The sequence below is a fragment of the Cupressus sempervirens genome, chromosome 11 (assembly GCF_028749045.1).
Source record: "Cupressus sempervirens isolate cs-2001-9-10 chromosome 11, ASM2874904v1, whole genome shotgun sequence".
Taxonomy (NCBI): domain Eukaryota; kingdom Viridiplantae; phylum Streptophyta; class Pinopsida; order Cupressales; family Cupressaceae; genus Cupressus; species Cupressus sempervirens.
The window spans coordinates 677,701,383-677,989,740 of NC_143128.1; the positions used below are offsets into that span (position 1 = coordinate 677,701,383).

At 34.7% G+C, this 288,358-nt stretch overlaps 2 protein-coding genes across 3 annotated transcripts; both read left to right on the forward strand.

The window, feature by feature from the left end:
* The first annotated feature begins 14,317 nt into the window (after nt 1-14,317).
* Nucleotides 14,318-141,466, forward strand: LOC149531536 (DNA-directed RNA polymerase I subunit rpa43-like). Of its 2 annotated transcripts, none has more exons than XM_089809680.1 (7): nt 14,318-14,695; nt 58,965-59,133; nt 59,337-59,491; nt 93,024-93,136; nt 93,268-93,350; nt 140,406-140,522; nt 140,602-141,466. In XM_089809680.1, the coding sequence occupies exons 2-7, from the start codon at nt 59,024-59,026 to the stop codon at nt 140,639-140,641; spliced, it is 618 nt and encodes a 205-aa protein (XP_089665806.1). In that variant the 5' UTR covers nt 14,318-14,695; nt 58,965-59,023; the 3' UTR covers nt 140,642-141,466. The 2 variants fall into 2 exon arrangements, with proteins under 2 accessions (XP_089665806.1, XP_089665804.1); XM_089809678.1 differs by having other exon boundaries at nt 140,607-141,466.
* Nucleotides 141,467-187,056: 45,590 nt separating this feature from the next.
* LOC149531537 (putative pentatricopeptide repeat-containing protein At5g59200, chloroplastic) lies at nt 187,057-190,556 on the forward strand. The gene has a single exon (XM_089811020.1). The coding sequence runs from the start codon at nt 187,370-187,372 to the stop codon at nt 189,377-189,379; it is 2,010 nt and encodes a 669-aa protein (XP_089667146.1). The 5' UTR covers nt 187,057-187,369; the 3' UTR covers nt 189,380-190,556.
* The last annotated feature ends 97,802 nt before the right edge of the window (nt 190,557-288,358 follow it).

Below are 288,358 nucleotides of genomic sequence, written 5' to 3' on the forward strand. Positions count from 1 at the left end.
GTCCAAAACCAACTTCCTCGGCCAAGCCTAACTGCTCCCTGCTTCTCACGCGAGGAAGTGTATTGGTCTCCAATCTCACACAAGGAAGTGAACAATCTCGCATGAGGAAGCACCAAGAACTACACAAACCTTCACATTCTCACGTGAGGAAGTACCAAGAACTGCATGAAGACATGCAAGGAACCACGTGAACCCTCAAAGTCTCACGTGAAAAAGTACAATTTTGTGCGAGGAAACACATCAACAAGCCAAAACACTAAAGGAAAACAACTTAGGAAATGAACTTCCTCCACACCAGGGAGTATTGGATCCACAAAAATCTAGGAATGAACACTCAAGTGCTTAAACAACAAGAAAGAGGAACATCTCTCCATCTAAACCATAGTATTAAAGAATGTACTGAAAGCAACATCGTAGTGAACAGAAGTAACATCACAATGTACATAAATAACATTGCAATAAATAAACAATTAAATAAGTATGCGGTTGCTCCCAACCGTCAATAGCATCATAAGAACATCGTGGATCCTAGCAATCCCCCACGCGTAACATCCCAAGCAACCAACTAGATCATTGGTACTATCGTGATAGGAACGTCACTACTAAAACATGCTACAATATAAGCATAAGGAAATCTAACATGCTAGTAGTAAAGCATAAGATAATCCTACCAGTAGATAACATCACATATCACATGTTAAACATCAATAAGCAATAGATATACCAACCAAGCAATTCACATCATCTAATCATATGCTAAACATCATAATATAGGAATGCATCAAATAAACTAATATCATCAAGACATGATATCCAAGCATTCCAATGAAAGCATAAATCACAAGATAGCATACTTTGGAACCCAAAGTATCAAGTGAAAACATCCAGGAATGGTCACACTAGGACAAAAGACCGTCTTTGTACACCTGTCCCTAGCAGTGGCATAGGTAGCTATGCCTCCCAACTATGTGGCACCCATAGGTCCACACACACCATGCTGATGAAAATAATGATCCAACCACAAACACACATAAAGTACAACATCCATGGTTAACATTCACGCCAGTCCGTATGATGGTTGTAACCAAGAACCTAAGACAATACAAGGAGTACAAATCCTGGTCAGACACTCAATAGGCTACTAAGCAGGGGCTGACATCATGGAGAGTCACTTGGCATTGACAAGCCCAAGCTCAGATCGTGCATATACAACATCCCTCAACGAAAAGGCTCTCACACATACATTTTATCATCTTAAGTTTTATTTCCACTCACACATTTTATTTAGCTTTCACTTACTTAAAACTTCCTAACCTCCGCCATACCTATGGTGTCATGATCGCCAAGTTGTGGGATAGAAGCCCCCTCCATATACTACCCTACCCTACCCATGCTCATCCTATGACAAGTGCTTGTGAGCATGCATATTCCCAACCCCAATGATCATAACTTTCAAAAGTACCATGGAAGATCAGGCCTCGCAAGTCACCCAACAAATGTACGTGCACGTAGTTGTGTGTGGCGCACCACCATCACGAAGATCATAAAACAAGGATTGGATGAGAACACAATGAAAAATTTCACTCAACCGAAAACAACTTGAGAGGACAGATTCTACATGAATCCTAAAGCTAATAAAACCATACATCATGAAATCACTCAATCGGCCTCAATTCGAGAGTATGGAATCTACATGAATCCCAATGATACAACAAGACCAAACATCATGAACTCACTCAACCGGTCTCAATCCAGGAATATGGATTCTACACGAATCCCAATGTCCATGAAACAAAAACAAAGGTCTAAAAGAAACCATAACAATAGGTATAAAATCACTCAACCGAACACAAAGTTGGGAGTACAAAGGTGACATGCATCCCAATGCAAACACAAAAATAAAACAAAGGTTTGACTATCCAAATGGATAATCCAGGTCCACTACCCAACTCGTGCCAAGAGAACTCGAGAAAATAGGGTGACACGCAAAATGAGGTAAAAACCCCCAAATTTTGGAAAACTTCAAAATTAAAACCCATTTGGCCTTTGGGTATAAAAATCCCAAAAATACAAAAAGAAATAAGTTTGGACACCATATGCAAAAACCGCCAGCACAATGACGCAAAACCCCAAACCCTCATCCTGAAAAATAGTGAAATGCTCATACCCGACCAACCGGGTAGAACCAACAAATAAAAATGGAGGGGAACACTAATTCTCAACCTCTAGCCAAACAGCTACCAAAAATAGAAGAATAAATAATAAAACGAGAGATCCCTACCTCGCAGCAAAAAGGGCAAAACAAAAATCTATGCCATAAAATAAAAAGCCCGCAGAAATGGTTGAAAATTGTGACTATCCAAGGTCTCCCCGAGCTAGATCCAACGAGCTCAACCTCGCGATGATCTCACACCCGTAGCTCCCACAACGAACAAAACAATAAATCCTCATGAAGAGGATTTTGGGTTTTACTCTCCAACTTTCTAATTCGAAAGTGAGAAGTGAGGAATTAGATTCCTTTTTGGATACTTATTCACTTTTCGAGTGAATAATCAATTAGTGAAAATAACTAGCCAACCTAGTTAAACCCCGAATTGACCCAAACAAAAAAAAGCTATTCCTAGAAATAGGAATTCATCTATGGAAAAGCTGCTAGGAATTAAAATAAATCAATTTAAAAGCCCGAAAACCGAAAAACACAGAAATTTCCTTAACAACTTTCGCAATAATGCAAAACTCTAAATGCACAGACATGCTTAGTGGTCTAATTACATAATGCAAATGAGTTCGGATTTAATGATCACCGAAAGGATTAGTTAATCAAGTAAAATAAGGATACGTTGACCATACAGGGACAACGTTGGTAAAGTATGAATGGCTGAATCACTAACTCCATGTGCCACTACCAGGGATATAGATCCCGCACACTAAACAACACGATCAAGTGCAATTGCATATAATAACGTAGCCAAAAAAAAAATGCATTAAATCACCTAATTTAACCATTTATTTAATTACATCAAAATAATCTATTTATATCACTCACGTTCGCATAAGGCATAACAACGTAGGAATGAAGTAAATACCCATAACATAACATAATCTGAGATATGTCCAAATACTAGATAACTAGATATTATCATAAAACACATTATCATCTCAAAATGGCATCATCATGTAATATGATCAACTGAACAACGTCGTAGTCTAACATCTATGATATTGAAATGAAGGTATAACATTTGACCCTCAAGTCATTTCAAATGTAAAACACAACATAAGTAGATATCTGCATCACATAGCCAATGAATCCAACATGGACAATCCATTTCTAAATATTTAAGCATTTAATAAAGGTAGTGTACACAACATTAAAAAGGAGCTTAAAACACATAAGTGAACACAGTCATAAACATGACTAACCACTGCTACAGAGACCTAGTCCAGTGTAGCATGGTAATAGTACAGAGTGCAATCTCTGCACACATATCAGGGTAATCACAGAATAACATCATGATACCACATCATAATCTCATAAATCAGCCAAAGCATAATCAAAGCAACTAATACAGAAACATAAATCCAATCACCTCAACAGTGTCGACCACTCATGGTCACAATCATGATCCCTTCTCAAGGAGAGATCAACAAAGTTGCATCCATCGGGATGACTTACAAAAGTCAAATGGGAGAGGCACTGCATCATCCCCTCCAAAGACTAGGCTTACTCCTAGAAGCCTGCAATCCAAGAATAGAAACCAAAACACATCAATAACCAAAAATTGAAATTGAGCGATAGGAATGACTCAACAAACTCTCCACAAGTCAAACTGGATCACTCCAACATTCTCAAACCATCTTGTCAACCCCCAAATAGGTCAACCACAAGAGAAAGGTGTCACGTTGACACAAGGTCCTCCAACAAGGAACCTCTCATGCGCTAGGAAAAACCCATCTAGCCATAAAGACAACAAAACAAAGTAAGGAAAAACCCACTCTACCTTGTTGAGAGCTGCCAAACTATGACAAGCACCTACCATGTGACCGCAAAACCAGGTCAAAACACTACGCCCTTCCAATAAGAGTTGGAATCATGGTGAATAACCATTCCAAAATTTCCCAAGAATATTACCATGCCTCACATGAGCATCCTTGAAACCACAAAAACTCACCCTTCCATCGTAGAGGATGATGATTTACCAACAAAATTACACTCTCCAAAAAGGATACTCACCACCAACCATAGGAGCACAATTCCTCTCCAAGGTACAAAAACTCAACTACCACCGGGAACCAGGTTTACACAACCCAACCAGACAAGATATCACCTTTCCACAAGGTTTCAAATAATTCAATAGTGGACATAACCATGTAGTATCTGTATACCAACTCATAAGATGGTAACATGTGCCCAACAATACCATGTCCCTCCAACACCATGTTGGGAATACCAGACCCAACCTACCGCTAAACTCAATATCCAAACTCAAGTCAATGGTCAATGAGAAAACTTGAATTAGACAATCCTCTTAAAGAAACAAGCTTAGGGAGAAAGAAACTACAAAGTATTAGGACTGAAAGGAGTCTCTCTCAACCTCTACACTAAATCAACCCAAGACATGTTAGGGAATTCACAATTACACCAGCCATCAACATACTCATCTGAAAATACTAACTAAGCTAGTGGCATAACTACGGTAGCCTACTCTATCAATAGAGAAAAGGATATAGAGATGCGCCAAAGTTAACATCCAAAAAGGAGAATCTAGTCTCATCGAAGAATTGAGTCACTCCCAAATGACAAGGCAACATCAACCTTGAGCAAGGAACACTCACAAACCACACTTCACCTCACAAGGGTGGGTCAGTGTAATAAGAAACACACAAACCCAAGCACGAACTCCAGCAAGTACCTAGTAGATTATGAAGACTAGATAACTCTTCCATTAAGAATAACATGAAGAGGTAAACTTCTTCAATGGCCATAAATGTGATATGTCATGACTGAATTGGCCTCTACTCGATAAAGGGTACTCAGAATATCGATCAGCAACTCCAGAAGTGTGAACAAGTTGATTATTGTTGTTCCCTAGGAAAATTTTTGCATTAGCACAATCTTGCGTGAAGTTTCTCAGCAAACCAGGCAAGAAAGTGCATGACCACTAGGTTCTCACACAAAATTTCAAATCAACACAAAAATTGCCTTCACTCTGGAGGCCATAACATTCACATCTAAACTCAGATTGACTCCGTACGAAAAGTGTCAAAAAGATATCGATGAGGCCTACAACATGATGGAGCTAAGAGAGTCCTAAGACCTAAGAGTTTGAGTCACCACTCGAGACAAAACCACATAGGCAAAAACAATAGTCTTGGTTACCAAGACAAGCAACGGATAAAACATTCAAAACCATTCAAGAACACACATGCCCAGAACAACATAAGACATGGAATGAAAGGTAATTCACACACTAAAAACCATCATTACTTCTCTTTCATAGTTCATCAATTAATCATAAACAAGCATTACTACACCACGAAACTAAAAGGTTTTCAAAGCAAGGGAAGAGTTACAATAAAATAATACATATCTTTTCAAACTTATTTCTAGGAAATCATTATGTTTACTCATCTTTTAAACCATCCAATTACATTAACAACTTCAAATCTATCAAAGACACACTAGCATGTTCTCCATGATATTATCCCTTATACGTATTACCTGAGGTTTGAGATGAACATGGTAGAGTCACAACACACAATTGGGTAGTAGTTAAAACACATTCAGAATAGTCATCATGAAACAAAACCAAAAATCCTAAATGGGGAATTGTCAATTCCAACAATAACTATCAAAAAGTGCACATTTCAACAATAACTCACACATGACAACTATCACAAAGAGAGTGATGGATAAAATTTGATGACTATTCCAAGAGAGGAAAGTACCAAAAATTAATGCTAGCCCAACAACATGAGGAAAGTACCCCCAACCAAATAAAATAAGGCATCAATAAAATCACATTACATGTGATGACTAAGAACAATCACACAAGAGGGATAAATCACCACACAATACTAAGGAGTACAACATTCTAGCAGCGTTAGAGAACACACTCACTCACATCAAGTAGAATACCATCAGTAATCTCATGCATATGCAGAAAACATTAGTTTTCCATGCAATGCAACATTTATATATCCATCAATTTAATACAATTTACATAAGCTTATGAAGCAATTAGATTGGGGACTTAAGTCATTAACCCAAAAGATCTAATGCAAGACCTACTCCTTTGCAATGATTCACAATAAACACTTATTTCTCAATGAAAGGAACCATTTCATTACTATAATGACATAACATAGAATAAAAAATGAGATTAATTTATAACTTGGAACTAGGAGAAAACAAGGAAACAATGCACCTTACTCCACAAGGAGAAACAAAAGAGGCACTCAAAGCCAACACATGGACACCAATCAGTGGTTCCATCCAAAAAGGTCACACATGTAACCAACCAAACAAAGGCACATCAATTCCATCTACAAAACAAGGGAAGACTCACTTCCTTCTCCTCACATAGATCTAGTTGCATCTACTGGACAAGTAAGTCCATCCCAAGTAGACACTGAAGCAACAGAAGATCACGAGCTCTTCACCAAGACACTCAAGCTCAACCAATGCAGCAACAACCATAAGGGCAACCTAAACACAGAGATCCCAATGTTTGAACATGGGCTCTGATACTAGATGTAATGCCCCACTTGGAGATCCTTGAAACAAGGATTCAATTCAAGCCAAGTTTTTTTTTTTTTTACTAGTATGAATGCACATGACAACATCATACAGGGATCACAAAGATTGCAACGAAAGATTTCACCACAATCTTGACGACCAACAATTCTTTGAATGTCACTACCAAATAGACATAAGTAAACAGAGGCCAACAATGACCATGCACATGATGAGGGCTTGAAGAAATGACCACTCATGAACAAAACACCATGCTAGGGTAAAATGCAAGAACTGTGAAATTTGACTAAGTCTAAAATCCTGAAGCACTAAAATTTCATAGAATCTTTATCTTATCTCAGGGAGGTCTGAAACCCATCTCAAAAGATTCCTTGCATATATTAAAATATATCTTAAGTATAAGGAATTAAATACATGTCAACTTATACTCACACGATATATTTTAAACCCCTTAGAAAGACTATTTTGAATTGGAAAGGTGTGAAATCCAATAAGATGTCCAAAACCAACTTCCAAAACTTCCTCGGCCAAGCCTAACTGCTCCCTATTTCTTGTGCAAGGAAGTGCACTAGTCTCCAATCTTGCATGAGGAAGCACCAAGAACTGCACGAACCTTCACATTCTTGCATGAGGAAGTACCAAGAACCACGCGAAGACATGTAAGGAGCCACGCGAAGCCTCAAAATCTCACATAAAAATGTATAATTTCACGTGAGGAAACACATCAGCAAGCCAAAACACTAAAGGAAAACAACTTAGGAAATGAATTTCCTCCACACCGAGGAGTACCAGATCCACAAAAATTGAGGAACGAACACTCAAGTGCATAAACAAAAAGAAAGAGGAACATCTATCCGTCTAAACCATAGCAGTAAAAAACGTACTGAAAGCAACATTGTAGTGAACATATGTAACATTGCAATGTACATAAATAACATTGCAATAACTGAACAACCAAACTAAGTATGTGGTTCCTCCCAACTGTCAATAGCATCATAAGAACATCATGGATGCTAGCCATCCCCCGTGCTTAACATCCCAAGCCACTAACTAGATCATTGGTACTATCATAATAGGGACGTCACTACTAAAACATGCTACACTATAAGCATAAGAAAATCTAACATGCTAGTAGTAAAGCATAAGATAATCCTACAAGTAGATAACATCACCTATCACATGTTAAACATCAATAAGAAATAGATATACCAAAAAAGAAATTCACATCATCTAATCATATGCTAAACATCATAATATAGGAATGCATCAAATAAACTAACATCATATAAACATGATATGCAAGCATTCCATTGAAAGCATAAATCACAAGAAAGCATACTTCGAAACCCAAAGTATCAAGTGAAAACATTCAGCAACGGTCGCACTAGGACAAAAGATTGTCTCTATACACTGGTCCTTAGCAGTGGTATAGGTAGCTACGTCTCCCAACCACATGGCGCCCGTAGGTCCACACCCATCATGCTGATGAAGATAATGATCCAACCACAAACACACATAAAGCACAACATCCATGGCTAACACTCACACCAGATAGTATGATGGTTGTAACCAAGAACCTAAGACAATGCAAGGAGTATAGATCTTGGTTAGACACTCAATAGGCTACTAAGAAGGGGCTGACATCATGGAGAGTTGCTTGGCATTGACAAGCCCAAGTTCAGATCATGCGGATACAACATCCCTCGATGGAAAGGCTCTCACACATACATTTTATTATCTTAAGTTTTATTTCCACTCACACATTTTATTTAGTTTTCAATTACTTAAAACTTCCTAACCTCCGCCATACCTATGGTGTCATGATCACCAGGCTACAAGATAGAAGGCCCATCCATATGCTACCCTACCCTACCCATGCTCATCCTATGACAAGTGCCCGTGGGCATGCATATTCCCAACCCAACCCCAATGATCATAACTTTCGGAAGTACCACGAAAGATCGGGCCTCACAAGTCACCCAACAAATGTACGTGCACGTACTTGTGTGGCGCACCACCATCACAAAGATCATAAAACAAGGATTGGATGAGAACACGATGCAAAATTTCACTCAACCGAAAACAACTCGGGAGGACAGATTTTACACGAATCCCAAAGCTAATAAAACCATACATCATGAAATCAATCAACTGACCTTAATCTGAGAGTATGGACTCTACACGAATCCCAATGATGCAACAAGACCAAACATCATGAACTCACTCAACTGGCCTCAATCCGAGAGTATGGATTCTACATGAATCCTAGTGTCCACGAAACAAAAGCAAAGGTCCAAAAGAAACCATAACAACAGGTATAAAATCACTCAACTGAACACAAAGTCGAGAGTACGAAGGTGACACACATCCCAATGCAAACATAAAAATGAAACAAAGGTCTGATTGATATCCAAATGGATAATCTAGGTCCATGACCCAACTCGTGCCAAGAAAACCCGAGAAAACAAGGTGACATGCAAAACAAGGTAAAAAACCCCCAAATTTTAGAAAACTTCAAAATTGAAACCCATTTGGCCTTTGGGTACAAAAACCCCAAAAATCCAAAAATAATTAAGTTTAGACACTATATGCAAAAATGGCCAGCATAATGGCACAAAACCCCAAACCCTAATCCTGAAAAATAGGGAAATGCTCATACCCGACCAACCGAGCAAAACCAACAAACAAAAATAGAGGGGAACACTAGTTCTCAACCTCTGGCCAAACGGCTACCAAAAACATAAGCAAAAATAGAGTAGAAATAATAAAATGGGAGAGCCCTACCTCATAGCCAAAAGGGCAAAACAGAAATCTAAGCCATAAAAAAAAAGCCCACTAAAGTGGTTGGAAATCGTGATAATCCAAGGTCTCCCCGAGTTGGATCCAATGAGCTCAACCTTGCGATGATCTCATGCCCGTAGCTCCGACAACAAACAAAACAGTAAATCCTCATGAAGAGGATTTTGAGTTTTACTCTCCAACTTTCTAATTTGAAAGTAAGAAGTGAGGAATTAAATTCCTTTTTGGATATTTATTCACTTTTCGAGCGAATAATCAATTAGGGCAAATAACTAGCCAACCTAGTTAAACCCTGAATCGACCCAAACAAAAATAGGCTATTCCTAGAAATAGGAATTCATCTATGGCAAAGCTGCTAAAAATTAAAATAAATCAATTAAAAAGCCCGAAAACCCAAAAACACAAAAAATTCCTTAACAACTTTTGCAATAATGCAAACCTCTAAATGCATAGACATGCTCACTAATCTAATCACATAATGCAAATGAGTTTGGATTTAATGAGCACCAAAAGGATTAATTAATCAAGTAAAATAAGGATACGTCGACCATACAGGGATGACATTGGTAAAATATGAATGGCTGAATCACTAACTCCATGTGCCACTACTAGGGATATAAATCCTGCACACTAAACAACATGATCAAGTGCAATTGTATGTAATAACATAGCCAAAGCAATAACTGCATTAAATCACCTAATTTAACCATTTATTTAATTACATCAAAATAATCTATTTACATCACTCACGTTCATATAAGGCATAACAACGTAGGAATGAAGTAAATACCCATAACATTAAATCCATCACATAACATAATCAGAGATATGTCCAAATATCAGATAACCAGATATTATCATAAAACACACTATCATCTCAAAATGACATCATCATGTAGTATGATCAACTAAATAACATAGTAGTCTAACATTTATGATACTGAAATCAAGGTATAACATTTGACCCTCAGGTCATCTCAAATGTAAAACACAACATAAGTAGATATCTACAGCACATAACCAATGAATCCAACATGGACAATCCATTTCCAATTATTTAAGCATTTAATAAAGGTAGTTTACACAACATTAAAAAGGAACTTAAAATACATAAGCGAACACAGTCATAAACATGACTAACCACTGCTACAGGGACCTAGTCCAGTGTAGCATGGTAATAGTACACAGTGCAATCTCTACAAACATATCAAGGTAATCACGAAATAAGATCATGATACCACATCATAATCTCATAAATCAACCAAAGCATAATCAAAGCAATTGATATAGAAACATAAATCCAATCACCTCAACGGTGTAGACCACTCATGGTCTCAATCATGATCCCTTCTCAAGGAGAGATCAACAAAGTTGCATCCATCAGGATGACTTACAAAAGTCAAATGGGAGAGGCACTACATAGAAATTATATTTACCCTATTAGAACAAGCATATCTAGATAAAAATATAGACCTTGTGATAAAAACAAATTGTCATAAGAGCCCTAAATAAGAGATTGCAAAGTGTTTAAGCCGTTTATAGTCTATTCTTAGGGTGTATGATACTTAGAAGGTTCTATAGACTTCTTTGACTTCGTAGACGCTATTCCATTAATTCAAAATTTGGAATGCTTCTGTATAAATGAAAGTGCATTTTTGACTGTTATGTTTTTAATTCATTAAAAAATAAACAAATAATATTTTAATTTTTGTCTATTTTAATTTTTTTATTTATAAAATTACACTGGCTTTAAGGTATAAGACACATTCCCCTTTAAAGATGATGGTAATCATTATCATATTACACTTGATGTCTGAGATTCACCTTTAAGGTACATATCACATTACCATCCTCCACATGTTGCACATTCTTCATTGCATAATAGAGGATAATTCACCTTTGATGGACATGTGATTGTATCTTTTGTGGGTGATAAATTATCTTCTTATCATTGTCTCTTATTGCCTTGCTTATATACACTAACCTATTATATACTCTCTCATCATAGTCATTATCAATAATATCATTCTTGTATCTTAAGACAATTGTCTTGTCATTCTCTCGTGGAAGTTATCTTGGTCTTCTATTTGACCCCGAGGTGTTGTAGAGTCACCTAAAACTCTAACAATGGAGTGCCCAATGTACGATGACATCTGTTTGAACTACGTGGATGCCTTAGTAGTAGACAATCTGTGCATGCTATTAGAAGAAGCATATCTAGACACAAATATAGACATTGTGATCAAAATAAATTATCATAGGAGCTCTAAATAAGAGATTACAAATTGTTTAAGCCGTTGACGCCCTGTTCTTAGGGTGTACACTACTTAGAAGGTCCTATCTACACTCTTTTGATTTTGCAGACGCTATTCCATTCATTCAAAAATTGGAATGCCTATGTATAAAGAAAAGTGCATTGTTGATTATTATGTTTTTAATTCATTAAAAATAAATAAATAATATTTTGATTTTTGTCTATTTTTAGCCAATAGGCTTTTACATCGGGACAACTTGGGCCAGATTTGTCTCACGCAACCAGGAAAAAGCAGTTGGAAAAGATTTTTCGGCCACCATTCTTAGTGAGATAAAAATAATTATGGAAAGCAACTAAGGCGGTGAACGACTTGTGACAATTGGAGGTTTTTCTCATGATGTGGAAATTAATATGATCATGATAAAATACACATGAACAATGGGACACCAAACATAACCCATTGATCTTTCTATCCTAACTCTTGATATATCAACTCCTTTACTTAGTAGGTTGGATAACTTCCTTAATGATTTGCACATAAACCACTGTAATTTCAATACAAATTGCCATGTTACATTGTTAGCCGTTGAACTAGAGAAGGAAATGCAATTAAGCATTGTAGATCCATCAATGTAGAAATCTTAAAACAAAAGCATGAATTCTGATAGCAAACATTATAGATATCAACAATTGTAAATAACAATTTTTTACCTCATTATAGCACCGTCATATACACCAAATCTCAAAAAATCTACCCACAAATACAACTTTTTCGATAAAGTTTACATTGACCTTTGCTCCTTGCTACATCTGCCTTTATAAGATTGCGCTTCTCGTCAATCCACAATGATCGACAAAACTCAATATAAATATGGAGGCAATAGAGTTGAAACAAAAACCACCAATATGTCTTTAGTGTTTTTGAAGCACAAAATAGTCAAAGACATTTATTGCGCATTAACTTGCAATTAATGGCATGAAGATCCTTGCAACACATGAAGTGAGTGACTCTGGAGATGGGCATTTAAAGGCCTAGAAATTAGTAAAGCTTAGTTTATCGAAGTTGGTGAAGACACCCTATGTCTAGGACATTATGACTATTCGTAACGGGGGGAAAATTTCGGAGCTATAAAATTGGAAGATTCTTGCATACAAGTGCCATTTGCATTTATGTTTCTTTGGGAACATTTGGATGGAAGATATGTTTCATTTTGTTTATTGGGTGCTGGATGATGATTTTTTTGTTTGACTAAAGATACTTTATTATCTATAAAATGTTGGTTTAGTATTTTTTTTTAGCCTTTTTTAGATTGAAACTTCTTCATTATTTAGAATATATTTATTCTTTTAGCTTTATTTTTAGATTATGGAGTGTGATTTGAAATGCTGATGTGCAACTCTCAAACAATGGAATGCAGAAATTACATTATCTATATTACATGAATTGTAAAAAATTCTTTGCTTTTATTTGAGATTCTTCTTATATAATGATCAAGCTGCAAATCTTTTTTCTATCTTGGTCTCTTCTCTTATATTGTGAAAGGCTTGATTAGTCTTATATTTATTTAGCACCGTTCAACTCCACCAATATATTAATAGCTCTACCAATTAGATCCGACATTAAAAACTTCATCATATATCCTATTTAAAATATAACATTATGAAATATTTATAATGTAATTTGTTGTAAAATTACATAAATATCCATATGCATGATTTGAAAGCTTTTGAATTCAAGTGTATAAGATTCTATTATTTAGAACTAATTTTAATTGTTTGCTTGCTATAAATATTCCTTAATAGATTTAATTCAAAGAGATTTATTTTCGCTTTATACAATTTTTTCATTCCTCCTTTCACATATGAAGTCTAACTTGTTTATATCTCTCTATTCAATTCTATTTTAGATGGCTAAATTTGTATCTAACTCTTTAATCCTTTTATATCTTGATAATAGTTTCTTACATTTTTAAATCAAAAAATCACAATCACCCTCTACACATTAATAATCTTTATTAAAATTAAATTGTCTAAATATGAGAAGCTTAGTGTATACAAAATTAGCTATAGCTACCACTGGTAACCTTCTCCTAATATAAAATATTATTCCCAGTAAATAGACTAGTCTTTATACAAAATAGAACCATCCTACATGACACTACTAAAATTCAATTTGACATACCATAAGAGATTTTGACACCATATTTATGATCCTCATGATTCAATGATAAATATCATAAACATATAAATAAATAGCAATTATGTAATGCAAATATTTGTTTCTAGACTTATTAGATAATGATAGATTACCATGCGAAATGGTGATGTTAAAAAATACAAACTTAAAAATAAATATTTGCATTATAAGTAGATTGTGAAAATCTAATAATAATAATATTAAACAATTATCTATTTTAACAATTATACTATTTTTTTCCTAAATGTGAACGGCATGGCAAGATTGATTTTTTTTCAAATAATTAGTGCATGTCTTATACGTTTTTGATGTTGGACACCAAATAGCTTGAAGAGGAGTTCACAATTGCCAGGCTCTACCATCGTCTTGACCACTCTTTTCCTATTTTGCGTTCCTGAAAGTATTTCTCGTTTGAAGACCTATAAATTCTCTATCTCCATTTTTAAAAGTATTTCTCCTTCGAAGATCCGTAAAATGTTTTCAGGGTTTTACCATTTTCTCCTATGCTAAGAGGACTGGTGGTGCAGACAAGTGCCAGATCCACGCAGTAAATTTGTGCTGAATTTGAAGTCCTCGCGGGCAAATTTAGCAGCACCTGGCCCGAATATGGAGGATTTTCAACTGGCAGAGTATCAACTATGGCACAACTAGAAGCGGAGCAGAGCGGGCCGAATAAATATACAAACAGGTTTGTCAGAGAATAAAGCCCTTATTTACTTCAGCACACCCACAATCCGGTTGGACTTATCAACCTTTTCTATTTTACTATTAGTTTTTCACCCCTTACCGAATTTTCTAGTGCGATAAGGAATTATATATTGATTTTATTTTACTTATGGCAAAAGGATTTTATCTTGTGTTTGACTTTTAGATCTTTTGCTGTACACAAATGCGGAAAAATGAAGCGCACACATTAGCCAATTGTTATCAAATTCAAAATATTTTGAAAGAAGGAAAGCTATATGTTAAAAAATGGACTACAAAAATAAATTACAATTTTCTGTCGTGTTTCATTTATTTAGGAACTGTTGAACTATAACCGATGATTTTTTCATCCTTTACAATAAAAATGTCTCCTTTCGATTGCTTTTTTATATAGATTGTTTAGTGAAATATTGAACTCTAACTGACGATGTTTTTATTGTTTACAATGAAAATGCCACTTTTCCATTGTTTTCTTACTGATTTTTACCGAATTATTGAACTGTAACATGCCGTTTTTCCATCCTTTTCATAAAAGGTCCCCATTTTTGTTGCCTTTCCCAGTGAATAGTCATTTTAAAATTCTTTACAATGAAAAGGCCTCCTTTATATTGCTTTTTAGAGATTATTTATAGAAATATTGAATTTAATAGATAAATTTTTAAAGATTTACAAAGAAAAGGCCTCCTTTTGTTGCTTTTTTATAGAATGCAGTTGATGATTGTAATTGGTGATTGTTTCACTCTTTACAATGAAAATGCATCTTTTCTGTTCCGATGTTTTACTTTACAGGAAATGATGGACACTAACAGGTGAATTAGAATATATTAAGAATTTTTTTAATTCATCTTTGATTTTGATTTTTGGTTATCTCTCGTTTCTTTATCATCTCCAGTTCCTTAATATTCTACTTCTATTTTATTTTTATAACAGTAATTTTTAAGAAAAAAAGGTAATTTTAAGAAGAAAATGTAATCTTGAAGAAGAAAAAAAAGAGCAATTTAAAAATGAAAATGAAATGTGTTGTATTCTTCCTTTACCAAATCTATAGGCTATGCACTTGCTCCCTCATTGGTGTAAGCGCTAGTAAATTAAATTTAAAAAAAATACATTGCCTTTTATGTCGTGTTTTTAATTAAATTAAAAAAATGTATCATGTTTTTTTGGTTTAACATTTTGATCCTCATAGCCAAGTGTTCCAAAATGAGGCTACGACAAGGCTTTGTAGAAACTCATTTCGTTAAAAATTAGTATTCCAATTGATGAGATGCCCGGCTTAATTAGGGACATTGTTTAGAAGAAAAACGATAAAATTACAACTAAGTGCTTTAAGGTACTTCCATTTCAATCTTTCTTTTTGGATTACTTATTTAGGTCATTCACTATTTTGCTTCTCTTTGCGTTTTGTGCTGAATTATGTTTAGCTTGTGTCTTGTGTTAATAAATTTCTCCATTGCTTAAACCTTAAATCCCACCTCTACATATGAAACAGGAACTTGGGCGATTGCAACTCTAACTTTGTACAAGAGCTTAAATGACATAATTAGGGGAATGTTGAATGTATTTTTGGTGAAGTGTATTAGTGCGAAGGTATTTTGTTACATTATTTTGCTATCTCTGTACTAATTTATTTTGAAGAGTTTCCAAACATTTCTATATTTTATTTTATTGATTGTCAGTTGGCGATGCCGGGTCTAAAACGCTTTCTTGCATTCACTTGTTAACTTCTTCCAATCTAGAACCTCAGTTACCAAGGAGGCTTGCTTACCTTCGACTACATTTTTTCACCCCCAAAATATGATGCCACAATGGTTATGTTGAGAATGGGAGCAATAGCATCCACTTGGTGATTTCTCCAACCACATAAGAGTGAGAAGGGGTAATTTGCTAAACTAGTCGTTTCACCCTCCTCCCTTGAAACTGTAAAACACTAGTTTCGTCACTTATGTGCTTTGGGAAGAGGGCTTTTAAAGAATGAGATAAATATAGTGTGTTGTGAAATGGACGATGGAAAAAAAACCGTAATCATGCGTTGTCCATTTATTACAAATTTACAACTTCTCCAGCATTCATAAATTGTGAAATATTATCAGCTACAATATGATGAACAGTTTTATATTACACCTCTAGGATAACTTGCTTGCACATATTCTCTTTAAAGGCTTCAGCAATGGTTTGGTTATTAAGTTATCTAAAGAAAACTCACGGTATCTTTGGCCTAAATTGATCATAGAGGAAAGACTTGACAGGAGAAAGAAAACATGGACAAAGCAAAATGTCAAATGGATGAAAAAATGGAATGCTACTTTGCATGAATGTCCTGATAACAATGATTGAATAAAAAAACTCGTGAAGCAAAAATTCAGAAATCTCATATGTTCAAAACAAAATGGGTGAAAATAAGACTACTATATCAAAGAATTCAACCCCACAAGAGATCACGAGGAGAAAACATACATAGGACCAAATATCAAATGGAGAGCTAAAATTTTCATATCACAACTTAGGACAAGTTCCCATCATCTGACGTGTGAAATGGGTAGGTGCATTATACCTAAGGAAGAATAGGAGGGGAGAATATATTTATTTTGTGACATGGGAGTGGTAGAGACAGAGCGAGAATTATCATGGAATGCCTAGCATACAATGACATCTGCTCAAACAATGAGGAGATTTTAGAAGCAGACAATTTAGGTACTCTTTTTGAAGAAACACAGCTAGACAGGACAACAAACTTTGTGATCAAAATTCACTGTTGGAGAGCAGATTTAAAGAAGCAGTTACAAAGGGGCTAATGTTTTGGCACCCTATTTGGGGGTGTTTTCTTTTTCTAGGGGATCCCATAGGCTGCTTTGGCCTTGTGGATGCTATTAAATCTTTCATTCATTTGTTCAATGAACAATATTGAAGTTTGAGAAACATGTTAATTCTATAAGAGACAATAGTGAATGTCAAAATCAATTTCCTTTTCCTGGTTCACTGTTCATTAGACATTGTGCCACATCTCTGAAATCCAAGAGGTGTAAGCTTTTGCGTAAAATTTTAAATCTTGAAAGCCTCAGAAGCAGGGCTATAAAACATGTGTCACAACATGATCCAAATTTCAGGAGCACTTTGGTGGAGATAACATAACAGCAATAATGGATCACCATGCTGTAATGAGTGAAATAGAACAACAATTGAAGTGTGGGATGGTTGTAGAATAATTATTCAAATGAGTTGAAAGCTGAGGACTTATACCAATTGTGAGAGTTCTGAAACAAATTACAGAACAAGTCAGTTTACAAATACAAGAAATTAGGAATTGTATGTCTGTTGTTATAATCCTAGAAGTAATAACAAGTCCATTATTTTAATTACATTGTGGACATGAGTAAAGTACATAATTTTACTTCTTGGTATAATGACCTTTATGACATCTCAAATTTGAATTTGTGTTGGGCTTTCCTCACAAGAGTATGGGCAAATTAGTGAATTTTTGGTGGGTTACTGAATGGTTGGCAGGTCTGACAAGCTTTTAGATATATTCTGATTGTAGCACATTGAGATTCTCAAATATTTTTTCATGTTCTTTTGCTGAGCGTTTTCATATATCTCTGAAGTCAAATTTTGAGTGCAAAAGGAGTCTTACAATTCGAGTCTGAACATCAAAACAATAATGAATGTAATAGAGCCCATGTATTCCAATGCTGATGAGTGGTTTGTGAACATAAATTTCTGCTTCAAGCCACTATTGTGAAGTTGCAACATCATGCTGTGTAGTTTTACAACTGATATTGTATCTATTTCCTCTAGGAGAGGGGAATGGGAGGAGAGAGCTGTTGAATCACCTCTTGACATTGCTTTATATGGAATCTGAGAAGATGTGCAATGGGCATAGATGAACAAATAGTAGAAGAATCAATTATTCTTAATGTTCTATAAGCCATTTAAACAGATGAACCACTTGGACGTGATAATTATAACTGAAATCTTTTAGCAGCTCAAAAAATTTGATTAGACAGTTTTTCACGAATTTTGGGCGAAGAGCATTGCATAGATCATGAAGGGGAGAGTTAGGGAAGATAATAGTTGTTTTTATCGTTGTGGTTGTCTGCTCTATGATAATGGTGAGTAAAACATTAGGGCTGAGTTTCTACTTGAATTACAAAATTGCAATGGATGTAATGCCTGAATAAATCATAAGAAAAACTAGAGAGTGTGTGTGTGTGCGTGTGCGTGTGCGTGCATATTTGTCTAGATAGTATCCAATAACTCTAGGTGAGTAACATTGCCATAGTGCTTGAGAGAGGTTGGGGGGGGGGGTGCAAAGGATAAATGTAGTTGGTTTTATTGGCGTGGCTCTAAGTTCTATGATAATGGTGATCCTTTCAAGTGAAGTTTTTATTGCATCACACAATTGCAATGCATGTAAAGCATGAATAAATGACAAAAATCTTTAGATGGAGAGTGCACACATTTACTTGTTCATTCATATATGCATGCATACATATATACACACATATTTTTTGACTGGGTTACTCTAGCTTGTAGCTTGGTCTAAGCTTAAGAAGACCGTTTATGGAAGGAGGGGAGTGTCTCCTTCCAATGGCTTTATTGCCAAGACCACTATTGTGGTGTCTCAATCCCCAAGGCATTATTATCTTGTTCAAACCCCTGAGCTCAATGACACACTACTTGCAAGCATTTAAGCTTAACAAAGGTCCACAAGTTGTGATCACATTAGCTTAATAGGGCACATGGGTTGTGTGATCTCAATGGCCCAATGGTGGTTTCAACCTTGGTCACCACCACAACAATCATATGACTTGACCATTGCATTTTGGTCTTATTGGCTACACATTCACACCCACGCATATGTATTTGTGTGCGCATGGATATGTGTGATCAATAAACCAGGTTTTTTTTTTTTGTGCGCGTGCTTGCACAGGCATGCATAGATACATGTACAATGTGTGTATTGCATAAAATAAAAGAACTCTTGTGTGCGCGCGCTCTTACACCTATCTATATATTGCGCATGTACGCGTGTGCTAAATTAAACACAAAAATATGTTGTGCACATGCATGTAATATGTACACACAGAGATATATGTAGTATCCCTTTCCAAATATTTTACTAAAAACCCTTGATATAAATGTGCAGATTTAAAACCAAACAGAAAGTCAATATTTGATATAAATTCCAGAACTTTAATCGATTTGTAAGCAGCAGATTTGCATACAAGAAAACTCAGAAAAGTTTGTGTTTTATTCCTCCAATATTCATAAGTACATAAATAAACTAGGAGTTAACACAAATAACCGCCAAATATGTTACTGTATTATATAACAGCAATACAATAACATGCAACAATCCAAATAATCCAATCTTATAAACATAAATAATAGTCAAATTGACAAATGCAGATTAAACCTATAAGAAGGCTAGGTTTGTGTCCAACCTCTAAAAGCTTCTTCAAGGGTTTGTGTCCTCGAAGAGATAACTAGTCACTGTTTCCAGCTCCTAAATTAATATTTGTTTATAAATATTGTCCTCTTCATAACTCCCCCTGCTAAGCCTGTTGTACCTTTATCCCTTTTCCCAATGTGATGCACACCCTTTTAGGCAATGTAGGATAAAGCACCTTTTTTGTCCTTTAGTCACTTAAGTGAACATGGTACCTTTTTAAAATAAAGTGACAAGTTAAATGAACTTTGAAAGTCACTTGGTGAGTAAACCATATAATCATTAGTCATCAAAATAACTGACCAAATGAACTTGGATAAGCACATGCAATAGCTCGTTGGAAAGCTCTCGGCGAAACACTTCTAAATCAACATTGAGATACCAAGAATTCTGAGCTCTGTTTACTTAATAAAAATAGTAAGCATCCAGACAACCTGCCAAAACTGCTCTAATGGGTCTGAAACTAGAAATGTCTAGGCCAAGTCTCGAACTGAACCTCGTAAAGAACCTTTTCGCTCCCAAAACCTAGTTGAAGTGAGCCGACAACACAAAATTATAATGTCCTAGAAAAAAGGGACATTACAAAGCCTCCCTTCTTAAAGATTGCTTACCCTCAAGCAGTCTGCTCATACCTGCAGAAACCAAATGCCAGGATCCCATACTCGCCTCAAGAATGAGGTTCTACTCCTTAGCCGATGTACTCCGGCATGCATCTTCCCAAACTCAGAGTGGTGAAATAGTACAATGGGAATCAATGTGCTAAATAATTGAATTCTACGATCCCAAGTCTCACCATAAAGGAACATCGGCGACGATGTGCCGTTGCCCTGTGTGCCAATACCCTCAGTCAGAATGAATGCCTCACTCCTTGAGTGAGGTCTCTACTATCAAGTGAAGATGGGAGCTCAATAATATGCCAATATCCACCCCAAGAAGATAGCAACCAAACTCTCCATGTAGCTCCCCGATAAAAGGCAATACATAGGGATGCTCCACCTGGATCCGAAGTGAGAACTCGTGTGTTGTCTGAGATACCACTGACTAGTTCCCGTAATATTTGTACCACTGGACCACTCCTACAATATCTGTATCGATGAAAATGGCAGATTCAACCAATTTGACTCCACCACTATATCACCCTGGTGAAAATGGAGTAATCCTAATCTTTGGAACTTTGATGTGTCAGAGGGTTGAAACACACAGATCATAATCCTATGACTGTGTAACAACACAACATAATCCACTAGGTATAAGATACTATTAACACCTGGATGCCCCATCACCCAATCAACATGATCCTGGTTAAAGGAAAGAGTGGTTGGTGAATCACCAACACCATGAATGCTAACATTGCCTTCAATATACTGCTGAATAAAAAATGTAGACATCTCATGGGAACATAGGGTAATGTATGTTTCATCATACCCCTCTGGGCGCTGTCGCTACTCCAAAATAGTCCTTCGTCCAGTAACGCTCAGTCCAAATCTTGGTGGCCTTGCTACGCAACTGCCTTTCTAACTCAATATTCCTTTTAAAAAAAAATTACATATATGTTCGTTGTTCTCGCATTACATCCAAATTTCCTGTAAGAATATATAAAGTGCGGAAATATTCCTATTGTTCTAAACATGAGAACCCGTAGAAGAATTCTTTGTCAAAGATAAGGTTGTTCCCCTGTCTTGTAACACTCCAAATATTTCCTTTCAGCTTAACTAATGTTTCTGATAAATCCTTAAATTTGTCTTAGTTATAACTTCACAGGCTGGTAGGAAGACTAGCTCTGATACAACTGTAGTATCCCTTTCTAGATAGTTTACTAAAAACCCTTGATATAAATGTGCAAATTTAAAACCGAACAGAAAACCAATATTTGATATGAATTCCAGAACTTTAATTGATTTGTAACCAGCAGATTTGTATACAATAAAACTCAAAAAAGTTTGTGTTTTATTCCTCCAATATTCAGAAGTACATATATAAACCAAGAGTTAACACAAATAATTGCCAAATACATTACTGTACTATATAACAGCAATGCAATAACATGCAACAATCCAAATAATCCAATCTTATAAACATAAATAACAGTTAGATTGGCAAATGCAGATTAAACCTGTAAGAAGGTTAGGTTTGCGTCCAACCTCTAAAAGCTTCTTCAAGGGTTTCTGTCCTCGAAGAAACAACCAGTCACTGTTTCCAAATCCTAGATTAATATTTGTTTATAAATATTATCCTCTTCATAACTCCCTATGTTGAACCTATTGTACCTTTATCACTTTTCCCAATGTGATGCACGCCCTTTTAGGCAATGTAGGATAAAGCACCTTTTTTGTCCTTTAGTCACTTAAGTGAACATAGTACCTTTTTAAAATAAAGTGACAAGTTAAATAAACTCTAAAAGTCACTTAGTCAGTAAACCATATAATCATTAGTCATCAAAATAACTGACCAAATGAACTCGGATAAGCATGTGCAATAGCTCATTGGAAAGCTCTTGGCAAGACGTTTCCAAACTAACACTGAGATACCAAGAATTCTGAGCTCTGTTTATTTACTAAAAAATAGTAAGCATTTGGACAACCTGCCAAAACTGCTATGATGTGTCTGAAACTAGAACTGTCTAGGCCAAATCTCGAACTGAACCCCGTAAAGAACCTTTTCACCCCCAAAACCTAGGCGAAGTGAGCCGGCAACACAGAATTATAATGTTCTAGAAAAAAGGGACATTACAATGTACATGTATGTCTCATGCTCACTAGTGTGCATACTACGTATACATATGCATATATGTGCGTGTGTGTGTGCACACGTGCTCGTGTGCATACATGGACATTGACTGTTATATACAAACATATATACTTATGTATGTATACACACACATGCATGCATACATATATGAACACATAAGTTTTGAATAAAACAAAAACAGATTCTAGAGTGTGCATGTGTGCATACATGTTTATCTATATATATATATATATATATATATATATATATATATATATATACACACATGCACACACATACACAAACTTATGATTATATATAGGCATGTATGCATACATACGTATACATACATAAATGTAGAACTGTCTAATAGTTTAGATGAGCTTGACAATTTAAACAATACTTTTGAAATGACCATCATGAACCATGAAAATTGTTGAAAATAGAACCACAATACAAAAATAACACAGAGCAGCAAATGACCCTGGGAAAAACCCTCTTATAGAGGGAAACAACCCATCACACAAAACTTGGTAATTTTATTATAAACGAATGAGAATGTTACAGATCTCGTTGAACAGAAGTTTCAGAAAAACCCAAAAATTACACAATTAAATACTGGAGATCAATAACTATCAGTCAATCAAACAAATCCAGGCCCCTTCTATGACTATCTAATAAGAGATAAAGAAGTCTGCAAGCAAGAGGAAACTATCTGCAGTACTACAAAAATGGAGTTGAGTCTCCCTAGGAGTCACGATGATTCGGGACATAAGAATTGCATGAAAAACAAAAATGCTTATGACTCTAGAAAAGAATGAAGTAACTTGGATGCCTGAGGAGCAATCACGATGACTCTCTGAGAGAATAATAATGTGCCTGAACATGCAAAACATGGAGCCAGCCAAATTTGTTTTTCCTCAACGTTTTCATCAAGCCGACTATATCTCTTTTATGGAATGCCTGGCTAAACTTGCTATGATTAACCAATCATTGCATAGCCATTTTGAGATTACAAATAAGGTATATGCCAATATGGATGAGAAAACACATAGGAGATGCCTTGAAGGCGATTCACGTTGACAAGTTTTATTGTTAGACACTCGAAACATCCAAGGAGTAACTGAAATAAACACCCTAATCATCTCTTGTGAAGATCAACGCATAAGCAGAGGGTAATGCTGGATCAAATTCCAAGGAGCTGTTTCTCTTGTAACCTCATAGATGAATTTATTCATAGTTACGTGCTTGGGAGAGCAAGTAAATGTCTTGCCATCTTGGCAGCATTTGAGAAGCCTTTGACTTCTATTCAACACCTTTACAACTATCAAGAATTTTTATCAACTGAAGCTGATCGAACATATGCAATTCTAGGCCAATCAAACTGTTAGAGTTAAGGGTAAAAAATAAATAATTATTGTAAGGCAAGCTAACTTAGCACTTCGTATGAAGCTATATAAAATTTAACACTCCCTCTTAGCAAACATGAAGCCAACTAAGTAATCACTTTGCTCAAAAATGAAAACATGGAATTACTCAACATGAAAGATAGAAAAATTTATTCACAACCATAATCATGAAACCACTCAACATGATAGGTAGAATGATTTATTCGCAACGAGAAATCATGGAATCACTCAACATGATAGACTTGTAAGAGCCATAGCTAAGCCATTAATCACAAACTCTTTCAATGTGAATTGTCATGGAATCTCTCAACATAACATTCAACTCCCATCACGAAACTTCTCAATGTGATGACATCATGGGCTCGCTCAACATGATGTTCGCTACCTCAGAGTGAAGGAGTTATCATAGCTGGTCTTACAACCTTATCAATTCACACAAGAATGAAAGTAGACAGAACAAAAATAAGACTTAATTCCATTAAGCCTCAAAGTTTTCCATACTTAGCTTTTCTCTAAAATAAGAGAACTCAACCTTTGGAAGTGGTTTGGTCAGAATATCAGCAGTTTGCTCATTGATGCTGATATATTTCAGCTCCATTGCGTTTCAAAGCACCATATCTCTTAAGTAATGAAACTTGATTTCTATGTGCTTGGACTTGTCATAGAAACTAGGATTAATAGAAATCTTTATGCAGCTTTGATTATCACAAAAGATAATTGTAGGACCCAAGGATTCTCCAAATAATCCACTAAGAAGCTTACGAAGCCATACAACCTCTCGAGCTTCTGTACAAGCTGCCACATATTCAGCTTCTACTGTGCTTTAAGCAACACATTTATGTTTTCTACTACACCAAGAGATCATGTCAAATCCAAGACAAACAAAAATCTGAAGTGCTTTTTCTATCTGAAATGCATCCTGCCCAATCAGAATTAGAGAAGCCTTGAAGATGAAGATCATTAGAACTAGAAAACTTCAAACCATAATTCACTCTACCCCGAACATGTTTGAGAATATGTTTAGCAGCAACCAAAAGAAATTTTCTAGGCTCACACATAAACTGACTTGTAAGAAAGTGTTAACTGCATAGCAAATGTCAGGTCTAGTGTTGACAAGATACATGAGAGAACCAATAAGATGTCTATATACAGTGCAATCAACTAATTCTGAAACAACAAAATCTTCCTAGAGTTTCTTCAAGTTTGCCTCCATAGGAATCATATTTGGTTTACACTCGAGCATATCAAACCTTTTCAAAATATCCATTGCATACTTTCCTTGGCCTATAAAGATTTTATTGGGCTTTTGCCAAATTTCTAAGCCAAGAAAGTAATGCATTAAACCAAGATCTTTCATCTCAAATTCAGAGGTTAGTTCTTTCTTGCACTTAGCAATTAAATCATCTTCTCCAGTGATAAAGAGATCATCTACGTAAAAAACTAAAGTCAACATCAGATCATTGTACTTTTTGTAATAAAGATTTGGATCAGCCTCATTCTTTAAGAAGCCCAACCTCAAAAGATAACCATCAATACGATCATACCAAGCTCAGGGAGCTTCTTTCAGACCATATAGAGCCTTTTTTAATTTGCACACATGAGATTCTTTGTCATGAATAATGAATCCCACAGACTGTTTAACATAAACCTCTTCATTGATAACACCATTTAGAAAGGCTGTCTTGACATCCATTTGGTGTAGCTTCCATCTTTTAGCAGCAACAATATCAATGATGGTCCTGATAGAAATATACCGTGTTACAGGAGCAAAGGTTTCATCATAGTCTATTCCTTCCTTTTGAGAGAAATCTCTAGCTACCATTCTGCTTTTAAATTTTTCTACACTACTATTTACTGCATGCTTAATCTTGTACAACCATTAGAAGAAACAACAGACATCTCTTTAGGATTAGGTATTTCCCAAACATTGTTTTTCATAATGGAGTCATATTCCTCCAACATTGCATCCTTCCAAGCCTGCTGTCCTATGACTGCATCAAAACAAGATGGCTCAGATTCAATAATATTACACATAAGAGCAACATAACTGTCAAACCTCTGAGGTCTTTTACTTACATGAAAAGTTCCACAAGGAGCTGAAACGATTTCAGCATCTTGCATAATATTCTGTGCCCATAGTGGTCTCTTCTCATTCAAACTGACACTTGGACCAGCATCCAGAGTTTTGGGAGGAAGACAATCTGAAATAGGATTCTCCCTCTCAGAGTAGCAAGGTGAAGATGGAGCAGCCCTAGAAGGATCTTGAAAGTTATTTTCAGAATCTTCCACTTCAATTTCAGGAGTAGAATCAAAAGATTTCCAGCATTCAGGATTCTCTTCAAAGGATACATCTCTATTTAGCTCAATCGTCTTTTGACCCGAAATGTAAAGCCTATAAGCTTTAGATTAATCACTGTAGTCTGTAACCAAGAAAAATTCTCTTCTTTCCTAAGGGTTCTAGTTTAGACCTTTTGTCTTTGGGAACCTGTGTATAAACTGAACAGCTAAAAACTCTAAGGTGATTACATTAGGCTTAGAACTAGAAAAGGCTTCTTCTGGAGTCATGTCATTTAGAATTTTGCGAGGGCTCCTGTTTTGAACATATACTGCTGTCCTACAAGCTTCAGCCTAAAGAAAAATCTGCAGACCTTGATGATGAAGCATGGCTTTGGCAGCCTCAACTATAGCTTTGTTCTTCATTTCAGCAACACCGTTTTGTTGAGGATTGTAGGGAACAGAAACCCCCCCTTAATTCCTGCTTTGACACAAAAGGATTGAAAAGTAGATGAAATAAATTCACCTCCATTATCAAATATGAGAGTCTTGATTTTCTTTTCTGAAATGTTTTCAGCTAAGTTAAATTCCTTAAAATTAGATAGAACTTCATCTGATTCCTTGGATTTAAGAGAGTAGATCCAAGTCTTGGGAGAGAAATCATCCATAAATGTTACATAATACCAAAAACCACTTAAGGAGCCTGAAGACATCAGCCCACATAAATAAGAATGAATTAGCTCTAACACATGCTTAGATCTACTTTCACTGGAATGAAATGGACTTTTGGTGAATTTACCCAATGTACAACCTTTTGCAAATACCATCATGAGCAGCACTGAGTTTAGGAAGGCCTACAACCAGCTTCTCCATAGAATAAAGAGATTTAAAGTTGAGGTGAATAAACCTTTTATGCCATAACAAATTATTATGAGAAGCATCATGATTCAAGACTTGTACTTGATTTGCTGAAAGTTTATAAAGACTTTCATGCCACACTCCAATAACTTGAGCAAAGCTGAAATCAAAATCTCTCTTCCAAGCAACCACTTTCCGATTAGTGAAAGCAACATTAAAACCTTTATCCTCTAAGGCTGAAATGGAAATTAAATTCCTCTTGATTCCAGGATTAAATAAAACATTACCGGGGTGAAGAGGTATACCTGAGTTTAATTTGAAAGAGGTGTTACTAGCTCCTTTTACAGTATAAGAAGCATCATCATCAATGATAACTTGGAGGTGAGAATCCTTTTCAAGCAGATTAGAGAGATGTTGCTTATATCCTGAAATGTGACAAGAAGCTCCACTAACTATCAACTAGGTATTGCAATCAGCTGGATCATCACTAGACAAGGCAAAAATAATTAGGAGACCTCCTAATTGATCACTAGAGTCCTTGGATGAAAATGGATCTTTCACATCTGTAACAACCACTTGATGGTTTAGCTTCATAGTGCAATTTCTAGCAAAGTGACCAAGCTTTTTGCATCTAAAGCATTTTATCTTGGAAAGATCTCTTTTCCATCTAAAATCTGAAGATGAGGAGGAAGGGTACTTATCATTAGTTTTCCATAAATTTCTTTTCCTCCCTCTTTTGTTGGAGTTATGTGCAGCAAGAACTTGATCCTCCACATTGTGAGATTTGCGAGAGTTTCCTTTGGTCTCCAACCTGTATCACTCTTAAATGCGATCTGCTCTTAATCTATTGAAGTTTGGTAACTCGTTTCTACCACTAATGCTTTGTATGAATGATTCCCAAGAGGGTGGGAGACCATTCATGGCCAGCACGATAAGTTCTTTTTCATTGATGGACTCTCCTATAACAATTAATTGATCCTTTAATTCTGAAATCTTCAAGAACAAAGAGACAATGGAGTCTCCTCTGCCAAGGCTCTGCTTGTGTTATTGATTTCGTACATACTATGAAGATAATCATACATCTCTTTAACAGAGCTCAACTTAGAAATTTCTGGTACAAGTGATCTTTCATCAAATCAATAATGATTCTTTTTGCCATGATTTCATTCTTCTTCCAGGTAGACTTCTCAGCATCATCAGCTGGTTTTGTAACCTCAGATTCCATGAAATTGAGAATATCATTTCTTCAAGAACCAATAGAATCCTAGGATACAAAATTTGAGGCTCCTTCCAGCTTGTCTTCAACCTTTAAGTGCAAGAACCATGATGAAGACTATGAAATGGAAATGATAGGCAAGAGGAAATTCTGGTTCAACCTTGACATCATCAACTGAGCTCTGATACCATGTTAAAAATAGAACTAGAATACAAAACTAATACAGAGCAGCAAATTGCCCAAGGAAAAACCCTCTTATAGAGGGAAACAACCCAGCCCACAAAACCTATGAATTTTATTATAAATGAATGAGAATGTTATAGATTTCCTTAAACAAAAGTTCTAGAAAACCCAAAAAATTACACATTTAAATACTGAAGATCAATAACTCTCAGTCAATCAAAGAAATCCAGGCTCCTATAACTATCTGATAAGAGATAAAGAAGCTTGCAAGCAAAAGAAAACTATCTGCAATACTACAAAAATAGAGTCGACTCTCCCCAAGAGTCACGATGATTCTAGAAATAAGAATAGCATGAAAAACAAAAACACTTAATCTGAACTACTTGTTCCTCCATCTCTAGAAGCATCTCAGGTCCGATGATGATGATTTTGTCTCTAATTCTGTTCCAATTTATAGGGGTTCTACACTTACACTAGCATAGGGCCTCAAACGGTGTCATTGATAGCAGATTGATAAGAATTGTTATAGGCAAATTCCACCAATGGGAGATACATTTCCCACTGATACTGGCAGTCCATACAATATACCCTTAGGAGATTTTCTAGTAATTGGTTTACCCTTTCTGTCTGACCATTTGTCTCAGGATGGTAGGCTGATCTAATATTCAATTTAGTTCGTAAGGCTGAAAATAAAGTTTGCCAAAGCCTGGATGTCATCCTAGTCTCTCTCTATCAGATATAATCTTTTCTTGGACTCTGTTAAGTCTGAAAATTTCTCACAAACTTGTGAGCAGTTTTTGGCGCTCCATTTGTTAGGTTTCTTGGTATGATATGAGCTACCTTTGTTAGCCTATCCACTACCACTAGGATGGTATTATGTCTGTTTCTGGTCATGGGTAGCCCTTGAATAAAGTCGATGGTGATTATTTGCTATTTACATTATGAAACCTCATTTGGATGTAATAGTCCTGCTAGGTAGCGATGCTTTACCTTGACACTCTGGCATTCAAGGCGTGATGCTATGTATTTCGCTGTTTCTTTTTTCATTCCCTTCCAAAAGTACAAGGGTTTCATATCAGACAACATCTTGGTCACCCCAGGGTGTCTAGAACAAGGGGCAACATGCATTTCTCCTAATATCATCCGTCGAATTTCTGGGTCCTTGGGTATGTACATCCTACCCTTATATCTCAAGAGCCCATTTGCTTCTATTTGGTATTCCCTATATCTGGGATCTTGAGAATCCCTTTGAAGTTCTTGGCTGATTTTGATATAAAAGTCATTTTTGGGCAAACTCTGCGATACCTGCTCCCTGAGTCCAATATTTATTGCCACCATGGTTGAAATGTGCCTTTACCGACTTAAGGCATCAACTACTATGTTCTCTTTACCCTTGATATAACTAATCTCAAAGTCGTAATCTGCTAGGAATTCTAGCCACCTCCTTTGGCGAGTATTGAGGTTAGGTTGAGTAAATATGCACTTTAGTCCATAATGTTTGGATCGGAGTTCGAATGGCTTTCCAATTAGTGTCTCCACATTTGTAGAGCATGGACAATAGCTGCTAATTGTAGGTCATGTGGTGCATATTCTATTCATAATTCTTTAATTTCTGGGACTCATATGCAATAACTTGGTCCTCTTGCATTAGCACACCTCCCAATCCTTCTCCCGATGCATCTGTTATAACCACGAATTTCCCTTCAAGGTCAGGTACCCTAAGTATAGGTGCGGTAGTTAATTTTTCTTTTTCTTTCAAGTATTCGAAAGCTGCATGGCATTTTTTAGATCATATAAACTTCTTTCCTTTCCTTTGAAGTGAGGTGATGGGGTATGCAATCCTAGAGAAATCCATGACAAACTTTCTGTAAAAACCTGCTAAACCCATGAAGCTTATGAGTTATGACACATTTTTAGGTACCGACCATTCTTGGATTGCTTTAATCTTGGCAGGGCCTACCACTATTCCTTGGGTTGAGGTAATATGCCCTAGACATTGGATTTCCCTTTGATACAACTTATGGTCCTGTAATCTTTGCAAAACTATGTCTAGATGTTTCTGGTGTTCTTTCTCATTTCAGGAGTAGATGAGAATGTCATCAATAAAGATTAACACAAATTTCTCCATACAATCTTGGAATATGTTGTTCATGATGTTCATAAAAGCTGTTGGGGCATTGGTTAGCCCGAAGGGTAATATTGTGAATTTGTAGTGACCATAGTGAGTTTTGAAAGTAGTTTTGTGGATGTCCTCATTGATTTGAAGTTGGTGATATCCCGATCTAAGATCAATCTTGGAAAATATTGCTGCTCCCCTCATTTGATCGAATAAATCATGAATTCTAGGGAGTGGGTACCTATTTTTGATAGTGACTTTATTAAGCATCCTATCATCATTGTATAGTCCCATAGTTCCATCCTCTTGACGAACAAAATTGGGGCTCCCCAAGGTGAGGCGCTTGGTCGAATGTGCTTATCTAATATATCCTGCAACTGTACTTGTAATTCCATTAATTCGGTGGTAGTTATTTGGTAAGGTGCTCTTGATATTGGCTCTGCTCCAAGTACCATGTCTATGGTGAAATCGAATACCCTGGATGGGGGTAGACTAGGCAATTCCTCTGGAAATACATCCTGAAAATTCTTAAGATATCTCTCTTCAAAATGTTCATTTTGTTTCTCTCTAATTTCCCCATCCTCGAAGATAAGTTAAGATACTATTAATGTCCATGAAAAACCAACACTTATTAATCATCCACATAAGTGTTTCTATAGGCTCCCTCGAGTCTTCTATTTCTACTACAAAAATTTCACACCCTTTACTTCTTCATCTCTTAACTTGCAGCTGAGATTTGATGGGGTTTTACCTCATGCATCATCCCTTGAATACTTACGGGGTTTCCCCGATGCTCCAAACATTCCACTGTCTTAGCAAAGACAATCCACCTTTGCTTCGTGCTCACTAAGCCAATTTCTCCCCATGATAATATCCTAGAACCCTAGAGCTGCTACATGCAGATTAACCTTAGTAGAGAAATTTGGAAAATCTATTTGAGCCTCAAACGAACATTGCTCTACCTTAGCCCTAGTCTGATTTGCATACTCAACGGTCCTTCCATAAATCCAATTCTCTTAGGAAATCTACTTAGCAATTTTGGAGAAATAAAACATTTTGTTGCATTTGTATCAATTAATATAGAGATGGGGTTTCCATAACTGTCACCCGGAGTTTCTATAGCACCCAGTTGCTGTTCAATTTGTTGGTTGTCCAGTGCTGCATGTATCCTTTGCTGATTAACGACCTGTTGAGGAGGTAGTGGGAGTTGTGGCTGCTGGTTGGTATTAGGCTTGTTAGGGCATTTGTTGGCATAGTGGTCCCCACCACCTGTAAAACATCATGATGATGGTTCCTTCTTTTCTTTCCCTTTAATGCCATTGTGATTATTGGAGTTACTCTTGAACTCCTTACCATTGTTTCCCTTGAATTTTGGCTTATGGGAATTGAAATTCTTAAAGCTCTTTTTATGTGGCTCAATATTAGAAGTATTAGCGTTCCCACTAGTCTTCCTCTTATTATTTCGGATAGAATCATCTCTTTTGATCTTGCGCTCTTGTTGGGTAGCTTTCTCAAGGGCTTCCTCCATGGTTTGTGGGGTGAGGACATCTACAGCTCCACCAATCCTATTGTTTAGGCCCATGATGAATTTCCTAACCTTCAAATTACCATTTTGCTGATAAGGGGGAACACACTTCAGCAAACAAGTGAATTTTTCCCAATACTTGTGTATAGTCAAATCCCCTTGCTTGAGGTTCTGGAAGTCTAACAATTTCTGGTCATAGAAGGTTTGGGGCAGCTATTTGTTTTTGAAAATGGAGACAAACTTGTCCCAGGCAATTTCAGTAGTCTTAATATTAAGCTCTATTTTTGTGTTTCCCTATCACGAGGTTGCTTCTTTGGAGAGATGGTAAATGCCCCATACTGCCTTGGAGGTCTCAAAGAAACTCCTCATCTCAAAATACTGCTCCATCTCAGTTAACTAGTCCTCAACATCTTCCTCAGACTTGGAGCCTGAGAATTTGGGGGGTTGATTTTCTTAATATCAGTAGATAGGTCACTAATTATTTCTTGTTTCTTTTGTTTCTTAGACTGGGATAATGAGGCTTGGTTTACTTTTTCATTGTAGGCTGAGTTTCCAGGTTCAGTTCTTGGAGGGGGTGATGAGTGGGTCTCTTCTTTATCCTGCCTGATTTGGGCTGCTAGATCATTTGTCCTTTTTTCCATATTCTCCAATTTTGTTTATGTGTCCCACAAAACTTGGATCAATAGATCCGTGGAGTTTTGAGGGTTGGCCCCATTGGTTACCTCATTCTCTATGGTGTTTCCATTACTAGCCATGATTTAAGTTTGAGTTTCTAGAAATGTAAAATTGTTTTCTAATCGAGAACATGCTTGTATTTGTGCTCAAAACAAAATACATTTAGTTGTTTAGAGTAATTTTAATATATGAAAAATAAATAAATTTCATTTCTTATGTTATTTATGTTCAAAAATGATTTATCTTTGTTGCGATTGCAACTACATTATTTACAAAAGTTTCTCTTCTGAGGACATAGCCAAAAATAATATCTTAGCATATAGTGGACACCCTATTCTTGGGTATTCTCTCCATTTTCATTCTGGGCTTATCTTGCCCTTTACATGGTTTGTGATAGATCATAATGGGATCGGTTTGCTTGGCATTCCATGCCTCAATAAGCTTGTTTCTTAATATTGCCTTCTTGGTAGTAGTCTGTCTGACCCTTTCTTTCTTAAGTTGTCACAGTGCTTGAGGTAAGGTTTTGTTATCCTTGGGTGCGGAACATTAGGAGTAGTCATGCTTCAACATGTTCTTAATTAGATAGAAGAACATGGGGTACCGGGGTTTCTTGCAAGGAGTGATTCAGGTGTACATCCTGCCTAACATTTAAATCTAAATTTTCAGTTTCACTGCTGGTTTTGTTAGTGTTTTATAGTTTTAGTTGGATATAACATACAGTATAAACATGAAGGTCAAATCCTTGATTAAATATTATGATATATATATATATATATAAATATTTGAGGATATATTAGAGAAGATTGTAATATATATATATGTGTGTGTGTGTGTGTATAGAGAACATTGTAGCTATATAATATTATAAGATTATATATAAGATTATAATATAATATAGCTACAATGTTCTCTCTATATATATATATAATCTTATAATATTATATAGCTACAATGTTCTCTAATATATCCTCAAATATTTATATATAATAAAAAATTATAAATCAAAGATTTTATTTATATTTTCCATTCAGTCAGTTGACTTGATCAGTGAATATTAAATCGGTTATGTTGCATGTGACTTTGGAGTGACGTGTGATGAGGGTGAGCGAAGTACGGTGTCTACATTGGGATTAATATATAGACTTATTCACAGTCCCATATTCACTATTGTTGGTGTAAATAAGTATTTACTACTTAAGTTTACTTAGGTTAATGCTTTAGCATATTAGTTGTCATGTAGACACCTAGGAGTTTGCATATTCATATGAGTTATCATGAAGACAACACAGTTGTTTGCACTCCAATTGAGCACATGTTGCCTACTAAATCTCTTTACGAGATACACCATTGTATTTTTATCCTTTCATTGTTGCACGTACATTCATACACAATGGAGGATAATCCCCTCTTGGTGGACATCTGCTTAGTTGTTATGCTTATCTCTTTGTTGACTCCTAGTCATATCAGTTGACTTTATATACAAGGCACTTCTGTAATGTATTCATCCAATTATCTTATATACAATCATTTGATATCCATTCTCATTTGATCATCATTTGTCTCTCTTGTGCTATCTACTCAGCTTCTTGATCTTGGCATTGAATTATTGCCTTAAGAAAATTCTTATATGATATTAGAGCTATACCAAATTCTTTCATGGTATCAGAGCTATACCAAATTCTTACATGGCATCAGAGTCATAGGAGTTTCATTGCATAGCCATTGGAGAGGTTTTTTTTTTTTTTTCTTGCAGGTCAAGATTGGAGCTTGTTGGTGCAAATCAGATATTGGTATCACATTCATAAGGTCAAAAAACCCCCCAAATCGACTTTTGTTTCATCAAAATCAGACATTTGAGGTGAAATCTAGAGTCATTTGATTTTTGGAGGTGCGAAGGTGGCAATTCAGGAAAAATAATTACAGAGGTGATTTTCAAACAGCGATATCTCCCTCATACGGACTCCTTTTTTCGAGCAATTTTTTTTTTGTTTTGGTTAGAATTTTGTGATCTACACATTGGTGTAGGTTATTTGTGATCGCTATTCTTGAGTTTTTCTGAAAATTGCCAATCTCGATTTTTACAACTTCAGAGGCTTCGTTCGAGTTCATATGGACACATTCAGGTGCTATTTTTTTTGAAAGTGCATAATTTTTTGTCTACTTTCCAGATCTGGTATCAGTTTGGAGTAATTTTGAGTGGACATAGTACTTTCAGCTTTTGGTCATTTTTGGCCTCTTTTGGCACTTGTAATTAATTAGAGCCTTAAGAGGTCTTGTGTCTTATCTTGTTGAGTCATATATAGCTTCATATTTTCAGTTGTAAATATCAAAAATAAGAGTTCCACTTTGGCTCAAAATTGGCAAGTGGCTATTGTACCCGCACTAAATATAAAGTGCCAAATCATCTTTTTTTCGGGTGGGGATTCTTTGATTGAGTGAAAATGAGGGGTGCATCTTGTGTTCTTGTGTCTCTCTTTCTCTCTTGTGCTCTTTTAATTTTTTGCATTATAAGTTCACCTAAAACACCACTTTTAACTTCACACAATTATGCTACATGGAAAGATATTGTATGGAGTAGACTAATGGAAAAAGGTTTAAATCTATATGTCGATGGTACAATTGTAAAACCCACCAATGGTAATGCACAAGTTGATTGGAAAATTAAAGACAACCAGGCTTTAGGAACTATTAGGAGTTGTGTTCATAGAGATCTTTTCTTCCACATTTTTAGCTTTAAGGATGCCAAGGGTGCTTGGGACAAACTTGAAGGGTTGTATGGTAAGGTGGATGAGGAAAAAGGATTCCAAATTGAGGATGATCTACTTCTCTTGGATCCTAAGAATTTTGACACAATTCAAGACTATGTCAACAAAGCCAATGAGTTGAGAGCACTGCTTAAGGATTGTGGTAATCCCATGAAGGATGATAGATTCATTCATCACACTTGAAGAGGCTACTTTGAGAGTATGCATCTTTTGTTTCGAGTTACAACACTCACAAGTTGACCATGGGAAGTGCCTTCACTAAGCCTTCATTTGATGCATTTGCAGAAATGTTGATGTTGAAACAATCCAAGTTGATAGATATGAGAATTCTCAAGTCATCAATCTAAAGCATTGGTGGTTAGTAATGAGAACCAAACAAATCAAAGCGGCAAAAGTTTCACCACTAACAAGAAAAAGAAATGGAAGCCAAAATCACAATTAGAGACACAACAATCTTCCTCCTCACAACAAGGCAATTCTTCTTCCATCAAAAAGGGAAACAACAACAAGAAAGATAAACTATTTTGTGCATATTGCAAGAAACCAAATCACAAGACTAAGAGAATAAATGAGTTAGAAAACTTAGGAAGAACAAAATCAATGTGCCAAATGCTTCCAAGGATTCAAATCCATCCACTTCAAAGGGAAAAGGGCAAGCACTTATGACAAGTTCAAGTTCTTTAGGGGAATGGATTCTTGACTCGGGTGCTTCACATCATATGGGTTCTTTAAAAGGACATTTTTCTTCATTGGAGCAATCCAAGGTACCTCACATCTTTGTAGGGAATGATACATAAGTGAAAGTTGAGGGGAAATGACAAGTTGAGATGGAAAATGGAGAGTTCAAAGATGTTCTCTATGTTTTTTTACCTAAGCACTAATCTCTTTTCAATTTACCAAATCACTCACTATGGAGGTGGAAATAAAGTTGAGTTCCTTCTTGATTCAGTAATTGTGCGAAATCTTAAGGATGATTCATTGGTTGTAGTGGGTAAAGTTAATCATGACACAAGGTTTTATTCTTTCTCCCACTTTGTGCCTAAGTCTCCTTCACATGCCTTCATGACATATTCACAATCACAAAGTAAATTATGGCATGAGCAGTATGGACATCTTGCCTTTCGTTATCTTCATCAGCTTAGCTCAAAAAATATGGTCAAAGGTCTACCTACAATCAACTTTTCTAAGGGTGAATGTTCAACTTGTTCAATGGATATGCATCTAGAAGAGAAGTTTGACAAAGGGAAGTCTTGGAGAGCATCAATAGTTCTTGAGTTGGTTCACATTGTTCTAGCAAGCCCTTTTTCAGTGACATCAGTTCGCAAGGGTCACTATGTCCTCACTTTTATTGATGGCTTTTCATGCTACAGATGGGTCTACTTTCTTGATCACAAGAATGAAGTGTTTGATAAGTTTCTAGCCTTGAAGAGTCATGTTGAGAAGCAATCACGTAAAGCCATCAAGGTTCTTCATATGGACAATGAAAGTAGATATGTGAACTCAAGAATTAGATGCTTTTGTGAACTTGAGGGTATTGATCTTCAGAATCCTATAGCATTTAGTCCACAAAAGACAAGGGTTGCAACAATGAGATTAGAACTCTTAAGTCAATGGCAAGTTGCATGATTCAAGCTAGGTCTCTTGATCCATCACTTGAGGTAGAAGCTATAAGTAGTGCCAATCACATCCTTAATAGGTCTCCTCATAATGTCTTAGATGGAATGACTCCTTTTGAGCCATGGTGCAGAAGAAAACCAGTTGTGAAACACTTCAGAGTTTTTGGTTGTCAAACATGGGCACACATATCTTCAAGCGAATGCAAGGCACCACCACCAAGGCCTTGTACTTTCATTAGATATGAAGAAAGTGTTAAAGCATATAGACTTATGGATCCTGAGACTGATGAGATATTCATAGAGAGGAATGTTTACTTTGAGGAAAGTTCACCGAGCTTATTCTCTAATCCTCTCCATACGTCATACATTGTGGAAACTGATAGTGACAACAATGATAGTGATTCAAAAGGTTCACTTGTGGGGGATCCTTTTGACAGATGCAGGACAAGGTCACAACATCAACAAATTCCACATGAATACATTGCTATACTGATAGGTCCATGTAATTCAGTACAATTGGGTACACCTTGTCTTCGAGTTCCAGCATCAGGGGATGACTGCTTGACAAATATTTCAGGTTTGTTTGTGGAGTCCTACATAGTAGATCTGGGAGACATTATTGATGATATACATCTTCTCTTTGATGAAGATGATCCTTCTTCAGTTGTTGCGAGGGAACACTCTGACCCTCTTGTCCATTCTCTACATGAGCAGTCTTTCAAGGTTGATATGATTGTGGATCCTTATGTACAATAGTTGCCAGAGGTCTCTTTATCATTCCAGGAGACAATTGGTTCTTTGGGATATGTTCTACATCCATCCTTGCTAGATCCGAACTTGTTCTTTTCAGCAGTGTTGGAAGGGGCGACCGTCAATATCGACATGGGGATAGTTGAGTAGTTTTTAGAGACACTATTCATCTTGAGGATTCGTTCTACACATTTGGGAAGCATCTCATATGTACCTATGACATCGTTTCTTCCTAAGGGGAGGAACATTATTCAACAGTCATGAATCAACTTCTACATTCATCTTGGAGCAAGTATCACTGATGGGCATTCTACATTGAGGGGGGACTACCTTGTCTCCTTTCTTCTTGTTCTACTTCTTTTCTCTTATTTGGGGGGGGGGGGGGGGGGGGGCGGAACCTTTTCCTCCTCTGGGATTTTGTCCTTCTCATACTTCTTTATTGTATATACATGATGTATGTTGTAATGGGTGGGTCTTAATTACTTCATCCATCCATGCATCTTGTTTTTTCATCTCTCTTTTTGGAGGAGGGCTTTTCCCATGAGGTTTGCTCTCTTTCTCCACTTTATGAGAGCTTTCATTCTTTTTGCATTTTGTACATGGGTACCTAACATAGCCTAGTAGCCGGGACCCATCATGCATTTTCATCTAGCTTTTGTGAGCTTAAGTGCATTCCCCTAAGTTGCACTTAAGGGGAGGTGTTGGTGTAAATAAGTATTTACTATTTACACTTAAGTTTACTTAGGTTAATGCATTAGCATATTAGTTGTCATGTAGACACCTAGGAGTTTGCATATTCATGAGTTGTTATGAAGACAACACAGTTTTTTGCACTCCAATTGAGCACATGTTGTCTACTACATCTCTTTATGAGATACACTTTTATATTCGTATCCTCTCATTGTTGCACGTACATTCAAGCACAATGGAGGATAATCCACTCTTGGTGGACATGTGCTTAGTTGTTATGCTTATCTCTTTGCTGACGCTTAGTCATATCAATTGCCTTTATATACAAGGCACTTCTATAATGTATTCATCCAATTATCTAATATCTAATTATTTGATATACAATCATTTGATATCCATTCTCATTTGATCATTTGTCTCTCTTGTGCTATCTACTGAGCTTCTTGATCTTGGCGTTGAATTATTGCCTTAGGCAAATTCTTACAACTATCAACTTGCGTTGATTCCTAGTTCAACATCAAGTCAAAGCTCTTTGACATGTTTGCATCAAGTCTCGTCGGCTTATCTGCCGATTCATATGCTCGGGCTTGATGAATAAATGATGGTTCATTTTAACATGTCTTAAGCTTATGTTTATTGTCTAAGTTAAGTTGTGCAGGTGGACAAGAGGTGTTTATTGGGTCATACCCCTACATATTATATGATATTTTAATAAGTGTTTGACATGTTCGCATCAAGTCTCGTCGTCTCATTTGCCGATTCATATGCTCGGGCTTGATTTGTAAATGATGGTTCATTTTAACATGTCTTAATCTTATGTTTATCGTCTAACTTACGTTGTGTGGGTGGACAAGAGGCGTCTATCGGGTCATACCCCTACATATTATATGATATATAATAAGTGTTTGATTTCTTCTTCAAAAATGACGACCACGGAATTCCAAATAGTCTTTGGTCAGTACTTAAATTGACGGTGAAAAACATAAATATATCTAAAATAAATCAACTGTCATATTGATGTTAGAACGCACTTCATATTCAAGTCTTTGAGTTATTAACTCAGTTCAACGATACATCTTTTGTTGTCGAGTACATTACATTGATTATATTAGAAATTATATTACAAATCAGAGATAAGTCACAAGTTGGCTTAGAGTAATTGAGTATACTATCATATATTGGTTGCAAGAATATATATAAAATCAAAGGGCTTAAGAATCCTAGTTTGAAATTCAGTGAAGTAAATTGAATAAATTTGATCGTCAAATTTAACATGGTATCAGAGCCTAGTTAAGAGACGATCTTGAATCAGATTTATCTAGTGCAATCAAGTTTTCTTAAATTCCACATCCGTCAAAATGGTAAATGGTCTGAGGCTAGACTACATGCTTGATAGTGATTCAGATTTTGCGGGTTGGAAATTGTGAATGAAGTTGACCTTGGGTTTAAAACAATTCATTGAAAAATCTGAACCACTACCCAAAGGAAGTAATGAATTCGAAAAATGGGAAAGCAATAACACCAAAACCATGAAGTTAATTGTGGATGGTGTTAGGAACCATTTACTTCCAATCATCTCAGAGCTAGACACGTCACACAACACATGAAATGTTTAAAGCACTTCAAGAAATGTTTGAGATAAACAATACCACTAGAATTCTAACTCTGAAAGACAATCTCTCCAACATTAAGATGAACAAAGGAGAATCCATCACTTCATATTTCACGAGGATAATAGAACTAAGGAACCAACTTTCTACAATTGGTCACATCTATGATGAGAAAGAGTTAACCATGATTGCTCCAAAGGGACTGCCACCATCATGGAAAACTTTTAGACAAGGAGTATGTGCTCGTTCCAAGCTTCCTAAACTTGCTCAACTAAAGGCTGATTGCATACAAGAGGAGGGTATGTTAATGTCTCAAGATGATACTTCTACTAGAGGTGATGTTCAGGCTCTCACAACCCAAGTCAATAAAAAAAAGAAACCTAAATTCAAAAGGAAAAGGAAACATATGGATTACTCTAAAATGCAGTGCTTTAGATGTGACAACTATGATCACTTAGCATCTCATTGCCTTGATAGACTAAAACATCAAACATCCTTTGCCAAAGTCAGCAATCTGGATATAGATCTAGAGAGATGTCCACTCTAAAAGAACTTCAAAGTATGCATAACATGTGTGAAATATTAGACTAAGAGGGAGTTCTCTATTTTTCTTATCATCTTCATCAAACTGCGAAATAAATGCGAAACGTTTTCAAAATGAACTTGGCATGGTTACAATTTCTAAGATAGTCTTAGAGTATCAAATTATTGTAATATTTTTTAATAAATCTAACCTTAAAATCACATTTATTTGTTTGTATTTTCAATAGATACTAAAAGAGTTATTTGTTTTGATCATTTCCTCCAAGAATGTTATTATAGGAAGGAGTCTGATACTTCTTCAAAGACAATCTTGAATGAAGAGCTTAGATGATTGATATTCAGAGGGAGTTCAAAATCCTTGAGAGTGACTATGTTTTTGGGCCTACTTCCTGTGTACATCATGAGGAAGTGACAACTTCCAAATGATGTTACTTGTATTTGCAGAAGTTAATGTCACTTGTATTTGTAGAAGTTATTGGGAGGTGACAATCTTACAATAACTTAATTTATATTATGATGGATATCTTATGATGTCTATGCAAATCATTATAGATTATACCTTGCATGGTGGATGTTTATATGGTAAGCATTATGAGAATGTGTATGGACATACCTATACATATTTTTGAGTATATGGTGAATGTTATACGAATTGATGTTCTAGAGGCCATTACACAGAGTACATGGTGAATATCATACGACTTAATATTCTAGAGGCCATTGCTCACAGTACTTGGTGAATATCTTGCATCTCATTTAGGAGGCCATTACTCAAAGAGTATTTGGTGAATATCATATATTTTTATTCTGGAAACCAATACTAAAATGTGATATTAAAGTGGTGAATATCATATGTTGATATTCTGCAAACCATTGTCTTATTGAGTACATGGTGAATATTAAGTGTTGATGTTCTAAAGACCATTACTTAGAGTTTTGGTGAATATCATATCGTAATATTTTGAAGGCCAATAATCTTGATATCATATGGGATTTCAAAATGGTGGAAATCTTTTGAGATATCAAATGAGACATCCTTAAAATTGTTATATATAATATTACATTGAAGTAATATTTAGTCTTGTGTTTATCCTCCCTAGCTTAGAGGGAGTGTTAATGTTTTATAGCTTCAGTCGGATATAACATAAGGTATAAAAATGAAGGTCAAATCCTTGATTAAATATTATGATATATATATATATAATCTTATAATATTACATAGCTATAATGTTCTCTCATATATCTTCAGATATTTATATATAATAAAAAATTATAAATCAAAGATTTTATTTATACTTTTCATTCAATTAGTTGACTTGATCATTGAATATTAAATCGGGCGTGTTGCATGCGACTTTGAAGGTGATGTGTGATGAGGGTGAGCAGAGTACAGTGTTTGCATTAGGATTAGTAATATCGACATATTCACAGTGCCATATTCACTATCAACTTGCATTGACTCCTAGTTTGACATTGAGTCACATCTCTTTGACATGTTTGCATTAAGTCTCGTCGTCTCATCTACCGATTCATATGCTCGGGCTTGATTAGTAAATGATGGCTCATTTTAACATGTCTTAAACTTATGTTTATCCTCTAACTTAAGTTGTGCGGGTGGACGAGGCGTCTATTAGGTCACACCCCTACATATTATATGATATTATAAGTGTTTGATTTCTTCAAATATGACAAACATAGAATTTCAAATAGTCTTTGGTCAGTGCTTAAATTGACGGTGAAAGACATATATTATATGTAGAATAAATCTACTGTCACATTGATGTTAGAACACACTTCATATTCAAGTCTTTGAGTTATTTACTTGGGTCAACGATACATCTTCTGTTGTCAAGTACATTACATTGATTATATTGCAAATCAGAGATAAGTCACAATTTGGCTTAGAGCAATTGATTGTACTATCATATATTGGTTGCAAGAATATATATAAAATCAAAAGGCTTAAGAATCCTAGTTTGAAATTCAGTGAAGTAAATTGAATAAATCTGATCATCAAATTTAACAAGTTTAAAAGTGATGAGCCCAAGGTTTAGAGTTGAACCCAACACTCATACTATATGTAACAAACGATTTTCCCGTAGCCAAATTAAATTATTTTTTCAAATATGATACATCTATATTCATATCGGAAAAGTTGGTAGATGATTATGTGAGAAAGTGCCCATTCCATTTTCTTAAGTTGTCTTAAGAGGATTGTGTTGGAGGCCAAATGGGTGTGAGTAATTTATTCAAAGATAAAAAGAAGAAACATATGTAAAATAGAAACAAAAACAAATTACTAATGTGAAACATAAAATTGTGATTTTTCACTTGCCTTAAGCAGCTTGAGATTTAAAACGATTTGAATATGGATTTTGGCATGTGGTGATTGGCGATGATCAAATGGATCTCTTCAACCTTGGCATACAACTAAATCAAATTTCTTTCCAATCTTTTACAGCATAAGGTTGAGAGAATACATAGAAAAATGTTTCCAAAAAACATGGATAGTGTGCCTCAACCAACTAAGCTAGCGACTTTGCAATTTCTCGGTTGTCCATCATGACTTGGACAATTGATATCAGGTCTTGTTTCAAGAATTCGTAATGACCCGTACCAGCACTGTACTGTCTTAAATCGGATTTTTTCCATTTTCCCTTTTAATGTAAATCTTAGAGTACGAACCCACTTAACAAATAACCAGCAATGGGAATAACAGATGATAGCCCAGATAGATATTTGCTCTAACTCATTCTTAAATAATATATTCAGAAATACATCCACATGTAGATGAAAATATGAACAACAATTAAAATCCGAACTCTCTCTTATTAATCTGCCTTTTTCAAAATGATATTAAAGACTCAAGCATATGAAAATACAGTACAAATCAAAAGCACTAAACCAACAACTTTTCAACAGTCCGGAAGCACATTATTGCATTATTCAACAGCAATATAATAACCAACAACTTCTAAAACGTTATTGTATTATACAATAGCAATACAATAACCAGCTAATCACAATCCAATCTTATACACAGATTTTATAGTTAGATTGGAAAACAAGAGAAGAACCTGTAAGCACAAATGAGACACTTGGAATGATATCTCCATGGACAATGGTTTTTGCATCCACTGACTACTTGCACGAGGGGCTAGGTCTTCACACTGGCTGAAAGCTGAAGCTTTCTGAATGACTCTCACAAGATAGAACTGAAAATTAGAATAATAAATCAAGCATTACCAGCAATGAGCCTCTTTCCCCTTTTAATACACAAACCAAGACCCTTTGGTTCCCCTCTGGCTTCATCTTATTCCCTTGTGGCTCTTCAACTTCTTTAAGGCATTTTGTCTTGTTCCTCCTTGACCTTTTGCCTTATTTATAACATTAAATTGACCTTTTAATAATTTGACTCTTCGTCTCATAGTCAATTTTAACATTATATAAAATAAATCTTCAATATTTTTAATGTCCCAAAACAGGGGACATTACAAATCTCTCCTCCTTAAAATTGCTTGCCCTCAAGCAATCAGTACCAGGATTCCATATCCTAAAATTAGAATCATCTTCATCATGATAATCAAAAGGAGAGTCCTTGTTTATTTCAAAAAGAGGATTATTGGAAATCCAATTAGTGTCAACTTCAAACATGGGGTTATCAATATGCTGAAAAGGATCTGAAACTTGGGTACTTGATCGCTTGGGACAATTATCCTAGGCACACGTTTGCTGAATGCTATCAAGTTCATCAATCACTTCTAGAAAAAACTCCTGCCTCTGTTTATCCTTCTGCTCTTGAGAGTGATTCATGGTCCTAATCTGATTTTTAGCCTCCTGAAGAGAAAATCGAGCATCATCTAATGCCTCACGAGTATCCTTAAGCTCCCTTTTGAGCTCCATAATCTCATTCCTTTCTTTATCTAGCTGATCAACATGACACTGTCGGAAAGCAAATACAAATAATCTGATTTCATAGTCTCAAGAGTTGTTATGATCACTTGCAAATCAGCAACAAGCCACTCTCCTTCCACTTCCTTTTGAACCTTTTTGTAGAGATCTTCCACCAACTTGTGAGTGCTTTCATAATGTACCAATGATGCCACAGCCGTATCATTACTAACCTTCAACTGATTCTTAAAGGCATGCACTTCATTATTGTTCTATTGAAGCGATTCATCATTGTGCAGTGTCATCTTAGATTGTTCCTCTGAATTCTTGTCATGGATGTAGGAGATATATGGTTCATCACACAAAATTTTTGATTTGCTCTTACCTCGTGTGCAAACGTCCTCATCAGCCTGTTCGTTAACACTAACTTCCAATTCACCAACATAAAAACTTGCACCCTGTGTAATATCTTCTACATGATCGTTGGAAGACTGTAAATTAAAGGTAGTTAATTGTTCTTCCTTTTGAAGACTCTATTCAATGATTTTGGTCTGTCGTAAATTCTTCATACATCCCTTTCCGCTGGTCTTTTGCAAGGAGATCCTGAACCAATTCCAAATACTTTCTTTTTGCCATATCAGTCATATTTTGCTGCCCTAGATAAAAATCCAAGTAGTTATTGAACGATAATCATTCTGGATTCGGGTACGAAGTTCTTTATACTCTCCATAATTGTCAAGTATTTTTGCCCTTATATTGGATTCATAACTCTGGGCTAATTGAGCCTGTAGCTTCATCGTACCTTTCCCGATTTTACCCAAAATCCTTTGTTTGCCAAATTTTCAAGATGGATGCCCTTTGGAAATGAAAAAACCCAGTGTACAGAGATTTCTAACAATGCTATTGTAGCACTTTGAAAAAAAAATGTTATAACAAGTAATGTGCTGAGTGTTTTTGGGCTGAGATTGCTTGCTGCCTTGAGGTATTGTTAATTAATTTTCCCAGTTGACTTTCAAGCCATGAATTCTGCAGTACACTAAGTGTGATTGTAATTCTGAAATAATAAATCAAGCTTTTGAAGAATATGTAGACTTTACAATTGCAGACCGACAGTATTGATTTCTCATACTACTGATTAGTAATCGCCCTGTTTAAAGGTTATTATATATTCCAAAATGACTTGCTGATAGAAATGTTCCGAGAGAAATGCTCAGAATTGAGAAAAGATTTTCTGTTATTGTCACTGCCGCCTAATACTAGTACAATAGTCTGTAATCTACTACAGCCTTATACAAATAAGTTCTGCTATGTTTATGACTGCTACAACACCCTCTCAGAGACACGAGCCTGTATAACAGCTTCCAATCTTGTATGACACCCCAGCTGGGAGTCCAATATGTTACAGCAGTCTGACAAGAAGTTTTGGGCATGTAAAGCGACCTTGGCTTGAAATGTTGAACTCGCACAGTAGATCAAACTTAATCATTTCCACTTCAAACATCCAGCTTAAACTCTCAAATTGAAACATCTGTGATGAATTACAATTTTGAGAAGTGAAAGTTGCTGGGCATAAATGACATTTCCTTAAGACACATAGCTCAACGGGTACTTATTTGCAGGCAAGATTTGATTCCCTTCAATTTCCATGTGGATGCATGGATGGCATAAATCAAATCTGTCCAGGCAGCCTACCACTTGTCATTGTCTGCTATTCAGACTTTGTCTGATTAATGCTTGTGCACCCAACAGATAGAGATGATGCCGGTTGTTTAATCTTATTCTGCACCCACTTGTAAGCCTCTTCGATAACGTCTTCACCTTACTCCAGGTCCCACACTATATTATGTTTCGATAGAAGAAGAGCTTGCGTTACCCGAAACTCTGTCACAATATCCTTTAGATGCTAGGCAAATTTAATATGGTTCGTGGCATTCCAAGGGTTGATTGTAAGTAACGGCTCCTTTAAAACTGCACTGCAGAAATTAGTGAGGCCACCAGACAATTTTATTTCATATGATTATGTAATAGTCGCCTCATAACCACGACAGCTCCAGTTATGCCCAAGCTGGACTCGTTTTGACATTACTCTCCCTTACGGCAATAATCATAATGTCTTTGTTCATATGTTCACCCAACTACTCTCACGTCCTCTACCTATGACGTTATACAATCGGCAGTCACTTCTGCGAAGTAATTTCTTCAATAATAGACTCTCTTCGTGGTTCTATTGGTTTCTTCTTGCTTGCTTAACGTCAACAATGACTTGAGATTCTTTCGTTAGTTGATATTTACTTGTTTTCACTCTGCAATATCATCACTCGTAGGTAAAGTTGGAACTCCACTTCTATAGTGCCAACGCAAACTGTACCAAGACACAAATTGCACAAAAACTGTTGATGTGAAGTCCAGTTCCCAGACCGTTAGTTTCACATTGGGCTCCAACAATAATAGCAAGGTAGCAGACGAAAGGTAATGCTTTAGATCCTAGATGGAGTATCGTGTGCGAGATGTCCTGAAGGTGTTGATTCTAATCCTCAGAAGCTCTTGACAACCTTGATTATGAGTAACGCTTAGCCATTACTAATAGATGTTTAACGACTTTTTCCCAACACCATTACTTCCTTGCCTTGCAAGAATCTTCTATGATTTTGTGGGAAGATTACGTCCCACTCAATATTTGTTAAATGAGCTTCGTACCATTCGAGTATTATGTTGTACTCTGCAACTTGCCATTGCCCCACAAGTTGTGTCATTTTGAGCTGATTTCAATGGCAATAGTCAATTATTTTGCAAGAGATCAATATATTCTCTACAAAAATTTCCATAAAACTCAATCCTATTATCAAGCACACATATGACCACAGCTAGCATCCGCTACAACCTATCAAGATTTCCTCCCTTCACGGCGAGTTAGTGCCATAGTTTGCACAGAGAATATGAAAGGAGAATTACTGTGAAGGTAGAAATAATTTTGAGACTTCCGCTTTTAGGAAACTTTCCAGGACCGCTAACGTTTCTTGGATAGCAGTCAACCAATGGGGTGATTAGCCGATTAAATATTCACTCAAAAGAGGGAATATGGAGAATCTCAACTCACTTTCTCGACCACCAAAATTAAAATGGCTTTAGGGAATTATTGAATGTCTTAATATAATTAAAAGACTCGCCTTCTCATCTTCAAAATTTTTTTCAAGGCACCAAATAATTATCGATATATATGGTTTGCCAAAAATAGTGATGCTTGCCAATTTTTCAATATCAATATTTTACGTCCACATTACTTATAAAATCTTCAAATAATAACATTAAACTTCAAATATTTTGGCTATGGCAAAAATTGAGAGGCACTGTTGTAAATATTCCAAATCTACTATAAAAAAAACTATCAGATCCCCAAACACTTTGCAATGTCTCTGATAAAATCTTTTTGATAAATAATACTCAGTTCTGTGGAAAACTCTTATGAAATCTCTCCGCAATTGTTATTAATAAACTTCACAGGATGGCAGGATTTTTAGCTTTGATACCATTGTAATGACTCGTACTAGCACTGCAATAAACCCAACCAGCATTGTACTGTCTTGGATGGATTTTTTCCATTTTCCCTTTTAATGTAAATCTCATAGTACGAACCCACTTAACAAATAACCAACAATATGAATAATAGATGATAACTTAGATATTTGCTCAAACTCATTCTTAAATAATATATTCAGAAATACATCCACATGCGGATGAAAATATGAACAGCAAATAAAATCCGAATTCTCTCCAATTAATCTGCCTTTTTCAAAATGATATTAAAGACTCGAGCATATGAAAACGTAGTACAAATCAAAAGCACTGAACCAGCAACTTTTCAACAGTCCAGAAGCATGTTATTGCATTATTTAGCAGCAATATAATAACCAGCAACTTCCAGATAACTTCTAAAATGTTATTGTATTATACAACAACAATACAATAACCAGCTAACCACAATCCAATCTTATACACAGATTTTACAGTCAGATTGAAAAACAAGAGAAGAGCCTGTAAGCACAAATGAGACACTTAAAATGATATCTCCACGGACAATGGGTTTGTGTCCACTGCCTGCCTGCACAAGGGGCTACGTTCTTACACTGGTTGAAAGTTGAAGCTTTCTGAATGACTCTCACAAGAGAGAACTGAAAATTAGAATAATAAATCAAGCATGACCAGCAATCAGCCTCTTTCCCCTTTTAATACACAAACCAAGACTCTTCGGCTCCCCTCTGGCTTCGTCTTATTCCCTTGTGGCTTTGCAACTTCCTTAAGGCATTTCGTCTTGTTCCTCCTTGATCTTCTGCCTTCTTTATAATATTAAATTGACCTTTTAATAATTTGAGTCTTCGTCTCATAGTCAATTTTAACATTATATGCAGGCAAGAGCCTACAACACAATGGTAAATTGTGAGCCTCTTATCGAAGAGGTCTTGGGTTCAAATCTACTTGCGATCACGCTTAATAAATAATAATACTGATTAATTACAACACATAATAATTAATCTTGGCCTCGGCCTCTTTTCGATCAATTTTTTTTTTTTTAACATTATATAAAATAAATCTTCAATATTTCTAATGTCCCAAAAAAGGGGACGTTACAGAATTTCCTGTATGAAGATGTCAAAAATTAATTTTTACATCCTTTTGACAATTCATGGGTTTCAAAAATATTGCTCTCTTAGAGGTCATTGTTATCGCATTGATAATGGGTAAATTTTTTACATTTTTTGATTCATTGGAAACGATGGACACCTTTGCCTCTTTCCATGTATTCTCAATGAGTTGCAATCTAACTTTTTTCTAGCTTCACCTGTCTTGTCAATAAGGTTCTATGCACCTTATTGAAACATAGGTTATCGTAGTCTTCTAAAGGCTCATTAGTTTCCTTTAACACATCTTTGCCGATATGCTGACCAAGCAATGCTGAATGCCAAATCATTTTCATAGTCATATCTTGCAATGTGTTGATTGATGATACTCACAATTCATTTTGGAATGTCTTCACTAGTGGCCCCTATTAAAATAACCTTCATGTTTCTTTTTAATGCTCACTATTATATCTCTGTAAATTTTAGAATGTTTCTAATATTTAGGTGTAGTCTAGAATAGAATGTTTCTATTCTATTCGACTCTCCTCTTTGTATATATAGATCAGTTTGATCTCTGATTAATTCATTCAAGTATTCCGCCATTTACATTTGTAACATGGTATCAGAGCTAGGGTTTAAACCCTCTGTGCAAATCGATTGAAAAATTGTGTCTTCAGCTACTGGCGTTCTTGGAAACCCGTAGCTTAGTCTGTAAGTCACAAATCTGAAGGTCATTTTTTCAAATCTGGAGATCGTTTTTTCAAATCTGTTCACATCCAGATCTCAAAAAGTGGGATTTTTTGGTTTTTTTTTCAAAAACAGGTCTGTCTATCCCTGTTGGATATTCTGCTCGCGTTTCAGTTGCTGGGTTTTGTTGTTTTTTTCACCTGCAAACATCTTTTTTCTGCCTTTTTTGACCTTTTTGGCCACTGACTGTTATTCTGCTCGAAACCCTAGTTTTTGACTTCGGAAAAATTTTCTAAGCACATATTCTTGGTGGGTTTTTTGAAATCTCAAATGGGTCTTCATCAGATTTTTGTGGGTGCCTCGTTTTTTGTGTCTCGATTTTCGAGCCAGCGGATCCGGATTTCGACAACATTTTATTTCTGGGTTTTTCGAGCTCTTTTTTGGTTACTTCTCCAATTTTTTTGGGTCTTTCATTTTCTCACCTCGAAGTTTGTGCCATTTGAAATATTCACATATTATAAGCATCTGTATCAGCAGCATCAAAAGTTGGACTCAATTAAACAGCACGCCAATGCTGCCCAACACTCAGAGCAGAAAGAATCTATCTACCATGCCTTTATGGCCAGCATACTTGCAAATCATGTGAAATCTTCTGCTTGGTACATCGATTCTGGTGCCTCCCGACATTTCACTCATAGGCGTGATTGGTTTGTTGAATTCACTCCGTATTCTGACTCAGTAATCTTTGGAGGCGGTGAAGAATACAATATTGTCGGCAAGGGCAATGTTCAGATTCAGTCTGGAGGAAGAAAACTCATGTTTCTCAATGTATGTTATGTTCCTGGCATGAAACATAATCTTCTATCTGTTAGTCAGATTATGAAGCACTCTCCTCAGTTAGATGTCGTTTTCAGTGGAAATAAGTGTTCGATTATTGATCGTGTTTCCCGCACTACCCTTGCTTTCGGTCTTGAGGATCATGGTATTTATAGGCTTGTAGATTCAGGCGATTCCCTTGAGCATGCCTTCATCGCCGAATCATCCGCTCTCAGCAGTCTCTGGCATCAGCGATACGGTCATCTGAACATTCAATATCTAGCACAACTTGCTCGAGATAATTTAGTCCATGGCCTACCTAATATTCAGACCCAGAACCATTGCGTTTGCGGAGCTTGCCAAGCAGGGAAGCAACATAGGACACCATTTAAGAATGGTGAATCATGGCGGGCATACAGAGTACTCCAGCTAGTCCATGCTGATGTATGTGGTCCTATGAATACTCCTTCTATTACTGGGAACAGGTATTTTTTACTCTTTGTGAATGATTTCAGTCGCAAAATGTGGGTATATTTTCTTAAGCAAAAATCAGATGCCTTTCTTGTATTTCAGCAGTTTAAAGCTCTAGTAGAAAAAGAGTCTGGTTCCTCCATCCGTACTCTTAGGACCGATAATGGGGGGGAATTCTGTTCTTCTGCTTTCTCTGCCTTCTGTACTACTCATGGCATTAGACGTTAGTTCACCACACCTCACACCCCTCAGCAAAATGGTGTTGTAGAGCGTCGAAACCGTACCATCACAGAAATGGCTAGGACTATGCTAGAACATAGGAATGTTCCCAGAAAATATTGGGCAGAAGCAGTATCCATAGCTGTCTACCTTCTTAACCGGTCACCCACCCTTGCAGTTAATCATAAGACTCCTGAGGAAGCCTGGTCTGGTCGCAAACCTAGGATCAACCATTTGAAAGTTTTTGGCTCTCTGGCATATGTATGGATTCCTGATGCCAAACGCACTAAGTTGGATTCCAAAAGCCAGAAACTTATGTTTACAGGATACAGTCACACACATAAGGCCTACAGACTGATTGATGTAAATACTGATCGTTTAATCTTCAGTCGTGATGTTGTGTTTGATGAGGAATTTGGACCATTTCTGCTCTCTGACTCCCCACCACATTCCGAGATTCAGTCTTCAGCAATCTCTGACTTGGGTTCTTCTATTTTATATGAGTCATCTGATGCTACTGATACACCACCTCAGTCACTTCCAGATAATACAACTCCTGCTCCTGCTTCTCATCCAGCTATTCCGTCAGCATCTGATATTGGCTCCTCGACTCTTCGGCCAAAATGGTGGGCTCAAACGATTAGTGATCTTCATCCTGATGAACTCATTGAGGGTAGAACCTCCAGAAATAAGAGCCTTCAGCACCACACAGTTAATATAGCTCTTATGGCCAACATCCACAGTATCCCTGAGCCCCAGATATATGCAGAGGCCAAAGGAATTCCAGAATGGGAACAAGCAATGGATTCTGAGCTTCAGAGTCTTCAAAAGAACCACACTTGGGTTCTTTCAGATCTCCCTCCTGGGAAGAAACCCATTAGCTGTAAATGGGTCTATAAGGTCAAGTACCATGCAGATGGTACCTTGGACAAATACAAAGCTAGACTTGTTGCTCGAGGATTCACCCAGCGCGAAGGCATTGATTATGAGGAGACATTTACATCGACAGCCAAGATGAGCACTATTCGCATTCTTCTTGCAATTGCAGCTCAGTATGGTTGGAAAGTTCATCAGATGGATGTGAAGAGCGCCTTTCTCAATGGTGAATTACAGGAAGAAGTCTACATGACGCAGCCCCCAGGTTTTAAGGTTGCCGGTTCAGAACACAAAGTATGTAGACTCCAGAAGGCCCTCTATGGTCTTAAACAGGCCCCTAGGGCTTGGTACATAAAGATTGATCATTACTTGGTTGGTCAAGGATTTCAGCGTAGTCCGTCTGACAGTAATCTATATATTAAACACTCTGGTAATGATATTCTTTTTCTTGTTGTCTATGTGGATGATTTGATTATTACTGGAAATTCAGAACATTTGATTTCAGAAATCAAACAGGATCTATGCAGAACTTTTGATATGACAGATCTCGGATTGCTTCATTATTGTTTAGGTATTGAGGTTTGGCAGACTGACAATAGTATTTTTTTGTCTCAGTCCAAGTATGCCAGAAGTTTGCTTGATAGGTTTCGAATGTAGGATTGCAAATCTGCCTCCACTCCAATGGAGACTGGTCTGAAATTGTCCGCACAATCTGTTTCTCCTCCTGTAGATGAAACACTCTTCAGGCAGCTAGTAGGTAGTTTCATCTACCTTACTACTACTAGACCTGATCTCAGTTTTGCAGTCAGCTACATCTCACGGTTCATGACAAACCCCAAGACTGATCATTGGATTGCAGCGAAACGTGTGTTACGCTATGTACATGGTACTTTAGATTACGGTCTTCTTTACACAAGGAGTACTACTCCTCAGCTTAGTGGATTCACTGATTCCGATTGGGCCGGCTCAGTTGATGATAGGAAATCTACTTCTGGCTATGTGTTTAGTATCGGATCTGCAGCAGTTACTTGGACGAGTAAGAAGCAACAAGCACATGCACTCTCCTCTACAGAAGCAGAATATAGAGGAGCTGTCAAGGCAGCTTGTGAAGCAATTTGGCTCCGGCAGATGCTTGCAGATATGCATATTCCTCAAGCAGGTTCGACTTCTTTGTTTTCAGACAATTAGGGCGTACTCAAACTTGCCAAGAACCCAGTGTTTCATTAATGAACCAAGCACATAGAGCTTCATTGCCATTACATCCGACAATTAGTAGAAGATGGATCTATTCAGTTACACTATGTTCCTACCTCAGAGCAATCAGCAGATATTTTTACTAAACCCCTTGGTCCTGACAAGTTTGTTAAATTCAGGGGATCTATTGGTGTAGTAAATAGATTGAGCATTAAGGGGGGGTATTAAAATAACTTTCATGTTTCTTTTTAATGCTCACTATTATATCTTATTATATCTCTGTTAATATTAGAATGTTTTTAATATTTAGGTGTAGTCTAGAATAGAATGTTTCTATTCTATTCGACTCCCCTCTTTGTATATATAGATCAGTTTGATCTCTGATTAATTCATTCAAGTATTCCGCCATTTACATTTGTAACAGCCCCTTCATTCTTTTATTTGTAGTGGACCCTTCCTAATGCCTGGCCAAAAATGGGCTTCCTAATGCCTGGCCAAAAATGGGTGGCACTCTATCACAACTTCAAGAACACAAAGAGATAAGGAAATAAGGGGATTCTGTGATCCACTCTTTGCCAAATCATGGCCTATTCTATGGGCAACCACTTCTTGCATCTGCTTTTTGATATATTCCAATACTCTAGATGTTGGGGTAGGTGCATTCTTCTAGTCTAGGAAAGCTTTGCTGCTAGTGCCAGGAATACTGCACAAATAGGCTTCACTTGATTGTATGAGCTTTTAGATTTAACATTACACCTTACTACAAATTAAATATTTCTTTAGTCTCTTGGAACTTGTTGTGACGTGTTGGCATACTTTGACAATTGTTAATTTGGGTCTATTTTGAAATGGGGGAGTTAAATTTGGCTGCCATCGTAATCCCTATGGCAACAAGTTTGGAAATCAACACATTCCAAACAAACGAATAAAAAAGGCCCTTGTTGATAAAAGATTAAAAAGAAAAACAAGTGCATATTTTGTAGGAATTAAATGAAGAAAAAAAGCAAAAAAAAAAAAAAACAAAAACAAAAATGCTTGCTTCCAATAAATGATTTGTCCTCACTCCTCAATGATTTCCTTGGCAGCAGATGGGATCTTACAGTCATTTAGGAATAGCAATACAAGCTCTTCAGAACTGTCAATGATCAATCTTCAGCTCTGTATGTGCAATGATAAGCAAGACTAAAAGTTCAGAAAATGTGCCCATGAATGGGTAGGACTTCCTAGAAGTGGGAATCAATGCTCTGCCACGGGAATGAGTTGATGGAGCTGTAGGACAGGGTTGACACTAATTATGGTCGACAATTTCCTACTGTACCTTGGTTCTCTTTTTTCTTCTAAGCTAGGGTTTTTGGTTTGTTAGATGTTTCTAGCTCTTTAGACTGGGAAGAGATTGATCACCTTGCTTTTCCGGTTGGCCATGGAGAGTGCCAAATTTTTTGTAATGAGATTACACTTTTGCTGTCACTGGTGCACTAGATCGAGTGTGGTCCCCAAATGGTGACTCTTTTGGTTTGTTTCAGTGGTGGGTGGTCACTGACATGGTTTCTGGTTTGGTTAAGTAACTGTTTTAGGGAAGATGTAGCTGGTGGATTGGCATTTTCAAGACTTGTTTGGAAGAGTTTGTTGCAGATTTGGAGCCGGCTTTCTAGTTTTGTGTTGATAAGTTTTATCAAATTATGACTGTTATTATGTAGTGCAGATTTAATGTGGGTGGTCTGTGGGGTTTGCTTTTCAGTCTGTAATTTTGTTGTGAAGAACAAATAGCAATCTCTGCAATTTTTGTCAAATGTGGGTGTGGGGTTAGGGTTTTTCTGAAATTCTGTTTGGAATAGTTGAAGTTGTAATGGGTGTTTTGGTGAATGGTCCTGGGTATTTTTTGTGGGATTACAGTACTGGAACTTTTTTGTAAAAGCTCTTTATTTTATTAATAAAACTAAACAAATATTTCTGAGAAAAAATAAGTTTAGCAAGTGTATTTTGGTTTGTGTTTCTTGTTTCTTTTTTCAAAATGAATTGAATGCATTTTTAGAGGCAACTTATAAGCTTAGTGCTGTTTTCTAATGTTGCCCAATCAACACAGAAGACCAAAATGAGAAAAAGTACCAACATGGAATCTGATATGTTGTGGGTTAGACCTGGTAATGGAAGAGCCCACCTGGGTTCATCCATATATGCTCTGCAGTAGTTTTTGAATGTGCTTCGCAGTACTGTCAAAGTGTGCTCTGCCATAATGTTTAGTTATGCTCTTTAGTGTGTCCGGGCACATTACGGTGTGCTTTGCAGAGCCCAATCCACACTTATAGTGGATCGGAGGACATACTTAGATCTGGTATGAACTAAACCCTGATCTGGCTTTTAAACTCAGTAAATAAGTTAATAATGTCACTGATATGATAAAAAGTGTCAGCACGGTTTTAACATTATTAAGGTCCAAAACCATTTCAAAAGAAAATCTTCTATTATTGAAGATGAGTTGTGGATGTTATGGAGTTATAGATTCTAATACCACTGGCATCCATTTGTTTAAATATTCTAGGCATCTATTTGTCCATGTAAATAGAAGCTATGGAGTAATCTGGTTTTTTTGTGCGCATGACAAAGACACAATCAACCTGTGCTAGAAAACACATGCTAGATTTTAAAAGTAAGGTCTTTGAGGAGGGTGAGTTTGTCACGTTCCCAACAAGAAACACTATATGAACACCAGATTGTTTTACTTGTAAGAGTTAATGATTTTTTGGAAATATCAAACATAAGAAGTAAATGGCTACTAGGAATAGAGATATTCCAAAGTAGGAGAGGTGCCTGTATGTACCTTTGGACAATCCCCTTGACCATAGTCGATGGTGATTCTAAGCAAATGACTTAAACACTATTCTACACAGTTTATATTGAAGACCACCTTAGCAAGGGAAATTCACGTGGAGGCTATGTGCTCCCAATAGACTCGGAGTTTATTTCAAAGTATCTGTAAAGCATAGAGATAGTAAAAACAATGAATCATATGCACAAGTATCCAAGAACTGACCAGGAAAGAATACTGACTGTGGCAAAGGTAGTGATATGTTACAAAGATTCTATTAATCGCCTTTGGACGTTACTATGTGTAAATGATACTGCAAAAAGAGATATATCTCTTTTGTGGGAGGTGCTTCCTGTAGATACATTAAGACAAATAATTGACACTAATAGAGTCAATAATCTTGCAGTCATCCTTGGCATATGTCGTTAGTATACCAGTGTCTGATTAGCAAGGGAATCAAAGACAATGGATCCTGAAAGGAGCAATTCCATAAGCAACGGATCCTTTAACAATCCTCCTCACTGCCACTCTTCATAGAGTAATATTGATGTTGAGAGTTAACAGCAGCTAAGCATTCCGATAAAGACGTAATTCATGTGTGGGATATGGCAACTACTTTGCAACAAAAGTGAATGAAGAGGAGTGTATAAAGACAAACTGGTCACCATCACATGAGTAATTATATAACGAGCCTTGATTAATGATGAAAGAATTTCGATAAGATATATGTATCAGTGTCCAGCAAGAGACCACGAAAAGGGTCTATGGGACTGAAAGTGTAGAACCAAGGAGGCTAACAACAACAGGATCACCAAATGGTGTCTGGAAAGAGTAGAGCAAAAGAAAACTAGAAAGCAAAAGAGAAGCAAGAGCAAGAACAAGAACAGGACCAAGAACACCTCCAAGGCAAGGACTAATTAAGCTGATAATACAAAAGTGTTGCAAGTTGCATCTTAATCTATATGTTTAGGTTATGGAAAGGCATTATTTAAGGAGACACGTCTCTCTTATGACTCACTTTCCCCAACGAGCTAGATGCATATTTGAATGAACAAAAATAACTGAAGGACATCAGCGAACAAACAAAACTGAAGGACATCACTGAACAACCAAAAAAATACTTTAATTCTGCAGATTACTGTGACATGTAAATGTTTTCTTTCCTCCAATTGTTTCTTTTCACCCAATATTGACAAATCAATAAATCTTATGCGCGTCTTTGGTAGTGGTTATATTGCTCATTTTCAGAAGCTTCGAAGAAGGCCGTTTCCTTAGATTTGCTATCCTTATTAAAAAGCCTTTGTTATGTTGCAGCTTATGTTTGCTTCTTACTCTACAATGAAAATTTGCTTCCTTGGTCCTTGTTGTAAATCAAAATCTAACAAACCTGAAAATACCATGGAAATTTACCCTCCTATGATTTGTCTGAATTATCTGGTATGAATGCCTAGAAAGATGCATCTAAATGTCCAAAATAATAATGAGGTTATTTCTGCTTCTGCCCACGAAAAACAGAAAAAAATCAAAACTAAAAGTTACTGAAGAAAAAAGTTTCCACAGATTCACTGCTGGTTTGTTATGGGAACACCATTTACTGTCAGGATATGTCAGATGTACCTGGATGAACTTTAGGAATCCCGACTACAAATCGCATTTGCAAGTGAACCGACGGTGAACCAAAACTCATACCCATATCTGGAGTGAATTGGATCAGGATCGAGGGCTTGAGTCAGTGAAACTAGTAGCTTAGCAGTAACAGTGTCAGGTTTCCTTTTCTATTCTTCTCCATCAAGTATGTTAATGGGGCTCTGTCTATTAATTTCTTGTTTGGAATGGAATGATATTTACTGTTTCTTCCTAGATTGCAATGATCAACCCCTCAAGTTGGGGTTATCTGTATTAGGATCAATTAACATTTCACAAAAAACAATGAGTTCAAATAACTCTCTTAAGTCAATACAATTTCTTACTCAGAATGGATTTATTACTTTAATGAAAATGCAGAAATTAGCAGAGTTGATTGAATTATGTTCCAACAATCAAGCTAACTTGTGAATCAAATGCAATTTATATTGAAAAATAATGGCCTATGTATTGAACTTTGGCAAGATATAGTCACTGAATTGAGTTCATTATCCTAATGTTGAATGCATCATCCTAATGCTCTAGTTGCTGAATTGATTGCATCTTCCTAACTCCTTAGATGCTCAATCAATAGCATCTCCCTAATGCTCTAATCAATGAACTAATATCATATTCCTAATGTGCTGCAGCAACATCATCATTGGTAGCCAGTGTATCTTCTGTATGCACTTTGTTTATTGGAAGAGAAATGGATGGCTTAATTGTGGCAAAATCCACGCTGTCAGCTTATCTGCATCCTTCTCGAATGGATAATGTGCAACAGGGGGTCCTTCAGCTTCTCAACTCCCTCCTTTTGAGGTAAGGGGTTCTCTTTATGCTACATAATGTTAATTGGAGTATTTCTCTGTCCTCTTTAAATCTTTTTCTTTAGCTTGCTTCTTGGTTGATGATATTATAAAACATTTTGATTAGAGTAGACCATTAAAAGTGCTTTTGAGAGATTCCTGTTGAATAGTGCATTTGTCTATTATATTCAACTTTGTAGCTCATATTGTTTGCAGGTATAATGAGGAGTTTAATGGGGTGGTCTTGGCTTATTCTGAAATTAAGATTTGCAATTGGACCGCAAAGATCCTCTCTGGATTCTCTCCTTATATTAACTTGAAATTAAAAGCAAAATTATTGCTTTTTTCTCCCAAGCCTGGAATGCTTCTTGGTAATCATCTGCTTCTCTCTTTCCTCGTTCTAAATTTTGAAATATTATTTCTTAGACTGTAATATGAATTATATGCATGCAAATTATTGGTCTGCCCTAATAGCCTGTTAGGCAGCAGTCTTGTGGAGGGGGCTATGGTTCATATTTATTTACCTTAAATTCCCCAGGACTTTCCTTATATTTGTGCAGATTGACATCACTTCTTCTTGTATGTAGGTCCTCTTTATTTCTCACTGCCTTTATTTCTTCAGTCATAGTCATCTATTGCTGGTGTCCATCAGCTTGCATCATCCACTTTAGGGTTTTTTGTGTGCTCTCCATCAAATTTGTTCATTAATTTTTGCTTCCATAATGTCACGATCCTCTTTCTCACTATTTAATAATTCATTAATTTTATATGCTTTTGTTTATAATTTTAATATGTTAGTCTCATAAGCGTTTAATATTATTATTAATATTTTAATAAGTCTATCTTAATATGCCATTAGTTGGAGAAGACGGTGGTGTGGTTTTTTGCTCTTTAGAGGCTTAGTGTCATCGGTAGAAATTGTGTATCAACCAACGGGTCCCTTCGGGAAGGAAATTGTGTATTAGCCAACGGGTCCCTTCGGAAAGGAAATTGTGTATCAGCCGACGGGTCCCTTCGGAAAGGTTCTTGTTATGTAGTCGACGGGTCCCTTCGGAAAGGTTTTTTGTTATGTAGCGACATGTTGTATGTGGCCGACGGACTCCTTTGGGAAAGTTCTTCGGAAAGTGTTTATAACCCCTTCGAGAAGCATTATATTCATCAGATCTTATCATTCAAGCATAATGTAATGTTCTGGCATATGCGAATAATAATAAGAAGAGTTCTGCTGTTCGTGTTCGTGTTCATTGTCTGTGTGCAATTCTTAATTGATCTTTCGGGCATGATCCCTTCGTATGGCCTTCTTTCTTGCACTCCGTGCACCATAGGTCGTTGCCCTTAGTCTCCTTGTTCATGTTTTTGAACTCTTTCATCATCCGAAGCATGTCCTTTTGAAGAGAACGAACTTTCTTGCTGCTGCCTTCATCGTCGCTGCTATCTTCTCCTGAAAGCTCGTCGTCATCTGAATCGGATGAGCTGGTCTTCTTCTTCTTCTTTGTCTTCTGTTCACTTTCGAGGTTCAATGCCCGATTGTATGCTTCAATATATGTCGATGGTGGCACGATCTTCATCTTTTTCCGCAGCTTCAAGTGAAGGCCTTTAATGAACCATCTTATCTGGAGCCCAGTTGCCGGTTTATTCTCCGTTTTACTGATTAAGTCCTTCAACCTCCTGGCGAAGATCCATACTGTTCCATTCCTCTTTTGTTTGGTATTGAATATCTCCGCTACAATTTCATTATCGTCCCGCAGAAGTTGAAATTCTGCGATGAACTCCTTAATTTTATCCCAACTGTTTAACTTTTGTGGATCAGTATCAGTAAACCAATCAATCGCAACACCTCGTAGGGTAGCGGGAAATTGTCAGATCCATTCATTTGTATCTGTTATGCCATTTGCCCTCCGGATGGTTTCACATGTTTTACAATGTCGAATGGGATCAATTGCTTCATCACCATCAAATTTAGGCAACTTTTCCTTCGGACTTGCCATTATCATTGTATGTTGAGGGTTTTGTTGTGTACTTGCGCTGTTTTGCACTCCCGCACTGTTTTGAGCACTCGTGCTATTCTGAGCTCCCGCATTGTTTTGAACACCCGCGCTGTTTTGCACACTCGCGCTGTTCTGGACACCCGTGCTATTTCCAACACCCGCGTTGTTTCGCACACCCGCGTTGTTTTCTACACCCACGTTTTTGGCTTCCGCGCTGTTTTCAACACCTGTGCTGTTTTCAGCTTCCGCACTGTTTTCAACACCAACGCTATTTGCAACACCCGCGTTGTTTTCGACACCCGCACTGTTTTCGACTTCCGTGTTGTTTGGTGAAGAAGGGGGTTCGTCAACTGAAGCTATTCGTTCTGGAAGTATATCTCGGACGAAGAGGTCACTCCACGCTCGTGCTCCCTCGGCACTCCGAGCCGTGCGAGTTGATCTCTTTCCGTCAGGATTCTCTTCCCGTGGCGTATGTAGGTTCAGAAACTCCTCCCTTGCTTCTTCCACCAAATCAAGCCGTTGTGGAGTCTCCTTCAACAATCCTTCCGCACTCCTGTTTTCGTCGGCAATCTTCTGGAATCTCCTTCGGCGCTCTGTCTGCTGAGCCAGAATTAAATTTTCTTGCGCAACGCCTATGTCATCTTTTTCTTTCAGCTTATTCTTTATCTTTGTTCAACTGATTCGCCATTTAATTCATATCCACCTGCTTGCGTACCAAGTCCATCAGGCAACGGCGCCAAATGTTTACTGCATAGGTTAATTAAGAATTTCACACAGACAATGAACACGAACACGAACAGCAGAACTCTTCTTATTATTAGTCGCATATGCTAGAACATTACATTATGCTTGAATGATAAGATCTGATGAATACAATGCTTCCCGAAGGGGTTATAAATACTTTCCGAAGAACTTTCCCGAAGGAGTCCGTCGGCCACATACATGTCGCTACATAACAAAAACCTTTCCGAAGGGACCCGTCGGCTACATAACAAGAATCTTTTCGAAGGGACCCGTCAGCTGATACACAATTTCCTTTCCGAAGGGACCCGTCTGCTGATACACAATTTCCTTTCCGAAGGGACCCGTCGGTTGATACACAATTTCTACCGACGACACTTAGTATAGCCAATTATAGTTGAAGTCAAGTTTTTGAAAATTAATTTACTCACTATGTAAAACCTCTCCCATTTCAATGCATGATGTGAAGCAACATGGCAAGAAATTACTTTTCAATAAGGAGTTTGCAAGAAAGAAACTAAGAACTTTTTTAGCATCCACGAGACTAAACATACCCTATGGGACCGCTTGTTGCTTTCAGCAAATCAAGTCTTTTCCTATATAAAATGATGATGAGGGCCCCAAGCTTTTCGATGTTCTCCCTGCTGAATAAGTTATGTCAAGAACAAGCAATTAGGAAATCCGTGAATTTGACCCTGGTGTCCTTAAAAGCAACACATTCAACAGCAAAATGATTCCTAGTTTCCACATTTCTAGGAATGCAAAAGGTACAAACCCGTTCATCCCAAGCTTCTTTAGGCTTTTTCCAATGCCCAGTCTCACTCTGGAGCTGATGCGAATTAGACCTCAGCTGAGCAATAAGAAGTTTAGCTTTCCAAGCAATATTGGCCCCAGTGTAAGGCTTTCCAAGTTTGTCACCCGTGGGATTAAACTCGTTAATATTTTTTCTTTCTGCCTATCCCTTTAACCTAATTCCTCTTATAAAATTTATCCAGAATGGAGGCGTTAATTTCTTTGCTATTAGTAGGACATGTGTTGAAATGAATATGCCATCTACTCAACCACTTAATGTTTTGCTGTATCCACGACTTCTTCCTTTTGTACAACACATCATTAAAGACAATCTTAGGCCATCTACCATTTTCCATTTGTTGAATTCTTTTAAGATAACATAGGAGATGAATCATAGCAATAACCTCAATAGGGGCAGCTCCTGTTTCACTTAGCATGATATCATGTGGGACTGTGGCCTTGATTTTGAACTTGCTAGTGATCAAACACTTTTGAATACCCTCGATTTACTTCCATTGGGAAATGGCAGTGCTGCTAGTCGACATCTCACAACCATAGAGAACAACAGTTAACACGAAAAGACTAAAAAGGGTTGAATAGTTTTCCAATCCCAAACCTCAGCCGTCCTACATCTGTTTTGAAGAGCATAAAAGCCTTCCATCCTCCTATAATTCTTTTTTTCTTATGGCTTTCCCATCTTAGATACTTGTTAAAATCCATGCCAAGATATTTGTAATCCATAACTTCTTCAAGAGTGTTTCTATTAAAATAAAACTTATGCTGATTCTGCTTATTGCTAGTGGAGAGCAATAATAAACGAGATAGTTCTTTGTTATATAGCCATTTTACCATTTGAGATGGATGGGAATGACAACAGTGATGGTTGAAGAGTGGAAGTCTGCAACACCTCTTATTTGAGAAAAGTCCCTGTTATTACAGAGCGAGGGAGATTACATGTTATGAAGGGGCATGATCTTTATGACTGTGCAGGGGCTCAATCTTAGGGGACAGATAGTAAGAATTACCCCACTTGGCATGGGTTCAAGCGAAAATTAAGAAACCTTTGCTTGTGGATCCCAGGGGAGCTCATTATTAGAGACGTCATGAATGGAGTACAAGAAGGCAATATGTGTACACCATCCGAGATGGTTGTAATCATCATTGAAAGCACTATGTAATCTCTTCGACATATATGTGAATTGTAAAAGGAGTACTACTGTGTTACATGTTCTTGTCTATTGTCTGTATGCATTAAACTATTTACCCCATACGGTAAACATTTGGCTAGAAGAGCATATGGCAAGAGATGGAGGAATCCGGAAACACAGATAGTGGACAACAGGATATGTCTTGTGAAGAGGATGACTCAGAGGAAATGGAGGAGGTGGAGCAAGATGAGAAGGAAGATGATGAGGAAGTCGGGGTGATTTTAGCAACCCCGCTTTGCTTTCCATGGTAGTTGACGATTGCACCGGTAATAGCTACGCCATCCTTTTCAGCACCGCATGTCCACACTATGGTAGATGTTCACATCCTAGGTTTCAGACAGTTTAGGCAACCAGTGGTGATGACCCCAGTCACCTTAAACCCCAGATCACTGACAGCAGCAGCAGCGACAGGATCAGTTGCACACTCAGCGGTTGCCCAACCTTTAGGAAGCCGAAGGACAACATCACCAGCGGACACACCTATGGGAACACAACCTCAGCCAGTGGTTCAGGAGGGAAGCGAATTGACCTTCGTACCTCAAGAGCAAGGATCACCTTAGTCAGTAGCATTGAGCCTGCCTCAGCCACATCCAGTAGCAGAGTCGACAACTACAGAGGGAGGAGATAGTCAGCGAAGGGCACAAGAGTAGGTTCGATTGGAGGTGATTGGGATGGATGTAGTAGTCATGAAAGCCGACACACTGTTGGATGATGCAGTAGATTAGGGTGCTAATTTGGGCATGCTAGAAGTTGAACACTGGGCGCTAGCAGCTACATAGATTAGCTCAGTGAATTGAGCGAGTGAGTATCTGAGACGACGACTACTTACCCCTGTTACTAGAGGTCCTTCCATTCAGTCTCCCATGCAAGAGGATCTTTAGTTAGAGGCGATTTGGTCGAACAACAAGGTTGTCGAGGTCCCCACATCACCAAAGGTAGGAGATCAGAGTGCAATGGCACCAGAGAAAGCAGAAGGAAGGGTACAGACACAAGGTCCTATACCAGTAGTGGAGGAAAAGGATAAGGATATCCATTCATGCCTCAATGACATCACTGAGAGAAGCAAGTTCCTGGCGGAGTTGGTGCTCACAGAGAGACGATGGGCAAAGGTTGGGCAAGAAGCTCGGGAGGCCGTAGAGAAGGCTTGGGAGGAGATGGCCGATTGACTTGCCACCCAACAAATTGCATGGGAAACGGAGTGGACAACATTATTGGCACAGCTCGAGGAAATTGTACAAGGGAAGTAGGAGGTAGAACAACAACTTGCAACAACGCTACAGGAAAAGGGATCCGAAAAGAAAGCACATGATAAAAAAGAAGCTGAATGCCATGAGGTCACGATGATGCTGAAGGAGGTAGTGGAAGTGAATTCTTAGATTAGAGCTGGAAGTGAATTCTTAGATCAGAGCTTATCTAAAGGTCTGGATGGAACAAGTGTATCAGCTACGACGAAGCCGGTCTACACAGTTAGAGACACATCCTTCGGTCTAGTATCTATGCATTAATGTAATTAGTTGTTTTTGAGTTTTGTTGTGTTGTCGTCCGGATTTGACTTTTCTTTTTGGGGGGGATGATGTCGTCAATAAATATTGTGTAGCCGACGGGCCCCTTCGGGAAGGTTCTTCGAGAAGGTATATGTACACCATTCAAGATGGTTGTAATCATCATTGAAAGCACTATGTAATCTCTTCGGCATATATGCAAATAATAAAATGAGTACTGCTGTGTTACATGTTCTTGTCTATTGTCTGTATGCATTGAACTATTTACCCCATACGGTAAACAATACGAGTGTTGTAGCAACTATTAGGAATGCAATTTTCATGATTTATTTATAGAGGAATGTGGAGATCAATTCAAGGATTAGACTTGCTATGGTTCACATTATGAAATAGAATCATATCAAATTGAACTAGTATCTCCCTCGCATCAATAAGGTACACAAGTTTGAATATACTGTTATTGTTATCATCATCTTACATGTTGTTGTAGGCAAAACTTAATCATGATAAGCCATTAATGACATGATTCTTGCAGACATGCACAAATCTGATGGAGTGAAATTGTTTTGGAAACTCTCAAGCCAAATGGGGTTGGCAGGCGTAAAGTTGGATTCAACAACCTTTGCTTGCATCCAGTCTCACAGTGTTAAATAGGGATCTGTATGCAAGCCATATGGGTAGTTTGACACATGGTTTCAATAAAAATCCATAATGCAAAAGACAAACTATAATGTTGTTAATACAGGCACAAAGTACAAATCCAAAAAAAAATCAGTCTGAACACTTACAAACATTAGACGTGTTTTTGTAATACCCCTCCTTTTCTATCATTGTAGATTTCTTTGTTTAAGTCCTATTAGGCCTTTTATGAACTTGTCAACACTCAAAAATCTTTGAAATGCAATATCTGGATATGTAGAATAATTGATTTATATTAGTTAGTGGTGATTGTATACTTGCATTTATGATGCTTTTATTGCTCTTAGTTAGTTAATGAAATTACCTTCATGATGATTTCATATGACATGTTTTCAAAAGATATTTATTGTATTGTCATGATTGTAAAGTTTCTACAAATTCTTTGAACTTTGGATCAGTGATGAAGTTACTGCTCTGATACCACTAACGAAGGGCCACACCACCCTTCCCAAATCACAACCAAGAATGCAACAATTTGAAGACAATTTTATTATACTTGAAAATCCAATAGCAATTACAATAACATTTCTCCAAGATCTCTCAAGATCCAATCCAAGCCTAAGCTAGTCCAGATCCACACTCTGGTAGAAACCTCTGAGATCTCAACTTGTACTCGCAAGCCACCAAGCAACCTCCTTGTTTCTAAACCGCAGTCACTAGCTCTTCTCACAAGCTCTATCCAAGATCCAAGTGTAAACTGCCTCACATTCGGCGCTCTGTCTACACACTCACAACTCCACCATAATCCTGCTATAAACTGCCTCACATTCGGCGCTTTGTCCATAGACTCAGGAAAACTCACTCTTCACTTTCTCCTCTTTCTCTTTCACACCTTGAAACTTTCCAAGCTTTTCAAGCTTCACCTTCCACAACATTCACCTTTCCAAGCTTTCCTTCCAAAGCTTCTACTTTCCAAGCTGCTCCTTCTCAAGCTTCCACTTCTCAAGCTTCTCCTTGAGCTTCTACTCCTTGAGCTTCTCCAAGCTTGCTTTAGAAATGCTCATATGCCTTGCTTAAATAGGCATTTACCACCCAATGCATGACTTATCCACAAGCTTCTAGAATTCCTCCACAACCTTCTACAATTTCCACAACCTTCTACATTATCCACAACTTTCTACAATATTCATAACTTTCTAAAATTCTACCCACACACCTTGATAAATGAAATGACAACCATTTATTTTTTTATTTTTTCTATTATGCCACCTATGCACCTCGAAAAAAGAAATCCTCTTTTCCTTTCTTTTCTCCTTTTTTCCCCTTTTTTATTTTTTTATTATTTCTCCTCTAATTTTCGTCACTTTCTCTCTCCTCCAGATTTTTTTTTTTCTCAATTTTTTTTTTCTAATAATTTTTCCATGCAAGATGCTCCTGCATCAAACTCCCTCGGTAGATAGAAAAGTGTGTCCCACACTTTGACGCCAAAAGTAAGATCTACCACCATCTTCATTTTCACCAAAGGCTTCCACCTCAATAGGGACAACAAAACCACCATGCAAATCTTCCACATCTGCATTACTCTATCAAACACCAAAATCTCAACCATCCAATTAGCATGCTCACTCCTAGGAACAAACTGAACATAATTCTTCATTACCGAACTCCCATTCACATCAACAACTAGTGAATCCATACCAGCAATAACAAGCTCCACATCAGTAGCCACATGTAGATTTCCATCAACACATGCCAAATTCTCAACACCAGCAACCTCATTGCTCACAACAAGATGCTCTGCAATACATAACTCACCTCCAACAACTGGATCATCCACGACCAAGTGTTCTGCAACATACAAGTCACCACCAACATCAACTAGATCATCCACGACCGAGTGCTTCACAATCTCCATGTCAGTCTCAACCATTTGATCATGAAAACCAACCTCTGTGCCAACATCAACAACGTTAAGAATATCTTCAGCAGTAACCTCTAGTTGCTCTGCAGGTTTTGCATCAGACTCCACAAACTGATCAGCAAAACCAACCTCTTCCACCTTGACCTTCTTAGCTTGATCAGCCAATCTAGCATCCAACCGAGAAATCATCTTAGAAAAATTCCTCTCCACTATATCATGGATTTTGGCAATCATCTTAGGGTCCAATCCTCTTGGAGCCATCTCCCAAGATCTTCGTAAACCCTCTGCAACAAATCCTTCCCACGTTCCTTGTGACAACCAAATTGTTTGCAAGTCAGATCGCAACCAGCCACCTCGCACGAACAATCAGGAACCACATCACAAGTCTAGGACAACGGATTTGCAATCCACCAGCTCTCTATGATCATGCCTCAACAAGTTCAATCTTCCATCTCCGCATCAATAGATCAATCTGCATGTCCTCCCAAGGTCCTAGTGCAAACTGCCTCAGTTTCGACGATCTGTTTACACGCTCAAGAACTCCCACTCTAGTAAACTCCACCCAACCAAGGTCCTGGTAGAAACTGCCTCACACTTCGGCGATTTGCTTGTACACTCAGGAACTCCTGCTCTGATACCACTTGATGAAGTTACTGCTCTGATACCACTAACGAAGGGCCACACCACCCTTACCAAATCACAACCAAGAATGCAACAATTTGAAGACAATTTTATTATACTTGAAAATCCAATAGCAATTACAATAACATTTCTCCAAGATCTCTCAAGATCCAATCCAAGCCTAAGCTAGTCCAAATCCACACTTTGGTGGAAACCTCTGAGATCTAAACTTGTGCTCGCAAGCCACCAAGCAACCTCCTTGTTTCTAAACCACAGTCACTAGCTCTTCTCACAAGCTCTATCCAAGATCCAAGTGTAAACTGCCTCACATTCGACGCTCTGTCTACACATGCACAACTCCACCATAATCCCGCTGTAAACTGCCTCACATTCGGCACTCTGTCCACAGACTCAGGAAAACTCACTCTTCACTTTCTCCTCTTTCTCTTTCACATCTTGAAACTTTCCAAGCTTTCCAAGCTTCACCTTCCACAACATTCACCTTTTCAAGCTTTCCTTCCAAAGCTTCTACTTCCCAAGCTACTCCTTCTCAAGCTTCCACTTCTCAAGCTTCTCCTTGAGCTTCTACTCCAAGCTTCTCCAAGCTTGCTTTAGAAATGCTCATATGCCTTGCTTAAATAGGCATTTACCACTCAATGCATGACTTATCCACAAGCTTCTAGAATTCCTCCACAACCTTCTACAATTTCCACAACCTTCTACATTATCCACAACTTTCTATAATATTCATAACTTTCTAAAATTCTACCCACACACCTTGATAAATGAAATGACAACCATTTATTTTTTTATTTTTTCTATTATGCCACCTATGCACCTCGAAAATAGAAATCCTCTTTTCCTTTCTTTTCTACTTTTTCCTCTTTTTTTTAAAAAATTATTTCTCCTCTAATTTTCGTCACTTTCTCTCTCCATATTTTTTTTTTTCAATTTTTTTTTTCCCAATAATTTTTCCATGCAAGATGCTCCTGCATCAATCAGACTTTTGATTCAATCTTGAATTGCTGAGAATGATATCTTAATATTTTGAATGTTCTGAAATGTTGAGGAAGTTGACACCTTTGTTTATGCAGATCGAATACTCTATAATCGATCTTGATTGAAGTAGAGTAACTTTGATTTACAATTTGTTGGATGAAGATGCTTGAAGGAGCATACTTAATTTTGTTTGTGTGTCCTTCAAAACTGCATCATCATCCATCTAAATATCTAAACCAAGAGACTTCACCCTCAAAGGGCATGTCCCTATCCTTGGTCGGCTTTCATAACCTTTCTCATAATTGGCGACTTCAAGACTTAGTTTAATATTAGTCTCTAACTAACACATTGTGTTAGGTTAGTATTAATGCAAGCAAATCTGGAAAAGTCGCCGCCTCATAAAGGAAAGAATGAGAATATATAGAGCCATTCGTAGACATCTAGATTTAGAAGAATAAATGCAACTTGCACTTATAGACCTAGAGATTACATGTTAAATTCTTAACACTCCTTAACTTGATAATCAGGCAGAGAGATATTATATCTAGCAACATCAATACAGATGAATAAGCAAGAATTAATACTCTATATTTGTCTGAATCTTCTTAGTATGTGATATCATAGAGCGCATAACACAATGTCATATTACTCAATCTGTGATATGTCAAATCACTGCTATTAGTGATAAGTTGTAGGATAAATCTAAAGAGTAATTTACTTTCTTCATTTATCCAAGTTGTGACTCATAGAAATTGGTATTTCTATATCACAACAAGATCATGAGTTTAAGATCTACCAGAATACAGGATAAACCCGAAGAATACTAAAATTCTTCCTTTAACCAAATTATGACTTATAGACATAGCAATGTCTATATCACAATATGATCTTGAACTCATCTAGATCTTACAGTAGAACTCTACTGTTTAGCACATTATCTAAGAGATCGTCATCTCTTATAATGTCTTTTATGCAAGTGTTCATTATCTTAGAGATTGTCACCTCATAAATAATGAATACAAATGAATTACATTTCAACCATACCAAGCCTTCTCTTGAAGTGGTCTATCTTTACTCTAGATAGAGGTTTGGTGAGAATGTCTGCTGTTTGATCTGCAGTGCAATTGTATTCTAATTTTACAAAATTCCTATCTATCATATCTCTTACATAATGGTAAGGAATTTCAATATGTTTGGACCTATCATGAAAAATTGGATTCATTGAAAGCTTGATGGAAGTTTGATTATCACAATGAATAATTGTAGCATTCATAGCTTGCCCAAGTAATCCTACAAGTAACTTCCTTAGCCAGACTGCTTCTCCAGAGGCCATTGCTGCTGCAATGTATTCGGCTTCTGCGGAACTCTGAGCTACTGAAGACCGCTTTCTGCATATCCAAGATATCATAGCTGATCCTAAATTGATAACATCCTGCAGTACTTTTTCTCTCTTTAACACTTCCACCCCAATCTGAATCGGTGAATCCATGCAAATCTAGAGCAACTCTCTCATATTTGAGTCCAAAATTAAGAGTGCCTTGTAAGTATCTCATAATGTGTTTAACCGCAACTAGGTGAATCTCCTTAGGTTCACACATAAACTGACTTAAGACATTAACTGCATAGCAAATATCAAGTCTTGTATTTACTAAGTACATAAGAGACCTAATCATCTGTCTGTAGAGAGTAGAATCTATGAAAGGTGATTCTGTTGCTGCTTCTTTAAGTTTATGTAAATTAGTCTCCATTGGAGAAAACATAGATTTGCAATTCCACATTCCAAATCTCTTCAAAATATCTGATGTATACTTCCCTTGATTAAGTATGATACTATCAGAATTTTGTCGTACTTCCAATCCTAGGAAGTAATATAGAAGCTCCAAGTCTTTCATCTCGAATTCTCTAAGATCTTTCTTGCACTAATCTATAAGATGATCATCACCTGTGATTAATAAATCATCAACATACAATATCAGAATTACCATATCATCTTTATCTCTTTTATATAAGTTTGGATCGGTTTCATTCTTGGAGAGTCCTAAGCCGGTGAGATATTTATCAATTCTTTCATACCAAGCCTTGGGATCTTGTTTAAGCCCATAGAGAGCTTTCTTGAGCCTGCAAACAAAAAGGTTAGGATCATGAGTTTCAAATCCTTCGGGTTGCTCCAGATATACTTCTTTTGTAATCTTTCCATTTAGGAATGCTGTTTTCACATCCATCTAATGTACCTTCCATCCTTTTGATGCGGCAATTGCTAAGATTGCTATTACAGAGGTATATCTGGCAACATGAGCAAAGGTTTCTTCATAATCAATCCCTTTCTTTTGAAAAAATCCTCGGGCTACAAATTTGGCTTTATACTTCTCAATACTACTATCAGCAACATGCTTTATTTTAAATATCTACTTGGAAGAAACAACAAATTTTCCTTTAGGTCTTGGAACAATTTCCCAAACATCATTTTTCAGGATAGTTTGGTATTCTTCTGTCATAGCTTCTTTCCAAGTTGTATGTTTAATAGCATTAGAGGGATTGGTTGGCTTTGTTTTGGATAAATCACTTATGTTAGTTGTATAACTAGAGAATTTTTTAGGTCTTTTGCTTTCTCTGATTGTTTCGGAAGGTGCAGCAAAATTTTGAGTTGCTTCAATTGTTTTAATGGCCCAAAGTGGTCTTTTCTTTGAATTTTCTTCAAGGTTCATATTTTGAATTTCATCTTCGATTTCTTCTAAGTTCTCCGTTTGGGACCTAGATTCACTATTTCTCTCAGAACTAGATAAAGGAGAAGGTTCATCAGAACTTATGGCTCTTTTGAATGCAAGATCTTCTTCAAAGATTACATCTCTGCTAAGTTCAATAGTTTTCTGTCTAGGTATGAAAATTGTATATGCTTTAGAAGTTTCACTATACCCTACAAAAATACCTTTCCTCCCAGAGGGTTCTAACTTGGTTCTCTTTTCTTTTGGAACATGGATATATACAGGACATCCAAAAATTCTAAGATGACTTATATTGGGTTTTATTTTAGTAAATACTTCTTCAGGGGTTTTATCTTTAAGATAGAAGTGAGGGCTTCTGTTTTGAATATATACAACAGTATAAGAGGCTTCGACCCAAAGATAATATTCTAGATTTTGGTAAAAAATCATAGCCCTAGCAGCTTCTATAATTGTCCTATTATTTCTTTCTGCTGCCCTGTTTTGCTCTGGGTTATAAGGAATAGTGTACTCCCTCTTAATCCCTGATTCATTACAAAACCTTTTAAACAAGTTAGAGGTATACTCTCCTCTGTTATCAGTTTTAAGGGTTTTAATTTTATGTCCTGAAAGATTTTCAGTTAATGCTTTGAATTCTTTAAATCTTTGTAGGATTTCTTCTGATTCCTTGCATTTTAAAAAGTAAATCCATGTTTTCCTAGAGAAGTCATCTATAAACAAGATATAATACCAGGATCCTCCAAGAGAAGAAACATAGGTCCACAGAAATCTGAATGAATTAATTTTAGTACATTATTTGTTTTCTTAGTACTATCATGAAAGGGACTTCTAGTTCTTTTACCCAGAGCACACCCTTTGCAAATACTAGGGTGGTCTTTATTTAATTTGGGTAATCCAGTAACCATCTTTTCCATAGTTGATAAAGTTTTAAAATTTAGATGCCCTAATTTTCTATGTCATATTTCATTTGAATTTTCAGCTTCGCGAACTAGGGCTTGAATGGATTGACTAGATTTTGTATTCAATTCATACAAATATCCCTTTCTTTGACCAATTAACTTTGCTTTCTTGATGGAAGAGTTCTTAGCCCAAGTTAATACTTTGCCATTCACAAATGCAACATTGTGTCCATCATCTTTAAGTGTCGTAATTGAGATTAGGTTTCTTTTAATCCTTGGTACATAGAGTACACCTTTAAGAAGAAGAGTATTTCCTGATTTTAGTTTCAAAGTACAATTACGAATTCCTTCGATGGAGTGCGCTTAGTTATCACCAATGGTAACTTCACCATTAACCTTTTTTGATGAAGAATCTAGAGTTTCTTTGTATCCCGTTATATGTCTAGAAGATCCACTATCAATTACTCATGCTTTACTTGAAATTTCATTTGATAGTGATGAGTACAATACTCGATTCTCAAGATCATAGGTATCTTCTTCTCTAGTAACATTAGTACAATTTGCTTCTTGTTTAGAATTCTCAGGACAATTAGTTTTGAAGTGTCCTAACTTTTCACATTTGAAACACTATATCTTAGATAAATCTTTCTTGGGCTTTACATTCTTTTGATTTCCTTTTTTCTTCTTGAAATGCTTCTTCTTGCCTTTATAGGAGTTTGTATTAAGAACGTGAAATTTTTCATCTTCTACTTTTGGTTTCCCTCATTTTTTTAGTTTTTTGGATTCCTCTTGAAGACAATCATTCTTGACTCTGTTAAAGTCTAGAAGCTGATCTTTGGCACTTATTCCTTGTGCAAATGTCTCACATGAATCTGGCAATCCATCTATATCCATAAGTGTTAATTCTGTGTCATTAATGATGATTCCTATGCTTGATAGTTCATCTCTAATACTGGCAACTCTTGGGAAATAAGAATTTATCAATTCTCCTTTCTTTATCTGAATGTGATTTAGTTGCCTTTTTAATGCAAGAACCCTAGTTGGATTGTTTACTTCATATGCATTTCGTAATGTATTCATCATATCAAAGGCAGTTTGATGTTTGTAAGCATAAGTACAATATCGTTTTTAACTCCATCCAAGATGATTTGAATAGCTTTTCTATTTCCTTTGCTCCATATAGATTTGTGAGGTTCAACTTGAGGGTTGTTTGGATGCTCCATCAACGAATTGTTTAACATTGTTCTCTTCAAGAATCATCAAGATTCTGAATTTCCAGGCTTCAAAGTGTTCTTTCCCATTGAACCTGTCCTCTGGTCTAATTGTGTATGCCATTGAAGATAGGAGAAAACTACTGAATATATATGAAGTCTAATAACTGAATTTTGCAGAGCCCTTGATCTGATAACTAGGCTCTAATACCATGTAAAGTTTCTGCAAATTCTTTGAACTTTGGATCAGACTTTTGATTCAGTCTTGAATTGCTGAGAAGGATATCTTAATATTCTGAATGTTCTAAAATGTTGAGGAAGTTGACACCTTTGTTTAATGCAGATCCAATACTCTGTAATCGATCTTGATTGAAGTAGAGTAACTTTGATTTACAATTCGCTAGATGAAGATGCTTGAAGGAGCAGACTTAATTTTGTTTGTGTGTCCTTCAAAACTGCATCACCATCCATCTAAATATCTAAACCAAGAGACTTCACCCTCAAAGGGCATGTCCCTATCCGTGGTCAACTTTCATAACCTTTCTCATAATTGGCGACTTCAAGACTTAGTTTAATGTTAGTCTCTAATTAACACATTGTGTTAGGTTAGTATTAATGCAAACAAATCTGGAAAAGTCGTCGCCTCATAAAGGAAAGAATGAGAATATATAGAGCCATTCGTAGACATGTAGATTTAGAAGAATAAGTGCGAGCTGCACTTATAGACGTGGAGATTATCATGTTAAATTCTTAACAATGATGATGAGATGTTTATGTTATAATATGATGTTTTACTACTATACTTACCCCATACTTGCATGTGTATGGTGTGCATGTTTGTTTTACATTTCTATTTGACGTGCTTGATGTGGTTGAGGGAGAGAGTCGTAGTCACCAGCTAGTCGGGATCTACACGATGCACCACTCCCTGCCATTGCCTGTTTAGCTTAGATATATATTCACATGTACATGCTCGCCTTTTATGCAGGTTTAGAGGTATCGGACATCGACTTCTCCGAATTGCTAGAGTGAGCATGCTCTATTGCAATAACTCAATGGTAAGAATGGGGAGATAATGTTCAAGTCCAATCCTAGCCATAGCCTAATTCCTTATCTTGAGGACTCGTATTTGACTATCTACCCTTGATAAACCCTTGAGTGATCTTTGCGCACGTTGTTTGATTTTGAATTTTTTAGTTGGTTTTGATCATGTTATTTTTATGTGATTTTTGGCTATGTGATTTATTTGGTAAATAATTTAATTATAATATTTGGATTAATCATATAATATTAAGAATTATTAAATATTATTTGTTTAAAAAAATATTAAAATATGAGAATATTTAATTAATTAAAAATTAATTAAATGTGTGCTTTAGTTTAAAAGATTAATTTAAAAGTCTAATTTGAGAAATTGGATAAAAGTAATTAAAATATTAAAGATTTAATATTGATGCGTTGTAATTATTTAATTAATAATGATTCAATTTGGGTTGCATTTAAATAATGGGATTTAATTTATTATTATTAATTAAAGTAATAAATTATACATTTAAAAGTGCTTTGCATAAATAATAAGTGGAGAAAAAGAAAATAAAAGAATATTTTAATTAAAAGGGCTTTTTTTTGCTCGGTAAAAGGCCGAAGCCCTATACATTATATTAATGAATAAATAAAAGTTACGAATCTCCATTCAAGCGGGCATTGGTAAGAAAGAACGGAGGAAGAAAGCCTCCAGTCTTGACTAGGACCAAGGTCCTCTATATATTACAAAATTAAAAGGGGCATACCCTAGTTAGATTTTTAAATGTATTTTTAAAGAGTGAAATTACAGATGTCCCTAATATAGTTGGGGTCTGAAGGCATTCCTTCCTATATGATTATGAAATTATGAAGGAAGAGATTGAAAAAATTAGTGTATAAATGCAGAACTAGGATATGTGATCGTCTCCAACAACCCAGGGTGCTAGCTTTCAACTTCCTTAAATGTGATCCTGTACTTCTTGGCTATTTTCTGCATCTTCAAATTCACTCAAAAACATTAGTCTTAAAAGATTTATCAGTACTTTCATGCCCTGTAATTTGAAATGTAGGTTTGTTTATAAGTTCCATTTAAGTCTGATAGAGATTTTTTTCTAATCTTGCAAAAGTTTGCAATAAGTCCTTGTCCATTTTAGGAGTGTAATCTAAGGTCTATTTGAACTATGAAAATTTCCAAATCAAATTAGCATTCCTGTTTGAAGAAAGCATAAATCTTAGTTGCTTGCTTGTCTTTTCATTAGAAGACCCAGAGAGCACTCATCGATCAGATATGTAATAGCATAAGGTTAATGCCACTATCAAAAAAGGAAATAAACAAAGTGTTGCTTAACAATTCGTTCTCTTGTTAGGGTTTATAACTTGACTCTTTTTAATGCCCAATATTTGGAGAAACAAAAAGATGTCACCAGTAAATGGGTCAGTATATGTGTTATATCACTGCCCTCCGTTACAAGGTACAACTCCCTTTAGTTTGAAATGATATACAATGAATTGATGTTTTTATTTGATCATGATTTTAAAGGATAAGCTCTTGACCTGAGAGCAGAAGAGGCTACTAACCAAATTGCTTGTAGAGACAAACAATTCAGGCAAAATTGGATTTGGATAACTCAAAACCCCCAATGGAATGTTTGTTATAAGTTATCTTAAAGCCCTAGCATCTAACTTATAATTAGCAACTATTTTAACTTCTACAACCATGATTATTGATTATAATGATGTAGATACAATAGGGAGGTGTAGAAAAAGAACCACACATGGAAAGTAAATGGAATTACCTATGCTGCAATCACAGTAATGGAATGGAATCCAAGAGATGAATCACAGTACCATATCTAATTGTTTTTTAAACCTCAATGCAAACCTAATCTAACCTATGATTGGAACAACAAACGCGAAAGCTAAATCAAGGTAAATGGAATTACCAACTCTCCACTGTCAAGTTTGCCGACCTTTTGATTATCATCAAAAATTACATCTATAGTTTTGCTGTTAAACCCATTCGTCACTTGGAGTCCAACAATCATATTATTACAAATATTTAATTTAAGAAAGTTGGGAATAAAATCCCAAATTTGTAGGTAGATTATTTGTTAATGTCTTTCTTGACATTAAGCCTTGGTCCTATGATGACCCTGTAGACATCTGGCAGATGCTTTGATTTTTGTAACTAAAACAAGCCAATGAAAAACGTGAATTCCCTTCATGTTCCCGTGAAAATCCTTCGTTGACGCTAAAACCTTATTTTTATATTCCAACGGATAGTTGATCTTTAAATTTTGACCGTGGATCTGGCTCATATCAAATCAACAGTCGAGATATAAACATCTCGTTTTAATTCACTTGTGGATTGCCTTTTCTCTTATGGAAAATGGACGGCCACGATCTCCTCTAATCCTTTTAATTTTGGCCCGAAATGGATTTGAGTGTGGACAAGTGTCGTTATTCCGAAGACTTCCTCCAAAACCTTTTAGCCTTCAACATTTAGGCCCAAAACAAGACTAGGGCCATTCGATCTTTGTTGATTGAACGGTGTGTAACTGTACTTGGGTGGGCCCACCCTTTATGAACAAATGAGATCAACGGCTCCTTTGCCGTAATAGCTGTTACGTCAAGTATGCCACATGTCCTCCTTCTAGAGACTTTGTGAATACAAGACAATTGTTTCCCAAAATCGGCTCGAAATTCGTTCGGAGTCGTTGATCTAAGCTTTGTTGGACGATCAAGATGCATTGCCAAACTAGGCCCATAGCCTTATGGTTAAGTGGAGACCAACGGCTAACCTTGAGAATTAATGAATATGCATCTAGTCATTGCGGATTTAATGGGGATCATTAGGTCCTTCTGGACATAACCTTCTTTCTTAGGTTCATGTAAATATAACTTTAAATTTGTGTCGTTGATTCATTTTCCATGCTCACTTTGCCAACTTTGACTGCATTTCTCTGCCTTTACTGAGTATTTCACTGCATCCTCTGCATTCAATAAAATTGAACTCACTTCCAGTTTGCTCCCATAATTTTAATCTTGTCCGTTGGCTTCGATCATGATGCTCTTTGCTGCCATTAGCTTTGAATATAAGTGTGATCTTCTTTTCAAATGCATCTTGTCTTCAACATGAACACTTGATCAAAGCATTAGAGTTTTCAGAACAACTTCTCTCTCATATAGAAAATGCATAGACTTACCCTCCTTTCCTAATCACCTAATATGAATGAATGCAGTAGATTGCTTTTGAACGCCCACCTAGGTGCACACAAAGGAATAGATGAGAGGAGAAGTTCCTCAAGGGCAATCTAGACACAAACATGACATCACATTGACTCAACACTAATCCTAGAAGTTTGAAAAATATAGGGGAACTGAAATCATGGCAACACAAAGCTAAAGAGAAATAAGAAAGAGGGAAGCCTAACCAATAGAGAAATTGAACCCAAACATTTGATAGATGGGTAGCTGTAAATGAAACCAAAAATATTCACTCTAAATCTTGCTAGTTGAATATTTCCATTTGCTATTGATGATACAATTTATATTAATGTAATTCAATATCTTTTTTCAAGATTATTGGTTATAAAAAACAATTATCTTAGGTTGATGCATTACTGAATCTAATTAGAATTAGATTATCAAGGTCCCCAATAGATTGATTCTCCTTATTTACAATTTAAAAGCCAACTTACAAATTAATAGAATTCTGATCATCATCAATCAACATAATGCTTATGGTCATACTGAACAGAACCAAAACAAAGCCACAACCATGATCTTCAAAGGCTAATATTTATTACTGAATGATAATAATATACATATCAGAGCTGAATATACCGGAGCCATAAGAAACTGAAACATCTAAGAGGAGGAGACGAAAGAAAGGGCCCAAGAAAACAACTCAATCACAACCCAAAACCCTCAAAATATAGCCGAAGGATCACCAGGAAGCCATATCACCACACGCAACTTAGGAGAATCATAAAAGAAAACCTTGGTCACAAACAAGGATCAAGATGCCAAAAAACAAGGAACTAAGAGAAAAAAGAAAAGGATGACTAAAGGCCCAAACCGACGAACAAAAGGATATAAGCCAATGATATACAAGAGCCCCAAAAAGGAAAACCTAGAGACATCGAGAAAGCCCAAAGAGGACAGAGAATTAAGCATTCTCCTCGGTCTTCCGGAACACCATGATCAAGTTGTCTGCTTCTTCCAAATCTGCTACCATTGCCCTTGGAGCCAGTGCTTATGCTGTCTTTTCCCTACTGGACTTGAAAAAATTCGATAGAGAGAAATCAAGTTTGTTTAGGTCATCGAAGACAATTCTGGGCTCTATGTAAGAATAAAAAATGTGAAGGTAATGAAGCAACCAACCTTTGTCCTAGACCTCTATAATTCCCCTCCAGTGCATTAGAAAGTGGATACTAGCCTCCATCTTATGCCAGATGCGGTTGAAATGATTGACATCTCTAAGGTGTAGAATAGGACACCTAATGACATCAAAATGCTCTAGGCTCCCAGGGGGTTAGCCATATAAATTTCAGCAAAGGGAATTTTCGAGCGCCTATTGACTTAGACTGCTTCTTCTATCCCTACTAACTAGGTCGGGTCGAAAATGTTATAGCAGAGACGTAGAATCTCCCATTGACCAAATCGAGCCCTAAACAAACAAGCTATGAAGGACCCTAGCACATCGCTATTGGTATGCCTCGAAAAACTATAATCAAAAGACCTTTCCTCAAGGGCTCTACTAATGACCACCCTAGGCATGTTATGAACAAGATTAAGAATCCTGTTCCAATGCTTGGGCTTAACTGAACCCATGAAATCCATGTTTCTTGCTTTAGTCGCATGAAACACAGTGATGGCAGACTCCATGATGCAAACTAAAAAATCAATAGGCTAAAATGCTCGTTTAGAGAATGAACAGGGTTCCTTAAATAGATCTATTAAAGCATTCATACTGCGATGAGGGGACGATGATTCTAGGGAGAGATCATGCGAAGCACTTTGAGACTACAAACTTTACTAATTCATGATGGCCCTGAAGAAAGGACAACATGTTAAATAATTATTGGGGTGTCCTTTCTTTACATTAAATTCTTAACTCAACATATAATAATATGAGGGACACAAAGTTATACGAAGTTAAAGAAAACTAGCGGAAATCTGAGCTCAATGTATAGGGAAAACCTAAGAGTTGGTTACCATAATGGTAATATCTTCACCATCGATACCCTTGTTAGCCAAATGGTTCGCTATTTTATTTCCCTCTCTATAAATGTGAAGAAATCTTGTTTCTTCAACTTTATCTATGTTATTTGAAATTGTCTCTAATTTCGAATTAATGATCCAATTCAGTGTCACCCTTTTTCTAAGAGCATTGATAATGATTTGAGAGTCCCCCCTTCTACGATAAGTTTCTTAATTCCTAATTTTAAACTCTGAAAGAGTTCTTCTTGAAGCGCTTCTAATTCTGCTATGTTATTTGTTGCTATCCCAATAGGTTTAGCTCTCTTGAGTAACCAATCTCCTGTTTCTGAGCTAATGATACAATCTATCCTTGCTACTCCTGTATTTCCTCTTGTTGCTCCATCAAAGTTTAGTTTTTTCCATCCATTTGGAGGCAGAACCCATCTACAATCCCTTCTAGCTTGATAGTTTTTCTTGGGATTAATTAAAGGTGGATTAATTAAATTTGTCCAATTCTTTTTCATTTCGGCGTCCCAATCTGAAAAGGATCCCTTTTCTTTAGAAACTTTTCTTAAATGACTATTCATAACTTTTGTTATACATGTTTCTACTTTATTGAGAAGGGAGTGGATGTTGAGTTCAAAGTTAACAAAAATATGCCTATTTCTTTCTTTCCAAATTTTCCAAAGAAGGATCGATGAAGAGATATGCCATAATTTATCATATACCGAACTTCTATTTTTAGCAGGCCAGTTCATTACATGTTGTTCTAGATTCTCAGTTTGTGCTGAAGACCAGTTTAACATCTTACCAAGCCATCTCCAACAAGCTTGTGCGAAGGGACAAAGATATAATATATGTTCTGCTGTTTCTGAGATTGTTTTACATAATGGACATCTAGATGGTCCCTTGAAGCCCATCTTCCTGAATCTATCCATCGTAAAAATCCTTTTTGAAATGCTGACCATAGGAATAATCTTGCTTTTTGTAAGCATGATGAATCCCAATAGAGTTTTAATGGGATAAATGCTTGTTCCTATCTTTGTGATGAGGTTATAATATCATATCCTCTCTTTACCTTATACTTCCCATCTTTAGCAGACCCTCATATTAGCTTATCCTCTCCATTTTAATGATTGATCTGTCTTTGATTTAGGGCTTGTTCCAATATTGCTTTCTCTTCATTCATTCCATCTATTTCTTCCATAGATCTCCATTTCCACATTACCTCTCCATTTACAATTTCTTGAATTTTATAGTTGACTAATTGTTTCCCCCATAGGTTAATTAGAGAATTTTTCAAATTGATATGGACGTTGAGAGAGTGTAAGGGGGGATGCCTATCTCAGGAATCTTCCCAGAATAAAGCTTCATTCCCCTTTCCCATATCCTAGGTTACGAATTTACTAATAAGCTTACGACATTTCATCATAAAGTTCCAAAGCTCAGATCCTTTGGGTAGATTACGAACTTTGAATACAGATGAAGGGTCAGAGTAGTTTAAGTATTTATGATACAAGATTTTGGCCCATTTACTATTTCTTTCTTGGTATATCCACCAAACTAATTTTGCACCTAATGCTTCATTCAACTAGTTTAGGTTCTTGATTCCCAAGCCTCCCACTTCTTTGGGTTTACATATATTATCCCACTTAATGAGTGCCAATTTCTTTTTCTCTTCCAATCCTTTCCAAAAGAAATTTCTAAATTTTCCATCCAATTTTTTATTCACTTTTGGGTAAAGGTAGACATGACGATTGGCATGTTGGGATAAATGAGAAAACTGTTTTGATTTTCAGAGTTCTTCCTGCCTTGGTCAACCATCTCCCTTTCCAATTTTCCATTTTCTTATATGTTTTTTCAAAAATTTTATTCCAGGTTTTGGTGCTTTTTGTGTTTTTCTAAATATATCCCTAGGTACTTACATGGGAATACACTTTTTTAAATCCCATTTCTTTGCTTGTGTCTTCCTTCAGCTCTTGTGTTGTATTGATGAAGAATATCTTTGATTTTTCTGCATTTACTTTTTGCCCAGACGCTTCAGTATATTTAAGAATAATATGTTTGAAGTTTTGTCTTCTATTAGTGTACTCTCCCCAGGAAGGATAGTGACATGAGCAAATTGTTGATGAGTGACATTCGAGATATTTTGTTAATCATTACTCGACTTTTCTTATCTGATTGTGCTTTAGTTATAGTTCTACCAAATGTCTCTGCCATAATAATAAATAGATTGGGTGAAATGGGATCACCTTGTCTAATCCCTCTAGAGATGTAAAAAAAAACCTTGTAGATTACCATTGTTTACCGCATAGATTAATTAAGTAATGCACATAGATAATGAACATGAACAATACTCCTTTATTCGCATATGCTAACAGATTACATGCAGAGCATAAGATAAGATAGGATGATTTACAATGATCCCAGACGGAGTATAAATACTTCCCCTTCGAATCTTCCCGAAGGGGGGTCTGTCGGCTACATAACAATACTAATCTACCCATCAGCTACAAAATACAAAATCTCGGACAGCATAACCCAGTGAGCTACAGAATGCAAAATCTACCGACGACCACCATCGATCAACAATGAGATCTTTGGAGTTGATATACATGTGAAAATAGTGTTGATCCATTGCCGAGAGAATCCAAAGGCTTCTAATGTTTTATAGAGGAATTGCCAATCGACCATGCTATAGGCCTTTTGAATGTCTAGTTTCATGAGCATACATGCTTCTTTGTTAGTTTTAGCTAAGTGAATGGTTTCTTGAATGATTGTAATCCCATCTAGAATAGATCTACCAGGAACAAAACTGGTTTGTTCCTCCTAAAATGAGCTTAGGAAGGATACTCTTTAGTTTTTGAGAAAGAGATTTGGATAAAATTTTATAGATTGTATTGCATAATGCTATTGGTCTAAAATCTCCAGGTCCTTCAGGGTTGAATTTTTTTGGAATAAGTATAAAGAAAGTATGATTAATTACTAATAATATTGACCTAGAATACCTCGTTGCTTCAACTACTTTCCAAAGTTCTACTCCTATGATATCCCAACATTTTTGAAAGAAAAATGCTTGAAAACCATCAGGACCCGGGGATTTATTTGGATTCATATTGAATAAAGCTTTCCAAAGTTCTACTCCTATGATATCCCAACATTTTTGAAAGAAAAATGCTTGAAAACCATCAGGACTTGGGGATTTATTTGGATTCATATTGAATAAAGCTCGTTTGATTTCTTCTAAAGTAAAAGGTTTGTTTAAAAAAAGGTTGTCTGCAACACTAACCATTTGGGGGATGTTTTCTTGCATAGTTTCCTAAGCTTTTAGATTAGAGTAATCAAAGTTATTAAAAATGGTCTTATAATATTCTACAAAAATCTCAGCTATTTTTGTGGGTTCCTCTACTTCAATTCCTTTGTTGTTTTTGATTTCTTGAATTCTATTTATTGATCTATTATTAATGGTACTATTATGAATTTTTTGTATTTCAATCCCTTTGCTTGTAACCAGTTTTCTCTGCACTTTTGTTTCCAGTAAATTTCCTCTTTTGCTAATATTGACTCCTGTTTTGTTAATAACTCTTTTTCTTTATGATATTTCTCATTATCCATACCTCTTTTGATGATCTCCTCAGTTAGTTTTTCGATCTTCTCTTCATTTTCTAGTTTTTCTTTGAAGATGTTAACATGAGTTTTGTTCCATTTTAGGATTTGTTCTTTTAATAGTTTAAGTTTAGAGACAAAACATTCTAGATCATTTAAACTTACCTTCTTGCCACCATCTTCTTATATTATGCAGGAAGCTGTCATCCATAAACCACATTTTTTTGCATTTAAATGGATTTCTTGTAGGTTTTACTGTCTCTAAAACTTCAATTCTGATTGGAAAGTGTTTAGAGCCTAAAAAGGGTAGAATGGAGGCTTGAAAAGTCAAATCCAAGTCACTAAGGTCACCTTTGAGAAAAAACCTGTCTAATCTTTCTACTATATGACAAAACCCTTTCCTTATGTTGTTCCACGGATATACCCCATTATTGGTGGGTACATCCACTAAGTTAATGTTTTTTACCCAATCTTTAAAATCTGTCATTACCTGATTTGCTGATTGTACCCCTCCAAATTTCTCTTCTAGTTTTAGGATAGCATTAAAATCATCCCTGATAATAACATTCTCATTATTGGCGCCTTCCATAAAGTGACTGATTTCATTCCATATCTCTTTTTTCTCTGCTGTTTGTATTGGTCCACACATAGTGATGAGTGTAAACTGTATATTATGTCTGAAATTTTTAATTCTGCTCCCCATCCAATTGTTTTTAGAAGTAATCTTACTATAAGCTACTTTCTGGGGATTCCATATTGTTCCTATGCCTCCTGAGGCTTCGTTAGATTCTATTTGATTGTAATGCCCTTTTTTCTGGGACATTATAATTCTGTGTTGCTGGCTCACTTCGCCTAGGTTTTGGGGGTGAAAAAGTTCTTTACGGGGGTTAGTTTGAGATTTGGCCTAAACATTTCTAGTTCCAGACCCATCAGAGCAGTTTTGGCAGGTTGTCCGGATGCTTACTATTTTTAGTAAATAAACAAAACTCAGAATTATTGGTATCTCAGTGTTGGTTTGGAAGCATCTCGTCGAGAGCTTTCCAACGAACTATTGCACATGCTTATCTGAGTTCATTTGGTCAGTTATTTTGATGCCTGATGATTATATGGTTTATTGACTAAGTGATTTTTAAAGTTCATTTAACTTTGTCACTTTATTCTAAAAAGGTACTATGTTCACTTAAGTGACTAAAGGACAAAAAAGGTGCTTTATCCCACATTGCCTAAAAGGATGTGCATCACATTGGGAAAAGTGATAAAGGTGCAACAAGCTCCACATGGGGAAATATATAAAAGATTATAATATTTAAAAACAAATATTAATATGGGAGCTGGAAACAGTGACTGGTTATCTCTTACAGGTTTTATCTACATTTACCAATCTGGTTGTTATTACTGTTTATAAGATTGGAATTATTTTTGAATTATTGCATGTTATTGTATTGCTATTGTATAATACAATAATGTATTTGGCGGCTATTTGTGTACTGCTGGTTTATATATGTACTTCTAAATATTGGAGGAATCAAACAAACTTTTCTGAGTTTTCTTGTATGCATATCTGCGGGTTACAAACCGATTAAAGTTCTGGAATTTATATCAAATATTGGTTTACTATTCAGTTTTAATTTGTTAGTTTTATATCAAGGTTTTTTAGTAAATATCCAGAAAGGGATATTACAGTGGTATCAGAGCTCCGAACCTGCCATCCTGTTGGGGATTTTGTGATTATGAATAAATTAGAGGCAACATAGTATCCAGGAGCAAATTATTGTTGTTTTTGTAGATTGTTTCTTAGATTTTTCAAGTACGGACATTGGGATTCCGAATCACAGTAACTCAGCTCTATACAGTAAGTACTTTATGTACACAACTTAGAAGATGTTACTTTCAAATTTATAAGACATAAAGAGTTATAGTTTCCAGACATCAAATTGAGTTTGAGTGGAGGAATCATACACTTGTAAGTTTTGGAAATAATCAAGAGGTAACGTGAGAGCAAGAACGTAGGAGATAGAGAAGTTTCAAAAGACAATAAGGTTGCGGATACATCTCCCAAGGCAAGCAAGCACGTTGGAAATCAGGGCATAACCATAGGAACACCGTCCTTTAGCAAACGTAGGTGAGAAGGAAGTTCGAGTTCGTTTGCAAGGGTCACCATAGTCCACCACACGACATACACAGAGTAGAAGGGAGCTCGTTTTCATCTGAACGAACTATAAATTATCTCACGGCTTACACAACAGTATTTGAAACATTGTAGAGTCTGGACGACCTGTTGATATCACAATGCAATGGTTTTCAAGCATCTACGATAGCTTCACTAGAAAACCACGGGTTGTAGAGAGGCACAAACTTATGCAGTGAACCGATATAGATTAGACTCTCCTCATGACAATATTGTAGCCGTAGATAGATAACGCTAGTCATTGCACTCATGAGTTACCAGAGTTCAGCACGCGAGTAATATATGCTGTAGAGGAAGGCCATTATCATCTAACAACCTCAGGGTTAAAATAAATTAAAAGGGCTTTAAGTGTACATGAAAGGTTAAAATAAATTAAAAGTAAATATTATTTAATAAAGTTAAGTGTCTTTTTATCAAATCAGATGTTAGAAACCTTAAGTAGACTTAGGGCTCTTTATTAGAGGTTTTCTTTGGTCATTTGAGGACACACATGTTTTGGGGAGAGCAATTGGGAATCGAAGTTAAAGATTTATTGAAGTATAAGGTATATTTGGATTGCATATGTTCACTAGATTGTCCAAAATTTTTGCTGTCAGATTGAGGTAGGGTTTGAGAATCCCTCTATGGAAATTATTTTGGAAAATTTGTCTATCTCGTGTTTGCCACGTTGCTGGAATTTATTTGTTAAAATTAATAGGATGATATCTTTGGAACAATTTTGGTTTGTATTTCAAAATAGAATTTGACTCATGTATTGTTTGGGAAACTCTGTGAGTTGGAAAACTATGATTTTTATATTCGTCTCAAAACCCTTTTTAATGTGAGAGTTTCAACAATAGAAAATAGGAGAAAAACAAATACACATTCAAGATAGAGAACAAAGTATATTATGCTTGCATGTTTTCAGAAGATCAAAGGCACGTTAAAATGATAATTGCATTCTTATTTTTATTTTATAAAAATATAATTTAATTTTCAGGTTTATAATTTATTATTATTATTATTATTATTATTATTTTGATAGGTAATGGGCCAAAGCCTTGAGTATTTATTAATTTTATTATTATTTGTTGAGATTAATTATTATTATGTGTTAAGTTAGAGTAGATTTGAACCCAAGACCTCCCATATGAGTGGCTCACAATTTACTGTTGTGTTATAGGCTCTTGCCTATTATTTTTATTTTTATTAATTATTAATTTCAGAAATTAAAAAAATATTATTTATTTATTTATTTAAAAATTAAATAAATAAATACTACTTATAATCGTATAAGTAGATTTTTAATATTAATGCTTTTTTAAAAACTCTTAGTTGGATATAACTTATTATATATTTATTAATATAAATTGAGTTATAAATTGATAAATATATATTTTGTAATTTAGTAATATTTTGTGGAGTTTACTATATAATCATCTAGTTTATGAATAATTAATATTATCATGTCAATATGATGTGAATATTTAATATAATCATGGTGTGAAAACCTCACAATAGGAACGTTCAGAGTTGAAAGAACCACATTAGTCACAAGAACTATTTGAGATTCAAAAATTCATTATGTGATTAGGCCACATATAGAATCAACTTTTGTAGAGCTCAGCTTATCATGCGAACTTTCCAAACTAAACATCTTTGAGTGTGATATTTTTGTAGAGAAAACAACAATTTTGTGTCCCAACATTTTGCAATGGGACCATCTAAGAATTAGGTCTTCATAATTTCAAAATTGTATCAAAGTCCTAAAAGAAAAATGGTATTTGATGAAGTGAACTAATTTTTTCATTATGATAGTTAGGTTATCTGTCAATTTTGTTTTTGGCTATATGTATGTGTGCATGCATTTTTCCACATGATGGATATCTACATCAGCATTACCCCAAGTTTCTGGGACTGGGGGAATGAGATTCTGAGCCATAATTTTTTTTGCCCAGTTTGGGAATGACAAAGTGGACAACTATATAAGTTTGCATATATACATTATATTCATATGAAAATATGGATAAAGCATGCCATTTAAACATCATACAACCTTAGCTTACAACATTTCAATAGTTAAAACACAACAGTCAATATGTATTCATAATTCAAATTTCATTGTCAATATGCATGTAATATTAAAACAATAGCATACAAAATTGAAAGACACCCAACAACATAATTTGGAATTCTTTCTCAGTAGCAACAAGAACAATAGCCCACCTTCCAAATTGAAGCGCACTACTATCATTTGATTTTGAAACTACGCCTCTTGCTCATTGTAAGCGGATTAATTTCAATACGGTCAGGTCTACTATACAGTTTCAATCATGATATATGTCTGTTACAGCAAGATGGCACCTCGATGCAACCTCTAATTTTCAACAGATCTTCCACAAAGTGCCCAAATCAATCTAAAACGAACTTTTGATGTATTGCCACAAAATGACATAAAGATGCATGTTCTAGGTCTGTAATGCACATTTTAAACTTTCCCTAACACTTTGCAAACAGTCTTCTGTATGATTCTGAGCGTGTAGCATGACTGTAACAACATTCTTTATTTCATGATTCTTAATGTAATGTTAGTCAAATACTAATCCAATGACCTCAAATAGAAAGACTTAACTACCAAACAATAGTAAGCATGTTATGGTGAACTTGGAAGGATGACCACACTTTAAAATTAAAAAAGGAGTTTTGTAAAGGAAAAGAGATTTCTTTAAAGTGCTGATGTTGCCTTTCCCATTGGGGACATTTCAAGGCATCCCCGAGACATTCCCAGTAGTCCCTAGGACATACAACTATTCCCAAAAACTATTCTTGACATCCCCGAGTTTCTAGGATGACTCTTGTAGAATTTGGAAGAAAGGGGACAGGGTGGGTCTGTCCCCTGGCTGTCCCCTCATCCCGAAAACATCCTCAGTATGGGGATGGAAGCTTTTAGGTTGGGGAAGTGTCCATTGATATACATACATAGCTGAAAAAGTTAGCGAAAGAAAAAACTCACCAAGGCTGGGAAAAAGCTCGGCGAAAATGTGGCGAGTAACTTGACAAAAACTCAGCAACTTCAAGTTTTTGTTAAATTTAATCAGAAATGCATTTTGTTATGCAATTTTTTAATAATGCAATGCATCCAATGAGTCAATAATTAGTACGTAAAAAAAAACAAGTTGAGTCTAGATATATTTAATTGATTTAAATGCATGCAAATTGGGTATAAGATGCCATCCTCAAGTGGAATGCTGATGGCTGGTAGCTTGATAAAGCAAAATTGAAATAGCAAATTGTTCTTGCAAGTAAATGCAACATTAACATGTTTTACATATTTCTCTTCCTAGGGAAGAGGTAGAACTACATGGGGCAATCCTAGGAGCATGTTGTCTCTTCACCTCCTCGCTCAGCATGAAAAGCTGTGACTCTACCTCCATCTTGGATACATATGCTGTTAGTGGTGGAAATGGCTCCTCATCATCCTCAATGTCATAGAGTCTAAATCCAATTCCATCCCCTCCTCCATAGCCCACCTCTCCAAATCATAGATGTCATCCTTGCTGAAGCATGGATGTTGCCCTGGCTGTCCCCTCATGCTGAAAACGTCCTCAGTATGGGGATGGAAGTTTTTAAGCTGGGGAAGCATCCATTGATATACATACATAGTTGAAAAAGTTAGGGAAAGAAAAACTCACCAAGGCTGGGAAAAACTCGGCGAGTAACTTGGCAAAAACTCAGCAATTAAAGTTTTTGTTAAATTTAATCAGAAATGCATTTTGTTATGCAATTTTTTAATAATGCGATGCATCCAATGAGTCAATAATTAGTACATAAAAAAAAAAAGTTGAGTCTAGATATATTTAATTGATTTAAATGCATGCAAATTGGGTATAAAATGCCATCCTCAAGTGGAATGCTGATGGGTGGTAGCTTGATAAAGCAAAATTAAAATAGCAAATTGTGTTTGCACAACTAGAAGTAAATGCAACATTAAAATGTTTTACATATTTCTCTTCTTAGGGAAGAGGTAGAACTACAGGAGGTAATCTGAAAGATCCTTGATGGATCTCTTCTGCTAATCTGCTGTAAATTTATATTTTTAAATTTGTTTTCCCTGTTTATTAAAATTTTCTTGCAGAGCTAGAGAGAAGTTGCAGAAGGGATTGACTGTTTTGTATTTTTGATGATTTTCAATAAGTAATAACAGAAGTACAATAACATGAACCAGTTCTGAAAATGTATTCTGAATATATTTAAAACAAAGTTGCTTCAAGCACATTTTCCTGAATATATGCCTAATAAGTAACCAGATGAAGATTTATAATCATATCCAGATGAATACAACCAAGGACAAAGCCAACCTGAAGGCGTGAATGAGAAATATGAGCCCAGAAAGAAGTTACGGCCAGATACCAGCTCTTCAAGTGCTGCATGTGGGAAAGAATATGGCTGCCAGGTGCGGCCGTACAGCTGCAAAGTGCCCACATGTCGATAAAATGTCCAAACCCCAGCTAAAACTTTGACTCAATACTGTGTTCCCTTGAAGAAACAATGCACAATCTCCAAGATGCTTTTGATTGCTAAGAATCCAAATCACTGTTTTGGGGGTTACGTCCCAAACAAGCAAAGCAAGAGGGTTTGGCGTCCCAAATGCTGAAAGCTCAATTAGAGCCCAAAACCCAAATCCAAAATGTAATATGTCAATAATACCTTTGAAATTTGTCTTTACCTCCTTATAACCCACCAAATTTAGCTCGAATCCTAAAAGTGTCTCCATGTGGCGTTGGGTTATAAAATAATATATTTCTCATTTTTAAAGTGGTCAAGTATCTAGAAAATGACCTTTTTCACAATAGAAAGAAATCCGTTTACCGAAATGCTCTGAGTCAAGAGAAATATTTAGAAAAATTCAAGACCTTTTCAACAAGCTATTACACCAAGGGATATTCACCTAGAGGAGGCCAAAAAACCCCTTATTACTCCAAAATGGCTATAACTTAGCCTTATTTAAATTATTAAAATGCTAACTTAGGAGAATATTTAAATATATAAAAATATTTCCCAAATAGCGAACTGATAGCCAAAACACCTCTACAAGGTGAAACTAATCTCGTCATCTCCTGTGACTGATGCTAGATAATCTGAAATAACTGACAGTCTCATCCCTTAAAAATAGGGATACTCCTAAAAAATAGGAATGTCTCCGAACCTCCTGAAACCGAAACCATAGAATGATCTCGTAGAGACTCAAGAATGTAATCCATCTCCACCTCCTAAAATGTAGGAAACTCCTACAATTAAGGAACTACTCTCAACTGCTCTCCTACTGTGTGAAACTCCAGATTCGAACATTGTGTACCCTAACTGAGTCCCTAAACACCATTGCCAGCTTACGAGACTCTAATGATAGGTCAACTCTATTGTCTTTGATGTCCACTCTAGAAAGGGGACATGACATAATCCTAGGAGTATGTTGTGTCTTCACCTCCTCGCTCAGCATGAGAAGCTGCAACTCTACCTCCATGTTGGATGCAGATGTGAGAAGTTGTGACTCTACCTCCATCTTGGATATAGATGCTGTTAGTGGTGGAAATGACTCCTCATCCTCCTCAATGTCATAGAATTTGAATCCAATTCTATCCCCTCCTCCATAGCCTACCTCTCCAAATCATAGATGTCATCCTTGATGAAGCATGGAGGTTGCTCTTGCTCTGTCCAATCATTTTGAGGGCTTATATCATCCAAATCAGTTGGATCACTTGATATTGCTTCTACCTTCCTTGTGAACAATTGACGATTATATAACACAAAGATAAGGTCATTGAGGTATTTTGGAGCTAACTATTCCTCATCTTTGTGTGTATGGCCTCAAACATGTTCCAATTGCACTTACAACTGGATGAACTACAAATCTTCACTTCTTGACGCAAAATCTTTGCTAATTACCTCATTGAGGAGTGTGTTTTTTCATTGAGCAATAAAAATCAGTCAAAATAAAATTAGTTTTTTCAAGCCCATGTGTTTACTGTACAGGGTAAAAGGATACTTATCGCATGTAGTACAGTAAGATATAACATAGAATAGATACTTTATTCATATATGCAACATGCACTCAAATGCTTACAATATGATTATGATGATTACAATAGTCCCTTCCGGACGGTGTACATATACTTTCTTGAAGTAGTGACTCAATTGTCATGCGCCCTTTCGGATACAATTCTACCTGTCAGCTACAATATAGAGTTTACCGACAAGACCATGCACTATGTTTTTCAGCTGTAAGTTTTTGGGAAAAACTCACTGAAAACTCAGCAATTTTTTTATGAAAACTTGTGTGAGTTATTAACAAGTTTACTCACTGCCGAGAAAAACTTGCGAGCTTTTGGCAAGTAGTGCAACTATGGAAATGTATATGTATATATTTTTACATTTTGTACTTTTCTGTAACCACAGTATATGTTATAACTTTATTACATCGAAGTTAAATTGCAATTATTTATTGGATAGTTTCAGCATTGCTATATTTATGGATAATAGTATAATGAAATTTATGTTATGTTGAGCATGTTGCAGCCATTTTGGTTGCCAATACTCATAGCATTTTATTGAATGCTGATATTTCCTTGTAATGCATATTTATGTGAAAATTTGCTGATTGCAGAAGGCAAGGTGAACAAGGTTGAAAAGGATTATATTGGGGTTATTGTACTGGGAATATTCAATGCAGCGGTTGCATTTGAAGATATACCTGAAGAATTTTTCTATAAAGATAATGTAAGAAGTACAAGATGCTTTATATACATCTTGCTTTCTAGGTAATTGTTAGCACCATTTTTTGGAGACTCTGTGTGATGATTTATTGATTATTGTCTGTTGCGTATTCATGCGTTTCATTGTTTCTGCAGGTTGATGGCACTCCTTTATGGGCGAGCACCTCCAGTAACCATGTTATTACACTTGGAAGCACAATTAAATTTGTTGTGAAAAGGTGAAAAAGAAGAAGAAGCTGTTGTATCTATTGCTAGACAATGTCACAATTTATTAGATCTATATTCTCTAGCATCTTAACTATCAGCACAATAGTTTCTTATGGTTGAAGATTCAAATGTATCTTTAACCAGTTTCAAAAGCTTTCTCAAATTTTTATTATCATTAATATGATACTTCTCATCTGAAGTTTTGTTTATTTCTAGACATGAGGTTTAGTGGCCTGGCTATGGGGTCGGGAAAAAAGTGTCATGTTGCAGATAGATATGAAATATATATTAAGGTGCATAGTGAATGAAGATAGAGGGCTTTAGTTCAAGCAACTATTTCACACTTATATAAAAACTAACTTGGGTTCATGTTGATAGTAAATCATACCCATGGCTTAAGACTTTGAGCAGCCTTTCACCCTTGAATAGAATGTAAGTGTTGATTCTATTATAGCCGTGGTCAGAATTCACAAGCCAACATATTTATCACAAAGTTTGTGATTATTTATATTATTATGAGATATATTATAATATAATTATTTTGTATAATTATTAAGTTATATGATTATATAATAATTATTGTATTATATTAATAATATAATAATTGTGATAATACAATTGTATTGATAAACATAATTATTGATAAGATGTTGATATTCTATTCTATTAATATAATTATATTAATAGGTGTCCCTTGGTGAAAGGGCACCTCTTGCATATATTATAATGAGATGAGTGATCTCATCAATAGATATAGAAAATATTGAATTAAAAAGAAATACAAAATATTAACATGAATCTTGTTTTGTTGTATCCTTTTCATGTTTATTAAATCTCCTATTTAAATTTCTATTTGAGGTAACCTTCAGTTGTTGATGTAAATTTAACCATTCTTTTCAAGTAACTGAATGCTTTAGGGCCCTTTTGTTGTATCGGTCTCCAGTGTATCTGATATGGGAGGGATACATATTAGATGCTCTAGATTGTTAAATATTCAGACCATGAGATTTTGCACTCGGAAATTTAAATCCTAAATACTAGGAAGCTAAACTTGGTAACTTTTATCAAAGCTGCTGGTTCTGACTGCAAATTTCTACAAACACATCATCACACTGGAAAAAAAACAGCAAGTACAAAGCATCGAACTCTCGAATCTGCAACTGTAATCTCATTAAATTTGAAAAGGAATACACTCCACTAGCACAAAAGTAAAATGAAAAATGTTCTGGTGCACCCCAGATATGGGTTTTTGTGCTAAGTCTTCTGATCTTTTTGTGGTTTTATATTTTTGCTTTTTAAAAAGATTTTGATAGATAATGATTGTAACACTAAAATGAGAAAATTCCAAAAGCTAACTAATTATGCAAACCAACACCAAGAACTCTCAAATCTGCGACTGTAATCTCATTAAATTTGAAAAGGAATACACTCCACTAGCACAAAAGTAAAATGAAAAATGTTCTGGTGCACCCCAGATATGGGTTTTTGTGCTAAGTCTTCTGATTTTTTTGTGGTTTTATGTTTTTGCTTTTAAAAAAGATTTTGATAGATAATGATTGTAACACTTAAATGAGAAAATTCCGAAAGCTAACTAATTATGCAAACCAACACCAAGAATGAAAATTTCAAACAAATTTCATTCAGTAGAATTTCTGTATGGATCGTACTAGGTTATTGATGAGCATTTTAGATTTCTGTTGCAATTTTACTAGCTGTTGCAAGGTGCTGCCCCAAGATCTGAAGGAAGGGAAGCAATTTTGGAGGTGTATGACTGGGTAGAAGACCGACTTTTTCCAGTGAATTGCTGCAATGGGAAGTCTAATGCATTTCCACATTGGTTTAAGCCCCGAAAATTTTGCAACTAATTTCTGAACTGAGAATTCTGAGGCTGCATCCAATCAGGTGTGTAAATATTCAAATTCTAAGCTGTATGTTGGACATATGATGTAAGAATTTGATTTTCAAAGCCCTACAATTCTGATCTGTAATTTACTGATATTATACTTCCTCAACCCAATCAGTTTTGTCCCAAATTTGATCTATAATGAAGTTGTGTAAAATCACTCTTGGGCGGGTATCTCACACTTGTAGGTGATTATCTCTTTGAGAGATTTCGTTCTCAGATAGCGTTGATCTACTGAAAGCCGCAGATGAAGGGTCTCACACTAATGATATGTTTGTTTCCCAATCTGAATACCCAAAGAATTCCTTTTTCCCCTCCTTGAGCCAATTTGAGTGGCTTCTATGGCTTTTCTAACCATGTACGAAGTTGTGCATAAAACCACCTTTATTATACATTATTATTATATTAAACTGGATTATAATAATCACTTTTTATTATTATTTTATTAAACCCCAACTTAGGAAATGATTAATTCATTTCAATTATTCACAGCTCGCTTAGCTGGACCCCGATTGAGTTCTTTTTAATGAGTCCTTCCCATTGATGTCATTTGACCAACACAAGTTAACTGACAATCTTCTCCTAAAATTTAGGAACTCTCTTGAAAAATTAAAATTGGAATCGTGCTAGAAGCAGTGTTACACAGGTGCAGGGGTGTGGTGGTGTTGGGAAGGCGTTGGGATGAGTTGGACGTTGGGATGAGTTTCGGGTATGGGAAAAAGGGTGTCAATTTGGGGATGACAAGGGTGCGGTGGTGGTAGGGGGGGAGGTTGCATAGTATACATATATGACTTGAAATGATACTTCAGTATAACATACCAAATGTAGTTGAATATAGAAAATTGAAACGCGATTCACGAACCATAAGTTCAAACTTGAAACTTGAAACTTCATAACCATTACCAATGACTATTGAACTTAGTAACATACTCATAGGAAGTTGCAAGAACAATAATAACATTAAACATAATGGTAAATGAAAAATATAAATCATACATAGTACCATGTAAGTCAACCATTGACTATCAACCCACACCCAATTAGGGTTCCCATGTAAATATCAACAATAAAAATATAATATAAAAAAACTTCAAAATTTTGGACTATTTTACTTAGGTGTCAGATGCACCCTGCGTGTCTCCTAGGCGCACCCCGAGCGCACTCGTGATGGACCAGGGTACTTGCGCACTCCAGAGGCACCTGTGTATCTACATCCTTGACGGGTGCTCCAATCGGTGTGGTTGTGGTGCAACGTTGCCCGGACGACAGCCTGTGGAGCACGGGTGTCCAATGCCCCCGCACCAAGACGTACGCGCACTTGGTGTGCCTAGGTTTTACCCTAGGTGCACGCACCCATGTTACAATGGCTTAAAGTCTCCTAGTGTGCCCCTGCTAACTCCTAGTTCATCCCTAAAAACTAGGGATTCCTAAATCTAGGAGATTGTCTGAAGCTGGTCAAACTGGCTGACAAAGCCTTGATATGTCTCTATCAGTCTTTCAAAGGGTCCCCTACGCAATCTGCTGGCCTACAAGAACCAACTAATAGGTCAACCTCATCTGCCAACTAACCTGCCTAAGGAGGGGAAATTACAAAAAAATTATTCACGCCTCTTCCTTTCTTTTATAGATAGAGGTGGATACAAAATGGATGCGCACTCTACTTTTTATGAGTCAAATAATGAAAAAAAAGGAATTTTCCTAATTTGTATGCTTTATCTGAAAGCGGAACTGAAACTAAGGATGGGGTCTAGATAAATTGAAATACGAAATAGCAAAAAGAAAAGTATAGAGTCTAAACCTAGACTTCTAAATCTGGAACATTATCATTTTTGCAAACATGCATGCACCCTCTCCTACATAACTCGGCATTTTTCTGTTCTTGTATGCTCACTTTCCATGCCAACCTCTTAATTGTGGATAGGTTTGTTAATGCTATTGACACTACTGCTGAACTACCTCTCTGCTAAATGGAACACTTACTGAGCAACCGGGTAAAAAATGTAACACAGACATGGTATGCTGTTTATGCCTAACCTGGAATGGATTAACTAGTACAATGCAGTACTATTCTTTGAACAGTAACACTAGACATGAATCATAGATAACACAATAGGAATAACCGAAGATAGGACATAACATATAATGCAAGATATGGCAGTACGATATACGGTGGACTTGCCCCCAACACGCTTGGTTCCTTTGGGTGAGGTAACCGAACTGAAGAAGGAAGTGATAAGCTGGTGAAGGGATGTAGACCTAGAGGGGGATAGCTCTTGAAGAGTGAGATCTTGAAGACGGAAGGGCTCTTGGAGATAGAGTGCAAGGCATTGTTGATCATCTTACTTGAAGGAGGAGAGGGACTTGCACTCTCTGAATAAGCAATGAAACCTCGAACAAACCTCGTAGTAGATCGGACAATAGAATAGAAAATGTATCTCTGTCTTAGCCACAACCATGTCACAACATTGACAAATCCTCTCATCTCAGTTGGTCTGGTGATTTGTCAAGCTACGGAGCCGGTGAGAGCCAACTTTTAAAGATCGTAACTGGATACATAGGGCTTGGGGCCATCATTGGGAAGACTAGTAAGGTTGAACAATGATGCCACCTCGAATGTCAATATAATGCTCCACATAAAAGGCCATACCAGGGCGGAGCCCCCCCCAATGGGTCAACCCAAGTCATATGAATGAATTTCCTATAGCCATCTTGGCAATCTCATTCAACTTCTCTTGTGGGGGGAGGAGATGAGTGGGAGTGTCTAGGGAGTATTGAAAGGGAGGAAGGTGGTCAATATTGATCTCCACAGAGCCGAGGAGACTAGAGACCTAAGTATACCAACATCTAGTACGACTTGTGGGCTCAAAGGCCGTAATCGAAGCTGAGGAGTAGTAGGCCAAGTAAGAATAACGATATCGGCCATCAATAGAGTCCGCAAATCTCTTGAGTCTATGAAGTAGCCAAACCAAATTGTGCAAAGTCTAAAGGGACGAGCACCAAACTCAGCCAAGATAATACTGGAAGTGGTAGGATGACAGCGGATGAAGCGACGAAGAAGAAGACTCTACACCCTCTCCACCAAAGCCCAATCGGTGGCCAACAAAGATGTAATGTCCCCACTATTTGGGTTATCTTGGGACAATTATTTCTTGCAAAGTGAATGTTAGAACTAAACAACAACAATAATAAATATATATTATTTATGCTCTATCCTAACCCCAACCTTAAAGATGTCTCTAGATCGGGTTCCTAACCCTTAGTTACTCAACCGTCTTTTCTAGAGTGCACCCCTTAAGGTTTACATATGCATATGTTGACACAATTAGGATATTCTCACGATTATACTTCCTCAGGCATGTGGGTTAGATAGAGATAATTCTCACACACCTACATCATAGAGGTTGTATCCATTTAAGTAGTGTTTGGCCAAATGATCATTACACCCATCTCTGATACCAAACTATATATTCATCTTTGTTATGCCAACCAAATGGTTAATTATACTATCTCTGATACTAACAATAAGAGTTCGGAATTTGCTTTATTGTATTGGCCAAATAGGAGTGCACCCATCTCTGATACTGATACAAGAGTTTAAGATCAATATATTTCCACCATAAGAATTATTTGATCTTTAATGAAATATCAACTACATATACATATTTATAAATATAACATGCTCTATATAAATTATTCAAAGATTTATGTTTTCTATATATATATGAGAATACAATTACATATATATTCATTTCTTTATTGTGACATCATAATCAAGATGTTTTATGCTCTTTCCTTAAGAGGAATTTTGTTCTTATACATTATGTTAACTTTATTATAATCCCCCTTAAACATGGAACACATAAAGGAAACGTGATAACTCATATCTTGCTGCTCCCCACATGAGTCTTAAAAGTATTTATTGTGCTCTTAATTTCTGCTCTTTCCTACCTTTATGTCAAATAAAAATCTCTCGTCATATATATTTTAAGTGCACATTAATATAACTTGTGATGTTGACTATTCGAGAGTTCACACTAATGTGCTTTCATTTTGGTAGAATGCAAATATATATTTTCTTTTTGACATTTTATTGTTTTTATTTCCCAAGTGAATGGACATTCTTCCCTTTGATAATAGAATATGGAATAGGATATATTCCCTATTTAATGGTGCACGTGGAAGTTTCTATTTTAAAATCTTATTCTTATCTCTATATTAATTGTGTAAGCCACATATTTATTTACCATATTCTCTAATCATTAAATTTATTAGATACGTTATGATGTCACTTATTTATTTTATTCATTGAATGTATTTAGATAGGCCATTGAATTGGCCACTTACCTTGGTGTTGGGTACTGAATTGGTGATGGTGTTTGAGCACCCACGATAAGTGGATTGTGTATTCCCTTCCTTTCATTTTGGGAATCCTTTTCTATGTGTCCACTGACATTATCATTATCATAAGAAATGCTTTGGTATTTATTTCTTGGCCATTCTTTGATAATTGTTTAAGTACTCCATGTATCTCCTTATCAGCATGGTATAGTTTATACATTTTCCTTTGATGCTTTCAATGCTTTGCTTGATCCATGTCTAGTATACTCCATTTAAATTATTCCACCATGATCCCTTTATTTTCATGACGTTGACTCATAGTACACAATCTCCGGATTGGTCATGTCACTTAGGACTAGTCATGTAGTTTTTAATATATCTTAGTATTTGTTAATTATTGTTAGTGGGATAAATAACAAATATGAATCGATGTAACATCCCGTTTTCCCGGGTCTAATTTAACATCTATCATAAGCATAGAATACAGTTTTAACTTCAACTTCATAAGAAGGCAGTTACATCATTCATGTTCATGTGAAGAAGATTACCGTTAAAGTCAGTTAAACAAAATTTCTTAACTAAATACTTGAAATACCTTTTGATGAAATTACTTCAGAAAATTGAAATCACATACCTAAAAAAATTGAGATTGAAAATCATTTAAGTATGCTTCTGCAACCACTCGGGTTAGTCCACAAATACACTATAACAATTTCTCATATTGACTGCTATCTCAAAAATCATTTGATGATCACAACTATAATTTAAATGAGGGCATCACATATCATCTTACAAATCAGGGCATCAATTACTATCAGTTTATGTAGGGCTTCTAATACCGCTTTACCACTTAGGGCTTTTGCGACCACGGAATTCAATTAGGGCATCCATGATGAAAGATTCTATCCAGGGTTTCCATGATGACGAACTCAATTTAGGGTTCTTGCGACCACAGATTCAACTAGGGCTTTCGATACCACGGATTCAATTAGGGCTTCCAATACCACTGTAGCAATTAAGGTTCCAACTGTCACACAATCAATTAGGGCTTCGGATTTCTTTTCCTCCGATTGCTTATCTGTGACAGTTTCTCAAGATTAGATAAATACTTATATTCAATATTCATTTATATGAAAGCAAAATAATGATAACAATGAAATACTTTAATTTAATCTTACCTCCTCATAAATAAAAATGATAATACCTGTTTCCGATAAATAATTGATTTCATGGCATTAACTTTGTTTGGCGCATAACCAACATCTTGAGAGAGGTGAAACATTGTCAAGGGCTTTACCACCCAACCTCGGACCACAATATATCCCCACACGATCTTCAATGAAAATGGCCCTCCCTACTTGGAATTGACAGGGAACATCATTCCATCCACTGGGCATCATGATATATAACACGCCATACAACTTGGCAACAGAAGATCATCATAACAAGAATATGCATGAGCTATTAAATTCATATAAAACGATAAATATTGAAATGTCTTAACTGATACTGGTTCATATTATTGATGAACCCTTTCACTCTTCATCACCCATCTTCTTGGCTATACAGCTGGTTTTGTCAAATAAACATGCATCCAGCATTTTATTAACTGTGATTACATAATTATTTTCTCTGAAGGTCTCTAAATTGAATGACTAATTAGTTAACTCCGCCATATTGCCTGATGAGTTCCATGGTGTTCGGATTTACAATAACATTTTCCTCTTTGTATGATTTGATCAAATGTACAACATTCTAAGCCAAATTTAATTGCTCTCAGCTTTCATTGCATTTCTATCTCCTATATGCACGATTGGTACACTTATGAATAAAGAGTCATCTAGGGTTTAAGGATAGTTTCCAAGAACTAGAAATCTATTACCGCCCATCATGATACAGTCTGTAGTTATATTAGTACCAGAACATTGGATTTGCTTTACTTTTCTTCACCTTATCATGCATCATTGCTGATGAAATTGTGTTCTGATTTTTCAAGATCTTCATTGCAAATATATATAACTGGATGAACTTGGTTCTAAACTGAGATGGTTAATTTTTACATATGTCATGAATTACATCAAGCTACAGAATGAATCTATTACTTCCCATGGATGAAAACACATATATCATGTTAAGAGTTCATTATCTCAATCTCAGTTTCTCAATTTATAACAGAATACATTTGATTTTACTAGAGAAGTTAGCATTCTTAAAAAGAAAACAAATAATTATACATTCGAACAACATAGGAGAATGTCTGATTTATCATAAGTTAATGGCAATAATAATAAAGTAATAGACGGCAGACTGGGAAACATAAGCTTACTTCAAGACGAAGATATATGGAGAATGTTTAACTGGTATAAAAATGCAGTAATTTATATTCTGCACGGACTGGACTGCCGACCCAATTTAGCAAATGTGAAAACAAGGAAAGTATTATTAAAGAAAACGATTGTAAGAAATGGGTAATCTTACTCAACTCTCTCTCAATTCCAAACCTGGGAAGAGTCGGCACTTGTTTCAACCCGTCACAGAGGCTTGCAAAAATGATATTGATTTGTCTCAAGGCGAATATATGATCAGTACTGTATTCAGTCTTCCCACACAGCTACAAAGAAACTCGGATTGGTAACACACACTGTTCTGCAGTCAAAAGTGCTTCCTCTTAATTCAACTCGTCTCATACTTTTATTTCCATGGAACTGCACTTGTTTTTGGGACGCAAGAATATATATAGACGGGGCTATTGGCATCGTAGCAGAGCAGGGAAGTATTCGAAAAGAAATTGTAAAGAGAAGAAGCTGAAAAACTAGTATGGGTGCGGACAAGACTAATATATATATATATCTGAGTTGACCTTACAGCTTCCCTGCCGTTACAAGATTCATACTCGATTATCTTACTCCATCGGTTTGAAAAGAAACACAAAGAAAGAGGGAAAATAAAATAAGAAGGAAAAGAAAGCCGATTACAAGCTATTCGCATACCCAAAGTAACCATTTGATTCCAAATATTAATTCAAAGTAAATTAATGAAAAACAAGAACATAAGTTGGAAGATTATAATGGATTCTAATTTTTAATCACTTAATCGATTAAAAACAAGGAAGGCATAAAAGAATATAACTCGAAAATAATAATTCAAATGTTGTTAAAATTCGAACATTATTAAAATCTTATATGTACAATTACTTTATTAATTAAAGTGTAAGGGTGCCAAATCATTTATACATATACGAACATTTATAAATATTAATTAAAATATTATGATGAAAGTTATATTAAAATCCTTAAAGATATGTTTATGTATTTTATCCCAATTATTTAATTAAATTATTAAATAACTCATGCAAGTTCCGCAGATATATTCTCGCTAGGTACTTTACCCGTCTACCCAGTGATGGTGATGCCCTGCCTAATTCTTTTCTGACAATGCTTTCACCCCTTCGACATGCTTCCTGCAAGGAAATTTTTCGTAATTAAATTATATATTATTTAATCATAAATAATCATAACAATTAACCTTTCATCTTAATTCCATGAATTCGCGATTAACGATCAACTAAAATATCATCTTCACTTGAAATCATAATGACCAACTATCTTACCATTTCGCTTGATCATATCAAATTAAACTGCCAACTGACTTCATGCGAACCTCAACGGCTATATTTCAAGCTAGGTCAAAAATTGGGATGTAAGTTGTAACAATCGAGACCATGGAATAGATAATAATATAATTTGTTTATAATATAGATTAATGTTTGATATCTAATAATAATTAGATAGAATTGGATAATTGATTAATGTTTAATAATTATTTTTAGTTTAATATTTATTTATCTATTAATTGATATCTCATTATAAATAAGTTATCAATCAATTAGTCATTTTATTCTAATCGATTTGAAATAAAGATATTGGTTATTATGATTTAATATTGAGTTTCATATTAGAGGGGATATTACAAAAGAGGGCCCCACATAGTCAAACCATAAAGGACAATATGTCTAACCAGGGAGTCTAAGATAGACATCTTAGACGTGGTATCTTGAAAATGGTGTTTGAAGCAATGTCTCTCAAGCAAAGCAAGTGAATCGAGCCCCTTGTTGACGCGCAACGTCATGGCCAGTCTCAAACTGAAATGTGGCCCAGAGAACTTGATGCCTAAATAGGTGTAGTTGGAAGTCATCTCGATCTTGGTCCCTCTGACAAAGAAGTGAAGATGAGAGGTTTTCAAGAAGTTGAAAACCATAACCCTAGTCTTGTCCAAGTTAACTCGATGAAGACAACAACCGTCGTTGGGAAATGGGAATCTCCTCAGATAATTCTCAAGCTCAATGGAAATGCCAAATTGTGTAGAAGAAAGTGGGCAGCCCTGCTCGAACCCAATAGAACTCTGAATGAAATTAGAGAAGCCCGCAGGATTCCTAAGACGACCAACAACCACTCATAAAGTCTCATGATAGCCAAGAGCAAAACCTCAGAAATAACTTTGAGAAAGTGAGCAGCCTTGCGAAACCCCAATATCTTTGAGCCACTGAAATAACGCCAAGCGGGGGACAAAGTCAAAGGCCTTGGGAAAGTCCACGAAGCAGCAATAAACTTTTGCCAAGCAATGCCTAGCCTCCTCAATAATGGCCCTGAGGGTGAGAATATGGTCAGTAGAATGAAAATCCGCTCTGAAGCCAGCCAGTCCCCTAGCCCTGCAACCCAATTTTATCCAACTGTCTCATGAGAATAATGTACAGGACTGTGGCATAGAGTTTGGCAAAGGTATGCCTGATCATAATGGTCCTATAGTTGCCTAGATCAGAGGCCAACCCGGCCTTATGAATCAGGTGAATAATATGGTGAGACCATGACAGTGGAAAGCCAATACACACTACTCTATTGAACAGAGAAGCAAGAGACAAACCGAGAACAAAAATCCCTAGCTTGAAGAGCTCGGCCTCAAACCCTTCCTCATCAGTAGCCTTGCTACAACTCATGGCTGTAACAACCTCGGAAATGATGGATATGGAAAGGAGGTGACAGGGGGGGGGGGTAATGCAAAGGGGAGGTTGACTAGGAATATTGTAAAGGGTGATGGTGTGAGAGACGAGGGAGCTGAAATCCATACCAATAGGGAAGGCAGGGTAAGAGCGTGCACCAAAAGTGCTTTGGGGAGATTTGAAGGGAAGAGCTGAGAGACTTGTACTTGTCAAGATAGAAGAGACACTTCTTCTAGCGAAGGAAGGTATGGTAGTAGAGCCTGGCATGGGAAAAGGACGGATCCTAATTGGTGAATGAGGTTGGGAGAAGGTCGTGAATTGTCATCAAACCAACAATTTTGTGGACAGGAGCTAGAGCAGGAGGGACAGGCAACGAGAGGGGCAAAAAAGTGTGGGAAAGAGACGATGGCAGCCTCTTGGGCTGCTGTGGAGATGAGGTCGAACAAAGTGGAAGCACAGAGCAGGTTCGTGAAGGGAGTGGCTTGAAGAGCATTTGAGGTGGGTGATGAAGAGGTCACTATCAATGTCCTCAACGGAAAATGTGGTGTAGACAGGTGAGGGTAGTGCAGGGGGATAGGGGGAGGGGGCGAATGGGGGTGGAAGGGGGGGAGAGGCGAGGGGCACAAAAGGTGAGACTAAGGAAAAACTGGTCAGCCAAAGAAAGGTGGGAAAAGAAGAACCAACTAATGGAGGGGATGAAGGCAGTGCAATCAAGGGCGCAGTCAACGACACTAGCACCACCCCAATGGGGCCAACAAGTAAACAACCCAAAGCCGAGAAAGCAAGGGAGCCCGTTAAGAACCATGAGAGCAAAAGACTCACAAAGATGAAGTAGGTGCCTGCCATACCGTGTCATGGGGCCATCGATGTCGTTAGAGGAACATTGTAAACCCATCGTATCACTATTGGACTCCTAGGTGCATAAGGAGTTAGTACGCCAATCATGAAAAGGGGCTTCAAGATCTTTGGTATGAGTGTTGAACTCCCCTAAAATAACCAAGTTCCCCAATGTAGAGAACCTGTCAATCCAATTGCTGAGGTCACCAAAAGGATTGCCCTTAGGACTATGAACCACATACAGAGAAGTAGCCAGTGGGAAATAACAAACCGCAATGAAAAGGTGTCTGTCCAACTTGCCCTTGATGTGGACCCACATGGATCTAGCCAGGCTGTCAGAATGCATAATAGTCGTTATGCTGACGAGGCGATCACAGATGAGGTAGACAACACCACTTGAGCTCCTGACACCCCTAGAGAGCCTGACCTCATCTTGATGATCCAAAAGCCACTGATACTCAGGAATACTAGGAAGAGGACGGGTCAGACTCTCATTTGTCTCAATAACAAGTAAAATATCCGCAGTACCAATAACATCCATAAAAAGACCAAGTAAACACCAAAGAGTGCCATTCTCGTTCCATCAGTGAACAATCAAGGACTCACTCGATCCCCCCACCCCATCCTAACTGAGTGAACACTATTTGATTTGGGGAGCCGATCTGGATTCCCAACCACGTGGAGGACTGTCTCTAATAACCGCCTTAAGATTGTGGATAACTGCCCACTTACCATTAAGGCAGGCTACTACACCTAAAGTTTGGGCATGTTTAAGCTTAGGGAAGAGTTTCCTACAAACCCTTAGAACTGGAAGCCTATGTGAAGCATCAAGAAATCTGATAAAAAGTGTGGAGTCATACCCAATCCATGCCCTTTCAATGCAAATTTTAGATAACTCTAGCTGGTCACGAAAGAAGGCATATCCCTTATCAACTGGTTCAACAATGGAAGATGGGAGGACATGAACTTTCAGATTAAGTTCCTTAGCTCAACACCAGCCAAAAGAAGTTGTTGCTGTTGTCGCTTCGTGTTATTGTAGACTTCAACCTATGATTTGAACTGTGTCCATGTTGCTTTTAAGCGCATTATGGCAGCTAAGGAGCTCATCTTGCATCTCCTTAATGTCTTTGATCTCGGTAGTGTGAATAGAGCTCTCATCAAATTGTTGTTTGATGCGTGACGCCTCAGCGTCGATAGTGGAAACCTGAAGTTCAAGTGCTGCATATTTATGCACGAGAGAAGGGAGAGGGTCCTTAAAGAGTTTATTTTCCTCTTCCAATGCCGATAACCTGTCAGTGAAGTCCATATGTGCTAATCCCTCACCAGTTTTCCTGTGGTAGGTTAGTTTCAGTTTTAGTGTATCCTCCATAAACCAGTTAGAAACAAACATGTGTCCCAAGCAGCGCACAACCCGCAACAGAAGCACAAAACAACCCACAACAACACCTGAGACACACAGAGAATCCCCACAGAAGCACAAAAAAAAGCACCACAACAGACAAAGCCCAGGAAGCTGACGAGAGCCAAGTAAAATAAACTAGAACAAGCCTTGCGAGCCTCAGAAAACGGGCCCAGGAAATACCAGACCAGAGAAGTGCAATAGTAGGAGAGCAAATGCCTTGCGAACCCACAGCCAACGGTCCCAGGAAACATTAGATTAGACTGATGCAAAAACAGGAGAGCAGACTGAAAATCCAACCATATCCAGAAGGCTCTGTTGCAGACTTCAGAGAATTGGTTAAGCAACCTGCAGAAAAGGGGAGGAAAAATTTGCTGGAGACGGAGGTAGGAGGCACTAAAGGATGGAGACAAATGGAGGAGGGAGACAAACAGAGGAGGGATACAATATCTGATGGGAGCTCTAGAAAACAACAGCAAACACAAATGACGACAAAAACCTAAACTGCAAAATACAATTGCGAGCTCCAGAAATCTCACAAATGCCGGCAAGCAAAAACAAACCCCAAACAACTGCCATGTGAAGCAAAAATGAAAGAAAACCAGAAGCAACTGTTGTGGAAAACAGACCAGTCCTAACACCCGCCATAGATGATAGGCGAGAGACACAATCAAACGCGAGAAACAACCGAGGATGCAAATGTTGGGAGAGATCACGACAAACGCAGGAGAAGAGACATCGCCATAGCCAAAACACGATTTCTAGAAATGAGTGTTTGAAAGGATACTTTTAGATTTTTATAATTTTGAAGGAAAATATACATAAAATAATATTATATTCCCTTGAAAAAGTTACATAAGCTGAAATGTTTTTGAAAGAAAAATCATTTTACTCTTGAATTGAGGATGAGGAATCCTTTGGCAAGATGATTTCAAGGGCAAAAAGCCTCTTAGTCATTTGAGTGATTTCATTAAGACATTGAGTGCCGAATGGCATTAATTTTCAGAGATGTTTCCTGCAGTTTCTATGATGTTCCAATTTAATTTTATCACAAGGATACTATTGTGGAAATGTGATATGAATCTCTTGCTTATTTATCAGATATGTTTTTGGAAATTTTAACATCTCATGTAGGTTGCACCATTTGTGAGAAGAAATTGCTTCTTTTACAACTCTCAAAATTGGTCATACAATTCAATCTTTTATATGTTTCTTATTGCAAGTTCTGTGAGTTAGGATGCTGGTTTTGTTGGTATTTATCCTTGTTTTCAGGCTGCAGAAATCATTTAAGTGGATTGCTGCAATTAGATTCAGTATGATACAAGGTGCACCACATCTTCTGGCCATACAGTACAAAAAAAATATTAATAGAATTTTGTTGTATTGTTTAGGATTTCTTTTTGGCAGCAGCAGGTGATAGGTTTGCACCCTTTGCACGAGGTTGTATTCATAGCCAGTTCATAACAGGAAAATTAGTAATTAAATGCTGGTTGCATCCTTTCCTAGTAGACCCTACCTCTTCCTATCAGCTTGTACAGCCTGCAATTAGCTTCATTTCTGCATATTCATCATAGCTTCAGAGCTATTTGTTATTATTCATGCTTTTTGGGCTAGCCATAATTGATACAGATCTGGATTAACATTATGACATTTGTGGTGTTTTTGATCTCATGATATTGTGGAAATTAATCATTCTTAGTCTTGTTGCTTTTGGTTATAATTTTTTATTGTGTGAAAATCTTAGTTCTAGTTCTTTTTCCTTATTATAATCTTTAGGACGGCTGACTGCTCGGTACTAGTCGCATTGTTGTTGCAAGGTCATCTTAGACAGTTCTCCATCAAATCCATATTATTATTGGAAGAAGATCCTTGATGGTTCACTCCCAAATCCTTCTTTTTATGCATATCATTATCTGCCATGTTGGGGCTGCTTCATAATTGCTTGATATAGATTTGTTTGTCATTTTGGCATTCACAAATTTCTACCTATTATCTGTTAGCTTGGCATTGATCAGAATATGGATTTAATTATATGCTGTTTTGGCATTGATCAATTTTGACTTATGCTCTGCTAAACTGATACTGTTTACAATTTGGTCGGTTTGCAACTAGTTAGGTTGTGATTACCTGTAAGTCCACTACCTGGTTTCCGTATGTTCTCACCTTGCCCACATCAGGGATCTTGGTGATAAAAAAAGCCTGGGTTTGTGTTGATCAATTTCAAAAAACAAATAAAATTGGTGAAGTTGAGCTAACAGTCTGGTCAGAGGCATAGCAAAGAAACCCTAAAAATCCTTAAAAATGTTTCAATATTCAGTACAATATGCTTCTATAATTGCAAAAAGAAAACATTTAAGTTTCGAAGTGGAGCAGCAATAAGGAAAGCTTTTTGGAGCAGCGGGAGACGTTTTTGGTTCATTTTAAGCAGAGTAGCCGGAGACACTTTGGTTCCTTCTTGGGTGCACGTATCTCATATCCAATTTGGATATCCAATATGCAATGATGAGGTTTCACATGAATGAGAAACAATTGCTTTGTTGAAATTCTCAGTTTTCTGCAAATTCCATTGTTCTCAGTGATTTTACGGACTTCTATTGATTAGACCATTCGATCTATGATCATGGTTTTGTAGGTTGATTAGTTAGCTTTCCATTACACTTGTTTGGAGGTCATTTGGTGCAAGTGGGAGGAAGATCCATCAGGTTTATTGAAAGCTGTTGCAAGAACCTTGGAAACCCTAATGGTTTGGGTATTTATGGCCCTAACCTAACATTCCACTATAGAATCTGGCCAATCTTTTGGGGACCCTATGTAAACTACATGATGCATTTGGTTGTAGGCTAGACAAAGCAATCCATGAATTTTGTTTGATGCCCTAGGCTTAGCATTTTGATGTGATAAGCTAGGAAAGTGAAGAAATTGTGTTTCAGAGAAGGAGAATAGGAGTGTGGGTGTGATTTGATGGAAGTTTTGGTGTTCCTAAGCATAGACAAACTTGGAACAATAGGCTTGGAGTATAGGAGAATAGACTGATGAAGGGTTGTAAGCTAATTCCATTGAATTAGCCTTATTAGGCCTAATAAGCTCAGAGTTGGTTGACTAAGTCAAACCCCAAACCTAAATCCAATTTTGGGATATTTCTTGAAGAAGCTAGAATGGCATCTCAATCTGTGATTGATCCGTGTTAAGGAAGTTTGTGAGCGGGTTAGAAAAGCTGATTTGGAGGCCTAATTGACAATAGGTCACCTAATAGTCTTAGTTGGGAAAAACACTTTGAGAAACTTTGTTAGTATTTCCAAGAGGACATATTGAACTTATGGATGTATCTAAGCAATGGGGAACACACACACATGCATGTGGTTTTGGTGACAAGATCCTAAGTTGCAAGTGGAGAGGGGATTACTTGAGGTCTTAGGGAGATGGGGCTTGATGGGAGGAGTTGTATTTCCTTGTGAATTTAATTGCTCTTTGTTGAGGGTTAAAAGGGAGGACCAAGAACAAGTTCAGAGTGTGGATCATAACCTTTTGAATGTTATAGGAGAGGATCATTGCTTGATGCCTAGTTGGAGCCCATTTAGAATGAAGGATTCTAGGAGTGATTTCTTTCACTCTACATCATATTGGTATTAGAGCTGATAGTTGGTGCTTGGATGTCGTGTATGATAGAGGAAGAGAGTTAACTAGAGGCTAGCACCATGCCTCCTAAGGGAATGACTCAAGATGCCATTAAGAAGATGACAGAGGAATTGCTTGTAGCAAAACTTGGTGAATTGAAGTAGTCCAAGAGTAAGGACAAGGAATGTGAGTGTGGCATAGGAGGAGAAGAAGAGGAGGGTGAAGAGGAAACCTCATAAAAGTAGTGGAGTTGCTTGTAGACCAAAAAGCATTTGTAGATGCCCTAAAGTCTAAGTAGAGATACTGCAAAATGTTTTCCCATGTATGGTGGAAGTATGGATGCAAAAGAGGTGGCAGAGTGGATTGAGACACTCAATTACTATTTTGAGTACAAAGATATAACAGATGACAAGAAGGTCAAGTTGGCCAAGTCAAGGCTAAAAGGATTTTCCCTTACTTGGTGGAATTATGTGCAACGGGAGAGAGTGAAGGAAGGAAAAAGCATGATCACTTCATGGGAGAGAATGAAAGCAAGGATCAAGACCCAATTCATGTTGGTGGATCATGAAGTGCAAATGTACAAGAAATTATAAAATCTCAAACAAAGAGATCTGTAAGTTAGTGCATACACTGAGGAGTTTCGTAAGTTGAGCCTCAAGTCCAAGAGAGTGGAAGAAGAATCAGAGAAAGAAGGATGAACATTCAAGAGGAGTTTAATATGTTGGCACTAGAGACAATGAGAAAAAGTTCTCAAGTAGCCTTTAGAGTAGATGAGAAGTTAAAAAGGAGAGGAGAGAAAAATAACAGAGGTGGAGGAGGAAGGAATTGTAGAGGTAGGGGAAACTTTGGAAGAAGGAATTGATCAGGTAGGAATGGTGAGTCAAGTAATCAGGACTTAAGTGGGGAATTAAGGAATAGAGGTGCTGGATTCAAAGTTGGAAGAAGACCTAATGGAGGATCACAAAGAGGGCCAAGTGTGTTCATTGGTAGGTGTTTTAGTGCAACTAAGTTGGGCACACAATGAGCCAATGTCCAAAGAATGTGTCAAGTTCCCAAGGAGGAGAGAGGAGGAACCGATTGTTGCAAGAGGATGACTACCAAAGTGTTAGCTCACCAATAGGAAGTGCTGCTCTAGTTCTTGAAGGGGAAAGCCTAATGATCAAGAGGACCTTACTAAAAGTACCAATGAAGCAAGAACCTCCACAAAGGAAGACCTTGCTCAAGCCACAAGGTAAGGCTCAAGGTAAACCTTGTAAAATCATTGTGGATTTAAGATCTATTGAGAATGTGGTTTCAACTAGATGGTAGAGAAACTTAAGTTAAAGAAATTATCTTGTGTGAGTCCTCATAAGATACTCTGGTTGAATAAAAGTCAGAATTTTATGGTGGATGAGCGGGGTTGGGTTGAGTTTGAAGTAGGGGATTATAAAGATAGGATATTGTGTAAAATCATAACATTAAATACTTCCCACCTCCAATTGCGTCGCTCATGGCAATTTAATGTCAAAGCACAACATGATAGGGAGAACAATACCTGTCTCATAACAAAGAATGGAAAAAGATATAGAATGGATCCTCTGTTAGAACATATAGGGGAGAAAGATAGTGGGTCAAATGTGATGTTGGTTAGTGGTAAGAAGTTCCTAGGCCTCATGAAAGAGGAGAAATGTCAGGGGTAAGCCTTGATGGTAAACCCAAAATATGGTCCTAGTTTGGAACCTTAGGAAAATGAGGTTCCACATGAAGTGCAGTAAGTTGTTGGAAAACTATCAAGGTATAGTAGTTGAAGACATTCCTAATTCCTTGCCACCCATGAGGGACATAAGCCACCAACTAGATCTGATCTGTGGAGGCACTTTTCCCAACAAGCAAGCATATAAGATGATGCCTTTGTAGAATGAAGAGATAGCTAGGCAATTCCAAGAATTCCTTGATAAGGGTCTGATTAGGAAAAGCCTAAGCCCATGTGCAGTCCCAACTGCGCTTGTCCCAAAGAAGGATGGGAAATAGAGGTTATGTATAGACTCAATGGCTATAAACAAGATTAGCATAAGGTACAAATTTCCAATACCAACACTAGAGGATCTCATGAACTATCATGGAGGGTCGTTTTATTTTTCTAAAATTGATTGAAAATTAGGATACCGTCAGATAAGGATAAGACAAGGAGATGAATGCAAGACCGCCTTTAAGACAAATGCAGGTTTCTATGAACGACTTGTTATGCCATTTGGTCTTAGCAATGCTCGAAGCACCTATATGTGCTTGATGAATGAGGTATTGGTTGAGTCCATTGCAAAAATTGTAATTGTTTATCTTGATGATATTCTTTTTTTAAGCTACATTGAGAGAAGGTATTGATCAGTCTAGACAAATGCGAGTTCATGAAAACTGAATTGGTGTATTTGGGTTTTGTTATTTCCAATGGTTGTCTAAAAATGAACCCCTCTAAGGAATAAGCAATCCTTAATTGGCCCACACCTAAATCTGTTGGACATGTTAGGAGTTTTCATGGTCTAGCAACTTCCTATAGGAAGTTTATAAAGGGATTTAACCATATTTGCACCTCTATTCTAAACACCATCAAGGGGGGAATGAAATGAAAGTTTTCTTGGACTGATAAGACTAATGAGAGTTCCCAAATTTTGAAGGAAAAAGGTTGCAGAATTACCTACCTTGTTGCTTTCTGATTTCCACAAGCTTTTCTCAGTGGAGTGTGATGCTAATAAGCAAGCCATTGGTTTAGTACTCAGTCAAGAAGGGCATCCAATGCCATTTTTCTCAAAAAAGTTGAATGAGGAAATGTAGGGGTATTCTACCTATGATCTAGAGCTATATGCAATGTTGCAAGCCCTTAAAAAGTGGAGGCACTGCCTTTTCCAAAAGAATTCATAGTTTTCATGGATAACCATTTACTAAGTTTCGTAAATGGGTAGAAGAAACTCAATCAAAGGTGTAATGTCCCCTTTTTGGGACATTTATATATTTTCACATTTTCATCCGTACAACTTGATAATCTTCCTATCTCCTCATTCTTTTCCATAGTTGATTCAATATCTATATAATTTTATTATAAGAGTCACGTCCTTTCATTATATTAACAATAATAATATAGTTATATTATATTAATTATATTAATAAGTTTTGATTAATTAATATAACTATATTAATAAGTATATCATATATTATTTTAATAACTATATATATTATATTATATTATAATACTTTACTAATATAGTATTGCTATATTAAACATATCTTTATCATTATTTATTATTTCATTCGTATTACTATTATAATACTACACACATAATATAATTATTATAATATTACTTATAGCATAATATTATTATTTAAATATTATTTATTAATATTACTTTATATAAAGTATTTATTATTATTTAAATTACTTGCCAAAATGGGGACATCACAGTCCTCCCCTCTCGAATTTGCTTGTCCTTAAGCAAAATCTTTCACACACAAACTGCTTTATAGATATAAAACATATTTGTATACAAAGTCCTAAAAGATTTATCAAATACACATCTTAATGAATGAAAACACGAAGCAAACATGGTGCAGACAGATGAAGACAAAGCAAACACGATGCAGACATATGAAGACACAAAGCAAACACAATGCAAACACATCATACATTATTTTTCACAGTGAAGTAGAGCAAAGGGAATGATTTATAAAATATACTTCCCCAGTATGCTTTTTGATCATAGATCCTGCAACACAAACAATTATTAGCATGTACATGTATAATAGCTTCAAAGAAAAGATTAGTCATGATAAATTAGTCCTGAACCAATATCCTACTAAGCCCAAGAGCGGAACTTTGGCCCTCTTGGCCTTGATGGCAGCCATTGACATCCATCAAGGTGGTCTACTTGGCAAATTTTTAATTGAATTAAGTTGACATGATGTCAAATCTTAACTTAACCAAATCTAAGCCCAGGAGTGGAACTTTGGCCCTCCTGGCCTTGATGGTAGCCATTGACATTCATCAAGGTGTTCTACTTAGATGGTAATCTTATTCTTCCTACCTAAGCCCAAGAGTGGAACTTTGGCCCTCTTGGCTTTGATGGCAGCCTTTGACATCCATCAAGGTGGTCTACTCAGGAGGTAATATTTATTCTTGTTAAGGAACTTCTTATGACAAATCTTGGCAAAAGTATTTATATTCTTAGTTTAGAGAATACAACAGATTTAACTTTAAAATAATCTTATAAAACTATTCTACAATCAAAGACATAGTTCTTGTAGTGTCAGAAATTTGATTTATTATTAAAATATAGGAGGAACCATAATAAGGTGCCCTGTTACCCAACCTGTAGGCTTCACCGTTCTCCCTTGTTATCGTTACCTCTCTCCGATCATTATTCCCAAGAAGGTGCTTTTGTATGATGTACTTTGGGATATCTCGTGATCGTAGGCTTTACCCGGTACTCGTAGGCTTTATCAGGTACCCCGAGTGATGTCACCCAGTCCATTCCACCGCAGGCCTTATCTCAACTTGGAGAATCACGATCTTATCAGTTTTAAGAATTATTCAATTGCTATTCTAATGCCTCTTTTGATAGATTAATCTATTCAATTATTCTCAGAGAAATTAATATCAATTATCAACGTTTAATGTATATTCTTGCAATGAAAAAGTTGATATATTAATTCAATTATCAATCTTAGTGTATATTCTTTTTAATAGAGAAATTAAATATTAATTCAACTTTCTTAAATGTATATTCTTTAATAGAAAAGCTAATGTCAATTCAATTATTAACATAAATGGATATTCTTTAATGGGAAAACTAACATCCATTTAATTATTAATCTTAAATGTATATTCCTTGGATGAAATCGATATAAATTGCATCTTCTATTAATAACGTTGATTACCTTTTTATGAAACCAATATAAATCGCATCTTCTACTAATAACATTGATTACCTTTTATGAACCCAATATAATTCTCATATTTTATTAAATAGTGTTGATTACCTTTTATTAGGTCAAGTATTGAAAAGGGCGTTTGTCATACCTAATATTAGTATCAGCCGGCGTACGATGGATAGTAACTACGTTAGTCTTGCGTAGGGACTGTGTATTCGATGTCGGTCCTCCACAAGGATGGTGTACCTGACTACACATAGATTTTCTATTAGTATTTTTTTTTCGTGATGCTTCATACTCCTCGGTGGTCTACCCTTCACGTGGTATGACGTGGGTGGCTAACACTTTCGTACTTCTCCTTGGTACCGCTGCGTGGGGTTAAGCTCTAACATAGTGAGAAATAATCCTTGGTCCGTGGTGATGTGGTCCTCGTATCTTGCGTCTTCTATTCCGTTCGATGTTTACCTCCCTTGATGACTGCTGTGCTAAAATCCTTTACGTTAAGCTCGCATAACACTGCCAAATGTTTACTTAGACGGTTAAATGAAAATACTGTGCATAGATAAAATGCAACAATTATCTTGAATTTGGTTTGTTCTGGCTCGGAATACATTTATTTGTATGCAATGTAGGAAGAATATGATGACAAGGAGCATCTAAAGCAATGTTGATGCTTTTTTTGAACGCTTCTCTCAATATTCTCATTACTTTCATTATTCATGCTTTAATGCTTGCTTTTAACGCCTCTTTCCATCCTCACAAATAATTCTTGACAAGTTATGTAACCAACATTCCTTCTTTCCATCTATATCTATATCCTCACATTGAGTTAAATGTCTTCCCTGAGTTGGATTTTGAGTAGATACGTCTTCAATGGGTTGTATTGGCGTTTATATATGTCGTCATTTCTATTTGGATGTAGACTGTAGGCAGATTTATCTATCAGCGACTAACAATTTTGTAATAGATTCTCTTGTATTTTCTTATTCCACAGGATGGCAAGATCATGCTCTGATACCACTTGTAATGTCCCCTTTTTGGAACATTTATATATTTTCACGTTATCATCCGTACAATTTGATAATCTTCCTATCTCCTCATTCTTCTCCATAGTTGATTCAATATATATATAATTTTATTACAAGAGTCACGTCCTTTCATTATATTAACAATAATAATATAGTTATATTATATTAATTATATTAATAAGTTTTGATTAATTAATATAACTATATTAATAAGTATATTATATATTATTTTAATAACTATATATTATATTATATTATAATACTTTACTAATATAGTATTGCTATATTAAACATATCTTTATCATTATTTATTATTTCATTCGTATTACTATTATAATACGACATACATAATATAATTATTATAATATTACTTATAGCATAATATTATTATTTTAATATTATTTATTAATATTACTTTATATAAAGTATTTATTATTATTTAAATTACTTGCCAAAATGGGGACATCACAAAAGGCATATCAAGTGGGTGGAACAGTTGCAACCATATACCTTTACCATAAAACACAAGAAGGGGGCTACCAATAAGGTTGTGGATGCTTTAAGCAGGAGGGTGTTCACAATCCAAGAAGTTGAGAGTTGCATAGCATGGGGATTGATTCCCTCAAAGAACTCTTCAAGGAAGCTTATGATGTTTGTTTGAATTTTTCTAACAATTTTCATGTTGCAGGAAGGGGTTTTGTTTAAGGGAAACTTGTTATGTGTTCCCAAATGTTCAATGATGAAGAACATTATGAGGGAGAAACACACTGGCCCTCTAGGTGGTCATTTTGGGCTAGCTCCTATGCTCTCCTTTCTTCTCCATAATAGTGTTGATGTTGCTCTTCAATTTGACATGAAGTACCTATGATATTGAAAGCAAGATGATATGATGACAAAGTGATAGCAAGATGGCAAGATGATAATACTAGGAGAATGTGGTTAACCAAAACAAGTGCATAAGAGCTCAATTTATAGGATGGATTTGATAGCCAAATGCAAGAATTAGAAGGAAAAGTGAGCAATTGGAAAGATGTCACAGTTAGGTGGGAAACTTGGAAATTGTGTCACGAAATGGAAAATTATGAAAAATTATGACAATTTGTAAGACAGTGACATAGGAAGGTGTAAGACAATTGGAAGAAGGTGTAAGAAGAACACATAGGTCTAAGAAGATGGAAGTTAAAAAGTAGGATGATGAAAGAGTTGAAATTCTGAATTTCAAAAACTCCTAATTCCCTCTAAAATGGAAATTAGAAGATAGGAAATTAGGAATTAGGAAATATGAAATTCCCATAATTCATGAAAAGTGAGCTATTAATTAATAAACATTAATTATTTTAGAGTTAGTAAAGAGGAATAATTAACAAGAGTGGATGAATTAAATGATTAAAACATAGGAGTAAACTACGGGTTATTCACTCCTATAGGGAAAAATTAGTGAATTGATTGGCCAAAATGATTAAATAAATGCAAGATAACCCTATTAAAGGATCATGATGAAAATTCAAATCAAATGTGATGAAATTGGATGGATCAAAGCCGTGATCAAATTAATTGTATAAATGATGCCAGATTGATTGACTAGGATTGATGACATGTCAAGGACGCGTGACATGGATTGATGACATGATATTTAACACTCTGCAAATGCCACACGATTGGTCAAAATTGATAGTTAGGGTTGGTTGTAATAACATCAACGGACTCTGTCAATGTTATTAGATCAACTGGATAAGGACATGATCATACACTGAAGGCCTCAACAATGTCAATGATCAGATTGATAATAAATGATGATAGGATGGGATTACAAGGCACTGGGGGACATGAAAATGCCTGGTGATCAATTGATGAAATAATGACATGCCGATGACACATGACATGGATTAATGACTGTTGATAAGGCACTGAAGGACGTAACAATGCCAAGGATCGATGATGGTAGTTGACTTAATTGGGGTTTGATAATGTTCAACTAGGCACCGAAGGACATGACAATGCCCAAGATTGGATAATGATTGATAAGGGTTGATTTGCAAGTGATTCTGATGATGTTGAAATGGTTTTGAATTAGTTTCAAAAGGTTTAGATTGGTTATGAACTGGTTTTGAAATGATCTGCATTTGATTGAAAAGGGTTACAAATGATGAAAAACATGTTAAAAGATGTTTAAAGAATGTTGAGAAATAGGTTCGAATGATGATCAAGTTGGCCAAAAGATCAAAGTTAGTAAATTGAGAAAATGGGATGTGTTAGTATGTAAAGGTGATGAAAGGGTAGGTGCGAACCATTTTTGAGTGTCTACACTTGGAACCCGATTGTCTTTTTAATCAATTTACCATCCACAAACTAATGGTCAGACTGAAGTTCTAAATAGATCCCTAGGAAACCTCCTTAGATGTCTCACAAAACATGGAATGGCATGAGATTTTGTGATCAGTTTGGTAAAATGTTATTTCAATGGTTCAGTCAATAGTAGCATAGGATAAAGTTCATTTGAATTTGTGTATGGCCTCCATCCTAGAGGTTTGTTGGAGCTTAAGGATCTACAGGGATCAAATAGAAGAAATGCCCAAGGGGAAAATTTTGCTGCTACTATGAAGGAGATACATGACCAAGTGAAGGCCACATTGGAGCAAAGTGTTGCAAAGTACAAGGGCAAAGCAAACCTTAGGAGAAGGGATGTTTAATACAAGGTAGGAGATTCAATTATGGTCTACCTGAAGAAGGAGAGGTTGCGTAATACACAAGTTTGGGGCCAAAGCCTATGATATTGAGTGGCCATAAGGGCTAGAAATCTCCCCAATCTTCAATGTCTCTAATTTGTTTCCTTACAGAGAACCCTTGGGTGCAAATAGAGACACCATGATAGGGAATGAGGAAGATGATGTGGAATGGTTCAAAGACTTACACCCAAGCAAGCCAATTCAATTGGAATGCATTTTGTATACCAAGGTGGTAAAAAAAACTAGGGGAGACGCTTACAAAGAGTACTTGGTTCAATAGGCAAATTTGTCAAACTTTGAGGCTACTTGGATAACTGAAGTAGACATTTTGAAGCATGGCACCACTTTGCAACAGTTTGCAACTCGAGGGATTTGAGTTATTTTTGGCTTGGGGAGTATGGTTCAATTGCACCTTCTATGAACTCCAAGAATGATCCAATTGATTGTTTGATTTTGTTCTTTGATTGTAATAAGGCCTCAGGAGGGTCCTCAATGTTTTGTAATAAGGTCTTGAGACCAATTATGATGTAATGTCCTAATTGGACCGACCTTGGCTAACGTTGGTCAATATGGGTCAAAACCATCCAATACATGTCAAATGGAGGTTAAAAGTGTATTAGGGTCCTAGAGAGCCTATTTTGAAGTTTGCAACATCATTTGGTCACTTTAATGCGATAAATGGAAAAAATGCACAAAGATGTAAAAGTTGCTCAAAGGTGCAAAATGTTGTCAGGCAACTTTGACAATTCTCTTGACAAATTTTTAAATAGTGTTGGGTGGATATTTTGCAACCGATAGGTTTGGGTAAAATCTAGTCGCAAAATATGATGACCAACCATAGTAGGTGAGAAAAAGTCTCTTCTACCTTAAAGGAAAGGCTCCCCCTTCTCACCGTTCCTTGGATCAACTCAAGTTAAGCAAGAAGTTGAGAGATTTTGTAAGGGGTGTGTTGATGTCAGTTTTGTACCACTATATAACATATAGCAATTGAATACTTGATATGGAATATCAAACACTCAATCCCTCTCTCGAAAAGTAAATACTCATGAGGACATGAGAAAAACTCCAATGTTCCTTACACCTGTGGATACTAACTCAGTTAAATTAATGTGATTTGCTGGTTAATCACGTAGGTGGCCTTACATTGATCATTCAAGGATTGTTGAACTCTTGTTGTAATGATGATGATGTCTGGCCTTTTAATGTATACGAACACCAAATAATGTTAATGGTGATGATGGAGGGTACGTGTACCAATAACGCTCATATCTTTCTAACTTTCTTCCAAGAATGAACTTCAACTACTACACTACTCACTGCTTTATTTTAACTCCTATGAATGGAAAGATTAGCAAATGGATGGAGATCAAATCTAATAAAAGCTTACCAGCGGCTCTACCTCCACAGATGCAATTATTCAAGGGAAAAAGACTAGATTACCACGCAAGGCTTCTTAACTAGTGGCTCGGATGCTAGTGGCCTAGTTTATAGATCCCTATCAAACATCCACTAATATCACCATGCAACTATCCATCTGTTCTTACTCTTACTTAACAACTTCTTGAAATAAAATCTATTTTAACAACTTCAATGAAATTTAACTCTAACTATTGGAAGTAGAAACCATGCAATAAAACCAAGTGTTTTTATCACCATACAAGTCACAACAATGATAAGAGAAGCAATTTTGGTATTATCTAAGTAACAATTTTATTCAACCCTTTAAACTATTGGAAGTAGAAACCATGCAATAACACCAAGTGTCCCTAATCACCATGCAAGTCACAACAATGATAAGAGAAGCAATTTTGGTATTATTTTAAGCAACAATTTTCCTCAACCCTTTACAAATGAGAGCAAATGGCCTTATATAGGGGCCAAAATTACAACCAATGGTAGAGATTAAGAGGCACAATCAATGATCCATATTAGCTCCTAGAAACCCCTATTAGGGTTGCCACTCCATCTGCCAATGAGAAGGTGCCACCTCATCAATGGACCAATGAAAAAAAGGAAAAGTGGCAACCAATGAGAAGACACTAAAATGGTAGCCAATCAGAATTAGACACCTATCCTACCCAAGAAGGAGAATTTGTCACTTGGGCTTATATCAAATGATCCTCTAATATAATTCTACCCTTTTCTTTCATCTTTTTAGCCAAGGCAATGAACTTGGCTAGCCTATCATTGACTTCATGGGAGGGCAAAGCGTATGCTTCATCTTGAGCTTAACTGAATTCATCATGTTGCTTGCTGCTTGCATTGTCTTCTTATGATGCTTCTCATATTCTTTCGCATATCCGATAAAGGCATTGAGAGAGGAAAAGGTGCCAAAATGCTTTTTCTTGATGGCAACCTTCCCCAACTCATCCAATCTTGATCTAAATTTTGTCTCATTGACATTCTCCTCTTTGATATTTTCAAAATCAAGTGCAGCCCCAACATTGCTCATCATGGTTGAAATGGAAGTGTCAATGCCTAGGCTGTGCTGTGCAATCTCATTCCGTATCTCTTCAAGTATCCTGAATCTGATAGTCAAGGCAACAAACCAAAACTCCACCGTACTTATTACTCCATCTACCAATTTGGTTCTCTCCAAATATCTCTCCGGTAGCTCGATAAATGCCTGTAGCCTGGGAATGGCTAAGTCCTTGACTAGAAGGAAATCTTTCCACTCACCTTCAAATGTTCTAAATTTACCTCTAATAGCCACCAATGACCTGAATGTCGAGATAAAGGAAGGCAAGAAATTTTGCCCATCTTGAATTATAGCATTGATCCAATCCTTCACTTCGTGCAACTGAGCCAATATTTCTTCTATGTTGTTCCTGTTGTCTTGAGGAAGGGCTACCTGATGCAATTGTTGGATAGGCTGACAGTCTCTCCAATACTTGTTTTCGGCCTCCAAGTTTGCAATCCTCTTGTTTGCCTTTCTCAACCTTTCTCTAATTGAAACCATGCTTTCCTGGATCTCCTCACATTCCATATCATTTGTGATTCTTCCCAAGTTATGCTCTACTACTTGATATTCCTAGGCTACAATCTTATCCACTGCCTTGCTAACCTATGGTATAGCAATCTGAACTTTTCGGTGACCCTCATCATCACTCCTGATTACCTTTGCCACTATTTTTGCAATTTGTTTTTGTTTCTCGCTATCTTCGTTTTCCACTAACCCTTGAATATCTTCAACTGTTCAGACAGTCACCACCTCGCATCTTGGCATAAGCATTTACCTTAACCATATTGGTGCAGTGCATCTCCCCAAATTCGGATTCGGTTCAACTAGCAAAGCATCACCAATGGCCTCGGGCGCCTGGCTTATTTCTTTAATATCAATTGGCCTATCCTCTTCTTCACTAGTGACTGTCACATTGTCTCCATGTTGGTTCTTCTAGAGAGGAGAGTACTCGGTACTGTCACTGTAATGGCTTGATTCCGAATCAGAGCTCACCTCTACCGCATCCCCTTGTCCACTTGTATTATCCCCTTGGCTTCTACCCTCAATTATGCTCTCCCTTGATGGTGCTGCATTCCATCTCTTTGCTGGGGGTTTCTGATGTTCTTTACTTTTCTCAACCTCTAAACTTTTCTTCTTACTCTTAACTGTTCTTTGTTGCTAGCTACTGCCTTTACCTTTCTGTCTGACTGACTCCATTGGACCTTCTTCCTCTAGTTTCATCATCTCATAAGTAAGGCGTACCTTCCGACTTTGTAATTGCCTTAACTTCTCATTGTACCACGACTTAGTGTGTAGATCAATTGTCCTTGTAACTGCCTCTAAGTAAGGATCCTAATGATCATCCCAATCCACTAGACCCAATTCTGTTCCATCTACTATATCATAATCTTCTCTTAGCACATTTTCATCATCTTCCAATTGATTGGTAATATCAAGGCCTCTCCATCTGATTGCCCTCATCATGCTCACTGACAATCTTGAGAAAGCTAGCTTCTTCACATGAAAGTCATTTTGTGCATTGGCCTAAAAATCTTCTATAGTAGGAATATGTCTAAATGTGTTTTCATGAGATGCCTTGATAAGACCATTAGGATCGAATCCTTGTCTTGCTCTATACCATCCTAGATGATACAATTCTAAATCTTTTTCTGCAACTGCAAAGGCGACAGGTTTGGGGCAAGTATCATTGCCTATTCCAAGTGAGCAGGTAATCCCTATCTCACCTTTAATTTTCATCATTTTGTCAGAATGCTCAAGTTACCTAGCCAACTCCATCAAAGCTATCTTGTCGGGTGGGTACCTTGGAAGTCTCTTAGGACAAACTGTACTCCCTGCCACTTTGATATATGCAAATTGTGGAAATTGGATTAACCAACTCCCATACTTCTTAACTTTCACTTCCGTTTTTGTTGAGAGCCTTCTAGCAGGTGTCCCTTGTAATATCCTTACTGTTTTCATGGCAAAGGTGTCATAAAACATTTTAGTCTTTGGTGTTGTGCAAATGAAGCAGTGGATAGCACTCATGCACCAAACATTGCCCCAACCCATTGCCAATTACTCCTAAAGCCTTCAATCCAAGATTTTCATATAATCTTGCAATTAGATAGAAAATATAGGATCCCATATAGAATTGCTTTTGATTTTGCATTGTCCTAAGTTACAACTCTAGATTTTCACTTAGAATTCTAGCCCAATCAAATTTTCTCTTTCCTTTTTCAATTTCATCAATAAAGTAGTACATCCAGTTCTCGAATTGCATACCTTGAGCTATGCCCATGATTCAGTTGAGAAGCACAATAAGATCGTTATACTTTGATTTGAAATCAGACTTGGCGAGCTTTGATGACCTGGTAACTCCTTTCTTGCCTTCGTGTAACCAATTCTTCTTTAGATGAATGAAATAAACCTTCTGATTATCTTGAAATAACTTAACCACCTGTTCCATCATTACAATTGTCATGCCTTTATACTGGGGAATATTAAATACTTCTTCGACCACTTGTCCATTGATGTTAGTCAACACTCTCTTCCCTTCATAAAAAATGGACTTGGTCATAATATCAAATTGGGACGCACATTCCATTACCAATTCTGGACAAGGCAAGGGAGGAGGGAAAGCCGCTGCATGTACAATTCCGCTCTTGTAGATCTTCTTTGCCATGTGGGATTGCCCTTCCTTCAATCTATCCTTCAACTGTACCATGTTCACCATGCCAATATTGGTATCACTTATTCGCCTCACTTTCGAGAGGAAGCTGGTCTTAGGCATCATGTCTTTTTTGTCTTTTTTGGTATTCATTTCTTTTGGGTTCTTTCTTGCAGTAACATCTACCATCCTAAACACTTATTTTTGCCCCTTCGTTCTAAATGATATGGACTGCACTTATCAATCTCCAACCTTCTTTCTATCGATGGAATCTAGCTTTTTTTTGCCTCTCCAAGTTCTCTCTCTACTTATCGATCGCCAAACTTCTTTCCTAGGGATGGGACTACCACTTAATTTTGCCTTTTCGTTACCTTAGGATGGACTACACTTATATCTCTCAACTTCAATCCTAGGGTGGTCTAGCTTATTTATGCCCAAAGTAACGAGAATAGGAATCGGATCGGAATCGGCAAGGCCGAATCAAATTGTGAATCGGCCATGAATTGCCCATGAATTGGCAAATTTGAAAAAACCCTTTAAATTTAGAGATTTAACAATTTAAAACTTATTTCATGCACCCTTTATTGAATATAACTTAAACACACTATAACATCATCAAATAGAAGTTAAAACTTAATATACATAAACATGGAACATAAAATCCATCACATACGTAACTATGTTATGTAAAATGTAAATTGTAGGCTACTTGAAGTAAATAGAAATCAAAGTGCCTACACCAAATTTTCTCCAAACCACGTTACATCTGCAGCCTCTGCTAACACAATATTGTCCTTCAATCAAGCTGACCTTGATAGCCACCCGTGTTGCTTTCTCTGCTTCTAACTCGTGGGTACCCTGAGCCAAGTGTCGCTGTATTGCCTTCAACTGGATGATCAGCTCCTCCCAAGCTCTCTATGCATCCACCAAGACAGCTTTATGTCCAACACCTACTCCAAGTGCCTCAAAGCGTATCACCCCCCATGAAAGGCTTGCTTTGGTGGTCTTTCTACCTCTGGTACACTATGCCTGCAGCAGCTCCAGGTCTCATCAACTGGTCACACTTTCCATGACTGATAACCGCACTGATTGGGGGTCTAGGGGGCATCACCCCCAGCAAGGTCGAGGGGCAGTGCCCTCGCTGCCAAGACCAAATTAGCACTCTCAAAGCCACACAAAACTCCATGGAACACACCTCTTTTGTGATTTTCTTTCAATTTCACACGCTTTCTGGCAACTGCTTATGTTTTACTACCTTTTATGCCTTTCCCTTCCCTTTGGTATCGTACGTTACTCATTCAGAATTGTTTCAATCTGTCTTTTTTTTTTTTTGTAGGTCAAAGGCATATATATACACATGCAAATTTTGGGGACAAGAGTAAGCACCATCAAATCTACTGACCTGGTGCAGTTCAAAATAGAAAGTTTTACGTGTGAACATCATCCAATGTGTTGTGAACCCCAATTGACATATGTACTATACACCATATTGCAAATACCATCAATATTAATCGATATACACTTTGATTGCCGATGCAGAAGGCAGATTCAGACGATTCAAACGATTCATGCCAAAAAATCGTTGCCAGCGATTCATGATGCCAAAAAAATTGGGGTGGATGAATCTTATTGTGATTCACGCGATTTTATGGCAATTTTCGGAACTATGTTTCTGCCTCTCCAAATGTCCTATTATGAAATCTACACATATCTCCCAACTTCAGCCTATCAATGGAAATGATGAAGTGGTGGATGAAAAGTGCAAGAAGAAGATAAGAGAAACAAACCAAGCAAGAACAATGAATAGAATTTGCCTTTAAAACCAATCTTCACCTCTAAAAATGAATAGAATTTTACCTTAAATCTGCCTTTACCAATAATTGGTCATTTTCAGATTCAAATCAGATCTCAGAAATTTTAGTCCCTCCAGAAGATATGATGCCCTTGCAAAAATCAGAATTTCGACTTTCTTGAAATTGCCCACACTTGTCAAAAATCAGACCTTAAATCATATAGTCTCTTCACCGAATAAAATTGCCAAATTCTAGAAGGATAAAATCGCTACCAAGGATGGAGAATCAGACTCAACAAAAATCGCCCAAGCTGGAAAAAATCAGATCTGCTCCTCCAAATCACCCTAGGGCAGAAATTGCTCAACTTGCAAAAATTGAATCTGCTCCTTCAAATTTGCCCTAGGGCAGAAATTGCCTATCCAAGGAAGAAGAAATCATGCCAAACTGCAAAATCAGATCCCCAAAAATTGCCTTAGCCAGAAATTCGCCTCCACGAAGAAAATCGTTCCAACTTGCAATTCGGAGGTGGAAAGAATGAATGTGGAAATAAGAGGGGGGAAGCCCCTCTTATACCAAACTTTTTGCCTCTCCAAGTGGGCCGACTTGCCTAGAGGAAAAACAAAATTAAGTTAGTGCCTTAATTAATGACCCAGATTTAAATGCAACATTAAATTTACTTAGCCCATAGTGAAGTTGGCCCATTTAATTGCTAGTTTTGATTAGAAATTGCAAAATAAAAACAAGGTAAGCCTAAGAGATGTCAAAATTTTCATTTAATAATGTTTTGGCAATTAAAATATCATTAAAATCAAATCTAGCAAGCCAAAATCGATTTTCAATTCCAAATAACCAATTTCCTTTAACATTTCTAAAATCCTCTAGGCAAAATTTCAACCAATTTAATGCGACTTTGCAATTTAATTCAATTTCAATCTTGCAATACAATTTTAAATTTTTAACAAAATAAATCATTTTCCTGGCAGTCAAAATTCCAATTTCAATATCACTATCAAAACTTCTTTTCACCGAAAAATTTCAAGATTTTCCAAAACGACTAAATCTAAAATTTATTTTAAAAATGCTCTAGCTCGTACAATTATACCAAAATTTCAAAAACCATCTAAGTCCAAAATTTGCAATTTTATTTGCTAGATATTGTTTAACCATCAAATAAATGTTGTTTTTGAAACCTATTTGGCCTAAGGATAAAATTACATGTTCTGGAAAATCAAGTTAGCACTGGGTGAAAAACAAATCAAATCCCCTCCTGGCTCGAAGGTGTCCAAGGTGTAAAAATGCCAAATTGAAAACCTCTAGACCACTCCAAATTTGCTAAGGCAACCGAAAAAGGGGTTCTCCAAAAATTTTGGGGCAATGGTGTGAAAACCTCACAATAGGGTGTTACCAATATTTTTTCCTCTTAGCTTTCAGGAAAGAATCCACTCACCGACGAAGTGAGTAATGGGCAAGATTAAATCTCTAATTACACTTCTATCTAGTAGTTGGAAATGGTGATATCAATAAATTAACACTAACTCAAAGGCTAGCTGAAAGTGTACTGATTTGGCTATAAGTCCGGTCTTAATCTATTCTATAAGGATAATCTTTACTATTGGGGCACAAAGACTTTCAAAAGTAAAGGATTCTAACTATTGTATGAATCAAGAGAGAGGTATAAGCTATAGTCAAAGCTTCTAGTGTATACATCTCTACAACTACTCTCAGTCAAAGCTTTGGCTTCGATTGCTTCCTAATTCTTTTTAATACTCAATTATCAAGAATGCAAAAAAACACATGAAACAGTGACAACAAATGCAAATCACAGTCAAAGCTTCCAACTCGCACAAGTAACAATTGCACTCAATCAAAGTTCAACTTCAATTGCTTCTTTATATTCACTTTTCTTTCAAAATAGCACTACACAATCAAAGTTCTGCTTGCACAATTTCTCCTGATCTTTCTTGCATACAATAAAAAATTATTTTTACAATGAGAGGGCACTCCTTTATATAGGCAAAGGAGTTGAGAAAAAGGAGAAAAAATTGGGAGCAACTCAGCCAACTTTGACCTAGTCTAGCTAATAAGAGAAATTATTGTATTGCATGTCATTACACATGTAAATCGTATTACATATAATTACATATTTTAATGTAACACATCCTCTTCAATTAAAAACATGAAATAAGAAGAAAAAAAATGGAAGAGAAAAGAAACAATCCTAGGGATTGTTCTAAAGGGCTTTGTACTTGGCTATGCTATCCCAGATGATCATAGGATTGGGAGTTCCTATATTTTGTACGACAACATTCACCTTGATAGCCATGGTGTTGCGCCTTTTGATAGCCTTTGACTCTCTTTGATGAATTGTCCGCTGTCATTTGAAAACTTGATGTGAGCAAGCTTTTCTCGCTCAAGTTGTTGTGAATTCTCCTTTGTAGATTGACACATTATGGAGTCTCTGACACTTTGAAGACCTCCAGAGTGTCCAAATGTAAGCTTGGAGTAAGTTTCCACCAACACCTTTTAAATTTTTTTTTTTTTTGAAGCAAAATGCTTGACGCTTCCTCACACGAACTCGGGGTCTCAAATAACCATTGGGAAACTGGAGGCCACATTTATAATTGCTTCTTTGAATCTGAAGCATATCTTCTTGACAGGATGTCATCTGTTTTTTGAAGAAGTTCCTACATATCTTAAAGAGTGTGCTGCAACATGAAAGTTTCAATGAGATTGATCCATCATTGGAAGATATGATTTCTAAAACCATGTGAATATTGGCAAAATGGATCTCTAAGGAACAATATATGCGGAGTATTGATTAGATACTCATGGAACATATGTAATGAATTGGATGTGATATGGAAAATACATGCAGATGGCTAAAGTCGGACTTAGGAAGATGGATGGCATGTAAATGCATATGGGAAAAGGACGAGTTCTTATAAAGATGCCTTGAGGAACGAAGGCTAGGCACATGGGAATGCGTGCAAATGATAAATTTTGACTTTAAAATTGTGACCTTTAGTAAAAAATGGGTTCTCTGGACGTCATTACAGGTAAAGTGGATTAGATGTAAAATGAACATGCATTTAGGTTCGGAAGATGGAAATGCATGTAAATGGAAACAAAGGATGAGATTGCATGTAAATGCAGATGGAGGGTGAGATTACATGTAATCACATGTAGAGAATGAGATGCAATGTGTTATGGCATGTAATGATGGAGGTGGATTGAAACGATGTACTTGCATGAAGAGGTGGAAGGTGGCGTGAAGTGAAATGTGCTCAAGTTCTTGGGAAAGAACTTGCAATTTCATCCAAAAGAAGAAAAAGGAGAAAGCAAGCAAACAAACAACGAAAATAAGCACAAAACAAACACATGCTTTTGGTCTTAAACTCAAACCTGTCAACAAGCAAGTTGCTTTGAAGTGCAAATTCGAATTTGGAGTTTGAGAAAAATTCAAAAGTGTGAAAATGAGGGTTTTCATCATTTTTAAAGAAAAAATGCACTTTTCATAACATATATATAGACGAGTGTACAACTTCAAGCTAAAATATGCATTTGACATAGCAAGATAAGCATGGATTGATGAGCAAGTTTGAAAAAGTCCACTTACTTGGAGACCAAAGAGACAAAATAGCAAGAATCATAGACTTTGAAGACCAATTCTCCTCCTAATCTGGATTCTCAAACAATAATTTGACTTCTTTCACACTTCCATTCGACGGATATTAATGAGCAATGAAGGGTCGAATTTGACACGAGAATGCCAAAAATGTGATCTCCAAAGGCAATAGCATGCGTTAAAACTCAAAAATAACCCCTATTGATCCAAACGTATCGGCTGGAAATGTCGTTTTTTGAGTGTTATCAACAAAAATGTGCCATTTTCATACAAAAATCTGGGTCGTTTTTGCAAAAACGTGGCCAAAAAATGTGTGTAAATTGTTCGTTTTTGACTCGTGAATGCAAAAATGACTTCCCCAAATGCTAATACATGGACCCAAATGCAAAAATGTGGCTCCAAAATGCAAAAAAGTGAATGAAAAATTCCAATTTTTTGGGCGTTTATAGTAAAAACATGATTCATAGAGGGCATGAATTGAAGCTTTTTTACCTCTAAAGACAAACATGTTCTTCAAAAAAAATATATGGATCAAAACCTCAAAAAAACTTCTATTTGAGCCAAGAAGTAATCAAAATTGCCCCAAATATGGGCATTTTTCACAAAAAAGGTGGTTGAAAAATTCAAAAATTTGGGTCATTTTTGTCTTGGATATGCAAAATCACTACCCCCCAAATGCATGTATAAGCATTAAAACTCGAAAGCACCCCCCTTGTGATGGATTTCAAGTCATTATATGGGCAGATCTAAGCATTTTTGATGGAAAACGTTTTCTTGAAGGAGGAAAACATCAAGTTTTTTGCCCTTGAATCTTCAATTTCGAGTTCTATGAGGACATATACATGCATTTGAAGGCAAATCACACCTTTTGGAAGGGATTGCATGTTTTAAAAATATGTATTAGAGTCTCCCCATTCAAATCACACCTTTTGAGTGCATATACATGTTTTAAAAACACTCAAAACTGACTTCTTATTCAAATCACACCTTTTGGGTGCAAATGCATGTTTTATAAACACTCAATAGAGATTCCTTGTTCAAGTTGCACCTTTTGGGTGCAAATGCATGTTTAAAAACACAAGTAATGGAGTCCAAGAGCAAAATCGAACCTTTTGGGGTGCATTACATATTTCAAAATATGCTCACAAATGATCCTTAGTGCAAAATCACACCTTTTGGGGTGCATTGCATATTTCAAAATTTGATCACAAATGACCCGTAGTGCAAAATCGCACCTTTTGGGGGTCACTGCATGTTTTGAAAACACTTAAATATGCATGTCTCACCTTTTGCATATTTTAAAACACATGTATTTACATGTTTTATGTGTTTAAAAATTGTCTTTTCATTCAAATCGTGGTTTCTAGACGCAAGTACATATTTTGATGTAAATGTGCTTGTAGACATGCTATGCATCATAACTTAAGTGATGAATTAAGCACATGTCAATTTAATTTTTGATGAAATATTACTTAAATGGGTCAAATAATATTTACACTATATAGATAAACATATAATGTGCAAATATCATTCAAATAGTAATATTTACTAAGATGTTGAATTAATATTCAAAAATTTAATCAAACTATATAGTTAATATAGTCACTTAAGTGAAAAATTAAAAAACAACTCAACTGAAAAATATAACATTAAGTGCTCTATAGTTACTTTAAGTGGAAAATTAAAATGATAAAGTAACTTAAAAACATAACATAAAGCGAATTTATGTTATATTTTTCAAAAAGTAAATGTGAACTTCAAAATATAACATGATATTTTAAATTGTGCAGTTGCACCTAGAAAGTCCACTTTTTAGGCACTAAAATGGTCATATCATTTGATTGCCAACTCTGATCAAGCCCTAAGATAAATCAAATTGAAGGGAAAACCGAAAACAATGACTTGAGCAAAACCGAAGGACCAAAAACCAACAATTACACTAAAAAATGAGAAAACAGATATTAAAGGCTTCAAAAGTCAACTATAGGCTAACAAATAGAAAAACTAAAAAGACTTGAAGAAAGCCTTCAACAAAAGGATTGATTATATCAATTGGAATCAATTGGTTGATCAATACTAACCAATTAAATAATGAACTAAACTTAGAGAAATACGAAACTAAGTTGAAAAGTTTTGTACTGTTATTTACATTTTGTGGTGACAAAATGTAGGACAACAAATAGTTGCAAACCAACGACCAACTAATTCAAATTTTGGTTGGGCTGGTCGGTGAAGGATGTTTTAAAAGCCTCCTATATCGATTTGACATGCAATGATGAAGTTTGACACGAATTTGAAGGCATTTCTTCTGTTGAAACTCTGAGTTTTGTGCAAATTCCATTGTTCTCAATGATTGTACGAACTTCTGTTGATTGGGCCATTGGATCTATGACCATGGTTTTGTAGGTTGATGAGTTAGCTTTCCATTACATTTGATTAGTGGTCATTTGGTGCAAGGAAGAGGAAGATCCATCAAGTTTAGTGAAAACTAGTTCAAGAAACTTGAAATCCTAGGGCTTTGGATACTTATGGCCCTTACCTAACATTCCAACTTAGGATCTAGGGAATCTTTTGGGGAATGGTAGGACCCTACATATACTACATGATGCATTTGGTTTTAGACTAGGCATATCAATCCATGAATTTTGTCATGATGCCCTAGGCTTGGCATTTTGATGTGACAAGTCAAGAAAGTGAAGAAATTCTGTTGCAGAGGAGAATAGGAGTGTGGGTGTGATTTGATGGAAGCTTTGGTGTTCCAAAGCATAGACAAACTTGGAACAATAGGCTTGGAGTACATGATAATAGATTGGTGAAGGGTTGTAAGCTAATTCCTTTGAATTAGCTCTAATAGGCTCAAAGTTGGTTGATAAGGTCAAACCGAACAAATATCTCTTGAAGAAGCCAAAAGGGTATATGAATTTGTGATTTATTTGAGCCTTGTTAAGGAAGCTTGGGACATTGGGTCAGAAAAAGTCAATTTGGAGAGCTAATTGACAGTAGGTCACCTAGTAGGCCTAGTTGGGCAAAACACTTTGGGAAACTTTGTTGACATTTCAAAGAGGAAAAATTGAACTTGTGGATGTATCTAAGCATGGGGGAACACCCACACATGTACCCTGTGGTTTTGGTGACAGATCCTAAGTTTCAAGTGGAGAGGGGATTACTTGAGAATGTCTTAGGGAGATGGGGCTCGATGTGAGGAGTTATATCTCCTTGTGAATTGAATTTCTCTTTGTTGAGGGTCACAAGGGAGGACCAAGAGCATTTTCAGAGTGCGGACCATAAGCTTTGGAAGGTTATAGGAGACCATTATTTGGTGCCTAGTTAGAGCCCATTTGAAATTAAACCCTAAAGGATTCTAGGAGTAACCTTTCCCTCTACATCAAAACAACAAAATTGAAGGAGTTGGTGTTACTAGGATTTCTAGAGCAAACACTATTGAGCACTCATGAGTTAGGAATTTTAACTTGCACCGAACTCATGCAAAATTCTCTCCAGATTGGTTCTTATCTTTTGGTTAATCTTTGATACAAATTTATCATAGTTGTTCCCCTAAATACTTCCTAGGTAAACCCTTGTGTTGACCTGTCAAAGTGTGCATTCTATTGGGTTAATTCTTATCTCTTGGTTAATCTTTGATGCAAATTTTTCCTAGTTGCTCCCCTAAATGCTCCTCTAGGTAAATCCTTGTGTTGTCCTGTCAAATTGTGCATTCCTTTGGTTTAATGGTATGTGCACTGACATCATGTCACATGATGTCTACCACAACAAATCATGGCATATCCAATAGAGGCTGCAATGTATTAAGCTTCTGTTGTCCTGTCAAATTGTGCATTCCTTTGGGTTAATGGTATGTGCACTGACATCACGTCACATGATGTCTACCACAACAAATCATGGCATATCCAATAGAGGCTGCAATGTATTAAGCTTCTGTTGAACTTTGTGCCACTGAAGATTGTTTCCTACTTATCTGAGCGATCATAGCTGATCCCAAATTGAAGCAACATCTTGATGTTCTTTTTCGATCAGTTACACTTTCAGCCCAATCCGAACCATAGTATCCATGTAGATCTAGGTCAGCATTTCCATATTTAAGATCATATCCAATAGTACCTTGAAGGAATCTCAATATATGCTTTGCAACAACAAGGTGTATCTCTAGAGGTTCGCACATAAACTAGCTTAAAGTATGCACTACATAACAAATTTCTGGTCTCGTGTTAACCAGGTACATCAATGATCCAAGTATTTGTCTATAAAGAGTAGGATCCGCAAATCTTGATTTTGCTATTGCTTCTTTCAACTTATGTAAATTGGTTTCCATGAGTGTAGACATCGGTCTACAATTTAACATCCCAAATCTCTTTAGAATATCAATGGTATATTTTCCTTTATACGAAAGAATACCATCAGGTTTCTGCTAAGCCCAAGTACTTCATAACGAATTCAGAGGCCGAATCCTTCTTACATTGGACAATAAGGTGATCTTCACATGTAATCATCAGGTCATGAACACATAGGATTAGTATTAACATATCATCTTTAATAACTTTAAAATAGAGATTTAAATCTGCATTATTCCTTGAAAACCCTAGTCCCATAAGATAGTTCTCGATCCTTTAATACCATGGTCAAGGAGCTTGTTTAAGCCTATATAGGGCTTTCTTTAATTTGCACACATGTGAAACTACATCTTGAATCACGAAACCTTCGAGTTGTTCTAGATACACTTCTTCAAGGGTCCCATTCAAGAATGCAATTTTCCTATGCTCCATGGAGTTTTCGGGATGGAGACATTTTAGGGGACGGGGACGTGTTTCTGGTACAGGTATGGGTCGAAGCCAAAATTTAGGGATGGGACCTCAAGGGACGACGATTAAAAACATAGAGGATTTTTTATATATAGAGACAAAATTCAAATATGCATATCATAACATTGATAAAGTATTCACCATAAACATTTTAGAAGATCAATACATGGAATATTATCAAATGGAAAATACTAAGTACTTCCATTATATAACAATATCACATACATATATAGCAAAAATCAAAATGCCTAAAGGCTCCAAATATCATGCTGAAATCAAAATGAAATAAAGAGAAGTCCAACTAAAATAGTTAGTAAATACTAAATGCAATCTTTCCTCACTGCTGCTATTGCGCTTATGTTTTTTTCCTTCCTCTTAGCAAGTATGTCAAATCTAAAATGAGTAGAAGAGTTATGTTTTAATGGACCAAATATGGGTTGCATATATTTATTATGTCTTTAAGACGAGTGCGCGGACAACAAAACTTAGATTTTTTTTTTTTGGGGGGGGTGTTTTACATTTCCCAGATTGGCTGGAAAAAGAGGACGGCCAATAGTTTCGGGGACAGATAGGGGACAACAAAACTGTGCTCGGTATTGCTGGCTGTTTCCAAGTTTCTTGCCAAAAAAAATTGGTCGGTTCTGGGACGTTTCTGAATTTTCCAAAAAGGGGACGGCCAAAATCCGTCCCCGCATCCCTGTTTCGTCCCCAATATGGGTACGACCCCAAAACCATAGGGGACGCGTCCCTGTGGAACACAACAATTTTCACATCCACTTGGTGGATCTTCTAACCTTTAGCTGCTACAATAACTATGACTTCTCTAACATAAGTATATCGAGCAACAAGTGCAAACGTCTCTTCATAATCAATACCTTCCTTTTGTGAGAACCTCCTACCAACAAAGCGTGCTTTGTGTTTCTCTATGCTACAACATGTTTGATTTTGAAGAGCCATTTGGAAGAGACAACGAATTTCTCTTTAGGTCTAGGTACTGTATCCCATACATCATTTTTCAAAATGGATTGATACTCCTCTGTCATTGCATCTTTCCATTCTTGATGCTTGAGCACTTTTGTTACACTAGGAGGTTCTGAGTTAATGATTTTGTTCATTAAGGCAACATAACTTGAGAATTTGTTGGGCCTCCTACTTTCTCTGGAGGTTTCTTTGGGTGTTGCATAATTTTTAGCTTCCTCTATCATCCTTTTAGCCCAAAGTGGTCTCTTTTTGTTGTTATTGTTTTTATTCTCTTCTTGACAACCCGTTTGAATCTCACGAGCAGTTTGGTTTTCATTTGTGGTTTCTTTTGGGTACTCCCTCTGAAACTCAGGAGCATGATCCTCTTCCACATCTTTAGGTGAATCCTGAATTTCTATCTGATTAGAGCTCTTTGCCCTCTTGAAGGCAATATCTTCTTAAAAAATGACATCTCTACTTAGTTCTATTTCTCTCTGTTCAGGTATGTATATCCTGCTTGTTTTTGAGGTTTCACTATAGCCTACAATAATTTCTTTCCTTCTAGAAGGCTCTAATTTTGACCTCTTCTCTTTTGGCACATGGATGTAAACATGACAACCAAATATTCTTAAGTGACTTCTGTTAGGTTTTACACCAGTAAAAGGTTCTTCAGGAGTTTTGGTTTCCAGGTGTGAGTGGGGGCATCTATTTTGAACGTAGACAACTATCCTAGATGCTTCTGCCCAAAATGAGGTTTCTAAGTTTCGGTCATATAACATTGCTCTAGCAGCGTCTATAATAGTTTTATTTTTCATCTTAGCAATGCCGTTTTGTTGAGGATTATAGGGTATAGTAAACTCCCTCTTAATCTTGAGATTTACACAATTCTTTAAAGGTTTCTAAGGTGTATTCCTTCCCATCGTTTGTTCTTAGTATTTAAATTTCTTTTATCAAAGAGTTTTTGTAATGGATTTGATTTCTTTAAACCTTTTCTAGAGAAGTCATCTACAAAAATTACATAATATAGGAATCCTCCCATGGAGGGTGCAAATATGGGTCCACATAAGTCAGAGTGGACTAATTCTAATATATTTTTGGTTCTACTCAAACTATTTTGAAGAATTTCCTTAATGTTTTTCCTTGAGGCACGCCCTTTGCATGCCCCATTATGAGTTTGATTTTGTTTGGATAGTCTTGTTACCAATTTTTCCATTGAGGTTAAGGTGCGAAAGTGAATTTGTCCTAATCTTCAATGCCAAATCTCATTTAAGTCAAAAGCCTCATGGATGAGGGCTTGATTTGTCTCAGTTCAAAGTTTGCATAGGCATCCTTGTCTTATACCTATGGTTGAGTTCTTAGGCCATGCTAGAACTTTTCCATCCATAAAGGTGACCCTATATCCGTTGTCTTCAAGAGTAGATATGGATACTAAATTTCTCTTAATTTCAGGTACAAATAGTACCCCAGTTAGTTGAATAGAGATGCTTGATTCCAACCCCTCTTACTGGATGTACGGAATCATCCTAAATTGTTACTTCATCAGTTTCTTCTTCCATAGTGTCTAGGTATTCTCTGAATCCTGTGATGTGCCTTGATGAGCCACTATTAATCACTCAAGTGTTGAGTTTGTTTGATACTTTTTTTGATAATGCTGAGCAGAAAACAAATTTCTCAGAATCATGTTCTATATTTATTTGTTTTTCTAACCTTAGCAAATGATGCTTGTTACTTTGCTTTGTCAGGACATTTGATTGCATAGTGTCCATACTGATCACATTTGAAACTTGAATTTGGGAAACATCTTTCCTCTGTGTGGGTTGATGAACCCTTTCCATGAAAATTTCTCTTTCTTTTAGAATTATTCTTTTTTTTTACTCATGAGAATTTGTGTTTAAAACATGAATGCTTTCATCTATACTTTTTTTGTTTGTCTCCTTGTCATTTGTCTTGTTACTTTTTGTAGACAGTCGAATCTTAATCAATCAAATTGTGGGAGGTTTGATCTTGCTCTCATTCCTTGAACAAATGACTCCCATGAATTTGGTAACCCACCTAAAGCTATTAGTGTTAACTCTGTGCTATCATTTTCATATTCAACTGTTGACAGTTGATCCCTTAGCTCAGCGAATCTCATGAAGTATGCGTTGATGAATTCTCCTTTGTTCATGTGTATATGATTAATTTTCCTCTTTAGAGCAAGGGTTTTGTCAATGTTATTTATTTCAAATGTGCTTTCAAGGGATTTAAAAATAAGGTATACAGTCAGCTGTTTTGCCAATATAGGTACTATATGATCCCTAACTTCATCTACTATAAGTTTCATGGCTTTTTCATTGTTCTCAATCCACTGAGTTGCCAGGCCATTCTCAGATTTTGTCTTCTTTTCTTTCACAAATGAGTTCAATTTATTCTCTTTTAGTAGTGTTATAATTCTGAGCTTTCATGATGTGAAGTTGCTTGCACCTTCGAGACGATCCTCAAATCTGACCACACTTGACATTATGAAGAATGATATGTGACTGCAATATCAAGAGAGAGTAATCTGATATCTCAAATTTAATTGGATCTTCCTTAGCAAGGCTATGATACCATTTAAATGTAGATTAAATTTATTTCAGATAGAGTATGGATGTCTTTTCAATTTTAGAATTTAATGATTACTAATTTGCAGACTTCCACTCAGAGAATATAGATTTTGATATTGTGGTAAATGTGAATGTGATACCAATTCAATATTAATAAATATTGAATATTTTCAGGTCTGAATTTACTTCTGGTAATACCCGATCTGCTTTAGATAAGATATTAATTGATTTCGACGTCTTCTAGGCAGATCAGATTGAATATATATATTATGTTGAAGGGGGGTCCATGAAAGGACATGTCTCCACACGGTGGAGACAAGTTCATTTGGGACATACCCTTTCATAAGGACAGATTCATTACAAGGAGACCTGATCACTTAATCCGGATTAGTTAAGAATTTAACCTTGACCAAATGATAGCATATATATGAGATCGCTGATTCTGAGGGTGATACAATCAGACTAAAATCTGATTTATTTCCTGCATCCGATCATCACCAAGAACATGAAATAGTCATTGTTATTCTTCTACAATCTGCATTTACAGATTAGTCTATATACTTGGGACTGTTATGATGTTATGATCTGGTGTGTGAATGTTAAGCATATTCAAGATATAATATGTGGAAGCATATAATTTGCCCCTTTGCATTTGGATAGGATAGCTCACAAATTGTGGTACCATGGCATGACTCACTGGCATGAACTTATCACTGCTATGGAAGATTTCAGCCAAAAATTGGCTGAAATATTCAATAAGAAGGATCTGGAAATCAATTTAAGGGATTTAGGATAGCTGAAGATAGAGAGTAAAGTGGAGAATTATATAGCAGAACTTCAAAGGCTTGCAGTAATGATATCAGATGTAACAGAAAGAAGACTTATTGTCCTATAATTGAGGGCTTCATTGAACCTCTCAAGGGCTTATTATGGTCACTCAATCCAAATACTTTGCAGCATGTCATCACAAAAGCCCTTTTTTTGGAGAATTCAGGGACTAAGAATATCTTTACCTATAGGGGAAAAGAATCATGAGGACAATAGTACCAAGCAGAAGAAGGTATCTCAAGGTGCCATCCAAGGCAAGTAAGGAAGATGATAAGAATTTGAATTTGAGAGCACGAGTGAGCTGCGTAGGAAGCTGTTTCACTTGTAAGGAGCCATGGGTGCCAGGTCAAAATTGTTGCCGAAGGCAAATTGCATTATATTGAAGTCATTGATAATATTTCAGAGAATGACAGTGAGGAGAAAGACACTGAAGCCTTAGTACATGGTGCCACAGCTTTATAACTCAAAGCGTTGCTGTTTTCCTCTACAAACAACCATCATGTTGACTTTTCTGCAGTAATGTTTTTAGAACGCTTTTTGGTAAGAAATGACAATATTCTTGATTGTTTTGACTATTTGAAAAAATAAGAGTGAGGGATAGCATCTCAGGGCAAGGCAATGGCAAATAGCAAATGTCATAATGGATTTCGTATAAACCCTAACTTTTTATATCAGTTATGTTTTTGAAACTAGAAGGGTCAAATGGAGGGGTAATTTATTCCGGCAAACAGAGCATGACCAATAAATAACTTTCTGCCAATAAGCATTGCTAAATCCAACTCCTATGGATCAACCAGTGGATTGCAGAATATGAAATGTGATCTATGTAAATTGGAATAAATATCTGAAGTTACATAAGGTTCCCAAAATCATATAAGGGAATAGAGAAGTCAAGTATTTTCAAGGCACTTGATTCCAAAAATGAAGATTGTCAAGCCATCATACAAAAGTAAGCCAATAGAGATCCTGCTAGCATGTTTAATTTTTTATATAGCTGCTATATAAAAGAAATCTAATTGGATGGAATATCCAATCTCAATGAAAAATTGTATGCAATTACTTATAGTTGTTTCACTGGAGAAAACTTAAGGTCGCCTTAAAATTTATGTTCCCTTTTATGCTCATGAATGAGAAAATAATTGCCACTTATGCCAAACAAGATGAGTGATTCACTAAGTTATGGTTAGATGCATTGTCTAGCTTTTTGTGTTGAATATAGATTCCACGTGTTAGTATCTCATAAATAGAAGAATGAAATGGCAAAAGAAGAGAAAACTTAATCAGTAGTGTTGAATGATGGGACAATTAGTCATGATCGGAAGGATATATTTTTTGGATTAAATGATTTTTATCTGAATATATTTTGTTACTTGTGAATGTGTCACCTAGTTTATGATGTTTGGAAATTGAAATGGATTTACCACTTTTATCCTTCTTGAGCATTATCAGAAAAATAAGAATACGTTAAATTACTGAAGGGCTAATTTATGTGACTACAAATATTTGGTGCTGCTGAGATATTTTTTATGGTTGTAAATTGCATTTGCATAACATGAAACAAAGTATTTTAAAGTCTAATGTGTTCTTTCTGGAACATTGCATTGTGTAGTGTGCAAGAGGAATCGTTCCTGGATATCAGTGGCTCTTTGGAGCCTCCAAACACTGGCTGTGTCAACTGGCTCTTATCACTGTCGGAGAAGCATTCAAAATTTATGGAGGCAGAGAGGTCTGAAATTTAATGTATGCAACTTTTATCTTGCTTTCTCAAGTTAACATTATACAAGTTTCATAATTATGAATTTTAGTGCAGGAAAATTCACAAGAAAGACAGTAAACGAGAAATAAGAACAGAAGGCACTGATTCCAAAGTCAGTGATGGTCACTGGGCACATAATGAGTTTCCGGCAGATCATTCTCATGAAAGAGAATGTAAACATCTATCAAAAAGAAAAAGGAATGATACAAATACTGAAGTCAATGATGGTACAGTTGGTACAGAGTTTCCTGCAGATAATTTTCATGAAACAAAATACAGTCACAAATCAAAAAGGAGAAAAAATGATACAGATTCAAATTTGTAAATTACATTGTTTTAAAGTTTCACAACAAAACCCTTGTAAATGTTTATTTACCCCTATCAAAAAGATTTTTTAAGTAAAACCATTTGAAATGAGGCTAATATTTTGACAGTCAAATCATATTCTTATCGCAATCCTCGGATCCTACCAAATTGATTTGCCCTGGAAACCATCATTTTTCAACAACTTAGTTCAAGATTTACTACTAAGATATTGGTATAAGGATACATAAAGGATTTTCCTCATGCATCTATCGAGGGTTTTAACTGAAATTTCATCAAGTATCAGTACTTACTCTGGCCACTATGATGGGGCTTGTGATGGTGGTTTTGGAACGGGTCTTGATCTAACCAAGGCCGCAAAGAGAATATCAGGAATTCAGTTTGATACTAGTAATAGAATCAGCTATGGAGTTCTATATTAGCTGTTTTATCTTCAGTGTATTGGGAACAATGATACTTTATATTCTGTTCCACCCGACCAAGCTCACTCCTTGGCATATCTGCAGCATCATTCTGTTGAAGGTCAGTACCTCAAAGTATGATAAGGATGTTTTTATTCTGCATATCTATTTGACGAGCACTTCACTTTATTGTTTGATTTTTCCATATTTGGATGTCACAATTTGAAGATAAATAATAGTATTAATTCTTAAATTCATTCTCAAAACAATGATTCTTAGTCAACGTAGGTCAACAATGTTTGTGATCTAACTAATTGTTTTCATTCAAAGCTTGATCGTTCTAATCCCTAAAAGAAGATTGCCACTCCCTGTTAATCTTTTGTTTTGATTTTTCCTTTTTCCATGAAATCATGTTGCCAAAGTTTTCTTGCAGTGCCAATGGAGAAAAAATTGGAACATCTCTTCAATGGTACTCCTCGTTATGTTTATGTTTTTTATCTAAGTGTCTTAGTTAACTTAACAGTTACGTGTTGACAGCCTTGTATAGAATTGAACTTCCTCTGGATGGCTATTGTCTATTCCCAAAATACTGTGTTTGAAAGATGTTGTAAAGCCAGTTAATGCAAATATTCAGTTCTCCTAAAAAAGCTCATAGTCATTTAGTCCACATGATAGTAGTGCTATAACACTGGGTTTGTAGTGCCGGAACCTGTCACTATGAAATGCTATTGCAGGTAGGAATTCCAGTATTTAAGTAGTATTCTAGATTAGTGGTAACCTTAATATTCCAATTTCTTTGAAACAAAAAGTAACGTTCTTGAAGCAAGCTTTATATACTATAAGCAGCTGAAAGTTAAAACTAGCAAGCAAAAGGTGCAAATAGTTTTCATCTTGTAATTGTTTGTAATAGTAGTCACACTTGACATTTGGGGAGAGGAAATGTACCTTTAAAATGATCAAATTCTGTATCCAACTTTCCTCGTCATCAATGGGCTTCATTAGAAAACTTTCCACATTGACTTTTGGGCTTATATTCAGCATTCACCACTTGTTTTTTAATTCTTTCTGTGCGTTTGGCCGCAGGCATAGTGGTGCAGGACCACCTAGGGATTGCCTAGGCAATCTAATGTTGTATGTTTTTATTGTGTGTGTGTGAACCTTAGGGCATTTTCGATGTGTTGGATATAAGGTCTTCTTGACCATAGTGGTAGTACAATAGGGATTTTGTTCATAGGGTCTTGGAGCCTTTTACTAGGAGCAATTAGGGGCTAGCAAGTTGTAAAGCCCTGTGAATGGCCCAAAGCATGATGATGATGTCATCATGAGGTCAATAGGGTCTAGGAAGGGTTAGGGTGATGTTTTTACCTTAGTTGAGACTTGTGGTTAAGTTTGGAAAGAAATGGAGGTCATTTGACTAAGTTGGGGAAAAGTTGCATTGTGCAACTTCGCAACTTTTAAAAGTTGCTTGAGCAACATTGTCAAGTAAAGTTGCAATTCAATGGGAAAGAGCTTTGAGGGGTAAATAACCACCCAACTACCCTAAATAAGGGATGACAAGACCTATGAGCGAAGTTGGATGCTCATTGTACGGATTGAGTATTTTGGCAATCAACATTTTGAAGCAATTTGTATGCGATTTCTTTGTTATTGATAACAATAGGTAGTTGGAAGTTCAAGCTCCATACTGTAACCTATGTATCTTTTGAATTACATATTTTCTTGATTTAGTGTGTTGGTAGATAGAGGTTTTGGTAATTTTGTTTACCTTTTGTGAAGTTGTTTTGGTTTTACATTGTCATTGGTTTTGCCCACATAGTTGTTGAAGATGGAGTTCTAACTCACTTTCCCACTGTCCATTCTATACGACCTCTTGGGAATAGTGACTAGACTCCATGTACATGATGTATACATGAGCAAGGGCCCTCAAATGTAGAGGAAGCATTTTTAAGGTCTTGCCCTAGGCAAGCCTGTGGTGAGTCCAGCTAGATAAGACCATAAAGAAATCAACATTACTTGTAGAGGAGCAAAGTTAGAATCAAAATTCCTTTTGGCACGGAAAAAGGAAGTCTTACCAACATTCCATGAAGTGGAGAGAATCATACCAATCCTAGAACAAGCCTAAAACGATCTTGATTGTTGGAGCAACATTTGAAGCCTAAAAAGCCTAATTTTCACCTAATTTGGGTTAGGGCAATGGATGGAAGGATATGACCTCAAGACCCCAAAAATCTTTAAGGGGATGACAAATGAACCAAGAAAACTAGAAAAAGATTGCAGGGTCCCTTTGGAAGGCATATGAGAAAATCCCTATTTTCTCACTATAGGAGACCTAATAGGGCTAATAGACCTAATGGGGGAATTTGGTGAGATCGGATAAGAAACTAGACTAGGAGGGATATCTAACAACCCTAGTTGATTGCATTTAAGTCCCTTAGGACACCTCCACACCTCTGCAAGGTTGGTTGAAGCATATGGAGGATTTAGGCCTTTGAAGATGGTTTAAGGGCTAAGGCAACTGAGCAAGAATGCAACAAGAAGTGGAATGAGCATAACAAACTTATTGGTAGGCAGGTTGGCTTAAGGAGACTAGGGGATCCTAGTGAACAAAGGGTCCTTTAGGGTAGGAGAGAAAGACACCTTGGTAGTCTTAAAGAAGATCGAGAGCTTCAGCTAGTGATTGGTTCATCCAATCTCCCTATCATAGTGGTATTAGAGCTTCAAAAGATTAGGCTTGTGGATAGATGTTTCAGATTGATTAATCAGTAGGAGAAACTACAATGGTGACCATTAAAAAATTGGTTAAGAAGGTGATTGAGCAAGGAAGAAAACATATTGCTCAAGAATAGGTTAGCCCAACTAGAGGATAAGTTGGATCAGGTGAAAGAAAAGATTGATGAAGTCAAGGAGAAAGTTGATGGGAAGAAGCTAGAGGTTGCTGTAGAGGATGAGGTCCCTACACTAGACCCTGTTCTCACAAAGAGCCTTTCATGAAGGCATTGAAGGCTATGAGTGGGAAGGCACTTCAAGGCATTCCATTGTTTAGTGGGAAGATGGAGGCATATTTAGTCATGGATTGGATAGAAGGGATGGAAAACCATTTTGAGTGTGATGGCATCACAGAGGCACAAAAAGTTAGGGTGACAAAATCAAGATTGAGAGGCTCTGCTTTGACATGGTGGAAGTTCATTTAGGCGGAGAGGGAAAATAAAGGTAAGAAACCAATCTCTTCATGGAAAGGGATGGTTCTTAAGGTGAGAGAAGCATGTATGCCAAAGGATCATGAAATTCAGTTACACTAAAAGAGATAGAATCTGAGGCAAAGGGATATTGATGTAGGTTCCTACACTGAGGAATTTCAAAAACTTTGCGTGAGGTCAAATGTGGCAAAAGATGAAAACCTAAGGTAGCTAGATACCTTAGTGGCCTAAAATGGAACATTCAAGAAGAGATGACTCTTCTCAGTCTTAGAACAATACATTAATGCTATCAATTGGCTGTAAAGATTGAGGAAAAGAACAAAAGAAAGCATGACTAGTTGTTCAAAGGCAAAGACAGAGGAGAGACTAGAGAGGTCATAGAGGTGGTTACCAAGGTAGAGGGACTAAATTGAGGAAGCAAGGGGAGTCCAAAGCTACAGAGCATGGGAATGAAACCACTCCAAAAGGAGGCCATGGAAGAGGTAGAGGATCTCAAGGAGGTTCTAACAGAGGAAGAAGTTCAGGTAGAGGTAATTCATACTTTTCTAACATGAAATGTCATAGTTGTGGACAGATGAGACATCATGCTTATATGTGCTTTGATAAGGCATCCTCTTCTAACAATGAGAAAAGGATTGGATATGCTCAAGAAAACACCTCAAGTGTCAAGTTACCTGAGATCAATCGCATTGAGTGTAAAATGGGGGAGAACTTAATGTTTAGGAGAGTTTTGGTTAGACAACTTGTGAAGGAGGAACCAAAATAAAGGAGAGCCTTATTCAGAATAAGGTAAAAAGTACTTGGCAAAGTTTGCAAGGTTATTGTTGATTCAGGGTCTACAGATAACATAATCTCTGAAGTAGTAGTAAAGAAGGTCAAAATTGAGAAGATATCCCATACCAATCCATACAAGGTGAGATGGTTAAATAAGGGTCAAAGTGTCCTTGTGAATGAGCAAGCATGGGTGGAGTTCTCTATTGGTGGATACAAAGATAAGTTGATTTGTGATGTTTTACCTATGGATGCATGCCATCTCTTATTGGGCAGACCATGGTAGTATGACAGAGGTTTTAATAACGATGGTAGCATATTCAAAATATAGTCACTGATGGAGGATCAAGAACCACAATTAAAGACTCCTAGTGTTTTGTTGAGTGGTGGCAAGGAGTTTGTCAACATCCTACAACAAGGTGGTGAAGGATATGCTATCACGGTACAACCTAAGGAAGAAGAGAAGACCATGCCAACACCTATACTAGAAGAGGTACAAAATTTGCTTGGTAAGTTCAAAGATATTATTAGTGATGAGACACCTGCAATATTACCTCCTTAAAGGGCCATTAGTCATTAGATTGACTTTATCCCAGAAGCCTCATTACCTAACAAAGCAACCTACAAGCTCACTCTAGAGCATAACCAAGAAGTGGCTAGACAAGGGCAAGAGTTGCTAGACTAGGGATTGATAAAGAAGAACATTAGTCCTTGTGCAATTATGCAATACCAGTGGTATTGGCATCCAAAAAATGTGGTAAGTTGAGACTTTGTGGGCAATAAATAGGTTCACATCAAGTATAGGTTCCTTATACTTAGGATTGAGGATTTGATGGATTGTATAGGAGGATCTAGGTACTTCACTAAGCTGAATTTAAAGAGTGGATACTATTAGATTATGATCCAAGAGGGAGATGAATGGAAAACAACATTCAAGACCACATAAGGGTTGTATGAATGGAGAGTTATGCCATTTGGGCTTAAAAATGCCCCTAGAACATTCACGAGGTTAATGAATGAAGGGCTTAAACACTGCAATGGAAAATTTGTGGTGGTCTACTTGGATGATATTCTCATCGTCAACAAGACAAAGAATGAGCACGCAGAACACTTAGAGACTGTATTGAAGAAGCTGCAGGAGGAGAAGTTGCCTATCAACTTGGAAAAGTGTGAATTCCTCAAGCAATAACTTTTATACCGAGGATTTGTAGTATGACAATGTTCATTGAAGATGGACCCAAGCAAGGTGGAGGCTTTGAATTGGCCAACACCAACCACAGGGACAGGGACAAGGAGTTTCCATGGGTTAGCTCAATTCTATAGGAATTCTATCAGGAACTTTAGTGGTATTTGTGCACTAGTACTAGATACCCTTAAGGGTGGACTAAAGACCAAGTTCAAGTGGACACTTGAAGTTGTTAAAACTAAAGCCCAGAAATCCATAAAGATAAACAGCAATAAGAAAAGAGAAAAATTAAAACAAAGAACACTAGAAATATCTTGGGAAAACCCTTCGAGAATGAAGGGAAAAACCCAACCACACAACGAAATATATCTTTATTGATAATAAAAGTTCAAGTGTACAATGTCCTTTGTTTGATGCAAATATATAACAATAGGAGAGACTCTTCACATTATAATTTTAAAGGTTTCTTGAGATTCCTATGAACTCCTATAATTAATAAGAACTCTTTGAATATTCATGCCTCAATGCATGAGAATGACACTTCATATACATTTAATATTACAAATTAAACTTAAGTGTCATTTTCAGCTGAAGATAATAATAACGATAATAACGTCCAGATTTTGAGAGATAAAGTTCTTTATTGTAGCTACAAACTTTAACACTCCCTCTTCGCAAGAGAGGGATCTTTAGCTGAACAATCACATAAAGCTGCAATAAAAAAATGTCAATGATAAATTCTCATCCCATATATCCTATGAAAACATGAAACAATCAATCATATTCATGGAACCACTCAACATGAAAAGATTTGCAAGACTCAACTAAGCCTTTGTTCATAGACTCTCAACGTGCACTGTCATGGAATCTCTCAACAAGACATCCAACTCCCATCATGGAATCTCTCAACGTGATGACATCATGGACTCTCTCAACATGATTTTCACTATCGCATAGTGAAAGTGTTATCATAGCTAATCTTACAATCTCATTTATTTACACAAGAATAGAAATAGGCATAACAAGACTTAGTTCCATTTAACTCTCAAATTTTACAAATACCACAAGCATCACAAGCATATATGATAATGAAGAGGATTCTATAAGCACTCCCTCTTAATTATCAAGCCTCCCTCTAAAGCTAGGATCTTCCTCTTAATTAAGCAAGGTGTTGTGATCAGAAGCCTCATATCTCCCATGCTTGGGACTGCTGCTTTTCAAATTACGTAAGCTGTAGATTTTCTTGTTTTGTGGAGTGCAAATTAGCCGTCCACAAGGAATGGTCAAATCCCTGACTATTTTAAAACTGCGATTTTCACACTCCTTGGAGTGGGATTTCACAAAAGTGCAGAAATATTTTGTGAAGGACAAAATCCTTCATTCGGAAAAAAACCCGCCCCCGCAAATTGTGGAGCGCATAACTGAGTTGGATGTGGAATGTTTTATGAAGCACAAAATCCTTCATTCCAAAAAAACCTCGCTCCCACAAATTGTGGAGTGCATAATTGAGTTGGCTGTGGAAAGTTTCCTTTGGAAATTTAATCCATGACTGATTTGAAACTGTGACAAATGCATTTTTTAGTTTTCGTATTGCAATGCCTTTCCCAAAAAGACCCCTTCCCAAGTTGAGGTGTTGAAGCATTTTTATGAAGAAAATAAATATCCTTCACGAGTGACGAGAACACAACCGTCCATACAATTAGAATCGTCTAAGTAGCAGGTAGTGGCATGGTTCGCTCATAGAAGGACGAGAGAAAAAAAAATGCTATGAACAAAGAAGCTTCTGACAATGGAAAAGAAGTTCAGCATGGAGGTAAAGAAATTGATCAAGATTATCCTCATGGAGGTAAAGAAGATTTTCATTAGAGCTATTTGACATTAAGCAATCGGGAAATCCATAGGCCATGAATGCTACGGATTCTTCCGCTGCTTTCCTACCATCAAAGCTTAGAGATTGTGATAATATCGAACAAACTTTTGCCAAATCCTCACAAGAGAAATCTTCATTGCCCTTTGGAAATCCTAAAGAAATTAGGGCAACAAAATGTTTTTCACATAATGGCAACCACTGCAGAATGAGAGGTATGAGAAAAAAAAAAGAGGGTTTTCATATGGACACACAATTACAAGAGAATTATGAACGTGTAGCCATTATTGCTATGAAGAAACAATTGGGAAAGAATACAAATATGATGGTCCACCTCTTCGTGTGGAGTTTGACCTAATTCCTCCTCGTGCATTTTATGCTCCAATTGGTCGTGATACTTGTGATATGGTGAAAGGATATGAAAGATATAATGTACTGGAAGGTGATAGCTTTCATTTCACTAAATTGAAATCTTTAGCTGAATCTCCATGTTATGGATTTTCTAGAAAAGCAGTATGCCTGGGAGAATTGGAATCTGGTACAAGGAGATGCCTATTGCTTGCCCACATAATGATATCGATCTATGTTACAATGTATCTGGAGTAAATGCAGTTGTTACAACTGGTACCCCTCTTGCCCAAAGTGGTTATCTATCGTCATCTCGTGGTCAAGATAAAGCACATGAAAAAATTCCAAAGGGAAGGAAAAAGAATTTCGAAATCCAAAATCTCGCGAAAATTCGAAATTCTTGAGGATGAAAATCTGAAATCTCATGAAATATCCCAAGAGTATAAAAAATCATGAAAAGTCGAAATATTGGAAAATTTGAGAGAAATCCCAAATTTGAAGAGATAATTGATCCAAAAAAGCAAAAGAATGGAAAATTCTTCATGAATGGAAAAGAAATTCAAGGAAAAAAGCAAAAAATGATTTTCTTGCAAGGAGATTATTTTTTGGATTTACATAAAAAATTAAATATTAGTTTTATTGATATTTAATTTGGTTGTTAAAATAATAATCCAAAAAATAAAAATTGGAGAAGAGTTGGAAAAAGGTTTGATTTTTCATTAAAATATGGAAATTAATTAAATAATGATTTTAATTGATATTTAATTAATAAAAATTAAAAAAAATCAAAATGGGATAAAGGAATACTTAGCCTCATCTTGAAGCTGAAAGCATCAATAATAGCAACTTTTTGAAACAAATAGTAAAAAGAGACGAGTGGCACAAAAGATGGAAACCTTGATGGCTAAGTAAAGCAACTACCTAATTTTAGCCTACAGCTTTAAAGACATCTTTTTTGAGAGATGATTTATATAAGAAACCCTCTCATTCATTCCTTCCAACACAAGAATTTGAAGAGCAAATTGAGAATAGGAGTGAAATTCAAAGAGTTCAAAAAGAAGATTTTTGGGAAAATTTTCAAAATTGTTGAGGAGTTTTCTAGATATTCGTGACAGAGGATTTTGAATCCTATCAGAAAGAAATTTTTTTGTAGTGAGTTGTGAAAAATTGCATATTTCTGGCGAAAACATTGAAAAGAAAATTGTATCTGTTTTTTATACTTTCTTTGCATAGTCTTATGTGTGGACATTTTCTATTTTGCAGGAAAGGAGAATGGCAAAACCCAGGGGAACAAGAGAAACACGCGGACAATTGATAAATAATGAGAGGAGAGGATTCTATCCTGAATCCAAAATTGTGTCAAACTGGGCAGAACTCAGAGATACAAGCCTCGGTGGCTTCGATTTGAAAGATTTTAATCGGAGAATGCTTGGATACAATGATCATCACCCGACACACCTAGCCACAAGGATTGTGAAAAGTGGAATTGTTGCTGCAGCTGGTTTCCCTCCCTTTTAGCATCCAGAGTTGATTGTGGAATGTACCAAACACTACAATCCTAGGGACAGAACCATCAGGGATTCTGAACGAAATATTCTGGCAGACTTTTCTTCGGCATCCATTTTTGAAGCGTTTGGAATTCCTTCTCACCCATGGATGGTCACAAAAACACAGGAGCAAGCATTGAGAATCTACACCTTTGGAGTCCATTTCTGTGATGAAATAATCAACAAAAGATGGTTGAAAAAGAATAGATCACATCATTCCAAGATTGCTAAGGAGATAGTATGGTTTGACTTGCAGAGGGAATATAGTGACATGATCATGATGTTGAGTTGCATATTTGGCATGCCTCATTCTTATAGTTTTGAATCTTGGATGTGGTATTTTGTTGAGTAGGTGATGGAGGAAGGTGACAGAATAGATTGGACTGGGCTCATAAGTGATAATCTGAATGAATAGTTGATGAATCTAGAGCATACAAGGAAATTTTATAGGAGCTCATATGTAATCTACATGCTAGCATGAATAATGAATTATGAGGGACTACGATGCAAAGGATCGATTGGAAGCGGAACTCAACACCTCAAAGTCCATGAGTGTTACCCAGAGTTGCATTTATATTCAAAGGATGATTACATGAGGGTTAATGATATGTTTTTCATGTGCATAGTAAGAACACTACAAAAAAGGCCACATATAAGATTGTTAGTGGGTACAATGAAGTTGGTCAAAGAATATGGCGCCTAGTTTATTCAGTTTCCCACCTTTTCATACATCCGAGTTCAAGGATTCTCCATGGAGCCATACAAACTTCCCAGGTACCCAACGGACAAGATGATCTTGTTAGAGCTTACTCGACAACTTATAGCCTATGACAAGATTCAAAAAGGGAAGAAGAAGTTGGAATTACAGTTCCCAATTTCTATAGGAGAAGGGCAAACTGAGGTATGCCCATGTTTAAAGGCTGCAGAGAGATCATCAGATGAGCTCCACTTCTTTCATCTTTCGGTTTATTCGAAAAGGAATGATTTTGATCCTTACAACAAGATCTCATCAATAGGAGGATCAAAGTACCAACACAAGGTTCGCCTTGAAGACTTTTGGGCAAATGCGGCAGATGAGAATGAGATTAGGAAGAAGATGCATTCAAGATTACCATTGAACATTATTAGGACATGCAACATATTTAGGGTTCCTGATCAAATGGTGGAGGATCCAAACGTGATGCGAAAGGGATTCAATCCAGAAATAGCTGAACCATATGATTGGAAGAGGAAAGAAGTTACAGATCTAGAAACTCTTTCAAGGCCAGTCTTAGAATTCATGAGGTGGTGGATTTGAGCATAAGCTTGAAAAATTAGTTGCACCAGCTAATGGATTCACATATAGGTTGCTTGGTCATAGACCACTTAGGGATGAAAGATTAGGACAAATATCTGAGGGGATTGTTGAGGAAAGATGAACTCCATTTGAGGATGTAGGAACCAAGAAAGGGAAAGAGTTACCTTGAGAAAAGTGTCCTAGGATTGAAGAAGTCATCTAGGAACCTCAAAATAAGAAGCAGAAACATGGAAATGCTCCCTCTTCTTTGAATCACACTCCGAGTGTTCAAGAGATAGAAACATTTGAAAGGCTGGATACAGGGACAAGTATAAGGAGATTTGAGCGAGAAGAAAATTTGGATAGGCCAATTCATGATAGACTAAGTATAAATGCCCATGAAAAGTCCATGCAAGAAAGAAGGAGAGATCAAGATATTGCTACAAATGAAAGTCTTGCTACCATCTTAGAGTGGGAAATGATTAATGATGAAGATGGTCCACTAGAGGAAGAAACTCTAGCAGAAGCAATACATCCTCCAAATGTTGAAGCCATAGTTCCTGAGGTTACAATGGACAGTCCAGGAGGTGAAGAGGAGATTGACATTCGAGTAGTCCAAAGGAAAGAGCAATTGGTGATTCCGGCAGACCAAAGTATACCAATTCCAGATTGGTTGAGGCAATGAATTCAATTGCGTCAACAGAGGGAGGTTGATCCGGCAATTGAATTACATGAAATTTTGGACCGATCAAACCGATTGAAAGAGCAAGGGAAAGCAAGAAGATATACAAAATTCATTAGAGGAGAATCAGGATCTAGAATCTTGCAGATTGTGACTCCCATGGTTGACAAAGGCAAAAATCAGATTGCTCCAGATGAATATCATGTTGCAAAAATAAATCTTGGTCAGGCCACTTGAGAGCAAATATTAGAGGAATTTGATGACTCTACACAGGCTTTGAAGGATAGGCTGAAGAAAGTGGAAGAAGAGTACGAAAAATAGAAAAGAGAAATTAGGCCTTATGTCAGTACATCAATAACTTGCCTCATCAAATAAGGGAGGAAGGTCCATCATTTGTCCCTCCAACAGGTGTTTCCATTGAGGTGGTAGGTGATATTGACAGAACCAAGTGGACTGCTCAAGGTGCAAAAGTTTGGATTGAAGGAATCCAAGAGCTAGCCTTCAAACATGCAAAAGAATTAGTGCAAGTGCACAATAGGGCATTAACTGTACTCTCCAGGATCCAGTGCATGGAGGAATCATGGGTGGATGAGCATATTTACCAAGAAGAGGTGATTGCTGACATTCAGAATCTGATGGAGACCCCAAAGCAAGAATTGATCGATGGTCAAGTTATCAGGGAGGGGGATGTCTATGATTTTATTCAATGGTACAGTGTAGTGATCATAGCTAAGGAAATGTTTGAGAGCTTTACCAGGGAATCCAGTCAATGGAAGAAGATTGTTGACAACATCAAGCAAGGAATATCAAACGTAGTTGCATCCTTGTTATCACAGAGATTGGTGGAAGAAGAAATGACAATTGATAATCTAAACGTCAAGCTAGAGGAATTCTTTCAACTAAATGTCTATGAAAGAGATGATTTTGAGAACTTCTCCATCTTCTCAAATACAATGTACACTACTAAGGACTTACTACTAGATTGGGATGAAAGCTTAGGAAAAGCGGAAAGAGAAATTGTAGTTCTAGAATTCAAGCAAGAATTTGCACCAAGCATTAGTACAGAGGAATTGGAAATAGTGTTAGATCAATTTCACTCCTTTAGGCGGGGGAATCAAGGATAGATGCATTTAATGCATAGCGGGTGTTCTTAGGGATCATTTATTACACCTCACTCCTTCCTAAACGAGCATGCATAGTGGACATTTATTACCCACTACAGTAGTGGATTCCTTTTTGCATCAATGTAGATTCCTTTCCTTTGCCTTAACCCTAATTAGGGCTGATGTGGCACGATCTTGGCCATCGGTTATTGTGATCATTCGAGGCACCTGTTGTAAACGAGGACCTATATAAAGGCCTCATTTCTCATTTGTAAGGGGAGATTTTTATGAAATTGTTGCTATGAGCTATTGAGATAATAAAGTTTTCATTGGAGCTTGGTGAATACTTGATGTGTCTTGGTGCTTGCTTGTTGTCCTAAATTTCTTCAATTAGATTAAGTTTAGCCTAGTTAATGTGTGGTGATTACAATGAAGAATATGATGGTGTATTGATGAATTCCTTTGGTTCATACTTTTGACATTTTAGTGATTCTAACTTGTTGTGCAAAGTTAGCCTAAACCCCTTTCATGCATGTGCTTAATTTCTATCATTCGTATACATTGTTCTTTATGATGGCGTATGCAGTGATATGAAAATATTTAGCATAACCCTTGAAGATTACACCAATTCACATGTAATTGTAGTATAACTTGGAGAAGTGGAATACAGTAAATTGAGGAATTTGTCCATTAGAGTACTATTTTTTGTTATCACTACCCTTAGGATTAGAACAGAATTCCTGAACCCTGTCCTATTGAATTTCTGCATATTTTGTGAAAACTCCAAAAAAGTACTTCATTGCAAAACCTTAAGGTAGCTCCCACATCGAGTATGGCTTGAAATGAATCTAAATAAACATGTAAGGCCCCTTGTGATCATCAAAAAATCACATTAACCACTGATCTTATCCACAGTCAAAATCTTGTATTAAAGGAACCTTGAAGTCATCGTATGATCTTCTAGCAAGCTTAACATACACAAGACTTTATTCAAGAGAGGATAAGATATTTTGGTATTTTGTTCTACTGTTTGGTGGGTCATAAAACACACATCAACACAAGGTCTATAGCCTTTGTTGTTACATCCTCTGGTTGTCTGAATATTATGAGCATCACATGGTATAATTAGAAATACCTAGGAAGAACCGACTAATAGTAGTGGCATCTTGGTCCAACTCCAGTCGCATACATAATTTCTAGGAACTTTCCTTAATAGTTCAAGAAGACTTTCCTTCTTTCCCTTTGTCCTGCACCTATTTAAAATTCTACAAGAATGATCACAATATAATTTGTAGCAGAACACCTTTGCAACTCGAATATCATTCAATCACACACAGATGATATAAAACAACACCATAAACTTGAGCAATGAATCAACCATATGCATACAAAACAAGCATAAATGAAGGATATATTCAAACTGATTTAAATACCAACATTTTGCAATCAATATGCTTCTTGATAAACTCACATAGGCATATACTTTCTTAGTTGAGAGTAATCCGAATGTTAAGACTCTACGCTACAAACACACTGAGATTCAAACTTGCATGATAATAGGAGATTGATTTGAAAATAAGCTTCATCCACGAGTACCCATGGACTTATTCAAAGATACTATTGATGCTTTATCTCATCCACACAAGAAACCATTTTTTACCCAAGAGAAAGCGGTGGCACATTAATACAATCAAGTGCATGACAAAAATAAGCTCTCTTTAGAGTGTCGATACAAAATGAAATGTTGATAACATATGAAAAGTCCAACTAAGAAAAATGCCAAGTCATTGAGAGAAAGAGTCGTGTCAACACATGCTCCAACCAAACAGAAAAAGGTAAATATGGTACAAAACGATATGTAGAGGATTCATGAATAGGGGATGAACAGGTTGAGTTTTTGAAAAGAAAGAGCCCAACTTCCATCAACCATGATGTTAGGATCACACCCCCAGTTAACATGTCGATTAGACTTGTACTCATAGCGACCTTTGCAGACTTAAAATAAAAAAGATCTCTTAAGAGGAATGGACTTCCAATGAAAGAAACTATTGCCTGCTTACGAGCTAGCAATCATAATTGATTTGATAATAATCCTTTTGCTAAAGGTTGACACATAATCTTTCAAATGACTTGCTGTTACTAGGAATAATCTTTGTCGATTCCCATATCTTGACGACTCTTTTTATACAAATGATAACTTAAAACATATGCAGAAGGAGAACCAATAAAAGAATATACAGAAGAGCCACGATAACAAAAAATATGACAAGGAGTTACATTAGCTCTAAATAAGGAAGTGGACTCAGCGAATATGAGTGTCAACCACTACAGAAAAAAAAAAAGGAGACCTAATAGCACACACATAGGTGGTGAAATATAATCTGAATGCTTGCCATTACAAAAAGAAACCATCGAAGATGTTGAGGTGGAATCACGTCTTTGATATTGAACAATCTTCCATTATCACAATCAACAAACATATCTCAAAATGTCATTGTGTAATGCTCGTGTCCATAGAAAAATAAAAGACAATCTTGGAGCTGTTGCATCTTATCCATATACTCTGTCGACACCATCTTAAACTTCTGAGTCTACACTTTTCTGAAGTGTTACAAAATATGATAAACTCAGAAACCCGAACAGATGCATGCAAGAAGAAGTCAATTTTAAATCTGAAATAACCCGGTAGCAGATTTAAAGTCACCCGACATACAGAGCCAAAGAATACATAAAGTGTATTTTGGAACAAAAAAAAATGATAATAAAAATACTTAACAGGGATTAAACCCTTAACACAATTTATTACGTGCATGCAACAAAAATGACAATCAGAGGGAGAATAACCAATTTCCTTCTTTTGCTATTATAAAAAAAAACCTAGGCTTTGATACCATGTTAAAACTAAAGCCCAAAAATCCATAAAGATAACCAACAATAAGAAAAGAGATAAAATGAAACAAAGAACACTAGAAATATCCTAGGAAAACCCTTCGAGAATGAAGGGAAAAACCTAGCCACACAACAAAATATATCTTTATTGATAATAAAAGTTCAAGTGTACAATGTCCTTTGCTTGATGCAAATATATAACAATAGGAGAGACTCTTCACATTATAACTGAAAAGGTCTCTCGAGATTCCAGTAACTCCTATAATTAATAATAAATCTTTGAATATTCATGCCTCAATGCATGAGAATGACAAATGTCATATACATTTAATATTACAAATTAAACATAAGTATCCTTTTTAGCTGAAGATAATAATAAGGGTAATAATGTCCAAATTTTGAGGGATAAAGATCTCTATCGTAGCCACAAACTTTAACAGAAGTAGGGAGAGCTTTTGAGAAATTGAAACAAGAAGTGGCTACCCAACCTATCCTCATGTTACCTAACTTTGATAAGTTGTTCATAGTGAGTGTGATGCAAGTGGGATTGCAGTAGGAGGGGTACTGAGTCAAGAAGGTAGACCCATAGATTTCTTCAGTGAGAAGCTCAATGAGGCCAAGAAGAAGTACTTTGCTTATGACTTGGAGTTATATGCTCTAGTGCAATCATTGAGGAAGTGGAGACATTATCTCCTACCTAAGGAATTTGTGGTGTTTACTGATAACCATGCACTTAGCTACATTAACACTCAGGAGAAGTTGAGCAACAAACTCTTAAAGTGGATGAAATACGTACAAGCTTTCACATTCACTATTAAGCACAAGAAGGGACAACTAAATAAGGTGCCAGATGAACTAAGCAGGAGAATGCTGATAGTACAAGAGGTTAAATTTCAAAGAATTGGCATAGAAAGTTTCAAGGACCTCTACAAGGATGATAAATATTTCTCTAAAGCATATAAGGTATGTTCTGATTTTCAAAATCATTTCCATAGTGAAGTTGAGCAATAAACACTTAAAGTGGATGAAATACCTACAAGCTTTCACATTTACTATTAAGCACAAGAAGGGACAACTAAATAAGGTGGCAGATGCACTAGGTAGGAGAATGCTGACGGTACAAGAGGTTAAATTGCAAAGCATTGGCATAGAAAGTTTCAAAGACCTCTACAAGGATGATGAAGATTTCTCCGAAGCATATAAAGTATGTTTTGATTTTCAAAATTATTTCTATAGTCAATTCTTTGAATATACTTTGCAAAGTGGATTGTTGTTTATGGGAAATTAGTTATGTGTTCCTCAAGGTTTAATGAGAGAGAACCTCATTCAAGAGAAGCACAATGACAGTCTTAGTGGTCATTAAGGTATTGATAAAACACTGGAGTTGGTTTAGAGGTTCTACTACTGGCCGAAGTAGCCAAGAGATGTTAGAAGGTATTTAGAAGGTATGTAGAGCAATGTGTGGTGTGCATGAAAGCAAAAGGGGGAGCCAATAATGCAAGTTTGTACCAACCCCTACCTATTCCTAACAAGCCATGGGAGTGCATTAGGATGGACTTTGTGGTAGGTCGTCTTAAGACTAAAACAGGGTTGGAAAATATCTATGTGGTGGTAGATAGGTTTAGTAAGATGAGTCATTTTATCCCTTGTAAAACTACTCATGATGCTAGCTACATTGCTCATTTATTTTTCAAAGAGTTAAGAATCCATGGATTACTTCTAAGCATAGTCTCTAATAGAGATGTGAAGTTCATGAAACATTTTTGGAAGACTTTATAGAGTAGACTAGGAGCTCATCTATTATTTAGTTCAACTTACCGTCCATAGATTGATGGTCAAACTGAGGTGGTCATTAGAGTGATAGGTAACCTTCTTAGATGCCTAACCAAGGAGTATGGATAGACATGAGATTTGATCATCCATCAAGCTGAATATGCCTACAATGATAGTGTGAATAGGACAATAGGGAGAAGTCCTTTTGAGATTGTGTATGTTATGTACGCAAGAGGTATGTGTGAACTTAGGGATCTAGGAGGTATGAAGTATAGATCAGACTGAAAGAGATACAAGAATAACTGAATAAAACTATAACATAGGCTACTCATAAATTGAAGGCCAAGGTAGACATGTCAAGAAAGAACATACAGTTTGAAGTGGGAGACTATGTTATGGTCCACCTAAAAAAATCTAGACTACAGAAAGGAGCACCGAAAAAGTTGTTGACGAAGAGAGTGGGTCCATGTAAGGTGTTAGCAAAATATGGACAAAATGCCTACAAGGTAGAGCTTCCTACATACTTGAACATTTCACTAGTGTTCAATGTAACAAATTTGGTCGAATAAAAAGGACCACAATTAGAGGTAAGTCAAAATAGCAGGGAGATATTGGAAGATGCCGGTATTGCAACCTTACCTTCCAAGGTGAAGCAACAAGCTGAAATGAGCTTGGAATCCAGGGTAAGGAAGGCTACTACCCACAAGATCTACATGGAGCACCTAATCCAGTGGAAAGGATAACCAGAAGTTGAAGCTACATGGGTAGAGGAAGAAAATTTTAAAAAGCTTGGCATTGATATGTCTCTGATTTCTCCTCATTTTCCTTAAAAGTTGTGCAGAGGGAGAGAATGGTGTAGGAGCACCTAGGGATTGCCCAGACAATCGAATGTTTCATGATGTTATTGTGTGAGTGTGAGCCTTAGGAAATTTTGGATGTGTTGGATATAAGGTCATGTTGACCATAGTGGTAGTACAATATGGATTTTGTTCATAGGGTCTTAGAGCCTTTTACTAGGAGCAATTAGGGGCTAGCAAGTTGTAAAGCTCTATGATTGGCCCAAAACATGGTGATGACATCATCATGTGGTCAATAGGGTCTAGGAAGGGTTAGGGTGATTTTTTTTACCTTAGTTGAGGTTTGTGGTTAAGTTTGGGAAGAAATGAAGGTCATTTGACTAAGCTGGGGAAAAGTTGCTAAAAAGATCTAAAAGTTGCATTGTGCAACTTCTAAAAGTTACTTGAGCAACATTTTCAACAAAAGTTGCAATTCAATGGGAAAGATCTCTAAGGGGTAAATAACCTCCCAACCACCTTATATAAGGCATGGCAAGACTTATGAGAAAAGTTGGATGCTCATTGTACGGATTGAGTATTTTGGCAATCAACATTTTGAAGCAATTTGAATGCAATTTCTTTGTTATTGATGACATTAGGTAGTTAGAAGTTCAAGCTCCATACTGTAACATGTGTATCCTTTGAATTGCATGTTTTCTTGATTCAGTGTGTTGGTAGATAGAGGTTTTGATAATTTTGTTTACGTTTTATGAAATTGGTTTGGTTTTACACTATCATTGGTTTTACCTAGGTAGTTGTTGAAGATGGAGTTCTAACTCACTTTCCCGCCTTCCATTTTGTAGGAGCTCTTGGGAATAATGAGTATACTCCATATACATAATGTATATAGGAGCAAGGGCCCTCAAATGTAGGGGAAGCATTTTTAAGGTCTTGCCCTAGGCGAGCCTATGGTGAGTCTAGCTAGGGAAGACCATAAAGAAATCAACATTACTTGCAGAGGAGAAAAGTTAGAATCAAAATTCATTTTGGACATAGAAAAAGGAAGTCTTACCAACACTCCATAAAGTGGAGAGGATCATACCAATCTTGGAACAAGCCTAAAAAAATCTTGATTTTTTGAGCAACCCATGAAGCCTAAAAAGCCTAATTTTCACCTAATTTGGGTTAGGGAAATGGATGGAAGAATATGATCTCAAGACCCCAAACATCTTTAAGGGGATGACAAATGAACCAAGAAACCTATAAAAGATTGCAAGGTTAGTTTGGAAGACGTAGGAGAAATACCCTATTTTCTTGCTATAGGAGACCTAATAGGGGAATTTGGTGAGATTGGATAAGAAACTAGACTATGAGGGATATCTAACACCCCTAGTTGATTGCATTGAAGTCCCTTAGGACACCTTCACACCTCTGCAAGGTTGGCTGAAGCATATGGGTGATTTAGGCCTTCAAAGATGGTTTAAGGGCTAAGGTAAGTGAGCAAGAATGCAACAAGAAGTGGAATGAGCATACCAAACTTATTGGTAGGTAGGTTGGCTTAAGGAGGCCAGGGGATCCTAGTGAACAAAGGGTCCTATAAGTGCTAGGGTAGGAGAGAAAGACACCCTAGAAGTCTTAAAGAAGACCAGGAGCATGAGCTAGTGGTTGGTTCACCCAATCTCGCTATCACATAGGAATTAAGATTAGGAATGCATATTGGGAATATGAATCACTATTCCAATAACAACTATTTTTTGGAATGGACATAAGCTCATATTAGGGGCAAAATGGGAATATGTATTCCTATTCCCTATTCCAATTGACACACCAAACAAAGAATAGAAAACATATTCCTAATTTCCTATTCCTATTCCAACAACCATATTTGAATTTGCATTTGCATTGTTGATTGATTTTAGTGTATAACTTTCAGCTTGCGTGCCAAAAAAAATAGTCTTTAACTTTATTTTGTAGAAGTTAATTGATGAAAAAGGGATGCTTGATGAACATACTATCATAGATGGAAGCATGATGCAGGGTGTTCTCATTTTAATCATACAAACAAAGAATGTGAGCATGGGAATCAACTCATGCTTACATCGGTGACAAGGATTTTAGAATGGGCAGTTGTTCACTAAAATAGATGAATTGTATAACTGTAACTGAGTTTATGGTTATTGCTTTAAAAAAATAATTCTGTAACCATTCTAACATTTGATTAACATGGGACTACAATATTTAAATGGAATTTAAAAGAGTAAAAATTAAAATAGGGCAAATTTTAGCAAGAAACAAAGAAACTTTAAAACAATATAATATACAAAAATGGAGAAATTAAGTGGCTTCATTTTAAATTAGTGCATGATGATAATATAAAATAAGTGGATTAATGCTTTCTAAAACTTTTTCACTTATAGTTAAAAGCAAATAAATGACTTAATACTTTTGAAAAATGTATTTAAATATAGTTTAGAGATTGAATTTAAAATGCAGTGAGGGTTGACTTCGTTAACTAATATAATGTCTCATGATGTTATTTAGTGCTTGTTAAATAATTTATTGATTTTTGTCTATTTTTTTACTTGTGATTAAGAGATGGAATTTAAAATATAAAGAACTAACCAGGTCTCTGAAGCACTTGATTATCTTAAAGTAGTAGTATATACTACAATGGAGTAGAGCTTGCTAGTTTAAGTTATTTTCAACTATATTTAATTTCTTAATTAAAGTTATTTTAAGTATACATTCTTAATAAAAATTTCACAAAACAATAACACAATAAATGTGGTCGTCTAAAATTTAATAGGTTTATATTGAGATTGACCCACATGAAATGTAAAACTTTTACTCTTGAATATGTTTCAATATATTTGTCTTTTGATTTTACATGGATTTCGATCCATTAGTCTCACTTTTAATATAGAAATAGCGTTGGTAAAACTTATAAAAAACATATTTTGATATGTATATTATTATTGTCTTAATTTAATTCTCTCTTCTTTGTTTCATGTGTTTGTCTATCTACAAAACTAATTTTCTATTTATAAAGTTAAAATTTCTTTAATGTTTTAGTTGCATCAATGTTTTAGTTAGCTAATTAAACAATAAAAAACCCCCAAAGTTTTATTTCTAATTTTTATTTTATTTTGTGGTATCATTTTTTAAATTTGATCTTTTTAAATTTTTTTTCTAAATAGTTGTATAGGTTTGTAGTTAGACTAATCTTCTTTAATATTTATTTTACAATGTTGATCATTTAATTTCTACATGTGAAGGTCTCTCAAGCATCTTGGAACTTTTGATGTAAGTGATGATATCAAATCATTTAAGTTCTAGTGGAGTTGAGATTTTCAATTAGGAAGATGGGTCTATCAAAGTATAAAGCCTAAATGAAGGCATGCATATAACATAAGCATATAATGATTCATTGCATATTTGCTAATGAATAGATGGTTGTAATTTTTAAGAAAGATTAAAAAAAGCTCAAACTTATTGGTAATTTTTGTTTTACTTACTATCCTATGCCTTCCCCTTGAGGAAATTTATTGATGATTGGTCACCATCAATGTGGTATAAGAAGTTGGAATAGTATGTAACATTTTCTTAAATATGTAGTCTTTCTTTATCTTAAAAAAAAGTATATATATACAGTTTTTTTGTCAGTAGTTTATGAAACATTTATATATCTTTGTTTGCTGCCTTTTTGTAAGACTTCATTGCTAATCCTTAAGATTGAGTTGATCAAATTTCTATTGTCCATATTGATGATTGTAATTGCTATGTGGATTAAATTGTTCCAAAACCTTTACATCAAAAACTTCGACATAGCTTAATCCACAAACAATTACAATCAACCCTTAAGACGTTTTAATAAACCCCACAGTGGACAAAGGTTTGTAATATACTTCCTTTGTGATTTTTGTTACCTCATATTTTGAGACCAAGAGGTGAAGTTATAAAAATGAAAAACACATTCATTTTTTTGTGAATGCAAAAATTCTAATATATTTAAACATGTGTCTTTTTGCTTTAATTTCTTTTAATCTAAAAGGGTATATTCATGATTTTTATAGTGACTAGGTTAGATAGATACAAAACATGTTTTTATCCTTAAGATAAGCATTTGAGAATGGTTTGCCAACAACTAAGCAAAATTCTATTAGTAAACTTAAAGACATTAATAATGTTGATCAATAACAAGAGATTGCATGGGTCTTGGTAATTTGATTGTGTTGATGAAACATGATCTATTATCTCAAATAGTGAAATAAAGTTTGTGTAATTTCTATTAATTTGGTGTGCATCTTTGGTTTAATTAGTTTTCATTTGCCTTAGACTTATTCTTTTAAAATTTTGAATTAAATGATAATAATTAAAGAAATTCGGATTATTAGATAAGTGAAGGCCTTTAGTTACTCCCAAAATCATGTATTCCATGTAGAATAGTTAAAATTGACAATTCTTATTTTAAAAGTAGCAAGTAATCTTTAAATTTCAAAAATCATTTAATATTGATTGTGTCTATAAAAATTTGTGGAAATAATGGAGGTACCATGGTAATTGATGAAGTAAAAGTTAGTTGTTTAATAGTGGGATTGGGAGCAATATTCTCTATCTTATTTTATCTTTATGTCATTTTTATGATGATAATAGGTTGGAATTTGAGAGGCCTTAAAAATTATGATACAAATTTGAAATTGTGTTCTTTCTCAAAACACATCAGAGGAAAACAAAGTGTCTTCATTTTTCTTAATCCATTTTTGGTTCAAATGTTATGTCATGACACTTCTCCTTATTGTAGGGTGGCATTTGTTGAGCTCAATGTAGATTTTTTTTTGGTATATGTTTAATTTATGCCCTTGATAAGCATTAAAATACATTTGATTTGTTGAATTGAATAATTTGGAAGGTATTCCTTGGGTTTTTCTGAGTGTTTTTATTATGATAAAAAATAATATAGTCAAAGTTGGTGATTTAAAGGAAAGAGTCTACAACACAATGGTAACTTGTGAGCTTCTCATGTGGGAGGTCTTGGGTTCAAGTCCACTCAAATTTAATACATAATAATAATTAATTTTCAAATAATAATAATAATAAATCTAGGTTTCAAACCATTACCTATCAAAAAAAAAGTTGGTGATAGTAAGTTTGAATAGAAATTCAATGAGTTGTTTTTGGTATAAATTTAAGATATTTAAGTTTATTTGACCTTTCAATGGGTTGTAAGCTTGCCAATAAGAGGATTTATTTTAGTTGTTTTGAAAAAGGTGTTGTTTAAATTAGGTACGTTTTATTGGATTTTTAAAGTTTTTCGTTTTTAGAGATAACACGATATGAATATTGTATAGGATATCTTTGTTATTATTGTAAAACTATCATTCTATAGAAACTGAGTTACTTTCCCTTTCTAGTTATTTTGAATGAGATTGTGCTTTTAAAGGTCTTTATAACCTTAACATATTCCGCTTAAAAGACCATTTTTGTTGGAATTCCTTGCTTAAGGATAGGTTTTAAAACTTAGGTGGTTTTCGTAAGTCTAATGCAAAGAGATGTAACAAATCTATCAAAGCATCCATTAAGTTTTCTTATGATATTTAGTAATAGAATGACCAATGAAAATGCTATTAAAAGGGTTGCAAGAGGATCTTATAATGGTGGGATGTGGTTTGAAAAGCACACATTTTGATGGGTTGTTATTGGAGGGCATTGAAAGTAAATGTTTTGTAGATATGATTAATTTTACAAGTTTAAGGTGACAAATACATATTCATATTTATAATATTATACCATTTAAGGGAGAAAATTTCTTGTATTAATGTTGGTAGTGTTTTGTTAAACAAGGAGCCTATTCTTCGGAGTTAGTTATATATTTTATAGTAATCTATTTTTGAAAGGTGATATCAATGTTTTTGATATTAATAACTAGCATAAAAAGGGTGTTGGTCCTAACAAAGACATGCCAAAAATGCTAGTTACAACTAGGTCAAGAAAGACCAATACCAACATTAGCCACATAACTAGTATCTCACTATAGGGTGGGTAGACAAATCACCTAAAATATAGGGAGGAGAATGAGAGATTGGAGGAAGATTTTTCCACACCATATGATGGCTATTTGGGTGATACAATCACTAGAATCAACACCATGAGGGGGAGTAAGTGGCAAAACCTACTTTGAGAGATTATCAACACTTGTAGAGTGTAAGGAAACTTGCAACAAAAATATAACCATTTTCACATAACCTATAATAGATTTGAAACAAATATGTAATTGAAATCCACATGCAAGAGAATGGACAACATACCCACAAAAAATGGTGACACAAGATATAACATGGGAAACCCTTATTGATGGAAAAAACCCAGCCTCCAAAAGCATCCATCCCCATGTATTATTCAACAAAACACCATTGCAATACAACCATGGAAGCCTTCAAAGCCATAGTCATAACCAATAAATCTATGTGAACAAGCATGAGTCCACACATCCCATGCCATACTTCCAACCTTCATAATTCTCCCTTGGCTAACCTGTCAAGCCCTCTCTCACTCGACTTTCCTTTTTCCCTTTTCCCCTTTTTGTCTTTTCTCTTCAACTATCCTTGTGGCTGCTTATATAGTAGCAAGTCCCACAAAATCACCAAGTGCTATTACATAATCCATGTGCTACCTAACCCATTGACCCCACATTTAATATTGAATATTTAATTCTTTTCTCCGATATTAAATAATTACATCAAATATTATCACAAGGTTACAATACAACTCATCAAGCATATCCCATGGGAATCTTTATATGTTACTCATCCATCTAAGTGCTCCTAGGTGCTCCTAGGTGCAACATTACTTAATAAAATAAAATAATACAATATAATAATATTATGCAATGTGTGCAACACGCACAATCTCAACAATCTCCCACTTGTTGTATACATTGAATAGGGTCAATCTGTATCCATATAAATGAACAAGGAAACAATCTCTCTCAGCACATCCACCATCATGGATCAAAGTACACCATGCGCTTCATCTTGGTACCCACAACAAAATCAAAGTATTCCACATCTCAAACCTGAATGATCCCACTTCCTATTATGGCACTGGCTCCAAACATACATAGAAGTCATCCAAAGAGAAAGCCACCCAATCTGTCACATAAGAATAATAAAATCCCGTGCCACCTGAAATGTTGAGAACAAAAATTTGATCCAAAGGTAATCATATGTATCCATAATTGTCAAATATCCATAGCTGAAATAACACCCACAACAAGTGCCAAACCCATCCAACTATCCATGCCTTCAAAGGTATACCAAGTGAATCTTATATCATCAACATATCCAATCTACAACCTACAATCACAAACCTCAAGAGAAATACCTACCACATATATACCAAGAAGATCCCATAGCAAAAGATAATGTCAAATCTGTGACCAATCCACTCACAACATCTCATATAAGTGAATTCATGTGGTATCAAGGACATCCACAATACGTAAATACAACTTGCAAGAATAACTCTCATAACAAGTCTCCAATTCTCTCCGAAGTTCTCCACAACCAACAAAGGAAAGAGATAAAGGAATAACTATGCCATCTCTCACATGACATACATGAGCTTAAACCAATGATCACAATATCCAACCAATCTCAAATCTAATATAATTGAAACCAAACATCCAAGAAGATAATTGTAAGAATTTGGCTTAGAACATAATTCACTCAATAACTAAAGAACTCAACACAAGCACACAATAGACCAAAATAGACAGAGTATGATCAGAATGATGATATTCATTCAATAACTGGATGAGAGTACACTAGGAGTGCCTGAATATAAAGGCCTCAAGAGAGCTTCTAGAATGCATAGAATTCAACATCATGATATGTCATACAACCAGACACATGTCCACCAGATATGGATTATCCTCCATTGAGCATGGGGTTAAGTGCGATGATGTGAGGATAAGCCTGCAATGGTGTAGCACGCAAATCAATGGTGTAGACAACATGTGCTAAATGAGGAGTGTGGATAACTGTGTTGTCAACATGACAACTCAGTGAATGATGCATACTCCCGTGTTGTAGACACCATGTGCATAATTAGAGTTGCATAACTCAATGAGAGTATACAAACTCCTAAGTGTCTCACTTATAATAATAATAAAATAATGCATTAACCTAAGTAAAACTTAAGTAAGTGTAATAAGTAAATACTTATTTACACCAATAATAACCAAGATCAAAGAGTAACCATGCAAATCATAACTTGTATCAGGTCCTTCTACACACACCTCTAGATGTAAACTATGCCAAGTAATATCTCCTCCATAGAACCCCAACCAAGAATCCACAAAAACACCCAAACCATACCATATGATTAATCATGTATGTAAGCCTTCCATAAGAATATCAAACTCATGTACCATAGCTCAAGATCCATATCTATGAAAGACAAACATAAACATAATGCACCTGAGAGAAACAATTGGCTATACCTCTCAAGTATTAAGTCACCGAGTAGACCAAGAGTGGGAATGAGAATGTTCATCAAGATATCCAAGTCTCAAAACAAGACTCATGTAAGAAAAATCTCCTCTCAAGTCCATATCAGGTGAATTCCCCTTGGACTTCTTGCTGAAACCATCAACTATCCCAATAAATACTTCTCTAATCTAAGAGAAATCAACATCACCACCATCTCTAAGTATCCATGAGCACATGTAACTAACAAATCCATTTCAATTCCAAATGCAACATAGTAATATATCATGAAGTATCCAACAAATGATCAATGTACTCTACACAAAGAAACTAAATGAAGGTGAATGTTAAAGTTCCAACCATGGCCTCAATAACATAAACATGACAACATGATCTAAACCATCTCAACCTAAGAGATAACATGCTCTATATGAACATACCATAACATGTAAAAAATATAAACGCATATCATTAGTATACCATGACATAATAATAAACCATCCTAATACCAATGATAACATGTTAAATGAAAGCATAAACCATAACTTTACCAAGAACCCCATGAGTCCTCAATATACAACCATCTCCACATACCATGAAGATAACCAAGAACCCCACGAGTCCTGAAGATCCAACCATCTCCACATACCATGATGGACCATCTCAATACAGCATGAAGATGAAAAGTGAACCATGCAATTGTCAAAGAAGCTTTTGCAACAACATGATCTAATACATCCTTAAACATCTGCAAACACTCAATAAATATATCAATGCCAAAAACTCCCACTCAGCTATGGTACCAAGTTATCCATGACATCACAACATCTATCTCCTACATGAAGATCCTCTAGGTCTACACACACACAACCAAAGTGTGAATACTAAGTGAAACCAAGATCTTCAAACCAAGAAGATACAAACCAAACCAAGAACTTATCTTGCACTGCCACCTCATCACTATCACAAGATTATACTAAATCATGTATCCAAGATATCCATGACATCATGATGAAAAACTATGCTCTAATAGTGAGAACCAACCAAGGCATTAAACCATCAAAGAACTTAAAGTGCATGTCATGAGCTCCTCAAAAGAAACGAAATAACCATGATCCTTAACCAAGAACTTATACCACCATAACTAAGTTAGGAATCTACACTAATGAACATCAAGGAAGTACCTATATATCCTATCAGGTCATGCCAAAATCTATGACTCCATGATCACATTCATGAACTGAGCAAACTAACTCTCAAAGTGTCCAACCCATCAACATAAAATAGTCAACCACAATCCTCCCCCATGACCGTTCTTGGTAACAACATCTCATCAAAGAAAAATCACAAAATCATGTGACTTAAGGCACATACAACCCAAATCCAAGCCACCAATCTAAATATGCATTAACAATGAAAGATCAATGGGCAAAGACAACCCATAACCAAGCCATAAATGTAACTTGCAAGTATAGACCACTTACAAAACTACACAACTTGTAGACCCAAAAAATTATCATACATATCTAAACCAAACACTAATAACCATATCATTGAGACCAATCTGAAATATAACTGAGTATACAATGACATCACATCTTACATCTCCTAACATACAATGCCATAAACTCACAATGTTACCATAGTCAATATATATCATAAACCATTCAGATTAATACATCACCAAATAAATTACGCCAAACCTACACCAATCTGAACCAATGTATAGAGCTCTCCAAGAGCTTTCCATTAACTACTCAAAGTCTAAAATTTGACTCTGTATGCTCAAGTAATGCCCTAATATGTGCTCAAAATAAATAACATGTAACTTTTAGGCCAATAAAACCTAATAAAATGTCAAAATCATATAATTAACCTACACCAAGTTGTACTTCTTTGAATTAACTTTCCAATGACTATAAGAAGTCTGAAATTCAATATCTTGAGAGAAAGTTATGATAGTTTTACCAAGGTAGTATTTTTACCATTTTCACTATGTTTTATTTGACAAAAATTCTGACAGGATTAAATTTGACCGCCATCATAGGATGACATTAAAAAATCTTTTGCATTTTTTTATCCATATGGCCAAACTAGGGCATATTATATGTTAAAATTAATGGAAAAACTAACCCAGATTCAATGTTGAGGTTTGTTTTTCCTTAGGAGGTCATTTTTGCTAGCTTCCCCTAAGACTCTCATTTAAATGAAACATCCAAAAAATATTTTTGACCAATAATTTCACACTCTAAAAAATCTTCCAACATACCATCATAACAATAAATCTAAAAGCCTCAAATCTGCAATAAACAATCTAAAAAACCCATATATCTTGCCCTTTCTTTTATCCTGTCATGCATTCCCATGGATTTAATCTAGGGAAACAACAACAAAACCATATCTCTAATACCACTTGTAAGGAAACTTGCAATAAAAAATATAATTGTTTTCACATAACCTATAATAGATCTGAAACAAATATGTAATTGAAATCCACAAGCAAGAGAATAAACAACATACCCACAAAACATTGTGACACAATAATATACCTTGGGAAGGAAAAAAACCTAGCCTCTAAAAGCATCCATCGCTATGCATTATTTAGAAAAATACTATTGCAAAAAAACCACGGAAGCCTTCAAATCCATAGCCACAACCAAGCAATCCATGTGAACAAGCATGAATCTGCACATCCCATGCCATGCTTTCAACCTTCACAAATGTTTCCTTGACTAACCTATCAATCCTTGTCTTGCTCAACTTTCTTTTTTGACTTTTCCCCTTTTGTCTTGTCTCTTCAACTACCCTTGTGACTACTTATATAGTAACAAATCCCACAAAACTACCAAGTGGTATTACATAAACTATGTGCTACCTAACCTATTGACCACACATTTAATATCAGATATTTATTTCTTTTACCCAATATTAAATAGTTACATAAAATATTATCACATTGTTACAATACAACTCATCAAGTATATCCCATGTGAATCTTCACATGTTGTACATCCATCTAGGTGTTCCTAGACACAACATTACATAATAAAATAAAATAAAATAATATAACAATATTATGCAATGTGCGCAACACACATAATCTCAACATAGAGAAGTGTTGACAATGTTGCATATCTTCAACTATAGGTTGGCGTTGATAAGGGGAAACAACTTGAGAAGGTTCCATGTAGGTAGAGTTGGTTGTAGAAACAAGAGATAGAGTAGGGACCACTAGCTTTTAGGAGATCAAATTTGCAATAGGAGCATTGTCATGAGAGAAGTCTTCAATAGCATCTAAAGAGTAGTCAATGGAAGAATTAGAAGCTTGGATAGTCAGAGGATCATCTTTAGAATCCTTTCACAAAGTGGAAATTCCTTTATGATGTAAGAGAGAACAATTTGTTGCAAGGTGACCAATTGAGAAACACCAACAGAATTGAAAAGGGAAGCTTTCTTAATTTGAATATTGAGTCCCTGCCCAACTACAAGAACCACATCCCCATGAAGATGTGTGGAGATGTCAATGTCAACTAGAATGTTTGTAAAGGTAGGGAGACCCATGACATTCATGGTATCAATTGCCTTTAAGAAATAAACCATAGAGTTTCTAATAACCTCAAAATAAGAGTCCTTACAAAATGGAGGGGAAAACCAGTGAGATAAACCCTCAATAGATGCCCAATGAGTGGTCCGATAAGAGGTTTAAAGGAGATTTCCTAGGGTTTGGCTAAAAGAGATTGAATTCTCCAAGTCCCCAACTTGCTCAACCCCAAATATTGGTTATAATAAGAAAATAAAAACACTAGTAAAACCCCTTATCACAACATAAAAACTTAATGTTACTTGAAATGAAGGGTCTCCAAGAGTCTAACACCCAATTATGAAAGTCCAAATGAGACACTAAAAAATCAACAAATCTGTGAACCATCTAGTGTTGAATTGTTGTGACATTGTTGTGGACAACATTATTTCCCAAAATTTTCCTTAAAAACTTAGGCATTCTAATGCATTTGATCTTGATAAGTATCTAATATTGGACGAGATAAATAATCTAACTTTCCTTATGATGAATGGAAAGGCTCCTAGATGTGGTGGCTTTATTATTGAATTTTATTAAGATAATAGAAATTGAACTAGTAAAAAATTTATGTTTGAAAAATTTACTAATTGAACTCTCAACACTCAAATTAATGAAGGTATCATTATGTTATTGCCTAAAGATGGTGACTTTGCCCAACTTAAGAATTAGAGGTCAATTAACTTTCTAAATGTATTATGTGAAGTAACCATAAAACTTTGGCCTTAAGGACATATAAGGTTCTACTTTGTCTAATTTTTCCCTCTCACCCTAGTTTTGTGAAGGGAATACATATTTTCCATAACTTGAACACTGGTTGGGGATGAATTTGTTGGGATAATTTTGCTAAGAAGAAAGTTGTAATGGTTCTTTTGGACTTTGAGAAGGTTTCTCATAGGATCAGTTGCTCTTAATAATTTGAGGTTTTGAATGGTTTTTTTTGTAGAATGGAAAAAGGGTGTCTCTAATTTTTTGAGAGCTATTGACAAGCTTTTTGATTTATTTTTCTAAATAGGTCTATGTTAACCCCACAAGTCTTAAATAGTGTATAAGCACGTTCTCATTTATTGGCAACCGTTCAAATAGAGAAGATGATACAAGGTAGCATGGTAACCGGTAGAAGAGTTAATTGGTACATACATATATGCTATGCCACCATCGATGGAGAATTGGCAAGGGGAAGTTGATCACAAATCATCTATAAAGTGAGCCACCATGAATGCACAAGTCATAAGAACAATCATAATGAATGTAAGAGAAGAAAGAGCAAAACCATAGTTGGCATAATTGCTGAATAATTTTCAAGTTTCTACTAATCGTTGAGTTTTTGCAAAAAATTGGTGAGCTTTTCAAAAAAACTCTTTTAAAAAAGACAAATTTAATTTTAATTTTTTTTAATTTTCAATTTTTTTTGTTAAAAAAAAAGGCAAAAAGCCTATATATATTATGTAAGATAGAGAGTTACAGTATGCTAGTAGAGCTAGGAAGAGGAAAATGTGATTGTAATGATGTTTTTACTTCTAGTTTGACACAAACTATTTACTATTATACTTTTCGCCATCAGCATTCGACATGAGAATGCAATTTTGTACCCACTATGCATTTATATATATCTAAACTCCTACTTGTTTATTTTGTTCTCTATAGTGAACTCATTAGATGCATCTTCTCATTGAAATTTGCAAAACAATGTATTTTGAATTAAATTTTAGCAATTTTTTTAGGTTCTTGAGTTTTCTTGAGTTTTTTTTTTAAATGGTCGAGTTTTTCCTGATTAAACTTTTTGGGGGGGGGGGGGGGGGGTGGTTTGGCAAGTTTTCCAACTATGAGCGAAACAATGAAAGAAGACAAGGATGAAGGCTACACATAGGCCCACAAATGGGCTGGCAAGGCTACCAATCTAGACCCTAGGAGTAGAGGTCACGGGTTTTCCATGACCAAACAGACATGGAATTCAAAATTTGAATTTCGAGAAGGATTTTTGTAATGAGTAGTTGTGCCATGATATTGTGGAGTGCATAAAGGTGCCCAAATTTTATTTTGAAGTTGTTGAGTGAAAGAAGATGAACGAAAAGAGAAGAGAGTGTATTGTAAACATAGTTGCATATTATATATATATATTACTAGAAGAGTAAAAGTAGAAATTTTTCAACATGCAAGCTAGCGGGAGAAGCAGTTGCAAAGGAAAGTGATACAATGACAGGCCCTTTCGAACAACCAAGGGCAAAGATGAGACATAAGTACTCATAAAGAAAGCAAGGAGATTATAACATCTTCAAGGATACACAACGAGATCCATAAGGAAAGACAATGTCATCTTTAGATCATATACATTAGATTGCTTTCTTACCATTGCATCTATTTGTAGCTCTTAAAAAGACAAGATTCATTAGTAAGCTTTTGTAAATCCTCTAACAAGGTGTCTCTCTAAAGGAGACTTATAAATGATCTAAATAGGTAGCTTTCACATGCTTGAGTAACTGTAATAGGTTACATACATTCCTAATAGGATGTGTTTCTAGAAGAAACATTTGTAGTTCTTAACTGGGCAACCCTTTACATGCATTATAAGGGATAGTGGGTAGTTTACTCCCACCATATTTTCACCCTCTCGCAGAGGGTTCCCATGTATAAATCTTTGTTTCTTTTGATGAATTAGTTCATACTTGAGTTTACATTCTTTTGTCTCACAATATTTATCATTATAGTAGAGGTTAAGTGGTTATTGTTATGTATGTTTAGAATGGTAAAAAAAGATAACCAATTGGATTGATCGTACTAATTCACCCCCCTAGCCCCACCCCCCCCACCCCTCCCCCCCCTCCCCCCTCTCAGTACTGGTTGGGACTAAAAATTGGTATTAGAGCACAATCCCTAGTAGCAATAAGCTTGACAAGTTGAGGGGAAATTTGAATTCTTTTGACTATTCCTTGATATGACAACCCCATCACCATTAAGTAAAACGATGAGTGCACTTCTACCCACTTTGTGACATGGTAGTCATGGGTATCCTGCTTCATGCTTCCCTTGCTGACTTGGCCAAACCATCCTATATGGTCACTGGTTGATCTAACTTTCTTTCTGCTTGGCATCCTTCTGCACATTCTCTCTTCACTTAGCATACTTCCATCTAAGTGGATATCCTCTATCATCACCTTTGTTGGGCTTATATTTCATCTTTCTTTGATCACCCTTGTGAACTTAGAGTCACACATAAAAGATTAATGTGCCTTGTTGATCATTGTTCCCTACAAGTCTTGGTTTGATTTTGTGCCTTGACATCAATGACAACATCATTATAACTGTGTCCACCGATCATTCTACCAATATTTCTTCGAGCTTTGAGACAGTTATGTTGACATGAGTTTTCTTTACACCTTAAATCTCTTTGTTATTTATTACATTGTGCTCTTTTGAGTTTCATGTTAATCATTATCATTTGGTAATGTGGAAGAGAGTAATTTTAAAATTTGGATAAGGGTTTGGACATTTATTGTGTTGATATTTGGTAAAAAAACTTATATTCACAAGTCTAATATTATTTCTTTCGATGTTAATATGCCACTATGAAATTTGAATATAGAATAAAATTGCTTATGTCCTAATCAAATAATTATATAATTAGGGATTAGTTTTTCCTTCATTAGTCTTTATGTGGAATTGGATGCTTGAAAATAATAAAAATGATAAGAGGTGAGTCATTGTATTATGTTTTAAAGAAAGGCTCTGATTGTTTCAAAAAGTATTTTCTTCATACATCATTTATTTTTTGTCTAGTTGGATATTTGATTCCTCTTGTATCAATTAGTTAATAAATCACATTAGAAGATTTTCTACTTATATGATAATAAAAAATACTACTCTATATATGGTAATAAAAAATACTACTCTATCTCTTAAGATTAGTGCACTAGACTTAAGGAAATGGGTTTAAAATATATTTTGAAGCATCATATATATCTTGCAATCAAATGGCTTATTAAATCCATTAATGGTAATAGTCGTGAAAGAACATTTTTTGGTCCAACTTTGATAATTGTGTTCTTAAATTGAATACTAGTTGAAATACATGGTTTGTTCTTAAAAGAGTAAACACTGAACTTATTTCATTGTAATATCCCTCTATTATGAAATTCAATATTAAATCACAATAGTTGATATCCCTGATAAATTGATTAAATAATGAAATGATATATTAGTTATAAGTCAATTGTAATCTTTTCCATCTATAATAAATCATTTGATTATTAGATACTAAATAAAAATATATGTATATAAACAATATACATAATTAAATAATATTGATTACTTATTTAAATAAATAAATATGATTTGATAAATAAATATTTATTAATAAAATAAATAAATAAACATAACACAATATTTTACAAGCATCCATGTAGTACACTCATCGCCGGTTAAGGCCAAAATAGTCATCAAGGAGTTGACATCAAACTGATAGAGAATATTAGAATAGGTCGGTCGATTTAGCACATGCTAGTAGCTAGTGCTCAAGCATCTTGGTAGAAGGGTCCACATAAATTGACAAAGCAAGGTACATTACCAAGTAAGATAAGTTGGGGGAATACCATCCGACCCCCACATATGGATAAGGTAAGGTAAATAAAAAATATTTGATTTCATCCACTAACTATATATATATATATATATATATATATATATATATATATGAGTAGTACACCACCTTTAAAGAAAAATTAGAAAGTGTACACTTATTATTCATCTTATAATCTTCTTTAATATTCATCTATGATGTCCACAACCATATTTAAAGCCAAATTTACTTAAATTGTTTAATCCCTCTATTGAACAAATAAAGCATCTATATTAGAAAGTAAATAATGGATGGTTGATTATGATAGATGATGAGTTTGTTCCACCAAATAGACGGTGAAGCAAAATTGAAGCCATGTTGCAAAGAAGAGTCTTTCCTTTGGAAAAAAATAAAAATATTTTTCCAAGCCCAACTTTCTAACCAAATAAATCTTGCTACTTCTTAATTGAAGCCTCCTTGTTTTGAGAATGAACTAAAAAAAACACGGTTAATCTCTAATAGTAGTGTTGATAACATTTAGCAACAATACATATTCCTTGAGTATTGGGGTCTATAAGCCCAAGACCACCTTTGAATCTAAGATGAATGTGATCAAATTGAGAAAAGGCAGTGAAACCAACATTAATTTCATATTTAGATCATATAAATCTTAAATTATTATTTTTAATTCTTTATAGCCTTTTTTAGGAAGTATCCAACATAATGAGTGATACACATGAGTAGTAATGAGAACTTTATTAGTAACTTAAATTTTACTATCTATGGGTAAGAATTTATTGACCTAGTGAATGTAATGTCCCCACTACTAGGGTTAGTTTGGGACAAGTAATACCTATAAAATAAATGTTAGAACTTAAATAATAATAAATCTAACTACACTATTCTTGAAAAAGTTGAACATGGCTTAAATTTTCCTTTACCATCTATTAATGGAACAAACTCATCATCTATCCTAATTAACCATTCATTATTAGCTTTCTAGTATAGATACTTTATTTTTTCAATAGAGGGGTTCAACAATTTAAGGAAATTTGGCTTTAAATATGGTTGTGGACATCATAGATGAATATTAAAGAGGATTATAAGATGAATAAAAAATGTACACTTTCTAATTTTTGTGCAAGAATCATTCTTTCTATGGAAATGCAACTTTTTCAAGAATTACTTGATGTATACATTCACACTTTAAGCTCTATTTCTATAACAATATAATTTTCCATTGAATATACAAGGATTATGTAAATGTAATCAACATATAATGGAATTATGAGTTAATGTCATAGAAGAAATTAACTATTCATGGATAATGGAATAAACAAGTGAATAGATACCATATCATGGTCCAAGTATAACTTGGTGGAGAACATTCATTGTGAATGCCACAATTAGATCCAAGTATGCTTGAATAGGGCACTCTTTGCAAATGTCATAGTGAGATCCAAGTATGTTTGAATAGGGCACTCTATGAGAATTTCATAACATGATCTGAGCTATGCTCAGTGGAGAACATTCTTGATGAGTGATATTGTGTTAGTCTATAGGATTGACATCATGGAGATTTAGGGGATCCATAGCATGGGGTATGAGAGGCGTTAAGGTCTCCATTTGACTACCATGACTAGGACTGATGGATAATATCCATGTGCCAGAATATTCTGATGATGTCAACATATGCATATGTGATTGGCCTTGGATAGAGGATGCCTTATCCATGAAGAATCTTAAAGGTTGCACTTCAAGGAAGACAGTGGAATAACTAAGGGTTAGAAAACCCGATCTGGAGACACCTTTAAGTTTGGGGTTTGAGATAGAGGGTAGAATATTGTAGTTAGATTTATTATTATTTAAGTTCTAACATTTATTTTGCAAGTATTACTTGTCCCAAACTAACCCTAATAGTAGGGACATTACATTCATTGGGTCAATAAATATTTATCCTTAGCTAGAAAAATTTAAGTTACTAATAAATTTCTGATTGCTACTCATGTGTATTACTCATTATGTTGGATATTTTACAAACAAGGCTATAAAGAATTAAAAAATAATAATTTAAAATTTATATGGTCTAAATATGACTTGATAATTTTGTTTTCATTGCCTTTTCTCAGTTAATCACATTCATCTTAGATTCGAAGGTGGTCTTGGGCTTATAGACCCCAATACTCAAGGAATATGCATTGTTGCTAAATGCTATCAAAATTACTATTAGAGATTAACCATGAATTTTTTAAGTTCATTCTCAAATCAAGGAGACTTCAATTAAGAAGTAGCAAGATTCAATTCGTTAGAAAGTTGGGCTTGGATAAATATTTTTTAGTTTTTCCAAAGGAAAGACTCTTCTTTGCAGCATGGTTTCAATTTTTCTTCACCATCTATTTGGTGGAACAAACTCATCATCTATCATAAACAATCATTCATTATTAGCTTTCTAGTATAGATACTTTATTTGTTCAATAGAGGGGCTCAACAATTTAAGAAAATTTCTATTTAAATATGGTTGTGGACATCATAAATTAATATTAAAGATGACTATAAGAAGGATAATATGTATACACTTTCTAATGTTTGTGCAAGAATCATTCTTTCTAGGGAAATGCAACTTTTTCAAGAATTACTTGATTTTTTTTTCGGATCTCAACCATCTTTATTTAAAGGTGGTGTACCACTCATATCTTTCCTAGCTAACCCTTGACTCCTTGTTTGAATAATAAATGGTTGTAGAAATTTAGGTCCAAACTTAAGAATCAAATGAGTTTTCGAATATGAAATTTTAAAGTTGATTTTGACACTCAAGTGTTGGCTTGGAGAATGCTACATTGCAAGCTACTTGTTGAGGATAGATTGATATGTATTATGATTCAACCAAGTAACTACCTATAATGACAATGTGACAAAAGAATAAAACATATATTGTTGGATTGTATATTTACAAAGATCAAGTTTGTTGTATTTAATTTATTCTTTAAAGTTTTAGCAAATTTCATTCATAATTTGAATTCAAAAGAAGACATTGTTGGGTTTTCTGTGAATAATGATGTGGTTGTATCCTATTGTGCCATGTTCAGTCCCATGTAGATTATTGTATTAACTCAAGTCGCCATTCCCTAGCCCCAACTTGGTAGCAAGACTAACCAAGGAAAGTTGGGTTTGGTGTTGGACTGGGCCATGAGGAGATTTACTAAGATATAAAGAAAATTGTGGTTATTGATTCAAATAGATAAGTTGTTTTAGCGCTTTTATGAAAAAAAGATGTTATATTTTCTAACAACCAATTTTTTTATACTTAATAATTTCTTTTAATATATTTAGTGGCTTTTTTCGGCATCTTCGAGTGCTATACAATAAGAATGTTAAGGTTATGCAACAACTCTAACAAATCAAAGAGCAAGTTTTGCAATTTCAACACTTGTCCAAGTTTTGAGTTTAAAAGGACAATGCTATAATAAGCAATGTTTTGATTAAGTAAAAATAGGTTTTAAAGGACCTTAAACCTTTTACAAAATAACAAAAAGTCTTGAGAGAAAAACATAAAAGCTAACATTTAAGTCAAATAGCAAAGTTCACCATATAATAGGCCTCCGAAAAGAGCAAAGAAAAAGAGAGAAACAAGAGGCCAACTAGAAACAGAGTTGAAAAGACAGCAAAAGGACAACAAAAAATGAGCTCTCAAACAACTACACAGTCTTCAGCAGGTCAGCAGCCTGGTCTGCCAAGATGTGCATATTCTCCGCAGTGGCCTTCACCTCTTCCATCTTGTTCATCTCCTCATTCTTCTTAGAATGAGCCCGAGTGCGTTTGCTAGGTCCTTGGTTCTCAACCACAATAGGGGAATCTTGTCCTTTGTCTTGCTCATACTTTTTGAGGAGACTGCTCACATTATCAGCCATAGTCTTTAATGAATTACTATTATTATCAACCATTTTCTTGATCATCTTTTCAATATTATTCACCTTGGCCTCTAGGCTTGTCACTTTCTTTTGATTATCACTATTAGCCTTCTCCAACATCTTGTTTTTGGCTTTAATCCGTGGAATCTTTTTCATAAGGTTTTAAACCTCTTTAGCATTTCCAATAACCTGAGAAAGTTGGTCAATATGTTGACCTAAAGTGCGCTCCCTCTGGCCAATTTTCTTACGTGCTCAACTTCTTTAGAAATAAACTACATTTGTTTCTTCAATATTCCAACTTCCTTCAGAATGGTCCCAGGGCTTTTTAATGGTCCTATAGTAATGCCATCCTCACCCTCATCCTTTTCAAAATCCAAAATTTTCTCCTGATCCCCATATTCCTCTCTTTCCAATGCCACATTCTTCATATAATTCTCAACCCCCTCCTCTTCAAACTTCATCGATTTTCTCTTCCTCTCCATTCTGTGAGCAAGAATTTCATCATCTGATGGGGTTGAAACTCTATCATCAGTGTGACCCTTAATACCCAGTCCCTTTCCACCACGCCCCTTCTTTTGGGAACCTCTTTCATTTCCTCAACAAAGTCATTATCACAATTAGAGTCGCTCCCCTCAGCTTTCTTCTTCTTCTTTTGAGAGCTGCACCCAATACCCCCTTTCAAACTCATATTTCTCCCCTCTACTTCATCCTTATTGTCCTTATCATAGCCTTTCTCTGAGAGGCTACCCTCTGTATCATACTCCACCGCCTTCAAACTACCCCTGGGTTTTTCAACCTTTTTGGATTTCAAAACATTCATTATATGAACCATAAGTCTCTCATGACACACATGTTCCCCATTTAGATCATTTTGAATTACCTAAATAGAGTAACCCATTGACTACCTCAAGTAAAAGGGAAAATTGATCCTTATACCATGCCTAAAGTGGTTAGCTAACATAAAGTGATAACCATAAAGTTTTGTAAACTGGCCATCCAAATTTAGGTATTCCATAATAACAAACAACATGAATCTCCAAGGTCGAGAAACAAAGGCAGGGTTGAAATAAGAGTTACCAATTTTCACCAGTTGATTTCGCTCTTTTGTTGAATCCATAAATTCATCAATAGCCCTATCTGACAACTTCCTATCCTGATAGAAGTTGATGCCTTCCATATCTAACCTTGTAGTCTTTGCAATCACCTCATCAGTCACATCCATTCTCTGATTTTTGACAAGGATAGAGCCATCCCTCTAGGTTTTGATAAATTGATAAATTGTTGTATTATGACAGGATTATTTCCTTTGAGCCTTTCCATATAGCCAGTAACATTCCCACTCCTCAAGATTTCCCATATCTCCTGTTTCTTTTTCCACTCCTTGTAGCTTGTAGGTTCCACTCTCTTCCTTTTCCCTCCTATTTTCTTCCCTTCAATGTTGTTGGAAAGCTTTCTCTGAAAAACACTATGCAAACTATCACCATAATCAATATTGCAGTTGAAGGACAAAATGATATCAATAGCCCACAATCCATGTGTAATAAAGATCAACGTTCTAAAAATCATCACCCGCCATATCCCAAGTGTGATTAAAACATAATTACAAATCTCTAACATCGTCATTATTAAAACATCTTTTCCTACACCTAATTTTATCATAATCGATAATTTGACGACCATTAGCAGGTAAAAGATCATTATTATTCCAAATAACTTTTGCTCACTTAAATAGGCCATGTTAGTTGCCCAATCAGTAGCTTGATTTGCTTCCCTAAAGTTATGGGTAACAACACATATATCAAAAGAATTAATAATATTAATAACCTGAAAAATAATATTGCTGATAGTCCATGAAGGCTTAGTGATTTTAGTAAGACAATTGATGATATTAATAGAGTCTCCTTCCACCCAGACCTTCCTCAGGTTCAAACTCTTAGTGTAATGAGACCATGAAGGGCGACACAAGCTTCAGCCACATGATTAGTTTGACTACCAACAGGGATAGCCATACATCCCACTTTCTCACCATAAAAGTTCTTGATAACAACACCACAACCAACAATGGCTGAGTTCCCTTTAGAGGCCTCGTCAAAATTTATCTTGAACCAATTCACTGGTGGGCTATCCCATATAGCATTATCCCTCAGATTAGGGTCCTACTAGTCCTTACACAAGCTCCTAAGGTTCCAATTTTGGATCACCCTATCTTCCCAATCATTGTGAGGTTGCTGGCTAAAACCATTGACTTTGATATTCTCTATAATTAGAGCCTTAACTTTACAAAAGACTTGATCAAAACTAGATTCCACACCTCTAAAGACCCTGTCATTATGCTCCTTCCATATACCCCAAAAAAGATAAGGGAGAATAAAATCCCATAGTCTTAAAATCAAAAAATTCTTGGAAGGAGGTTTCCAACTAGTGAAAAACATTTGGATAGTGGCTAGAAAGACCCAAACCATATTCAATAGGTCACACACCTTGTCCCAGAGCTTTTTGGTAAAAGAGCAATGCAAGGTAATATGGTTGACCGATTCATAATCATTCTTGTAGAGATCAAACCTATTAATAATGATGAATCCTTTCTTCACTAAATTGTCTAAAGTCAAGATCTTATCCTACAAAAGAATCCCAATTTTTTTTTTTTTTTAGGTGTCATACCTTTCACCCAAGCCTTAGCCCAACAAGGTTCATGGTGCATATCATAAGAATTAGCATAGGCTGAGGAAATAGAGAAAATTCCATTGGGATCAAACTTCCATATCAGATCATCCTCCTTTTGACTTAAAAAGACAGCATTCAGACACTTGTTAAGGTCAGCCAAGTTGTCATCCACCCTTTTGAGGTCCAGCCATGTATCATTCTTTTAGTAATCCACCACAAAAGTACCAATAAGATTCTTACATTGCTCCATATAGCTATTCTACCTTGGATCAACACAAAGTGGGTGATCCAAGATCCAAGTGTCTTCCCAAAAAAGAATTGTCTTTCCATTGCCCACCTTCCATCTGACCCCTTTCTTTATTATGTATTTATATTTCTAAACATTTTTCTAGATCATAGATCCCCCTTGCACCAAATCATTATGAAGGAAATGATTAAAATTATAGTTATCCCTATTGTATTTGTCAACCCAAATATTCCTCCATTCCCCTTCCTCCTTGTGCCATCTCCATAATAATTTAGCCAATAAAAATTCATTCATAGTTGTAACTCTTCTCAATCCAAGTCCACCCTTGTTAAGGAGCATGCAGAATTTCTCCCAAGCAATCAATGGTAACCTTTTTTAGTCTCCATTCCTATCCGTAAGAAGAGCTTTTGAATTTTTTTAATAGCATGAGAAAACTTTCTAGGGATTTTGAAAACACTCAAAGCATAAAGTAGAATGCTCTGAAGAATGGATTTCAAAAAAAAAATCTTTCCAGCCTGGCTAAGGAGGGAACCTTTCCATCCAACAAGTTTCAAGTGATTTTTGTTAATCAGTGAACTCCAAAAACTTTAACGAGGGTCTAGACACAAAGGTAACCTCAAATAAGAGTCAGAAAGAGAGCCAATCTCACAACCAATAATATTTTTGATTTTATTTTGCCTAGACTCATTAACATTAATGAAGTAAATCACACTTTTGTTCTAGTTAATGACTTGTCCTGAGGCTTGCCCATAATCCTCCAAGGCGTTTTTAATATTCCTTGCATTTCTAACCGAGGCCTCTCCCATAACAATAGAGTCATCAAAAAATTGTTGATGAGAGCATATCAAAGTAGAAGAGGATGGATTTAGGTCCACAAAGTCCCCCATCATCATCATTTTTTCCATAAATCTTCTCAAGCATTCAGCCAAAAGAATAAAGAAAATAGAAGAGATTGGGTCCCCCTGTCTGAGATCTCTAGAGGCCTTAAAGAAAGGACTAGGAGAGCCATTAACAAGCATCAAAAAAGCGGCAGAAGAAACCACCATAAAGATTAGATCCCTAAATCTCTTATTAAACCCAAATGCTTCAAGACCTCGGAGAAGGAAAGTCCAATCCACTCTATCATATGCTTTGGAAAGGTCCAACTTAAGAAGAAACCCTTATTTCTTAGACATAATTAGAGAGTAAATATTTTAATGAATCGTAATGATGGAGTCCAAAATCTATCTACCGGAACAAACCCATTTTGTTGTCTAGAAATAACCAAAGGAAGAAGAGGTAAAATTCTAAGGGCCAACACTTTAGAAATAACCTTATAAAAGGAATTACAAAGGTTGATAGGCCAAAACTGATCCATACTATCCACTCCCAGCTTCTTTGGAATAAGAGCAATGAAGGTAGCATTCACTTCTTTAAGAATATTCCTAGATCCAAAGAACTCCTTAACCCCATTACAATCATCAGTACCAATGATATTCCAATACTTGTGAAAGAACAAAAAAGGAAATCCATCAGGCCTTGGGGCTTTATCTCCATCAAAAGAGAGAACAACCTTAGAAATCTCATCATAAGAAGGGATGGAAGTAACAGATTTATTTTGATCATCAGAGATGCAATTTGGAATACAATCGAGAAACAAATTCTATTTAGCCACATCCAAATTGGGGTCACCTTGAAGCAAGTTACTAAAAAACTCCAATGCTTCCCTTTTAATAGTCTCCTCATTCTTAGTGAGTCCCTCTTCCGTATTGAGTCTAGAAATTCTATTAGCCATCCTATCCTTCAAAGTAGTCATATGAAAAAACTTAATATTTCGGTCTCCCTCCTTCAAAAAAATCTTTCTGGATTGCTACCTCCAATACATCTCCTCCTTGGTAATAATGTCATGAATCTCAGCTAGTTTGACACTTTCCTCCTTCCTTGAGACAACCTCATATCCATCAATCTGGATCCTATCTTGTATTTCTTTTAATTCCTCTAGAATCTTCCTTTTATTTTAAAAAATGTTGCCAAAGGTATCTTTATTCCATTTTTAAATGTTTTTCTTGACATTTTTCAATTTAGTTGCAACTTTAAACATAGCTGCACCTTCCACAATAATACCCCACCACTCCTTTATGAGATTCTCTAGGTTTGCGTGAAGAGTCCACATTTTTTCAAACCTGAAGGGGAAATTTCTCTGATAGTTAAGCATATCAACCACAAGGAAAATGGGATAATGATTCGATCCCAATTAGACTTGAGCACTGAGAGAACATTTGTATTTTAGGAGCCAATCATTGCTAATAAGTGCTTGGTCCAACCTAACCTACATGAGATCCTTTCCAATTCTTCTATTAGTCCAGGTCTACTCAACCCCATGCAGGTCAAGATCATGAAGAAGATGATTATCAATAAAGTCTATTAAGTCTAATCTATTATCCAAATTAGTTTGGTTGCCTCCCCATTTTTTAGCTTTCTTTAAAGGGGTATTGAAATCCCCAATAACTATCCAATTCTCATCATCAAAAAGCTTTCTCTGATTACTAATATCTTTCCAAAGAGCCTTTCTTCCCCATTTGGAATTGGGAGCATAGACATTAGTAAGAACCCAGGTGAAGCCATCCTTAGAGTTAGAAAATCTAACATTCATCATGTTTCTATTATGAGAAATAAGATCTCCTTGAATCCATTTATTATTCCAGAAAATTGCCATACCTCCTAAAGCTCCCTCAGAATCATTTCCTATGATCTTCCCACCCCTAATAATTGGAAGACCTTCCACTTTTTCCTTCAACATCTTTGTTTCCTAAATAACAAAAATATCCGGCCTGTTATCCCTAATCATATTTTTCAAAATGTCATGTTTGTAAGGATTATTTAACCCTTGGATATTCCATGAGATAATCTTCATTTTTTATGATTTTTTTTTTGGATTCCAAGATAGTCCTCTGACTACCATTCACAATACTTCTATTAGTCTTAGCAATTATTTTCTGCATGTTGGAAGGTCTCCCCATTAGGGAAGGGGAAGAACCAACATCCCCATTCTTGAGGATTTTCCCAGTAGGTGTTGAAGAAGGACAACAATCTCTAACCTTGTTAAATTTAGAATCCCCTTTTTTTGAGACATAAGATGCACCAGAGATATCTCCTTTCTTACTCCTGGTTTTGGTTGTAGCATTCTCCACTTCCTTTTTGTGATTGGCTCCTCCTTGCCTCTTAGCTTTAGATGGTTTACTGATTGGGATCTAATCAGCTCTTGATGTCTCCTCCTCCCAAATCTCTTCCTCCTCTTGTGAAACAATATAAACAATGCTGATTTGTATGGTAGCTTTGGAATTCTTTTCTTCTTATCCCACATCTATTGGAAAATGATAGATTGGAACCTTTTCCTATTTTGGAAGAGTAAATACTACTTAAAAATTGAAAATAAAGACATGTCTTATACAATTGCTTAGCTAATTTTTGTTAATATATGATATTCAACTTTTTTAACACAATTTGTAAAACTGATAACCCTATAAATAGTAAAATGTACTACTTATTTTAAAGCAATTACTACTTATTTTAAAGCAATTCTTTATTTTAAATAAAATTTAGACTAATGTTTCACATTTAAAAAGAAGTCATTTTCCATGACAAAATCCTATTTTTGAATTTTTAAAATTATTTATGAATATTAAAGACGAAATAGATTATAGATATTATTGTATTTGCCATAGATAATATATCATTGCAATCACTTGCTCTTAACAAGTGATTAATATTTTTGATTTCAACCAATCAAATAAAAGTATTTTTATTTTTATTTTTACTCTTTAATTTTTCTAATGTTTATATGCCAAATTTATAAGTTTTAAAATCATTAAAATCACTTTTCATTAACCTGATTGGTGCATAGATTTGAGTCTTATAGGAGTGGATATTTAGGAAGCACTATCCATGCTCTAATGCAATAATTTAGGCACACACACATATATTAAAATACGAAACATATTAAATAAATTTGAATAATTAGAAATTATTTAAATTTTAAGTATATTTTTTTTATAAAATTATGTAAAAGTTCCATGTAAGAAAAAATATTTTAAAAAATTAAAATATGAATGAATTATAATTAAATAATATTAAATTTTATTATTATAATTAATTCAATTATTTTCTTATAACTATTACTTTTTTGATGTATCTATGAATATTTAATTTTTATTTTAACTTTTGTACTTAATTAAAACTTAATTAAGCTTTATGAAAAATACAAGCCACTATGTGGCACTTGTTATAAAAGATAGGAAATGATCAATTGAGTATTAAAATATTGGATTCATTTCCACAACATAAGATGTTGACATATGTTTTTTCATAAATTAGAAATAGAAACAATTAATAATAAAATATTTGTATACTTTTTTAATTTTGTGATGTTTCTAAAATTCATCTAATTGTATGAAACATTTTTTTCATATTTATAAAATGAATCAATTATTATTTTTAAATATATAATTTTTCTTTTCATTTAATTCTCGATTCATGATACTTGAAATAAATTAAGATTATATCAAGATTATTTATATGAATATTGTAAGAAAATAATCTTTTCAAAATGTCTAATTTATTATTTTTTATTAATGAAGGATATTTAAATTTCTAAAAAAAAAAAAAACTTATAATAATTTAAGATATATATAAATTCACATTTTCATTATAGTTAAACTTTCATTGTTATGGTAAATTTTTACTTGTTGATGTAATAATTACATAGATTTTAATTTTAATTATGATAACTATTTTAAAAAATTTATATAATTGTTTGTGTTGAAAACAAAAAACAAAAAAAATAAATTTAAAAAAAAAACAAAAAAAACTAAATAAATAAAAAATTAAAAAAATATATATATATATAAAATATACTTATTGTTGCATGTACAAAAATCATTCAACTCCTCGTTTATATACTCCAAGAAAACTATTTGAAAAAAATTCTTACAGTAGTAGCTTCAAATGAATTCTAATTCTATATCCAGAGATGGTTGTATTACCACAATGCTTAATTGGGACGGAGCCAGTACTACAAAATTACAGAACCGTGTGGTGGATGCAAGAAGCTGTGAAGGAAAATTGTCTGGGAAATATGTATTTCAGTGTGAATTGCAGGGGGCAATAAGCTATGCTACCCTAAACAATGCAGAGTTGGAAGGTACCCACCATTCCCACAGGTATGTTTATAATGCAAACTTGCCTGTTTTCCAAATTGTCAAATGGGCTTGGCACTCATAATAGTAATAAATATGGCAATAACATTCACTATAAAAACAAATAGAAATAATACAGCGTCGCTGCTGCTTAGTCCTTATTTAAGAATCCAATGCAATACGCTGTCTTCAACAAAAATCTGTAAGGGGGACTGTTCTGCATTTAGAAATGGGGATGAATTATTAGTGAGAAGACACTGCAAGCAAGGACGATTGAAAGAAACCGTGCACATTTTGCTGGCTATGGATAAAAGAGGCTCCAGGGTTTGCTCCTCTACTTATGATTATCTTCTGCAGGAGTGCCTTAAAACTAAATCCCTTGCAGATTGTAAATTAGTTCATGCCCACATGATTGAAACACATTTTCAGTGCCAAGACATTTCGCTGGGAAATAAGCTTGTGAGCATTTATGCCAAGTGGGGAAATCTTGGAGAGGCTCGGAGGGTATTTGATGGAATGCCCGAGAAAAATGTTGTGTCATGGACTGCCATCATTGCAGCTTATGCGAGGCACGGGTTATGTGATGAGGCCTTGACACTGCTATATCGAATGCAAGGAGAAGGGATTCAACCCAATCAGTTTACTTTTGCCAGTGTTTTGCCAGCATGTCAAAATATTTTAGTGTTGAAGGAGATCCATGGTGAGGTTGTTAGGCTTGGATTTGATTGTAACGTGTTTGTGGGGAATGGGCTTGTGGATATGTACGGAAAATTTGGCAGAATCGAGGTTGCTCGGCAAATGTTTGACAAAATGCCTCTGCGAGATGTAGTATCGTGGAATGCAATGCTTGCAGGATATGTGCAGAATGGACATGTTGAAGAGGCAATAAAATTGTTTGGGGTAATGCCTGACAAGGACGTGTTTTCGTGGAATACAATGATTACTGGTTATTTACAGGCAAGAGATGTTAAGAAGGCTTATGTGCTGTTTGAGGACATACCCCAACGGAATATTGTTTCATGGAATACTATGATTGCAGGGTATGCACAGAATGGATTCATTGATGAGGCTTGCAGACTCTTTGAAACAATGCCTGAAAGGAATGTGAAGACATGGAATTCGTTGATTACGGGCTATGCAAACAATGGCCTAATCGAAGAGGCTTCGCAGTTGTTTCAGTCGATGCCCGAGTGTAATGTGATCTCGTGGAATGCCATGATTTCAGGATATGCACAGAATGGGCATGGTGAGGAGGCCTTGGAGCTCCTTAGACAGATGCAGCTGGCAGAAGTGAAACCGGACTCAGAGACTTTTGTTGTTGTTCTCCCAGCTGCTTGTACTTTTGCATCTGTAGAAAAGGGAAAAGAGGTTCATGGACTTGTAATTAGAAACGGGTTTGAGTCTGATGTCCTTGTTGGAAATACACTTGTAGGCATGTATGCAAAATGTGGAAGCATAGAGGATGCGCACAAGATGTTCGATAAGATGCAACAAAGAGATGCTGTTTCGTGGTCTGCAATTATTGTCGGTTGTGCAATGCATGGATCTGCCAAGGAAGCCCTAGACCTATTTGAAAATATGCAATCCTCTGACATTGGTCCAAACCGTGTCACCTTTATTGGTGTTTTATCTGCATGCTGCCATGCTGGTCTAGTAGATCATGGACGGCAATGTTTCAATAGTATGAGTCAAATTTATCATATTACTCCTACAATGGAACATTATGGCTGTATGATAGACCTTCTTGGCCGTGCTGGGCGCTTTGATGAGGCACAAACCTTAATTAACAAAATGCCAATCAAACCTGATGCTGATATATGGGGTTCTTTGCTTAGTGCGTGTAAAGTCCATACCAATGTCGAGCTAGCTGAATGGGCAGCAAAAGAGCTTTTTGAGTTGGATCCTCAAAATCCCGCAACTTTTGTAATACTATCCAAGATCTATGCAGAAGCTGGCAGGTGGGCTGACATGGAAAGGGTGCAAAAACTGATGAAAGATAGGAAAGTTAAAAAGAAACCGGGATGTAGTTGGATTGTGGTCGACAAAAAAACACATGCTTTCCTTGTAGGGGGATAGATCTGAGTCAGCAATGCCAAATGGAGCACTGGAACTAGGATTATGCCCGGGAAGAGGCATCAGTAGATGTCCCCAACATAAGATTTTGACAATTGCTGTTTGAGGAGCAAAGAAAACAAATTCTTTTTTACAACAGCAAACTCTGTATGCTGCATTTCTAAAAGACTTAGAGACAAAACCCCTAGAGTAACTATACAGACAGTGAAGAACTTAAAAGAATGTCGTGACAACTCTACAATCAAACTGGTTTCCAAATCAGTTGCATTAAATTCTTCAACCAGACGGCAGTTATTTCTATTAGCTTGATATTGTATACTATCCTTGCTGAGATTATTCGTGATACCGAGTGAAAGGAGCTTGAAACTCAGGTCTGCATTGTTGTAAAACTCAAGTCTGTTATCAGTACAGTGGCTCAGTTTATTCTGTAAATGTGCTGGTACCATGGTCAATGCTGGAAGTGCTTGCCCAATGTAAAATTATTCTCAAATACCGAAGGTCCAAATCATATAATACTTGGGTTTTAAAACTTGAAGAAAACAAATGCAAATCACTTACCCATCTAATTGATAATTGCATAAGCTTTGTGACAATGCGAGCCAAGGTTTTAAATTCACTCGTTTGGTCTCGTCGTAATCCCTTCAGCAACAGCGTACGGTTCGTAGATTTATAAAACTGTTGAAATGCTTACCCATAATCATTCCAAAAGTGCCAAATTACAATTAAAGAGTTCCATGGAAGGAATTCAGAGCTGGAAATCGAAACAGCAGCAAATAGAACGAAGCAAAAATCCTTGAGATATTGTTACTCTCGAAGAATTATTGTAAGGCAAAATGGTATTGAAATGGAAGAGACAATAAGAAGAGTATTTTAAATGAACCAATCCTAGGCATTGCCCAATCTCATTAGTGCTTTAGGTCTGAAGCGCACAAATGCGGTCATGCAATAGGACCAAACCTTTATATGGTTACACACTAATTTTGGGCTTTGGTACTGAGTTGGGATATTCAGTTTAATAGTGGTTGAGCAGTGGGGATAGCAACATGCAATTCTAGTATGCAGTTGGCTGACTGGTGGTCATGGAAATTGCCCAATGTAATAATGATAATAAGATGTTTTTAGTTGTTAGAATAGAAAAAAGTATGAAAAATGAAAGATAATGAGAACAAACTTGATATAAGCTTTCTGGGTGGCCTATGCTGAGTGGTACCTTGCAGGCTTTATGTTTATGTTGGACTGTCTTGTAGATCTGAACCCACCATAAAAAATTAAAAAAGAGGATCTTTCAAAAGGTAGTTAAGTTTACAGCGGAAGTTTTCTATTTTTTTGATTTATGTCTAAATGATTTTTAGAAACTAGTTATGATTTGTGGTTTCTCTCATTCATATATATTTATTGCTTGAGTTGAAATGAAACAAATTAAAAGATCTTGAAGCAATAGAGTGTTGCAATAATTTAGAGAGAGAAGTTGTGTTGATGTAGCCCATTTGAAGAATTAATACAATCTTTGATCTCTTTGAGTGTGGATATATTTTTTTCCCTTCTAATGGTTTCTCCACATAATTCTTGAGTTATGGTTTGCATTTATTTTGTTATCCATTTCCATTTGTGATTTATTGCTATTTGTTTATTTGTATGCATAAAATTATTGACATATTTTAATGGTAATGTTTTTGTTAAATTCTTATAATAAATTTGGATAGAAATACTGTCATGCCCAAAACCAAAACTGGGGCTAAAACACATCAACAATTTTTTTTATTTTTACCTATTTAAAACTACTTAGAAAGTCATATTATGTTGTGACCACCTTGACTATAAGGTTATGTATCTAGATTAGTCAGAACCCTATACAAATCACTTGCCTAATTTTGACTTCACTTTACATATGCTAAGGTAAAAGTTTCACATTGGTTGCTTTACTTAAATTTGTTTAATTCATGGTAAGATAAGGTTGTCTAAATGACATTAATAATAATCTTAATAATAGATAACTTAGATAAAATCAATATCCATAACAAAATATACTTCATTTTATAGTGCATTAAATGAAACTTCATTGACTAAGGTCTAACTTAAATAGATTTTAACAAAATCATATTTAGAGTCATTTAATCTCTAACAAACTAAGTTATCTATACATAAAATTTAAAATAATTTACCTTGTGTTAGATTCAATTTAAAGTACTAAATACTAAATAAATTGAAAACTAATTAGAATAAGATTTAAATGAAACAACTTTAACTTACTTAAAAATCAAATAAGGTAGATTGAAGCAAGGGGATTGTAATATTAAATTTAACTATTAAATAAATTTTTTAAACTCTATTTACTATATATATAACATACACCCTTTTCTTAGAAATTACACCTCTAATTATTTTTAATGTTAAATAATTAACTTCAATATAAAATAATCTTTAATGAATTGACATGTATTTATCCTATTATTCTTATTGTAAACTAGCTAACTCTAAAACTTTTCATAAAATTTAATATTAAAAAAAAAACTTTTTTTTAAGAAACTAAATTTAGAATATTTATTGAAATATTTAATGAAACTAAACACTTTAAGAAAATAATTAATCATAAAATATTAAATCAAACAAAATTAAGACATTTATTTAAACTAAACATTAAACTCTTTTTGTTAAAACTAAAATAGAACCATCTAATACTATTTAATTATAATTACATTACAAAATAAAATTCATAAATTATAGTACAAATTAATTAAATCTACCTTACTAATTTAATTACTTACTAACTATACTAACAACCCCATTTACTAATATAATTTAAATAAAAATCTAATGAATTTAATTTATTAACTATCTAAACAAACATACTTACCAACTACCTATCCCTCTACTACCCTATTCTTCTAGGGATAGGCTAATCTCCATCCAAAATGCACTAAAGACAAAACAAAGTACATTTTGTTTCCAAATTCACGAAAATGAAGTGATTTTTTTTCCCAGTTTTTTTGTTGCTTTCAACTACAAACTCTGCAGATCATGAAGATCAAACGCTGAATTTTTAGAAAAATTCATGATGTTTTCGATTTTTTGAAAATTGGTCAACTACATAGTTTGGATGGAGGATAACCGCTTCCATTCTCCTACACCTACTTTCTAGCTTCCTAAAAACCCATGTACAAAGTGGCTACAAAAATAAGTGGGCTGCATTTATTAAAATTGGAGCACTTAAGTTGAAGCACTCCCAAGGGATGGAGGTGGGAAAAAGACATAATTTAGAATGGTTTAGTATGAGGTTTTTTTCTTTCCACTAGGTGGGGAGGATGTGAGGTGGAGGTGGGGCCCACAAAGTGTCTCATCTCCCTCCATCATGTTTTTGTTTTGTTTTTATATTTAAATTTGTTTAAGTCTCCCAACTTGAATAGGGTTTAATGGGGAGTTAGGTATTAGTTTGAAGGACCCTTATTATAATATGTTTATTGTGCAAGTGGAATTTGGACAATTATATTAAAATAATGACTGTGATTGGCATTCGTATGGGAGGAATTATTTCTTTCTCTTATACAAATTGGAGAGACCTAAAGGTCTCATTTAGGAGGAAAAATACAAATTTTCTTCTTCTTCTTCTTCTTCTTTTTAATTGAGTTTATCTTCTCATATTTAAATCAATCTTATTAATGCACTAGGTTACCAATTAGACTAGGGATGGTCTCCTAAGTGTTATATTCAAATGTTTTATATGGGTTTTATTAACTAATAGCTTATCCAATGAATCTATTAAATCAAATAAGATTGAATGCTATGCAATATATCAATTTCAAATGTGGATAAATCCATGAGCTAAATTACTTCTTGATCTTTGAATTTGATTCCACATTGCAATTTCATGAAAATTCTTAATATAACAATCTTTCATTCTTTCATCATTGATACAAATTTCAAGAGGATGGATTTTCAATATGATACAACTCAAACATTTAAACAACTATATCTTTTATTTCCATTTTAAGACAAGAATTACAATGGAAGAACTATTGAAACATTATAATAACTTAATGATTTTTTCCTCATATAAGGAACTAACACTTTCTATTAATGAATATGCAAAGACCATTTTAACCAATTCCATACATTACAATGAATCTACCATCCTTAACTTAAGTACAAGAGTGCAACAAGAAAGTCTAACAATGGAGAAGTCTCCAACACACTGACATCAAGAGCACCTTCAATGCTCCAATTCCAAAATGCCTCTATTACAAGGCCAATCCAAAATCTGCAAAAAACATATATAATTAATCATGGAGTGCTCACCTCCCATCCTAGGCCTTGAAATGCCATCCACTGAGCTAGGAGAACCAGTAACCGACTGGGTGACATTTAGAGACGAATCACAATGACACAACTCAACATATAATTCCCATCCAAGGTATGCACAATAGGTTTCACAATAAACCTATGGCTAGGGAGAAGGTGGGTTTTTCCAAGTAGGAGATGTCAATCAAAAACACATATCATATACCTCTTCCAAGGCTACTAAATCACATAAACTTCCATTTCTTTCTCTCCTTATTTCCCCAAATCAAACTCATTTTTGCAATGACAAGCAAGGGCCCATAACACTTTGCTTCCTCCCTCTTCTTATCATGAGAAGAGACTCTGCACTGACCTAGTGTCCAACTAAGCCCTTCTCCCATACATGGCCATTTCTGCCCTATCTGAGGGTGAGTAATGCTATCACACCCTTCACAGTTTCCCAAACAGACAAGGAAAAAAAACACGAAAAAAAGTTAGTAAAACCCACAATATCTGTCCCTCACATGATACAAACACACACGTACTACAACATGCAAGAATTTTATACACACGAGCAATAAGAAAAAGGGCATAACCATGGCAATGGAGAACCTACCTTCACCAAGGTCATGTCAATGAATTTTGAGATGAGCTAAATCCTCTCCTTCTTGCAAATTCCAAACTTGACTTCTCTAAATGTAGAGAATGGTTGAACAACCCTCCACTCTTCAAAGGGACTCTAAATAGCCTCCAAACTTATCTGCCCAAAATAGCAATAACTCTAATCTTGAATTTAAGCCTCCTATGGTCTTTCCACTTGTCTCTATCATAAATACAACCTTTTAGAAAGAGTGAAGACTTGGGTAACCTCATGGCGATGATCCATTTTCGCAACAAAGAGAAATTGAGATATTTTAGGGGTCACAAATGTTGCTAAGAAGTTCTAGAAAGGTGGAAAAGGTTCTTAACCCATACACATACCACTTGGGCACTTGAATTGCATTAAATTTGGCTTCTAGGGTCAATTTATGACCTATACAAGTGGCTTGAAATATTTGATCTTCAAAAACCTTACAAATGTAACCTTTCCACTAAACCATAATTAAGGGAAACTAAATTAGGTTACTAACTAAATCAATCTTAGATTAACGGGTTACTTTGCTAAGCCTAAATTGACATGTCAACATACATATGCATATAATGAGTGTCAAGTGAGACCATAAGATTTACTTTTCAATAACATTTGACACGTCATAAATTTCAAAATGATACACATACATTTAGATTACGATACAAATTAAACACTAGACAAGGTTCAGATATTTTATTGGATTCAACCTTAGTCTTACAGTTTTCACATACAGTCAATTACTGATTCTTCAATTAATTCCATGGTTAATTATCTTGCATACTCAATTTGAATATCAGTAGTTTGATAACATCACATTCATATATTTAAACCAAATTCACATAATCACATTGATCAAAATACTAAAAATTTCATTTAAATAATGTTTCTCATTTTTGGAGACATATTTAACCATCACTAATTGGATAATTAATATAACATAACATATTCATCAATTCGAATTAAAATACTAGAATAATCATCATTAGGCATGCATATACCTAAACAACATAAGCATCATCAACAGAGCATACTGAACTATCTGAATGCATATAACCTAATCATCAAGGTATCATAAATAACATCATCATCATAAGGTGAAACATCTCATAACATCGTTAGTACAAATCAATGTTTAAACAACCAAATAGTAGTTAGTTTCAAATCACGGGGTATCAAAACATAAACATATCAATTGATCTCAATTTCCATTAGGACACCTAAACCATAAAACCTTAATTCATATCCATCATCATAATCATATAAGTCCATATGTTTCTATCACCTAGTTATTCAGATGTATCGTATAAAATGTACAAAATGTTTATGATTTATACCATAATTTCAAGTAATCGAATAACTCATCCCAATACAAAAGTATAACCTCTTGTACACGATATCCTAACAACCTTAACACATCACAATGCACTTATAATATTTAAAATTTAAGCTACTTATGAGCACTTCTAGTGAGTTGATAATCTTTGTCTTTGAATTTCTAATGATTCAATAGAGGGTAAGTATTAAGTTGTATTATTTAACAATCATCAAATCTTGATACATAAGATAATGAAAATTATCATAATGCCCTCTACATGGTTTCTAGCAATAACCATGACAAATTCTCATAACGTCACCTTGTCGTGCTCATATATATCCATTCAAATCTCCTATAAAAGATTCAACAAAGAAATTCATATTTTAAAAAATACATACGAGGAGGGATCTTACAAATATATTTAATTATATTAAAAATATAATAGTTTTATTGAGTATATTATATTTATATATAAAACCATTTTTAAATGCCATATTTTCCTTATTACTTATTCCTCCCTTCTGTATTTACCTGGTTTATAAAATAAATTAAACTCCTGATGGAACATGACTCATGCCCATTGGGCCCCTTATTAAAGGTACCAAGTACCCTTGTACAATATCATCGATAAAAAAATATTAATCCTTCCTTTATGTAGGTGATGTCAGCAATAAGTCATAGCAGAGGTGACGCCAGTGACAAAAGACAAATCAATATAATTTGATTTATTATATGTGAAATATATACTATGTGAAGTACTTAGTAATATTTATACTAAGTGAAGTACTCAGTAATATTTATCATTAATTATATTTATAATTAGTAATATATTTTTTTGAAGAATAATCTAAGATATTATATTTGTGAACATAGTATTCTTTTGGTAAATGTTATTAAGAAATTAAAACATTTATTTGTTTAATAATTTTTAAATGGTATCAGAGCCAAGTTGAGAAAAATCTTATCAGACAAAACTGTCAAAATGGTAAATGGTATGAGGTTAGAGGATTGAATTGAAGGTGACTCAGATTTTATAGGATGGAAACTATAGATGAAACTAACACTAAAAGAAAATGGTCTAAAGAAATTCATCGAAAACTTTGATCCACCATCTAAGAAAAGTGATGAATTTGAAAAGTGAGAAATGGATAACATCAAAGCTATGAGATTGATTGTTGATGTAGTTAAAACTCATTTATTACCAAACATTTCAAAATTGGAGACAACACATGAAATGCATAAAGCTCTTGAGAATATGTTTGAAATTAACAATACTACCATAATAATTACTCTAAGAGATAATCTCTCTAACATCAACATGACTAAAGGAGAAACCATATCTTCTTACTTCATGAGAATAGCTAAATTAAGAAATTAACTATCTATAGTAGGCCATTTATGTAAAGATAAGGAGCTAGTAATAATGGCATTAAAAGGTCTACCTAAATCATGGCAAATTTTCAGACAAGGTTTGTGCTCACAGTACAAAGTTCCTAAACTCAGTCAGATCAAAGTTGACCGGTTATAAGAAGAATGTATGTTAAAAGCCTGGGATGATGTCATTGCTTCAAAAGAAGATTTACAAATTCTATCCACTCAAGTAAATAAAAGAAGGAAACCATATTCAAAAAGAAAACATTGAGACTATTCAAAAATCTAATGCTACAGATGTGATAAATATGGACACCCAACATATTACTGTCCTGATAGACTCAAGCAACATACACCTTTTGTTAAAACCAACAATCCTATTAGACATTCAAAAAATGAGGCTTTCTATTCTGCACTTTTTTGTGAAACATCTAATAGATCTGACACATGGGTAATAGATAGTGGAGCATCTCGACACATTACTAGTTTCAAAGAGCAATTGGATACATTAAATGAATATTATGTTGATGATGTAACAATTGTAGATGACACCAAATACCCAGTAAGAGGTATTGGAAAATGTACCATCAATCTAGATTCAGGAATCACACTTGGACTCAATGAAGTGATTTATGTCCCTAGCATCAAAAGAAATTCACTTTTAACCTTAGCTCTTGAAGACAAAGGATACTGAGTTGCTTTTATAGAAGCGAAAGTTCTAGCATGGCCTAAAATTTTCAATATTAAAAATGCTCATAAGATCGGTTCATGACATGGATGTATATATAAATTAAACTTATGCCCTTCTACAACACTATTGCATGATTCCTTCAAAAAAAATATAGCAATGCCATAGAAGATTAGGGCACTTCCACTACCCTCTTTGGAAAAGATGGTCATAGGGTTACCTAAGTTAGAATCAAATCATGAAGGAATTTGAAAAGGGTGTACATTAGAGAAGAACACTAAAAATCTTTTCCATAATATCACAAGCAAAAGAAAAGAAGTCCTAGAGATTTTTCATTTAGACTTATGTGGTCCAATGCCTATTGTGTTCATAGGAGGATTTCTCTACTTCATTATCTTTGTTGATGATTTCTCCAAAAAAACTTGGATTTACTTTCTAAAATGTAAAGAGTCAGATGAATTCTTGACAAAATTTAAAGAATTTAAAGCTCATGTTGAAAACCTTTCTGGGAAGAAAATTAAAATATTGAGAACAGATAATGGAAAGGAATATATATCTGAAACCTTTCATAATTTTTGTATTGGAAAGGAAGAATAGAACCATAGTTGAATCTGCTAGAGCTATGATACTTGATCAAAATTTGCAAACCTTCCTTTGGGGTGAAGCCTCAAAAACTGCTATATATATATATATATATATATATATATATATATATATATATATATATATATATATATATATATATATATATATATATATATATATATATATATATATATATATATATATATCCAAAATAGATGTCCCCACTCTCACCTTGATCATAAAACTCCTAAAGATGTGTTTTCTGGAAAGAAACCAAACCTAAGTCACTTAAGAATTTTTGGATGTCCTTCATATATTCACATACCTAAAGAGAAAAGGTCCAAACTCAAACCTTTTGGAAAAATAGGATTCCTTATATGTTAAAGTCAAACCTCTAAGGCATATCGTATCTACTTCCAAAGTCAAAGAAATATTGAATTAAGTAGAGATGTGATTTTTGATGAAGATACTACCTACAAAAAGTCCATAGCAGAAGATGAGTCAAATTTTGAACAACCTGTTAAAGATCCTTCTCCTAAGATTGAGAGGGAGATTCAAATGGAAGAAAATGATTCCTATGAACCTATGGATACAATTGATGAACATAAAGAAAAGAAAAGGTCTCGATGGGCCTAGAAATTGATTGAGGAATCTGAAAACTTTATTGCCCCTGCTGGATGTATTATAGAAAGAAAAGACCTAGCACATTCTTTAATTACATTTCTCTTATGAGTGAGATCTAAAATTCTGAACCTTCATATGTAGAGGAAGCTATGAAACAAGAAAATTGAAGAAATGCCACAACTAAAGAATATAACTCTACTCTTAAGAATGAAGTTTGGGATATTGTTCCTATAGCTAAAAATAAATCAGTTGCGTCATCTAAATGGTTGTTTAAAATTAAACATACTTTAGATGGAAGTATCGACAAATTCAAAGCAAGATTTGTTGCAACAAGGTTCTCTCAGAAGGAAGGGATCTATTATGAATAAAATTTTTCTCCTATAGCCAGATATACTTTAGTTAGAACTGTAATTACAATTACCACCTCTAAAGGATGGAAAATTCATCAAATGGATGTTAAGACAACCTTCTTAAATGGGTAAATAGAAGAGGAAATCTATCTAGAGAAACTTGAGGGATTTATAGTGCATAATAAACAAACACATGTGTGGAAATTAAAGAAGGCCCTGTATGTTTTAAAACAAGCTCCTAAAACTTGGTATGAAAGAATAGATCACCATTTAATCAAACGTGGATTCTCCAAAATTAGTGTAGTTCCAAACTTGTCTTTCAAAATACAAAGTAATGATATGGTAATACTAGTTCTCTATGAAGGATTTGAGCAAATATGCAAATCAAATCTACGAAGCCCTTGAATACCTGCATGTAGAAAACCTGTCATAGAGAAGAAAAAGACAAGAATAGGCAAGGGTTTTCTCTTAAAAAATGTAAATTGTATTCTCAGATAAAGAATTACAAAGAGATCAATCCTCATAAAAGGAGATTGAAACCTGAAAAGGGTAACCTAATAAGTTACAAAGAGTAACCTAAAAGGTAAAAGCTATTTAATAATTACTAATTAATTATTAAATAGAGAATGTAAAAAGTGCATAAAGAGAAATCTCAAGAAGGGAGAATAGATAATTTAATTAATGAAATTAAATTAACCTTTTTCTCTATCACCCCCCTTAAGATGAGAAACAATGCAATTACAAACTATGTAGAAAGAGCAAGGAAATTACAATGCAATGCTGAAAGCAAACTTGGGAAAACCACTAAAAAATCCTAAGGAGGTATCTAACCACTACAAAATCTCTATGAAATGGAGAAATAGAGAAAAACCAGTGGGAAAAACTCTACTCCAAAAAGAGATAGATAAAACCTAGTGAAGGAGTACCACATAAGCCTCCAGCTAGAGGAATTGTTCTAGAAGATAGGAATAAGAGGAATCATGAAGAAAAACCATTGAGGCATATAGAAGCTATGAACTCTATCAAAAAGAAAATGATTATCTGTAGAAATTCCTCTGAAGTAGAACCTGACCATGTGTAGAAGACTATAATCTGCATCAAATTAGGAGGCAAACAAAGGCAAACAACTAAACTCGAAGATACAGATGGCATAAAACATCAAATCCTAAAGAGCTAATTAATAAAACCAAGGAAGCATAAGAAATGATAGAAGAACCAACCCTAATGCAGACAAGGGTGAGGTGATGGGCAACTGGGAAGGTGGGCCAATAACTCCTGCAAAATAGAAAGAACCAAGAACATTGAGAGTGAGGAAGAGGTACAAACACCTATAGAGGCACATGTCATCAACACATCATGGGAATAATGTCATAGAAGGGACACTCACTTGACAAAGGAAGAGGGCACTAAAAGGAAAACAACTATCCCCCATGGCACTTTATAATGTAGTGCGATTACAATAAGTCACAATTATGAAAAACATCCCAAAAATGTAAGGAGTGGCACTTTATCTCAGTGTGTTTGCATAAAAAATACTTACAAATGATATCAAAAATGATAAAAAAGGGAAAATAGTTGATACAACATATAGTACAACCCAAAAGAAGAGATCCCATGCCATGAAAATGATCCCTAGACCTGAAACATCCAAGATATGCACCATAGTGCAATAAAGAAAAAACATGATAGAAAAAGCATGGAGTAGAATCTAGAAGAAAAGCTAGCTTTTCTAAAAAGAGGATTGAACCAACTTTCCAAAAATATAACATTTTTGAAAAATGGAGATGGGACGCTCAAGATATGCCCTCTAGAGTGAAAAACTAAACATTTGACTTTGACTTCCCAAATAGGCAACAAAACTAATCCAAAACCAAATAACACCTACACTACTATCTCCATTTTGGAACTAGCTTTTTGGCACTTCTTTCAAATCGAAAAAATATGTTTGTATGCTCAAGTTACGATGAAAAAACAAATAGGCCCCTTGAAAATGCATAAAAAAATAATAAAACCTTTTTAAAAAAGGTGCCACTGGCTAAGTGGTGACCCAGCAGTGCTTTGGGTAGCGGAGCTATGGTGGTAGTGGAGGGAGGAAGGTTTGCAGTTTCCCAGAGCTGCTACAGTCAGCGGGACTCTTGACGGTTTACCACCGATCAACGGTCTTGGTGACCGTTGACGATTTTCTAAACCGTAGTGGCCAAAGAATGCCATTTTAGTTTTATTTTTTGTGATTTTTGCAAAAAATACAGCCTCAGAGTGTATGTAAGAGGTTATATGACCTTTTGGGCAATTTGTTTTTGCCTCTCGGATCAACATTGTACAAAATGGACAAATTTTATATGGAAATAGGGGTTTTGATGCCTTCTGGATGCATCCATGAGGTCTATTTGGCCTCAAGATGCTCCAAAAATTAGTGACCCCCCTATTTTCTCAGAAAATACTTGAAAAACTCCATATCTAATCCATCAAACCCTCGTTCTACCTTTTTGTCCAAATACTAAACAAACTACAATAGATCTGGCTCTGATACCATTAAGAATTTGAGCAAATGTGCAAATCAAATCCACAAATCCATCAAATACCTACATGTAGAAAACCTGTCATAGAAGAAAAAGATGAGAGGAGGCAAGGGGTTTGCTTTGAAAATTATGCAAATGAATTCTTAGATAAAGAAAGGATTAAAGAATTACAAAGAGATCAATCCTTATAAAAAGGAGATCGAAACACGAAAAAGGTAACTTAATAAGTTACAAAGGATGACCTAAAAGGTAAAAGATATTTAATAACTACTAATTAATTATTAAATAGAGAATGCAAAAAGTGCATAAAGAAAAATCTTAAGAAGGGAGAAAAGGTAATTAAATTAATGAAATTAAATTAACTTTTTTTTCTAACACTCGATGTTGACGACTTACTGATTATAGGTGAGGAACATCTTATATCAAAATGTAAATAAGATCTAGTTTTTGAATTTGATATGAAGGACCTAGGTCTTCTACATTACTTCTTGGGACCAAAACTATGGAAACATACTAATATAATTATTCTAAATCAAGGGAAGTATACATTAGATATATTAAGAAGATTTGGGATGATGGAAAGAAAACATGTGAAGACACCCATGGAAATAAATCTTCTCAAACTAAAAGAAGAAACTCTAAAGATGGTAACCCCACTGTTTACCGTCAAATTATTGGGTCTTAAACACTAGACCTGATATATGCTATGCAGTTAAAAATCTAAGTCAATTCATTAGTAAACACAAGCAAATTCACTTAGTACCTACAAAACACATTCTAAGATATCTTCGTGGAACTATTGAATATGGTCTATAATACAAGGATGAAGATCTCAAGCTTAGAGGATATACATACTTAGATTGGATAGGAGATTCAGTAGAACACAAGAGTACTTTAGGATGTTGCTTTACCTTAGGATTAGGAATGATATCATGTTTCAACAAGAAGCAATCATCACTAGCTCAGAGTTCTATTGAAGTTGAATACATTGCTACTGCAATGGGAACCAAAGAAGCAATATGGTTAAGAAAGCTTATCTTTGATCTATTCAAGAAACCTTTGGAACCTACTATATTCTATTGTGATAATGAAATTTGTATTAAAATATCTTTAAATCTAATGTTTCATAATAGGTCTAAACACATTGAGTTACCATATCACTATGTGCGAGATATGGTTGAGAAAAATGTAATTAAGCTTAATTACATCAGTACAAAGTATCAGGTTGTTGATATCCTTACCAAGTTCCTTGCCAAAACCAAAGTGGAAACACTAAAAGAAGGTCTTGGTATGATAATGTTTCTTGAGTACAAATCTTGATAAATTTAGATTCATTTTTTTATTAATTGTTGTATCCAAAATTATTGTAATTTTGTGAATCTTATTGAAAGAAATATCTTTCATTGATATTTTTGTGAAAGTTATTATAAGGAGATAATCTTAGTTATAACTATGTTATTCATCTTGAGTAATTGTTGAACTTAAATCATGAGAATATGCACCTTGTGAGACTTACAATTGAGTGCCTTGATGTCATTAACTTGACTATCTTTGAGTTGTTTGTATGGATGCACATTGGGTATAAGGTAAGTATGCATTTTATGAGATCAAAAACTAAGTGCTCAGATGTCATCATGTTGATCATCTTTGGGTTGTTTGTATAAATGCATACTAGGTATTTTAATAACTAAGAGCTTAGATAACACTGGCTGGTTATCTTTGGGTTATTCAAAATGCTGATCACCCTTTACCTTTGATTATCAAAATTTCTTTATCCTTCTTGACTAAGAGGGAGTGCTAAATTTTTATAATCATTTTGGATATAAATACATTTAATTATATTAGAAATATAATGGTTTTATTATGTGTATTGTATTTATATAAAACCATTTTAAAAATGTCATAAATTTTCCTTATTACTTATTTGTCCCTTTGTTATTTACTTGTTTTATAAAATAAATTAAAGTCCTAATGGAATGTGATTCATGCATAAGTCACACCCATTAGGTAGAATGTGACTCATGTATGAGTCATGCCCATTGGGCCCCTTATTAAAGGTAACAAGTACCTTTGTACAATATCATAGATAAAAACATATCAGTCCTTCCTTTATATAGGTGACATCATCATAAGTCATAGTAAAGGTGATATTAGTGACAAAAGACGAATCAATATAATTTGATTTTATTATATGTGAAGTATATACTAAGTGAAGTACTTAGTAATATTCATCATTAATTATATTTATAATTAATAATATATTCTTGTGAAAAATATTCTAAGATATTATATTCGTGAATTTAATATTTTTTTGGAAAATATTATTAAGAAATTAAAATACATATTTGTTTGATAATTTATACAATTTTATCTCTTTTTAACACATGGTATAAATAATTAGATACCATGTCATACGAAGATTGGAACAAATTAGATGAAAAGTTATTTGACACTTTCTTTTGGGTTTTTTTGATTATGTTCTAATACGTGTTTCATCTGAGATTGATGCATTTAAATTATGGAATAGAATAATACAAACTTATCAATTCAAGAGACTTGTTAACAAGTTATTTTTGAAAAGAAAGTTATATTCTCTTAAAGAAATGGTAGAGACTCAATTGTGAAACACTTGAGTTCATTTAATTTGATCTAGATCAGTTGTAGTCAATTAAAGTAAAAATATATAAAAGGATAATGTATTCTAATATTATGTTCACAACCTAAATGTTGGGATAATCTTATCTTTGGTTCCTTCTCAAATGATATAAAGTCATATGCCTTTGTTTCTGCTCTACTTTCAAAAGGAACAAGGAGGATTGTAAAGGGTATTAAAGGTGTATTGCATGAATAAGGTAGATCTAAGGAGAAAGGTAAGGATAAGATGTTGAATGCACAACAAAACTAAGAGAGAGAGTAGGGTAAGAGCAAGTGATATAATTAGTTTAGACAACAATAATAAGTTTATTCTAGATCTTGAAATGCCTTGAACCACCATAATCAATTCACTTAAGAAAACCCATAACATGGGAAGAATTATCAACACTTAAACACCATATTTGTGTGAGAAACTAAATTTGGGAAAAACCTTTGTTGGAATCAAATTCACGATATAGATAATATTCTATTACAATATTTAGGCTCATTATCAAGACATGCACAACTAGGGCTTACTTCCTTAAAGAAAGATATAGATGACATATACAATTGAAACTCACTATTTTAAGACAAGGTACAAAAATGTGTGCTCAAAACTCACTATCATCCAACAATGCGAATCTCAAAAATGAACTAAAGAGAATATCCTGGACATATCTTAGCAATAAATTGTTTCTATACACATTCCTTTTAGGCTCAAACTTATGCACATGTACTTCACTTCTTCCCACAAATCACTCTTCTATGTTTCTTTTCTTCCACCATACCCCACACACATCTCTAGCCTTTAATGCATTTCTTTAATATAAGATAGATAATTAAAAGCTTTGTTGTAGGTCAACCATAACCAAGACAAAGCACTATTACAAAATAGCTCAATTTAACTAGAGATAAATGAAGTGGTACATTTGAGAGGAAGAGGGGACCCAAATATACCACAACACTCTCCTATGATAGATGCAATTATCCACACATCAACCAAGGTCATCATTGAAATGTAACATGTGAATAGAAAATTAAAACTTGTAGAATAGTCAACCATGAAACATCTTTCAAAGCACTCTTAAAGCATGTGGATCTCTATTCAATAAGGTGAGACATAAATCAACATTCCAACATCAATTGTAGAGTGCATTTAGACTAAGAAAATGTTCCCAAATAAGGCATCACATATGAATACATAGAAACCTAAGATTACTGAATAGATCAAATGTAGATCATCAAAGCTCACTTTTGAAACTATATGATCACGCAAAATTAATATTATCATTTAGCAACATCACATCATATCTAGAGGATAATGATGGTATTTCTTATCAACTTGACAAAGCACACTATAACAACAAACCAAGTCACTTATCTATAAATTATAAGTAACAACAATATCAAATCATCAAGCAAGATAATGATCTCTTTTCAAATCTTCTTTATCAATCAACACTCTGGTTTTCAATTCAGCTATGGTCGAACATTAATGCCAAACTAGGATGATACACATCAATTACATCACAACATATAAAACTAGAATTTAGCAAATGAAGGGCTCCTCTCTTCACCACTATATGAATTATAAGGGTTCTCCTCTCTCGATAGGACACATTGCATACAAAGGTTTGGAGTAGGATCATGATGGTGTTTCTCCACTTGATCTTGCTAAGGGTTCCTCTTCTTTGAAGGATATTGTTGGTTCAACTATTACAAGTGTTAAAGATGGGAAGGTTGTCCCTATCCCAGTTGATTTGACTTTTTTTTGTTATTTTATTAGGGCTTGTGGTTGTTTCTTTGGCTAATGTTGGCATTGATGATGTTTCACACATTGTTGTTGTACCAAAGGCACATGTTGTAAATATTGATGGGTGAAATGTTATTTCACCTCATGTTGGCTTTTCCACAATCCCTATTTCTCTAGAGCCCCCTACCCCTATCTTGGTGGGGTATGGTAGATCAGTGGACACTAGCTCTTGGCAAGGTGAGAATGCCAAGGTTGAAGAAGGATGAATTAAGGTCAAAGGAAAATACTCAAAGAAATCCTTTGATTTTGACATGACCCTAAGATCCCATAAGAAGGGATGGAAGGGGAAATCTTAGGTTTTGTTGGTTCTTTGTTTTGGGTAGTCAGTAGTTTTGTTGTTTCTTCTTTTCGAGACTTCCATCTCTTGGTGGAGCAATTTTGCTTCTTGTCTCTCTTTCTCATATTTGTCTTGTCTCATTTGTGTCCAATTTATTTTTGAGAAGCTTACTGCAAACCTTCTTTGTTTTGGGTTCCAAGATCCCTTAAGATCATGGTTTCCTTCGATAAAAATATATTTAGAAAACGAAAAAAAAAAAACCAAATGAAAAGAACTCGCAAGGGAAACATATGTGGAATAGATGAATGGTAACAATAAACCAACCGATATATCCCAAATCACTAGAGTATCACTAGGCAAGTAATGGATCCATTATGAAAGCATATGGATATATTTTTATATTGCTTTTACACATTCACATTATTAATATCAAGTCAAAGTGGAATCTGTATATAAATCAACACGGTACCAACTTTACCATCGAATCATTAACAAATATAAACAAAGATTCCATTATCACTACTTTTTTTTTTGATACAGAACTACAATACCATATCATTAGACGACCATCTCCTAGACCATTAAAACTACATATGTGACATATTTTGAACTATATCCACAAAAGAAACTTCCATCATGATTTTTTCTATCCATCATTCCAAGTAAGTTTTGGAGCAAGGGAAGCCAATACAATTGAACCAACATACAAAGTGGAACCAAACAATGTATCACCCTTCTAACATTTTATTGTCACTAACACAGTATCAGTAATTCATGCTTTCAACAAGTTTGACATCAATGACAATTGAAATGTCATATTTGCAACAATCTCCCCATTGTCATTGATGAAAATATTTGTAATTTTCACCAAAAGATTCTCTCCCTTAAACATCAAGGATAATGTGCAAGATGCCACATATCAAATTTCATTGCTCCCCCTGAGAATAATAATTTGCACTAGTCCAAAAGATAGAAGGGAAAACTTTCAGTCTCCCCTAGAAAGAGGTATCTGTCATTTATGCTTTTCTAAAGGAAATTTTTTTTTCTTCTTCAATAGATCTTCAGATATTTTCCAAACATTTATCCTTTTCTAAACGAAAAAAAACTTTCTTCTTCAATAGATCTTTTGATATTTTTCAATTATAGCAAAGACAATTGACATCACTGATATTAAGAACTCAATAACCAACAGAGGGGGGAATAAATATTTTACAACTTAGTTCGCCCCTCAAATCATATACTACCTTAGAGGAAATAATCAACACTACTAGAGGGTGCAGGTTTATCCTCAAAAGTTTCTTCTACCTTGCTTGGTTCTTTTACCCATAGCTTCTACATCTCTTCCTTCTCTTTATTAGTTCCTGCCAAGACATGACTATTATCGAGGCTCCAATGTAAACTGTGATTAATATTTTCATCTACCACCAAATATAATGCTCTACTACCCTTTGCTAATGCTCAATTTCAATATTTCTCCTTTTCAAATTAGCCAACATGATCAACACTTACTCTCAATCAATGCAAATGAATGCTTTCACACTTTTCAACTGAAGACGAGGTGAAAATCAAGATAACACTTTTGAAGTTAACATTATTATAGGCGATTAACATCCCAAAGTATTGGGCAATTAGAGCTTCTTTCCTTTCATCCAAAGCATATGCGTGACTTGTGTATTTATTTGATAATTATCATCTACAAGAGCCTTTCCCGTAGTTTCAGACCATTATGCCTATCTCGTGTATATTTTGGATCAAAACTTTCTTCAGAATAGGTATGTCTGCTACAAATTTTGGTTCTCACTGTTTGCTCTTTCATTTTTAGTAGAAATTGGAAAATCAATCTCAAGATTTTGTTTATATTTGATAAATATCTTCCAAAAGAACTTTTGCTGTTAATTCAAGCAACTCGTGTGTTTGAAGATCATACATTTTGGAAAAATCCATTTCTTTGATAAATTTATGTAGAGTAACAAAGTCTTGAGAAAATTCTAGTTTTCTTTTTTCTCTAAACATAATTTTTATCCATTGAAGTTAGTTAGGGTCAGTTAATATTTAAAGCTCTTTATGATCTAGTGACAATTATAAGCGCTTTTGCTGCAAAACACACAAAAATATAACGATTTGTTTCTCTCTTGCCAAAATATTATTTGTCTACTCTCTTTCACAGTACATGTGAGTGTGAATAAAATCCTATCTGAATAAAAGCAAGGATTGTAGCCCACATCATGTGCAATTCTGATAGATTACATTAATCTAACTTGTTGTCAGTGATAAAAGGAAAAATTAAACATGTTCTCTTTAACCTGCATCCAAAAATACATGAGATTTGTCATGGAAGACTACCAAAGTAGCCAAGGAGAGAATAATTGAAGTCGAAAGCAACTAAAATATCTTATGCTTAGAAAACAACATTATTTCATTGCTTATATGGCCTATTTGAAATTAAGGTAGTGTGCGTGACTGGTTTGAAGTGAAAATTAATGTGATGCAATATTATTAAAATGATATGAGACATACATCAACCACCTTATGCATGTATTTTGTAAATGGTGTGTACAAAGCCCTCACATATTTATAATGTTGGCTTTGTTGTCTATAGATAGTATCGACATTGCTTCCCTTTTTTTTTTTTTTTTTTTTCATTTTTTGGCTCATTAATGGAAACGTTTTCCTTGTACCCAGACCAAAGTGTCGTCATTCTTCTCTCTCAACAATAGAAAGAGGAAAAAAAATCTAGGGCCACATTTATATTAGACACAAATTGTTTGCATATTGGTATTTGGATCTTATTTTGGAGTTTAGTTATTGGGTAGATATTTATCTCTCTAGTGATTGATTTCAAGCAATTTTAATTTTTTTTTCTCCTATGCATAACTAATTTTTTTTTGTTCTTTCTTTCATAATAAGAGCTTTCAGGCATTGGATATGATTGTTCAAAGCCCTACAGGCATAAATCTAATGTTGGTCTTAAGGCACTAAGCAGATTTCAATGAAGTAGGTGGAATACCAAATCACTAAGAAGTTTTGAATCCATTAGCTATTCTATGCAATGAGAAGTTTAGAATCCATTATCTATTCTGTGAAATAAAAATTTCAGAATCCATTACCAAAATCAGTAGGATATGGTTTTTGAATAGGAGGAACACATAGGTGCTAATATCCAAGGTTAAGATAATGATCCAATGGAAGATGATGATCATGCACTAGAAAACATAATGGAAGATGGTGGTACAAATATATTGATCCATGTGCCATTTAGTCTAAGCATAGTTGATTAGGTTAATGATGATGACTTCGATGTTGTTCATGATGTACCTCTACTTAATGTAATGCCCCGCCAAGGGATCCAAAGAATTAACCTAGAATTTTCACTAAGTTTGGTAACATTTTTTTTTTTTTTGAAAGTAAATACCATTTAAAATTTATTCACATTAACGGAAGCAACAACAATGTCCATCTAAAGAGTAAACATGATATGCACAACAAGTTACATTCTTTAAGATCCCTTAACGTGAATTACATACATGATTACAACATCCACATGAAATAATAATGATAAGTCCAATGTTCAATTATTACATATCCAACTACTCATTCATCCACTGTACATGTCACAGGGTATGAAGGCTTAAAAGAGTATACATATGTAGAATAAGGTACATCATCCTATTCTAATCCATGATACATCAAAGTAAAGATAATCACATGATACTTATGATACATCATCATAGAAGTCATATACATCCATCATAAAGATCAACAAAATAAACTAAGTGCACGGTTCCTCCCAACTGTTAATAGCATCATTAGACCATCGTGGGCCCTAACCATCCCTCCGTGCGTAACATCCCAAATCACCGAAGAGATCATCGGTATTATCATAGTAGGAATGTCACTCCTAATAAATACAATATCATATGTAGAAAGAAATCTAACATGCAGATATAAGCATAAGATAACATCATCTAACATATGCTAATCATCAATGAAAGGATACATATCCACCATCACGAAGGACGCATCAACCACGATGTCTCAATGAATCTCAAATGATAAGAGTGGAAAATACACTACCACCCGACCGCGTGGTACCTAAGTGGTCCACTCCCACCGTGCTGAGGAGATAATCCCAAGTCCCAAACAGGCTATCAAAAACACATAACACAAGTCTCTAAAGTCCAGGAATCCTAAAAGTATACTAACTCAAAGGTTCCAATCACCAAAACAGACATCTACTTCCCAAAGGCACACAATGACATGTAGGAACCTACTATGCAAGCAGAAAAGTGTCATCGCATTTATCTTGTACAAGTTACCCTGGCAGTTAGCTAAACTCCACAGGTCCATACAGATCTCATGCGGCCACTAGTATCGTTTCATACTGACAAGGCATACTATGGAATGCAAGGTCGCAACCATGCGTTCTCTCTACTCCCATCCTAGCCTATACAAGCACTCAAGGCATGGGCGAGAACCAAAACTCTTATCTTTTTAAGTTCATTCAGTTAGTATTAAGTGTGAATGTTATCACTTATTAATCCAACTTACAATGAGTTACCCTGGCAGCCTCTTAGGGCCCCGGCCCCCATTGCAAGCCACTTCCCGACACTACATGCAGATATCCTACCCTAATGCTCATGGTTTCATAATCATAAAGAAAGTCCATAAAATCATCAAATATCCACAATAAGAATCATCAAATATCCATGATAAAATTATCAAATATGCATAAAAGCATCAAATCTCCATGAGCAATATCCATAGAAAATCATGACTACAACAGCTCTCTATTGGCAATTAAAGTATCACTGATAATCAAAGTATCCATTGGTTCTTAATAACCAGAATATATCTCAAAATAGATCATCATATCCATTGGTTCTCAACAAACAACCAAGAATATCTCAAACATACTAATCGAAGACTCCAAAATGGTTGAGTCATACATGTCACCACATGACATCATCAAAAATAAATCCACATATTAGTCCCATCATGGTGAATAAAATACATCCAAGGATAACTGATCAATGACCAAAAATAATGGTTAAGTCAAGGGTCTCAAACATAAGAATCTCAACTATAACAATCAATATTCACAACCAATACATAGAGCATTCCATCACATAATCATGGTTGGGTTTATAAAGATCGAGAAATAAAACATCATCATGACATCACAATCACATAACCCCCAAGCCTCTAGTAGACATCCTATAACTGGTCAACACTAGTCAAACCAAAACCCAAAACATTAGCATAAAGAATACACAATGTAAACACATGTTTTGATTTTGCTAAGTTTCAAATTTAAATTTCAAATGTCTCAGTTTACGTTTTCCCAAATTTAATTTCAAGTGGAGAAATTTCACATTTTACCTAACCCATGTATTGACTTGATAGATAAAAGTTCCTCCATTAGATTCAATTTTCTAATTGATCCAATAATATTTTATTTATAAAAACTTCGTTTGAGAAATAACATTTCCAATAATCAAAACTTCGATTATGTATATGCTAATGATTAATCTTAATTAAAACTAATGTTTAATTAAATTAATTATTAAAAATCTCTACTAACTCACATCTTTTATTGATATAATAATTACTTGTTATAAATTACATATATACATATATACTTTTATATATATATAAATATATATATATATAAATATATATATATATATAAATATATAAATATATATATATATAAATACATATATATATATAAATATATATATATATATATAAATACATATATACATATATAATAATAATAATCAAAATATATATAAAAATCGAAATATTGATAACTGATTTCATGAAATGTTTTATAAAAAAAAAAAATCGAAATGTTTAAACAAATCTTAAGGGGCCGTGCGGTACAAGGTACCTGCTATCGCAGTTCTGCCCGACAGCGGGTACAGAGTACCCCTGTCATCGTAGTCCCCTCTGTGTACCCGCGAGGTGATACGGCTCCGCCAATTTTTTTTATATCATTTAAACATTTTTTAAAAAATGCTTCCGCCCGCGCGATGCGATTTGGTTTGTAAATAATGTTTAACGTTTTTTCTAAAACGTTTTTGATTAATGATATTCGACTTTCATCACACATGAATATATATATATATATATATATATATTATATACATATGTATGTATATATATATATATATATATATATATATATATATATATATATATATATATATATATATATATATATATATATATATATATATATATATATATATATATATATATATATATATATATATATATATATATACATATGTATGTATATATATATATAATATACAGAATCACAGTATATATGTAAAAATGATAATTTATGAATACAAGCTTTCATTTTCAAAGTTTCTCTATGAAACTTGTTTTCTTCAAAATTTTCTAATAACTAATTCTAATGAGTTTGTCCATGAATTGTAACCCTAGCCCGTGTCATTTTAGATCTAAGCATATAGATTCCTCAAATAAATTTTAATTTCCCAAAATGCATAATGAAGACATATGGAAGACACGAAGAAGACAGGGGAAAACAAGATGTAGAAGTAGCATAAGTGAAAACACAAGAATCTACCCGGATTCTGATGTTAACTCGCTCTTCTTTAGATAACCCACTGAGCAAGCTCCCCTTCTTCAGAATTTCCGAGTCCTCCAATGCTTCAATTGTTCTCCACGCTATCCACACTATCCACGCTATGTCCAAGCTTCTAAGGAATGCCCAAATATAAAGAGCTCTCAGGAAAACCCTAGAATGCTTCTAGAACCAGCTGGAAGATGTTGCCAACTAAGCATGGGCCTTTTTCCAACCTTTTTGATAAGCCCTAGGGTTGTAGACACCATGTGCTCAATTGATGCACTAACCCCCGTGTTGTTGACACATGAAAAATGGAGAACTGCATTAATTTCCAAGCAAGTTTATAGTTCCAATTATTTTAAAATAATTTCCATTTAAATATTTATAACTCCCATTTTAATTTAATAACTTTTATTTTAATTTTTATAACTTTTATTATTATTATTTGTTTATTAATTTATTAGTATTTTATAATTATTATTTATTTTAATTTTATAATTTTCTTTTTATTTAATTCTTTTCTCTCAATTAATTCTCCTTGAATTAATTATAATCAAAATATCAAAATCATGATATTTAATCTTCTCAAATAATTAATTTTATTAATTAAATCTATTTGTTAAGATTTAATTAATAGAAAATTCACCATAGACCTTCATAACAAAATATGAAAACCCATCATAGGTCAATTCATACAAAACCAGTCTAAAGGATTAAAAATCATGAAATATGTCATCCGACACATTCAGTGGGTGCTCAACTCTGATACTTGTCCCAACTCACTAGGACAAATGGTTTTAGGGTTTGGGATTTGGACTTGAGAACTTATCTCCCTTCTCTTATCATTGAGATAGTCTAATAGGGTACGCTCATCCTGGCAATTCAGGGAAGTCGATACCCGGTACCTGCAACCTGCAGAAAAACCATGCATGTACATACAATATATATATATAGTGCTAAGCTAAACAGGCAATGGCAGGAAGTGGTGCATCGTGTAGATCCCGACTAAGCAGGTGACTACGACTCCCTTCCTTAACCACATCAAAAACACCATACAATAAGAAAACACGCATACCATACACATGCAAGTATGGGGTAAGTATCCATAATAAAACACATGAAATAATAACCATCTAACTAATCATCAACAATAACTGAAAACAATATAATGATCATCATACATACATGAAATGTAAAGTCTAAATGATCTCATCGTATAACAACTGAATCCATAACATAATGTCTGATAGTGTCAAAACAATACCACTAATCCATCAACATAATACTAGTCCATCAAAGTCTGATAATAATAGCAACAATGAGTCTAGAAAAGATGTGAACGAGGGTAGGCACTACACTTAAGAAGGCATACAATCCCCTTTATGAAGGCTCCCAAACAACTCTTTTCTTTCTTATTTTGTTGTTGGTGAACTTGAAATTTATGAATGGTCTATCCAACATAACAATGTGACGCATGTTAAGGTATGCAATACTATATGTGATTGTAGTTAGCAAAGTATGATCATGAACCATTGATAATGTTTATATTAACAACTTATACTTTTTGTTGTAGATTGATAAGTGAGTTTCTGTTACCACCATCAAATATTCTACCTCACTCATACTGAGAATTATATGCCGCTATGAAAGATATTGGAATGGAGCATCAAGCAATAGATGTTTGTCTCAATGATCATATTATTTATTATAAAGAACATGAATTTTCAACAGAATGCCCTATATGTCATACGAGTAAATATCAAACTCATCAAATAACAAAAAAGGTACCTCTCAAGGTTCTTCATTACATCCCTACTATTCCATGTATGCAACATTTATTCAAGTGCAATAGCTTGGTGCAACTTATGGATTGTCATGCACACAAGAGAAGTCGAGACATCATTATTTGAATGCTTGTAAATGGATCAACATTTATGCACGTAGAATAAAAGTGACCACACTTCAAAGAAGAACCTTGAAATATCAAGATTCCATTGGCAGGGAACGATGTCAATCCATTCAAATAAATGAGATCAATTTACTCGGTGTGGCATATTTTTGTTATCAACAATAACATTCTTCCATGGATGGCAATAAAGAGGGAGAACATTATGTTGATAATGATTGTTCTAGGTATTTTATCATTTAAAGTTATCTACATGTACTTATAAATCTTGTTGTAAATGGTCAATTTAATAATGTTACTAATGTTGTTGTTTATTGAACTAGGTAAGTACCAAGTTTAAGATATGAATGTATATATTGAGCCTCTTATCAATGAGTTGTTGGATTTGTGGAATGATGTCACTATATATGACATCTTTAGACCAATAGGATAGAGACAATTTCAACTCCATGCAATGCTTATATGGACAATACATGATGCCCTAAGGCTAACACATTTTTGTGGTATGTTATAATGAATTCAATTTGTGCATGATAATTCTTTTTATTAAAATTAACATATTTAATAATCCAATTATATTGTTCTCTTTTAGGTCTTCAAACAAAGGGAAAATTTGCATGTCCAGTTTGTGCACCAAAGTTGAAATCTCATCATTCAAAAAGTTTAGGAAATCAAGTGTTTGATGAGTATGGGCACTTCCTTCACATGAATCATAAGTATCAAAGTACAAAAACATATATTTTCAATGGTAAAGAAGAGATTACATCAAAACCATGAAGAATGACACTTCACCTACAAATTTTCGGATATAATATAATAAATTATTGAGGTAATATCATTTCACCAAATGGTTTATGTTTGGAATTTGTATATTTGTATTGTGTTTTATTTACTGATTATGTAATTGATGATCATGAAGGTCGTCAACCCATTACTGACCACCTTCCAAAGACACTAAGAAGCTATCCTAGATAATTTAATAGGTTTTTGTACTATGAGCAACTACAAATTGTGCATTTGTTTGATACTATGCATATTCGAAAGAATATAATAGAGGCATTTTGGAAAACATTGGATGGAAAGTGTGACAAATAAAAAATAGTCAAAATTTATAGTGACATTTACAAATACAATCATGCACTTAAGAACTTCATTCACTCAAATAGTGATGGAGATTAGATTAATATAAGTGCCCTTCCTTGGTTATTAATGAAGCATCAAAGTGATGCCTTAAAAAATATCATTCAAATAATTTGATTTCCCATAGGATTTACTTTGAACATAAGCAATCTCATAACCAAAAAAGGTGAATTTTGCCCAAGGTTGAAAATGCACGATTGACATACCTTCATCAAGGTAAGTCATGTGTAGGGCCCATTTGCCATTGCACCAAAAGCCATGACTATTAGTGAACATGGAACACCACATAATTAACTACCTGTGGGTAGGGGAGCGTGTTGCATCACCCAACAATCTCCCCCTCGACGCGCATACCAGGCACTTACGCGGGTCGGGAAGGTACTGGGGAGATTTGAACCTATGACCAGGCCAATACTAGGCTCTGATACCAATTGTAGGACCCATTTTCTGTTGCACCAAAAGCCATGACTATTAGTGAACATGGAACACCACATAATTAACCACCTATGGACAAGGGAGCGCGTCGCATCACCCAACATCATGTTCATCTGTATCTACAATATATTTTTTAATTATATGTACTTTTCATTGTATTATTTTTGAAAAGAATATAACGATCACTTTATAATTGTTGTAGTATGTGATACCCCTATCTCTCCCACATAACTTTGACAATAACATCCAACAAGTGATATATGATCTTGGGAAATACATGAGGTAAGAAATAATATATTTGTTCAATTTGTTGTATATATTTAATATATCTTGTATTTATATATTTTTTGTGTCTTGAATTTCTTGTAGGTGTTGTCAACTAAAGAAATCTATAAAGAAGATATATTTGGAAGAGAAGAATTTCTCATCTAATGTGTGAAATGTAAAAGTGTTTAAATTCATATGTTTTCAATGCACAAGAACACTACCTCATCTAGTTGAGGAGATTGAATTATGTGTACTGGTATACACTAGGTCAATGCGGATTTTTGAGAGGCACTTGAAATATTTGAAGGTGTTGGTTTGATAAAGAGCACATCTTGAGGCTTCTATTGTGGAGGGATATATGATATACCAAACTATGGTGTACGTTATTGAATATCTTCCTAAGCTTGCAACAAAGATCCATATAGATTGCATTTGGGATCCCATCTCCATTAAAAAATTTGAAGGGGACTACTTTATGGGGAAGGTAGATTGAGAAAAGTGAGAAGTGATAAATTATAAGATATGTTATTGTAATTAATTAATTATAAATTTATAAAATAAATCGGTTGCAAGTCATCTATTTTTTTTGTACAACTAGTTGAGAGTGAGATGCACTACATTTGTATATTACAAACAATCAATATTGGATGATAGTATGGATTGAATAATGTCAACATTCTTTTTGCACATTCTAATGGGAAGGTATGCCTTCATTAGTTAAAGAAGCTCATCATAATGGAGATTCCAATGTTATACAAAGGGAAATAGATTTAGTATATGGTTTAAGAGATTCTAAGTATGTATATATTTGTTAATCATGCATATGTTTATCAACACAATATGTAATAACTTTTACATGTTTGACATATTATTGTAGGTGAAACACCACAAAGCTATGTTCTGCAATGGTCTTAAATTTCATATCAAAGAGTTGGATGACAAGAAGAAAACTTGTGATTATGGGATAAGTGTAGTCTTTTAGATGACTAATGTTTCATCTAGAAATGATTTACATTTTTGAGAGTCTCAAATTCTATACTATGGCATTTTGGATGATATAATTGAGTGCGACTTCAATTCCTTCAAAATAGTTCTCTTCATTATCAAATGGTACATGTAATGACTTAATCAAAATGATCCTAGTAGAATTGTTATTGAACATGACAATAGATTTCTAATGATTAATACAAGGTCATTTGAGCTAGTTAGGGATGAACTCTATGTTCTTCAAAGCCAATGTGAGAAGGTATTTTACATAGAGGTTCCATGTAAACTGGGTTGGTCATTTGTTGTTAGACATAATCCAGGATGAAGGCAGATAAATTATGATGCGATGGAAGAAAAAGATATTGAAGAAGTTGAAAATGATACAGATGATGATAAAGAAGAAGATTATGATGATGATGTTTCTACTGATGATGATGATGATGATGGAAATGATGACAACGATGACGTTGATGTTGTCACTACTGATAATGATGCTGGAAATGATGATGATGACAACAATGATGATGATGATGATGATGTTGATGTTGATGTTGCCACTACTGATAATGATGTTGACAATGATGATGACGAAAATAATGATGATGATGATGATGATGATGATGATGAAATTTAGAGGTATGCAATTAATTTTGAATCTATTTAATATTAGTTTCTAGATAGAAATGTATTTTTCTTATATGGTTACTTTAAAGTTTATTCATTATGTATAGAATTTCGATGCCACTATATAAATAATTCATGATGTATCTTTTAATGTTTTTAATTTATATGTAATGCTTATGATGGATGTAATTATGATGATTGCATATTTTTTATGTTGTCTACTATGTCAATTTAAGTATACTTATCATGATTTTTTAAACTAACATAATATAATTGAATTACATATGCAGAAGATTGAACCCCTTTTAGGAGCAACATAGTCTCATGGATCGACATGCATAAGTCAATACAGCCTATATAGATAATCTATTTAATACAATTATCAATAGTAAGATTCATGTCTTGTAATATATCACTGTTGACTGCAAAAAATATCTCTCATTACCATCTATCTCTCTCATTTCATAGAGTCCAAGTACTAGCAAATAAGTATTTGTCAAATTTGTCTTCCTTAAGTGATAGAAATACACAAAAAAAAAGATGAAAATGAGACATTTAGTAGGTCTAAAATATGGAGTTCAACTAGAGGTCAAAATACTAGAAGGAAATTCAATAAACAAATTAAAATTTTCCTTTGTCAAGGGGGGTTATGTTCTTATGATGGTGATGGGGACACAACCCAAGCACAGAATGGACACAACAGGAAAGGGAAAAATTTTTTAATTGTGAAAATATGCTAGTACACTTAGTGCAGAGAAACAGACTCCAGAACATGCCCTATGGGCTTACAATAGCATAAATCTGGAGATAAATTCTTCTCCCACTACCTTCTCTCAAACTCCACTCTGAATTGCCTTTTACAATGCCAGGAATGTTCTTAAATAGACCCCGAAGGGTTAAGGATTAGGAATACATTCTAGAAAGTGCTAGTTGGCATCCACTGACCAAATAGAAGGCTCTAGAATTTGCATTAGAAGTTGGCACAAAATTAGAAGAATCCAGAAATGGTAATCAAACTTTCAGGAGGCATAACTTTTAAACCATAGCTCCGATTGACGAACCATTTACATTTTCAAAAAGCTCTTGAAGCGCTCTATAGCCCTATAGACAAGATTTTCTCCTCCCCCATTTTTTGGCCCTGTTTGAGGTCACTTAATGCCCCTAACCTGACTTTGAAGCATTCTTAGGAGGTCTCCAAAAATTGAAAAACTGCGATAACTTTCAAACCGTGGGGCCTTTTGACTTGATTCTTTTTCTGAAATGCTCTAAATTATAATTACATTCATTCGGCCAATTTACATCCTCTAATTTACCAAAATTATGGCTCAATTACATATTCCTATTTTTTTTGGCATTTACATGTATCGTATCCCAAGGTGTTCAAATACTCTAACCTAGAACACTAATAGTGGAACTGTGAGAGTTGGAACCTTTATTTGACCCAAATGGGTACCTAGAAATGAAAACACATGAAACAGAAACTAAGTCTAAGTACATTTTTTTGGGTGACACAGGATTGCCCTTATACCTCTGGATGCTCTTGCATCAGATGATGAGAGAAAATGTAACATGGAGGTGCCTTTTAGGCACCAACATCTACAAATTCAATGGGTCCCCAAGGAACTTCCTCGAACAAACACTAATTTTTGTGTTAGAGAGAGGATATATCACATAACACCATCTTCATTGCATGGTTTGGGCCTATTTTTCATGGACAACATAAAGATCTCTTGCAACAAAGTTGTCAAATTGATGGAGTATGTTGGACCTTGTTACAATTACCAAATTTGGATGCATATTGTTCAATATTAAAAAAGTATGTGTAGGTATGCACTATCAAAAGATTATATACAAAACAAAAGACAATAATCAATCTAAAAGTATGGCTATATACATTGATGGAAGGCCAAAAGCAATGGAGGATATTGCAGATTTTTAAAATAATACACAACCTACGTCAACTATTAAGCAAACCAATTGCATATTTGAGTGGCATGAGGGAAATAAAATACTTGTATGTGACATAAAATCCATATGTGCAGGGAAAGAGTTACTTATTGATTATAATTTGAATCACCTAGATAAAAAAAAACCTACTATAATGGGGTGCAGGCACATACTATGCACCATTTAAACCAACCTCTAATTAATGAATCAAAAATACCATTTAGTTATTATTATTTTGGCTAATGTTTTTATACTTGATCTTTTCCATAGGGCTACATGGATGAACCACATAGAAGACATGATGATGATATTAGCACCTCTTCTACTCATTAATAGTTAAACATCATTGTAATTCTATAAACTTGATAGAAGCAAAATGTAATTATTTTATGTTATGTTCTTCATTTTTTGGGAGTTTTTTTATATTATTAATAATATTGTTGTCACAAACACATGCTTGGAGAGTGGGAAAGGAACTTTTTGAGCCTCCCCCCTTGTCCAAGACCTACTATTTAATGATTTGGCAGAGACTAGTGACCTAACCAGTTCCATTAGAAGGTCGATCAAGAAAATTGGACTAGAACTTTTTCATCCATCAAGCATACAATCGCAAACTTTGAAGATAATAACAAGGGTGGATGGATTTTTGCAGTGATATGAAAAAATCAAAGTAAGTATTAATGAAAATCTTAATTATAACAAAGGTGTAATAACAATTTTTATGTTATGCTCTTTTATTTAATTAAAATTTGGATGTCTTATTTTTACAACATTATTATGATCCCTCTCTCCATGATGAGTGTATTGTAGATGGCTCGAGTAGATCACATGTGTTGGATACAATTGTCTAATTGTGTATTGTCTTTGATGTTACACAAATGTCATATAAGTTGGCAGTCAGTGCTTACTGAGCTCAGTTGGCTAGAAAGGCAATTTTCTATGTCTACCAAGCATTCTTAGAGATTAATCTGTGAAGACAGTGTCTACCAAGCTCACTCGAGAATTGAAGGAAAATGTGGAAGAAGGAAATGTTAACTAAGCTCTCATGGTTAACAAAGGAAAGTTAGTTAGATTTAGTGTTTACCAAGTTCACTCAATTTCCAAAGGATTTTGCAAGTTTTTAGTGTTAACCGAGCTTCTGTTGGTTAACATAGGAAATCATTTCAAGATCAATGTTTACCGAGCGGGGTCGGCCAGTGAAGGATTTTTTTGGGATATGAAGTTTAATTATTTCAACTATTGATTCCAGTCAACTAAGGTAATGGTTATTGGTAATTGTAAGTTGTAATTGGGTCGACTTGATAATCTGAATGGTATAAATGAAAGGTCAAGTTGAAATTCTAAAATGTATGAGTGAGTATGTAAGTGTATTGATTGTTTGAAGAGGAAAGTGTGAGCGAATTTGAAGGATGGTTAGATATCCTTGAGGAGCAAAAAATTTATATTTGATCAAGAAGGATCTAGTGTGAAGTAGAACAAAGATCTACAATCAAAAATTCAGTTGCATCTCATTCAGATAATTTCATTGTTACTTTCTTACCATTGTAGTAGTGATTCCAAAATCTCTTAGCAGAATTGGTTTAACAGCCAATTGTAAATCCTCTAACAAGGTGATAATTCCATTGAATTGTTCTAAAGACCTCTTGCAAGGCCACTCCTTATAGGGTGATTAAATCCTCTAACAAGGTCATACCTAACCGTGTATATTGTAACCTTTAACCAGGTTGGCTCTTAATAGGGCTCACTTCAGAAGAGTGAAAATCAATAGCTAGTTGGTGGTTTTTCCCATATTGGGTTTCCACATTAAATCTAGTGTCTCATGTGTTCATGTTATTTCTTTTATGCTTGCATGTTAATCAATGCGAATGTTTAAAGACCAGTAATAAGTATACCATACATTGCATTTACCAAGTTACAACATTTTAAGTATGTTTATCGAGTGACAAAAGTAAATAGTTTTATCAGACATCTAAGGGATCTATGGATTTATTTTTGTGGAAATTGATTCACCCCCCTCTTAGTTACTGCATCTATATTTTCAAAAATTGGTATTAGAGCTTTTGGTGCTTGCAGGAAAGGTTTGAAGGACCTAAGCTAAAGATCAGGATGTCTTACAAGAGAGAAATTCCAAGGCTTAACATAGATAACTTTTTAACATGGCAGGGTCTCATGAGACTTAATATGGCTTCCACTGGAGATTCAAGATTGAAATACCTTGATGAAGAATACACAACTCCTTCTGGTACATTATCTATTGGTGACATTACTGAGAAAAAGACTCATAACACCATGATGATAGACATTGCATCTACTCTATGCTATGAGGAATTTGATGATATCAAGGATTGCAAAACTGCCTTTGAAATGTGGAACAAGCTAAAAGATATCTCTGGTGATGACAATGTAAGGAGAGCCAAAGCATAAAGCCTTAGAGGACAATTTGATCAGATGAGAATGAGAGAGGATGAAAACATTTCCAAATATGTTGAAAGGATCAAAGCAAGTTTCAGTGCAATCAAAGCTTTTGGAGGAGAGATCAAGGAAGAAACTGTTGTAAGTAAAGTTTATAGAACATTGCTTCCTATTTATGTAATTAGAGTATCTACAATTGAAGAAAGGTGTGAGAAAAATCATAAGATAACTTTGGATACCCTAGTAGGAAGATTGACAGCCTTTGAGCTAGATAACTATGACAATTATGCTCCAACTTCCAAGAATATTGAATCTACATTTGAGGCTAAGTTTTCACTTAAAGAAAAAGGAAAGAAAATAAAGGACACCAGTCAGAAAGTGCAAAAGAATCATAAGAAAGTTTTGACAGTGATCTTGAAGTTGTTGAAGCTCTACTTGCAAGGAAATATTCTAGAGGTAGAGGAAAATGCAAAGGTTTTTCATGTGAAGAAATTGGTCATATTGCAGCTAGGTGTCCAAAAAAAGAAAGCAAGGATGAGAAGAAAAGTCACAAGTGCAATGGTAAGAAGGATTTCAAATCATTCAAGGACAAAGGTAAGAAAACATGTTTTATGGCTAAAGATTTTGATAATAGTGAAGATGAAATAGTTTACATTGTTGTGAAAGATGAATTAGATGATGATGAAGAAGATAAGATGGTACTTATATCTCATGTGAGAAAAAATGATACATGGATCATAGACAGTGGATGTTCACATCATATGAATAGTGACAAAATAAAGTTTGAACACTTTGAAGACTATGATGGTGGTAGTGTAAGGTTTGGAAACAATGAACCTTGTTGCATAAAAAGGGAGAGGATGAATCTCATTAACTAAAGAACTTGTATGTGATGATGCCTATTGGGTTGAAGGACTAAAACATAATGTGTTGAGTGTGGCACAACTAATCAACATTGGATTCAAGGTGGAATTCATGCATGGCAAGGAAAGACTACTAGATGACAAAGAAAAACTGATTGGATTAGGCAAACAAAAAAAAGGTAACTTGTTTTATCTTGATCTTGGTGAGTGCTCATGTTTTATTGCTCAAGTTGAAGAAAGTTGGTAATGACATAGAAGGTTATGTCATGTAAGTTTTGATAACATGGTGAAGATAAGAAAATTCAAGAAAGTAAGAGGCATTCCTAGTTTGAAGAAACCTGATGTTGGTCTATACAAGAACTATCAAATTGGTAAAATGGGAAAGACTAGTTTTAAAAGTAAAAACTATCAGTTTGAAGATATTTTGGAAATTGTGCATAGTGATTTGTGTGGACCTATTGGACTTGAGAGCTATAGTGGAGAAAAATTCTTTATTCTTTTCGTTGATGACTACTCTTGAATGATGACTGTTATGTATCTAAGAGAGAAGTTAGAATCATTTGAGAAATTCAAATAGTATTTTGCCAGAGTAGAAAAGTAAATAGGGAAAAGATTGAAATGCTTAAGATCAGACAGAGGTGGTGAATTCATCTCCAATGAATTCAATAATTTTTGCATTGAAAGAGGAATCAAAAGATAGGTATCAACCCTTAGAACTCCTGAGCATAATGGAATAGCTGAAAGGAGGAACAAAGCTATCATGGATTGTGTAAGGACTCTAATGATTGAAAAAAACATTGCTATCAAATACTAGAAGGAAGCTATCAACACTACAATTCATACCTTAAACCAAGTATAGTTGAAGAATGACTCGTTTAAAACCTCCTATGAGTTATGGTATGGCTATAAACCCAATGTAAGTTACCTAAAAGTATTTAGAAGTAGATGTTATATCTTGAAAGAATCTAGAAAAGGAAAATTTGATGTGAAAGGTGATGAAGGTATATTTTTAGGATATTCTTGCAAGAGTAAGGCATATAGATGTTTGAATTTGTGTACTCACAAAATCATAGAAAGTGCACATGTCAAAGTTGATGAGTTTGCAGAAAGGACTGAAGAAGAAAGCAAAAGGAAACTAGAAGATTATAGGAGATTTGTTTACATTGAACCTGATACATTGGCAGACACATCTGTCAATCAGGAGACTACTACTCTTGAGTCTTCCTCAATCATCGAGTTACAAGAAGTTCAAACTGGATCACAAGGACTCGAGTCACATTTTGAAGCTACCGAGCCAATGCCTTTCGAGTTTGAGCAACCAGAACCTAAAGTTGAAGTTCAAGAGGATGACAATGTAATTCATTCAAAAGATAAAGAACCTATATCAGCCAAGTATGTTAGAAGGCATCATGCACCATATCAAATTATTAGAGATAAATCATAAGGTATTATGACAAGAAGTAAGCTAAAAGGTACTTGTTTACTTGCTGATTTTGAACCTAGAAATGTCAAAGATGCATTGGAAAATGAAAGTTGGATCGAGGCTATGAATGAAGAGATAGAGAAAATAGAAAAGAACAAAACCTGGACTCTTGTACCTAGGCCTAAAGATAAAAATGTGATTGGAACAAAATGGATATTCAAGAATAAGTTGAATGAAGATGGTAAAGTATCAAGAAAAAAAACTAGATTGGTGTGTAAAGGATATTCTCAAGAAGAAGGAATTGATTATGGTGAGACTTTTGTTCCTGTTGCAAGATTGAAAGGTGTCAGGACCTTACTTGCATATGTAGCACATAAAAGATTTAAGGTATATCAGATGAATGTTAAATATGCATTTCTCAATGATATTCTTGATGAAGAAGTCTAAATTGAACAACCTAAAGGTTTTGTTGATCTAGACAAAAGGGACATGGTCTGCAAATTACACAAAGCATTGTATGGTCTCAAACAAGCCCCTAGAGCATGGTATGAGATATTGCATAACTACCTTATTCATATTGGTTTCTAGAGAACTAATGATAACAATAGTTTTTACATTAAGTAAGGACCAAATAACAAGATTGTTTTGGTAGAAATATTTGTGGATGATACTTTATTTATAGGGAATGATGATCTATGCAAAGAATTTTTAGAGAAAATGAACAGAGAATTTAAAATGTCTATTTTGGTGAGATTAAGTTCTTTTTTGGTCTTCAAATACAGCAAAGCAAGAATGGTATCTACATCACTCAATCTAAGTATATCAAGGAGATACTCAAGAAGTTTGGTATGGAAGATTCAAAACTAGTTGGAATCCCCATGTGTAGTGGACTAAAGCTTACCAAAGATGATGACTCAAAAGAGGTAGATCAAACCTTATATAGATCAATGATTCAAAAATTACAATATGTAGTTCATACAAGGCTTGATATTTCTCTTGCAGTTAGTATAGTGGCAATATTCTCAGCAAAACTCAAAGAAAATCATATGATGGCAATCAAAAGAATCCTTAGATACTTGACGAGTACTGAAGATTATGGCTTATGGAATAAACTTGGAGGAAATCTGGACTTAAAAGTATTTACTGATGCTAATTGGGAAAGAAACATTGATGACAGAAAGAGTACAAGTGGTGAAGCATTCTTTCTTGGGAAAAGGTTGGTATCTTGGACAAACAAAAAGCAAAATTGCATATCCCAATCTAGAGTAGAAGTAGAATATGTTGCAATAGTAGTAATCTATTCTAATATTGTTTGATTTAAATAGTTGTTGGAAGGAATGAAGGTTGAGATCAAAGAACCAGTTGTCATGTTTTGTGATAATACAAGTGTAATTAACATATCAAAGAATCCAGTGATGCATTCCAAAACCAAGCATATTGCTATAAAATACCACTTTGTCAAAGAATTGGTGCAAGATAAGGAAATCATATTGGAATATGTCCATACAAAAGAATAGATTGCAGACATATTCACCAAGCCATTACCTAAGATGCATTCTTTTATCTAAGAGGTAAGTTATAGGTCATTCCCTATCTAAAGCTCACTAAAATAAAGTTTTAGTGATGCATCAACATGAACCAAGTTGAAGATCTATCAGTTGATGCAACATAGTCAAGGGAACATTGCATACGAATCAGTACTCAAGGCACATTGATACTCATTTGGTATGTGTTGTCTTTGGCATGTCTTGTCAAAGAGGGAGAGTTTACTATCACATCTTTCTGAAATTTTTTTGAGGGAAAGTTTACTATTTGGAGAAGAAGCTATGTAATTCCTTCATAGAGGAGATTACTACATTAGAGAAGTTTGTGGCATAAAATCTAAGAGGGAGAAAATTTCTATCAAAGAAAGACTTGTTTTCAAATTTCATTGTGCTATGACATATTGTGTTGCCATCAATGCCAAAGAGGGAGATTGTTGGATACAATTGTCTGATTGTGTGTTGTTTTTAATGTTACACAAATGTCATATTAGTTCATAGTCAATGCTTATTGAGCTCAATTTGTCAGCAAGGAAATTTTTTGTGTTTATCGAGCATTTCTGGAGATTACTCTATGAAGATAGTGTCTACCGAGCCCACTCGGGTGTCAAAGGAAAATGTGGCAGAAAGTAGCATTAACTGAGCTCTCATGGTTAACAAATGAAATTTAGTTAGAGTTAGTGTTTACTCAGTTCACTTGGTTTCCAAAGGATTTTGCAAGTTTGCAGTGTTAACCAAGCTTCTGTTGGTTAACACAGGAAATCATTTCAAGATCAATGTGTACCGAGTAGGGTTGGCCAATGAAGGATTTTCTTGGGATATGAAGTTTAATTATTTCAAGTATTGATTCGAGCCATCTGAGGTAATGATTATTCATAATTGTAAGTTGTAATTGGGCTAAATTGATAATCTAAATGGTATAAATGAAAGGTCAAGTTGAAATTCTAAAATGTATGAGTGAGTATGCAAGTGTATTGATTATTTGAAGAGGAAAGTGTGAGAAAATTTGAAGGATGGTCAGATATCCTTGAGGAGTAGCAAAGTTATATTTGACCAAGAAGGATCTAGTGTGAAGTAGAATAGAAATCTATACTAAGCAATTCAGTTGCATCTCATTCAGGTCATTTCATTATTACTTTCTTACCATTGTTGTAGTGATTCTAAAATCTCTTAACAGAGTTGGTTTAACAGACAATTGTAAATCCTCTAACAAGGTGATAGTTGCATTGAATTATTCTAAAGACCTCTTACAAGGCCACTCCTTATAGGGTGATTAAATCCTCTAACAAGGTCACACCTAATAGTGTGTATTGTAACCTTTAACCAAGTTGGCTCGGCTTACTTCAAAAGAGTGAAAATCAGTAGCTAGTTACTTGGTAGTTTTTCCCATATTGGGTTTCCACGTTAAATTTGGGTCTCATGTGTTCATGTTATTTCTTTTATGCTTGCATGTTAATCACTATGAATGTTAGATCAGTAATAAGTATAACATACACTACATTTACTGAGTTACAACATTTTAAGTATGTTTACTAAGTGACAACAATAAACAGTTTTATCAAACATCTAAAGAATTTGTAGATTTATTTTTGTTATAACTGATTCACCCCCCCTCTTAGGTATTCCATCTATATTTCCAACAACATGTTCTATCCCCACTTGTTTTTCCACTATATATATGTACATATATATACATGTACATATATATAGACATGTACATATATATACACATGTACACACACACACACATATCTAAATAATGATAATCATTGACAAGACATACTCAAACAAATTTTTTTAATGCTCTAAAAATATTGTCCATGCTAGTCCATGCTTTCTTTATGCTCTAACAAATTTATTCTCTAGCTCCTATCCATGATCCTATAATGATGCCACCTCTGAAAAGGACATCCAAAAAATGTGTTGCCAACTGCAATGTCAACAACACACATCTTACAAACATCATATATTGCACCAGCCAATGGTATCCAAATCCCTCTTTTTACATCTCTTTTGTTGTGTGTTTAAGTGTTAGGTGTTTAAGAGTTATTGATTATAATTTGAATTGCCTAGATAAAAATGAACCTACTATAATGGGGGTGCAAGTACATACTATGCACCATTTAAACCAACCTCTAATTAATGAATCAAAAATACCATTTAGTTATTATTATTTTGGCTAATGTTTTTATACTTGATCTTTTCCATAGGGCTACATGGATGAACCACATAGAAGGCATGATGATGATATTAACACCTCTTCTACCCATTAGCAGGTAAACATCATTGTAATTCTATAAACTTGATAGAAGCAAAATGTAATTATTTTATGTTATGCTCTTCATTTTTTGGGAGTATTTTTTGTATTACAAATAATATTATTGTCATAGACACATGCTTGGAGAGTGGGAAGGGAACTTGTTGAGTCTCCCTCCTTGTCTAGGAGCTACTATTTAATGATTTGGTAAAGATTGATGACCTAATCGGTTCCATTAGAAGGTCGATCAAGAAAATTAAACTAGAGGTTTTTCATCCATCAAACATACAACCTCGAACTCTAAAGATAATAACAAGGGTGGAGAATTGTTGCAATGATATGAAAAAATCAAAGTAAGTATTAATGAAAATCTTAATTATAATAAAGGTGTAATAATGGTTTTTATGTTATGCTCTTTTATTTCATTTACTTAAAATTTGGATATCTTGTTTTTACAACGTTATTATGATCCCTCTCTCCATGATGAGGGTGTTGTAGATGGATTGGGTAGATCACATGTTCTATCCCTGCTCATTTTTCCACTATATATATATATATATATATATATATATATATATATATATATATATATATATATATATATATATATATATATATATACATATATATACATGTACACACACACACACACACACAAATGATGATAATCATTTCCAAGACATAGTCAAACAATTTCTTTTTAACGCTCTAAAAATCTTGTCCATGCTAGTCCATGCTTTCTTTATCCTCTAAAAAATTTATTCTCTAGCTCCTATCCATGATCCTTTGATGATGACACCTCTAAAAAGGACATCCAAAAAATGTGTTTCTGACTACAATGTGAACAACACACATCATGCAAACATCAGATATTGCACCAGCCAATGGTATGTAGATCCTTCTTTTTACCTCTCTTTTGTTGTGTGTTTAAGTGTTATGTGTTTATGATGTATTCTTTGCCTTGCACCAGTTTATTTTCCTTAAAGTATTATTTCTTGGAGGCATTTGATAATGGATTCATTTTATGCAATACAAAATGTAACACATGATGATGTAGACTATTATGTTATTCCTAGTAGGAGAATAGTAAAAAATTGCAAATTGATCATAAGCAATGAAGAAGCTGTTACCATAAAAGTATGAAGGCTTTCAAGTACTATAAAGTACTTATTATTATTAGAAAATAGTAATTTACTTATTGATGAATCTTCTTTGACTAATGATTCCATTTTTTTTTGTAGAGAATGATTTTTTTACAGAAAACTTCATGAGGAGTCTTTGTGGATATTTAGGCCCACCCTTTGTACATGGTGGAACATCATATTTGAACTAAAACCCCAATTTTATATTTTCATTCCATAGCAATGCTATCATAGTTTCCCTTTGATCTATTTCTTGAACAATAGTAAAGGTAGCTTCACTTCATTTATGAATCTAACATGTTATTTTTTACTTAAAAGGTAATATCTTCAAAATAGAAATATTAAGGATGATCTTGTAGAGAGTATGATCTAGGTTTTTAGACTTGTTGCATTCAAGATAAACAAGATCCTTAAGAAAATTAGAGAATATTTGAAATATATTAGGGACCAAAATAGGAAATGTTTAAAGCTTAACCCCAAGTTCAATCATCCACCCTACACTCTTGATGTTGAGTGGAAGGCTCTAATTTTGAATGGGAAGGAGAAAGGTTACAAGGATAAACTTGGAAGCACACAGTAGATGGTAAAAGAAGGTATGCAATAACATTTAGAATGTAATTTTGATGCAGGAGCATGCTGGGTGTAAGAGCAATCTTGCATCACCCAAAAATATTTTCTTTTTAGTCTTTTCTATTTTAATAAGGACTATTAGGCAGGGTCATTCCTATTTATGGGAACTTGCTATTTTTAGTAAGTTTGTAATATGAGCTTAGAATATTCTCATTTTCTATAGGAAAATTCCTTTTAGAGTTATAAGCCTACCAATAAAATCTCATTGCTTCAACTTAAGTATAAGAAAAGTTGTATTGTGGATTTTTGATGGAAAATTTTGTAGAAAAATCTTCAGGCTCATCATTGGAGGCCTTAGAGTTCTTGGATGAGGTCTAAAAACTTGACAGAGGGCGCTTGCAATGTTTTGAGCCTGTAGATCTGAAGCTAGCATTTCCAAAAAGGGTTATAATAGCCAATCAAAGAAACAGTTTGAGAGTTATGGCCTTCCAAAGTTGAGCTACCTAAAATATCTAAAATAATTATCAAATATGTATTTTACTAAATCTATATGTTTTTTTATGGTCTATTGGCTCTAGGTATTAAGTTTCAATGTCTAGAACCTTCCCAGGAGGCATAAAATTGCCTATTTAAGAAAGGCCCAAATATTGTCTAGAACAACTTTGGGTGGTAGTTCGTAGCTTAGTCTTGAAAATTATTGTAATGATGGTATCCATGTGGGTTAGTAAATTGTACTTGTGAATTTTGTAATTCTGCATTTGTGGCGCAAATAAGAAGTCCATATTTTGTTCTTACATTTGTTGTTGTTTCTTTGTTTTCTGTTATGGTTTATGGTATTAAGGGGAATAATCTTCATCAAATTTTTTACTAATTATTATTTATATTTATACAATCTAACATATTTCAAACTTTACATTGGTTGTCTCACACATCAAAGGAAACATAGGCAAGAATAGTTAAGAATGGGAAACACAAGCTTGGCTCTAGTGGTTATTCCAAACTTGTCGCTAAAGTTGTAAGTATTAGAAAATGAAAAATTGTATGTAAATATTTATAAATTGCAATCAATTTTGTTTTGATGAAACAATGTAAGAAAAAATACAAGGCATGGAGTTCCATAGAGATCTCATAGAAGAGGACATGAGGATTGGCTTCTAGCAAGGCTTTAAAGCCATGGATGAATGGATACAAGTTGAGATCAATGGCCAAGTTTCTAATGATGGATTTGTGCCCGTCCAGGAAAGTAAGATAATTAAAAATTATTATTTCAAAAGAGAATATTATCAATTAGTCTATTATCTCAAGTATTCATTGCCTTCATCTCATCTAAAGTGTGATCCCAATTTTCTTGACATTGGAATGCAATTTGAGAATCCCGCTACACAATTTTTTGATGATGAAGTTTCAGATGTGCATCATAGTGGTGGAGGTATACATTTTCTATTTAAAATTTTTGATGTAATAATTAGTACAAGTAAACATCTTACTTTTTTTCTGGTGTAGTAACCCAAGTTCAATTGCAATTGGTGTTTGGAATGTAACATTTTGTATTGCAACACTTGAGTGGATCAAGAGGCTAATGTTCATGAGCATGTTGAGGTTGAGGCCATACAAAATGATATGGCCAAAATAGGTAAATAGCACCAAATTTATGTCCTTTAAGGGAATGAAATAATTTTAACAATTATAATAAAATGTGTATAATTTAACTATTTTATTTTCTATTGTAGAGTCCTCCCTTGTGCAACATATCATGTAGCAATAGACATATAATTATATTACAAGAAGGGGTAAGAAGAACTAATCAGGGGGGAAATGATGATGAAATCGATATTCCTCTTAGGGATTACATGAAGAAGAGGGAAAAAATGAATGTAATCTATGTACCTTATTTGATAGCTACATGATTTTATTTTTCAATAAAATTAATTATGTGTAATTGATTAATGTTCATGAATTATATAATGTGCTAATGAATATTGATGAATGTTGTGTGTTAATATTGAATCTAATGTCTTAATGAATGTTATCACATGATAATGAATGAATGTTACATTTCATTAATGTTGAAAGAATTAATTAATGTTAAATGTTAATGGGGAATTTAGAGTCATGTTGGAGGGAGGGGGTGGGGCCAAATAAGCTTCCACCTTCACGTGGTTGGCCCTATTTAGTAGAGAATATTAAACTATTCTCAAAACAAAGTGAAGCTTGATATTAACCTTTTACTGCATCACAAATTTCTAACTCTACCGAGGAACCTTCTCATCTTAATTGACCCCATCAAAAATTTTGCACTAAATACAGACACACCTTCAATGCATCTTTTATTGAATATGTAGTATTGTTTTTTTTTACTTGATTGCAATATTTAGACATCTATGGTTTTTTTGAATATTGAACCTAGACAAGTAGAAACCATGCAAAATATTGAACAATGCACATAGATTATTCATATCTTCAATAAAAAATATGTATTAGCTTAAACATAGTCTTGGAAAAGTAAGAGAATCAAGTATACTATCTACATTATAACTCTTGACAATCTACCATCCACTATTTTTAATAAATCACCTTGATGATGTTCTCAAATTGTGGCCCAATTATGAGAAGGTATTGGATATTAAATCTAGAGAACTCTTATATTTTCACAAATTCAAAGATATTGCTAAAATATTGGAGGAGAATATCACTAGAAGAGAAACAGGTTGATTTGAAAGTTTGACAGTATCAAGATAGAGCATGGAACTTCTTTACAATTATAATGGAGCTGAACATTCAGTGGAAAAAGTTTTGTTCAAGTATTTTATCCTATTATTACCCAAATTAAACACATTATTTTGTGTAGAGCTATCTAAGCAAGCTAACAAAGAGTAATGGAAGCACCTTGTTCTTGGATAGGTCTATTATTATTTGGATATAATGGAAGCTCTTCACATATCTTCCTTGTTTCATTTCCTCTATTTTATGGTAAGGAATGAAAGTGTTGTTACTTTAATATATAATTAGAGCCTCAAAAACTCAATAGTTTTGATTTTAGTTGGCTTTGTAGATTTACCATATGACAACTTGTTGGTTAGAGACTTTGACAAAGAACACTAGTAAATTTAGGCTTAATTTGCGACACAAAAAGGTCTCAATTTCGACAAGAGTACGTTGCTAAAGTGACCAAAGTCATCGTCGCACAAATTTGGTCAATTTTCTGCCACATTCATTTCGCGTCAGAATTTCGACTACATAAACATGGATTTACCGACACAAATTTTGTCGAGTACTCTAGTCAATGTAAACTATTATTTTCTCAATTCTGACGTAAACTTGCCCAATTTTTCGTTGAAATTCTGACCAAAGATGCTTAGCTTTCGACGCCGGTGCTATACTCACGACCTAAAAGGTTGCTAGTTTGGTGTCTCAATTGCGACGAATATTGGTCACAATTGAGACCAAAATGTGTCGCAATTGAGACGCGCTGTCCCATTTTTTTTGAAAGCTTTGCTCTCATAGGAGCGTTCAAAACTACACAAAACTTGATTATAAAGTGTAATTGCTTGATGCATGAGAGTCAAGGTATCATGCACATTTCTTCCTCCACACCATTGTTTCATTCATCAAATGATTTATTTTATACAAAACAATGGGAAGGAGGAAGAAATGTACACGATATCCTGTTTCCACTGAGCAATTATGCTTTACAACTCAAATTTTGTGGAGTTTAGAAGGCTCCTATGAGAGCAAAGGCTTTGCAATAATTGGCACAGTGTGTCTAAATTTTGGTTCCTACAGGGAAGAATAAAATTAGGAAATAATTATTTATCAGGAATGAAAGCCAATAATTTCATCTATTTTTCAAACAGATAAACGTGACAAAAAAACTTACAGTCCCAATCACATCATCATAAGAGCGCATATATAACTATAACTATAACTATCTAAAACCAACATAATTTACAAATATCCACAATTCAAATATTATCCCTTGATGTTTTCTTTAATAATGCTCCAATGCCTTAGGGCATTCAGTTAGAAACTTCAAAATTAATGCTATCAAGTTAGATGTCATTTCATAGCCACCAAGGATAAGGTCCATAATAAGATTCAATATCTCTTCATCCATAATGTATATTAATGCTATCAAGTTAGTTGTTATATTAATAAGATTCAATATCTCTTCATCAATATACCTCTGGTTCTCGATGGAGATGTGCTCCAATCAATAGGAAACGTCATCATGAAGCAGGAGGTGAGGTTGAAGGATTTTATGGAGGCATTCAAAAGTTAATTACAGAGGAAGAGATTTTAGCCTGGAAGAAGTTGTGGCCAAAAGAATCGCTAGAATGATTGATTGTTACATTAGAATTATCTTCATTTAACATTAAAGCTGCATGCATATTGGAATGGCTGACATCATCGTTAAGTGCATTTGATGATAGCACATTTGTTTAGGATATACATAGAGAATGTCAAGAGTGTTGTTGACAACTATTGTATTTCTTTTGGCTTTTTCATGTTGGTTAGTCTACTAACCCTAACTCATCTCATCTAGGTCATATCAAATCTTGATAAAGGCTAGTTTGCAACAATTTAACTTCTAATAGCTAGTTTGTAAAAGTAGTTAAAATAACTTGTTAGTAATACAATTATCTTCATAAGGAGGTCGAATTTGCATTCTCAGTACAACACTCACCCAAATATTCTTTCAAAAGGTATTTAAACAACAATTAGATCTTGACAAAATTAGATATGAAAGTGGAAATGATAATCAGGTCATGTACCTCTTCTTCATCTCGTTTGCGCTTGTTTTCCTTAACCTTTTCGTGAAGATTTTCAATGTACTTATCAAATATCTCCCGAGAGAAGCTTTCATTACTAATTGCCCTGAATATTCATATCCAATATATTTATAGCTACTACTAGTGTAAGGTACATGATAACTACCTTTAATTACTCACAATAAGATTAATTCCTGATAGTGGCTCTTTTACCTGTATGCTTTCGCATCTTTGAGAAAAGGTATGCAATCCTCCCATTCTGAGGAAGCAACAATTTCTTGAAATGGAAAAAGAATATATAACTAATTTATCATTACATAGATAGAAATTCGTTTATGATAAGAATACAAATTCATTCATATTCAGGATTTTTAATGTACAAAACTCTGTGAAATTTTACTCCAAGTGTAAAAGTAGTAGAGGAAAAAGAGACTGCATTAGAAGGATTTTTTCCAAAATGAATAATGTAAACCTTAAGAGAATAAAGCAAAGCCATGAAATCATCTGCCAGCCTTTCCCTCCTTTTTGCTTCTTTCTCTTCCTTTTCCTTTACTTGTTCAATCACTTCTTCAAACACAAGCTGCAAGCAATACACAGGATGTCAGTAAGACCTAACAAAATCATATATCCCAAAACAACTTGCATTACTTTCAACATTTGCAATTGTTTCAGTTTAACCTAATAAAAATCCATTATCGACTAATGAGAACAGACTAATGCATTTGTGATAGCGATTCACTTCCAGCAACTACTTACTAGTGCAAATGAGTCAAAACATAATATAGCTGATGCAATGATCGAATCAGTTAGGAACTAGAGTCATATGGAACATAAGGATAAGATCCTTGTTTGTATAAATAGTAGTTACTAGGAACATAACAATATGTGACAACATTGTTCAAAGGCAAATACCAAATACTTTTATTGTGAAGTCTTCTGTAGCTGAGACAAAAAATCTAGAAATGTAACCAGAACAAACCTTAAGATTTGTTTCAGATGCAACAGCCAAATCATATAGTTCCCCAATGGAGGCTTTGAACTTGTCAAGAGTCCATGCTGATGTTACTGCGAGCTGCAATCATTACATCAAAAATATTACAATATATTTTACATCCAATGGAAAATCTTAAAGCACAAAAGGCATACCTTTCCTGACTCCATAGCACCTTTTATGTTTGATTTGTCCTCCTGGTACTGCCAAAGATACATTTTCAAAAAAAAGTTACATCAAAGGAATCAAACATACATTTCCTTGAGTAATAATGATTGCAAGCCTGATTGTGAAAGTGCAATTAAATCCTGCAATCAAATCATTAAAATATATGCAACTTTCTTACCTGCTTTTTTATCCCTTCTGCAACATCTTCAAACAAATCCTTGGGTGGTGAACCATATGTATTTGAAGCAGGCTCTTTGCTTTATGATCCTCTAGTTCTTTGCTTTATCAAAGAACTGGAGGATCATAAAGCAAAGAGCCTGCTTCAAATGAAGTGTGTTTTTGCTGTAAGCAGGCCAGTTGCTTTATGATCCTCCAGTAATCTTCGAAATTCATCCCGATTTTTACGTTCTTTTTGGCGCAGTTCTTCCTGCATTTAAAAATATTCAAGTCATTCCAATATAAAAAAATAAGACAGATGAAAACTATGGAAGCACACTACTCTCTCATTCTAGACAACCTTTTGAATCGTTTGTACTTCTTCCTCAACCAAATTAGATATAACACGTCAAAATTTTAGGATGTTCTCAGGTCATTAGGTATGATAGCTTTTGGAAAGATAAGATGCCCGTAACCGAAGCCATTATCCACATAATGACAACAAACCATTCATCAATCAAAATAAAAACCAAACAGCTTTCCAAACACAGGCATTTCACAGCTATGCCATCTCCAGCGTGCCTTCCAAATTCGAGTAGAACAATATGGGTTCTAAGATTACACCAAAAGTAGGTCCAAAGAGAAAGTCAGATAAATTCGCAGGTTAACATGTGTATTCAACACAAAATCACAATTTCCTATAGGCAAGACTTTAAGATAGAAAAAAAAGAATGTGAATTTGAGATTTGTTGGGATACCTTGCAAAGTCATTACAATTTTAGAGATTCCTAACTTCAGAATTCATAAAAGAAATGGAATAATTTTTTAAGGAAGATCAATTGGGGTTATAAAACCCAAGCATGAAATTGAGGAATAGGACAAAGAATGAAATGTCATTAGTTTATCAATCTAATTTCGTGTTCATGTTTTCTGCTCACCATAACCTTCCTACCCATCTCAAATATTATAATGTGAGGAAATGCCAAAAAATCACCTTGGTTGAGCGACTTGTCCACCCTTTTGATTCCCTCCACTGTTGAAAGAACTAAAATATATCAACAAATTAAGTGTTAGTGAAACTACTTGAACAAATGAAAGGGAAAAGTTAACAAATTTTGTACAATCTAAGGGATTTATTGTGAATTAAGTAGACTTCAAGATCATTTGATTTCTAACATATGATAATAGATCACACTATTGAAACATTTATATAACAAGCATACAATACATTGAAAAATAACAACAAAAAGCATTACATATTGTAAAAACAATAATATGTACCAGAGATGCAAGGGGTGAGGACGCCATCTCCTATAACCATACAAGTCCCCACAAGGGCTAGTATTAACAAACATCTCTTGGAAAAGTTACTTTGTTCAAGAGCTTCCTTTATCCTAATGGCTCTATTGAGCTGTCTACCTGCAACTTCAAGTGTATATGAGGAGAGTTTCCTATCTTCTTCCTGGTGATTGGGTATCATGCTGACATTTGCATGATGACAAATCAAAGAATAAAGAGAAAACATTCCACCTGCAAAAGAAACTGTCCCTTTAAACTTAGAACACATGTTTTCACATCAAAAAGATCAAACTTTGACCTAAAAATAAAGTGAAACTAGAGCTGTTATAATCTTACCATCTCCATTATCATTGGCCCACAATACAATGAAGATGTATTTGATGAGGGGCAAAAGAGTGAGAGAATATATGATCAAAGACAAAGCCCCAAGAACTTCATCAGGATGTTTGATGCCATCAGGAAAAGTACTCGCATACACATAAAGTGGTGATGTTCCTATGTCCCCATAAACCACACCAATACTTTGAAATGCCAATTGCACAACTGCAGCCATGCTCAACATCTGAGAAACAAGATTTTTCATAAAGCGATGTTAGAATAGTTACTAAAATGGTCATAAATTATGTTGTTATAGTAAAAGAATACTTTAACTTAAGAGAAAAAAACTATACAATATTAAAACATGGTATCGTGCTTTAAAAACTAAAAAGGTACCTGTAACGAAGAACTTCATTTCGACTTGCTAATTGGTTGTCACTATTAACTATAAGCTTATCTTTAAAGTTTGAGCTTCACTTGGTTTTGAGAATAGTTAAATATTCTCTACTTAACAAGGCCAACCACGTGAAGGTGGAAGCTCATTTGGCCCCTCCCCCCCCGCCCCCCCCCTAACATCACTCTAAATTCCCCATTAACATTTAATAACATTCAATTCATCCATTTTTGAAATAGAACATTCAATAATTATAATCACATGATAAAATTCATTAACACATAAAATTCATAAACACATAAAATTCATAAACACACAACATTCACGAATAATTCATTAACACGCAACATTCAAGAGTAAGTCATTCATGAATAATTCACTAACACAATATTCAAGAGTAAGTCATTCATGAATAATCATCTCTTTTTTGCTTTCTTGCCATTTCTTTTTTTCATAAAATTTCTAAGAGGAATATCAATGTCCTCGTTAGGATCCCCCTCCTCTACTGGTTCTAACACATGTCTCCTCCTCATCCGTTTAGGAACACCATGAGGCCGCTGCACCAAAGGGGGGTCCGCTGCAATAACAAGTACCTTCATAAGGTTAAATTCCCACCATTTTATATTAGTGAATTATGAGTTTTTATTTAAGTAAAAGAACTATAAATCAAAAAATTAATTTAAAAGAACAAAACATAGATTTTCTTTACCTGAATGTGCCACATGATCTACCTGTTGATCAGTCTGAACATCCTTTGGCACTCATTCAGCACGACATGATTCTATATCCTCAACACAAAAAGGTTATACCAAGTTCAATTAAAGATGTTAAATTGTATTAATAATTACATAATTAGTTTTAAATAACAAATGAGCACCTCCATCGATGGTACGATGCACATCAAGGGCTTCATGATGCTGCGTATGATTTGTGTCAGGATTAACAGGCTGCATTGCAATGTCATGCACATTATTATCAAATAAATTGTTGCTCAAGTATTCAATTTCTAATATATTTTTGGCATATTTACCTGTGCACATGATGTAGGAGACTGTTCGGTTGGGGCAATGGAAGCTTGCCGTAGGCATTCAGCCACCGTTGCATAGCCTTGCTTGAAGGCAATTTTTTTGTGTTCTTTTATGGCCTCCAGATTAAAATCAATGCCTTGCTTTTTTTTATTAATTAAAAAAATTATTTTCATTTTATAAATAATTTTTCTTTTCAATTCATTTATTGCTACTTAGAACGCATGCTTTGATTTTTGAATATCCCCCAGAGCCAAGTTTGTGCTGCCCAACCTTTTCCAGCCTCGCCTTTGTTGCCTTTGATGTGTCCTACAACCTATGAAAATTTTAAAATATGTTAGATTATATAAAGAGAGTACTAGAATCATTGTGAAAACATTTACTTCACTTGGGTTTGATGTCTTTGGAGGAAAAAATGCGCCATATGTATGGGTTCAATTTCCTGGTCAAAATTCATGAGATATTTTTACTGAGATCCTTGAGAAAGCACATATAGTTACAACTCTAGGAAGTGGGTTTGGACCCGCAGGTGAAGGTTTTATAAGGGTGAGTGCCTTTGGTCACAAAGAGAACATATTAGAAGCTTCATTTGTCAATATATCTCTATTTGTCAATATATCTTATGTAGGATTTATGCCTAGATTGAGATTGAGATTTATAAGCAATTGTGTCAGCATATGAATTACATACCTTTCATATTTACAATAACAAAATTTAAATACCAAAATTGAGGATTATGCATGGTAGTATGTTGGAGAAATAACTCCTATTTTAGGGATTTTGACAAAATAACATAGCGAGAAATATTGAATTCAAAAGGATGAGAATGTGAAGGAACAAGAGGTGTAGGTGAAGGTTCAAATCACATGAAAATTCATTTGTACACACTGTGAATTTTGTTGTACATTATGTTTTATTTTAAGAGTGCTCCCCCAAGGTAGATGTGTTAGGCTTGGTACTTTGTCTCTTTACTTCACTGATATATGGGTTTGAATTAGTCTACACACAAATAATTAACATGTTACCAAAGCTGATACGCCTTTTGTGAGCTTGCAAAGAGCTAAGGAACGGAAGAGAAAGATTGGAAGCAGGGTGATATCAGGAAAAATCTCTTAATGAGTTTCCATCTTTATAGTTTCCACAGGAGAAAAAGTAGGGATTCCCTAAAAAGGATAATCTATTGGTTAGGTATAGACACATAATCCATGTGATCAAAGCTTTAGCAGCAACAGAAAATACTAAAAAAGAAGAATGGATTTTAGATGTGGTGGAAATGCTCAGCTTTAAATTCTTTAGGATTCTCAGACTACATTGTTATCTAAAGATAGAGATTAGATTTTGTGATGCTTCACACTTAAATCTGATGTATAGTGTATATGCACTTCTTTTTTGATATGCAACAAAGCAAAAAATGGACTTGATGACAGTATAAAATAACAATCACTAATGACAACATTATATACTGTTATCATAGTTAACATAATACTATAGAATATGGGATTTGATATCTTCAATGATGGATTTCATCAAGATTTACATGCAGATTAAGTGCAGATTTGATGCACACATGACCCAAAAGAAAACAGGGGATAGGAAACTCAAGATAGCGAGCAATTATTGTAAAAGAAAGGGAAAGTCAACAAGTATAGTGGTCAAGGCGTTGCCTATTTTTATGACTCAAAATCTAACATGGTACATCATATCACAAGATTCGATTGTCTCAACTTTGAGTAGGAATTTCTTAGTTGAATTAGAGTTTGAGTTCAGCGAAGATAAAATTTGAGAAAAGAACCCATAGGAGACATAGGCTCTAAAATTTGTCACTAAATATGAATAAAGGGCTTCATTTTGTCAATATATCTTATGTAGGATTTATGACCAGATTGAGATTGAGATTTATAAGCAATTGTGTCAGCATATGACTTACATACCTTTCATCAATAGATATATTAAATTGAGCTAGTTGAAATTGTTGATACTGAAGTTGAACCCTAAATTTTCTCATTAATGTACTAGTAGTTAATACTATTGCATACCTTTTTGGATTTGCTGGTGCACTTTCTTCTGGCGGACGTTTCCCTTTCTCCTTTGCATCCAAAATGAACTCATTCCAGTCCCTTCCTGAAACAAAGGGAGGACGCTCGTACTTCAAGTTGTGGACAAGGCTCTTTCTATATGTGTCCCTCACAACCTTGAGATGTCTGGCAACTTTTTGTAACAATTTCTTACGATCAAAAATATTACTACCAAAATCATGCTCTATATCTTTGATGAGCCCATCTTTTAATTTTTGAGATTGGTAATTCCACCTTTTAAGAAAAAACACAAAATTGTTAGATATAGCTAGTATAAGAAACGACTCGAATGAAAGGAAAAATGTTGCACCAATTAATGATATGAAAAAAAATAGTGGGATAAAATTAGTTCAATTATGATGTACAGCAACCTAGTACGTATGGTGGGCCTGAATCTTCGCAGCGTGAGGTCATAAAGCCTCCTATAAAATGTATCGTTTCCTGCAAAAAATGTCATTAGATAATTAATAGTAAAAACCATTAAAATGAATCATATGAAAGAAGACTCCCACTTTTGGTTCTCTGTAGAAAAATTAGTTAGTATCTTCTACTCAAAGCATGAAATTGCAATGTACCAAATTCCTAAACTAGAGAATTACTGGTATAGACAAAAGGTCATTGATAATTCAGATGATCCTACCAAACCCCTAATAAAAAGGAATTCCAAAATAATTAAACAACTTGCACAATACGACACACTAAAGGTCATGAGGCATCACTCCACATCAAAAGCCCTTGCATTCACCACTTCCTATGATGTTTACATCTTGCAAGAAAATCCTTATTACAATATAAAAAATAATTATTTAAAGTACATGGAAGCTTAGGACATTTCAAAGACATTAATTCATTATCGTCAATCAACAACGATGTCTCCATAGATCCCGTGCTAGAAACACGGGTAGCTCCAGGCAATGATGGTGAATTATCACCAATAGATGTACTATGATTCGCATTTGGCGGTGTACCAGACGATGCATCTCCTACCACAAAAAAAATAATACACTATGTGATGCATCCCAAGATTAAAGTACATATTATCAACTCATAATTAACACAAAACCAAATATAGCAAAACAAGGATTTACTAGTTGGATGTCCCCTTGTTGCCGACATTGCAGTCGGTAATCTCGTATGGGCATCCGTCAACCTCATAGGAGTCTCCTGCACTAGATGACTTGAACAATACATTGTTAGCAAAGACATTCTGAAATAATAAAAGTAAGAGTTAAGAAGTTTTGAATGTTTAAAATAAAAAATTCCTTCTAACTTGTCAACTAAAAGATTATTTTACCAGTGGCAGCTGGAACTCTACTACTACCGCCCTCACCACGTTGTCCTTGACCACATTCTGGATCAATTCCCAAAAATTCCTATATAACAAGAATTTAGTAGTTAAAGTTTCTTACAACTCTTTAAAAAAATTGCATCAATAAAGTATTTTTGCACATATTACATATTTTACTTCACAACATAAAAGATTATAAAATATAAATCTTTATTGAACTTTTGTTATAACTAAATATTCATTGGAGCTTACTTCATAACGCTGAGCTTGCGCTTTCAATTCTGATAGCCTCTTCCTCATCTCCTCGGGTTCCATATTTGCCTCATCCAAAATTTTCATTGCTTCTAAATTAATTTGCTTAATTTTTTTTTTCAACATTTTTATAAAATTGGGAGTATCAGCAATATCGGCCTCATCAGAATGCATAGCTAGTGGCTCGGTGGTCACTGCTAATGCTTTACCCTTATCCTGAACATCAAATTGTGAGAGGAATATCAGTAAAACTATCATAAAAACTCAAAAACCGTAAATAAAATAACGTAATAATATAACATTTTTCAACTATCTAATTTGTACAATTTCAAAAAGGTTTACCCTCGCTGAAGAAGGGGTGGGAGTAGCATCTTGCTGACCTTTATCATCTGTCAGATCCATATCATCCTGTCACAAAGATTAAACATAAAAAATTCAGCTAACTGAAAGCAATAGATAGCAAAAAAAAACTTATTAAAAAAATGGTAAATAGTACTTACAACCCTCATGATAGTAACATTGTTTGTATCTATGCGATTTAAATGGTAATCAATTAGCAGTTCTTCCCCTGCACTTATTGATTTTATTGCACAAACAAAAACTTCATTCCCCTCATGCGCCTCAAATATGCAATTGGGTTGCTTACTAGTTGAAGCAGGTCGCGTACTATTTATAAAACTTGCAATATTACCTATTGCTTTTGGTCTCCCATCAATGTACATAGCAAATCTTTTACTTTGATCATTTTCTTTCCGTTGTATATAATTAGCTGATACCCCATACCTACGCATACTTTTTTTATATCAAACAATCCGCATCCAATCATTGTAATTGTAACATGGACCAACATACTTGAACAATTTGACAACTTTGTTGTAACATACCTTTATCCCATCCATGGAAAATAGGCCCAAACCATGTAATGAGGATGGAGCAATGCGATATATCCTCTCATTAACACAAAAATCTGTGTTAATTGGAGGTAGCTCATTGGGTATCCATTCTTTCTCAATGTGTGAGTACCGAAAGGGCACCTTGATGTCACCTTTGGTCTCATCATCATAAGAACATGACCCCCCATTAGCAAGGAAAAATTGCATGCATTTATCAATTTTTTTTTCTATTCTTTTGACCTCTAGTTGATCTCCCTCTTTTAGTCGTACTACATGTAGAGCTTTCATATACCATTTCCTCATTTTCCTCATTCGATGTAGATAGATCTGAAAAGTACGTATTTGGTGGGTCTTGCAATCCATCAAATGGAAAGTGAAAGTGACATATATAAAATGTAGTAAGTTGAAAGTGATTATACAATTATATTTCTATACGGACCTTCTTTGTCTATATATACATTATATGATTATATAATGTCTATTTATAACATACGTGCTCAATGATAAACAAGAAGAATATAAGAAAATTATATCTATTTATTGACTTATACCTACTGATCCATGTCACTGTGCACAATCCACGCCAAACGGGTCAAATCTCCTGTAGTCAATTGACTGTTTGCAAAAAGGGTGACAATCAGACACAATATAAACATTGGTAATTATAAATAACCTATGTTGTAATCATTAGAAATGAACACAATAAATATGTAATCAAATTTCTTGAATATGTTAATCATTTACCTTAAGTTAGCTAAAAATTACATGATACACATTTGCTACAAATAACTTAGAAGACAACATGAACAATAGGCAACATCGCAAGCATGTCAACAGAAGGGGTGATGATGTACCTGTAGTCAATTGACTGTTTGCAAAAAGGGTCATAATCAGACACAACATAAACATTGGTAACTATAAATAACATATGTTGTAATCATTAGAAATGAACACAATAAATATATAATCAAATTTCTTGCATATGTTAATAATTTATCTTAAGTTCGCTAAAAATTACATGATACGTGTATGCTACAAATAACTTAGAAGACAACATGAACAATATGCAACATCGTAAACATGAACAAATTTACCTTATATATGGAATGCAAGATCATCAACAGAAGGGGTGATGACATTTGTAGTCATTGATTATCTTCTTCTTCTTCTTCTTCATCATTATCATCATCGCCATCATCACCATCATCATCGCCATCATCATCGCCATCATCACCATCATCATTGCCATCATCACCATCGCCATCATCATCATCATCGCCATCATCATCATCATCATCACCATCACCCTCACCATCATCGTCATCACCATCATCTTGATCTTCATCATCTGCTTCTTCATCATCTTCAATATCTTCTTCTTCCATAACATTATACTTTATCGGCCTTCCTCTTGGATCATGTCTAACAACAAATGACCAACACTGTTTATTTGGAACCTCTAAGTAAAACACTTGCTCACATTGGCTTGGAAGAGCATAGGGCTCATCTCCAACTGGTTCAAATGACCTTGTATTGATCATTGTAAATCCATTATCATGTTGAATAATCGTTCTATCTGGATCATTTTGATTTAGTCGTAACCTATACCATTTGATGACAAATAGAACTACTTTGAAGGTGTTAAATTCACACTCAATTATATCATCCAAGATGCCATAGTATTGATTTTGAGATTGTTGAGGATGTATGTCACTTCTAGATGATATATTGGTGACCTTGAAAATTGCAGTTATCCCAGAATCACAAGTTTTCTTTATGTCATCCAACCTTTTTATGTGGAATTTGTGGCCATGATAGTACATAGCTTTGTGGTGGTTGACCTGCAATTTTTGAAGTCTGTGTAAATTATTTGCATCGTGAGTTGATATGAAACATACGTCAAGTTATGATCATTAATAAATTTCTACGTACCTCTCCACCTCTTAAACCATTTACTAGATCAACTACCATCGGCATAACATTGGAATTTCCATTACAATGAGATTCTATAACCAATGAACCAACACCTTCCCATGTTAATGAGCAACCATTTTGTTGACATCGTTCAATCCATTCTGTCATCCAATCAAGATCGTTTGCAATATACAAATGTATTGCATCCCACTCTCGACCACCTGTTTCAAATAAATACGCCAATTAAAAATAACTTATATTGAAGATTTATATGAATTAATTAACTATAGTAAAATCTTATATTTACCTCTCACTTTCCTCGATCTACGTTTGCCCATCAAGTACTCCCCTTCGAATTTGTTAATTGAGTTGGGATCCCAAATACGATCTACATGGATGTTTGCTGCAAACTTAGGAAGATATTTAGTAATGTACACCATGGTCTGGTATACCATATATTCCTCCACCATGGAACCCTCGAGATGTGCTCTCTGGCGAACCAAGCCTTTCAAAAATTTCAAGTGCCTCTCAACCATCCACATTGACTTGGTTGGTACAGGTCCACACAATTCAATCTCCTCAACTTGATGTATGAGGTAGTGTTCTTGTGCATTGAAAAAACTTGGAGGTAGACACTTTTGCATTTCACACATCAGAAGAGGAATTTTTCTCTTCCAATATTTTATATCTTCTTTATTGATTTCTTTAGATGACAACCACCTCATGTATTTTCTAAGATCATATATAACCTGTTTGACATTGTTGGCAAAGTGGTGTGGGAGAGATAGAGGTAGAACGTACTGCAATATTTGTAAAATGATCTTGTCAATATTTTATAAAAGAATGCAATTGAAACTACATGCAGTATATAAATATATAGTGAATATAAAATAACATGAATTACCTTAATAAATGTATGCCAATCGTGTGTTTTCAACCCTGGCCCAAATTCACTTTTATTTGATATGACATTGTTTATGTTCGCAGCAAATCCTGTGGGAAATTGTATTTTTTTTTATGACTTCTTTTATAGCATTGCTCTGCTGCTCTGAAAATAACCAACTAAGGGCACTTGTATCAATCCGGTCTCCATTGTTATTTGGTCGAATACCATTTTTCATTGCATGGTTAGATTCTTCAATGTCACTACAAGTTCTGACAATTTGATCTTTGTCACACCTTCCATCCAAGATTTTCCATAATGTCTCTGCTACATTCTTTCCAATATGCATAGGATCAAACAAATGCACAATTGGGAGTTGCTCGTAGTATGAAAACCTAGTAAATTGTGTAGTGTAGGATAAATTTTTAGTCCTTTTGGAAGTTGGAGATTGATGTCTTGACGACCTTCACAACCATCAATCACATCATCAGTAAACAAAACACAATATCAAAATATAAATTTGAAACAAAAAGCATCAAATGGAATGACATTACCTCGACAATTTATTTTATTGTATGCCAACTTCCATAGGCGACGTGTCATTCTTTGTGGCTTTGATGTAGTCTCTTCTAGACCATTGAAAAGATGTTTTTCGATAATTTGGTACTTATGATTTCTGTGCAGAAAGTGTCTATTCTCATCAAACACCTGCTTTCTTAAACTTTTTGAATGATGGGATTTCATCTTTGGACCACAAATTGGACATGCAAATTTACCCTTTGTCTGAAGACCTACAAGATCATGTATAATTGGATTAAATGTGTTAACTTTGACATACCAAAAAAGAGGTGTCAAGAAGAGAACATACCACAAAAATGTGTTAGCCCAGGGGTATCGTGTATTGTCCATACAAGCATTGCATGAAATTGAAATTGTCTTTGTCCTATTGGTCTACAAATTTCATACATAGTAACCCCATTCCATAACATCACCAACTCGTTGATAAGGGGTTCAATATATACATTGATATATTTGACTTGGTACTTACCTAGTTGAATGAGCAAAAACATTACATAATTATTTTGACCATTTGATGGATTAGTAATAATAAATTAATTTAGATGACCACTAAATCAAAAAATACCTGGAACAATCAGTGTCAACATTATGTGCTCTCTCTTTATGGACAACCAAGGAGGTATGTTATTGTTGATAACAAAAATAGGCCACACTGAGTAAGTAGATCTCATCTCTCCATAAGGATTGACACCGTTTGCTGCCAATGAAAGCTTGAGATTACGAGGTTCTTCTTTAAAGTGTGGCCATTTTTCCTATATTTCCTTAAATGCCAAACCATCTGCAGGCATTCGCATAATGTCATCTTGACTTCTATTGCGTGCATGGTAATCCATAAATTGTGCCAAGCTATGGCACTTGAATAATCATTGCAAACGTGGAATAATGGGAATATGCCGAAGAACCTTGCGAGGCACCTTTTTTGTTAATCGATCTGATTGATATCTACTGATATGACAAGTAGGGCATTGTGTTGCAAATTTATGCTGTTTATAATATATAATATGATCGTTCAAACATGCATCTATTGTTTGATACCCCATTCCAATATCTTTCATGATGGCAGATAATTCTTGATACGAGCGAGGTAGAATGTTTGATGGTGGTAACAAACACTCACCTATCAACCTACGACCAAAAATATAATTTCTTAATTTAAAGAATATTAATTGCTACATGAACCCAATGTTAATTGTAAGGGAACTACGAGTAAAATAATGAAAGAAGATGGCATACCTTAACATATGTGTCATTGCTACATTGGATAAACCATTCATTACCTTCAAGTTCACCAATAGCAATACAACGACAAGAAGAGTTGTTTTGGAGCCTTCATATAGGGTCTGCTCTGCCTTCTCAAGTAAAGGTAAATCAAACTCTGCATCATCATCAGCATCATCATCATCATCATTATCATCGCGATCATCATGATCTTCATCATCCTGATCTTCTTCCATGGTATCATTACCTTCTACTTCAATATTCACACCTCCATGTTCCCTCGTTTGGAAATCCGCATTCTCCGAATTTTCATGGTCCATAAGATGAAACTCGAGGATGTTGACCTATATGAAAATGATTAGCTTATATTAACCATGACCATGATGTCATCATCAAATCATGTCTCATGTAATTTATAAACTATTAAAATACATACCAATGGGCGATACTCGTTTCCCCCTTTAATGTGACCATGTTGCCTACAATGTTGCTTAGCTGTTGTGATTAGATATCTTCGAGTCTTTAAGCCCTTACACATTTTGCAAGGACAATAAAATTTTCCATCACCTTTTCTTTTTAAGTTAGACTGCAGTCTAGCAATTGCCTCCCTATTTTTTTGTACGTTGATATCGTCAGACATGGTCTTTCTTGAATGGAATGACTTGTTGGTGGAAGAAGGATGATTTGTTTGCAACCTACAGATGGAGTAGTAAGAGGAAGACACATATAAAAAGGAGTATGGTCTCTGAACCAAGTAGGAGTTAGGACATGCTGGAGTGGGGTCAACCCAAGATATTTTGGAATCTTGAAGAACCTGGTAAAGGGTATCTGGAAAGGTGAAAATAAACAAGTATTTTTATAGCTACAAAGGAGGAATTGAGAGCATTATAAATAATGAAGAAGAAACTTAAATCCATACAAGTTCACCTCTATTTACAATTTGACCTTTGTGCAAGTGAAATATGACAATATACAAAATTTCCAATCACATTTTTACTTAAAAAAGAACACCAAATATACCTTTGCTACAATATCTTCTTCAAATTCTTCGCTATTAGATTCTTCAGAACTGAAAGCTCCTGTGCAGAAAAAAGATGAGATGTACTAAGTAATTTTTGATGGGCAATATTTAAACAAATCGACTATCAAAAAAATAATTTATGAAATTCAGTTGCTTTATTATGTACTGAAGACTTGGCAAGATGTTCCCAAGTCTATCTATAGAATGCTTATCTGCATGGTTGTTTGCAAATAGTCTAGTATGGTGCCGCTTTTGAACAACAACAAATGTCACTGGGGCTAGTAATTTGGCTCAAAAAATGCACAAGCCTGTTGACACCATAGAACTTTTAGTTCATAATATAACATTCAGCTATCTTCTTTAACAAAATCCAAAGAACAAACTAATGAGCCGTGTCTATCTCAATTGAATAGCAAGTACTATAGTGAGTGTTAGGAAACTGACCTTGCGAATAGCATCCAGTTCATAAAGTATTAGGAAAGTGACCTTGCTGATTAGTTTAACATAGATTGGTGAACATAAAATTCATAATAAAAATTTGATTTTTTTCCACACTTGTTCAAACCATATAATGAAATGACAAAAAATGAATTGTATACAAAGACCATATTGTAGGCTGTCCAAGTTGAAAGTGAATAGATGACCTTTATGGGGTGCTATACCAAGTGGAGCAAGTATGTGAGAGCTTGAAGATGAAGGGCTCCTATTTTGGGGCCAATATTTGGTGGTTTTGAGGTGCCTAGGGAGAACCTTTGATGCTAAGTCTTAGTTATGTAGACTTTGGCAAATCTGGTGAGCTTTCTACGAGTTTGTACCTACTGTATCAGCAGCCACTATGCCCTATTCCAGACCTTCAGTATTCTGATTGACATCAATTATAAGTGTGCATCTAGATGTTAGCTACAATTGATTAGGGTGGCTTTTAGTGTGTATCAGTCTAATTTGACATGTGTGATGGCAGTATCAACTTGTTATCAGCATCTTACATTATTTAGAAGAGGTGTAGTTCAGTGGGTAAATGTTCGGTCATTGTGGGAATGGTATTCTATGCTTTCTGTTAGGTTAATTTGTGTTGTTGCAGCAGTCTGATTTTATAATCTGAATGTTGTATCAGTTTGTTTCAATAATATTCTTGTTATTTTTCTATATTGTAATGCATCTCACTATAATGTCCCCTTTTTGACATGACATTCAATAATTTAAAAAAAAAGTAAAAATATAAAAAATTAAAATAACATGTAATATAATTATAATTTAATTAAGTTTAGTGAATGATCAAAATGAATGCAATAAAGAGTTATGAGTATTGAAGGATTAAGATATAAAGGAGAGACCATTCAATATTTACATTTATATTGGAAAAGGTAGAAACAAATACTTATTGATTTAACTCAATTTATAATTGTTATTTAAATATTTCTTAAAATAACATAATCCTTAATCTTTTTTTTAATTCTCTTCCAACTATCTCTATTTAGTGCCTACCATGTTTATGTGCATGTTTTTTATGTGTTTTGGATAATAAGTCTAATTTAATTTGTCTATGGACTAAGACCTTAAATTATTGAGCTTCTCTTTGTTTTGTGAAAACTATAGCATTCTCTACTTAACAGGGCCAACCACGTGAAGGTGGAAGCTCATCATGGCCACTCCTAGGAGTCTCTTATGACCCTTTACAACATTTTAAGAGCTCTAAGATTTATTCTTAGGGATCGTAAATGGTCATAAAGGGTCATAAGGGATCTTAGGACACAACAACTAAGAAATATAATTGTAAGCATCATGGTCACATTTTTTTGGAATCAATGTAATTGAGTTGTATACCCAAGCGATGAAGTGCATCTAGAAAATGAAACTACAACCTATTGGGATTGAGAAAAACCTTATAAAACAAAAGCAGCTAGGAATGATCGCTTGCCAATATTTGTTAAATAGATTTGTTGGAGGACCTTGTATTCATGAGCTAGGAATGATCGCTTGCCAATAGTTGTTGAATACATTTGTTGGAGGACCTTGTATTCATGAGCTACAGATGTATTCAACAACTTTTGGAAAGCGATCATTCTTACAGATGAATTCGACTTGGAATTGAAGGTGTGGAAGTTGCTTTGCATTGCTTGGGTACACAACCCAATTACGTTTCCAAAAAAATGTGACCATGATGCCTACAATTATGTTTCTTAGCTATTGTGAAATCTACATATTTGATAGGAGAAGCATTTGAAGTTTATGTTGTGAATCCACTAAATAGGGTCAAGATTTGATTTGGGAATGTTGGACAGATGATCTGAGAGAAAGAATGGACAGAAAGATGGAGAGAGAGATAATACAAGTGGTAGAAAGAGCCATGCCATTTGCAGGAGGCCACCATCCTTTTGGTAGATCAAAGGAAAACATGGTAAGGACTATAATACACATTGTCCTCAAGAATATTATCTAGGAGTCTTTCTATCACTTGTATTTTCTCTCTCTCCATCTGTCTCTCAACTCTTTCTCTCAAATCATTAGACCATCATTCTCAAATCAAATCTATTAAATCAACAAAAATAAGTTTGACCCTATTTAGTGAATTCACAGTTTCTTTTGCATTCAAGATCGAGATTAATGCATATGCAGTAGCCTGACACCAATCACCCATTACATGTCAAATATTAAAGCTTGTCAAATAGTTGCTGAGTTGTACTTCATAAGAGTTAGGTGCTCTTGCACCATAGACGGAGATGCTGATGCAAGGTATGATGTTACTGACTTCCCTCTTAGTGCCCTAGTCCACCAACTCATACATGAAACCATGGGAAAAAAAAGAAAAAATGTTGGATTTAAAAGCTTTTCTGGTCGGTTATTAGGAGTATGAACGAGGTCTGCATGTCAGATTTGAATGAAGCCTTAATATTCATTCAAAGCCCCCACACCAATATCGGCATGGAGGCTTTGAGTGAAGCCCCTTGGGACCTTCATTCAAAGATTTGGCTTCATTTGAAGCCCCTAAAATTTAGCTTCCCCACTTTCCATGATAGAAGCCAGTTGTTTTACAAGAGTCAAAAATAGTTTGTCCTCCATTGTAGAAGCCACTTGTAATACGCAGTTGTTTCATGCAAATCAGAGTCCATAGAATTTACCATCAATCTCTTTCAATAGCTTAGACCATCTTATCCACTGCACAATAATTCAGAGGAATGTGCCAAGGCATTCCAAATCTTTGCCAATGTATAGACATGTGTCTTAAAATGGACCCACATATAAGATAAGATTCAATGTATATCTGCACGAAATGAAGCTGAATTCTGAAACCATTTAGCTTTCATTTATTTCAGTATGGCCCATTTAATTTGCTATATAAATGTCAAAATGCAAGAGATATTGAATTGAGTATAATAAAGTAGAGAGGAACAACCAATGTCTTTGGTAAATGCAGTGAAATTGAAGTGTGTAGCATTTGCTGCATTGCCATTATTACCAACACAAGTATCTCAGTGTGAAAGTAAGAGAAGGCAATCAAGAGGTCAGGTGAGGTATGCATTCAATGTGAGTTCAATTAAAAGTGTGGAAGTGGAAAGAGAGGAGAGGATTGAGAGTGTGGAAGAGATTCTGTCTGGAGAGTGGCCTGAAAGTCTTTCTATACTCAATTTTGAGGATTTGTCAGTTTACTATGAACCACTTGTCTTCAAAGCTCAAGTAGATTTTGTTATAAATGTTTTTGTTATTATGTATTAAGTTTCAATAGATTCAAATCTAAGATTTCCAAGATGAAAAATTTACAATTTAATTTGATTGTCTCAAATTGCTTTTATCAATTTTTGAAATCACACCCATCATCAAAATTATATAGATCTCAGAAAGTAGAAAAAAATTATGAACTATAATTAATTTTCATGATTCTTAATTCAGATATATAAATTAGAATTGAGGTGTCTGTAAGTGTGAGGAAGCCAAAACTTATGGACAAGAGATTTTTCTATTGAATGTTTATGGCAGAAATGATCAAAGGCCCTATATTTGACAGTCACAGGTTTTTGACAATTTGTATAAAGTTTTCCCTTTTATCTAATACAAGCTTATGAATTTTGAATCTATTTTAGTAAAAAGAACAGCAATACGGGCATCCACTTTGGCTTCCAATAGAATCCTAGGTGGATCCATTTACCACTCAAATTTATGTTTGCTCACTCCTTAGCTTTTTCCTTGGAGTCGAGATAAATTTTAAAGAAAATATTAATAGATTATATAAATAAATCTTTTAAATTCACATATGTGCTAGTTTTAACATCTGAAAAATTTAGTTAATTTTTTTTACATTTACACTAGCCTATATCTTTTTCATAAGAAATATTTTGGTATTAATTTTTTTTTGTAAAGATTTAATTTTTTCTTATAATATATTACTATAATAAAAATGTATTAAAGTAAATATTAATTGACATTGTAGTAAATATTAATAAAAATATATTAAAGTAAATATTACTATAATAAAAATTATGAAGACAAGGCAGATTTTGTGTTGTTGAACAAGAAAGCATATTTCTAACTGAAGTATTGACATAAAAAGTTTAGTAACTATCCTAGAAAGTAATCTTGATGAAAGAGAGCATATTCTTAAAGTAGTGACTTGGTAGAAATCCATTAAAAGTGTCCATTAAAAAACACAATACAGCTTGAATATGTCAGTATATGGCAGAGAGTTTTACATGGCATTCCTGGGATAAATAGAATAGTAATCAAGCCCTATTCAAGAATGAAAAAGCTTTTTATTTTCCAAGGAGAGGACTTCTATCAAGATGAATCATTAAATGTGGAGTGCACTTTGTAACAGACACAAAAGATTGCATGAAAGTTGTGAAGGGGTGCAGAAGATGCTCACTTTTTCCTTTCAGAGTAACGAGTAGTTGGTGTTGCTGTTTCTATTACTGTGAATTATGCAAAGTAGCCAATTGCATTTGATAAGAAACTCAGTGTCAATTCAGATGACATCCATTTCAAAGGAAGAAAACCTGATAAAGATAAGGCTCTTCAAGCCGTAAGGAGATCAAAAGTGTTCAAAATTCTAGAACCCTACACAGTCGAGAGAAGACAGAGTGTGCAGAGTTTCCCCTAATAGTTGAGATCATGAACATAATCCACATAGGCAGTTCGTGGAAAGTCACATAGTATGAGTGAAGAATCTAATGAGATGATACACTGCATATCATAAAAAGGATGCCCCAAAAAAGAGTTACAGACTACAATCCTTATCCCTAATTATGTAATTTGATCTATGCCGGAAGCTAATCATGTCACTAAACATCTCTTTGACTCCCTAAAATCTCTACCCTTAGTTTCACCATTTTAATATTTATGTATTCACCCATGTTTTATACATTTTTTTACATTTTTCTGTGCAATTTTCCAATCATTCCCTCAATAGACATACTTGTAGTATACGGTAATAAGTTGAAAGATTGACCACATGATGACCATTTTGACTATGATGTTAAACGATGTCTTGCATGGGCTATATAATTGAGATATTGAATAAGTTTCAGGAAGGTCCATTTTTATTATGGTGTGTGATGTGGTCTTGTTGAATAAAAGATTTGGAAAAAGATGTGCGGTGTAAATAGCATTCAACTATGAGTGTTGTGGTCTGCCACCCAACTCATTTGTTCCCCAATACTATGAGAAGAAATCTCTTCAAAGATTTATGTAATGTTGTTTGGCTTCCTATAAATGCCTATGAAACCATCTAATTCAAGTAAAATATCAAAAATTCAGAGATAAAAGTTGTTTCTTTGAAAAGCTGTTGTTCTGAATGACCCACTGACCATTTTTATCACTATCTGATATAAATGGTTAGTGATAAAAATGGTACTGTGATCGGTTGGAGTTCCTTCACAAATGAGAATAAGTGGAATGTTATGCCTATACAAATCAAAACATTGAGCCAACTTTAATTTTATACAATAACCAATTAATATGAATGCAAACTATCATAAACCCATCAACTAATGTCAAAGCATAATGCAGTAGACTGTTTGAAAGCAATTTCAAATGGAAATAGAAATGAAATGCACCCAATACATTATTTTAAAGGCACATTGCAATGGTTTTCATAAATTAGTCTAATGGAATCACATGGAACTCCTCAAAATTTTAGACGTGCCCTCAAAATTTCTACAATCAAACGCACTAGATCAGACGTGCCCTCATGCCAAGACGTGCCCTCGCGCCAATGTTGATGGAGACCCTCGCGCCAATGTTGATGACCCTCGCACCAATGTTGATGGAGACCCTCGCGCCAAAGCTAGATGAAAAGGATCTGTAGAAGAGCCAATGTTGATGGAGACCCTTGCTCGCGCCAAAGCTAAATGAACCTCGCGCAAAAGCCAAATGAAATGTTTTGCCCTTTTTTTTTTTTTTTATGCTTCCTTGTGTGTCGCAATTCTGACCAAAATAATTGGTCGCAATTGCGACCAACATGGGCTAGTTATTAAAAAAAAACAAAAATTTGCTTTATAACGCGACCAAGCAACCCATTTAAAAAACTTGGTCGCAATTTTTGGTCGCAAAATGACCTCAAATGCACTAGTGGAAGGCAAATATGAAGATATAACTAATGCTAGTATCCTTGGTGAGTCTGCCTTCCTAGTTTCAAATTTATTATTTTTGCATTATAGTTGTTTTGGTATGTTTGGGAAACCTATTTTTTAAAATTCTTTTATAGTTTATAAAAAGAGATCGATTAGACTAAAAGGGGAACATAGTTTTTTTATGTGGTTATAGAAGGGGTATTTATAAGTATATGTTTAATAGAGTGGGTATTTTTGTTGATGTTTTCTTTATTATAAAGACTTGCATAATATTGGGATGTTAATGTTGAATAATTCTATATCAAAATATTTAGTTCTCTTTATAAATATAAGGAATCTTAAATAGGCTTAAGCTTCAAAATATTTGAAATGGTATTGTGGAATGTTTATATTAAGACAAGGTATCAATTAATGGCTTGTGACCTCATTGACTCATAAATTATAAACTTTAGCATCTTCTGAAAAGATAAATGATATGACATGAACTCCAAATTCTGAAAAATGAATTTAAACCCTACATATTTAAAGTTTTTCTGTCATCTTAAAGATAGGACTGTGTTGAAAGTTTTGATGGGCAAGTATTGTTTGATTAACAGTAATAGATTTCCACAATCCATTTGTAAAGTACTGAGTTTTCTGGATTAGATTGTGTTTGTTTATTATTGTTTGATAAGTATTGTTTGTACAAGATCATTGTTCATGGTGGGATGCTTTCTATTTTTAGTGGTATAGGGAGTTGTTGTAGATTAATATGGTTGAAATCTTGTTAATTATCGATGCCATCTCACTTCAATATTTGGGGTCAAATTGCAACGATAATTTATGACAATGGTGTAATTTGTGTTGATTTTAATTTTTTTTGGCAATTATCCTCGACACGATCACAATACCAACATTGGTCTCATAATTGTTATGCTCTATGACTAAAAAAGAAGAAGCATGACTAAATTATTCCCCTTTTTTTTTACTATGGAGAGTTGCACAAGAAAGAGGGTTGTTGCACAGGAAAGAGGATTGAGAGCTCTAAACGAGGGTGGAGAGTTGTGAACATTGTTGTGCCCTTCATTTTTGTGATCTTTGCATTTTGTTTTTGTGATCTCTACATTTTTTTGTCGTACCCTTGGTCTATAATTTTGTTGTTGTGATCTCTATAGTTCATTGCCATGCCCTTGCTCTATGATTTGGTTGTCATCCCTTGTGATGAAGGGTTATTCTCTTACTACCATAAACCATAACAAAAACAAAGAAACAACAATAAATGCAAGAACAAAATATGGACTTCTTATTTGCACCGCAAATATGGAATTATAGAATTCACAATTACAATATGCTAATCCACATGGGCACCTTCATTATAGTAATCCACAAGACAATGTTGCCAACTATCACCCAAATTTGTCCTAGACAATGTTCATCTCTTTCTTAAATAGGCAATTTTATGTCTCCTAGGATGGTTCTAGACATTGAAACTTAATACCTAGCACCAACAGAGCCTAACAATACATATAGAGTTGGCCAAATACATAGAATTATTTTAGATATTTCTAGTAGCCCAACTTTGGAAGGCCATAACACTTGAACTGTTGCTTTGATTGGCTATTATAACCACTTTTTGGAAATGCCAATCCCTAATCTATAAGCTTGGAGCTACATTAGCACCCTTCCATTGAGTTTTTGGACCTCATCCAGGCAATCTAAGGCCTCCAATAGTGAGCTTAAAGATTCTTTTGCAAATTTTTCCACCGAAAATCCAAAATAACTTCTCCGATACTTAAGTTGGAGCAATAGCATTTTTATGGTTGGCTTATAACTGCAAAATGAACCTTCATGTAGAAAATGAGAACATTTTGAGCACATATGAAAAACTTACTAAATATAGCAAGTTCTCATAAATAGTAACCATCCTGTCTACTAGTCCTTATTAAAATAGAAAAGACTGAAAATGAAATATTTTTGGGTGATGCAAGATTGCTCTTACACGCAGTATGCTCCTACATCACCTTGTGATCTATGCATTTCATTGTTGTACCCTTGCTCTATGATTTGGTTTTTGTGCCCTTGTGATCTCTACATTTCATTTCCATGTCCTTTCTGCATAGATTTTTTGTCGTGCCCTTGCTTTGTGATTTTGTTGTCATGTCATGCCTTTGTAATCTTTGTGCTCTTGCTTTATGATTTTGTTGTCATGTTGTGCCCTTGCTCTACAATTTTGTTGCCATGCCCTAGCTCTGCCATTTTATTCAAGGGTTGTGTAAATTTTTCTTTGTTTTCCTTCTAAATGTTAGAAATGCTTTAGAATAACTAAGGTGGGGGGTAGTGAATCAATTATTCAAGGTCCAAATGTCCTATTAAAACTTTTAAGTAAAGTGAGTCCATCAAACTGTTCATCATCCAAGATTAGACTTGTCTACCTAGCAAGTTACTATAAATCAACATGCAAGCATAACACATGAAAGATCAACACATAACATGGTGATTTATGTGGAAACCCAATTTGGGGAAAACCACCAGTAATTGTTGGAAATGATTGAAATGATCATAAAAAAAGTTGTTAGTATAATATATGGAACTGGTAAAGAATGTCCTCAATCATTGTTTTGTCATTGATGTCAAACTTGCTACTTGTAGGAATGAAAATTTCTTTAGTGATCCAAATACTATCAATTAGTTGATTGTCAAGGAGGAGGCAATCAATAAGATGTAACTAGAACACCTAGAGAAAGGTTGAAGTTATGATGTTGTAATGAAGTACAAGGATCAGCTAAGCCATTTATGAAAAAGTGTATTTGATGACATACTATAAGATACAAAGAATGGGCACACTAAAACATATCAAAAATTTTAGGTTTTAGCTAAGTCTTTTGTAAAGCTCAACTAAGTTCATTAGAGAGAAGGAGTCGAGCAAGCTAGTAAGAGCCGAGCAAATTCCTAGTTGATGTCGAGTAAATTTTAGATGCCAAGTAAACTTCAGATGTCGAGTAAATTTCAAATGCCGAGCAAGTTTAGATGCCGAGTAAATGTCGAGCAAGTTCAGATGCTGAGTGACACAGAGTTTATCAAGTGCCAAGCAGAACCAAGTGCCGAGTAGAACCAAGTGCCAAGCAGGTATAGGTGCTAAGTAACACAGAGGTGCCAAGAACCAGTAACTCAATAATGTCGAGTTGCTGCATTATTTTGGAAATTGAAGATTCGCCAGATCTAAGCCGACAAGGTTGTTATCTAGAAATCTGTGAATTAAAAGGAAGATAAGAATGATGAGCTAGTGGCACAGAACACCATGTAGAACATTTTTAAGGATATAACTGGCAAAGTTTCTAGAAGAAAACAAGATAGGGGGTAGATACATTGTATCCTACCTAATCCATTTTGAAACCCTAAAATTGGAGAGGGAGAATTGAGCAGCGAAGGCAAATCAGATCTCTATTTAAGAAGACATAAGTTAATTAAAAAAAAGAGAGAGGTGGTCAAGTATAAAAGCATGAAGTACTGAACAAGGTGCTAAGGAGAAAAAAGAATAGGAACTTTGTTTGGATAGATGACCACAAGGATGATTGCATTGGCATAATGAGTAAGAAGACTCAAGGAGACGAAGCTTGAGAGGAAGATAAGTAGACAGAGCTGGAGTGATTGAAGCCAAGCATAAGGATTGAATTGAAAGTGTGATATGAAATCTGCAAGGTATGTTGTAAGTTATATCAGATCAAAAGATCATTATCGCTACTTTCTAGCAATTGTAACAGTAAGTTTAAATCCTATGGACTTAGGTTGGTTTAATAGCCATAAGATAAATCCTTTAACAGGGTGACATTCCAAGTGAATGTTCTAAAGACCTTTAACCAGGCCCATTCCTAACAGTTTGGTGAAATCCTCTAACAAGGTCACATTTAACAGTGTGTTGTAAGCCTTTAACAGGGCAAGCTTTTAACAGGGCATCACTTCAGAAGAGTGAGAATCAAGTAGCATGTTACTGGTGGTTTTTCCCAAATTGGGTTTCCACATAAATCATTGTGTCATGTGTTGATCTTGGATGTTTTATCTTTGCATATTGGTTTACTGTAACTTGCTTATATGATTGATTTAAGTTTGGATGGATGAAAAGTGTATGGATTCATTAAAAGTAGTAAAAAGATATTAATAGGGCATTTGGACCTTGGATAACTGATTCAACCCCCCCCCCCCCCCCCCCCCTCTCAGTTATTCTAAAGAATTATAAAAATAACATGCTACTTAATTTTGACTCTTTTGAAGTGATGCCCTATGAAAGGCCTACCCTATTAAAGGCTACAACACACTGTTAAGTGTGACCTGGTTAAAGGATTTAACCACCCCATTAGAAGTGGGCTTGGTTCGAGGACTTTAGAACATTCACTTGGAATGTCGCCCTATTAAAGGATTTGCATATGGCTATTAAACTAACCTAAGTCCATAGGATTTTTAACCTAACTAACACAATTGCTAGAGAGTAACAATAAGGGCTTTTGACCTTATACAAATTACAACTTATCTTATAGATTTTAGATCACTCTTCAGCTCATAACATTTCCTGGCTTCTAGTCTCTGTAGCTCTGACAGCTTGTCCCCTTCTCAAGCTTTGTCTTTTTGAGTCTCCATGCTCAATATACCAGTGCAGTCCTCTCTTTCTGACCACTTATTGAAGTAGAGTCTCTATGCTTTGTTTTTCTTCCTCCTTGATGCCTTCATCTTGACACCCTTCAACCACTTCACAATTTGGCACTCCAACAACTCTTGCTTCTTGGTTTGACTCCTTAAATAGAAGTCTAGAATTTCTTTTCTTGCTCAATTCTTCCCTCTAATTTTCATTGAATGGATTAGGTAGGATTCATTGAATCTAACCCATATCTTGTTCCTTTTAGAAATATCTTGAAGAATCCTCTTGAACTCACTCAAAAATGGTTTACATAAAATTCTGTGCCACTAGCTCATCACCCTTATCCTCCAATTGGTTCACAAAATTCAAGGTAACAACTTTGTCAGCTCAGATCTAGTGAATCTTTGACTTTCCCAATAATGTAGCAGCTTGGCACTATTGAAATTCTAGTGCTTGACACATAATGTGTTACTTGGCATCAACTACATTTTACTGATGCTGCACACCTACTGTGGATTCACTTGGCATCTACTAAGTTTTTTTGATGCTCGACACCTATTATTTTTCTCGACACCTGAACACACTCAGCTCCTTCTGTATCACTTGGCACACACTAGATTTTGCATTTGCTCAACTCTAATTGAAAATTTGCTTGGCTCTAACTAGCTTGCTCGACACTCACTAATGAACTTAGTTAAGCTTTACAGTCAACCTTATTACAACTTATACTTCTAGTGTTTCTAAGTGTGGCCAACCTATATATCTTCAAGTATATTATTAATACATTATTTTACCAATGTCTTAACTGATCCTTGCACTTCATTACAAACCATAACTCAACCTTTCCAATAGGTGTTCTTGTTACATCTTGTTGATTAAATCCTCTTCATCAATCAACTAAGTGATAGTGCTTGGATCTTATAAGAAATTGTCATTCTAGCAAATATCAGGTTTGACATCAATGGCAAAACAATGATTGAAAACATTCTTTATCAACCTTCTTCCTCCTTTGCAACAATCTCCCTCTTTGATTGTAATCTTTTCAATCAAATTTCCAACAATCTCCCTCTTTGGCATTGATGGAAAATTAAACTGATCAACCAAGTTATCAAAATGCTAGCTAGGTTAAAATGGTAAATCAAATGCCAAAAAGAAAACTTTATTCAAAACTATTCATTTTATTAGCAACACAAACTAGCTTATGACTCCCTCTGAATTCTTTTGCTGATAAACTAACTTCTCCCTTTTTGTTCTGCTATTCCTCTGATTGATTCTTGTCTGCACTATTTTCTTGCTCTGAGTTGTGATTTCCTTTTGCACATTCTTTTTATGTATCTAATTACCGCTATTCACTGACTCCTTCTTACATTATTTTTCCTTTTGTTTGCATTAGTCATGTTCTGCCATTCTAGTATCAGCTACTTCTCCCTTTGTCCATTTGATCCTGTAGATTTGATCAATTTCTTGCTACTTCTTCCTCTATCCAATTGAATGTTGTTGATCAGTTTCTGCATATTTCTCCCTCTTTGACAACAATGCCAAAGACATATTATATTAGCATCTTATCATGCTAGTATAGCATCTTCTAGAACTTCCACTTTCTCCCTATGTCACCTTGCTTGTGACTTGTTTGGAATTTTAGTACTTTGATTACTTCAGGCTAAATCCTAAAGTAAGTATCCTCTACATCGATGTAATATTTCAACAATCAACTAATTTGATGTAGGGCAATCTTTTTTTTTCCTCAAATAGCCTTGGATAGGGGTATCATCCCTAATTTACCTCTAAGATACTCAAAAGCATCTTTAGGTAGTGCTTTTGTGAAGATGTCAGCAATTTGTTCCTTTGAGTTGACATATTCCATCCTTACTTGTTTGTCTTCCACCAATTCTCTTACATAGTGATACTTAATTGCAATATGCTTTGTTTTGGCATGCATCACAGGATTTTTTGATATGTTGATGGCACTTGTGTTATCACAATAGAGTATCACAGGTTTAGTTACCTCTTCTTTCATACATGCAACAGATGTTTGATCCATACAATATTAGTGAAATTTATAGCAGCTGCAATATATTTAGCTTCTATTGTGGACTTGAGGTACAACTTTGCTTTTTGCTGGTCCAAGTAATCAATCTTTTTCCTAAGAAAAGTGCTCCTCCATTGGTGCTTTTTCTATCATCAATATTACCTCCCAGTCTGCATTAGTGTAGGCTCTCAACTCAAACTTTTCACTCTTCTTGCAATATAAACCAAAATCATCAGTTCCTTTTAGATACCTCAGTATTCTTTTTACTACCATTAGATGATTTTCTCTTGGATTAGCATAAAATCTTGCCACTATTCCAATAGCTAATGCAATATCTAGTCTACTATGTAAAACATACTACAACTTCCCAATCATTGATCTATACATTGTCTAATTCACTTTAGCTCACTCATCATTCTTGGATAACTTTTGTCCTATTACCATTGGTGTACTAACTGGTTTTGAGTCTTCTAATCCAAATGTCTTGAGTATCTCTTTGATATATTTAGATTGGGTCACAAATATGCCATGCTTCAATTGATGTACTTGCAATCCAACAAAGAATTTGATTTCTCCAAACATTGACATCTCAAACTCATGTTTCATTTGATTAACAAAATCTTTGCATAGAGCATCTTTTTCTCCAAATATTATGTCATCAACAAAGATTTCACATATCAAAATGTCTTTACCTTTTTTTTCCTTGATATACAGGTTGTTGTTGTTATCTATTCTCTCAAATCCTATCTTCATAAGGTATTTATGTAGTCTCTCATACCATGCTCTAGGTGGTTTGCTTTATGCAATTTGCAAACCATATCCTTGTTGTTATCATCAAAAAATCCCTCTGGTTATTCTATGTAGACTTCCTCTTCCAGTATACCATTAAAAAAAGTAGACTTTACATCCATTTGATAGACTTTGAAACCTTTTTAGGCAGCATATGCAAGTAATGTTCTCACTCCTTCCATTCTTGCAACAAGGGAAAATGTTTCCCCATAGTCCAGTCCTTCTTCTTGTGCATAACCTTTGCAAACTAGTCTAGCCTTATTTCTTGTGATCTCACCATTCTCATCAAGTTTGTTCTTAAATACCCATTTGGTACCAATCACATTTTTATCAGTTGGTCTAGGAACTAGGGTCTAGGTTTTGTTCTTCACAATCTGATCTATCTCTTCTTCCATGGCTTTATACCAATTATCATCTTGTAATGCATCTTTCACTATTTTGGGCTCAATCTTGCTCAATAGACATGATTCATTCCTTAGTGTATTCCTTCTCATTGGTTTGGCATCCTTGTCACCAATGATTTGTTATGTAGGGTGATGTCTTCTCACATATCTAGATAGTCTTGGTTCTATCCTTCTTTCCATGTTTGGTTCTTCAACTTTAGAGTCACTTTGCACATTGCTTTCAAGTATTTCATCATCTCTCTGATGTGTACTATTTTTAGAATTATAATGTGCATTTTCTTCATTCTGCAACTTAGTTTTTGAATGTAACTCAACATTCACCGGTTGTGACTTGATTGATACTAAAATTTGTTGTTGATTTCCAACTTGATTGGCAACATCATCTTCAATAGACATTCTTTCATAGAAGTATGCAAAAGATCTATAATCTTTTGATTTCTTGGATTCATCAACTTGGACTTTTGCATGTTCATCAAAATTTACATTTTCACTCTCCACAATCTTGTTAGTGTTAGTATTCAAAAACTTATATGCTTTGCTTCTAGTGGAGTATCCAAGGAATATGCCTTCATCACTCTTTGCATCAAACTTTTCATTTCTAGTATCTTTAAGAATATAACATTTACAACCAAATACTTTGAAATATTTTACATTAGGTGAGTGACCATACCATAGTTCAAAAGGTATTGCATTTGTACCTTTCTTGACTTGTACTTGATTCAGGGTGTAAACAGTGGTACTTACAATTTCTCTCTAGTACTTTAGTGCAACATTCTTGTCCATCATTAATGTTTTGGCATAATCTATCACTGATCTATTTCTTCTTTCTACAATGCCATTCTAAGGTGGAGTTCTTGGTGTTGATGTTTGTCTTTTGATTCCTTTGTCATTGCAAAATATCTCAAATTACTTTGATATAAACTCTCCTCCTTTGCCTGATCTTAAGCGCTTCAGACTCTTTCTTGTTTCCTTCTCAACTCTGGCCAAATACCACTTAAACATTTGAAATGCATCAGATTTTTTCTTTAAGAACATGATAATCATCATTCTGGAGTAGTCATCCACAAATAGCATTATGTATATATCTCCTTGGTAGCTTTTTACTTCTATTGGGCCACATAAGTCATTATGAACTAACTCTAATACTTCTTTGGAAGTGTAGGTTTTGTTTTTGAAACGTGACCTAGTCATCTTTTCTAGTTGACATTGTTTGCACATTGTATTTTTAGGCTTCTTCAACTTAGGCAAACCTCTGACTTTATCCGTTTTGCTAATGCTAATCATATTGTCAAAGTTAACATGACATAACCTTTTATTCCATAGCCACACATCATCAAGTCTTACAATGAGATAGGTTGCATCTTCCATATCTAGGTAAAACATGTTACTCCTAGTTTGTTCACCTTTTCCTATCAGATTTCCATCTGTGTCATAGATTTTGGTAGTCCTTCTTCCAAATTCTATTTTGCAACCTACATTGCTTAACTATGATACAATCAACAAATTATAGTTCAATCCTTCAACATAGTATGCATTATCACATGAAATTTTCTCTGTAAGTTTAATAGAAATTTTTCCTTTGATTTGACATAGAGCATCATTACCAAATTTAACACAATTTCCATCATATTGAGTAAAGGTAATAAAATTACTTTTGTCTCCTGTCATGTGATGTGAGCATCCACTATCTATGATCCACTTTTCATTATTGTTCACATAGGTTACCAATGTTGTTGCTTCATCTTCATCTAATTCATCCTTGATGGCTACATAGACTACCTCATCATCATTCTCATCAGAATCCTCTTCAACAATGTAGCATCCTTTTCCTTTGTCCTTGTAATCTCTGCTATCATCTTCTCTTTTGTTCTTGTACTTATTTCCTTCTTTGTAGTTCTTCTACTATGTACACCTTGTAGCAATATGTCCTACTTCATTGCAATTAAAACAAATGATATGCAACTTAACATTGAATTTACCTTTGCCTCTATGAAATCTTCTAGGGAGTAATGCTTCCAATTGTTCCACATCCTCCTCATTTGTGCTGCTATCACTAGATGCATGTTTTCCTTTTTTACTCTTCTTCTTTGATCTTACCTCCTCAGTGTCTTTCAATGTTAGCTTGGCCTTGAAAGCAGATTCAAGTTTCTCAGGTCTATAGCTATCAAAATTGGACAATTCAAATGCAGTGAGCTCCCTTCTATTCCTTCAAAAGTTAGTGTGTTTCTTGGTACACACCTTAGCTCTTGGATGGCTGAAACTCTAATACCATAGATAGGGAACATGGTTCTTAAGTATTTTTTGTTAATAGTATCATCTTCCAAATGACCACCCAAAATTCTTATTGCACTTACGACTTCTTTCATTCTAGAGGCATACTGAGTAGCATTCTCACCTTCCTCCATTTTCGTGTCATCAAAATTTCCTTTAAGGCTTTCTCTTTGTACTCTTTAAACATTTTGATCTCCTCCATAGATATCTAACAAGGCTTTCCACATCTTGAATGCAAAATCACATCCTTTGATGTCATCAAATTCAACATAGTTGAGTGCAAAGGCAATCTCTAGCATTGCCTAATTATGCTCCTTCCTTTTGTTCAAATCATCTACAGTAAGGGGTTCAACTAGATCTACATGTTCCACTCCAATTGAGGTTTTTGCATAGTCACCTATTGATCCAAGGTGTAGTTTCATTAGACTTTCCCATGCAGTGAAGTTATCTTTGTTGAGCTTGGGAACTTCTCTCTTGGACATCTTGATCTTCCTGCTTTTAGTACTTTTAAAATAAATTAGCATATCACTCTGATACCTATTGTTAGAAATGTTTTTGAATATCTGAGAGGGGGGGTGAATCAATTATTCAAGGTCCAAATGTCCTATTAAAATTTTTAAGTAAAGTGAGTCCATCAAACTGCTCATTCATCCAAGCTTAAACTTTCTACCTAGCAAGGTATTGTAAATCAACATGCAAGCATAACACATGAAAGATCAACACATAACACAATGATTTACATGGAAATCTAATTTGGAAAAAACCACCAGTAACAGGCTACTCAATTCTCACTCTTTTGAAGTGATGCCCTATGAAAGGCCTGCCCTGTCAAAGGCTACAACACATTGTTAAATGTGACTTGGTTAAAGGATATAACCACCCTATTAGAAGTGGGCTTGGTTAGAGGACTTTAGAACATTCACTTGGAATGTCACCATGTTAAAGGATTTACATATGGTTGTTAAACCAAGCTAAGTCCATAGGATTTTTACCCTAACTGATACAATTTCTAGAGAGTAATAATAAGGGCTTTTGACTTAATATAGCTTACAACTTATCTTGTAAATTTTAGATCACTCTTCAACTCATAACATTGCCTTTCTTTTAGTCTCTATAGATTTGACAGCTTGTCCCCTTTTCAATCTTTGTCAACTTGAGTCTCCATGCTCGATATATTAGTGCAATCCTCTCTTTCTGACCACTTATTGAAGTAGAGTCTCTATGCTCTATTCTTCTTCCTCCTTGATGCCTTCTTCTTAACACCCTTCAACCTATTTGTAATTTGGCACTCCAACAACTCTTGCTTCTTGGTCTGTGACTCCTTAAATAGAAGTCTAAAATTACTTTTCCTACTCAATTCTTCCCTCTTTTAATTTTGGTTTGAATGGATTAGGTAGGATTCATTTAATCTAACCCATATCTTGTTCCTTCTAGAAACATCCAAAAAAAATCTTCTTGAATTCCCTCAAAAATCATTTACATAAAATTTTGTGCCACTAGCTCATCATCCTTATCCTCCAATTGGTTCACAAAATTCAAGGTAACAACTTTGCCAACTTAGATCTGGCGAATGTTTAACTTTTCCAATTATGCAACAGCTTGACACTATTGAAATTTTGGTGCTTGACACATACTATGTTACTCGGCATCAACTATGTTTTACTGATGCTCAACACCTACTATGGATTCACTCAGTATCTACTAAGTTTTTTTTGATGCTCGACACCTATTATTTTGTTCGGCACCTAAACACACTCAGCTCCTTCTGTACCACTCGACACACACTAGATTTTGCATTTTCTTGGCTCTAACTAGCTTGCTCAACACTCACTAATGAACTTAGTTAAACTTTGCAGTCAACCTTATTACAACTTATACTTCCAGCATTTCTAAGTGTGGCCAACCTCTGTATCTTCAATTATATTATCAATGCATGATTTTACCAATTTCTTAACTGATCCTTGCACTTCATTACAAAAACATAACTCAACCTTTCCCTTAGGTGTTCTTGTTACATCTTGTTGATTAAATCCTCTTCATCAATCAACTAAGTGATAGTACTTGGATCTTATAAGCAATTGCCATTCCAACAAATATCAGGTTTGACATCAATGGAAAAACAATGATTGAAAATATTCTTTATCAACCTTCTTCCTCCTTTACAACAATCTCCCTCTTTGATAGTAATCTTTTCAATTAGATTTCCAACACTAAACAGGTGTCTCTTTATATTTCCTTTTATATATGTATATTTAGAGATCTTTTTTAAGGTGTTTATTATATCTTAACACAACAAAAAAATTGATCCGACTGCATACATATTCCAGAATCCAAATTATAAAATAGTACAACTCACTCAAGTAGTGCTAAGTGACTTACCTTAGGATCCTCCACAAAAATAATGTAGACTAGGAAAAAAGGGCAGAGTTTGCAAGAAATTTTACAAAAATACATCATAGCAGATATTTTTAGAAAGAAACTAGCCATAACCTAGTAAATTGGGTCTAGTTACTGAATAGCTGGGTTGATTACAAATTCTTGTAGAATTGTCATCAAATTAGGTACAATAAAATGAACAATCATTTATTCCCATCTAACAGGATCAAATACAATTTCCATGGTATTTCTGCAAGCCACATTATAGTATCGTATTTTTGCAAGCCACATTTTGTATGGATATTATTTATTAAACCAATCAATTCCAAAAAAAATTAGTCTCTTAAGGCCTCTTGCCCAGTTGTTCATGTGCTTGTCTATGCTTCCATTATACATATTCTACGATCATTGTATTCTATGTAATTATCACTTTTTATTCATCTAATGGGATGACCTCTCTATTAACACATTGCAACAAATATTCATGCCTCCCTTCACTACAATGCCTCTATGAGCTTTCTCCATTCCACGTGAGCATGATGTCCTCTAGTTCCAATGTGATGCCTACCAAAATTTTAGTTTTGAATGAAAGTTTAGATAATATTTTTAACAAATATCATGGTAGCATTCTATCAAAGAGTTCACGTGCCTTGTCTATATTGCTTGATTGATGAGTTGTCATAAGAAGTATTGTTATTAAGAAGCTTCACATTTATTTTTTTTCCTCACATATAATTTTATGGATACTGGCTTCTTATCCAGTTTCTACAATCACCCTTGCTATGGATTATTTTGAAGCTTATTTGTATTTTGTTAATGGTCAATATTTCATGGCTTGGCGTGAATCCAACTTAATCTAATTTATTTCTACAATTTATTTTTTAATATACCATCTCAAAACATATGAATGGTATAAAATGGTTGGGAATGGGGTTTTTGAAGTTTAAAACCTTTCTAGTTTTCTTTTTCTGGAAGAATATTGATATTTTGTTTACAACCTCTATATACATTAAAAGGCAGATCAAAGAACATTTGCTGGTATGGTCTTCATTATACTTCAGAAAGTAAATTGCAATGTAAAACCCATATGTCTTATACTTCATTATACTTCAAATTTTCTATGTATTTAGATCCATGTTTATTTGCATTAATTGTGAGAATTTCATTCTTTACATAGTTTTCCATCTTACGGATTGTTCATTAAATTATTTGTAGAAATGGGTGCTATTGAACTGATCATGCAGTGATAGTCTTCATGGCGTCCTTATGACAATAATGGAGGATAAGGATGATGTCATTTTTTTGGGCACCTACTTCCCACATCATATCTTTTTATTTTTATGCTTTTCTTCACCAAATTTTCTTTTTTGCTTCTTTGGCAACTATACCAATGTCATGATTGACATTTTACAGAATACGTCTATATACTTGACATGCCTCTTCAATGATTAGTTTAAAATCATTTTTTTCTGTGTTGTTTTCTTTTTTCCCCTTTTGTTAGGTTTACAATTTCTAGGTTTTGATTTTATTTATATTTATTTGGGTGCATCGTATTTCTTCATTTAATTGGATCTTGACTATTGATTATTTTTAAAAATTATTTTTTAGATTGACTACTTGTAGATTAATAGTTCCTTAGTGAACTATTTTTGATGACCAAAAAAAATGATATAAGGAATCCCTTCACCCAAGGTTGAAGTAGTTAGATCTATTCTCCACAATGTCTAATGTATACCATGGTGCATCTCAATCAAGGGCCTACAAATAATTTAGGTAATAGAATTTTAAGATTTTGTAAACCTAAATACTCTTTTTCAATTAGAAAAAATAATATTTTTTATTAATAAAATAAAATGCTAATAAACTATTTTTAAAAATGAAAAAATAAGCAAAAACCTTAGAAAGAAATCGTAAATATACAAAGTTGCATTAAACTTTTCAGTGTAACAAAAATAATTTAGGAAATAGAATTTTAATAAGCCAAAAATATATTAGAAACACAAATTTATTTTTGAGATCCTTTATGTTTTTACTACAATAATAAGAGATTTTTTAATTTCTAAAATGTAAATTATATAATTGAATTTAAGTGATATAGATGCGTAGCAAAATTATAGTCTTGTAACAATAACAAAAATATGATTTACGATTAAAAAGAGGAGGGATTTCACTCAGCTTTTTTAGTAAGATTAATTTTATATTAAAAAAATTATTCAATCTTTTACTATAGATGTACTATTTGTGTATGCTAATCTAAAGTAGTGTTGGCTTTTTTCTTTTCTTTTGGTAGAACCATGTGTTCAAGAAATTTCTCTTTTTTCTCTTTGATGAAGGATATATTGTTTGTCATTATAATGCACATAGTTTGATGAGATCCTTGCTAAGTTATTGAAAAAGATTTAAATTTATTGCCAAGTAGAAGAACAACAATAGATAAATGATCTCCTTGATTTTGGACTGAATTAAAAAAATTTCTGCACTTCACACTTTTCATTTTTGTGAAAGGTGAAGAACTTATCATTATGAATAAATGTCCCTACTAAAACATAATGTCAAATTACTTATATTCCTTAAAAAATTAAACTTGCCAAACAATAAGCTTCAACTTCATTTGTGTATGATCACCGAATAAGATGAACCATGCACATTATCCCTTACCATGTAGAAAATTCAAATCATTGAGAGGTACATGTTGTTGGCTGGGGCACCAAAATCAATTTCAAAATGGTTTGAGATGGTTCATCTTTAAATGTTCCCAAGAATTTGTAGCAACTATTCTCACTGCTAGAAGAATAACTTCAATGAAGAGTTAAGTGTAAGGAGTTGAAGAACCAAGTTCTACTTCTGTGTAAATGCCATAATCAAGAGGCTCTCATAATATCCTCAATGTTGTCTAGATGTTGTTTATGTCATGCAGTCTCTTTCTTAAGCTCCTCCTCCTTTTCTTTCTAAAGCCACTCCTTTGCCTTTGTTCTCATGCCTTAAATTTTGATTATCAAACTTCTAAATTTTCCTCTACCTTATCTAAAATCAACTTCACATTGTGTTGCAGCTTTGGCATAGGTGTTTGATCATCGATAGCGTTCATTTCAGCATTCAAGTTTTCAAGATTGGTCAACACGCTCACTTGCAGACCTCTCATGTCAAGAAATTTCTACACTATTTCATAAACATTTTCTTGCTTCTGAACTAATAGTTCTTCCGGTGCATTTTCTTGTAAAACATTAATTTTATTGAACAATTGTAAACTCTTAGAAAGTACATTGTTGTTTTCATGTATGTATGTATATATGTATAATAATGAATAATAATAAATTTTTTATTTATGTCAAAATAATAAATAACATTACCATTGGATCATATAATAATGAAGTAATCAACCCAGTTAATCAACAACTAGACCAATTTAACTGGTGTTTCCAATGTCATACTACCTACTGCAACACTTTTCTAGATTCTATCAAGTGGCTCCCATAATATCCTTATCAAAATCAATTTCAGCATTAAAGTTTTCAAGATTGGTCAATACCCTCACTTGTAGACCTCTCATGTCAAGCAATTTTTGTATTGTTTCAACAACATTTTCCTATAAAATATTAATTTTGTTAAACAATTGTAAACTCTTAGAAAGTGTATTTTTGTTTTCATGTATGTATTTATATATGTATGTATGTAAATATATATACATATATACAGACACATAGCTGTGTGTTTATGTATGTATGTATGTGTATATACAGAGAGATCTTGTGGATTATGGATTATAAACAAAAAAGAAAGGAAAACATGACATTAATCATTCCCCATTTTTTTTGATTGATTGTGGAGAGTTGCATGTGGAAAAGGGTGGAGAGCTCTGACTGTTAGTGGAGATCAATGGAGATCTAGGATTTTGTTGACATGCTCTTGTGATCTTTGTATATGTGTGCATGCACGTATGTATGTATATACATATATATACATATGTATATGTATATATGTGTATATGTATGTATGCATGTATATAAACATAGATAGATTGATACAATCAAACAACAATAAAACTCACTCAATAGGTAGCATGGCCATAGATGCAATGATAATGCCAATTGGTAAGTAGATTCCTCTTTTTCTCTCTCATTTTTCATGTGTTTATTTTACTTGAACTATTATTTCTTAGGGGGAATTTTTTAATATTGGATTCATTTTATGTAGGAGGCAATGAGGACATTCCTGGATGTACTCATGTGATGAATTTCTCATGAGCAATGAAGATGGACTTCCCCTGAGAGTAGCAGGAGGCAATGAGGAAATTCCAGGTACTTTAATGATTGGTCTTGTGACATTCCAAGTAACTTACCATGCTTATATACATATGGATGTTCAAGTAATCAACCTTACATTTAATAAAAGGAATATGTGCTTTTAAACAAGATTTTTTCACATTGATTATTGTCACAAGCTCTTAAACATTACTATATAAGGAGTGATTTAGGATGTACATAGGTTAACCTTCCATTAACTGTAAACTACCACATAAAGGTTGCACAAAAGAAAACCCAAAAATATTGTTTGGCCAATTTATAAATAGAATTCTATTTTGAAATATAGCAAAAAAAATCTTGTAGGCTTGTGCAAATATAACAAAAAATTGTACAACATAATATCTCAAGGAGCTTGCATGCTCATTTAAACATTCTCTAACTATTATGTTTTTATAATTGTTGACTTAACAATCATATTTTTAATGGCATTCCTCATGCTTTTTACCTATCACCCTCAACATCTCTACCCCAATTACTTCTTTCTCCCACTGTATCAACCCTTTTAGGCTTTGTATCATCTTGAATTTTTACAAAGGTATGATGCTTACTAGTTCTATGATCAAAACAATTCTTTTCCATATCTTTGTTCTTGTATTTTCCCTCTGCATCATATATAATATCATCATGTTTGTTACCCCAATAAATCTCATTCCTCTAATGAAATCCTTTTGTATTCTTTCTATTATATATCTCTAAATTCATTCCAATATGTCCATAGTTTTTATTTTCACTATCGTAGTCATGGTCATATCTTCTCCTTTTCTCCCTTTTTTTCTGGTACACTCTCAAACAATTCATTGTCTGAATCTATTTTCTTAGAGATTTCAGTCATAGATTTTATGTCTTTGTCACTATGATTCATTGGTCTAGTTGCTAATTAGTTGGGCTGATTACAAAATCCTGTTGAACTATCATCAGATTAGGTGCGATAAACTAAACAATCAACTACTCCCAAGTAGCAAGATCAATCCAGTAACTTTAAATTTTGTAATCATAATAGAAAAAGATATGGAATGTGTGACATTGGAGAGAGTGCTTTCCTAAAAAATCTAGTTCTAAAATTCAACTTTGGTTATGAATATTATCAGGAGACTCCAATGCTCTTACCCTTATAATTAGTTTTCCTATTATTTTTATCTTTTGGGAGAGATCGGATGATTCTTGTTTGATTTTTTTTTTCTATTATGTTGTCATCACAATTTTGATGGCTAGACATCAGTTCCACAACATTGCTACCACAAATCCATCTCTATTGTGATAGATAGGTTCAATGGCTAGTCATTGGACCCATAGCATAGTTGTCATGTATGTGCCATGAAGTCTCTGTGGTATAGCTATCATAGTTGTGATGGTGTATTGACCCATCGAGCTTCAATTCAAGACAACTTTATGTGTTACAATTATGATGTAAATCCTTGCCCTCACAATTTGTGATAGCAAAAGTCTAACTTCCATCCAACTAGAGCCAATTCTTGTATGTGTCACTTGGGCAATGGGTGGCCATCTCAATTGTGATGTCCTGCCATCGCAATTTGACCCAAAATTTAGTACCCAAAATAAAAGATACTATTTTCTTAATGTTTCAAGAACATTTGTCATAATCTATTGTCTTAAACATCACTAATGATTGACTTATTTTTTCATCTTTATTTTTTCTTTATAGATTGCATTTTCTTAGTATGATTTGGTGAATATGAATGCATAATTATATTCATTAGTTTGTTTGCAATAAGTGTGAATTATTGGATGGCCATTTCTACCAGATTTTAATTTCTTGATTCTTTGAATGGATTGATTGGTTTGATAAAACTAAATGGGCACTCTTTTTCTCTGATCTAATCTTGATATACGCAATGCTTGTATAACTAATGTCAATTTTTCCAATGCTTGTTTTGGTTTTCCTATCAATAATCTGACTATGATAATTCTAGGCCTCGTGATTATAGGGTAAATCAAGTAGCTTCATAATGTAAAATTTTGGTTACTAATTTCGCTTTTCTTATCATTAATATGATTGTCATAATTTTAATTTGCATTCTAGCAAGATTTTGTTAGCTTGAGAAGTAATCTTGATCTCTTTTTTGCACTCTCTTCTTTTCCTTTGAATTTAAGTCAAAACTACTACCTTTTGTCTATTTTCTCCATTAATACTAATCTTGATTATCGTGGAGCCCCAAATGCTTTATATGTGGAAGCTCTTCTAGTCTAGCCATCAAGTGACTTAGATGTTAAAACTTACTACCTTATGTTGAAAAGAAAAACTCTTTGAATACATAAATTTCATAGTAATTCTTTCTTGAAGTTTTTTTTTTTTCCAGTTTGTAGTTTGATGAGACCAATTTCTTTAGTTGTTATTGTTAGTATCATTTGATGTCTTAAATTTTAATCATGTTTCTTCATGTACAAGTTTTATTTAGGGGGTACTTCATGATGGAACTACAGTGGTAGTAAAGAAACTTTCTTCCAAATCATTCCAAGGATAAGAATACTTTTCCACATAGATTTTTTTCATTAGTCATGTGCAATATCAAAACCTTGTAGCACTAAAAGGGTGTTGTGTGAAGATGAAAGAGAGACTACTTGTCTATGAATTTCTTGAGAATGAAAGCCTATTTCAAATTTTATTAGGTAAGAAACCAAAGTCTATCCATTTCTATGTTAGCTATTATGGAAATTTAGTTAATCAACACTATTCCTAGTCACTAATTATCTTTTTCTAGTTTTTAACAGATAAGAGGACTAACATAAATTTAGATTGGCCTAAAAGAATGAAAATTATCACTAGAGTAGCTCATGGTTTAGCTTATCTACATGAGGGTTCTTGTCCACAAATATACATTGTGATATTAATGCTAGCAATATTCTATTGGATATGGGGGGAATCCCTCGCTGATCTCTATTGTTGGAAGCTAATTTGTCTTTCTTTTTAGCCAGCTTGGGTGATTAACTTTTATATTTTGAACCTTAAAACTTGTGTATTTATCCATAACCTCAAAGAATATGCAAAACTTTGAAGTATATTAAAGATTCATTTTCTGGATGATGTAGTTTTTAATTAATTTTTTTGGAAATTTGTTCAACACTCCCCTCAAGATTTGTGACAAGGGCTTAACCACCCCCTGTGGACTATAAATTGAGTGGTTGTATTGGGCATTGACAGATTGGTCTTTTGGTGCAACAACAACTCCACTTTAACAAAATTGTGCTAAAATGAGGGAGTTAACCTTTAAAAAAATTAATTATGAGTGGAAAGATCATTGATTAACATTTACTACACATAGACAACAAGAAACAAAAATGATCTATTAATAGCACAATGAAAATAGATCATGGACATATCTCCTTCCTTGATACCAAAACTCATCAATGTGAACTTAAGAGAGTTCTAGGATAGAATAAACCAACAAACCAAACATCTAATTAACCAAAACCTAGTAGAAAGTGGGTTCATACTAGTCATCAACTTCCTAGACATCATTCAATGCATTGATTTAATTATGGAAAACATAAACAAATATAAATACAACACTAGAAAAATTCAAACCCATGATGAAGGGGTCCTCCTCACTCTATTAAGGATACCACACAAAGATTTTTCAGAATACATGTTAGGAAAGCATGTTCCCATTGGGATTTTGTCCCAATTTAATTAGAATTATGTCAAAAGAATGCCTATTTAAAAATAAAAATTATGAAGCATTTTTTGTGCAAACACATTGTTAGGTGGTCAAGATGAAATCTTTAACCATATTTCCAATGACATTTGTTATAGTGAGATTGATATTGGTTGATGTATTTCTTGTAGATGTTTCTTCTAGCAGCTTAGTTGATTTTGCTTCTAGTGAAAGTTATATCTCTTTTATTCTTTAAACAAAAGAAAAAACAATATTTTTTCCTACATTGAAGCTATAAGTCAACCTCCAAGATAGAAAAATTCAATCCAATCCAAGTGAATCTTACAAATTCAAGCCCACATATGAGTATTGTAACACTTTAGTTGATAGATTACTTTGGTAAAGACTCATGAGTCACTCAAAAAAATGCTTCAATTTTAAGTCACAACTTTTAAGTCAAAAAGTCTCCATCAGAAAATACTCATGAGTTAGTAGGAAAAATATGCGTGAATCTTAAGTTGAGACTCATCAGTACTTGGGAGTGACTCTCGCTAGTAGCTAGGTAACTAATTTTTGTTCTATTTTATTATTTATTTTCTTTTCCATTGATTAAAAATAAAAAAGATCTTGAATTTGGTTGTGGTTGTGGATGCTTGCAATAATTGATGTAATTTGTGCGATGAATTATGGTCTTTGATAGGGTCACATCTTCCTGAAGATCAAGTTCGACATGCCTGGCTTAAATATAATGCATATAGGTCTCTATCATTAAACTTTGACCCCCCCTCAACAATAGCCAAAATTTGAGAGTCATGACTCATTTTCTCTCTTCTGTAAGTTAAAAATTGTAGCAACAATTATGAACACATGTTCATATTTGTTGCTTTGATTTTTAACTTATAGAAGAGAGCAGATGATTATCATGATTGTCAAATTTTGGTCATTGTGGAGGGATCAAAGACTAACGCTTAAGATTTATATGTGTCATATTTCATATTGGAGTCTTAAAGACAATCTTTGAGAAGGCAAAAACCCTATCAAAGACCATGTAATGACAATTACAATTGTGACACTTAACCATAAATTGTGACATCTTTTTCTATGACTATGTTGTGCCAATCATGATGTTTCCATGGAAACTTTAGATATGTGACCATCGTAATTACAACACCAAACCATATATTAGGACACCTTTTTCCCATAGCTATTTTGTGCAAATGATGACATTGTCATGAGAACTTTCCATTGGTGGTCATTGCAATTGTGATACCTAACCATAGATTGTGATATCTTTTTCCCTTGACTATGTTATGCAAATGAAGACACTATCATGGAAAATTTCCATAGGTGACCATTGTAATTACAACACCGAGCCATATATTGTGACACTTTTTCCTATGACTATGTTATGCAAATGATGGCATTTTTGTGGGGAATTTTCACAAGTGCCCATTACAATTGTGACACTTTCTTGAATATTGTGATGCCACATATGATGGTAACTAAAATGTGTGTTGACACATGTAAATATTTGGAGAGATAGATTACAATGCTTTTGTTTTCTTCAAGTTCAATGACAAGCAAAGATCGTGGTGAAATGTGATGATATTGTTGCAATGCCTACATTTGTCACAATTTACTAGTACATTTTGACTCATTTTTTGACCAATAGTTTCATTGCTATTTTTGTCATCAAAATTTTGACCAAAACATTGACACACAATTTGGTCAAAAATGTCATCCTTGTCAATAAGAAACAATATCGTACATTGATCAAAAATTTGACCAAGTTTAGTCAAAATTTTGACCAATTGTGATCCTTGATCGACCAAGATGCCAAACCCACAATGGCATCCAAGTTGATGAGTTGGTCCAAAATTTGATCAAGTTTGGTCAAAATTTTGACAAAGTCATACCAGTATTGGTCAAATTTTCAACCAACCTGCTTTTTTTAAAAAAAAATGAAAATTGGATTGAAGATGATTCCAAAAAAAGTGAGATTTATCCTTGATATGCAACTCCCTATGGATGTTACTGAGCTTAACTAAGTTTAACTCTTTCTTGGACACATTGGTTACTTCTAGAAGTTCATTAAGAACTTTGCATAAAAATCCTATTGGTTGGATAAGTTGACTCAAAATGGCAAGCCATACACATGAGAGATTGCACAAGGAGAGGCCTTTGAGGAGCACAAACAAGGCTAGTGTGTACACCCATTTTGACATATCTAAATTGGGACAAGGATTTCTATGTTCACATGGATGCCTCTAACATAGAAATCATTGTGCCAATACATATATGCCAAAATAGGTGTACACACTAGCCTTGTTTGAGTTCCTTGAAGGCCTCTCCTTGTGCAATCTCCTATGTGTATGGCTTGCCATTTCAGGTCAATTTATCCAACCAATAGGATTTTATGCAAAGTTCTTACTAAACTTCTGGAAGTACTTAATGTGTCCAAGAAAGATTTAAGTCCAATGACATTCGTAGGGGGCTCCATATCAAGGATAAATCTCACTTTTTTTTTGGAATCATCTTCAATACAATAATCTTACACAAAATGATTTTCTCACTTGGGAAATTATTATGCCAACTCTAGTTTCATATGGTTAAGCCAAATTCATAATATAGTAGGAGTTATTTAGTTTTTAGTGGTTATATATTTATTTTCTTTTCATATGTTTTGTATTTATTTTGCACATACTTGCATGATATCAATATAGTGTTGTGTCTTCTATAGCTTTGAAACATTGTCCAAATCATCATAATTAAGAGTTTTAACATGTTCCATCTCATCATCAACATCTTCTACCTCCTCTCCTGCATCACCATTCTCATGGTCTTGCTAATACACAACTTAGCTAAGAATATTTGAAACTTCATATCAAGCACTACTATTGTTTCAAGCTTACATGGAAAAAATGAAAATCAATCATTACCTCATGTTGATGTCTAGAAAATAAGCATGCATTTAGTATTTACTAGTTTATCTAAAACAAAACTTACAAAAGTTGAACTAGACTTACACTAAGTTGCATATCATTGTCGAACAAGTTGCATTCTAAAGCAATATCCTAAAGTCCTCTTCCTATCACCTACATCTCCTGCCTAGTTAAAACCCATAATTCCCTACAACATCAATTCGTAATTCCCTCAATATCTCATACCAAAATGTTTTGTGCCCTTCAATTGCAATAACTCATTGTATCTACCTTGACCATTAATAACCCATTTTATCTACCTAAATATCTCATCACAAAATGTATATCTAGTTGAGTATATCTACTTCAGATTTTTAGTAGAAAGATTGATTTTTGGGTGAATATGGAAGACTTATTGGCTTACACCCAACCATACAAATCCATCACCTGCTAGAAGGCCTTTCTAGTAGGATGTAGAGTTTAAGAAGCAAGTAGTTCATACTTCAACTATTTGAATGAAGTTACAACATATTAACAGATGGAATTGAATAAATGTCATGCCCAAAATACAAGGGCATAAACACACCAATTTTTTTTAAAGTGTTAATAGGATTAAATGTAATACATAAGTGTTTGAATAGAATTACTTAGCTTCCTCATACTCAGATATAATTTAAAAATTTAAGTACCAATCTAATGAAAATTTTCTTAACATAAACTTTATATATATAAATCACCATGTTATATAATTAACCAAAATCAAATGAATGAGATTTTGAAACATAAGCATGCCACATGAAGGTGAAACACTATAACATCTAATTTCAAGAAAACATACGCATACTGAAATACTATAAGACTCAATGCAAGAATATTACTCAATCTCTTTTTCTATTAAACCACCTGGTTCAAGGCTCCATCAGGAAAGAACCAGTAAGAAAACCCAACATCCTTGCCACTTCAATAATAACTTTAAATACATTTTTACACAGGATTTCAATCTCGAGGAGAAAACTCCCAACATAACTGAATTTCAATACAATTTAAATATTCTTCTTGGTCCTTAATAAGGGATCCATTTCAATTTCTGCAATACATCATGGTGATCATGGAGAGAACAAGAACTGACTCAGAGACAAATCAAGCATATCATGAAGGACAAATCAAGCATGCATTCCCATCCCGATTTGCATAATAGGTCCAACATTGAACCTGACTACAGAGAAGGTGGATTTTCCCAATAGGAGACATTGATCACTATACCACAACATAGCCCTTTCGAGGCTAAAAATTCAAGAACTTCTATTCTTCCACAAATGCCCTTTCGAGGCTAAAAATTCAAGAACTTCTGTTCTTCCACAAATGCCCTTTCAAGGCCAATATTACAAAGATTTTCATTCTTGCATTTCTTAAATTTTCAAAATTCCAAAATAGGGTATGTGATGACAAGTAGGGGTCCATAAAACCCTACCCTCTTTCCCTCTTCTCGTCATGAGAAGAGACTCTACACTATTGGGGTCCAACTAAAGCCCTTGCCCCGTACATGGCCACTTCTTCCCTATCCAAGGGTGAGTAATGCAAAAACAACCCACGAAATCCCTTCAAAAAACAAGAAAAACAAGAAGGAAAAGCATTCAAGAAAACATGTTTCAATCCCTCCCAAGCATACCCAACATACATACATGCATACCAATAAAAACACAATAACATATGCATGAAACAAAGCATGAACAACATGAACAACATAAACAAAAGAACTGAAGAGTCCTACCTTCAAAAAAAGGTTATGGAAAAATGAACAAGTTTGAGAAGAGCATTCCCTTCATTCTCCTTCTCCTTCTCCTTCAATCCTATATTTTCACTCTAAAACTAGAGGTTGGGTGAACACCCAAAACCCTCTCAAAAATGCCTCTAAATAAGATCCAAAACTCAACTATCTCTAAATGCAATAACTCCCCCCCACTTGCCTAAAGTTCTAGAGGCTTCTAACTCAACTAAACCTAAGGCTAACCTCAAGGTGGAGTTAAAGTCATTCAACCCATGGTGAAATCATTCAATTTTCGCACTAAAGCAAAAATGGACTTTTTGAGTGACCATAAAAGTCAACAAAAGGGGCTAGGGAGGTGAAAAATGTCCCCAACCCATACCCATACCCTTTGGGTACTTAGATTTCATGATTTTAGGCCTTTAGGATTAATTAGGGACCTAACAAAAGCTAAAAAAAATTTAGGACTTACTAACAACCTTCTAAAAAGAAGATTACTCACTAATCCTGATTAGGGTAATTAACCTTGATAATTAACTGATTAACAAAAAGGTAACTAATCTAGTCCAACTTGATCTTTAGGTTACTTGGTTAACCCTAACTGTCATGCTAAAATGCATATACAAATCACGAGTGTCAAGCGACACTATAAAATCACTGTTACAAAACATTAACATTTATTGATTACAAAATGATACATTCATTCATCTCATGATATAAATAAAACACAAACAACGAGGTTTGCATCTTTTGTTAGATTCAACCCTGGTTTTCACAATCAATACAAAGGGTTCAGTTTCGTCTCTCCATTAAATTTTCTGGCTAAAATATCCTGCACACTCATTGCACACATTAGTAGATCAAGAAAGTCACATGCATATATGTATATAATGTATCAGGGAAATTACATAAATTAAAACATCCATCTTTCAAATAAATTAACTATTTAATTCATTTCTACTCACATTTAATCATCATAAATCACATAATCAATATAACATAACTTATTCATTAATTTAGATTAGAATACTAGGGTAATCATCGTTAGGCATACATATACCTAACATCATAAACATCACTGGTTAAGAAATACTGAACTATCTAAAAGCATTATACTTACACATCGAGGTACCAAAATCAACACCCTTATCATCAGGTGAAACACCTTGTATCATCGTTAGTGCAAAATTAATGTTTAAACACTCGAGATAACATAGTAGTTCTCCAATCTTTAAGCATTAAAACATGGATGAATTTGCTGATCTCAATTTCTATTAGGACATTTAAACTAGAAGACATTACTTTATATCCACTTCAAAACTCCTATAATAGATTTAACTAGGAAATTCATATTAACTAAGTACATATGAGGAAGGACTTTACATCCTCCCCCACTAGCCTCTGACTTCCTCCTGGAAGTCGCACAATTAAAATGTTCATTCTAAGCTAGACCATGTCTGGGCTTAATCCAAAATTTAATTATATTTTAAAGAACGCTTAATAACTCACATGCATACACAGGGATGATAACGTATTTGCTTGATTACCATTACTAAAAGAAAAGTTTACTCCATAACTCTGATATGGTTACATTTTCCAGGGTCAAACACTACTTTCAACATATAGGTCACATATAAACAACTTTCTAATCTAATATAAATATACCTATAGAGTCTCTAGCCATAATAATATCATAAGATGTTCTGAATTCCACATACCCACTCATCGAAGTAATAGTAGTATGAGCCTCCCTTAAATAAGTTTGCATATTAAGCCACTTGTCCCTTTATTCAAGGTTAAATGTTTTCCCTTTAAGAGTTTCCACAACCCACTGATTCTCGATAGGATACCCAATGAGTCCATCACTACACATGCACCTTTCCATCTAGAAGTCCTTTCGACTAACTCATAGCCTTAACCAAATTTATGTTGGGGTGCAATTTCATTACTCATAACATCTAACGGATATCACTAGTCCTACTCTTGAAGTCTTTGAGAGAGGGTGGGGCAAGAATACTCTCACTAATAACCCCAAACCCTAATGTTAGACATCCACTTAATCGTCAGGAATCCCTTTGGTAGGCCCCTCATATGTCACTTTGCCAACAAAATTTACAAGAAAAAGCCTCAAATTAAATTCAACATCAAGGATAAAACATCTTAAGAAAAAGTCTAAAAAAGAAGAAGTAAAGAGTGGCCACAATAGTAAAATTTTAATCAAGAAGTAAAGACATAACCAAGAGGCAAAAGAGAATCATCAATAATACAGTCAGCTAAATAGCCCCACATCTCATTGTTAGCAAGTAGGAAGAACATTAAAATACCGACATCTGAAATCAGAAAATTAAGTAAATAAATCCAATTACTCACAAAATTTACATTATTGACAAAATGTGGTCGTACCAGCATCACTGAGGAAAATGAGGGATCTTAGGTTAATTTTACTATAGTATACCGACTGCAATTGTGTTATCAATTTCACCAAATTTGGTATGATCTAGTATTCATAATTATATCACTATCCATGTTATTCCATCATTTACACAAGTTCTAATTATCATCCAAGAATGTACTGAATGCTATAGTTATTAACTATAATTCCATATTCCATGTCTCCTAGTCATAAATGACTTATGAAATTCATCCTTAGGTTGTAGGTTTACAACTAGGTAGGTATAGAACCATTATTAGGATGTTGCCAATGTTTACTTATCCAATGTCAATGTTTACTTATTTACTCTTTCAACTATCTGCTTGCTGTCAATATAGGTTATCATCATCATTCTTAACATGCCTTGTGGCTTATAATCTGCTTATTACTTAACTCTGATACCTAAACCTTGAGTTCGTACTAGGTTGATGACCTCATCATGACTTTACTTACTCTATATTGTAGGGTTATAACTGGTCCAAGAATTTCAATGTTAGATTCTATGAGCATTCACTTGATAGTTAAAAACTTATTTCTCATGCTTAGTAAATAAGCCTGCTGGCATAAATAAACTCACATAACCCTATCTGAGAAGTTTACATTTTCCCACCATTTAATTTAATAATCCACTATATATATACACACTACATTGCAATGGTTACGAGAAGTAGATGAAGGATTAAGAGTGAGTTTTTAAATACTTATCATCAAGATGTAGAGTGGACACCTTCCACATGATGTACGGGTTTTGAACCCCTGACGTCCTAACGATACAAGAGTACTTAGTTTCTGGTTAGATGAGTCGATTGATCCACCCTTAGGCTCAATTGCAAAGGTACAATTCCTAACCCAAATTACATTTTAGGGTTTCCAAGTTCACATGTTAACTATGATGCGATCCCTTTAATACTATACAAGATCAATCTCTAAGGGGAATCTAATTTGACATTTAAAGGTTAATCTATCATAACATGCTAAAACTGAATTCCAGATATTATCATAACCTATTTTAAACTAACTCAAGACATTAAACATCCATCATTAAAACAATTACGACATATTGTCGAGCAAAAATATAATCCTATGCTACCATCATGTTGGCTATGCAAGGGCCCTTTGATAACCCCTTCCAAGCTATAAATTATAGGAATTGAATTTTCGAGGTTATTAAAAAATATTTCAAAATTAAAACTAAAACTAAAATATTTTCTATAAAAAAAATTAAAAAAAGTATATCCCTTTATTCTTCTTTTCCAAAAATTACAAGACAACATATCTAAATTCTAAACTATCAATTGATTATATAAATAAAGTTTAGTTAAAAACCATTTAATCAACTTTAAACAATAATAATTAAATCTAGTTATTGTTTAACCACTTGAAACTTTAATTAAATTCTCATACTAAAACATGCTAAATAAATAACTTAATACAACAAAATAAAACTTACCCAATACTTCTATTTCAACCAATTGAACATTCATATTTAGAATAAATAATCATTTTAATTTAAACATATAACTATTTACACTAGATATTATTTACTAACCACTAAATGTTTTTCTTTAACTTTATCTTATACTACTACTGAATTCAATTTGACGTTACTAACTACTTCTAAGTAACTTACCTCACACCTAATTATAATCTAACATTAATACTATCTTAACTAACAACTAACTTTAACTATCTTCAATATCTAATACACTCTTAATAAAATAAAATAAAATTTATTAACTAAGAATATTAAAACAAAATAACAAAACTAACTAATAACAAATAATTAAACCTTTTAAAACTTATCACAACAAAACATCTTTTAATTCTAAACTAAGACTAAATATACATATTCCAACTTTAACATTATCTAATTTATACAAATTTCAAAATTTAAAATATTTAAATAAAAACAAATTTATATCCTAATACTAGTTACTATCCCGCACTTTCTAACTTACCATTAACTACTAACTATTTCTTTAAATTTACTAATTTATATATATATAAACATATTAATCACTTACAAATTAAACTAATTAAATTCTAAAACTCAAATAAATTCTAATATTTAGAAATATGCTAATATAATTACATAAAAATAAAACTACCTATCAAAATATCTCCTAACACCCATTCCCCAAACCTACCTTACTTAACTCTAATCTTCCTCCACATCACTAGCCTAACCCCTACCACTTGGCCAATGTTACCTACCCACTCTTCCTTGGTACACGTGTTCAAGTTGAGCGCTGCCCAAGGTGATGTAGGAGGGTACGCTGAAAGAGGTGGGGTGTGCAAGTTTGTTTGCACAAAATACGAAGACTTTAGTGCTCCCCCATGTCACACCTGCATTCGAAAGGTTGAGGTACGTTTACAGTGAAAAAGAATGGGAGCAATGTTTAAAAAAAACACATTAATTGCATTGCCTTACATTTTTGTTTGTTTGTTTGTTCTAAACTTTATGAAGTTGACTTCCCTTCACGTGGGCATACTGCCCAAGGCTGCCACTTTGGGAGTAGGTGTGAGTGGAGGTAAGGGTGATGCGACCACCCATTAAAGTTGCCCCTATCCTCATTACATGTCACAATCTTGCCAGCGCCTGGTGCTAAGGAAAGGATGGAGATTGGTGGAAAGGTGGCCAATCTGATCAGCAAAAATGCCACCCACCTTAACCCATCTAATCTCCTCTAAAACCTCTCCTACATGGGTTCAAGGCCCAAGGGCTACTTCCCCCTTCCCCATGCTTATTCAAAGGGATGCCAACATAGCAATAAACATTTTCCAAGAAGGTGTGCGCCTAGCCAAGGAAAAAGGCCAAAAATGTATAAAGGGTAAAGACGTAAGTTTTAAAAAAATTGCATGTTTTCAAATCTGTCCCCTTTGCTCATGTCACATGGGTCAAAGGGCATTCACAAACATGTTGGGTAGAATTCGCATGGGGGGATGATGAAGGCTTTAAAAGCCCATGTCCAATAAACTTAATAAAAGAAAGCCCTTCCCATTTAATTTGGGCAGCTTCTTACCTCTCTGAGCCAATGAATGTGCCACCCAAGTTGACTTTAACGAATCACCCTCTGACTCCGTGCTTAGCCCTCTGACATCGTGTCAGGAGGCGTCATTCCTTTAGGCACTTGGCAGAGGGATTTTATTTTTACTTTTTCTAAACTTGTGGGTTGAACCACTATGCCAATGTGGAGACCAATGAATTTAAGGAGAACAAAAAGTATGTCAGCCTAATTTAACTTGTAGATGCTTTAGGATGAAAATATTTATGTGATCCTACTACTTTAGTAATAATAGTCTGACCAGCAATCAATATAGGTGGAGAAACTCCAGTACCCACTTTTAAAATCTATTAAACCAAGGGCCCCATCGAAGGCAGATTTGAAAAGATGTGCCCACCTTTGGGAAAAGAGGAAGAGGGGTGACGTCAACACCCATGTGGCATTCTTTTCTTTTTCTTTTTTTTTTTTTGCAAGGAAGTTATGAAATACAATTTTCTTGGTGAGACAAAGAGGATAAGGTAAGGCATTTAGTTTAGCTTATTAATTTATATATTTTTAATTCATTTTTAAATTGCAAGATTTTATTTTAAATTGGTATCCAAAATATTAGATAGAATTAGAATAGAATATTCTCTATTCACTAAGGAATTAAAAAACTTTCTCATACAAAAGGTAGAGAGCCTTTTTGATCTAAGAATGAAATTTTTTCATAAGACCCCCTTTTTTTCTAAATGTTTAAATTGTGAATACCAACTATACTTTCAAGACAAAGGGAGTATTATTATTATTATTATTTTCTTTCAAGTCCTTAATTTTTTTCTAAGTATCAAATTATCCAATGTACTTAATTAGCCAAAGAGGATATTATTATTATTTTATTTTTTAAAAATTTGAATTTAACATAGAGTTTAAATGTTTTGCTAATACAATAAGATAGGATTATTTCCCCTTCCAATCAAATACGAAAATGCGAGAAGAGGTTTGATTCATGTAGTTTTAAACATCCACACTTTACATGGACCCATTATTGCTCAAGTGTTACGAAACCTGGCTCTAATACCAAAATGTCATGCCCAAAATACAAGGGCATAAACACACCAATTTTTTTTTAAAGTGTTAATAGGATTAAATTTAATACATAAGTGTTCAAATAGAATTACTTAGCTTCCTCATACTCAGATATAATTTTGAAATTTAAGTACCAATCTAATGCAAATTTTCTTAACATAAAATTTATATATAAAAATCACCATGTTATATAATTAACCTAAATCAAATGAATGAGATTTTGAAACATAGGCATGCCACATGAAGGTGAAACACTATAACATCTGATTTCAAGAAAACATACGCATATTGAAATACTATAAGACTCAATGCAAGAATATTACTCAATCTTTTTTTCTATTAAACCACTTGGTTCAAGGCTCTGTCGGGAAAGAACTAGTAAGAAAACCTGAC

Coding starts and splice junctions, on each gene's coding strand:
- LOC149531536 (XM_089809678.1), top strand. CDS start 59,024: ATGGATGGCTTAATTGTGGCAAAATCCACGCTGTCAGCTTATCTGCAT. Junction 59,134..59,336: donor CTCAACTCCCTCCTTTTGAG/GTAAGGGGTTCT, acceptor TATTGTTTGCAG/GTATAATGAGGAGTTTAATG. Junction 93,137..93,267: donor AATTTTTCTATAAAGATAAT/GTAAGAAGTACA, acceptor TTGTTTCTGCAG/GTTGATGGCACTCCTTTATG.
- LOC149531537 (XM_089811020.1), top strand. CDS start 187,370: ATGGGCTTGGCACTCATAATAGTAATAAATATGGCAATAACATTCACT.